The 288,358-nt window shown below is 44.4% G+C and overlaps 2 protein-coding genes and 2 pseudogenes across 2 annotated transcripts; 1 reads left to right on the forward strand and 3 right to left on the reverse strand.

The window, feature by feature from the left end:
- Window positions 1-28,203: 28,203 nt before the first annotated feature.
- On the reverse strand, window positions 28,204-28,320 carry LOC136637055 (5S ribosomal RNA; annotated as a pseudogene).
- Window positions 28,321-104,638: 76,318 nt separating this feature from the next.
- On the forward strand, window positions 104,639-104,761 carry LOC136637087 (5S ribosomal RNA; annotated as a pseudogene).
- Window positions 104,762-111,312: 6,551 nt separating this feature from the next.
- Window positions 111,313-208,188, reverse strand: TGFB2 (transforming growth factor beta 2). Its single transcript, XM_066611704.1, has 7 exons — window positions 206,976-208,188; window positions 135,636-135,799; window positions 120,448-120,580; window positions 120,223-120,333; window positions 117,781-117,955; window positions 115,463-115,616; window positions 111,313-112,271 (listed from the first exon to the last, which is right to left on the reverse strand). Exons 1-7 carry the CDS (start codon window positions 207,316-207,318, stop codon window positions 112,113-112,115), a joined length of 1,239 nt encoding a protein of 412 aa, XP_066467801.1. The 5' UTR covers window positions 207,319-208,188; the 3' UTR covers window positions 111,313-112,112.
- Window positions 208,189-230,565: 22,377 nt separating this feature from the next.
- RRP15 (ribosomal RNA processing 15 homolog) lies at window positions 230,566-264,606 on the reverse strand. Its single transcript, XM_066611706.1, has 5 exons — window positions 264,318-264,606; window positions 258,758-259,026; window positions 253,276-253,373; window positions 251,631-251,832; window positions 230,566-231,261 (listed from the first exon to the last, which is right to left on the reverse strand). Exons 1-5 carry the CDS (start codon window positions 264,385-264,387, stop codon window positions 231,100-231,102), a joined length of 801 nt encoding a protein of 266 aa, XP_066467803.1. The 5' UTR covers window positions 264,388-264,606; the 3' UTR covers window positions 230,566-231,099.
- Between the last annotated feature and the right edge of the window lie 23,752 nt (window positions 264,607-288,358).

The following is a 288,358-nucleotide window of genomic DNA, read 5'->3' on the forward strand; positions in this document are numbered from 1 at the left end:
TCTTCCTGGTATTTGTTGGGTCCCTTTTCCCATTAGCGGGCTGGACTTCCTGTTCAAAACAGATGTCGGAAACCAGCTATTGCATGCTGTCTAAATCTCACTGGTACGTTAAACAGAATCAACTATTTATTTTTAATGGCTGTGTGCAATGGATATGACTATTCTTATTTGCTATACCAATTTTGCAATTACTTTCTTTAAAAGTCAAACACGGCTCCAGGTGGCCATTGCTTCATTTCTTTCCCTGTTGTACCTTCCTGCCATACAATTCATTTAATATATCATATCATTTTCCTCACGATAAGCAAGTCAGGGTTGGGGGGGGGAACATAGTCAAGAAAATATACATTTGCAAACATGGAAATGCTTACAAGTGCTACCAGAAAATTGGCAGGGCATAGCATACTGTTGAACGTTTGTGTGTTGTTTTAATAAATACCTCTACTGACCAATGGAGTTGGAAAGAAATGGACTATGGGAGGACTGGCATTCCTCCCATGGAAGGAAAGCTATGAGCCATACAGCAACGGTAAGACGAGGGAGCCCCGGAGACTGATGGGAGACCTTCTTGTTTAGAGAGTTGAACCTGGTGCTTTCCTGACAGCAACCAGATTTGGTACCTTTGAAACTCTCTAGGAACTCTCTTAGTGTGTCTGGCTAGTGCATGCTTCACCATTGTTGTTTCTGTCCTATGTACAACACAGTTCCTATGGCATCACTTTAGTCCCTTTATCTTGCCTGTCCTGAAGTCTTGTCCTACAGTCAAGCTCTGGTCCTGCACATTTTCTCCCAGGTCTTCCTGTCTTCTTCTGAATGCTTGGCCCTACATTTATCCATCTATAGCCCTGTTGTCTTGTTGCCATTAGTTTAGTCCTGCCCACCTGCCCATCTCAGGTTGTCGCAACCAAGCTTCCTGATGTTGGGTTGTGACTGCTAAAGACTATTAACTAGAAATCTGTATATTGTTTTAATTTTATGGATTCTTCATAAGCATGAGACTTTATGTATTACCTATAGTGTCAAAGAAGCATGGTCCAAAGTCAGCAGCTCTAGGGGTGGCTGCCTTTTTATTGGAAGTCTCCCCAGGTCTTATATGCAACAATAGAAGCCTTTATCTGAGCCCTGCACCCTTGGCCATGGCAAGTGGTGGTAAGGCAAGGAGGTAAGTGGTCAACAGAGAGAGAGAAAGAGAGAGAGAGAGAGAGACTTCTTAGTTGAGGTGTTCTGCACCAGGACTTCCTTTTTCAGAGGATCTTAAGTGGCACTAACCTTGATGTCTTTTGGCAAGCTGGGTGGCAAGCAAAGACTTTTTATTTGCAGTCCTTTCGACATGCTGAGTAGCTGGTCTTAGCCACTCTTTTACAGTTCTCCTCTATTTTACCAACTGATAGTGGCTGACGATATTGAATTGATTTTGTAGTTGCTTTTATTTTTGAATGGACATCACTTTGAGAGTTGTATATACATGGGCAGCTTTCCCCCTGCTAACTGGGAAAGATGTACTTTTGATACATAGCAGAGAGAAGGCATATGACCCTTTTCACCCCCGTGCAGTGCCCCTTCTAATGTCCATTGCTGGTGAATCTTCTGCATCTTTTTAGATTGTGACCCCTTTTACTTACAACCCACTACTAACCCACCAGGGAGTCGACAAACACGGGGTTGGGGCCAAAAGGAGGTGGTGCAGATCCAAGCAGCCTGGAGCTGTCCCAAGCTGCCTGGCCCTGTTCCCTGCTCACCCGCCGCCTGCCCATGGGCCTGCCCACAGACTGCCCTCCCCTGAATCGCTTCCTCCCCACCCTCCCCATGCCACACCCAGACCCCCTGTGCCGGCCTGACTCAGCCAGCACAGGCTTACCTACTCTGCAAGCCCAATAGAGCTTGGGCTAGGGTCCAGACGCTGGCACACATCCGTGCATCAGCCTCCCTCCTCTGAAGTCAATGCAAAAGTGCTTTACAGCGCTTTTGTGACATTTTTTGGCCAGTGTGAAGGACTTGCGCCAGCCAAGGGCACTCCCTGGAATGCACCCTTATGTTTTTAGAACCTAATCCTATCCAACTTTCCAGGGTTGCTGCAGCTGTGCCAATGGGGCATGAGCTGCATTTAGTGGTGGGGCAGCAGTCATGGAGGCCTCCTCAAGGCTGCGCAGCAGCTGCCGGGCAGCCCAATCCAGAGCTGCCCGGAGCTGCGGGACCCAGTGGCTCTCCGGCAGGCTCCTGCCGGATCCAGAGCCTCCCGCACTACCATGGGAGGCTCCTCTGGAGAAGGGGACATTTGTCCCCTTCCCCCGGGTAAAGGAAGCAGCCCCGCAATGGGGCTACTCACTTTAGCGGCGATTGTTTGGTTGCCGCTAAAATGAAGGCGCTCGTGTAGGGCGCACAGTCGGCCCCACTGCTCTAGCACTCTAGCACTAATTAGGATTGGACAGCTCATTATTGATTTCGGCAGTGTAAACAGCTTTGTGAATGTGGTTTTTGTCGATAAGCAGTATATAAATATTTGTAATAATAATAAATTCACTCAGGAACAACAACCACAACAACGAGGAGAAAATCCTTTATATGCACGACCTGATTTACACTGTGAATAGTTTATTCACATGTGCGCATGATGTTTGGTGTGGGCCCTGGAGCCATTCGATCACAGCCATGATGTGTTGACACTCTTTTGTTCAAGAATTTTATCACCTAAACTCTCAAGAAGCTGCAGACAACGGAAAAGATCCTGGAATACCCCAGCAGAAAAACAGACTGTTGAAAACTGAACGGCGCTTGCCACATCTCTCAGATGAATTGGTCTTAATTGCAGCCGTCAGACTACCACGCTTGGAAACCGGAAGAGGTTTTGAGAATGGAACACTAATTGCTGAGCATCCGCATTCTTGGAATGGCCTGATAACAGAAGACAGCATTCCTATGGCACGGTGGCAGGATGCAATCCACTGGGAGAGCAATCAGTAGAAAGAAATGAGTCATGGACAAATTCAGCATCCTCCAAACTCCTACAGTGACATCAAGGCTGAAGAACTTGGGGCCTAAGGAGAATTTGGGATTTGGACTATAAAAAGCAAATGAAGCATGAATAAGAAAGTGGCACACACTCTTCCTTTGTTATCTGTGGCATCGGTTCAACTGTGGGAGAGGTTGAACTGTTCCCATGGTATCTGATCTCCAAGATGTATTATTTGCTCGTAAATTTTCTAAATGCATTTCTCCAGTGCAGTTGCTACAGAGAGTTGAGTCTCTTGAACAGAAGTGGTGCCCCTCCCCATTGCATGTTCTCTTAAAATCACACTCCCAAATCTTTCTTTCAAATACTGTTCCATCCTTCCTTCCTGTTAGGCAGGGGAGAGGAAAAGAAGGGTGGGGCCAACCTTACAGATTCAGAAATTGCTGCTTCTGCAATTTGCTACAGTGTAAGAGTGAAGTAAGATTAAAAAAAAAATAGTTACAACTCCCTTTCCTTGTAATTCAGGTTTTTTTTTTAATTCCCTTGTTCCTAAAATGACCATAAGGGATAGGAAAATAAAAAAAAAAAAAAGAAGAAGAAGATAGTGTGACTGTAAGCATACCAATTTTATTTAACAGCTGGCTGCAAATATTCTGAAGTGTTATGGATTTTAACACAGATGTGGGTTGTTTTTTTTTTTAAGTCTTGTAAACATTTTGGGAAATATTAGAATTCTCATTTGTGATGCACTGAAGTCAGTTGTTCTGAGCCAAGAGAGCCTCCGGCTGTGGAATGTGGCAAGTGACATGAAATCACAACTCCAGCTAGGACATATCAGGCATTAATAAAAAAACTATTCTCCACCTAAATGCTTTGAATTTCATTCAGAAAGCTTCTCTATCTGAAATTGGACCACTCATCCATCTAATTCAAAACTGTTGGCACAGATTGGCAGTGGTTTTCAGACATGCAATCTTCCCCAGCCCTACCTGGAGATGTCAGCTATTGAAACGGGAGCCTTCAACACACAGGTGTTTGACCACTAAGCTACAGTTTGTTTCCTAGTGTCACTGATACCTTGGAAAGCCATAAATAATTCCATTTTCAAAAAGGCAGAATTACGGTTAAAGAGGCCAGAGAACCTTTCTAAGCATGTGCTTGGAGAAGAATGGTGGATTTTGTTATCTCACAAGCAGAGGTGAACTCTTCCAGAGTCCAGTGTTGTTCTTGCCTTGAGAACTTTACTGGACTTCTCCCCAACTCCTGCAAGCCATCTGGTCCCATAAACACCCTCCCCACTGGCCCTTTCAATGCTCCCTTTACTTACTAGCGCCTCCCCAGCAGAGGCAGCTGCTAAGAGTGTAGGGAGGGGGAAATTTTAATCTCCTCCCACCTATTGCTTCTACCTTGAAGTACACACCAAGCAAAAAAATTACAGCAGTGGCCAATTGAGGTGTTGGTTTCCAGTAAGTAAGATAGGATTACAGCCTACATCTTTCTGAACACAATGGGCTTACTTCTGGGTAAAATAACACCATTTTCAAACACTTGTGTAGACTAGGGAGGTGTTTTACATCCCTCTTAGAGGGGAAAACGTGGTAGCTGCTTTACCGATGCGTTTGTTTAGCTCGGTATCGAGAGAAAGAGTGTCGGAGATCGTTGAGCCAAGATACACAAAGTCATGGACAACCTCCAGTTCATGTGCAGAGATTGTAATGCAGGGAGGTGAGTCCACATCCTGAACCATGACCTGTGTTTTCTTCAGGCTGATCATCAGTCCAAAATCTTGGCAGGCCTTGCTAAAATGATCCATGAGCTGCTGGAGATCTTTGGCGGAGTGGGTAGTGACAGCTGCATCGTCGGCAAAGAGGAAGTCACGAAGACATTTCAGCTGGCTTTGGACTTTGCTCTCAGTCTGGAGAGGTTGAAGAGCTTTCTGTCTGATCTGGTCCGGAGACAGATGCCTTCTGTTGCAGTTCCAAAGGCGTGCTTCAGCAGAACAGCGAAGAAAATCCCAAACAAAGTTGATGCAAGCCCTGCTTCACGCCGCTTCGGATGTCAAAGGGGTCTGATGTGGAGCCATCGAAGACAACAGTGCCCTTGTGGAAGGATCTGATGATGCTGAGGAGCCTGGGTGGACATCCGATCTTGGGGAGAATCTTGAAGAGGCCGTCTCTGCGAAGTATAATATTATTGTAATTGGAGATATTTGTTTTTAGATGTGATATTAGAAATTAAGAATCAGATAAGAGATTGTATTTTAGAGGTTAGTTTAGTGGTAAGAAGAGTCTATAAGTAAAAATTTGAAGCTTTTTTTGATTAGATAGTTATGGAAAATGATGTATAACATGTTATAAGAGATATTGAAGGAGGTAATACCATGGTAATCGGAGACTTCTTTTTTAGATGTCATATTAGAAATTAAGAATCAGATAAGAAAGATTTTATTTTAGAGACTAGTTTAGTGGTAAGAAGAGTGTATAAGTAAAAGTCTGAAGTGTTGTTTTTTTATGATGGGATAGATAAGGTTAGAGGAAAAATATGGAGTGTTAAAGTATTAACCAGTTGGGTTAAAGAATATGATAATTTTTGTATTGATTATTAATTTCGTTTGGATTAATGTTTGTTGTAATCGATGCCCACCACCCTCGTGTGTAACCTATGTAGTCCTAGCCCTAAGTCTATCCAATTTTCCTTACCTGTATCTGTAATAAATAAATAAAGCATTATACAGAAAACAAAAACAAACAAAAAAAAGAAGGAAGGCCCATAGCCAGGGAGACAGACCAGGGACAGACTACACTTGCTCCCAGTGTGGAAGGGATTGTCACTCCCGAATTGGCCTTTTCAGCCACACTAGACGCTGTTCCAGAACCACCTTTCAGAGCGCAATACCATAGTCTTTCGAGACTAAAGGTTGCCAACGGCCAATGACGAAAGGGGAAATGTTCCATCCCTAAAGTTCTCTTCAAATCACATGTTCCAGAGCAGCAGCTATGGTAAAGCCAATGATGGCATGCTTCCCCCCACAAAAATGGAGAGGCACAGAAGGGGCAAAGTCAGTTTCTAGGGGCTGAACTTTGTCCCACACATCTAAATTTCTGAAAGAAAAATAACAGTGTGATCATCTTTTTCAAAAAGTATTATTATAAGTGTTCCTTTAAAATAACAGGCTTTTTTTAAAGATTACAGTACAGTGTCTGTTCAAAACATGAAGGTTTGCACCCCTGACTGTACATACTCCCTCACAGTGAGACAGGAAGTCTGCAGAAGATGTAGGTATGGACCATCTAGCTTCCCTCCACCAGTCCTGTCCTAACAAAATCATCTTATCCTACTTACCTGAAGAGTTTGTTATTTTGTGCGATCCCAGCACCGTGCTCTGAAAGTGCCCTTCTGACGCCCAGCGTGCAAAAGCTCCTTGCATCCTGTCCAACAGTCCAAGCGTCTGTATTTTGTTTGGTTCAGTTTCTCGCACAAGTGTGAAAAGGAATTTGAAATTATAAATCACCGTTGCGCAGCCTCCACCAGAGGTACTAACCACATCCCTAAATCAACAGTCTATTTTCCTGCCTTTGCCACAGATAGGCTGACCCTCCAGATTTCCTATGCATTATTGCTCCTACGTTCCAGCTGCATTTGCAGATTGCATTGCAATGTGGCGGGGCTGAGAAAGGGCTTCTCAGATGAATGGCGATAGCGCAGCTGAAATGTCCTCATGCGTCTCACTGAGCGTGCTCTTTACAGAAGAGAGAAAAAACAACCTGTTAATATAATCATAACTGCAAAGGCAAAATATAACACACTTTCTAATTATTTCCTTCCCATTTCCAATGGCTCCATTTTTCATAACCTGGCACTTTATGATTATTGCTTCATTTCAGACGGACTTATTTTCAGTAATGGGTCTGTTCCATTTCCTTGAATTTCAGTTATGAGTGACTTGGATGCTATGATCCATTTGCTGGCTTGCAAGGATGTTGAAATGATACAGGCAAACAAGACTTCAACTATGCTGCTTCTAAAACACATGATTCCCACACATGATTATCCCATAAGCCTTTCTTTATGGCACTCTCCGGGCAGGCTTTGAGTGCCTGTGTTTAACATGGCATTGGGTACATTGCATTTGAATGAAGATCTCATGGTATGTTTTTTGTTTTTTTTTTATCATAGTGGGTGTTATAGCCTGTTGGAACAATCCAGGTTTGGTTTTCAATGTTACAATAACTAAGCCTTTACTATAGTCAGTAAGTTATAACTAAGTTAGAATAAGGGTACAGAATTCTGAATTTGAATGAACTTCGAGAGATAAAGCAGGATAGAAACTTGGTAAATAAGTAAATAAATATTCTAACAGAAGTGGGGGAGTGTCATGGCAATGTCTCCAAGTATAGAAAGACCCCTCTCTATTGCCTGGGAACACGGCTGCCATTTGGAGCCCAAACCTATCCAACTTTCTGGCTCTGGTGCAGCTGCAATGCTGTCCTGAGGTAAGGGAGTAAATGTTCTCTTACCTTGAGGAGGCCTCCATGACTGCTCCCCCCACTGCAGGATGCCACATGCACCCAGTTGGCACAGCTGCATCAGTGCTGGAAAGCACATAGGATTGAGCCCTCAGTTTAGTCAGCGCCAACTTAAGATGAACCAATGGTCTGACTCCATAGAAGGCAGGCTCATGTTCAATGATCATATGGAACACCAGGCTATGCCTGCAATGGGCTGATCATTTTTTTTTTTTAAATTTTATGCTACTTTTCCCAAAAAGCACTCAAACTGGTTAACAACAAAGCACAAAAGCATCTTGTATTTTAATTGCACTCATGGTTGGGAAAAGAGTTGTGCATGCAGTAATGCATTCCCCTGGAAAAGAGAATCAGAGATGGATGGCACATGAGACAATACGACAGGACTGGTGACAGCAGGAGCCTCTCTGTGTTTGTTCACACCTATGGAGTGCAACTGGGCCTACCCCCACCTGACTGTCATACCCCACCTCATACTCTTTCCTGGATGGAATAACCTACACTGCACCCTTCATCCAGGCTTCAGCTATTGGGGCTATTTTTAAGTGATGCCATTGTAAAGACTTACTTCTGAGTAAGCATGCATACTATTGGGCTGTAAACCTGTTTCCTGATTCTCGCCCTGACATGGGTGAGGTAAAAAAAGATGTTTTCTAAAAGAGAAGTAGAGGTTGGCCCACAGTCCACCGATTAGGTCACTTGGAGCAGGGACCATTGTGTGCATTGGAATGAACCAGCCAAAATGTTGCCCTCAGACCTCTAGCATCAATATGAAAGAATAAAAACAAACCAGTAAAAACAGCAACAATGGCCGTATGGCCCAATTCTATTGGGCCGCACCTCCAGTGGAACGCGCATTGTGCTGGCAGTGACCACCGAAAAACCACCATAAAGTGCATTGCCCAAGTGCTGGAAGGAAGGCTGGAGCCTTCCCATCTGCATCAACAAACTCAAAAGGACCCACCAAGGCAGGTAAGATGGTGGGGGGAAGTAGGGAGGGGGTAGGAGTGAAACTGGGCAGAGGGGGAGGAGCGTGGGACATGGAAGCTGGGGGAGGGGTGGGTTTAGTGGTGATGGCACGTGCTAGATCCTATCACCTCTGGCAGCAGCCTTCCTGCCCCCTTTCTTCCCCCAAACTTGTGCAAGTGATTTTGTTGGCATGGGTCCAAGCAAAGCCATTGCAGGGCAGGGAAGTCCTTTCCCTTCCAAAGCCTCCCATTTACCCCCGTCCCTTCTGGACACAGCACACACCTTTTTGGCACTGCTGTTCCAGTGAAGGAGGCAGGATCAGATTAGCTATTATTAATGTCCTACATTTTTCCATGATGGAGCTCAAGGTGGTGTACATGGTGTTCCTAGGGGGATTTCCCATCCAGACCAGACCCAGCCCTACTTAGCTTCAGCATATTGGCAGCTTCTGTGGTTTCAAACCACACCCTGAGACTTATAATAACAGGACAGCATCGTTCGTGACCCATTGAGCCAAATGCAACCCACTAGATTGTCATCTGTTTGACAGCTCCTCCCCTCCCATCCCCATTCCTGCAGTCTCAGGCAGTCAGCAAAATTAGTGTCCGTTAAACACACATACCCCATATTCGATTCTAAATTAGTCCAGAATGTTCTGGTTATTGAGTGATATGACCTTTTCCAGGAGTGGATGAGGAAGCCATCAAAGTGAGCCTTTTCAGTCCTTCTCCAACTGAGCCTTCTCATGGTAATTTTCACTCTGGCATTTATGAAGTATGTTCTACTATTTTATGAGGGCTTTGTCACTTTAATATTGTGATGTTTTACATTTTTTACAGGCAAAGAAAGCAAGCAAGCAAGCCCAACCTGGCAGCAGAAATAAAGGTAAAACCAATTCTATTGCATGCAAAAAAAAAAAAAAAAAAGCATTGCTAGTTGACTTCCAGCATCCTAATTCATGTCAGACTTTTTCTGGCACAGCTGAAGCAAACATTTCCTACATATTTTTTCAATCTTATTATGGGAAGTTAGACAGCATCGGGTCACATGGGCAAGTTTTTAACCAAATAAGAGTCAGATATGTAAAAGAAAAATACCCTGGGAAAGTTTCCCTGGTCTCATACATATGAGAGAATATCGTGCATTCCCCTGTCCAGCCTATAATTAAGATGAAAGGCATATTTCCATTTGATTTGCAATTCGGTGGCATGGTTTGCATTCCATGGCGGCTGCGTCATCTCGAGTCCTCTAATGGAGTGCAAACAAAACCAAACAAAATCATCCTTAACGGCTAAATCGGATGACATATTGCAGTGGAGACTATTTTAAACTCGCAGGAGGGAAAGCAACGGAGAAGGCTACTGCAATGTCTTTGTTGGAATGAAAATATCTCAGGCCTTTGCTGTGGTTGGGTCTGGTTAGCAGGATGCTCCAGCCTCGAAAGGTGATTTGTTCCTCACCCTATTGGGAAAAGCACTTCTCATAGGCTAATTGTCCACTGTCTATTTCTACCATGTATGAGGTGCAAAAGACTTCACTGCACTGACCATCCTTTTTTCTTATTTGTGTTGTACACTCCCCACCTCCTTGAATGGTGATTATTTCCTGGGGTAGCCACAACTTGAGTTGCCTTTTGAAGAGAGAGTCCTGGACACTTACGGCATTTGTTATATTTGCTTTACTTACGAATGTGAAGGCAGAGCACAAGTAAGGCAAGTAGCATCGTATCTGGCCCCTCATTTCAGATCTCCAAAGAAAGAAATCCAATACATCAAGGTAATTTTAGTCTTCAGCTATCTTTGACCCTAAGCTGTTGTTTTTCGCACAAGCAAACACCTGGCCCTTCTCACTGACTGGAAAAAAATGGGATGTATCACCTTCTACACTCTGTCTTTCCCATACAGAATAAATTACAATATCATATGCACAGCCTAAATGCAGTGGCATCACTAGGATTGGTGTTGGTTTAGGGTGTAATCCAGAAAACGAGTTCGGCCGGTGCACCGGTCCAGGGCCTAGGAGAGGCGGGTAAAGGGGGTAATTTGTATCCGGGCCCAGAGTCCAAAAGGGGGACCGGGAGCCAAAGGAGTGGGCCCAGAAAGCTCCTGGGATCTGACATTCTCCAATCTCACTGCCCACGCAGGATGCTGGGGGCAATACCATGGGTACATGGCCACGACTACTGTCACAGGCCATACACACCAGGCCCAAAATTGCATCCATTCCTTAACAGGGTCACATCTGGGAGGAAACTGACCTGTTACAGTTGCTCTTTGGTTTGTGGATTTGCTAACCATGAAGGAGTGTATAGGAGCTCCGCGACACAGCTGCAGGACTACAGCTGCTGCAGAAGTCAGTTTTGGTGTACACAGCACACTCTCCATTCTAATGTGAGCCTAAATGCAATGACACTAACCTCCCGCAATGATTTTCTATATTTGCAAGATTTTAGAGAGACATAGGAGTCTGTTTGGTTTTCCGTATTGCTGTATCGACCTGCCAACACCAGGCAGGCAGGTTGACCTGAGCTCTGCATTGGGAAGACTGGTAGACCTGGACTCCAAAGACTATTCCAGCTGTTACTACTTTCCCCCTGCCTGTTTTGCCCCCATTGCCACCTCCCCATTCTGTTTTGCTCCTCCCTCTTTGGGAAGGGGCCCAAAAGATACTCTGTACCCCCTGATAAAATTCCTCTCCGAGGTCCTGTTTGCTGCTCCTTGGGAGTAAGCCAGGCCAGTGCATGAAGGTGCGCCAGCCTGTGGAGGCTGACAAAAGCCTCCGTGCCGGCTTCCTCAGCTAGGCCAATGCAAGTTTCTGGGGTGTGCGGGGAGGAGACAGGAGGGAGGCATTCCTGTACAGGTGTATGGTGGGCAGTGGGTGGTCCCAAGGGTGGGTGGGTGGGGATCAGGAGGAGGGGCTGAGATCCAGCACTTCTGCTGGATCCCAACTCCCATTCCCGGGGAGCTCAGAGCAGCTTCAAGCTGCTCCACTATCCTGGCACATGTCCGAGGAGACCCATAGGGGCCTGCATTCCTTATCCCGAGCTAAGGGGGAAAGCTGAGCCACTTTTGGCCCCATCCTGCGCCAGATACAGCACAAGCCTTTTGGCATGCCTGTTCCAGTGTAGGGTAGGATTGTGTCTTTGTTTGTTTGTTTGTTTGTTTGTTTGTTTGTTTGTTTGTTTGTTTGTTTGTTTGTTTGTTTGTTTAAATATATATCAGTACAGGTCACCCAACCTGAAAATCAGTAACCAACAAAAAGCCAGTGGCCAATCTGATGACACTCACACAACTGAATAAGAATTCTAGTATTAACCCTGATGCATGTTCCACTACTCTGACACCAGTATTTTAATATTCTGGTTTCTTTATCTCTGAAATGGGAGCTGACTTATACTAACACCTTATTGGTTCCGGGTTGTGTCATAATAACATCTCATTGGCTCCCAAAACAATCAGTCTCATTGGTCAGTTTTGTGTTAAGGAAATTCAATTTTTGTGACATAAGGCGGTTGTGTTTACTTGGCTATAATGTTTGATTAAGTACTGATATTTCAACACATGAACAGCCCAATCCTATGCTTCTCTAGAACCCAGGGCTGCAGTTGCACCAAAATGGCAACTGCTGCATCCAATGGGGCAGGGAAGTAGTGCCAGTTCTCGTTGGGGTAAGAACACATGTCCCTTTACCCCGTGAAGTGATCTGGCAGCCCCAATGAGTCGCCTTGGATCTGTGCCTGCTATTGAGCAGGTGCAGAATCAAGGAGACCCATGTTGAGTTTCCCAGCCCGAGAGGGTGGTCAGGATATGGTGGCAGAGCCCACTGCCATCTCCGCCCCTCTCCTGGGTCCACTCCTCCCCTTCCCTACCCTCCCCCTCCCAGTTCTGCCACCTCCCTGCCCTTCCCTGCCCCCAAAAGTCCTGCTGCCGGTCAGTGGTAGAACCAGGAGGAGCCCTCACCATTCATCCTCTGGCACTGCAGCCCCAATTCAACTGCCACTGGGCCCAGTGGTGCACCAGTACCTCTGGTACAAAAGTGCCATACGACACTTTTTGCAACTGGCAGGTGGCACTGGTGGAATGGCGATGCCTCAGCCCATAGAATTGGGCCCTAAATTACCTGTCAAATGATGTATAACATGATGGTATTATTTGAAAATACCAAGATTTTCACAATTTTGGCCAGTAGCGGTGTCATACGTGCCCACACACACCCCAAAGGTGACCCAATGTGGTCCTCACCCCTCACTGGTTCCATGCGACAAGGGGAGAGAAAAAGAGCTGTTTTGTGAATGGGCCTTTCATCTTTGACAAACGCATCTGTTCCTCTCCTTAGATTCCTAGGCTAAATTAGCTGCATTAGTGTCCCAACCATATCTGTAACGAACAAATTTCGAACAGGTTTTGACTGGCTGAAATCAAGAAATACAAGAAATGTTTTGGATTCTCCTCTGCCTAGTCACCCTCTCCAGCATCACAGGAACAAACATCATTGGAACAAACATCCAGTTACAAATTGTGTGGTTCAATACAGTTAGGACTAAGCATTGCATACATAGATCCTCCCTGTGAGGTCATCACCAATAGTCCAGTTGCAGATACTGTAACCTTTTGATGTTAGATCAGGGGTGTCCAAACGTTTTGGTAAGTGGGCCACATCATCTCTCTGACACTGTGGTGGGGGCTGGGAAAAAAACAAATTGATTTACTTTTCAAATTTGAATAAATTTACACAAATTTACGTAAATTAATATATTAGAGATGGAACTTGTATAAATAAAGGTCTTGCATAAAAAGCATATAAAAGGCCTTGCACAAAGCAAGGCTGGCCTTTCCTTTGCTGCTGCTGCTGCATCACAGACGTGAAACGACAAGCAGTGGCGGGAGCCCTCGTCCCACAGCTCATGTGACAGGTCAAACTGTTGCCCTCATGCTGAGAGCGGTTGCATCAAACCAGTGCAGGCTCCAGCAAGTCTCTGGAGGACCAGAGGCTAATTGTAGACTGGGCGCTCCCACAGGCTGGACTGGGAGTCCCCGAGGGCTGCAAGTGGCCCCCCGGGCCGGGGTTTGGGCACTCCTGTGTTAGATGACTGGCATCCTGCAGCAAGGTACCTGGCCATTGGACCCCCTGGAGCTTAGGACTGCCCCCTCTTTGTTAGCCGTTCATAAAGAACTTAAGACTTTTTGTTTGTTTGTTTTATCTTGCTTTTCAGTAATTATTTTTCAGCTCTTGTTTCCTGCTGGCTGCTATTTGTTGGTTTGTTAACTGGTACTATTTTGTCCGTTGTTTGATTTATGATGCATTTCCCCCCCCCCCTTAGGTTATTTACTGATCTATTGTGAGATGCCTTGAGAATCTTTTACATCTATTGTAAGATAGACAAAAAATAGAATCTTACTGATCAATTGTAAGATACCATATATGAGTGGATTTGGTAATGCCTACTAAACTGGGCTTTTACATAGAAGGGTTCCAAATTCAGATTGGAATGTTGCGGCATGAGTTCCGGGGTTCTGGGATTGAGTTCTGGGGGTGGCAACTGCAGGTTCTAGTTAAAAGGAACCTGTTTCCTTTCTTGCTTCCTACAGAATATAACCATTTCCCCTGCAAGCTGGCTTATAGTTATAGCAACTGAAACAAACAAATCTTACATCAGGATTTAGATAGAGATTAAAATTAGCTGTAGTGTGTCTCCTGCAGGCGCAAAGAGCAGGTGACGCTGGGAGGGTGATAAAATGATTGATGACAGGCAAATCCTTGTTCCAGTTTGAATATCAGACAAAGGAGTAAATGCTCAATATCATAATTATCATTGTTGAATTTCCCTGGATGTAACAGCTGCATCAGCACTCCTGCTAATCGAGGAATCCCCATTGCTCTCAGTCGGGGATTTCTTAGTAAAATCCAAGCCTTTAATGTTGGTTCTCAAATTGCTATCTGCAGTTCTCTTTCACTGAAGGAGGTACATGATATCATGTACACGATGCACCTGTTCTTGAGACCTGGCACATACATTAAGGATGGGCAAAGCAAAAGCACGAGGCTCTCCCCTCCCTCCTGGAGATAGCCTCCAATTTAAGCTACATGCTCTGCTTGAGTGCTAGCTTCCATGGAGGTCCATGTGATTAGGCACTCAAGCAGGCCATGTGGCTTAAATTGTGTCATCTCCTCAGTTGAGGACCTACCATTAGGTCCGATGGGGCAAAAGCCCCAGGCGCGATGCGCTAGGACCTTGCGGAAGCCTCTCTGAGGCTCCCGAAGGGGGTGGAAACTGCGTTTCTGGTTTTCTGGAAGCACAGTTTAAAGCATTGGGGAACCTCACAGAGGTTTCTCTGACACAGGTGGAGGTAGCGCAAGGCTCCATGAGCCTCAGGTGCGTGGGGGAGACAGATTTCTGCATGGGGGGGTGGCAGTAGCCTGTGGGGGGCACCATCGTGGACCTTTGCCCCAGGTGCAGGGCTGGGGAGGTCCGCTGCTGCATCTCCTCCCCTCCCTTTTGTAACGAGAAGGAACAACATAATCTGAACCCCTGTGTGATCACATGGTCAATATTTCACTGGCATCATGGAATTTTTTTTGTAGTATGATAAAATGGAAGAAAACTGCATTCACGGAACTCATTAGTGTCTAACAAATTATTCCTCAACTTGTATAATATGCGGGGTGATCAGATATCCTCTTTTTCCAGGACATGTCCTCTTTTTAGCCTCATGTCCTGGAAAAGAACTTAAATGTCCTCCTTTTCCTTGTGAGTGGGCCCCTGAAGGCAGCATATACCTTTTTTCTACTTAATAAATAATATGTAATATTATTAAATTTAAAACTGTAAGGGCCCAATCTAGAAACGAACTGGGAGGAGGTGTTTCGGGGTGGGCAGAGAGCGGGCCCATGGCTGGGTCACAGGTGAGGGTGGAGCTAGGGGTCAGCACTTCTGCTGCTGGCATCTGTACCACCTCTTGAGCACTTGCCAACACGGGTGAGGATTAGGTTGCCCATAATATAGTGTCTAAATTAACCACATGAAATCAATATACAAGTGTTTTTAGCTTTTATTTTGTCATGTCCTACATTCTTCTTGGATGTCCTTTATTCTGGGGTGTCTTTTTGTGGTTATGACATCTGGTTACCCTGTATAATATGCTTATTTCTCCCTAACGAAGTTAGGTCTTTATCCTAATGTGCCTTAGCCTAGAGACTATTGTATAACATAATCCTGGGAAGTGAACAATGAGATGATACTTTAGGCTATACCATCCAACCATCCCATCTGGAGACAAGAAGGATGCACATGTGCAACTTCCCTGACAATATTGGCCATGCTGTTGTGTGCCTGCATAGTCATGTTGGTGGGAAACAGCAAAACTACTCCAACCCTAGTTAAAATATCATGTGCTATACTGACCGGTATTAAGCCATTCTGCCCAACGTTGCATATACGCAGCAAATTTGTACGCCTGTTGGCTGGGCAAAAATGGGTTAAAATGATGTTGCATCATGTTGCTTTTCAGTCTAGTTCAGTGATTCCCGAACTGTGATCTGTAGCTCTCTGGGAAGCCATGGAAACCAGCCAGGGGAGCCACAGAATCCTCATGAAAAACTTGCCACCTATACAAAGTATAGGATTGTAGCCCCAATGGGGAACCACAGCCAATGGCCCAGTAGGTCAAGGGAACTGCCAGTCGAAAAAGTTTGGGACCCACTGGTCTAATGGAATCGATAAGCATGGCAGATGCAAAGTTGGAGAGCAGTCTGCTCCAAGACAGTTAAGGCAATGTCCTCGGCAATGTGGGATTCTTTCAGATCCTCACTGGCTCTCTATTTATTTATTTATTTACTTACTTTATTTATACCCCGCCTTTCTCCCCGAAAGGAGCCAAGGCGACTTACAGCAGTATCTGCAGCCTAACACAGCAGAGCACATTCAGCCTCAGAACTCTGTTGGTGAGAGAGGAGAAAATCAAGGGCACGTGACCCACTGGACAGCAGCATCCAGTGTGCATCCTGAACAACTTTCTCTGAGCAAAGGTAGTATGCCAGTAGAGTCAGATTGTATATCGTGCCCACAGTACAACATTGAACTGTAGGTCCACAGCCATCTTTAAATTCTAGTGGTGCCAGTTGCCATGGGGGGGGGGCGGGGAGCTGGGACTGGGAGCCTTAAATGACTGCAGCACTGGTGGAAAATATAACCTAAGAAATCTTGAAACCACATTTGTTATGAAAGAAGCTTTGCCACAAAGGGGCTTTCAATAAGATATCTTAGTCAAACCTTGCAAATGTAACTTGTGGTGGCTAAAGAGCCCTTGTTGATTTAGTGTTGTTAAGTAGCACATGATCTAAATACAGTATATCTAAATGCAAGCTCGCTTTTTACAACTAACATAAACAGTTGTTTGCCTCCTTGAGTTTTTTTCCCCCCTTCAGATTCTATGTAAGCAACACTTGGGGCATTAAGTAATCGCAAATCCCTTGATGGAGTCTTGGCACCAAATAACCTTTGCCAATGCAGAAAGCATTAATCATAAACTATAAATATCAAATTGTTTCCACAGTGTTTTACAGGAGTAATTGCAGCATGCAGACCCATTCAGCTTACTGAAGGAAAAAATTCAAACAAGAGGTTACAGTAATATGTACGGGATATAGTCCTTCCATTTAATGAAATTTACAGCAGCAGCTCATATGTTCCACTTGTACTGATAATGCTGAAACCTTACCTTGATATAACCTCCTATTCTGAATTTAGAACTAGACTTTCCTTCCTTCCATATAACATCTTTTAAACAAAAGTTTATTGCTGTTCACATGTAGCATGCCTTTACAATGCATCTCGTGGTCATTTAACAATTTCTAGTGGATCATTGTTTCCACTGCTGTTACCTGCAGAAAACAAATGAAGTGTGAAGAGTGGACATGCATTCCCAAACAGGCAGCAGCCATGGTCTCGGGAGGCAGAACCAATCAGGAGTCTCGGCACACTTCACTGGTACTCGCAGGCTGCCAATCAGGGATCCTGGCGTGCATTCCAGTCTGCTGTGGAATGCATGTATAGCCATCATCCCTGTTTGGTGCAGGTTACAAGAGTGTAAGCCGCAGCAAATGAGATTCCTGTATGAGCCTCACATTTGACTTGCTAAACATGGTGGCAATTCAAGAAAACATTTAAAGAGCATATGCAGGAAGTCAAGTAAAAGCACACCAGCCACACTGTAATTTAAGTAATATGTGGCAACAGCACAATGAAAACAGGTGAAGCCTTGTTGCTGGAAGGAACATATTGTGTTAGGGACAAATCACAGTGTAGATAGGGAAGAAAAATGCTCCAAGACTTTCCAGGCAAGGGGAGCTGAGTTCAATGTTCTCAGTGTTGAAGGGAGATAACAGAGGTATTCTTTTTTGAATTAGTGTTATCCAGAGAAGATATTAACAACCCAATTCTAACCTGCACTGGAACAGGCAGGCCAGCTGGCCTGCACTGTATCCAGTGCGAGTTAGGGGGTGGTTGAAGGGCCATTAAGGGAAAGGGGATATTTTTCCCCTTACCCCAAGTAATGTCCCAGCCACCCCATGGGGCTACTCAGATCTGCTCCAGTGAATTTGCTGGCACACATCCAAGCATCCCTTGTGAAGCTGCTTGGGCCAAGAGTTAGGATTTGGCCTGCACTGCTGCAGCCGATCCACCCCCCCCCCAATCTGGGCCTAATTTGCCTCCCATTCCACTCCCCACCCTAAAATGCCCCCTCCGCACCTCTTTTCTGCCCTCCTACCACGCTTTCCCAACCCTCGTGCCTTCCAGATAGGCACAAACTTACCTCCTCCTGGCTGCAGTATCTGGGATTTCTACTTCTTTCTGGCAGGCCTCTTTATCACCCCACCACCACCACCACCACCACCACTGGATGCAATGCCTCTCCGTCAAAGTGGCTGCATCATCATTAATGCTGGGGACAGAATTGGACTGTTTGTCCTCCAAAGTAGATACAAAATAGCACAAAAGAATCTACAGTCGCGAATCTTGGGCTGGATCTGCTATATCGTGCTGCCCTTCCCATGATTCCACACATCTGCAGTATGGGCAGGTGCAGTACCAGTGTAAGCTGAGGCAGGCAGCAGTTGTGCGAATTACAGGGATTGAATGTACTGAAAGATAACATCTGCTTCCCAAGGAATACACGATGTATTTTGTATCCCAAAAGAAACAGCTTCTCACCACCATGATCATCCTCAACTTTTAATGTATCTCATGTCTGCCAGCGCCATCATTCCTAGCATGCTGGAATGAGTTGGTTCCTAATCAACCCTGCTTTTTAAATTAATGCTTCCTTTTTTATGACTAACTTTTTACATCCTATTTTTCCCATCCTAAAATTCGATCTACTTAGCCCTTTGTCCTGAATAAACATGATGACTTGGCCAAGGGAAGGAAATTCAGACCTGCCAAACTGATGAGACCAACTGGGGAACTTTATGCCATCCCCAGTCCAATGGTCACTGAAATCTATGAGACAGCGTATGGACGGAGGCCATAGTAAACTGTCAAGGAGCCACCCATTTCCTAGAAAAAAAATAGTAATATCCCATCTCATAATGCATATGGTCTCAGGTTCAGCTCCTGGCATTTCCAAGTAGGACAGGGAAAAGATCCTGTAGAGACATTGTTTATGCAGACAATGCTTAGTCAGATGATTCAGTGTTCGGATTCAGCATATATGGAAGGAAAGGAGGGAAATAAATCATTTGATTGATCATTTGTTTAATGTTCGCAGTGACACCCAAAACTTAAAATAAGAAAAGTAAAGTAAAGCTATTAAGAACAGTCCTTAAAAACACATTCAAAGGAACAGCAATATGTATCAATCTGGACAGACAAAATGTTTTCAGCCTGATGCTTAAACTCAGTAAACATATTGCCAGGGGAAAAATATTCCAAATTCTAGAGGCCACCACAGAAAAGACTTTTCCCCCATCATCACCATCCTAAACTCTTCCTTCAGGGGCACCCGAACAAAGGCCTCAAATGATTAGCTTGATAAATGAGCAGGTTTATGTGAACAAAAAAGTTTCAACAACTTTAGTGCAATTGTGTCAGAGAAAGGGTCTGTAAGGGACCTGAAGTTCTGGTCAAGTTGAACGACAACAGAACAGTCTAACCTTTCTACGTACTCATGCACAGCCTATAAAACATTCACTACTGGGGAAAAGAATTGCCTTACCATATGTGTGGCTTGAAATGCTGGCTACCATTTAAATGTTTCATTCTCAACCTCAGCTAGCAGCAGTTCAGGTTCTCTCTTCCTCTGCAACAAGGTCGATGTGACACTGCAAATGGTTAAATCATTCTTGGCAAGAGGCTGAGTTTGGCAGTCATTCTCTAATGAGAAATCCAGATTAGCAGTATCATTTGTAATACGAGTGATGAGCACTTAAGATAGTATCATTTGGGGGTTTTCCTCCCCCCCCCTCCTCTATTCTGAATAGCCAGGTCTTAACAGTGATCATTCAGAAGGTTGATTTTAAGCCACTTTGATATCAGGCATTTTCTTAGTCTTCATTTGCATCTATGCCTCCATCTGTGTCATTTAGTTTAATCAATATGGGATTGTGGGATCGTTCTGAAGTGCATTGGTAGAAAAAAATGATCAAGCTGAGAAAGTGGCTTTGTAGAGGCATGCACAAAACATTCTGAATGTTACCTCCTTGATATTCATGAAGCTCTCGTTGATTGCTGTGACCTGATCACCAGGTCATGTGGGCTTTTATTAGGTGAACATCCTCCCTGTATTGGGGACCATTCTCCCAGCTGTTTTTTGCAAACATTTTATGTGGCTGCTGTTGTCTATTGCAAACTAAAGTCTTCTCTGATTCTTAGGTGTATTGGTTTTGGCAGAGGAGGGGTGGCAGAGGAAGGGCGGTCCAATTTCCAAGTGACCCTCAGCAACGGTTGGTGCTGGCAAATTTAGTCACATCCAGAAGAGATTACTGTAACACACTCCTTGTGAGGCTGACTTTGAAAAGTTCTTGGAAACTATGACCATTACAAAACATGGCTGCCAAACTCTTAACTGAAGTGGCCTACAGAATGTGTATGTGCCAATTCTGTAACACCTACACTGGCTTCCAATTGGTTTCTAGGCCCAATGGTTTTGACCTTTAAAGCATGAAGTGGGTCCAGAATATATGGATGACTATCTACTCCCATATAAACTTAGTCATTCATAAAGTTCTCATTTGGAGACCGCTTGCTGTTTGATTACCTCCCTGGAGCCAACCCTAGCATAAGAACATAAGAACAGCCCCATTAGATCAGGCCATAGGCCCATCTAGTCCAGCTTCCTGTATCTCACAGCGGCCCACCAAATGCCCCAGGGAGCACACCAGATAACAAGAGACCTGCATCCTGGTGTCTCCCTTGCATCTGGCATTCTGACATAGCCCATTTCTGCAATCAGGAGGTTGCACATACACATCATGGCTTGTAACCCATTAATGGATTTTTCCTCCAGAAACTTGTCCAACCCTCTTTTAAAGGCCTCCAAGCCTTCCTCTGCCCCTTTTCTTTAAACTCACCCACAAGGCAGCTCATGACAGCATCAGCTTCTGCCTTACCTTAAAGTTTGGGCATCATTGTCCCAATGAAACCTGGAAAATGCATGGCTATTCATGGAAAATGTAGTTCTTATGCTTCCTGACATCACAGTACATAGGCGCACATACATGTAGCCCCATCTGCTTGTGCCAGGAAGCATGAGAATGACATAAGTGTGAGGTCTGTGCTGCTGTGAACACTCTCCATTGCATTTTCAAAGAAGGGGGGGAATTCACTTTGAGCACCCTTCCCCTATCTCAGTGTTTTGTGCCACATTTATGATCCTGTCAATTGGCATTGGAAATGGCTATGGGGGAACACTCTCCACTGATACACCAAGTGTATTCCCTTTTATCAACAATGGGATAAAAGGGAATTCCACATTCAGGGCAATTCTACCCTATATTAATCAAAGATAAACAGTATTGTCTCATTTGTATTTAGTTAGTCCTTATCCTGCACTCCCAGGAAGCTTCAGGAAAGGTAACTGTGAATGCAGAAGGGCTGACATTGTAGATCAAAACTGATGGCACAGTTTCTTGTCCGAGACACATGATCCCAAATTGCTGGGAAGATGCCTAGAATTCGAACACGTGGCGCTTGCACCCTGTACATGCATGTGACAGTGCGAGTAGATGTTGTGGCCAAGTTATTGGCCTCTGTGGAGCAGCTTGAAAGGTCACAATGCTGCAAACGCAGATGTTCTATGTATAGAGATCTGCAGGGAGCATAACTGAATGACAAGAGTTATATGGTTTCATGCCTTGTTTAACCCTGAATTATTTTTCAATCTTCTGCAATGACTCCTACCACCACAACTGTGAGTAGTACTAGGATTAGTCTTATTCAGCGTCTATCATGAAGGTATCCAACGTGGCCGACACCAATGTGAAAGCAACTTAATGGAAACCAAAAAAAACCTCTCACAGCAGCCTTTAGGACTCCCTCCTTTGTTCATACTCTCTTCATTCTGAACAAAGGAAGCTGCTGTATATAGAAATCAGGCTATTGGTCCACCTAACTGAGTATGGTAATAATAATAATAATAATAACAGGTATTTATATACCGCCTTTCTTGGTCTTTATTCAAGACTTTATTCAAGGCGGTTTACATAGGCAGGCTTATCCAAATCCCTTATTAAATAGGGATTTTTACAATTGAAAGAAGGTTCTCTCTTTCAAGAACCACTACATTCAGGTGTTTCAATCCGATCTGGCTTCACATTCTGGCCTCCATCTTCCCAGGCTCAGAGCAGATGGAATAGCTCGGCTTCAGCTTGTCAGCTGCTTCAAGGTCGCACGGTGCCGGTAGCCTCGAACTGGCAACCTTGTGGATGTTATCTTCAGGCAGACGGAGGCTCTACCCTCTAAACCAGACCTCCTGCCCTGACTGGTCTACTGACTGGCCTACTGACTGGCAGCAGTTCTCCAGGGTTTCAAGCAGGGCTCCTTGCCAGACTTCTTTGGCAATGCCAGGGACTGACCCTGATACTTTTTGCTCTTCCAGCAAGGCCTCTGCCTACTGAGCTACAAGCCCAGCCCACATTTGCTTCCCACCTTTCCTCCCTTAAATTCACACTCACATACTTGGATGTGAGTCAGTTCAATTAATTGTCACAACAACCCTGTGAGGTAGGTTAAGCTGAGAGAGGGTGGTTGGCCCAAGGGCGCCCAATGAGCTTCATGGTGGAGTAGATATTTCAAACCAGATTTCCATGGTCAAAATCCAACACACTAATCACTACAGCACACTGGCTAAACTGACCATTTAATACAGCACATTATAAATGCCAGATGCAAAGTTCTCATCAAAATTCTGGAAGGGGGGACCTGCCTCAATAAAATGACCTCAGGGGCAGAGCAGTCTTATATGACAGAAGATGATCCTTTAGATACTGTGGCCCTAAGTCGTAAAGGGCTTTAATGGTCAAAACCAGCACTTTGAATTGAGCTCAGAAACAAATAGGCAGCCAGTGCAGATGGAAAAGACCAACTCCTACAGCCTTCAGATCCAGTGAGAATTTCTAGAAGCCCAATAGGAAAGTGATTTTCAACCTTTTCATCCCACAACACACTGACAAGGTGCTTAAATTGTCAAGGCACACCATCAGTTTTTGTTTTTTTTTTACCATTGACAAGGCACACTGTGCTGTTGAATGGGGGCTCACATCCCCCAATGGCCCTATTAATAATTTACCTTCCCCCAAACTCCTGCGGCACACCTGCAGACCATTTGCAGCACACCAGTGTGCCATGGCACAGTGGCTGAAAGTGGCTGCAATAGGATGAGAAAGAGCAACCCAGGAATGGGTAGCCAGGCCCATTTCTTGATACAGCTGTGGCTATTGGAATCCTGGGTGTTAATTCCCTACCTGCTTGGTCAGTTAAACCAGAGCTTCAACAAAAAGAAAGTTTTCTCCATAACCCTTGGCACTGAACACAGGATTTCTCTGAACAAATTAAGGAAGTGGAATATTTCAAAATCAGCTGTTTATAAGCATTCCTTTTTGCAATTTTTTTTCTTGCACTACGCAAATTTATTTTCCTGTGGTTTTTTTATATAAAGGTGACGAAGAAAATTCAGGAGAGTGGAAAGAATGTTGTTCGTTTTTTAACCTAAAAATATTACATTTGGGTGGAGATCAAGACTTATTTCTGAATCCATACACTTTTACGCTGTCTAGTGGGGATCATATCTTAATATATTATTGCCAGTGATTCCTGACAGTGTTGATCCACCTTTCCGCTTACTCATGAATAGGACATTCCTGTTCTCTCAAAATATACCACCCACTAAAATTGTGACTTTTAGAACTCCCTTTTAGTGCATTTTGGCAAAGGAAGAAGGAAGAGACGAGCCAAAACCCTGCAGGTCATTAGTAGTCTACAGTTCAGAAATGTCTGTCACTTGTCAAACCTGCATGACCTCTTCCTTGATTGCTACAGAACCCATCCATTTTTTTCACTAAACTCACACATTCGAATCCACAACATGGCACTGTTTCCCACCCACCCCCAGCAGTCAAACCACTGCAAATGCCAGACCATTTTCTTTTTTTTCTTTTTTCTTTTTTTATTTACTTACTTTAAGACATGGGTACAGGAAAAATCACAAACATATATGTACAGGGTAATACACAAGGGAAAAAACACCAGGAAATCGCAGAACTGTAGCCGATACTCTTATGTTTCCCTACCTATCATCCTTGAATAACTTATTGTTTATCTAACCACTCATACAATGGTTTCCACAATTTCTGTATTCTCTCTATTTCGCCATCTCCCAATCTTTCCGTCAATACATCTATTTCAACCATCTCATATAATGTCTCAATCCACATCTCTACAGTGGGAGTATCAGGGTTCTTCCACAATCTAGCATACACCAATCTCGCTGCAGTAATTGCATACAACAAAATATGTTTAAGATCATTGTTATAACTTTCAGGAAAAATACTCAAGAGAAACAGTTCTGGTTGGAAATGTATTTCACAATTAAAAATAATTTGAATAGTTCTATATATTTTTTGACAAAAATTTTTGGCCTTAGGGCAAAGCCACCACATATGATAAAAAAAACCTTTCACCTCTTTGCATTTCCAACACTTATCGCATGTGCCGGGATACATTTTTGCTAATCTATCTGGAGACAGGTACCATCTATAAAACATTTTGTATATGTTTTCTTTCATTGTTACTGCCTTAATTATCTTCATATTTCTCTTCCAAAGCTGGTCCCAATTATTCATTGTTATATTATGTCCAATATTTTTTGCCCATATAATCATTACCTCTTTTACCGATTCGTCTACCATTTCCATACTCAACAAATATTGATACATCCTTCTGATATAATTTTGCTCATTTGATAAAAATATTTTATCAAATTCCGTCTCCTCTGGGTAGATTCCTTCTTTTTTATCTTTCAACCATCTTGTTTTAATCTGTAACTCCGTCAACCAATCCAGTTCAATCCCTTTCTCCCACAATACCTCTTTTGAGTACATAACTGCTTTCTCATCTAATAATTCATCATATCTCCTATTCTGTGAACCTCGCAACCACATTGGCCTAGTATCAATTTCTAACGGTTTCACCCATCTTGGAATCTTCTCGTAAACTTTATATCTGATTTGTTCCCAGACAAACAACAATGCTCTTCTTATCAGATGTTGTTTAAAGTAACTATGATATTTGGCTTTATCATAAATCAAAAAGGCATGTGGACCAACCTGCAAATCGTGTAGTTCTAATTTTAACTCTCTAGATTTTTCGGCTTCTGCCCAATCCTTTATCCAATTTAATGCCGCTGCATAGTAATAAATTTCCCAATTTGGCATTCCGAAACCAGCTCGGAACCAATTTGGCATTCCGAAACGCTAATAAACCTGGAAGATGGCTGGCACACAGACTGAAAAAAGAACGACAGAGGAACTTTATAAATAGTTTGATAGATGAAAATGGAATTGAGAAATACAAATCCTCAGAAGTTAAACTTATTATTGAAAATTTTTTTCAACAATTATACAAGAAATATAATGTAGATCCGGACCTGCAAATGGATTATTTATTAAAAAACAATATGCTAAAATTGACATCAGAACAGAAACTAATTTTAGATCAAAAAATTTCCATGCAAGAACTATCAGAAGCAATCAAAAGACAGAAAAATCAGAAATCTCCCGGACCAGATGCCATTCCAGCAGAATATTATAAATTATTTGAAGAGACGATACAATTACCATTTAAGAATCTGGTTAATGATATATGGGAAACAGGAAATATTCCAGATTCATGGACAGAAGCTTTAATTACGTTAATACATAAACAAGGAACAGAAAAGAAAGAAATTAGAAATTATAGGCCAATTTCTCTTTTGAATACAGACTACAAGGTTTTTGCATCAATATTGGCTGGAAGATTAAAGAGAGTTCTGCTGCAAATAATACACCAAGATCAAACGGGCTTCTTGCCAAAACGACACTTAAAAGATAATGTGAGAGTTATTATTAATATAATAGAATATTTTGAGGCACACTCAGAGAAAAAATTAGGATTAATTTTCGTAGATGCGCATAAAGCATTTGATAGAGTAAATTGGAACTTTATGATTCAACAAATGTACCAGATGAACTTTGGGCCAAAGTTTATAAGGGTTATAGAGAAGATATATACCAAACAAACGGCAAGAATAAAGATAAATGGTGACATAACAAGAATGATAGAAATCCAGCAGGGAACAAGACAAGGATGCCCTCTATCTCCATTACTGTTTATTATAACTCTGGAAATATTAAATAATATAGTAAGAAGAGATGAAAGAATTGTGGGAGTGAAGGTCCAAAATGAAGAATTTAAAATTCAAGCTTATGCAGACGATCTCACTTTTATCTTGGAGAATCCAACCCAGTCTTTAAAATATTTGATAGAGAATCTGACAGAATACGGTAAAATGGCAGGATTGAGGATAAATTATGATAAAACGAAAATATTAGTGAAAAATATGAGAAAACAAGAGAAACAGCAACTACAGGAATTTGGTATTAATATCACAAAGAAAGTTAAATATTTGGGAATTACTGTATCAGATAAATGTAGTGAGTTGATGGAAAATAATTATCTAAAGTTAATGATGGAGATTAAGAAAGACATAAAAAGATGGAATGGATTAAATTTATCATTGTTGGGTAGAATAGCAACAGTTAAGTCAAATGTGCTGCCAAGAATATTATTCTTATTTCAGACAATCCCAATTTTATTAAAAAAGGTGTTCTTTCAAGATTTGAATAAAATGATGGCTAATTTCATTTGGCAAGGGAAAAAAGCTAGAATAAAGATGAAATTATTACAAGATGTGAAAGAGCCAGACCATTTTCAATAGATGCATGTAAAATTAAAAGGCTGTTTGGTGATCCAATAGACAGAGGAGGGTGATGTGCACTGGGATTGCTGAAGTGGGGGAGAAAGCAGCCCAATGTGCACATTATCTCTTCAGCTGGATCACAGCCAGTGTTTGCAAGTATATGGCTAGACTTGCTGAATGGTTGTGGTGAGGACTGGCTCACCCACGAGGCCAACTGAAGTGGTAGCTTCAGGCAACAGATAGATGAGGGGCACTCATTTCTGTCTACCTATGTGCCTCCATTGACCTTCTTTCTCTTTCCACTTCCTGGATTGGAAAAGAGGGAGACTTGATTGGAAGACGGAGACAAAAGATTGGAAGAGGAAGTGTGGAGGGATGGAAAGTACTGAGTTAGAACATTGGAGAGTGGGGGGAGCAGAAGCTGGCACATCAGTGAGTAAAAGGGCAGTTTGGCATGTTGCCTCAAGAACCAGGAGGTTGTGGAAGAGGACATCTCTTTGGCTGGTCCTTCTCCCTTTTCAAGTTCACTAGACTTTTTACGTCAGAACTAGGAACCACTCCTCCCATTCACAAGATTCAGTTACTGGTAGATGTGTGATTCCTCATTTATTGTGACTAGCAAACGTTGAGATTCAATGAAAGAAGTCCCTGTTTTTGTAGACCTCTGAATTCTCTTCATCAGGGAATTGAAGACATAGCATGAGCTCCCATGAACTTCCATTTCTATTGCTTTGATCTTTTTCTCTCATTAGTCCCATTCCTGCAGGTAGCCTTCCGCCCCTTAGCACTAGAACTCAGCACTAGAACTTAGCACTAGAACTCAGGGACATCCAAAGACATGGCTAGGCAGGACATTCAGAGCAAACGGTTTGAATACAGCCCATCATTATTTTATGGGCAGCTGCCACAAGTTGTGTTGGTGGCCACTAGCTTAGGGGACTGGACAAATTCACAGCAGAGGTTTATTGCTATATATTTGGCATGATAGCTGCATGGAACCTCCATGCTCAGAGAGAGAATTTCAGTTGCTGGGGAGGAATACCAGTCACTAGGGGTGGCAGGAGAAGACAATTGCATTCATACCCTCTTTGGGGGCTTCCCAGATTGTCTGGATGACCATGGTGAGAACCCTGAGTTTGATTGGCCTTTGGTCTGATCCAGCAAGGCCCTAGTTAACTTTCCCCTGTCCCATGACAGAACAACTCTTCCTGGACTATGCCAATTCAAACTGCAGTTGGGAAGTTTATGTTGGACTACTCCCCCTGCTATGGTTGGTTGGCAACCTTCAGTCTCGAAAGACTATGGTATAAGCCTATAGCACCCGGTATTCCCAGGCGGTCTCCCATCCAAGTACTAACCAGGCCTGACTCTGCTTAGCTTCCGAGATCAGACGAGATCGGGCATGTGCAGGGCAACTGTTATCTGCTATATGAAAAAAAAAAAAATCCTGAAAGTCAGTTGCATATGCTGGTTAATGATTTCCTTGTATTTTGGTTGTTGTATCTGTTATTTACTGATTTTGCAGTTTTTTGTTGTTTTTAAAGTGGCTTTTAGGCTATCTTGAGCACCTCCGTCTTTGGAAAGAAAAGTTGGCCTATGCATTTTTATAGAAATAAAATAGTGAGGTTATACCTAAGCGTTTATAAGGAAAAACCAAACCAGACCTCAGCAGTCTCTTCCACTGCAGAATACCATCCCAAAGGAAACCGTGAAAGCCCCTTTGCCTGACTCATTCAAAGGAAGACTGGACAACAGATTTGAGAATAATCCTTCTTTGGCAAAGTATGATCCAACATTGGCAGGGAGATGGAAAAGATGACCTAATAGGTCTTTTCCGTGTTTGATTTCTATGATTCAGTCAAGGTATGTTACAATGTGTCATGTATCAGGGCATGCCCAGGCCATAAACCCCCAACTTCCACTTCAGAGTGGAAATCTTGAACTATCGGTTTGGCTAAGAGAGAGAGAGAGATTAATATTTCAGAAGACACTGGGGGTTTTAGGTTCCTAATAAGATTTTCATTGTGTGTGTTTTTTGAAAGACCTGTGGCGTAGACTGGTGATAGCCTTGACAATATATTTAAGAAATGCTATTTATATAACAAAGACATTGCAGGGAAAACTGGTTGTTTTTTTAAATTTAATCTTGACTTTTTTCTTCTTTTGCATTCCTAGACATCCAATCATTTTCTCCTGTTGCTGTGCAGAAGCCACATTAAACTCCCCTACTTCTGTATGCTGCTTTTGTACCTAGCCTTGCAGTATCAGAACCAACTTAAGAAACCAGCAGCCTCATTCACTGGGCATTGGTTTTAGCGCTTTCCACATGCGCTGCCTCCGACGCATCATTGGCATCACCTGGCAGGACAAAGTTCCAAACAACACAGTCCTGGAACGTGCTGGAATCCCTAGCATGTATTCACTGCTGAAACAGAGACGCCTGCATTGGCTCGGTCATGTCGTGAGAATGGATGATGGCCAGATCCCAAAGGATCTCCTCTATGGAGAACTCATGCAAGGAAAGCGCCCTACAGGTAGACCACAGCTGTGATACAAGGACATCTGCAAGAGGGATCTGAAGGCCTTAGAGATGGACCTCAACAAGTGGGAAACCCTGGCCTCTGAGCGGCCCGCTTAGAGGCAGGCTGTGCAGCATGGCCTTTCCCAGTTTGAAGAGACACTTGGCCAACAGTCTAAGGCTAAGAGGCAAAGAAGGAAGGCCCATAGCCAGGGAGACAGACCAGGGACAGACTGCAGCTGCTCCCGTTGTGGAAGGGATTGTCACTCCCGGATTGGCCTTTCCAGCCACACTAGACGCTGTGCCAGAACCACCTTTCAGAGCGCGATACCATAGTCTTTCGAGACTGAAGGTTGCCAATACAAATATACTATAGAACTGCAATCTCCAGAACATGCCAATTTATCAAAAGAGAACTGTTCTTGTACCATGGCAAATAAATGAATTAAATCACTAAAGACTCCTGTGAGCTCAGAGTTCTCACCCACAGAGGAGGCTACTTGAGGTCTCAGTGTATGATTTGCTGCTCTGATGTTGTCTCCTTCCAATTACAGCCTCTGATGAGGAGGGGAGATCATTTTGCTGCATCATGTGACTAAATATTCACAGCCCAATCCTATCCTTTCCCCCTCCATAGCATGCAGTTGTACCAGAACATGATGTGCTGCATGGCTATGGGGGGGGGGGGGCAATCAGAAGGCTTGGTAGAGGAAAGGGAAAGTATTTTTCCTTACCCCTCCATAAGCCCCTTGACTACCAGTTGGTCTCCTCAGATCTGCACCACAAGTTCAAGGAAAAAATAATACAATACAGGTATTTCTATACCGCCTTTCTATGTCCTCAGATTTCTCCTTGGACTTTATTCAAGGCAGTTTACATGGGCAGGCAATTTAAATCCCCGTAGGGATTTTTACAATTTGAAAGAAGGTTCTATCTTTCAAGAAACCACAACAATCAGATGTTTCATTCTTGATCTGGCCGCACATTCTGGCCTCCATCCTCCCACGCTCAGAGCAGATGGAATAACTCGGCTCAGCTTGTCAGCTGCTTCAAGGTCGCACGGTGCTGGTGGTTTCGAACTGGCGACCTTCGGATGTTATCTTTAGGCAAATGGAGGCTCAACCTTCTAGACCAGACCTCCTGCTCCTCCTGAAAAAAGGGTGTAAGTAGGCTCTCTCCAGAGGGGATACCATCCAGCACAAGTTGCCCTTGCTGGGTTCCACCCCTTCCCAGCTCTAACACCATAAAATGGATGGTGCCATAAAAAATTTTTATAAACTGCTTTTCTGTTTTAAAGAAAAATGCATAGAATGGAATTAAGGAAATAATAAGTACTGTACAGCACAATTAGCCACCGTTGTGTAAATGAGAACTTAATGCTGTGCTTAACACAGTACTAAGAAACACTGCATCTGGGAGACCCAGGAGAATAAAATCTTTGCTTGGCATCTCAAGGACAACAAGGTCCCTTCCTTAAGAGGAAATTCTCAGGAGTGAATTTCAAAAGCAGGGTGGCACAGTCGAGAAGGCCCTGTCCTCGGTCACCACCTGTCTCACCCCCAAAGGCAGAAGCACCTGGAGGAGGATTTAAAAAGATTGCCACTGCGCACAGGTGGGAGCTTGAGAGAGCACATTTGCATGAGTGACTGCTCTGAGCTTGCCTGTTTCTAACCAGTAGCCATGCTGAGAATAGCAACTCATGCAGAAAGATCAAGGGTGGGCTTCACTTGGCAGCGTAGTCTGTATTTTTTCTTAAAAAAAAATAATAGGGTTTAAGATTGGAGTGTGCCTCTTGTTCTCATTCAGAAGAAATGTGTGCCTCAGCTATCAGAAGTTTGGAAAATACTTCTTTAGCACCCAGGAGATTCCCCCGACTCAGCAATAGATTGTCTGCAGTCTTGCTGAGTGCTTGCTTTATTGGTTTACTTGACATGGGAGCGTATTGTCTACTTTTCTAATATAACAAAGTGGGATTTTCTCTGGTGACGTAAGTTGGCCTTGCTCCAAAGGAATCACATCTTCCACTTACATGAAGTCATCGTCCAAAAAAATAAAAAAGGAGAAAAGGAGAAGAAGAAAAGGTATATGGATTTGGTCAAAAGGAGAAGGAGTTAGCAAAACAGGCAGTTCATGAGACTGTCTGAAACAGCTAATCTGGATCAAATTTCTTCAGTGAAATGTATTCCACAATCCATCTCCTTGCTAGAAAAATAGCACCAGTGAAGGCAGGTAATAACTAGAGAACCGTCTGGGTCTGGTAACATGAGGCTTTCACAGATCCTTTGGCTAAGTCAAAGAGCCAAATGCATAGTGTAGCATTCTGAGCAAGTTATGGGTTTGTGACCACTATTATGGGGCTCCATGACTTTCATACAATGTGTTGGATTGTCTTTCAGATTGTGCTTCTTCATCATTAATGCACAGTTAATGTATATAATTGGCTGCCTCAGGATGCGATGATGGCCGCTGGCTTTGACAACTTAAAAGGGGAGCAAGCCAATTTAAGGGTGACCAGTCAATCCATTGCCACTCATCTTTATAGCTAAATGGAATCTCTGTGTTCAGGGCCAGTATACCACTGATGGAAGCAATGGCAAGTAATTGCATTTATGGTACAACTGTGCAGTAGCTCGTTCAGGCCTCCAACACTTTCAAACTGGGCTTCTCCTCTCCCCGGAACCTGGCGTTCAAGAGGCAGTGGTGCTCACAACCCTTCTTTGTCACTGTACTTTCTGTCCAAATCAATCTTTTTCATCCTAAGACCAGCAACATTGTCATGTCATGTGGCCAATTCTCACTGGCTGCCTGGCGACATCTCCTAGTATGACAAAAACTGACTTAAAATTTAAAATGCATCAGCCAACCAGGATTGAACAAGTGGTGAAAACAAGGCAGACAAGGGAGAGTTCATAAAACATTCCCCACACCACCCGTATCACACTCAAAATATTCACCAATAAACACTCAGCATGACCTTTTTCAGATCCAAACTGGAAATGCTACAGCAATGAATTCTTGCAGCAATGAATCTGTGCCAGGCCTTGTGTGGCTTCTAGGAATGTGGCCAAGAAACGTGAAAGGTGTTCCAACCCCATTTTGCTTCTCCTTCCATTCTTCAGAGTCCAGGGCTCAGTAAGTAGATCCCTTTTTTAGACATACTGTGGTTGTAAAACAAATTAACAGCCTCTGTTTGCAACCAAAATGACACACGCGTATTTTGCTCAAGCCCCATGCTGATTCTTCAGGACACGGCTGTCAGAGAAAGATGGAGAATGAACAACATGATATCTTACACTCGGTGGAGAAGGCCAGTCATCTACAGAAACGGCCTGACATGCGTTTTCCCTAGATGTAATTCATATAACAAATTTCTTATAACTTAGAACAACGTTCTTCAGATGCATAACTAACTTCTTCAACAGCCTCATTCCATGTTTTTCTGGCACCTTGCTGGGAAGCAAAATATCTAGCCAGGCTGGGATTAATTTCTGATTTTCCCTGTCATCAACGCCACTTCCTCTCCTGTTCTACAGCATGCTTAAGTTCTTAGACTCTTCCCCATGTACAGCAATTGTGTGAAGGAAGCACTGAATAGGGGGAGGATCCCTCCACATGGTTCAGAACCCAAGGTGGTGAATGGCATGGAATTTTGCACTCTGCATTTTTATTTTCTATCTTGCTATCCTAACCACGTGGGCAGTGTGTGAAGCTAGGTGTGGTATCAAGTGTTGACCAGCTGGGGCACTGGTCAAGGGCCTACACCCATTGAAGTGAATCAGAGTTCCTTACTTTGCAAAAGTCACAGGAACTCTTGCTTTTCCCTTTATAGCATGCTGCTATGTGACCTTCTATTTAAAGCAATGGGTGTCACTTTTCTACTTCAGTTTACTGTCTGTGTGATGTCTACTCCATGAGCTTCACTCAGGATTAAATGATGGTGGTCCAAACTCACTCTCTCTCCCCCCCACCCCATTTTCTGTATTCCAGCAGCTGCTGAATCTTTTTTCATGAACTCCATAAAGAAATCCTAGCTCAGATTTGCTGTCCAATCTAATCTAACACTAGTAGAACGTGTGTTCTGCTGCCATAAAGAGCTTTGTGGCAGCACAAGCTGCTGGCGCACTGGCAGAAAGGCCAGAGCCTTCCTGCACACACTGGCGGACTTTGGGAGGACTGCCAGAGCAGGTAATCTTGGTGCAGGCGGTGGAATGGGGTGGGGGTAGGTGGGACATGGATGGAGTGAGCAATGGGCAGATTGGACACAGGAGGCGGGCAGGTTCAACAGCAGCAGCTCCCTCCAAATTCATGTCCCCTTCCAAGACCTGATCCACCTGCACGTGTCAACATGGACATGCACCAATTATATTCAGCAACCCAAACACTGCTCTAGAGGCCTGCCTGATTGCCTGTGTGGCCAGTTCCAACCCTGTGTGTGATTTCGAGTCACATTCATAGAAAAACACTGTGATTTTGATCGGAAGATGGAACATAAAGATGTGTGGAACGGCATCATCTCATCATTGATACCTTGGTACCGGGTGTTAACGGAAAACTGTGAATGGTGGTTTCCACAAGCATGCTTTGATGGTAAGAAGGCAAACATTCCCAAACAATATGTCATTTGTTTGGCAACAGGCATGAAGATAATTAATTCCTAACTTAGCTAGTGTGATGAGATTACAGGATTCATTTCATAAGATATCTTATTGACAAAAAAAGCGTCCTAATGCCTTAGCAATGTGTTTGGCTTTGGCATCTGGCAGCCGGGATTCTGAAACGTCAAAGCCAGAAATTTCTCTAGAGAATTCAGCATAAAGTACAAGCCTGCATCTCTGTTCCTGATGTAGGTCTTCGAGATTTACAGCCAATTGGAAAAATGCTTCAGTGGCTGTTTTATGATTCAGTGTGATTTGTATATGAGTAGCTCTGACATTTCTGCTGTCAGATATTTCCATGTTTTACCTTCTATTACTAAACTATTACCAAAAATTATTTTCATAAAGTTGAGTTAATTCTGGAAGCTAAAAAGAATGTCGGTTCATTCTTGAAAACATCCTGTCAAGAAGTTCCCCTACAAGTGGCTTTGTACACTTGGGTGTCAGCTGGTCCAGGATGAATGTAATTGCCGGTGATAAGATGATAACATCACATCACCAGCAATTGCTTCTGGCTTGCCTGAGACACTTAGGACACAATCCTAAAAAGGAGATGGGCCGATGCAAGTCCCTTGCGCCGGCCCACCGGTGTCGCAAAAGTGCCATAAAGCACTTTCGTGCCACCAGGAGCAGAGGGAGGCCAACACAAGGATGCTCACCAGCCTTCCCACACCAACATGGGCTCTGGGAAAAGGTAGGTTTGAGTTGGCCGAGCTCAGCTGGCACAGGGGACTGGGGGGGCATGGGGAGGGCAGGGAGGAGGCGGGAGGGAGGCATTTCAGGGCAGGGGTAGGGTGGATAACGGGTGTTCCCAGGGGCAGGTGGGGAGCTGGAGGCGGGGTCAGCACCTGGCAGTTATGTCAGATCCTGACACTGTTCCTGGGCGGCCCAGAGCAGTCCTGGGCTGTTGGGATTTGTATCACCTCTGGAGGTGGCGCAGATCCAAGTAGTCCCATTGCGACTGTAGTGGTTCTCCCTGGGGTAAGGAGAAACATTTTCCTTGCCCCTGGTTGAGACTCTGGCTGCCTGAAACTTGCACTGGACACAGCACAGGCACACTGGTCTGCCTGCTTCAGCACAAGTTAGGACTGGGCTGCTGAAACCGAAGACAACCAAACGAAGGGAGTGTCACCTCCTTGGCTCGGCTATCCTTAGCAGCAACTCTGCTTCCAAGCTGAAGGCCCTTGACTCAAATGCAGAGACACTGCCAAAACAGCTGAGCCAATAGGGTGTCCCCCCTCCCTGGGGAGGGGTCATACCCTTGCTCTGCCATTTTTGGCTGCTCCAAGTTGCTTCTGTGTTCTTTTCTCACAAGAACATGAAGAAGCAACTTGGAGTGGCGAAAGGAGACTGCAGAGCGTGGGGGCACAGCAACTGTGGTGCACCCCCAAAATTGGTATCACCTGGTGCTGTCCACACACCCACACCCTCCCCCAGCAATGTGTCTGTCCCTATACAAGTCCCACTGAAATGGGCACTGATGTGCTCCTTTGCTCATAATGGCCATTTATGAGAACACTGAACCAAGAATTTTTTCCTTGGAAGCACCACTTGTGTGATTCTTGGTGGTTCCTCTACGTTTCAGTGGGGGCTGCTCAAGATGGAAAATTTCCTGGTGGATTGTGACCAAATTTTGTAAATCTAAAATCAGACATAATGAGCTACTTTTCTAACTGTCCAGGTTAAGAAATCATGGTTTAATCAGAATGTTCATGAGTACTCCAATCCAAAATAACTTGAATATCCCAAATCAATGGAACTTTCTGATCCTTTAATAATCTGGCCTAACCTAACTGCCAAGAAAATGAAAAGGTTTACAAGACAGCTATGAAAACTGGAACAATACCTGGAGAAAATGAAGATGTAGTGGCTTGCAGAAACAGTTTCTGGATTCTCAAGAAAGAAAATCATGAAAGTAACGTAGTACCCGTAAATAGCCAAAGAAGGAATTTTTGTATTATAGGCTGTATTCATAGTGAGTATATTTAAAGATGAGCAATAAATACTTCAAAATACAACTCTCATTTTTATGATGGAGCAACCTCCAAACTTCTGTGGAATGAATCATCTTTTAAAACTGTAGGGCTATCCATTCTGGAAGCAGCAGTCCATACAGAGATACCAAAACGGAGGAAATGAGATTGGCCTCTCTTAGCCAATGCCCCAAAAGATTTCCTTTCAAGGCAGCTATACCCAGGCTCCAGCCTTCAGCCTTTGTTTCAAAGCAGCCTTCAGGTTGGGGGGGGGGGGAGGGAGAGGGAAGAACCTGCTCTGCTCAACCAGAATTAAATATAGCTGAGGCACTGACCACCCCCCTCCCAGCAGCCACAATAGCACTGAGGCATCAGCAGGGGGAATAATCAGGCCTCAATAGCCTAGTACCTTGCCCCCAGGAAGTTATAGGGTGTCATGATAGCTGGTGGGAAACCGGGTTTCAGCACTATATGTGAAAAGTGCATAGTGATGTATTCTCACTCTCTTGGGCCTATGAACAACACATTTCCAGCTAAGAAAGTCAGGTGAAACAACCACTACTTCCCACTGTGTCCTCTCTCTTCCCACTCAGGGCCCAATCCTATCCAATTTTCCAGTGCAAGTGCAGCTTTGCCAATGTGGCATGCGCTGCATCTTGTGGTAGGGCAGTAGCCACAGAGACCTCCTTAAGGAATTGGAACAATTGTTCCCTTACCTTGGGGCTGCACTGCGGTTACACCAGTGCTCAAAAATTGGATAGTATTGGGCCCTTAGTGTTCAATCCTATCCAGCTTTCTAGCACCGATGCAGCTGCAATGAAACCCCGAGGTAAGGGAACAAATGTTCCCTCACCTTGAGGAGGCCTCTATGACTGCCCTCCGACTTCAAGATGCAGCATACACCCTGTTGGCACGGCTGCATCAGCGCTGGAAAGTTGGATAGGATTGGGCACTTAGTATCCTCAGCAATTTGGTTGTTACCCAGGGCTCACATGGTCTCAACAGCTTTTATTACCCCTGGAGGGGAGTTATCCAACCAGAGCCTGACTAGAAATCTGAAGATTTTGAAGACCAGAATCTTCATTGTCTTCAGAAGACATTCCATCATTAGGAGGATGGATGACATCATGGCTTGCTACACTAAGGCAATTCCTAGAAAAGCTGAACTAGCACAGTTGCTATTCTAGTTCATCAACAAAAGGACCGTGTTAACAGAGCCCTAGCACTTGTAGCCCAATTCCATTGTCTGCTCTTGCTATTATTGTATGCACTGTGCAAATTCATACTGGCAGTCTGGTGACCAGCTGCTGTCTTAAGCCATTTGGAATCTTAGGCACCCCGTTAAAATACAAGTTTCATACTAACAGTGGTGGCTTTCAATATGTCTGTCAACTCAAAGACAAGCTCCCCATGAAGCTATGAGAGGCCTATTAATATCCGTTCATATTAACGGAGCAGTGCTTTCATTAGCTCCACAGCTGGCATAGCTTGTCATATCTGATCACCAGGTCAAATTTAAGGTAAAACACTCAGTGAATTTGCATGTGCTTCTTCCTTGTTTACAGCGGAGTGTGAATAAAGTTCTCCATTTATCAATGTTGGCCATCTTACAGTGAAAGAATTAAATCAGAGTTTTCGTGCTAATGACTCTGTTCTCTCCCAAAGGTACTCAGTGTTTTAATTGGAAGAGTAATGATTGCAAAACTGTTCCAGAATCTAATTTGAGCTCCACTGCTATATAAGCTTGGAAACCCTTGGTAGGTTACTATACAACACAACACAGTGGAAGCACTGTAGTTTTAAAGTCAGGGTCGCCTCTCTGACTTCAATATAACAAATTCACCGTCAGTTCAATTCTTAACTACACTGTGAATGCCTAACTGATGTCATTAGCTCACCTCTGCCAGTGGCCAGGGGCTCAGATCCAGTGCTGGGGGGCCGGCGCAGGCCATCCCACCAGCACTGCTTACTTCCGAGTCATAGGTTAGTGCTCTGGTGTAGTGACCGCTGCACCAGCAGGGCACCAGAATAGGACTGCGCAGTCAAGCACTAAAAAGAAAGTGCTGTGCAGTGAGGTGCTATGAAATAGCTGATGCTCTAGGCTTCTCTGCTGTACTGGGGTTCCTCAGAAATGCATCCCCTCCTTATAACCACTCATGGAACATTTTGGTTCCGACCCTCCCTCATTAATATTGCAATGGTTATGAGTGGTTCTTCCCTTAGAGTAGAACACACTTGACAATTTGTGTCATTTGAAGAGCATCTTTTGGATATCTACCAGAGACAGAAAGACATATTCACTGTGCCAAAAAAGGGAACGTAATCCAAACTATTACAGATTACTGCATGGGTTACTCAAGCATTTGGACTTCCCGTCATCATGTTTGTTTCAGTGACTGTGACTCATCATGTGGATGAAAGGAATATGAATCTGGCATTCCTTCTCAAAACACAGAGTGCCCATATATGTGTGCATAGCATAGGCTGTTCAACTTGTCAGATTTCTCATATGTATTCTTTTCCTTTAGCTATGTGACAGCGTGACTAATCACAAAGCACACTTTTGATTAGCAACGGCATGTGTGCCATTGTTTTTATGGCTGCGCTGCTATTCAAAATGAAACTTTTAAATGGCACGACAACCCTGAACGTCCTAATCACCTATTCAGTTTGACACATTGCAAATGTCGAGCCTGAAGGAGAAATCATTTCCAGGTGCAACCGTGAATGGCTTGTCTTACTTCATCTTGATTGTCAGGCAAGTCTTGAGCAAACTGGAATTATGTGTGCTTTAAAAAATGTTGCATCCACAAGTGGAGGTCTGTGGAAAATGGACTGAAATACTAAATCCAACAGTCACTGAAAATTTAGATGCTCTAATTATCCTAGTGGGGGCAGGACTGACCCAAGACTTCTTGACTACTGAGGCATCATGCCAAGTGCCACCAGTCCCCATACCCAATAATATGGCAGCCTCTACTCCAGGGGTTCCCAAACTGTGAGCCATGACTCCCCAGGGAGCCACGGAAACCAGCCGGGGAAGCCGCAGAATCCTCACAGAAAACCTGCGATGTAGCCCTATACAATTTATAGGATTGTAGCCCTATTGGGGAGCCACAGCCAATGGCCTGTAGGTCAATGGAGCCACCACTTTGGGAACCACTGGTTTACTCTATGTGTGTGTGTGGGGGGGGGGGGAGAGGTTGAATGCAAACCACAGAAAATATCATACTAAGATCACTTAACAGCTTGAACACTATCTGAAAGTTTTCAAAAATATTTTTCTAGACGTTTCAACCATCCTAGGAGCTGGTTGGCTTTTTGTGAAATGTTTTTGATTGCAATTGAATATTAACATGCATATATGTTGGTGTTAGGCCAAAATGTATCCTGACGTTTTCCAGCTGAATATTTTTAGAGACCTCTGAAAGGAAACTTTTAGAATGTGTCCCACAGATGTGCTATGGTATGCACTAACGCAAAGAGATAAACACATTTACATGAAGGACACTGGATCTTTCTATGGCTAATAATGGAACAGCACTCTGTATGGGCTGTCAGGCTGTGGTCTGTGGAGTGTTTCTTTCACAACATCCGAAAATGAGCAGATTATCCATTAACAAGATGGGGGAAAGGGAGAACATCGTTCTTTAAAGTTTACAGTCTACCAAAAAGTGACTTCAGGTGGCAAAGGCCAGAAACAGAAACTGCTGGGAAAATGCGTGAGTTCAATCCACAGCTTTTGCTCCTACTGCATGTGAGAGAAAGGCAAGACAGTGAAGCCCCCCTCCACTGGCTCAGCCAGGAACAGCTGCTATTTGACTCCTCCTAGAACTGATGCAAGGTCACCAAGGGTTCCTGGAGCAAAACTGTAGGCTGGACCCCACCCCCCATGGCTCTCCTTGCCTGCCCTTTGATGACACATTGGGCTCTATCATTGCACCCGCATGTAAAGTTCAGGGTCATTCGGGCTAAGTGGGCCCACTGATGCAGCCTGACCTGATGAACTCCTAATATCACCCCCTACCTCCTTTGTTCTTGTACTGTCTCCTCAAGTAGCCGTCTTTTCAAAACCTTGCTCACTTTCCTCTTCCCTTCCCATTCCTCTTCCCTTTTGTGCCACATGTTCCCTTACCTTGAAGAGGCCTCCATGACTGCCTTGTTGGCATGGTTGCATCAGTGCTGGAAAGTTGGATAGGATTGGGCCCTGAGCATGCAATGCTTTGCCATAAAGATAGTGCATGAAGGTTGCAAATTAATTATCATTCATGATAAAGAAAGCCAACAAGCGATAGTTGTTCCTTTGTGTAGGCATCATCATACAGGCCAATAACCACAGACCAGAGCAGTATCTTAACCACAGATTAGAGCCGTTCTTTTTCATCCTAGAGTTCAGTCTATAACGTTGACTTTTAGAATGTGTCCCACAGATGTGCTATGGTATGCACTAACGCAAAGAGATAAACACATTTACATGAAGGACACTGGATCTTTCTATGGCTAATAATGGAACAGCACTCTGTATGGGCTGTCAGGCTGTGGTCTGTGGAGTGTTTCTTTCACAACATCCGAAAATGAGCAGATTATCCATTAACAAGATGGGGGAAAGGGAGAACATCGTTCTTTAAAGTTTACAGTCTACCAAAAAGTGACTTCAGGTGGCAAAGGCCAGAAACAGAAACTGCTGGGAAAATGCGTGAGTTCAATCCACAGCTTTTGCTCCTACTGCATGTGAGAGAAAGGCAAGACAGTGAAGCCCCCCTCCACTGGCTCAGCCAGGAACAGCTGCTATTTGACTCCTCCTAGAACTGATGCAAGGTCACCAAGGGTTCCTGGAGCAAAACTGTAGGCTGGACCCCACCCCCCATGGCTCTCCTTGCCTGCCCTTTGATGACACATTGGGCTCTATCATTGCACCCGCATGTAAAGTTCAGGGTCATTCGGGCTAAGTGGGCCCACTGATGCAGCCTGACCTGATGAACTCCTAATATCACCCCCTACCTCCTTTGTTCTTGTACTGTCTCCTCAAGTAGCCGTCTTTTCAAAACCTTGCTCACTTTCCTCTTCCCTTCCCATTCCTCTTCCCTTTTGTGCCACATGTTCCCTTACCTTGAAGAGGCCTCCATGACTGCCTTGTTGGCATGGTTGCATCAGTGCTGGAAAGTTGGATAGGATTGGGCCCTGAGCATGCAATGCTTTGCCATAAAGATAGTGCATGAAGGTTGCAAATTAATTATCATTCATGATAAAGAAAGCCAACAAGCGATAGTTGTTCCTTTGTGTAGGCATCATCATACAGGCCAATAACCACAGACCAGAGCAGTATCTTAACCACAGATTAGAGCCGTTCTTTTTCATCCTAGAGTTCAGTCTATAACGTTGCTTGTAAAATAAGGATTTTGATAGCCATGAAAGTCATAAAGTTGTAACATATTGATTTTATTGGCATGGAGATCACTCTTCTGAATAGAGTATTCAGATAGGCCACAAGATCATAGCCCACATGCATCTAACTGACTGAGAAGATTATGTGGCTTGATGTCATCATGTCAACCATGTCATTTTACATACTGTTAGCATCTTGGGGTTCCTCTTTTTAGAAAGGTTTATAAAAGTTTTAAAGAAATGAAACACAATAAATCAGTACTACAGGATTAAAATGCAGTCTCCAGCCCTACTTCCAACCCACAATCATGATTTCAACTTGTCAGAAATTACATTTGTTTACAACTCAGGGCTGTAGCAACTGACACTATTCTGTGCTGTAGCAACCAGGAAATAAGGCAATTAAACGCTATTGTGTGCCCTGATGATGCTGAGGAGCCTGGGTGGACATCCAATCTTGGGGAGAATCTTGAAGAGGCCGTCTCTGCTGACCAGGTCGAAAGCCTTTGTGAGATCTATGAAGGCTATAAAGAGTGGCTGTCGTTGTTCCCTGCATTTCTCCTGCAGTTGTCTAAGGGAGAATACCATATCAGTGGTGGACCTGTTGGCTCGGAATCCACACTGCGATTCTGGATAGACGCTCTCTGCAAGTACCTGGAGCCTCTTTAGTACAACTCGGGCAAACAGCTTTCCTACAACGCTAAGGAGAGAGATGCCGCGGTAGTTGTTGCAGTCACCCCTGTCACCTTTGTTCTTGTACAGCGTGATGATGTTTGCATCCCTCATGTCTTGAGGTACTCCACCTTCTCTCCAGCAGAGACAGAGGATTTCATGCAGCTCAGTGACGATGATCTCTTTGCAGCATTTTAGGACTTCAGCAGGGATGCTGTCTTTTCCAGGTGCCTTGCCAAAGGCAAGGGAGTCCAGGGCCACGTGAAGTTCTTCTAGGGTTGGTTCACTGTCAAGCTCTTCCAGCACAGGCAGGCACTCAATGTTGTTCAGTGCTTCTTCGGTGACTACATTTTCTCTGGAATATAGCTCAGAGTAGTGCTGCACCCAGCGTTCCATCTGCTGCGCCCGATCCTGGATGACCTCGCCTTTCCACAAGGCGATCTTTCCACAAGGACATGAAGGGCACTGTTGTCTTCGATGGCTCCACATCAGACCCTTTTGACATCCGAAGCGGAGTGAAGCAGGGCTGTGTTCTTGCACCAACCTTGTTTGGGATTTTCTTCGCTGTCCTGCTGAAGCAGGCCTTTGGAACTGCAACAGAAGGCATCTATCTCCGGACCAGATCAGACGGAAAGCTCTTCAACCTCTCCAGACTGAGAGCAAAATCCAAAGTCCAGCTGAAATGTCTGCGTGACTTCCTCTTTGCCGACGATGCAGCTGTCACTACCCACTCTGCCAAAGATCTCCAGCAGCTCATGGATCGTTTTAGCAAGGCCTGCCAAGATTTTGGACTGACAATCAGCCTGAAGAAAACACAGGTCATGGTTCAGGATGTGGACTCACCTCCCTGCATTACAATCTCTGAGCATGAACTGGAGGTTGTCCATGACTTTGTGTACCTTGGCTCAACGATCTCTGACACTCATTCTCTCGATACCGAGCTAAACAAGCGCATCGGTAAAGCAGCTACCACGTTTTCCAGACTCACAAAGAAAGTCTGGTCCAACAAGAAGCTGACGGAACATACCAAGATCCAGGTCTACAGAGCTTGCGTCCTGAGTACACTTCTGTACTGCAGCGAGTCATGGACTCATCGCTCACAACAGGAGAGGAAACTGAGCGCTTTCCACATGCGCTGCCTCCGACGCATCCTCGGCATCACCTGGCAGGACAAAGTTCCAAACAACACAGTCCTGGAACGTGCTGGAATCCCTAGCATGTATTCACTGCTGAAACAGAGACGCCTGCGTTGGCTTGGTCATGTCGTGAGAATGGATGATGGCCGGATCCCAAAGGATCTCCTCTATGGAGAACTCGTGCAAGGAAAGCACCCTACAGGTAGACCACAGCTGCGATACATCTGCAAGAGGGATCTGAAGGCCTTAGGGATGGACCTCAACAAGTGTGAAACCCTGGCCTCTGAGCGGCCCGCTTGGAGGCAGGCTGTGCAGCATGGCCTTTCCCAGTTTGAAGAGACACTTTGCCAACAGTCTGAGGCTAAGAGGCAAAGAAGGAAGGCCCATAGCCAGGGAGACAGACCAGGGACAGACTGCACTTGCTCCCGGTGTGGAAGGGATTGTCACTCCCGGATTGGCCTTTTCAGCCACACTAGACGCTGTGCCAGAACCACCTTTCAGCGCGCGATACCATAGTCTTTCGAGACTGAAGGTTGCCAATACAATATATGTGTGCCCTGAAGAGCAAGAACCTGAGCCTCATACTACCCAGTTGTTTAATAGTTATGATGTATGTCAAGCTTTTCTTTAAAAAACAAAAATGTAGACATTTGGATCATGCCATTAAAGGCAAGTCAAATACTGTACTGTGTAACTCTTCAGGTTGTGTGTGTGTGGGGGGGGGGGGAGCAGAAAAGCATGATGAAGTTACTCAGTATGATGGTGCAGTTTAAAATCTATTCTTTGTTGAGAGATTCCAGGAAAATTTCCAGTATTATGGAAAGTTGTTGAAATGCCTTGCCTTGTTAACTGAAACATCTTTGGAGATTCATAAAAGACCCATGTTTAAAAGAGGCATGCAGAAAGCACTGAAGGGAAAAGGCAGGTATTTTGCCCTCCATGACATCATCTCATTCATGGTAGGAAAAAGTCCTCCATTGGAGGACCAACATGGGTGGAAACAGTATGTGCATCTATACTGCGTGTGTGTGTGTGTGTGTGTGTGTGTGTGTGAGAGAGAGAGAGAGAGAGAGAGAGAGAGAGAGGCTCAATCAGAACTAGAATAATATACTCCTATCACAGCCATCTCGATAAGCTTAATGGTTAGATTGAGAAGGGAGCAATTGAACTAAACAGGCTCCATCCTATTTGAATGATGAAGAAGAGCCTTGATGCAGACCCAGCTGGCAAGCACTGCTGAATGCATAGCCACAGCAGCAAGAGAAGGTCCCGTCACTCGGCTCCACTTAGCTTCTTGTAATTAGATAAGACTGACTGGCATGTGTGTACTTTGTACACTAATACAGTGCAAGAACGACCTATGGCATGTTCTAATACATCAAACAGGGGGGAAAAATGATTACAGGCTGTCAGATAATTATCATTCATTACTTAAAGCAACATGGTTTATGTAATGCAATAAATAATCTGCAGGGACAAGTAAAATTAGACAAATGCGTTTGGCACCAGTTGGCTAATTTTATTCTCAAACGTACAGTATTAGTTTAACACTTAAGAGTCCTAAAGCCTCGTTTCATTAATATTTATTCTTTGTCTGAAGTGGGTTACTTATTCTGTTCACAGAATGGATGGCTCTGCAAAACCAGGCGGAGCGAGCAGTAGAAATGTTCCCCTGTATTATTGTAAGAATGCCTTAATCCGCTTTCAACCCCTCTTTCTTTAAACATCTGTCACATAAACTTGCCTCGAGCCAAAATTCCCCATAATGTTGGAAATTCTTTGCCTGGAACACACACGAAAATATGCCAGTTCCCACTGAACTAGAAAAAAAAAACCGCCATTCGAGACTTACTTGGGAGGGTGCAAAAGAATTCAAACTGTGATGTGAAGATTAACTGCCTTTCTTAGAAAACCCCTTCCAAAGTCATCTAATGGGTCTTTTCTGTATTTACGATGGTTATGATGTCTTGGGTCTTAACTGAAGCAGCGGTCTTAAAAAGATCCATTATTTATTTACAGTAGGATTCATAATGAAGAATGTGAGGCGAGTAGTGGTATGCCTAGGCACTATTTTCTTGGGTTGGGGGGGGGAACCTCAAAATGTTTAATGTACCCAGGGCTTAAACCGATTAATTAATGAACATTCTTTTTCCCCCTAGCTGTCATGGTAAAATGTGCTGGATTGTTCACCCCAGACTCATGCAGGGGTTTTCCATGGAGGACGAGAACATTCAGGCCGCATGTGAAAAATGCTGAGATCAGAGAAAGCCACTGTTTCTGGGGCTCTGATCCAAAGACAGATCCTTGGGGCACACCACTTTTCACCTCTCTTCATTGTGAAAATTTTCCATTGACACCCACTCTCTGTTTCCTGGTCCTCAACCAGTTCCTAATCCATGAGAGGCCCTGCCCTCTAATTCCCTGACTGTGAAGTTTTCTCAGCAGCCTTTAGCGAGAACGGTTTCAAACACCTTCTGAAAGTCCAGATATATAATATCCACTGGTTCTCCCACATCCACATGCCTGCTGAAAAGAATTCTAAAAGGTTTGTGAGTCAAGACTTACCCTTACAGAAGCCATGCTGATTCTCCCTCAGCAAGGCTTGGTCATCTATGTGTGTTAAGATTTTATCTTTGATGTGGCATTCCACCATCTTACCTGGAACAGACCTTAGGCTGACTGGCCTGTAGTTTCCCGGGTTGCCTCTTCTTCCCTTTTTAAAAATCAGTGTAACATTTGCTATCCTCCAATCCTCTGGCACTGTGGCTGTTTTAAGGGACAAGCTCTATATATTAGTCAAGAGATCAGCAACTTCATTCTTCAGTTCCTTACTAACTCTGGTGTGGATGCTGTCTGGGCCCAGTGACTTATTGATCTTTAATTTGTCAATTAGGTCTGAAATGTCTTCTCTTTTGACCTCTGTTTGACTTAGGGCCCAATCCAAACCAGCTTTCCAGTATGGACATAAGGGCAAGGCAGGTCTGAGGTAAGGCAACAAACATTCCCTTACTTTGAGGAGGCTTCCATGACTGCCCTCCAACTGCATGATACAGCACACGTCCCACTGGCACAGCTTTGCCAGTGCTAGAAAGTTGGTTAAGATTTGGGCCTTAATCCCTAAGTCAGGAGGAGCTGTTCGGGCAATGGTATTTGCCCAAGATCTTCTGCCGTGAAGACAGATGCAGAGAACTCATTTAATTTCTCTTCCATCTTCAAGTCTCCTTTTATCTCCCCTTTCCCTCCCTCACCAGCCAGCCAGCCAACCACTTCTCTGGAAGTTTTCCTGCTTTTAACATATTTGAAGAAGCTTTTATTATTTCCCTTAATGTTGCTGGTCATGTGTTCCTCAAAATCTTTCTTGGCCTCCCATATCACCTTCTTACATTTCTTTTGCCACAGTTTATGTTCCTTTTAATTTTCCACATTCAGGCAAGACTTCCACTGAAGTAAGGAAGCTTCCTTTCCCATTACAGCCTCTCTAACTTTGCTTGTTAGCCATGCTGGCACCCTCCTAAATTTAGTCGAGCCCTTCTTCCTTTGCAGTATACACATCTGTTGGGCGTCTATTACCGTCTTGTGCTTTGCTCAATGAACTTTGATTTCCAAGTGTCTTTGGCTGCAATCCTAACCACACTTTCCTGAGAGTAAACCCCACTGAACAAAAGAGGACTTTCTTCTGAGTAGACCTGGTTAGGATTGTTCCCTTTGTCTGGCTAGCAACAAAGCCTCGCCTTGAGAGGAGAGTAGTGAAGGAGAAATCTCTGGGTATCCAGCTGGCTCGCTGGAATCTTCCAAGCCTTCTCCATTTTGTGAAAGTTTCTTCTAGAATTGACATTCATTGTTGCAGTTTTCCTCTTTGAAGCCAAGTAGGAAGAATTTTCTTTGGTCCCCACAGTGCAATCATCAACCTAGGTACATTCCAACATTCCAGGCACACTTGGAAAATTTACAGGGGCTTCAATCCTGCACCATCCATTCAAAAGAGTGACATCCAAAGTGAAATTCTGCACTCCTCCCAGGGGGCAAAGATCTGAGAATTTTAAGGGAAGGCAAACAGGTTTAGATAAGACAAGTGAAATTCATTGACAGGTTTTCTATACATTGCTGCTTAAGTGATTTTTTTTAACTGGTGTCCCACAATAAGATGCATGAAGACTCTTTGCCCCTGTGGAAGACCTTGGTCAAAATGCACTGGGTAGTTTCCACACATTACATTGCTCCTTTCACTCACCAGGTGAGGTCTGCATGTTCCTTTGTCCATCTGTTTTGTTGTTGTTGTTGTTTTTGTAATGTTGCCACCCACCCACTCTATTTCTTCCTGCTGTCTGCCAGGGACTCTTTGGGTCCACACAAACACTAGGATCAATGGAGGTACACAACAGTTGTGTTCATGATTCTGTTTATAATAGAGGGGGATAGGGTCAACCCAAGACCTCCTGATGCCTGAGGCAGAATGCCAAATGCTGTCCCCCTTACCCAGCGATATGCCAGCCTCTGCTCCTCCCAGTCTCCATTGTTCTAGCTCTGCACTCTCTTCCCCTCCACCTTCCTCTTCCTATCTGTCTCCCTCTTCGTTTTCCAACCCAGGGTGTGGAAAGAGGAGGAGAAGCAGTGGATGCAAGCTGGAGGACCAAGATTGGTGCCCCCCCCACCGCCAATCAGCTGCCTGATGCAACTGCTTCAGTTGGCCTAATGTGCGGGCCAGCCCTGTCTCATACTAAAGAACACTAGCCATATGATGATCACAATTTTTGAATGAAGAAATCACTCTGAATGCGATTCTAATACCATTGAATTCAATGACAGTTTTTCCCAGCTACCTCCATATGATCACTGCCGCAGTCATCTGAACATCTGCTTCATAATTCAACCAAACTGATGAATCATTAAGAACAGCGTTGTTTTGCTCTTTTCCCCCTACATGTTTTCCTTGAACGCCAATTCTTTCCAAATGTTTGGCAGATGCTAGACACAGCTCTTTGTGTACGTTGCATGAAACTCTTTTATATACCCTGAATTAGCTAATGGGTGCTTAGGCCCTGTGAAATAATGCATTAATGAAAGAGTTCTGAAAACAAGACAAGGCATTGTACACTGTGGGAAAAGAATAATATGATGTTTAGCAAGGAACCTTCTGACTTGGTAAGAAACAAAAATGACATGATTGGAAGTACAAACGGTGCCTCTTTAGTTCACGTGCAAAATGCCACGCTGTGATCTGAAGAGGAGATTTTCTTAAGCACAAATAAGTCAGTGCAAGGCGCAGTCTATCAAGTGGGACTGAGACGGCTGCTTACTTATTAGCAGGTCTGCTTTTGCGCATTTCTGTACTTGTACCCTTGTAAATCTATCATTTAAAGGAGCATCAGTTTAGCATTGGCTTCCATGCCTAGTGGTTAAATAAAACCTCCATCTGTAGAGGCAGTGCTCCCTTATATTAAATTCTGGGGCAAAAATCAAGGGAAGGATCTTTGTACTCTACTTCTGTGTGTGTGTGATCAGCGTTTCTTGACCACTGTTAGAAACAAAATCTGGACAAAATGGACTTTTGGACTGATCCAACAGACAATTCCTATAATCAAAGGTCTATGTGATGCACCTGCAATGTGTTGTGGCTTGCTAGACCTTCATATTATTTTTCTTGTCATACTTTCTTGTTCTTATTGATTAAATGTAATCTCCCTTTCTATGACGTGAGCTGGAATGCATGGATGCTGATCACATTCTTGCTGTACTGGCAAGCAACAGCCTCCCATCTTCCTTAATGTTCTTCTTCTAACTTTCTCCCAGGGAATATGAGTGATCCATCAACAACCAAGACAAAGAACACCTCTGCTTTCATTCCAGCCGAGTTTGCCATTCACTAAGATGGCTCTTTGGCTTTTTCACTTCATGCTATGCCAAACATCAGCTAGTCTTTCTCACAGCAATGAAGGGGGCACCATGTCAGGAAGCCAAACAGAAGGGAACAAGCAATGCTTCTTTCAGAAACAAGGTCTGGGGTTTGTTGCTCCATGTGGGTGCCAGGTGAGTAAGCTTTTTTAAAAAAATATTCTGAATCATTAGACCAACAATTTTCAGTTTTTTTAATCTCAAGGCACACTGACAAGGCACTAAAATTGTCAAGACACACCATCAGGTTTTTGACAATTGACAAGGCACACCATGCAGCCAGTGGGGGGCTCACATCTCCCATTGGCCCTCCTAATAAATGACCCTTCCCCAAATTCCTGTGGCACACCTGTGGACCACTCGCGGCACACCAATGAGCCACAGCACAGTGGTTAAAAATTGCTGCATTAGACACTTGTCAAAACTGGCAAGACGAAGCAATCACATTTTCAGCCCGTTCAGCTTCACGAGCTCATCCAAGGAAAAGGACACCCTGTGCTCACAAAACGCTGGAATTCAAATACCAGAAATGGCAATACCGTACTTTGAATTGTGTAGGCTGAGATAACACCTGACAAGATGAGTTCACTCCACTGTGGAGGAGTGTGATTTACTTTGACCTTAATTATTCAATTAACAGTACTGGGTTTTGTCTGTACAGATTTGTATTGTGTTATCAGCCATACAACAAAAAAGAGATTGCAATACAGCCTTTGATAGCATTTCCTGCCTTCAGCACCAAACAGGATATTTTCCTCTCTTCCTTTCTCTGTTTCATTCCTTCTTTCCTCTGTGGTTTCTTTATTTCTTCCACTTCAGCACTATCTCTGTTGTGGGAAAACTCTTTCTAAAGAAGCAGTCCGCTGCCTTTGGCCATTACTCTCTTCTAATTAATGGGCCACCTATCAGTTTTGGCTTCCCAACATCATTTTAAATCAAGAAAACTTAATCTACATACTGTACTACGGAAACCTTCACCTGCTCAATTATTCAAGTCAGTCTACTGTTAAAGTCATCAGAGCAGGGTTAGTAAAAGTTCTGCAAGGTTATAACCAACCATGAGGTACAATATTCAGCTCTGAGCTTTTGTCTGTATCCTGTCTCCACTAGTGTCAGTCATACATATTTTGGCCCATCGCATATTTTCAGCCTGGAAGCTTGCAGAACAACTCCATGCAATGAAACTGGGGAGCTATGCAATGGTCCAAAAGCTTACCCCAGTGGTTCTCAAACTCTCTGTGAGAGTTTGAGAGCCAGTAAGTCTTTGCAGGGGTGAAGGGAGGAGGCAGTGGGGGCAGGGGGAAGGCAGCGGCACAATCCCCAGGATTGCGCCGCTCAGGGGGCTGCGGGGGCTTGGGTGCACTTACCCAAGCCTCGTGCAGCCTCCCCGGGGTGCAGGGAGCCTGGCGTGACTTCTGGCAGGGCTCCCTGCAGCAGGGAAAGTGGATGTGGAGCAATCGTGCCCCACCCCCACTAAAGCGAAAGTGGAGCACGATCCAATGATCCAATGATCCAACTTTCATCCAATGCTCATCAGTTCCTTCAGAGATGCACAAGAGAGCCTGCTCCTGACAAGAGAGCTTCCCTGCAGCATGCAAGTTTCCCCTCCCCCACCCACATGGCTCCCAAGGGGAGGGGGAGGAGCCACTTGCACGCTGCAGGGAGGCTCCCTGCAAAACTTAGTGCGCTGCCACCCCTCTAGCTACGCCAGTGGCCAAAAGCATTTAGAAGAGACAGTGGTATTTCTCAGAGAGCTTCTACACACCACTGTGAAGCACCCTTGCTTTAAAATGGTGAAGGGCAATTCTTTGCTTGCTCTGAGACTCACTATTTCTCCCCTCACAACGTGAGACATTCTGGGCACAATCTTAACTTCATCCTGGGCTTCCACAAGTCCCTTGTGCTGGCCTGGGAAGGTTGCAAATGTCCTGTAAAGCACGTTTGCACCTCTGAGGGAGTAAGCTAGGCTGGCATAAGGACGCATGCCAGCCAGCAGAGGCTGCATCCAGCCTCCATGCCAACAGGGAACGGTAGGTTCTCACCAGCCAAGCTTGGCTGGTGCAAGGGTCTGGAAGGTGTGGAGAGAGTGGTGAGGAGGTGGGGAGGAGGCGTTTCAAGGTGGGGGAATGGTGGGCGGCAAGCTGGCTTGTGGGCAGGCGGGCAGGGAACAGGAGGCGGGGCCAAAACCCAGCAGTTATGCCAGATACTAGCCCCATACCCAGGCAGTGCGGAGTGGCTCCAGGCTGCTCCGTTCTGCTTGGATCTGTGCCATCTCTTTAGATGGCACAGATCAGAGTAGACACATTGGGTCCACTGCATCTTTCCCCAGAGTAAGGGGATTTTTCCCCCTTGCCTCAGGCTGAGCCTCAGCCAGCCCCAAACTTGTGCTGGATACAGCCGGTCTGTTCCAACACAAGTTAGGATTGCATTGCCCAAGAGACAAACTTGAGCCCAGAAAGTGCCCCCATACTTTTTACCGAGACAGCCTATTTCCCTGACCAGCCCTCCCCAATCCCCAGAGCAAGCATATCTTGATAAGCACAACTGGAAACTATCCATCCACCACCTATTAACGTGAAAGCTGAAACACCCGATCCTTTCTGGCAGAGCTGAGTGAAGAGATAACTGACATCAGTTATCTTTGTGTCTTCACAGTTGCCGTAACCTCATTATTCTTCAAATTATCTTGCCTCATAGTCATTTTTTTTAGCTTGAGCTGGTGCCATCTGGTCTGTAAAATGTTGCAGTCCATGTTACAATACAAAGAAAGGTCAACGCACCAATCATCTTGCATTTGTAGGGTTCTTTTTTTATTTCCTGAACTATTCGTTATTCCCTACCAGCTATTTTTCATTCCTTTGTAATTGCCTGATTTTATCCTGTCCAAGCGACTCAGCAATAATGTTATCTGAATGCTGTAAAAGTTGCATTGCTTTGGTATTTAAGCTGCTTGTGTTACCCACTTCAATTGGGTTTCTGTAACTGGAGTGTGATAACAAAGCACTGCAGGACAAAATAGCTTATCTACCCAACTATGTTAGTGAAAAAAGCTTAATTTCCCATGGTTTGCTGTATGGGATAGCTACCAAGGGTTTTATTCTAATTATGTGACCTCTAACTTCCAAGTGAAGTAAAGAACAGGGGGGAACTAATTCAAAAAATTGAGATAAAGCCACATATAGTGGCTGAGGTCTGATTTCTATTATTCAAATTTTCACTGAGTTGATCATCTTTCATACGATAGAGGGGGAAAAGATGGTCTTTGCCACAGGTTAGAACTGTGATTCCAGCACCAGATTGCTGGAGCACACACATGCTGAAGTGCACCTTGAAAACATAAAGCCACCAGGTGGGATGCATCCTCTATTCTGTGTCATCAGAATTGGGCAGCTTGGTTCAGCTCTGCTTGCCCCTTCCCTCTGTTGTCATCTGGGCAGTGACAATATTCTGAAGGCAAAGGATGCACCAGGGTGCTCTGATGTAGCCCATGTGGCAACTGACATCTAAGGCCCAAATCCTAACCAACTTTCCAGCACTGGCATAGCGGTGCCAATGGGACAGTGCCAATGGGTGCCAATGCAATATCCTGCACGGAGGCCTCCTCAGAGTAAGGGAATGTTTGTTCCCTTACCTTGGAGCTGCATTGCCCCTTATGTCTGTGCTGGAAAGTGGATTAGGATTGTACCCTTAGATGTATTACCATTACTTTGAAAAAGTGTCCCATCCCTCAGCCCTCATTGCCTGAGCAAAGAGGAAAAGATACAGTATCAACTGGGCTAGCCCCCAACTGCTGTGAAGATGCTTGCCTCATTGATCTGGGAACTAATCAAGGAAAAATATATTTTTTCACTTCATATACATAATTAGTAATTATAAATAATTATACATAATTCATAGTAATCCATATAGTAATTCATAATTATACTAATAATTCACTTCTCATAGGTTTTACACACACACACACACACACACACACACTCATAATGTATGAGAAATGAATTATGCATAATTATGAATTACTATGTCCATTACTGTGAATGTATACTCATATATATATATTGTGTGTGTGTTTAAAGAAGTCAGTTACATAGCTTCCAGTTTTAATAAATTAAAAATAAACTTCCCCAAGTATGAAAGATCTTAGAAACACTGAGGGTCAAACTACACATCACATTAAGAGCGCAATTACACATTACATTAAGAGCCTAGGATTGCTCTGGGCTGGCACAAATCCCTTGTGCCTGCCCAGTACTGTCGCAAATGTGCCAAAAGGCACATTTGCACTGACTTGTGAGTTGACTGGGCTGGCGCACATCTGTGCGCTGGTTCATGGAGGCCAACATGGAGAAGTAAGTTCGCAGCGGCCTCCCTTGGCTGGCACAGGGGTTTGGAGAGGGAGGAACTGGGCATTCTGGGGTGGGGGGAGGGTAGACAGTGGGCAGGCCCCTGGACAGTGCAGACCTGGGAGGGGGTTGGTGCCAGGATCCAGACCTTAAGTCAGATCCTAACCCCCTTCACGGGCAGCCCAGCCTAGCTCTGGGCCGCTTGAAGCTGTGCCACCTCTTTAGGTGGTGCAGATCCAAGTAGCCCTGCCACATGTCATGCAGTAAGGGAAAGCGATTTCCCATGCCCCAGGTTGCACTGTATCCAGCCCCAATCCTGTGCTGCATACAGTGCAGGCCTGCTGGTCTGCCTGTTCCAGTGCAGGTTAGGCTTGGGCTGCCCATTCATGACTGGGGCTAAAATGCTTGATTTTTACAACTTAAATAGCAACTGTGGGGTCCCTGATCAGGATCAGGACCTCACTATGAGGTGAGAGGATTTTTAACCCTTTGTACCTTCCATTTCCCTGATCCACACTAGGATCTCTTATTTCTAGCAGGAGGCAAACATCATTTGGCACAAACAGGAACTTTCTTCTGGGGAAAAATAGCAGAAGTCTAGAGGGGTCCTTGAAGCAAAAGCTGACCGAGGCAAAGGGTTAAAGCTCCCCTTACAGTTCCCTGACCCTACAGTGCAGTCCCATTCCTGATCGCTCTCATGGTGGATATGTAAGTTGTTAAAATGAAGCTCATTGGCCCCAATTACAAACTCAACATGAACTTTGGCCATGAACTACAACCGCAAATGTGTCCTAATCACAGCAGAAAATGGCACACTTTGTAGGAGAGCATTAAATTACTGTAAATAACTATGATTGTCTGCAGTTTGACTAAATCAGCTTTGAAAATAGAACTTGTTTTGTACAGTTTTCCCTTTTTTATCCATGGGGGTTCCTTTTCCAGGACTCCCCACTGAAAAGTAAATCCACTGATACATAAATCTGTATGATTGGTTTGATGGGCAGGCCTTCTAAAGCACGTGGAGGATTCTGATGGATCTCTGAAGGCCTCCCTGAGGCCTCAGAAAGCCAGTTCCAGTATGATGAACAAACCGGAAGTGGCTTTCCCCCAGTATCTATGGGGTCCGTGGTGATTCAGATCTGTGAATTCCGAATCCACTGATCCCAGGGGTACACTCATGAGTTTTACTTAAAATTGTCAGATCTAGAACCTGAGAGTCTTTCTGCATGGACAGAGCCCTTCTGCATAGATAAGATCATTTGACCCAATAGGCTTTTTCCTTCCCAAGCCTTAAGTCAGCCATTTTTAACCACTGTGCCGTGGCTTATTGGTGTGTCGCGAGTGGTCCACAGGTGTGCCACAGGAATTTGGGGGAAGGTCATTTATTAACACGGCCAATGGGAGATGTGAGCCCCCACTGGCAGCATGATATGCCTTGTCAATTGTCAAAAACCTGGTGGTGTGCCTTGACCATTTTAGTGCCTTGTCAGTATGCCGTGAGTTGAAAAAGGTTGCAAATCCACTGCCTTAAGTGGTTGGTAGCACTATTACCACCACCCTTTGCTGCAATTCCTTTTGTGCAGGAGAGGAGCCATCTCAGTCAGGACTCTGCAACACTCCCCTGCATGTTGTTAGTTCCATTTCTGACACCTGACTTGAATTTTCTTTGTCCCAGCTTCAACTGAAAATATTAAAAACATTCATCCAGGTGAAGCTACAGGTAGCAACACTTCTCTGGCAATTATGTTTGGCGGCCTAAGGTAAACATGTGGGAGCTGAAAAGCGTTTTCTCACCTATTTGGCTTTGTTACAGCTGCTGATGAATCACTGTCTGGAAATGCGTAGATCCTGAAAATGGGCAATGTTGTCTGATTTCCCTGTACAAAAGCGTGCATAAGCTGACTGTCGATGCCCTAGTACAAATGGCTTGCTAGGAATTACCTGAGATTTATTTGTGATATTGTCCAAAACAGTGGTTGTCTAAAACAGTCCTCCATGGGAGGAGGGAACCATTTGAGCCTTTGGTGGGGCAGCAAAGCAATTCCCAGGATTGCGCAGCTGCTGGGAAAGAAGGGGGCTTTTTACTTACCAGTGGGTAGTGCCATCTCTGAGGAATGCGGAGTGCCCCACAGAGCCTCTACAGGGCTCACCACACCTCCTGGAGGCCGGTGCTACCTGCTGATAAGTAAACCCCCCCCCCATTCTGTCCCAGAAGTGGCACAATCCTGGGGATCATGTCACTGCCTCCCCCCACCACCACATAAAGGGGCATAGTTCAGTGTGTCCCAGGCTGGTGGGTCATGAGCTTGGAAATGGTTGGTCTAAAAACATCAGAGTAGATGCAACCCATTCCCAAGGACACTATCCATAAAGCAGGTCACTACTCTACCTTTTCAAACTGTACCACATTGGTTATTTGAACCAAGCAAGCAGGTCAATCCTTGCTTGTACTAAATATGCTACATCTTCCCCTCCCCATCTCATTGACACATGACATTCTATGGATGGTCCACAGGTTCTATTGACTAACCATTGATATTCCCTGGAAGACAGTGGAGTATTTACATTTTGTAGTGAGAATATAACTTTCGATGCTTGTTAAGCTTGAATACAAGCTTGAATACTATTAGATTTCCTAATGAATTCCCACTTAGAGACTTCAAGATTTATCTGTTACTAATGAATGAGAAGGAAGGGTAGGAAAGGTGGGACAGGAAGTACAGTTGAGCAGGTGAAGCTATAGTGGTATCGTTTTTCATGGCTACAGTGAAGAGACAGACCAGATTTCTGGGTTGCAACCTGGAATCATTCCTAGGACTGGCCCATCCATGAGGCCTACGAAAGATATTATTTCAGGCAGCAGATAGGCAGGGGGTGCCAACTGCTGTCCACCCACTTGCCTCAACTGCTCTTCTGCCTCCTTGGATTGGAAAAGGGGGCACAGAGCAGAAGAGGATGTGGGGAAGAGAGGAGAGGAGACCCGCAGGCTCAACTGCTAACCAACCACTCTTCTCTCCACCACACCTTCTCCCACTCCATCCTCCTCCTCCTTATCCAATGCAGGGTGTGGGAGGAGCAGAGGCTGGCACATCACCAGATGGGGAGGTAATATTTTATGTACTCACTGATTCAGATGCAGGGAGGCCTTGGGCTGGTGCCAAACCTTCCCACTTTTAAATTAAAAGGGCAAAAAACTCTCTCCCTCTTCATAAAATAGAAGTGTGAAGAGCAAATGTGTGGAGAGACACTTGTCCTCACTGGTCCCACCTCACCCCACAAATTGATCTGAAAGTCCAACCAGAGCCTACAGACCAACATACAACCATTTTGGAGTACAGCAAGCAGGACCTCCATGCTTCTATCTCCAAGTGTTTCTTCTACAAACATTTGCTCCAAGAATAGGATTACTGATGTTCTGTTTCAGAGTTTCAAAACATGAATTGATGATAGTTTTTTGAAACCTCACACATGCTTTTGGGGGTTTTCATTCTCCCAATCAGTGAAGGCTTGTCCATGTAAGAACCACAGATGTGAATGCACCATGTGGATAAAGTCATAAGCTCATTATAATTCATGTGATGCTGTTTTATTACAGATGGAACAAAACAGGAAATTCTGCACACACATACACATATTCTCTTTTATGTGTGTGTAAACTATTTCCTGCAGATTTATGATGCTGAGATTCTTTTAACTTTTTTTTCTTCATTTGCCTCACAAACAGCAGTAGTACCCTTTATTCCAAAGGAACAAAATTATTTATCCTGTTGGATTACTTTCGTCTTTCCTTTATGTTTATTTCAGTACAATTCTAGTAATTGCCATCAAACTGCACCATTTTTATGTTGTCCTGGGAAAGTTTTTATTTGGAGAAAAAAAAAGGAAAAATGTCTCAATTGTGGCCATTTCATTTGCCAGACATTCTGAAAATGCTCTAAAGCCACGGCAGGATTTTTCATAAAGATTCGTTTGCTCTAAAATCACCACTTTTTCTACTTATAATGAATTCCCTTTTCCAACCCAATCCAAAACATTTTTAGCATGGAAACAGGCCTCACAGATTTCAGTGGGAGTCACTTCCAAGAAAATGCGCTCACAGAATTGTTTTGGTAGTATTAAGGGCTAAGTTGCATTGCCGAAAACAAAATTATAATTCTTTGGTACCAACTGAGAGTTCATCAAACTCTCTGAACATTTACATCCTAGGTGTATGAGGAGTAAATTTTTATACTCCTCATCCACCAAAGATCGCCAGCCAAAAAATGCACTGTCAATCTCAAAAGTCCTTGCCACTCCAGCAAGGAAGTTTATTAAGAAGTTTAATAAATGGTGGCTTTGCACGGATTTGCAGTGTCCATCCTTCTTCCTACTCTGCAATCACCATGAGGATATTCTTCCTCATCTCAAAACAGCTGGAGATAAGTTTTACTTATCTTTTTCAAAGCACATTCTTAATTTGTTGGCTATCTAGCACACAAAACATGGTGGGAACGAAAGAAGCAGAAATCCAGCCCTTGTCTCTTCAAACCGATAGCACTTTCCACAGAACTAAGTTAGAAGCAAACTTCCCCCATTTTTTAAAAAAACTTTTGGGGCCTGGAGCACAGCAGATAATATCAGGGAATCTTCTCCAATTGGTTTATTGCAGAACTACAAGAATATAATATATTCCTCTCTCAGGCCTTTCGTGACTTGTCTCACAAAGATGGCTGCCAAGACAAGGGAGCATCTGGCAAACGACTTACAATCGGAAGCACTTGGCTCTTCTCATAAGGCTAAAGATATCCAGGGTTTTCAGTATTTTGAGCTATTAACATTGCAATAATGATTTATTTATTAATTAGCTAATGACATCATCATACTTTGGAGAACAAAGCTCTCTGAGTGCAGCCGTCTGGTTTACCTCACGTTCCAACGCTGTGGAAAAAACACTTTGCTTATATCATTTTGGCCTTCAGATGCCCCCAAAGGAAACAATAGTAAGATGATGAGGTCAGGACATTTATACTACATTCTTATATGAGGAAACGTATCTCTGGAGCTTCCTTGTAACATAACCTTTCCTCACATCCCTTTTGCTTTATTTTCAAAAGTTTATCAAGTTAGAAGAGAGGAATGCTTCAGGAAGCCCTCCATTCTCATCCAGACAGATAAAAGATTCATACTGAATTGCTTCCTAGATAGATTCAGAGAATGATGCTTTAGAGCAGCCATTTTCAACCACTATGCTGTGGCACATTGGTGTGCTGGAGGAGTCCACAGGTGTGCCACAGGAATTTAGGGGAAGGTCATTTATTAGTAGAGCCAATGGGGGATGTGATTCCCCCACTGGCAGCATGGTGTGCCTTGTCATTGTCAAAAACCCGGTGGTCTGCCTTGACAATTTTAATGCCTTGTCAGCGTGCCGTGAAATGAAAAAGATTGAAAATCGCTGCTTTAGAGTGCAAGCCTAAGCATGTATACTCAGAAGCAAGCCCTATTGTGTTCAATGGGATTTACTCCCAGGAAGATGGGTATAGGATTGCAGCTTTGGTAGATATCAAAAAAAATTGTGAGTCCAGCTTCTTGAGGTGGATAGTCAGAATGTTTAAACTTCTTTCTCAAGCAACTAGTGATCTGGGTTGGTCCCAAAGTTGGATTTCAGTGAGCTTACATCCTCTAACATCACATGAGGGCTAAACAGAAGGGAGAGTGATTTGCATTTTCATCAGCCCTGGGAAACTCCCCCTTTTAACAATTTTGTAGGGTTGCTGAGAAAGGGGCTGAAAGTATTCATGGCTTCAGGAAGCACTGCCCTCATTCTACATTGGCCTCACTTGCCCTCAGCACATCTCCAAATCACATTGGCTACATGATATTGTGATCAGGGATAAGCCAATATATTCGCCTGGTTATTTTTTTGGTGAATTTCATGGGAGAGAGGAAAGGATGAATTTTGGCAAGCTCAAGAAGGTTGTGAAACTCAATAGAATTTTCCAACAGAGGTAGGTTTCCTGTGTGTCAGCAGCAATAGTATGTACCTTTTATCCCAATGGAAAATTCCACACTTAGAGAAGTGGTGGTGGAGGTACTAGCAGTTGCAGTTCCTCCCAGTTCCTAGCTCCAGCTGGCCAGCATTTTTTTCTTGGAAGCCGTAATGACACTACATTGTGCTATCACTACCACTTCCAAGAACGCAACAATTTCTGCTAGGGAAAAATGTATATATGCCGATGCCACCACACTCATACCGGGAAGCCATCAGCCCCTGAGTAGTCTACTGAATTTCACTCTCTCCAAAACCACCAGAAGCCTCCAACAGGGCAGTGAAAATGGGAGGGCCTGTTTGGATCAGCACTAGTTGTGGAATCATCACTGTCATTATATGATCATTGGGGATATTTAACTAGGGAAGAAGTCCTAACAAGGAAAAATGGGGCTGAAGAAGCTGTAGATAGAAGAAATAATGGTGGAACAAAACTGAGAAAAGATGGGTGTTTATACGTTGAAGGATTATGTGTTCAGGAAACATCTCTCTCTCTCTCTCTCTCTCTCTCTCTCTCTCTCTCTCACCCCTACCCTGAGCGCTACCCTGAAATGACAAATCATGTTGTATAACCATGGTTAGCTTAGGATCAAACTGACAGGGTAATTCATCCACCCAGACCTTCTTTATAAAAAAAAAAAGCCGTTTCTGACTGTTATTGTTGCAGATGTACACTTTAAAAGTGAAAGCCACACACTGTAATTTGGGCCAGCCTATTTGGTAGAGAGTCGCCTCAGGTAGAGAGTATCTACCTCGGTCTCTGCCTCCACTGTTTGTCCTTTCACTCCATGATTTGCTGCCTAATCCTGTTCTCGCACCATTGGCACTGATGCACTCAGCATCCAATGGTGAAGGTGGAGTGCTCAACCAGCCAGCAGAAGGTATGTAAAAATACTTTTTACTTACTACCGGTAGGCTGCCTGATCACTTATGGGTCTTCTTGGACATACACCAGCCATTTTGCTGGCATATGTCCAAGAAGAGAAAAGGGGCAGGGCAGCCTGGGAAAGAGGAGTTAAGATCTGACACAAGTCAATGCCGTTGAGATGCACTCCTCCCTCCCCCTCACTTTTCCAGCAATACTGCCCTCCCTGCCTACAACATGCCTCTACTGCTAATGTACAGGTGCCAATGAAGGCCTCTGCAGCACACGTCTCATGTGCCATGCCTCTGCCCAAAAGCACATGGCAGTGGTCTGGCTTTTGCACTGCCGGAAAGCATCCTGCACTACCATAGGATTCAGCACTTGGAAAAGGAAGAGGGGAATGGACTGGAAGAGAATGGTAGTTTAGAGCACCCTGACCCACACTCTTACCCCCACTTCCTCTTCCGCTCTGTCCCCCTTTTCCAGTCAAGGGAATGGGAGGAACAGAGGCTGGCACATTGCCATATAAAGGGGACTAGCATTAAGCATGCTTCCTCAGGTACCAGGAAACCTTTGGCCAGCCCTGCCTATAAACATTTGAGATTGATGGTGTTTGGGAACTCCAGTTAGAATTCTTCTGCTTCTTCCTTCCATGGGATTTACTGGCATGCTCATCTTATAGCATACCATTTTACAGTTACTATATAAATGTACTGTGTAAACAAAACGTGCATAACATAGATAGCACTGCATTGCTGCAGCATTTCCAAATGTTCTCTTTGTTCTAGCTGAGCTGTTTTTTTTTGCATACATCATGCTGATGGTGTCTCATTTTGGATCCTATTCCCACAAAACTTCTGGATTAATAAATTAAAGAAAGATGCCCCTCCAGTTCCACAGATACTTAATTTAATTCGTATCTAATAAATATCATTATTTTTCATTAGATGAAGTAATGGCATGTTTGCAAAATTTAATGTGCACCACTGGTTTTGCTCCAAATGAATTGTGAACATTCAGCATTCCAGATGGCTGGACTTTGGTTTCTGACTTACATAAGAACATGAGATGAGCCCTCCTGGATCAGACTAAGGGTTCCTGTAGATCAGCATTCTGGTGGTTTCAGCAGTGGCCAATCAGATGCCTGTGGGAAGCTCAGATCCTGGGCAAGAAAGCAACCATTCCTAGCATCTGCTGTTCAGATTACACTGTCTTTCAACCAAAAGATTCCATTTGGTTATCATGGATAATAGCAGTTGATAAAACCAAGCATCATCATCATTATTATTATTAATAATGCTAATTTAGATTGTGAGCCCTTTTGGGACAGGGAGCCATTTAGTTATTTGATTTTTCTCTGTAAACCGCTTTGTGAACTTTTAGTTGAAAAGCAGTATATAAATACTGTTAATAATAATAATAATAATAATAATAATAATAATAATAATAATAATAATAATAATAATAATAATAAATAGCTATTAATAATGCTAACCCCTGCTAATTGGGTAAGAGGCACTTTTTCAAGTGGGTGCTCCTTTTTTTAGCAGGGGGAGAGTAACTGGCCCACCTCACCCCAGCACTGTCTGTTCTAGTGGCTGTCTGCTGGTATTCATTTGCATCTTTTAGATTGTGAGCCCTTTTGGGACAGGGAGCCATTTACTTATTTGATTTTTCTCTGTAAACCGCTTTGTGAACTTTTAGTTGAAAAGCGGTATATAAATACTGTTAATAACTACTACTACTACTACTACTACTTTATGTCTACCCTGCGCCTACCTCCCCAGAGGGACTCAAGGCGGCTTACAACAAGGTTAAAACAAATTAAAAAACATAATTTAAAAACAGATAAAAGCGTATTAACAACATATCATAAAAACAGTAGTCAGATAAAAAAGTAGTCAGGTAAAAAGAGCATAGAGCAGCAAATCATAAAAGAATCAGGCCTGTAACCAGGTATTTAAAAAGATATTAAAAGATGTTGAAAAGAGGTTTAAAAAGGCCGGGAACTCAGAAGGCTTGTCTAAACAGAAGGGTCTTCAGGCCTCGCTGAAAAGTTTCAAGAGAGGGAGCAGTTCTTAAGTCAAGGGGAAGGGAATTCCATAGCGTTGGTGCCACTACTGAGAAGGCCCTATTTCTTGCCGCTGCCCCACATACTTCCCTAGGCGGCGGCACTTGTAAAAAGGCCTTCTCTGATGACCTAAGAGGACGAGCCGGATTGTACGGGAGTAGGCGATCTCTAAGATATCCTGGCTCAGAGCAGTATAAGGCTTTAAATGTCAAAACCAGCACCTTGAATTGGGCCCAGAAACGAATGGGCAGCCAATGCAGCCGCTGGAGAAGCGGACTGACAGAGTCAAACCGCCTACCTCCAGTAACTACATGGGCCACCGCATTCTGCACTAGTTGCAGTTTCCGAACCGTCTTCAAGGGCAGCCCCACACAGAGCACGTTACAATAATCTAACCTCGATGTCACCATGGCATGGATCACCGTGGCCAGGTCTGCACGATCCAAGTACGGCTGCAGCTGGTGCACCAGCCAAAGCTGAGCGAAGGCCCCCCTAGCCACAGCCGCCACCTGGGAATCCAGGAGCAGCTGCGAGTCCAGGTGGACCCCCAAGCTGCAGACCTGCTCCTTCAGGGGGAGTGCAACCCCATTCAGCACAAGCCGATAGTCCAGCACCTGCATCGAGGATTTCCGAACCAGGAGAGCCTCTGACTTATCCGGATTTAATTTCAGCTTGTTAGCCCCCATCCAGATCCTTACTGCCTCCAGACAACACTCCAGGCCCTCAACCGCCTGGAGTCTGGAGGAAAGGAGAGCTAGAGCTGGGTGTCATCGGCATATTGATGGCACCCCACTCCAAATCCCCAGATGACCTTTCCCAGTGGTTTCATGTAGATGTTAAATAGCATGGGGGACAGAATTGAACCCTGTAGCACCCCACACCTCAAGGGCCAGGGTGTTGAACAGGCATCCCCCAGCACCACCATCTGGGACCGATCCTCCAAGTAGAAGCGGAACCACTGCAAAACAGTGCCTCTAACTCCCAACTCAGCCAATCGGCCCAGAAGAATACCATGGTCGATGGTATCGAAAGCCACTGAGAGGTCCAGCAGGACCAACAGGGACGCACTCCTCCTGTCCAGTCCCCGGCATAGATCATCTACCAAGGCGACCAAGGCGGTTTCTGTCTCAAAGCCTGGTCTGAAACCAGGTTGAAAAGGATCCAGATAATCCACTTCATCCAAGACCCTCTGGAGTTGAGACGCCACCACCCGCTCCATTACCTTGCCCAGAAACGGGATGTTGGAGACTGGCCGGTAGTTGTCTAATACAGTGGAATCCAGGGAGGGCCTCTTCAGGAGGGGGTGAACCACTGACCATTTCAAAGCACATGGTAGTAGCTTTAGTAGCCTAAAGTCAATCTGGAAATAATGATAAGATGCAAACAGCAATTATACAGTGTATTCCAAGAGTTCAGCATGTGTCTTTTTTTTTTTTTTTTTAACCTGAGGCCATTCTTCAAACAGTCTGTGAAATTCTGCTAGTGTAGATCTGCAGTTGGAGGGGCTGAAGTTGAAGCTGAACAGTGGCTTTCCAAGGCCACCTACAGACTTTGTGGGTGAGTTGATATCTGAGATCAGGCTTTTCCAACTCCCAGTAGTAGTTTCCAACTCCCAGTAGCTGAATGAATTTGTATAATAGAAGAATCCAGCATTACTTCGTAGTGGGAAAACTAGCCTGGTGTAAGAAGGGCATTGCAAAAGAAAAAGTGAAAGATGGCTTGACAGAGATGAATGGAAGTTGCAAGAGAATGTCCAGCAGATACACTGAAAGAAAGGCTTCCCTACATGTCTTTTGGGATGCTAAAGGAAGAAAAGACCATGTTAACCAAGTAATGAACCTTTGGCCAAGCAACACTCTGGGCTCCCTGAAATTCTGTTATGGCCACAGGTTGTTAAATGGGTCGCTCTTCACAGCACTTCCTGAGCTGCCAAGCCCAGATCGTAACCACAGTTTGACTAGTTCTGAGGATGCCAGCTGGCAAGAAATCTGGTTTGCAGTTTTCTAGATTTCTTCCACTCTAAGCACAGCTGGGGCGGGTTAGTCACAAAGTGCTGAAACTTAATTTTGGCAATAACTTAAGTGTTTAAGTTCCACATAAACCACTAGACTGGGGTAAATAGTGGAGCAGTGTCATTCAGTGGGCTTTATTTCCACAGAAGGCAATGTTGCCAGGATCGTATCCCAAGACCTCTGAGTCCCTGATTTCAGATGAGCTTAGGTACCTCTCAAGCAGTCTTCCTGGTAAGACTTGGACAATGAATATCTTGTTTTTTGCTGCAGACACATGAGGCCGCTTTCTAGTCTTTATTTATTCGTTTTGGTAGTAGTTCGTCATCTGGTTTTATTTTGGGATTTTCCCAAAGCAGTCAGGAAATACAAGGCTATGGCTAAAAATATACCTGGATTAGCCCCTCACTTGACCCAGAATGCCTTGCAATAATCAGGAGACTTTCCTTATAAGCAACCCCAGTGGGCAAGGGGGGGGCCAAACAAGGAGCATGCCCCCTCCTGCGGCCTCCTATCCCTGGATCCCTTTGGTAAGTGAATAGAAGGGCACTTTTCACATACTTGGAATCAGGCCCTGCTCAAGCTAATCTGGTGCCTGAAGCAGCTCCACATTCTGCCACCTGCCATTCACTGCCAGCACGCAGACACATGTGCTCCAATTCCTTTCCCACCACTGCCATTGGTGCCCAAACTCGCCTCCTGAACGGGGAGGTGCCTGAGATCTCTGCTCCCAGAATCCTCCCCATCCACCAGTTTAAAGGAAGTGGCAGATGCGGCCGTGGCCATAGAAATGGCAGAGGTGACTACTTTCTCCTCCAGCTCCAGTGCTGATGGAGGACAGAGAGGTAAGCCATGAATTCATCCTCCTTTTCCTCAGTAGGGCAGTGCATAGGAAGAAGGTGAGGCAATGACTGGATAAAGCAGCAGGGCAAGCAGCGGACTGGGGGTGTGTGTGTGTGATACACCCTGACAGTCTCTCACCTCCCCCAGTCTGTCACTTGTAGCAGCTGTTTCAGTCAGTCTCATGGATGAGTTGCTCCTGGTCGAAATGCTTTTCTTTATCATCGCCCATCGAACTACACACACCAAAAAATCAGGAAATATAAAGAGCAATCCTCTATTAGTTCACTTCCACTAATATTGGAGGTGGGCACATTAATGTGGAGTACACCACTATGTTCCTTTCAGAAATCTAATGTGTGGGACAAAGGTCATGCAACCTCAGAAAAGCATTATGCCATTTCTGTGCCCTTCCAAATTCTCTTTCCAGTGCACCACTGAGGGTGAAATCCTTTTTTTTTTAATTATTATTTTCCAAAATAAAAACAAACAACAAATATAACAACAAACAACAAACACATAACAAACACAAACTCAATACACAACACAAAAACACACTATTGGAGGATGCAGGCAATCATATATCAATATATAACATAAGAACAGCCACACTGGATCAGGACATAGGCCCATCTAGTCCAGCTTCCTGTATCTCACAGCAGCCCACCAAATGCCCCAGGGAGCACACCAGATAACAAGAGACCTCATCCTGGTGCCTTCCCTTGCATCTGGCATTCTGACATAGCCCATTTCTAAAATCAGGAGGTTGTACATGCACATCATGGCTTCTAACCCATAATGGATTTTTCGTCCAGAAACTTGTCCAATCCCCTTTTAAAGGTGTCCAGGCTAAACGCCATCACCACATCCTGTGGCAAAGAGTTCCACAGACCAACCACACGCTGAGTAAAGAAATATTTTCTTTTGTCTGTTCTAACTCTCCCAACACTCAATTTTAGTGGATGTCCCCTGGTTCTGGTGTTATGTGAGAGTGTAAAGAGCATCTCCCTATCCACTCTGTCCATCCCCAGCATAATTTTGTATGTCTCAATCATGTCCTCCCTCAGGCATCTCTTTTCTAGGCTGAAGAGGCCCAAACACCGTAGCCTTTCCTCATAAGGAAGGTGCCCCAGCCCCGTAATCATCTTAGTCACTCTCTTTTGCACCTTTTCTATTTCCACTATGTCTTTTTTGAGATGTGGCAACCAGAACTGGACACAATGCTCCAGGTGTGGCCTTACCATCGATTTGTACAACGGCATTATAATATTAGCCGTTTTGTTCTCAATACCTTTCCTAATGATCCCAAGCATAGAATTGGCCTTCTTCACTGCCGCTGCACATTGGGTTGACACTTTCATCGACCTGTCCACCACCACCCCAAGATCTCTCTCCTGATCTGTCACAGACAGCTCAGAACCCATCAGCCTATATCTAAAGTTTTGATTTTTTGCCCCAATGTGCATGACTTTACACATTGTGGTATCTGCCCGAGGTCTTCTGCCATGTAGACAGATGCAAAGAACTCATTTAATTTCTCTGCCATCTCTAAGTCTCCTTTTATCTCCCCTTTCCCTCCCTCACCATCCAGAGGGCCAAACACTTCTGTGGCGGGTTTGCTGCTTCTAACATATTTGAAGAAGCTTTTATTATTCCCCTTAATGTTGCTGGCCATGCGTTTCTGTTTCCTTCTATTCCCTTCTTCTGTTTTACGTAAGGCTCTTACGTAACATATTTGAACATATTTACGTAGAATTACGTAAAATACGTAATACGTAGAATATTACATAAAATATTCTAACATATTTGAAGAAGCTTTTATTATTCCCCTTAATGTTGCTGGCCATGCGTTTCTGTTTCCTTCTGTTCCCTCCTTCTGTTTTACGTAAGGCTCTTTCCTCCCTTCCCACTCCTTTATTGTCACCTTCTCCAAAGGAAGTGAATTCCTTGGGGTGAATTCCTTGGGACAGAGACCCCTCTTCTTCCTTTTGCTGTTGCCTATGCTACAATATCAAGGACCATGTTCATCAATAGTGCTACATCACTGAGAATATCACACAGATGGTTAACATTTCTTTTAAGGAAAAAAAGTGACTGGAGTGAGTGTTTATGGCAATGATAACTGTGATATCCTTTTGCAGGCATTGACTTTCTAGACTGGTCCCTACACAAGGTTGCTGTACCTCCTTCTCTCAGTAGCACCCCTGCCTCCCCAAACATGCCCTGCACATGAATTCTTTTTAGTAGCCTCTTAATTAATATGTGAACATCAACAGAGTGGTGATTCCTATTAATATTTGGGTGTGAATGGATGGGGGTGGGATGGACAGAATGGACAACAGAGCAAGCCTCAGTGCAACACCAACTTCTGCTCCTTGGAAGCGTTAACTCATGCTGAATAGCCCTTCCACACAAGAATAGTTCGCTTCACCCAATCCAAAGTACACTGTACATACCGGACGCCAAGGCTGTATGCATGGTCCATCAGAACTGTGGAATCTGGCACATCCCATCTGGTGCCCTTTCTGTTCAAAGCCCAAAACAAATAACAGTTGATTCACTTCCACAAACTTTGCCTCCATTGAAGTCTGCAGACTTTATAGCTCTGCCTGAATAAATAAGATATAAAGGTGATGTGTGTCAACATGGTGATGGCGGGGAGAGCATTTGCACATCTAAGAAGCACACTGGCTATTTCTTTAGTGCTTCATTTCTTGGTGCAGATTATTCAGCAATAGAAAATGGAGCTATGCGCAGAATCAACCTTCTGCCTGCAGAACCAATAAGAATGCAGGTGTGCCTCTAAATACACATTTACATCTGAACTGGCTCGATACATTTTTTGGTGCCCATTTGAGATCTATACACAGGTTCCATCAAGGGCCACCATGTGCCTAGACAACCAGTGTGGCCTAGACTACCAGGGATGTGGTCTTTGCCTTTAAAAAAAAAAAAAAAACTATCTCAGAGTGTTTGCTTTTTTTTATTTGTGAATTAAAAATAAATAAATCTCACCTTCTCATAAATGCCTGAAAGCAACTGACAAGAACAATAAAATTCATTTAAAAAATATTAGAACATTAAAAGCACAAATCAAAGGCAAACAAAATCCAGAAAAGAACATCTCCAGCACCACAACCACGTCCTAATCCAACAGTAGCTCCCACCCACTCACCAAAGGCTAAAGACTGGTGAATCTTGAAGGTCTTTTTATAGACTGGAAGCACCACAAAACCCCTGTAGAAGGTTGTTCACAGACTGAGGACAGCTCTGGAGATGGCCTGGTCCCACATGCATGCTGACCAAGCCTCAGAAAGCACAGTGAGTAAGGCTCCTCCTCCTGAAATATCTTCATGGGTAGGCTAAATCGCACGGCAAACACTCAGGGCCCAAACGGTATTCGGTTTTAGCTTGAATTGCGCTTGGAAACAGATGGGAGGTGAATGGCATTCTCATAAGACTGGAATCACATGTTCAGATCAAGAGGTCGCTATCAACAGCCTGGCTGCAGCACTGTGTGCTAACTGCAGTTTCTGTCTGCTTTTCAAAGGTAGGCCCAGGTAGACCATGCTGCAGTAATCCAACTAGGGCATGACTGAAAAATGGGTAGTTGCTCTGAGACAAAATGTAAGACAAGACTGCCTTGCTTATCCTCTGAATGAATTGGATGTCTGTTGCTGAAGATGAGTTGCAACACACACACGTGCGCAACCAACCCTGTTGGCTGTTTACAGCAGGGAACACATGTTCTGCTGGTATAAACAGCTTTACGGCCATCGCAAACACAACAGTGCCAGTGAATGTGGCCTCGCTGCTGCCATAAACGGCAGGCAGTCAGGTCCATACGTATATGGGTCATGGACACCTGCTGGAGAAAGTAAGACAGTGCAGGGGTCAGGAGAGAGGCAGGGAAGGGGTGGGACATGGTGGAGATGGGCAGAACAGGGAAGAGAGGGGGCAGAGAGGAGGGCAGATCAGACCTGGGAAGGGAACGGGTTGGGTAGCAGTGGCACCTGCCAAATTCTAACCCCCTTCCTGGGCCTGATCCGTCTTCACCGGTCAACGTGCAATGTGGACTTGCACTGGTGCAGGTCTAAGTTGATTAATGGTGGCTGCTGGGGCTTACCCCAGAGCAAGGGAACAAATGTTCCCTTATCCCATGGAGGCCTGAACATGCCAAAACCGCCCCAGCAGAGGACGCATTGTCACTGCAGCATCACCGCACAGGGAGCTAGGATTGGGCTCCCTGTAGATCTCTTATTCCTTTTCTTTGTGTCTGTGTAAAAATTATAATGCCAGCAGCAGCCATCATGGGGTAGTTCGGGGCCTAGACTGCACAGAGAGCATTGAGTTTGTGGGAAGTATCACAGACAAGGCTACAGCAGGGATGGAGCGATTTCCTCCCCATCCATTCACCCCATCCGTTTGCAATGTGGGTTGGGCTTTATATACAGAATGTATCATTATTTGCTTTCAAGAAAAAGCAGCTTTTGATCTGAGGAAAGTGATTCATCCATGTTAGTTTTGAAAGGATGTGTCAATGCTTGTCTTTTGCAGGCCTTTTACTTTTTGAGTTTTTTTGTTTTAACATCCCTTCTGATGGATGCTCTTTAATCGTGCCTCTTTTCTCTGTACAGGAACTAGATTCTTATTCAGATCCAAAATCATATCCTGCAAGGGCTGTCTTCGTGTGAAATGATCCGCACAGACAATGAGAATCGGAACATTCTTTCCAGTTTTGGAGTTTTTTTCTATGAAGAGGGAATTCTTCCCCCCCTCCCCCTCCCCACAGATATCATACAAAAAAAGAGACCACAGAGGGTCAGGTAATGTAAGCAACAGACTAGAGCTCCGTTGCCAAAAAAAATGTGGAGCCACGCAATCGGTTCCAAAAGGGGAAAAAATTAATTGCAGTGATAAATGGTAAGAGTGTTGAATTGTTTTTTTTTTCTTTTAAAAACCCTGTTGACATCCAGATGTTGGAAAGTGCCACATCCTGGTTAACAAAAATATTCTCTGTGCTCTCAGATCTTCCTTCCTTATTTTGATTGCGAGTTGCGTTTGAAAGGCATTCTTTCCCACTACTGTTCACTGATCGCATTGCGAAAATATTTTAAATGCTCAACTCCTTTCCTATAAGGCAAGAAATGGAAAACTCACCCACAAACATTTATAGTACTGTCACTATATATTACTGGAAGGATATATCTGGCTGGTTAAGGGATGGCAGCAGCACCAGGCCATGAGGGCTTGCAATGTAGGTCGTTCGAGCACTCCGTGACATCAAAACATCACCATGCTAGTGGAGGCCTGCTGAACTGTGCTGGTGCTTGGGATGTTCCAGAAGGCTCTGACCAACTTTTGGTATATCTTTCACAGTGTTCAACAGACCCACAGTTCACACATTTAGCATTTAGTGCTCAGGTTGTTGGATGCATACCTGCAGTTTCTCAACACTACTTGCAGAGGACAGTAGCCTTAAAACTGCCTGTCCCTTACCAGCTGTTTCAGTGGTTCCCAAACTATGAGCCGTGGCTTCCTAGGGAGCCACAGAAATCAGCCAGGGGAGTCGCGGAATCCTCCATAAAAACCCGCCACCCTGTACAATGCAATGGGGAGCCACAGCCAATGGCCCAGTAAGTCAAGGGAGCTGCCAGTCGAAAAAGGTTTAGGAACCACTGAGCTATCCAATGCTGGCACCAAATTGCTGGGGGCTCTGAAACAAAGCCCTATACTGGGTCCAATGTGGTCCACCACACACCCTCAGAGCTACCTCTGCCCACTGGGCCTGGATTGGCATGGGCCCTGGTCACTGGCCCAACTTGCCATCCCCTGATGTCACTCTTGACCCCAGCATGAGGGCTGAGAAAGCCATGCGCACGCACTGGCTTCCCAAGCACGAACCCCTGTACTTTCAAGTTCTCCACAATTTCTCCACACTTTCTCTCTCTCTCTGCTCATTTGCCATTTTATTTATTTATTTATTTATTTATTTATTTATTTATTTATTTATTTATTTATTAAACAATGTATCAGCCTCCTCTGTCCTCCATCAGGAAGGACTGAAGGTGGTTGACAATCATAATAAAGTATAGTAAAAAAAAAAAATTAAGAATAATCCCCCCACCAACCCCCAAAATTCACAGTTCACAGAAACAGAACCTGATAAAAGAAGGGAGGCTCCAGCAAGATACCGCTAAAAGCCCGACCAAACCTCTGCCAAAATAGGAATGTGACCATTTCTGCAGAAAATAGTCGTGGTGAAGGTTATATGAATCACCTCCAGTAGGGAGTAGGCTGTCCAATGGAAAAGGCATTATATTTCATTGTGACTTCAGCCCTGTCAGGCTCCAATCCTATTCACATTTCCTGGGAGTAAGCCCCATTGACTATAATGGGATTTACTTCTGAGTAGACGTGCCTAGGATTGGGTTCTGAATCCCCCAGTATCCTCTCTTATAAAGCTCTTATATCTCGTTCATCCATTCATGCGCGTCACTAATTAGATGACGAGGCATTTGGCTACCTTAAGAGAGTCATAGTTACTCCTGCCATTTACCCACACTTCATTGCATTTCTTCACTTTGACATTCAGAGCACTGGGCAGAAATCACATCTGTTTTAATTAAACAGTCAGATTCCCTTGGTCCACACCAGTTCTAAGTCAGCTGCTAGGCGCCGGCCGAGGCGGGACGCCGGCCCGCCCCGTCCCCGCGGAGGGGGAGGGCCTGGCGACGCCTGCCACAATTGGGGCGATCCACAGGAAGGGCCCAGCTCGCGTCCAGAGCCGCTCGCTTGCTCGGGGCACGTGCCCGCACACGGGCAGGGGGTCGGCGCCTCTTCCAGCCGGGTTCTCAATCCCCCAGTATCCTCTCTTATAAAGCTCTTATATTCTCCTTTCCTGCTGCCCTTTACACCTGAAATTCTCTCAGTCCTTGAACATGTATGTTGTGTTATATTGCTCTCTTCCTCCAAATTCCTCCTCAACACCTTTTTTGTGAAGCCTTCAGCTTAATCCAGCAGTTTAGAAACTTACCACAGCTGCAACATGCTCCACCCACGGCACCTTGTTACAGTGGCACCATTATGTGAAATCTCACATGACAGTATGAGATCTTATTCTCATGATGTCCTGCACAGGCCATTTGCAGCCCTTGGGGAACCCCAATTCGGCCCGCAGGTAGCCCCCAGGCTCCAATGAGTTTCTGGCCCATCGGAGACTGTTGGAACCTGCACTGACCTGGAAGTGCTTATCTCTCCACGTGTTTCTGGCTTTGTCTGTATGTTTTCACTGTGTGTGGCAAACAGTTCATAGTTCTCATGTGGCTCTACATGCCTGTATTATAGTTTTCATGTGTATTATACACAAACTCAGTAAAATTCATTCAGTCATATAAGTTCTGCCACTAATATATTCATGTATATAAATTTATGTAAATTTATTCAAATTTGAAATGTAAGTTAATTCTTTTTCCCCGCAGCCCTCGATACAGTGTCAGAGAGATGATGTGGCTCTCCTGCCAAAACATTTGTCCACCCTGCTCTAAAGTAACAACCAAGAGGACCCCCAATCCAGTAGAAGGGGCTTCTATGGACAAAAGTGGGCTTAAGCAGTGGGAGGAGCTTTGGGTGGGTGAGGTTAAGGGAAAGGTGTGCTTGAACCTGCCTTGGCTAGATGGGAAAACTTGTATTCCCCTCCCCATTTTAGGAGGCCACTCAGATAAAGATGCAGTTTAAGCTGTACCAGAATAAAATAAAGAGAATCAAAACATTCAATGTACTGTATCCTGGCTGCCCCCAGTAGACAACTCCTGAGAAACCAGATTAAAAGAATGCCCCTCAAGGCATTTCACTTCATCCTGAAAGTCTGTGGGTTTAACTTTCACACCGGATGCTGATCTGTTGTCTGTCTAGCTGTACTGAAACTGGGAAGCTGGTGAGCCTTCATGCCAGCTGTGTGCCTCGGGGCGAATTTTGACTTGATTTCTATTAGCAAGTTTTTTTCCCCAAGCAGTCGCTTCCTCTTTCCTTCAACAAAAGAACTTAACATAGATAAAAGGCACACAACACACCAAAGCCACCCACTAGTATTTACATCACATAGACTGGACTGGAAAATTATTTCTGATCCTTGGGTGTTAGAAACAGGCATTTAGGTAGAAAACTTCAATGATGGGAAGACCGACAAAGTGCTTAGACAAGTAATTCATATAACTACTTTTCACATAACTGAATTGTACTGCACTTACAACTACTTTGTGAAGAGGACTTCAAATTACATAGTCAACTATATTTCCTTGGTAGTTAACTATTACTATCACTAGTTTAACCAATAGCAACAACTTGCAATATTGCAAACAGCATTTGGTTCATGCTTTATAGCAGCATAAACCCCAGTTCAGAGCCTTGTGTTTCTGGATCACCACTGCAGACGGTAGAGAGGACCCTGCGTGTCGCATTGGTGAAGAGGAGCCCTGCCAACACTACTAATTCAGGGTGGGCAAAATGGGACAGGGGTTGGAGGATCGGGATGAGTCAAGGGAGGGAAGGGATGTGTTGCAGGCAAGAAGGGGTGGCGCTCGGTGAAAGTGACTTGTGCTGGATGCTATCCCAGCTGACATGCCCTCTTGTCTCTGCAGACTTGAGCCAGGTAAAGAATTGGCTCAGGCCCAAGAAGACCCATTGTCAGTCAAGGGACTTGCAGAGGGGTAAAATATTTTCCCTTTCACCTCCCTACCCTCCTGATCCCTACCCACCATAGCATGCAGCAGAACCTGTTTTGGGGCAGCTGTATGCTATGGCAGGGGAAAGGATATGATTGGGCTGTACATTAACTACTAGTTTAACTGAGGGCACAAGCCTAACCAGGTCTACTCAGAAGTAGTCCTATTTTGTTCAATGGGGCTTACTCTCAGGAAAGTGTGGTTAGGATTGCAGCCCAAGAGCAATAACAATTAGAATTCTCTGAAGGAGGAGATTACTCATATTTAACAGCACGACCCTATGCATGTCTACTCAAAGGTAAGCTCCACTGAGTTCAATAGGGTTGGCTGCCAGGAAAGTGTACATAGGATTTCAACCTAGCTGCCTTGGCCATTTGTTTTGGCATAGGAAATGTGGGATATAAATGTTTTTTTTGGGAAATTTGCATTGATATTTATGCAGAAATGTTAAGGCTGAATAGTATAATGCAGAATCCAGTGATATTCTCATGACAATAAGGGGAATCTAACATGATCTTTCATTAAAGCTTACTGATTTCCCACTCCAGAAATATCTGGGGAATGGGTTGTTTGTTTTTAATGGTCTGTGTTTCTTCCAGAGAACTCAAAGTGGAATAAAGTGGGCCCTCCTTATCCACAAGCTGAACATTGCAAATTTGACTCAATGCAGAGCCTTAGCCCAAGCTGTAGGGCCTCCCAGACACTTCCCAGAACTTCCCAGAACTTCCCAGACACTAACAGAAGTGCCTTCCAGTCATATCCGGGATATCTTATGAAGCATGGGAAGGTCACACACAAACTCCCTATGCTTCAGAAGGCCTCCCAGATACTTCTGTAGAGCACTTCCGGGTTTTTTGGCAAACTCTTCCCACACCTCAGAAGGCCTCCCGGAAGTTTCTAAAAGGCATTTCTGGTTTGCTGGCAGCCCCCCCCCCCCCAACAAGGATTTCACTATCCATGGAATTTGGTATCTGTAGGGGGTCCTGGAATAGATCCCCTCTGGACACCGAGGGCCCACTGTTCACATAATTCCCAAGTGGAGTTCATTCATACACTGACCAAGCCATGCACCCAAACCATTTTTCCGGACATTGGACATATATTGCATGGCACATCCTCAAGAATTTCCAAGGTGATGACATGAAGCATGAATTGTTGCCATTTAAAAAAGAATAGTGATACGGAAGCTCTTTCTGTGCTGCTGAATCTGTAAACTTTGTCTCCCACATGCAAATCACTTCTTTGATATTGCAGTGATGTACAAGCGTTTGTGAATTTGCTGTTCTTCCCACTCTCCTGTCCTGGATAATCCTATACCTTTTAATTTACTATAGTGCAATCAGTCTTTTCATACCAAATCCACAAGTGTGAATTCCTTTTGTCCAGTATAACATTTTTGCAAACTCTCCCAGGGCACTCAGCCAGGATTTAATATAGCAAAAGTAATGTGGAACATCATTCTAGTGCTCCTAGATCCTTATCCTGAATCATAACTATAAAAATGGTGCTGCTAGATTTAAGGAAAAGTTAGCATTGCCTCTGGACTTGTTAAAGTTCACCTTTCTTTTAATATATGTCCTCAGTATTCTTCTGCCTTCTCTGAATGGAAGTTGGCTTCAGTATTCGGTCACAGGATGTCCCTTTTCTTCCTGCAGTATGATAACAAATCACAATATGCCAGAAGGGAAGAAGTTTCTCTGTTCTTAATAGTTAAAGATGGTAGACGGGGGGGGGGAATCCAGGAGCTCCCAGCACGGTTGCTCTAACAACTTATTCGGGGGAGTGAAGGAACACTTGCTCCAAAAGTAATTTTGAGGGGGTCCTCCTCCAGGTGCCCCTGCCATTTGAGGTGAGGAGGGTGGCAATCAGAGAGAGGTCCTCTTTGGCTGTGTCACCCCATTTGTGGAACTCCCCCCCCCCCAACTCAGGCCTTTTAAAGTTTAAGTGTACTCCTGTTTTTAACAACTGTTTTAACATGGTGATTGTGGTTTTGTTTTGTTTGTTTGTTGTTTGGCTTTTGCCTGTAAACCACCTTGAGAAGTTGGTGGTACACAACATCTTGAGAAGAGATGACATTCAGACACCACCAGTAAAAGACAATGGAACAGAATAAAACTGAATGAATAAATTGCAGCGTTTAGTTGGAGCCCAGACTTAGCAAACTGGCAGTAGAATAATTGTACTGTTGTCCGTCCGTCCCCCAAAAAAGGCAAGAGAGAAGTGACTTCCCAGAATTTTTTTACACATTTCAGTATTTTACAGCCAGTGGCTTCTCTACAGGGGTGCAACTGGTGCAGGCCACACCAGGTGCAAGTCTCAGCAGGCGGTGACACCTGAGCTCAGCGATCTTTAGATCTCCAGAGCGATCTTCAGCCCTCACAGTTTGCCAATGACCATGTTTTTGCCACTCACCAGCAAGATCATGAAGAGACTGCATCAAGAGAGGGTCGAAAATCACCAAATGGAGGTGGTTTGGAGGCAGGCCTATTGCATTACAAGCAATGTAATAGGATGGAAGGTTAGGGGTAATGTGATTACATCATTACATCACCCCTGAATTTCCAGAATGCCAAGCTCCACATCAGCTACAATGCATCCTCAGGGCGCATAGTGAACCTGCAATGACTGCACACAAGTATGCCCTGTGCTGTCATCTTTTTCCTTCCATCACCAGAATCTTCAAGCTCGTAGAAAAAGTTGCTGTCACTACCCTGAATGACTCTGGTGGTGAGTGAGAGAAGCCGCTTACATGGCGCACGCTTGCTGTACTTATCGCACCAGCCACCTCTGGCTATGCTAACGGACTAACATGACAGCTTCTACTGTTCCTACATTGTTTTTGAGCACTTTTGGCTAAGACTACATTTGAGATGTGAGACTTTGGTATCACTGATATTTGGGGCCTTGAACCTAATGCATGAGGGCCATCCACTTCCCTCTTTGCATGGCAGATCTGTCCACTGGCATACTGGGTTTCCTCATAAGGAGATGAAACTGCTTTATATAGCATTTCTCAATTTTAAAAAAGTTGTCAGAGTGGTCAACGTAGCAAAAAGATATCTTCTCCTCATTCGCCCCCATCCCCCATTTGGGAACATAATATGATTACTGAGCCAGAAGTTCTCAGAAATCGAACCCCTACATTTCCCCCATGTGGAAAAATCTGCACCCACATTTAGGGGCACAGGTTTTTCCACGGAATTTTTTGGCAAGATTCTCCCATCTGCAAGAAATAGCTACTGCTTATTTTTAGTCTGTCTGGTTATATCATCACTATTAAAAAAAAATAAAATAGAAACAGGAGCCAAGAAGAAATTTAAAATGCATTTTTTTAAGAAAAAAAGAAAGAAAGAAAAGGAAAAGCTCTTAAGGTTCTGGGATTTCTCAAAGAAGTGCCACTTCTTAAGATTCTTTTTCACCCACCCATCACCCTCTTTTGAAAAGAGTTTTGGAAAACTACTCAAAATGCAATAAAAATAAAATTAAAAAAACCCCTCAGCTTCCTTGGCTAATGTAATATAATGGATTCAGCTCAACAATGCTCTTTGGCATTTTCCTAGCTCTCTCTTTCCAGGCTTACATTGTTCAGTTGTCCTCTGCTTCCTGGACTTTGTGTCTCACCCACACAAAACTCGCTGATCTATAGATACTGTGTAAACTACAGACATACAAACAGTGCAGTATAGAGACTCTTTTCCAAATAATCTTGAATGGTCCAATCAGGAAGCAAGACTGACATCTACCCTTACACAATGAATGATGGTTTCCAGTCTGAATGGGGAAGGGGATCTGAAAAGTGAACTTGAAACAGTGCCCCCCCCACACCCAAGTCCATTACAGATCTCTTTATAGATATCTCTACATTTCCACTACTAGTAGCAAGCTCATCTCTTCATGATAGAAGATCTGGATGCCATGGTGAGGAAGAAGATACGGAAGAGAGAGTATCTTCAAAACAGGAAGCTTGCAAGCACTGTGTCCACTACAAGTCTTTATAGCTCCACATGGAATCTCCTTCCCACAGAGATATGAAAGGATTTAGGCAAAATTGTTAGGATAGTCTTCGCAAATACTTAGCTATCTATATATCTAATATTGTGATAAGGACTCAGGAATATCAATATCTGTTAAGTATCCAGACTTATCAAAGTATCCAGCCTTATTCCTAGGAGGTTTCTTAGACTATGGACAGCAAAGAATGCAAGTGGAAAGCATTCAAATGGACAGCAAAGAATGCAATCCATTATTAATAGGATAATTGATACTAAAACTTTTCTAATCAGTCAAATCAATCAAGCTTTATTTCAGAGACACTATATTGGGCTCCTACTTGTTGCCACCATATATATATATGGTGGCAACAAGTAGGAGCCACTGCATTTTCTTCAAGATCAGGTATTGCATAGTCTTCAATGCAACCCCATTGTCAAACATTGCCTGACACTGATAAGTAGTGTCATATCGCACAGGGCTCCATGTCCCTCATATCAGAGTTGCTAGTTTGAATCAGACATATGGGGGGGGGGAGAGTTTGCAATACAAAAATGATCTGCTTAAATCCATTTACCAGAAGCAGATATGGGAGAGGGCAGGCTACACAGAACAGTGTCCCTCTCAAACAAAACAATGTCGTATGGATTCATCAGTGCCCACCAGTCCCGAAGACTAAAAACCTTGAGAGCCCTATTTTTAGAATCATAAGTTTGGGTTAAATCACTATACTAGTTTGGGGCATTAGTATGTTGGAATTCCCTTCAATATTTTTATGTAACCCAAACTTTTTGAAGGCATTTGAAAAACTGAGTATTTTACAGCAGCGGTTTCCAAACTGTGGATCTGGGACCCACCAGTGGGTCACGGCCCAACTTTTGATGGGTCGCAGAACAGATTAGGCTATGTGCATCAAGCATTAAACAACCTGCTACTTGGGGGGAGCACTGCTGCCCAATCACCATTAAAGCCACAGAGGCTTGAGTGGCTGATAAAGTGAACCTTTCTTTTAAGCTGGGTCCCAGTGCTGAAAAGTTAGGGAACCACTGTCTCAGTATTTCACACAAACACACACACACACACACACACACACACACACAGAGAGAGAGAGAGAGAGAGAGAGAGAGAGAGAGAGAGAGAGCATAATATGTCACTGCAAATTGCCTATGCTTTATGCTGGGCATGATTAATTTTTTGAGGACTAGTCCTGACAGATAATTATTTAACCTATTTTAAGTCCCCAATGAGAGTTCCAGGCTCCCCCAGGCAATAAATTTTGTTGCTTCTCTGGTCTTATGGTGACGTCATTCTTCCTGATATTACTTGCTGTAACATAAATTCAGCTCCCCCCCCCCCCACCTCCAAAGAGGCAACATAGAACAATTGGGAATTTATATCCTTTCATGCCAGTTGTGACCATGTCCTTTCTCAGCTCGCTCGCTCTCAGTTCTTCCAAACATTCCTCACAAGTCTAGTATCCTAAACCCTTTGTCACCCTTGGTATCTTTTTCAGCTAATCTTCATCTCTGTGAAATGTGTGATGAGCAAAGGCATAAGAACATAAGAACATAAGAACAGCCCCACTGGATCAGGCCATAGGCCCATCTAGTCCAGCTTCCTGTATCTCACAGTGGCCCACCAAATGCCCCAGGGAGCACACCAGATAACAAGAGACCTCATCCTGGTGCCCTCCCTTGCATCTGGCATTCTGACATAATCCATTTCTAAAATCAGGAGGTTGTGCATACACATCATGGCTTGTACCCCATAATCGATTTTTCCTCCAGAAACTTGTCCAATCCCCTTTTAAAGGCATCCAGGCTAAACGCCATCACCACATCCTGTGGCAAGGAGTTCCACAGACCAACCACACGCTGAGTAAAGAAATATTTTCTCTTGTCTGTTCTAACTCTCCCAACACTCAAATTTAGTGGATGTCCCCTGGTTCTGGTGTTATGTGAGAGTGTAAAGAGCATCTCCCTATCCACTCTGTCCATCCCCTGCATAATTTTGTATGTCTCAATCATGTCACCCCTCAGGCGTCTCTTTTCTAGACTGAAAAGGCCCAAACGCCGTAGCCTTTCCTCATAAGGAAGGTGCCCCAGCCCCGTAATCATCTTAGTCGCTCTCTTTTGCACCTTTTCCATTTCCACTATGTCTTTTTTGAGATGCGGCGACCAGAATTGGACACAATACTCCAGGTGTGGCCTTACCATCGATTTGTACAACGGCATTATAATATTAGCTGTTTTGTTCACAATACCTTTCCTAATGATCTCAAGAACAGAATTGGCCTTCTTCACTGCCGCCGCACATTGGGTCGACACTTTCGTCGACCTGTCCACCACCACCCCAAGATCTCTCTCCTGATCTGTCACAGACAGCTCAGAACCCATCAGCCTATATCTAAAGTTTTGATTTTTTGCCCCAATGTGCATGACTTTACACTTACTGACATTGAAGCGCATCTGCCATTTTGCTGCCCATTCTGCCAGTCTGGAGAGATCCTTCTGGAGCTCCTCACAATCACTTCTGGTCTTCACCACTCGGAAAAGTTTGGTGTCGTCCGCAAACTTTGCAACCTCACTGCTCACCGCTGTCTCCAGGTCATTTATGAAGAGGTTGAAAAGCACCGGTCCTAGGACAGATCCTTGGGGCACACCGCTTTTCACCTCTCTCCATTGTGAAAATTGCCCATTGACACCCACTCTCTGCTTCCTGGCCTCCAACCAGTTCTCAATCCATGAGAGGACCTGTCCTCTAAGGCAAGCATAATATTCCATTATTTAAAAGCTTATCATATCTTATATCTCTTACGTTGATTAGGGTTGCATGTCAACATAATGTCAGCAACAGCACAGTCAAATGTTGTGTGCACACACACACAGACACAACACAGCAGCTATGTTGCATATGCCTCTGCTGCCATGTACCTGGTGAAGGTCTGCCAATGTTATGAGCAGGTACATCATAAGGAAGAATTCAAGATGACCTCTTTAGAAGAAAACAGAAATCCTTCTTCAAAAACTGAGTCTAGGAAACTCTCTTGGAAGAAGAGCTTGTCAGAATCTGAGATCTAGTTCATATATGACTAGAGCAGTGATTCTCAAACTTTGTAGCACTAGAACTCATTTTTTATAATGACAATTTGTCAGGACCCGCCTGAAGTGTTGTCATGAATGTGAAAGTGATGTTATAACCCTCCTGACCCTCCCAAGCAGTTTCTTTTTAAAAAAACATTCTACAAACATTCCAAAGGCTGCAATCCTATCCACATTTACCCAGGAGTAAGTCCCACTGCCTATCATTGTTAAAAGCGTATACATAGTAGCCTATTAAAAGCACAGATCTGTAGCATTTCCCCAAATGCAGTCACATACCACAGTAGCATCAAGTCTAATCTATTGAAAATAAAATACATATTGAAATGAATGGGGACCCACCTGAAATTGGCTCATGACCCACCTAGTGGGTCCTGACCCACAGTTTGAGAACCACTGGACTGGAGATGGTCTGTGTGGTGGCCGGTGCTCCCATGCAATGTCAGGCAAGTAAAGATGAAAGATGGAATCATATGGGATGAGCTGACCATGTGGATTTCAGCCCAATTCTATCTGTGTTTTCTACCAGTGTAAACCACTTTATGGCCATCACAAACAAGACTAGGCCAGTGCACTGGCCCTAGTCCACAGGAAGACAGATGCCAGATGCCTGCTGGTATAGGTAAGCCCGCACAGGTGATTTGAGAGAGGCGGGAAGATGTTGAACGGGGCCGAGTGGGCAGAATGGGGTGGCGACTGGGTGGGGGAGGAGGAGGATTGGGCCTAGGAAGGGGGTGGGTTTGGTGGCAGCTGTGCCCATCAAATCCTGGCCCCCTTCCCAGGCCTGATCTACCTTCACAGATTAACTTGGACTTGTATCAGTAGTGGGTCTGAGTTGACCCATAGCAGCCACTGAGGCTTACTTGTGTTCTCTTACCCTGGGGATGCCTCCAGTGGACAAAATTCTCCCTGCAGGATACAGCGGTAGCTGTGCCAATGCCGCTGCATCACCATGCCAGGAGTTAGAATTGGGCTGCTAGTCACATTTACACTAGCATACAAAGCCCAGGTTGGAAGGAATGCTGGTATAACAACCCTATCATTAGCCTCATCTTATTTGAGCCACACAGTGAAGCTGCAATCTATACATGCTGTCCTGGGAGTCAGGACACAATGGAACTTTTTTTCCAAGTAAGCATGCATAGGACATCTCTTGCTAGATGTTGCACATCTTGTGCCTGTTGGAGTTGATGCAACTCCGTCTGCTGTCCAGAGGGGGCAGGCTGCTGTCCAGAAGGGGTCAAACTATGGCCCAGTAACTCTGACCTTTCTAACTGTTCTCTCTGTAATCCTTGTGGGGTGTGGCCCTAACCATTTATCCTTCCCTTCTCCTCTGAGCACTTCCTCTTGTCCTCTGACCACCGACCTGTTAAGATGCGCACACCAGGGCTCTGATGCCCAGGCCATCTTGAGCACAAGGCATGCAGAGCGAGGCAGCTCCAGGGCCTTGCTATCTCTACGTGTTAGCTGAACCTCTGATCCTAATCAGATGCTGTAAATATACACTCAATGGAACTGTAAGTAAATAACTTCTTTTTGCAACTTTAACAAGCCATTGCCTCTTTGTCTTTTTTATTGATTAGCAGTCAGCTGGGTGAGGGAGGTTCCCTGGGGTGATACCCAAAGGGGTGGGGGTCTGCTGCTTAAGCTACTCTGCTTCCCCCCAAAGAGGAAACTATTTTTAATTTCCTCCAACAGTGCCACCTGACTGAAGGGGAACTTTGGTGTCTATGAATATCTCTCCTTTTTAACATAAGTTTGTTATTTTTGTTTAAACATACTGTTTCTTCTAATTATTTAAAAAAAAATATATGTTCTGGAAAGTTTAGAAATTATCAACCAGTTCAAGTACTATACACTTAAAGGGGTTATGAATTGGGATGGTAGTCAGTTTAGCCCCAATTTCTCTGGCTTGACGAGTGTTGCCCTCTCATCCTCACACAGTGCAGGAGGTAAGGAAGTCAGTGGCAAGAACTGTCTGCAAGAAATGGTGAAGACTGGGATTTACATCAAAGGTGTCTTCCTTGGTGGGTCTCCTTAGTTTAGAAAACAAGTGGATGACATAGTGAAAGAACTGAACACCTTGTTGTACTAGAATGTCTGAGAAAACACCAGGTATGGAATTGCTGTATCACAGACTCTGTGCCACTCAGAGTCCAATCCTAGGCTCGACACGCCGGCTTACCGTTGGTGCGCACTGTTGTAAACGTGCCATAAGGCACGTTTGCGATGCTTATCGCTGGGTGAGCGCCTGTGCTAGCCCAGTGCTGGCCGGCGCTGGGCTAGCACTGGGCACATGCCTGGCCTCCACCACTTAGCGGTTGTACGGACTGCTGAGCTGCGGTAAGGTATGTGGGGGTGGGGAAGAGGCATTCTGGGGAGGGGGAAAGGGCGGGTAGGAGGCGTGACAGGGAGGCAGGGAGAGGGCGGGCAGGAGTAATGATGGGGAGGGAGCAGGGAGGGAGGGAGGCAGGTCTGGTGGAGCTCCACTCCACTGGATCCAGAGCGTTTGTGCGGGGCTCGGTGCCCGACATGAACACTCTTCACCACCGACATTTTGGTCAGCAGTGAATTCAGGAGCTGCATTGCAGAGCTACTTCCCTTACCCGGGAGAAGGGGACAAAAGTCCCCTTCTCCTGAGGTGCCACCCGCAGTTGCCATGGGTGTACTAGATGCGGTGGCAGCCATTTTTGGTGCTGCAGCAGCCACGTGCCACAGGAGCGCAGGATTGGGCTGCCTGTCATTGCATCCAGATTATTTTGCAATGTTGCTTTGAACATTGATAGTGTACTTTGATTGCAATGATGGCAGTACTAATTGCAGTACATAAACCATGACATAGGTAGACTAGCAAGTGGACTTACCCTACTTAAGTGACAGCATGAAGTATGCAATGAAACAATCGCCAAAAAATTTTAAAAAAAATATGCAGGTCCAACATGTTAGGCATGTTAGCTCACACATGTCACATGTTAGCTCGCACAGCAGCATCAACTTAAACGCCAGCCCAACCTTATGAGGTGCTCCACAGAGAAAGCAGCTTGTGCAGTGAAGCAAATGACCACAGTGCCAATGCAATGTCACCACTTGTGACACGCCACTGGTACTGCAAACTGTGCCAGACATCGCACCAGCACAGCAGTTTGGATGAATGCCGTCGTTTGAGCCACTGCCCTGTTAAAATCACACTGGGAAGACGGAATCCTTCATTGGAAACTAAGAATCATGTTGAGTTTCAGTTCCTATGGCTCAGATTTGGTGGTTCTATGGAGCAATTAGTTCACAATTCTTGGCCTCTACACTCTGCTCTGCACTCCAGCCTATTGCTTTCCTGAATATGGAAAGCAACTTCTAGATCTTAATGTGATAAATTGTTTGAGTGAGTCTGAGACTCAAACTTAGCCTAAATGGATTCCGCCCAGACCAAATTCACAGACCCAGTGAGAGATTCACAGTCCCAGTTGGTCCATTTATTTAAAAAAAAACAACAACACACACACACTTAAACCTTCTCTAAGGTTTAAGGCTAATCACACACATACAAGCAGGCATAAATGAAGTGAAGAGAAGAGAAGGGGACAGTAAAATATTCCATTGTATTTGTAACCTATAGAATGGGATCAGGATCAAAAGGCAGCATAGCAAGACAGATCCATTCTGTGTGCTTGGCACACACTGTCATCAGACCTGCATGGATATCAGCTATATAAGCACTATCATATCTATGGGTAGCAGCAGTTTAGTGGCAACCTTGCAGATAAGCAACCCACAGCAACATTTTTGCCACCCATAGGTGTGCTACTGTTTATTTATACCATCTCAAATCCACCCTTCCTCCAAGGAGCTTATGTCGGTATACATGGTCCTCTTTTCTACCCCAATGTTATTCTTACAACAACCTTATGATGTTGTGAGGCTGATAGATCATGTTAGTGACATAGGTTGCATTCAAGCTTCATCGTCATGGGGTATGGTCTTCCAAATCCTAGCCGAACTCACTAACTGCATCATCACCCTGGCTCTCCAGTTTGTCATTTGCAGCACCCTGACAACTTGAAAGGAAACAAAAGGAAACCAGATCTATCCAGAAGCTTCCCTGCTTAGTCACCTGGCAGGAGTCAGGTGAGTGGCTATTTCCAGCTCTTTATTTTGGTGTAAGTATTAGCACTTGTGAACTTTATCACAAGTGGGCACGTGCGTGAAGCTAGGGATTAAGGAAACCAAGTGTGGTTCCCCCAGTTAGTTCTCAATGGAGACTACATCCACAATGCAAAAGTATGGAAAAGCATTTAGATATCATTTTGCTGAAAGAATTACAAGGAGCCTCTTGCCACACACACACACGAGCTCTGTTGACATGAAAGAATAGCTGACCGTTAGTCTGAATAAACTATTACATAACAGCTAAGCTATAATAAAACCCTGATTCCAAATCAAATAAGTCTCCCAGACTGCTCTCAATGAGTCACCAACAGCTTTATAAACATACAAAATACTTGACAAGGAAGTCTCTGATAATTTTTTAGCAATTATGTCTGCGAATTGTTCCTTGCTGACATCACCATTTGAATTGGTTTCCCATAAGTTTGTGTTCCCTCTTAACATAGGCTCATTAATCATTACAGCTTGGACTATGTCTTTTAATACAAAAAAATTATCAGAGAGTTTTCATGGCTCTGAAGCCAGCTGATCTGTAGGATTCTTAATTTGAACAAAAAAAAAAAAAAGCCACTTGTCCAAGAAAGCACATTTTTTCCAAGGCTCCCTAGAAGGAGTAGGGTTTTGTATGTGTTATAAGTACTGCCTGGCTAGAATGGCTCTATTGTGGTGGGTTTCAAACTTTCTTTGATGAGCATTGGAAGTTGCCTTATACTGAGTAAGGCTATTGATCTATCCAACACCATGTTGTTTATATTGGCTGGTAGGAGCTCCTTGGAGTTTTAGATCTGAAATTTTTTCATAGCCCTACCTTGAGATGATACCATGGTTGAAACAGAAACCACAGATTAGCAGGTGGCATATGACTGTCTAGAAGAGACACCAGAAAATGCTTATGATGTGCCATCACCATCTTTGTTTGGCTTTGTGTGCATGCTCAGAAATGTCCTCAAAACTAAAGGCAACCAACAAGGGGGAAGGGGGATGTTATGGTGCTGGTTGTGCTTCTGTATTTTGGAGACAACTGCTACTGCTTACATCTCCCTTGCCTCAATTAGGCCAACTCTACTGCAATTGCCTCTCCACCAGCCCCATCACCAGCTCTTCTTCTTCTTCTGTACCCCTCCCATTGTAGGATAGTGGCAATGATGGTGACAGGAAGGAGAAGCAGCCACCCTAGAACCAGAGGAGCAGAGGGAAGGGGGGTCCACATGGTCCTCAGATGTCCAAAGGCCCACAAAAACCTAGAGCCAGGTATGTTCTAGGGCATGTGCTTGGTTTTGAAAAGGTTCCAGTCACACCTGTTCAGTCTAACCCAATATGCACCCAAAAGACACTCCAACTCTCATGGTTGTGCATTGAGAGGGGAGATTGGTAGTGGGAGCACCTTGTATTTCATGGAAGCATGTCTTTCACTGCTGATCTTCTCACTGACAAACTATTAAGCTTCTGAGGAATACATGGAGGAATGCAGTTTGAAAACCATTATAATAGGGTAAGATATCATGGCAAAGAGGATCCACTTATGTATGTGTATTCATGTTAGGAAAGTACAGTTTATTTTTCTTAAAATGAAAGAGGCCAGCTTTGAAGCAGCATCTTCTGCCCTTGAAACTGATGGGTAAACAAAGGCTAGTTGTGGTTATGGAAAGACACATTGTATATGCTCAGAATTGCTCTCTCTCCATTATTTCATATAGAGCAGTGGTTCCCAACCTTTAGAAGTCTGCTGACCAATGAGTCAAAATTGGAATTGTCATGGACCACTTGTGGCTGTGGAGAGTCTGGTCTCCACCCTCTCTGGTGGTCCGTCTACCAAGTGCTCCCCCATGAACTTTCAGAGAGGATGGAGAATGACCTGCCCGCAGCTGCAGCTGACACTTCAATGGTTGTGGCTGTGGGCAGTCCATTCTCTCCCCTCTTTGGTGGTCCATGGGAGATTGCTTGCAGAGCGAGACAGTGGAAGTGATCAAAGGTGATTTTTTTTTTCCTGAGACCTCGTGGACCACTTCTCAGAGTCTTGTGGACCATCTGTGGTCCCCAGACCACAGGTTGGGAACCAGTGATCTTGGGACAATTCCTATTCTGAGAACAGGTTTTGAGATAAATCCTTTGGAGTCCTAATTCCAACCAGGCCCTGGGAAAGTCTAGCAGAGCTCAAAGCCATCTGATTCCTACATCCTCATGCTGAAAAGCCTAAGCCATAATTTATCTCCCTTATCTTGGGCAAGTGGTTCAACATCTTGTAGTAACATATGATTAGGAAGCAAAAGCAGAGGCAGGCACTCGTGTCAAATGGTAAGCTCCTTAATCTGGTCTGGCACAACCCATGTGAGTGAAAAGAGAGATAAAAGCTTCCAAGAAAGGAATGAAGCAGGGCCGGAGGAAATGGCTTCATCATGGGAAATATGGATTTGAAAGGCACGTGTGGTCCAGCTATTTCACCTCTGTGCTTGGGAACGAGAAAGCTGCGGAGTTCAAATGAGGCCCCAATCAGTGGGCAACCTCAGGCGAGTTATTCGATGCTTGCTGAGCCTTGGTTAACCCTGGAAACCAGATGTTGCCTGTGCATTGAACCATCCCAAGTAAATAAGTTATAAGAACATATGTACTTTCAAAACATGCCATCACTGGAGGGGCTACTAATGGCAGGCCAAGTAAGATACTGTTCAGAGCTATCTACCAGCACGTGAGAGTAGACCTTAACTGGGAGACTGGCCAAGTGAGACTTGAGCTGCAATCCTGATTACGCAAAGTAAGGCCTATTGAATTCAGTGGGTAGCTAACTCTTTTATAATTGATTGGATCACAGTCATTGGTAAGGCAGCCTGCAGCTTCAGGACAACAGTGACTTGGAAAAGCATTCCCCTGAAATCAGGTGAATTTCCCATCCAAGTACGTGACCACAATCCAAAACACCAAGTTGCTCAGTTCAGGCAGAACCCAGTGTTCTGCCTGAATATGGATAGCTGCGTCTTCTTCAGAGTTGGAGAATATTCAGCCATCTCAAATCCTCATTATTCATATGGAGCATTCCCAGAAATGGAAGAGAATGGAATGCCTTTTTTTTTTTTTGTGGAACTTTAGTGTTCAAGTCTGAGCTGTGCGTGAACACCACTGAGTTTGGGTCAGCCTGAAGACTGCTAATAAGAATAATGGCTTACATCAAAACCCTCACAGAAACTTGTGAAAGAGAACTTCTCCCACCCCACTCCTCCCTGCAGCAAATCTCTGCACCTGCTGGGGGGGGGGGAACACACTCCTGGGGATCTGGATACCCTCCAGAAGGGGATGGAATGGAGTGCAAGTGTCTGCCGGGGCAAAAGAAATCCCCAAATCTCAGGAATAGTTGTAGAAATAATGTGGGGAGGAGAGCTAAGAAACTACATGAGCTTCCTTCCTCTCACCCAAGCTGTGGATTCAACCCAGTTTCATATTTATGCCACACATTTATGTCATGTTCAAAGAGCTTCACATATTTAATCTCAGTGGTCCTTACAAGAACTCTATGAAGCAGGACAGTGTTTAGGAAGGGCGCAAAAGCCAGGTCTCTTGGTCACGACACACAATAACCAGTGCCACGAGAACATTCCCAGCCCGTACATCAACTTGTAGTGAGATAGTCGTGTGCCTCTACAATCAAGCCTGAAGTCAACAGGTCAGTTTCAACATGTTGTTACAGAATTCCCAAGATCGCTTTGCTGATACAATAGTAACATGGCTCAAGCCTCTATAGTAGCCATTCACTCCTATGGAAGAAAAGGGAGGAGCATTTTATGTCATTGCTTAACTGGGTCAAAGTCTTCCCATCTCTATCTGACACTGGATCACCAGGGTCTAGAACAAGGATGGCAAACTCATTTCATACAGACAGCCAAAGTTAGCATCCATGGCACCTGCTGAGAGCCAGAAGTGATATCATTAATCAGGAAGTGAATTCATTAAGCAGATGATGGTCAGAAATAAGCACTTTGTTATCACATAGAAACTCATTAGCTGCAAATGACAGAAGAGAAAATGTGCAAATCTTGTTCATATTTTTCAGATATGAGAGAGCCCAATTATCAAGCTGGTAGAGCCCAGTTATAATGGGGGCTGGAGAAATTGCTTCAGGGGCTGCATTTGACCTGTGGGCCTTATATTTGACACCCCTGGTCTAGAAATTAGACAGGTTTTGCCTGCAGCTGACCTGTGTCCCTGAGTACAGTTGCTTTTACCTTTCTCCCATAGGACATAATAGTTCCCAGTGAATTACTCCACAATGGTTAGTGTGTTTGCATTGTTTTCACACCACAGAATATCAAATGGCACCTTCATAGTACAAACCAGTTGAGCAGTTTCAGATTTTTTTGATCAGTGCAGATAACAATTTCTATGTATTATACGGGACATTGAGAAAGAATTCGTGGCAATTGAAAAATGTTTTGCATATGGAAATTATGAGATGTTGGAATAGGAAACCTGTGGTTTTGGAAATAAAAGGAATTTAATCACCTCTGATCTGACTGTCAAATGTGAACTGCAATGGAATTTTAGAAGTTTGACATACTCTAGTTTCCTTAGTTCACCTGAGTGAAATATCTGTACAGATTTTATCAGACCGGGATTAGGAAACAAAAGATAAGCCAGTCTCTAAATACAGAGGATTAGCTCGCTGCTGAAGTGAAGCTAAGTACACTTCTGGACAACTGTGACAGCCCATGACAGGGAAGATTGTTGCCGACTGTTACAAAGGGCCTGAAGTCATTTTCATGATGAAGCCATTACAATGACTTGCTGCCTCCCTCTCATCTCGAAGGCTACCTGCGTAAGAGTTCTACGGGCTGTGTAGTGTTAGCACCAATTCAGAAATTTGGAAAGTGTTTTCTAGATGAAAAGGTTATTCATAATGGGCAAATGTCCCTTAGGTTGATCAGGAATTGATTTGGTACTTACGAGCATGCTCAGCAATCCTGATGGAAAAGGGACACCAGCTTTTTTGTGAGTTCCTATTTGGATGACATATGCTCTTAATTGTATTGCCCCTTGGGAAGCGTAGCATGGTTTTAGTGATGTCACCAAAATTCATAATTACCTGACACCTATGACGCTGCACTTGATTGCAGTAGCGAAGCTAGGGGAGGGCAAAACAGTAAGTGCTGCTGTCGCTACCCAGAATGGCTCTGATGGCGAGTCAGCAGGGCCACTCACATGGCCCTGCAATACTTACCATTAACCCACCCCCCAGCTATATCACAGCTTTGTTGCCAGGTGAATGAATTACTTCTATCAAAAGTTCTTCCACAGTTCCAAAAAAGCAAGGTCCTGCATATGTCCAAAGACAACTCTGGGGGGCGGGAGGCAGGCAGGGTAGAACAGTAATTCCTCTGCACCATCACATGTAAAGAGGCTTCAACTTTTTCACAAAGTACTTCACGTACATTAGCACTATAATCCTTGCCACAAACCCGTGAAATAGGCCGATATTAATACTAATGCTTTATCGATCAGGTATTAAGGCTGAGAGATGGGAACCTGACTAAGCTCACAACTGGGGCTTCCAGTTCACAGCGTATCTACTTTATCACTGGACCTTTTCACCAAAGACAGGACCTCCGTGGTTTTGTGCCCCTTTTTTACAGTTCTAATTTTCTAATGTGAAATCAGATATTTGTTGTCAATCACATGCAACCAAGGCCAGCCCATCCATGAGGCCAACCAAGCTGTCACCTCAGGTTGCAGATTGGTCGGAGCTCTCACATCTGTCTGCCAACTTGCCTTCAGTGCTAATCCTTCTTCCACTTATGGGACTGGAAAAGGAATAGGGAAACAGAGACGAAAAGGGAATGTTGAGGGGGAAAGACTACTGAGTTAGAACACTGGAGAGTAAGAGAAGCAGAGGCTGGCATGTCATCAGGTAAGGGGGCAGCACTTGGCATACCTCTGATGTCCAGAGTTCTTGGGCTAGCGCTGCATACAGCACTTGAGCAGCAGACATAACATCCCTCTAAGCCAGTTTTCAAAGGTTCCTTTTTCACTGTTAAGATTTTGACTATAATATTCCCACAAGATGAAATCTCCATCATTTACATGAGGCCTTTTCTATTGGTCGATCATCTCTACCTGCTGTTCGATGAACGACATCATTGACCTCTTGAGCTTAGGGACATCCTTTGCCAGAAATACACAGGATTTCCAGCAGGCAGCTTCATTTGTTTGTATAATACCTGGCATACAGTCGCTTGTTTTTTATTTACCTCTCTTACTTTTTTTCTGCACAGAGGAGGAATTTCTGGTCTTGTGACCAGGACACAAGCCTACAGAAGGGAACGGGTGGCACTTTAGTTAAACTGGCAAATGGAAACTTCAATAGCATAAAGGAGATATTTTTTTTAAAAAAACAGGCAAGCTGAAACTTAGATCGCTGTTCTGAAAGCAGGCTGCTTTGTGTCTTCCTGTCATTTCAGTATGGTTTACAGCGGGAATGGCATCCCCTTTGCCTAAAATCTATTGAAAACAGAGGTTGCGGAGCCACACTGCTAAATGCGTTCTGCCCTCAAACTCTCTGTACAGCATCATTATATATGATACTCTGAGAGTCCAGTCCTATTCGTTCATTCATACACACACACACACACACACACATAAACAACCCTGCAGAGGCAGCCCTGCCAAAAAAAGGCACACGCTATATACAGTGGGGAGGGGGCAGCAATCAGGAGGCTTTGGCGGGGAAAGGAGAATTATTTCCCCTTATCCTTCCATAAGCCTCCCACTCCACAATGGCTCTCCTCTGATCTGCGCCAGCTCTGCAGCTGGTGCAAGTCCAAGAAGAAGAAAGGGGTGGGGAGGCTGCTGAAAGAGAGAATAGGATCCAGCGTGCGCCGCTGCCAACAGATCCAACCCCTCCCGTTGCCTTCTCGCCATTGTTCCACCCTGTTTTGTCCCATCCCTACCCTCTCCCACTACCACTGTTGCCTTACCTGGTCCAGCAGGCATGGCAAGGTCCAGCAACCCTGCTGCCAGTTGGGGCAGCCCTCACAAAATGGTCACCGACAAAACGCTGTGCAGTCCATCAGCAGCCATTTTACAACAGTGGAAGACTCTTCCACTGTCAGAAAGCTCTGCCCTGACAGCCCACTCTTGGATAGAACTGAGTGGTGAGAAACATACTCAAAGCATGTTTACAAAAAATAGGGTGTCAGTATGTTTCTAGTTTTCCTACAGGTAATGTATTCATTCCATAGATTCCATGTGACTTAGAATCGGAAACTTAATCTGTTTTTCTTCTTTTGTCCTGAGGACGGGAAAAGAAGAGGGGGCGTACCTTATAACTTTTCTTTCCTCGCCCCCCCCCACTCTCCCCTCCCCAGCTGCATGTGAGCTCTGTTATTCTCTCTGTAAAGATACTTGGGGAAACTTGCTAAGATTTTCCCTCCAGCCTGCAATGGATGTACGCTGGGTAACAGGAAATGTGGAGCCTTGTGATGTAGATTGTTATACCAGATGATAATCTTAGCACATGCTATTTGTGTAGATCAGTGGTGCAAGTGAGTCATCATCCAGAGCTGACCTTAGCTGCTGTGAAAATGGGCCTTTCAGTCATCATCACCATAAAAATTCCCACATTGTTGGAGCCAGCATTATTCTAGAATGCCGAGATTTTCTCCATAAGCAGTTGTAATCATTAGGAGCCTGGTGTAATAGCCCTGAAATCAAGGGGGATCTTATCAGGAAGGGTGAGCCAAGACCATCTAATGAACTAGGCCTGCCCCCAGCTAGACACCCTTTCCAAATCTTCCATCTCATTCGTAGCTCTTCTCCTGCTCCATTTATTCCTCTTCAGAACTCTTATCATCTGACAACAGTGGCCTATGTCAAGTGAACTATTTATGGCCCACCTCTTTAAGGGTTGTCACCAAGTGCAACACACTATTCCAAGGGGTCTGGCCAGTGCCAGTAAGTCAACCCAGTGCCAGTAAGTCAGCATGGTGGAATGGGAGGAAGGTGGGGAGGGGGAGGAACAGGGCACAGATCGAGGCTGAGAAGAGGTCAGTATCAATGGTAGCAGTGCTGAAACAGAGACACCTGCTTTGGCTTGGTCATGTTGTGAGAATGGATGATGGCCGGATCCCAAAGAATCTCCTCTATGGAGAACTCGTGCAAGGAAAGCGCCCTACAGGTAGACCACAGCTGCGATACAAGGACATCTGCAAGAGGGATCTGAAGGCCTTAGGGATGGACCTCAACAAGTGGGAAACCCTGGCCTCTGAGTGGTCCGCTTGGAGGCAGGCTGTGCAGCATGGCCTTTCCCAGTTTGAAGAGATACTTTGCCAGCAGTCTGAGGCAAAGAGGAAGGCCCATAGCCAGGGAGACAGACCAGGGACAGACTGCACTTGCTCCCAGTGTGGAAGGGATTGTCACTCCCGGATTGGCCTTTTCAGCCACACTAGACACTGTGCCAGGACCACCTTTCAGAGCGGGATACCATAGTCTTTCGAGACTGAAGGTTGCCAATACAATACAGTGCTGCCAATATCCTATCCCCCTCCCCAGCCTTAATCTTCTTTCCCAGGTCCATTTGAACTTCACCAGCGAAATAACTAGTGCACGTCCAAGTAGACTTATTCAAGTGGCAACAGCTTAGCCTTGTGCAATGGAACAAATATTCCCTTACCCAGATGAGACCCCAGATGAGACCTCAGAACTCCCCCACAGAATACAGTTTGCTTCCCATTGACATAGCTGCATTACCACACGTGGAATTATGTAGGATTGGGCTGACAATCTCAGACCACTAAGGGCCCAATCCTGAAGGCTCAGTGTTGGCCCTCTGCCAGTGCTGAGTGTCGCAAATGTTCTGGAAGGCACACTCAGCGCTGAGTCAGTGGCGATGCTGGCTCAGCGCCACTCCATGCTGAGTCAGCACCACCCAGAGGCCCGCTGCACACCACCCTGAGCAAGGGCTGAGTTCCAGGCAGCAGAGAGGTGAATGGAGTGGAGAGGAATTCTGGGGTGTGGGGGGGAGCAGGAGAGGGTGGAGTGTGGGAGGGAGGGGGTGGGATGGGACGGCGCAGGACCAGCGGAGCTCTGCTCCGCCAGATCCAAAACCCTGCATTGAGCATCCCAGCCTGACATGGGGCTGCTCAACTCTGCCTGGGTGAAATAGCCCAAAGCCTTTAACATGCAGTGGTTGCCATTTTGGCATTGCTGCTCCTCTGGGCACTGAGAGCTCAGAATTGGACTGTAAGACCTTAATAAAACCCCTCCTGGATCAGGCCAAAGACCCATCTAGTCCAGCATCGTGTCTCCCATAGCAGCCAGCTGCCTTTGGGAAGCTCAGAAGCCAGATAGAAAAGCATGCTTCTCTTCCACCACTGCTCACCTGCAACTGGTATTCAGAGGCACACTGCCAATAAACCTAGAATTAACACATAGCCGTTTTGATTAATAACTATTGATAAACTTGCCCTCCATTGATTTGTACAATCCCTTTTTTTTCAAGCCAGATATTACATTGTCTTACAAGGGTTGCCACCTTTTCTCTTGCTGGACTTCTATGCCTTTAGAGAAAGTCCAGCAAGAGAAAAGGCATCTATGCAATAGGGAGGAATATAATCACTGCAGCTTTTGCCAGTCCGGGAACCAGAGTGGGAAAAGAGAAGTCCCCTAAGGAGAAGAGATGCTCTTTGCTCTCTTCTAGGTTAGATGCCCTGATAAAGGTGGAGTTTGGAGACAGGACTTGCTGCTGGGTTGTTTCTCTGATTTATCTTTCATTTTATTTGATAAACATGGCCTATTTTATACTCCATATTACTTGTCTTGCATATCTGTTGGTTGTGTGTGAGGACAATGTAAGGCGTACCCTGCAGTGCTAGTTCTGACGCAAATATAGACAGAAGTTGTTTCGGGACAGAACAAGAATACACAACACTATCTACTTACAGTACATTTGTGATGATGAATTGAAATTACAGATATTACTCACAAATGAGAAAATGGTAAAACCAATGGCGGACTTTTTATATGAGATTTTAACTAAACGTAAAATGGAGGGAAATTTTATCTGAATTTACATTTATTTTTGTTCTGATGACCTGCTTGAATGCAATTCTTGTGTAAGTTGCTCAGGCAACTGCCAAGTTCTATGCCTGATACAGTTCGTCTGCCTGTCTGTCTGTCAGTACATTTGTAGCAAACTAAATTGGGTTGAGTTGACAGCTTGAAGTGTACACCACCTAGCACACTCCCCTTTCATGTATCCAGCTGCCCGAGAGCTGCTTCTCTGTGCTATCGTTCCACACAAACTTTTTCCACTTTATCAGAACCCCTATCTCACAGCCATGTGGGTGCACTACACCAGTCAACCTTCATGTGTTCTGCCAAACAATATTCAAAAGACCTTTTTTGTTGCTCTTTGCCGGTTCCTGCTGTTGTTTTATTAAACTTTTTGCATTGATATTCCATTGGTTGTTTCACAGGCAATGAATCGTTGTTCATAGCTCTGTGTGGGTAGCAATTGGAGGCTACAAATGGCCTTGTTAAAAGCCATTCTCTGCACATGTGCAGAACCTCATTTTCCGTTCTGAGCTATCGAAGGACTTTGAGGGACGTTCCATCAGCTCAGGTTCCTTCCAGGCATTGTGAACGAGGCCAATTCATATTCAGGACCTGGTAATTATATGAGTTTCCATGACATCACTAGAGTCAACATGCTACCTTTGAAACCGTGAAGGAAAAGTAGAGGGAAACCCTCTGTTCACTCCAAGGTGGAGAAAAAAAATGTGCTGAGGACTTTGAGTTGTCTTGTGAAAAATGATCCACAATGATATGCTCTACCAGAAAACAAACAGCAAAAGAGCCAACAGCACTGCCAGTTAGTCAAGCTAGTCTGGCGCCCAAACCAATTTGTAACTTCATCCCTCCTGCATCTGTCAAGTTTTGTTCAAAATGTAGCGGTCCCTGTATGAAATATTCTATTCCCATGGAGAATTACATTACAGAATGATGCTCCGTGCAAGTAGTAATTTTGTTTTATTTGCCTTTCACATATGGGAATATTTATCTTCAAAGTTCTCTCCTCTGGCTTGGAGGCTGCTTTGTAAACCAGATGGTCTTGTGTGGCCTAATTGTACGATGATTTGTTGTGTGATTCAGTAGCATTGTTTATTTGTACAGTGGTTTGATGGAATTTGTACACTGCATAATATTATTCCACAGTGCTTTCGCTCAGGAACGAGTCCCGTTGGACTTGAGCGTTTGTGGCCACGGCTGTCATTGGATGGGGTTCTGGAGACGCTTGGATCTCAGTTCACTTGCTGTATTGAACCAGTACGATTAAAGCAGATGAGTTCTCAGTTTACACCAACCTTGGGGGCTGAGTTTGGAGACTGTCATGGCGATCTAGAAGAGCTTTTCTTCTCCATGAAGTTGCAGAAAACTGGACTAGATGGACCTTTGACCTGATCCAGTGGGGCTCTTCTTATGCTCTTATGTGCCCTGCCCCCAGCCTGCCCCCGATGGCATATTGGGCACTATCACTAGTTCTGAGGATTCATAGTCATTCTGGCATGGCCAGGATGTTATCTGATGTTATCATGATGATCTTCTAGTTCAATTAACGCTACTAGTTTTAACCACATTCGGCAATAAATGTAGGGTGCTGCCAAACCATGATCAAGCACTTGTAAGGCTCTTACAAGGCCCATTTCAATAGTATTTCAAGAAGAATTTCAATAGGAAGGTTAATCTGGCATTTAGCTCTCTTATATCAAAATTAATGGGGTTTTAATTAATTCTGGTTTAATTCTGCCCATGATGACAGTGGTGACTTCACAGAATTTCATAGGCAAAAGAAATCAGGAAGTTTATTCCTGGTGAAATTCTAGCATCTTAAAGAAGAAAATTCCCCTCTTTTTCCAACAAGGAACATGGAGCAACCAGTCTGAACTTTGATCAACATCATACGAGAGGGAATTAAATATTAATAAATAAATATTAACTTAATGTGATCGGTGGTTAAGTAGCAGTGTTTTCTCTTTCCATGTCTATCACCCACCAAAAAAGATTCCTTCCCCTCAGGGCATCTGGTTTATGATTACCTGGCGTCTCACATACCAGCTGGCTTCTTTTCAGGCTGTGATTAATGTTCTCCATACAGAGCGGCTGGTTAATTCTTCTTGGAACATGAATATATTCATATTTTGAATGCTTTCCTTTCTTTTTTACCAAAGCAAAGAAAGGAAATTATATGTGTATAATTGTAACATGTATGTGCTTTGCTTTAACTCCAAATCTTCCTTGATTTATCTAGACCACCTGGAATATAGACGGAATAGAGAAGGAGAGAGAACGCCCATCTACCACCTTCTCTACAAAATGCTTGCATTTCACTATTGGCTGGTTTCTCAGTTTCAAAAGTGATTTGTGATGATGCAATCACATGTAATCATACTGGCCTGTGATTATGGACAATGGACACCCCTGGTTTGTGAATGCCACCCTGTGACTTGAAAGGACGACACCACATTTAATTCATTTGAGGAGGCATCTATAGTATGACATCTGACTGGGCAGAACTAGCAGTAAAGAATATTAAGATCCAATCCAGATAACTTAGAGCCCCATCCTGAGGTCCATGGCACGGCTCTGCGCCGCGGACCTCAGTTGCAAACGTGCCGTAAGGCATGTTTGTGGAGCTCACCACCGGGCACCCGCTGGAGCTAGCCCAGCTCCGGCTGGCGCTGGGCTAGTGCGCAGCGATTGCCTGGTTTCCGCAGCTCTGCGGTCTCCCAGACCACAGGGCTGCAGAACAGGAGGCAGGGGCATGGCTGGGGGCGCGGGGGAGGCATTCTGGGGAGGGGGGAGGCATGTCGGGGGGAGGGAGCGAGGTGGATCCGTGGAGCCGAGCTCTGCAGGATCCAAGGCGCTTGTGCAGGGCTGCATGCCCTACACGAGCGCCTTTACTTTAGCCCCGACCTTTTGGTTGCCGCTAAAGTGAGCAGCCCCATTGCGGGGCTGCTTCCCTTACTCGGAGGAAGGGGACAATCCTGCTCCCGGGAGGCGCAGGATCCAGGTGGGAGGCACAGAATCCGGTGGCAACCCTCCACGAAGCCGCCGGACCAGGGCGCTGCGGGCAGCTCAGGATTGAGCTGTTAGCTCCTAGTCTGCCCATACCGACATTCAGACCCTATCCTGAATTCCTTGAAGTGGTCATGGTGGGACTGTGTTCCTCCAACTTACATCTGTGTTTTGTCTCTAGACTCCTGCTCTAGGTGCAAGCAAGTAACCAGACATCCTCTTTTTCCAGGACATGTCCTCTTTTTCAGCCCCATGTCCTGGAAAAAACTTAAATGTCCTCCTTTTCCCTGTGAGCAGGTAGCGCAGAGCTTTCTTGTAATGTAATAAATTATATGTAATTTAGTTTTAAATTTAACAATAAGTAATGTGCAGCACAATCCTATCTTGTTCCAGAACAGGCAGACCAGGAGGCCTGTGTTGTATCCAGTGCAAGATATTGGCCCAAATTGGCTCAGCTGGAGGTAAGGTGAAACTCTTCCCCTTACCCCTGGGTAAGCCACTGCAGTCCCAATGAGTCTCTTCAGACTTGCACCACTTCAGGAGGTGGCATAAGTCTAAGGACTCAGGAGGAGTGCCACTCAGGAACAGGGGCTAGGATCCAGCATATCAGCCGGGTCCCAGACCCCACCTCCCACTCTCTGCCTGCATGCCCACGCTCGGAACCGCCCTCCACCCACCTTCCCCACTCCAGAACGCCTCTCTCCCGCCTCCTGCCCGCCTCTTCCCCGCCCTCCCCGAGCTTGGTTGACACAAGCCTTCCTCCCCAAGTCAGTGTGGAGGCTGGATTCAGCCTCCACAGGCTGACACATGTCCCTGCCGACTCTCAAGGAGGTACAAACGTGCCTTACAGCATGTTTGCAACCCTCCTGGGCTAGCGCAAGGGACGTGTATTGGCCCAAGGCACAGTTTGGATTGCGCTCCTAGTGTTTAAATTAACCACATGAAATCAATATACAAGTGTATATTTTATTTTGTCATGTCCTATATTTTTGGGTGTGGTGTCCTACATTTTGGGGTACCTTGTCCTCTTTAGCGGTTATGACATCGGGTCACCCTGGGTGCAAGATTCAACAGCCACACAAGAGCTAGTGGGATGATGCCAGAATCGGACATTACAGCTGAAAATGGTGGCCCTCTGACTCCTTCTCCATCTCTTCCCCATAACATTTAGGGATAGTCAACATGCAACATAACATTATCTTTCTTTGGGCTGCTTCACCCTTGCAGACAGCAACCTATGAAATGGAGAAGAACATGTCAGTGTGAAGATCTCCTGTTGAGTATCTGTAAATGTGAAAGGTGAGCATATGAGAATGAGACATAGGACTGCTGTTTGTTGTAACACCTAGCTTCAGATTGAGTGAGAGTGTGCCCGTGTGAGTGTCATGCACTCTCGTGATAAATGGGAAAAGGTTGTGAACAATTGTGGGACTGGAAGTAAAGTGAGGGGAAGGGGCAGTGAGTTCAGAAGCTGAAAATAGTTGCAGCCAGTAGATCTGGGGTGGAGAATGAGCCACCAACTTGTTAGATGGATAAGCAATTGGTTGGACAGCTGTACACAAAGGGTGTTTGTCAATGGCTTTTCGCCAGCCTGGAAGACAGTTTTGAGTGGGGTGCCCAGGGCTCTGTCTTCGGCCCGGATCTCTTTAACATCTTCATCATGGACTTGGGTGAAGGGATACAAGGGGGACTCATCAAATTTGCAAGCTGGGAGGAGTAGCAAACACAGCAGACAACAGTAGAAGCTTTCAGGAAGACCCAGACAAAATGGAATACTGGGCTGAAATGAACAAGATGAAGTTTAACAGGGACAAATGCAAGGTTCGGTACTTAGACAGACTTAGTACAGACTTAGTACTTAGAAAGATGCAGGTATAAAATGGGAGATACCTGGCCTGACAGCAAAACACGTGAAAGGGATCTTGGAGTTGCAGTGGATCACAAGATGAACATGAGTCAGCAGTGTGATACAGTTGCAAAGAAGGCAAACGCAATTTTAGCCTGCATTAGCAGAACTGTAGCTTCCAGTTCCACTTTACTCTGCTTTAGTTAGACCTCATCTGGAGTACTGTGTCCAGTTCTGGGCACCTCACTTTAAGAAAGATGCAGCCAAACTAGAGTTCAGAGGCGGTTCAGAGGAGGGCTACAAAGATTATCAAAGGGCTGGAAGAACAAGCCCTGTGAGGAAAGGTTGAGGGAACTTGGTCAGCCTGGAGAAGAGGAGGTTGAGAGGGGATGTGATAGCTCTCTTCAAACAGCCCTGAAGGGCTGTCATATGGAAGAAGGGACAAATTTGTTCTCAACTATCTCTGAAAGTACAACTAGATCCAATGGGTACAAACTGCAAGAGAAGAGATTCCAATTGGACATCAGGGAAAAATTTCTGATGGTAAAGGAGGTTCGGAGTGGAACAGATTGCCAAGGGAAGTGGTGGACTCCCCCTCACCGGAGATCCTCAAGCAGAGGCTCAACAACCACCTGTTAGAGATGCTCTGTGAGGATTTCCTGCTACAGGAAGGGGGTTGGACTAGATGACCTATTAGATCCCTTCCAACTCTATGCTATGATTGATTAACATTGAAGACAACATCAATAACAACCACCAACAGACTCTGCCCATTCTGCGGGGATACCACTGTTTCTAGGCCATGTAGAGCTCTGGCTGAGTTTCAATAATGATCAGTAATCTCTTGAGATTAAGAAGTCCCAAAGATAAGTGAGTCAAACATTGGAAAGGACCCTGGGTGCTGCAACTGCTTTACAAATGGCAAGTATTGCTGAAGTATGTGCAAGCAGAACAAAAACCCTGGAGCTAGTGATCATTGATCCCCTCTTGCCAGCTGTTGGTTTGGCATTAATCAGTTCATGCAAAGGCAGAGTTAGATTGCTGGACTACCACTGCGGGGGGGGGGGGGTTAATTCCTGTCCCTGGGCATGAGAACCCTAGATTCTCTCCGAATCCAGCAGGTTATTTCATTAAATTCGTGTATCAGATTTGACCAGTTCTCATCAGCTTTCTGTTCTGTTTAATGGTATTTTTTTTAAATACAGATGAAGAAATTACTGTTACACCCGTACCCAGTGACAAGCCAACTACATGACTTCACATCTCCTTTATAACCACATATAATTACATAACCTCGTCGTTTATTTTTCTCCCAGAACTCATGGCTCCTGAGTCTCTGTTCTGTCTGATCTCAGAGGCAGATTTTAGACTAAAAATAAAAATTAAAAAATTTGTTTATAAGACTTATACAATTAGAGGGTTTTCTCCCCCAGTATCAAATATTCTGCTTTTATTAACCACATTTTGATTTGACCAATATAGCAGGAATGTTTTGCGTAGGGTAAGGAAAAAGACAAGCCCAGCTAGGAGAAAATTTGGCACAAGGAGACACTTTTTAATAATGCGTAGCTGCTTGAACACGTTGCTTTATGATGGGACAGTTCTCGTATTTCCATCCCTACATCATAAAGTCTCTTCAGAGCACGTTCTGTTCCCTTTATTATATTTCCCCCCTAGTTTATATGACTTGCCTGCTTTCTGTAGCAAATGGAGTGTTGGATTTGCTCCAGCATGACCTGAATTCTTATCTCCACATAGCCATAAGGCTCACTGGACAAGTCACTGTCTCTCAATTTAACCTACCTCACTAGATTGTTGTGAAGATAAAATGACATAAGTTCTATGTATATTGGCCTGGATTCCCTGGAATATGGGTGAGATACAAATATAATAAATAAGTACAATAAATACTGTCTTCTACAGACCACTGCAGCTTATCAGTGCACATCTATGCAGAGGTAAGTTCCATTGATTTGGATGGAACAACCAGGTAAGTGTGTATAGGAATGCAGCTTTAAGCTACAATAGGGTATACATTATGGCTATGTAAGAACTGAGCTTGCAAGGTCAAACCATTTTGCAGAAGATTTTGTGATGGGCAGAGTAATTGGGGTTGGACTAGATGACCTTGTAGATCCCTTCCAACTCTATGATTCTATGCATTAACATTTGGCCACACAGTTCCGAGCTGAGTCAGATCATGGAAAGTTTTACTTCAATTTAGCAAGCTCAGCTCTTGAATGCAAATAAGCTGCTAATCAAAGTAGAGATCTTTACATCATTTCGGCTACTTCACACTTGGTTGTATTTGAACCAATAGCTCAATTCTACAGCCTTGCAAGAGACAATGCCTAGCTCAGAACTGGAAAACAAAGCACAAGACTTACCATGTTGCCACTTGAAGAATCTTATGGTTGTTGATACAGTATTTTAGCAGACATTGAGAAAAAGGGCTAAAACCAAAAGTCACTCTGCTGGCAGTAGGTAGCCCATTCAGGGCCCAATCCTATCCAATTTTCCAGTGCTGGTGCAGCTCTGCCAGTGGGGCATGCACTGCATCCTGTGGTGGGGAGGCAGTTACAGAGGTCTCCTCAAGGTATGGGAACATTTGTTCCCTTACCTTGGGACTGCTTTTCAGTTGCATTGGTGCTGGAAGGTTGGATAGGATTGGGCCCTCAGATGGGCTATCCACAACTACAGGTTGTAACCTGTTAATAATGAATGGCAAGTATTGTTTCAAGTCTGACAGTGGCTGGCATCCATATACATTTTACAAAGGAAATAGAAGTTTCTGGTTGTAACACCTTAAGCCCAACCATGCATGTGTATCTATGAGCAATTGCTTCCTGCAAAGCAGGAACCAGTGTTGTGCAGTGGTTAGAGCAGCCATTTTCAACCATTGTGCCATGCCACTCTGGTGCATAGCAGGTGGTTTGCTGCAAGAGTCTGTCAAGGGTCATTTATTAGTAGGGCCACTGGGGGATACATAAGAACATAAGAACAGCCCCACTGGATCAGGCCATAGGTCCATCTAGTCCAGCTTCCTGTATCTCACAGTGGCCCACCAAATGCCCCAGGGAGCACACCAGATGACAAGAGTAGGGGATACAATCCCCTACTGCCAATGGGTGTTCAATTGTCAAAAAATTGATGGTGTGCCTTGACAATTTTAGTGCTTTGTCAGTGTGCCATGAGATGAAAATGATTGAAAATTGGTAGGTAGAGCGTCAGAGACCAGGGAGAGCTGGATTCAAATCTCCACTCAGCCATACACAAAATCTCACCTAACCTACGTTACTGAGTTATGAGACTAAAATGGGAGGATATTCTGATGCACCTGTACACTGCCTGCGAGTATGCAAAAAAAAAAAGTATATAGTTGTTGTCTCCACTCATTTTTGTGCATAAAAGTTTTATTCATGTCTATTAATATGGATGGATATTGCATGCATGTCATCAAATTCACCCGTTTTCGTTCACTGATTTGTCTGTGTTCCTGTTAGTTTTAGTGACGATGTGACGTGACCAAACAGAAGAATGAAGAGATGGCATGCCTTCTATCATGTAATGTTTCTGCATATCCCTCCCCTTATCACTCTGTGATTTGGGGTTTCTCATATCCTTGAGCACATTGAACGAATATGTCTGAGATCACAACTGGAGGGCCCCCCACCCCAATAATTTCCCTGTAGCTCTGTTTCTGTCCCCCTTCTCCTTCCCTCCTATTTGCGTCTCACTGCAGAAAGGAAAACCAAGGAAACGAAGAAAAACCTTCAGCAGACCCGAATGCTGCAATGGATATCTCCTCCGTTTGGGCTGGATCATGGCCAGTGAGTTCAGCTCAGCTGAAATAATGGAATGGGCTCTTACTTGTCATATTTTAGCTTTCATCCCAAAACAAACGCACACCTCTGCTCTGCTTCAAGCTCTTTGGAGGAAGGATGGGATGGAAACGTAGCTAGTAATCAGAACATGGATCAAGGCAACTAATTTTAGTGTGTTTGCGTGGATGGGTGAGGCTGGTTTATAGCTGTTTCCAGAGGCATTATATGGTTTTCTTGATTGGGCTGGCTTTCAAAGCAATCCTTGAGCTGAAGTGAACTAATTTCAGTTATTTAAAATCTGATAGCTTTGAGCGTGATGTTTTCTCAGCTGCTTTTGCGATGTTGTGATTTCAAGGTCTTACAAGCCCAGAGAACTTGGGTTCAGGTCGGATCAAATCTGAAATAAGTGAGGCCAGGATAATCCACCCTGGGGGTGCATTTCTGTGCATTGGGTGGCGATCAGCACATGCCGCAGTGGAGCACTCGCCCTACTTTTCGGCCAGCCCAAGCCATTTCAGGGAAGAAGAAGCTGCATATTCCTATGCAGCCCTTATCCGCCTCCATAGGTTTATGACTTTCCTCGTACTCAGAGATCAGAGGGCAAGGTATCTTTGTGGACATTTGTAATATGTCCACAAAGGTTCAAGTTGCCATTTTGAACATACGGACCAGACTGTTACCCTGCACATGCCTGATCTCATCTGATCTCGGAAGCTAAGCAGGGTCAGGCCTGGTTAGTACTTGGATGGGAGACTGCCTGGAAATACCGGGTGCTGTAGGCTTATACCATAGTCTTTCGAGACTGAAGGTTGCCAACCTAACCTATTGTGGTTACAATGTAGCACAGCCCAAATGTGGCTTGTATTGCCACTCTCCTGTGAGTAAGAAACACATAGCATGTGAAGAAAATCAGACCAGTCCTTTTACCAAGCACATCTGTCCCTTCCAACAACAATTGCTTAAGGCTGCAACTCATGTGGTGTGACTTTTTCAACTGGCCTTGGACTTATAGCAGCAATCATGAGATCTGCTGCCATAGGCCCTGAATAGTATTGGGGCTTAACAGAAATTTATGCCTGAAGTTAACCATTAGCATATCCGCCTGCCATTTCAAAAAAAGAAAAAAAATTCTGGGATTTTCTCCCAAAACACCTAAGTGCTGAAATCCCAAACCTTAAGATTAGCTATATAAAGATAAATCAGAGGAAGAGAAGAGAAAAGTTGCATTTGCTTCCTGTGATTTTTCCAAAATCAGCGCAATCGTTCTGATACCAATTACAATTTTGTGTGTTAAATCATACCCAAATATTTGCATTGCTAATTAGATATATAGGAAAAAAGAGTAATTAATGCCTTGCTTTGTCCAAATTTGTATTTTTATTTTTTTTAAGAGTTTCTTACAATTCCAGTATAACTACAAGTTGCTCCAGCAAAGTTGGTCCTTACTATGTTTCTACTTTGACCAATGGATAGTATTCCTGTTGGAAAGTAAATGAAGGGCATGGTGTCAAACTGTGATCAACAAAACATCAATCAATTTGCTCCTGTTGTGGTAGCAAATTGTGCTACTCCTGTGCTAAATTGTGTTGCATTGTTCACAACATGCTAGGACTTCACCTACACATACTGTATGTCCTCTATCTGCACCAAGACACATTTTGGACATTCATTTGGTCATGTTGATCCTGGGATACTACAGAAGTAACATTTTTGCAGAAGAGAGGACACATTTACATCCAGCTTGGAACTGCTTTTTCAGCTTCAGTCTGACAATGTTACATTAACAACCTGCCAAAAAAATACCCAAGAACGTACTTGTCTGTTTGGTGTTTTGACTACACCAATAGGCCTTCCCTATAAAAATCATCACTGATTTTTATCCCCCCCCCCCCACACACACAAATTGCTTACGAGCCTGATCCTGAGAAGACCTCTGTATGGCAAATAAATGTAGAATGTAACCAGTTTCTTGAACAAATGAGGGCCCAATCCCAGCCCCAAGGTAAAGGAACAAATGCACCCATACCTTGAGGAGGCCTATGTGACTGCCCCCCCCCCCGGATGCAGTGTATAGTGTATAGCCCCATTGATATAGGTCCTGGAAAATTGGATAGGATTGGGCTCTTAGACATCCACCTGCACCCACAAAGAACATACATGTATTTTTTTTTACCATAGTATTATTGCTGTTCAGTAAAACAAGGCTACGTAAGTTTTATGCATGTTAATTCAGGGACAACATCAAAGCTCCCCCTTTTCATGCCATTCTCTAGCAAAAACCCTCTCACCCATGAAACATGACTAGATATTGACCACATAGGAGTACACAGAGCAAGACCGTGTCCACCTCCTTGCTTTTATTAGAAAGGTGTCTTCTTGCAAGACTGCTGCTAGGTTCCTGAACTTTGAAAACATAGTGTGACCCATGAAAATGACTAAATGCACCGATTACGTGTTTACTAAGCCAGAGCACTCTGACGCATAGAAATGCAGATTACCATTTAAAAATGTAGACTATCTCTTGCCGTTAATCAATTCCCTGCAGGACAATGCATATGTTTTCAGAATCACTTTGGTGTTTAAACAAAACACTATTGGAAATATATCCAGCTTAGAATTTTCAGCCCAAACCAACATTTACACTGGGATGAAAACTCTACCCCCAGGTTTTTATATTCACAGAATATAAAGAGTATGTGCTACCCTGGCTAAATTTTGGATATGTTCAGGATTAAGATATTGGTGACAGTGTTCTAAATGCGCAAAATTGCAGCACTACTAATTTTGCATATTTTACTATACCTCTGGAGTAGTAAAAACACCCCACGGGCAGACAATCTGAAGTAATTGGAAACAAATCACATTGAAGGGTCAATTAGTTTTAATGACATAGTAACACAAACTGCAGTATCAGATTTCAGCAACAATTTAAGCATTTATTTCAGAATTGGTCTGCTCTGAGTCAACCCTCGTGCAAATTATCAATGCAAGAAAACAACTTCTGCAGACAGCGCCTTCTTCTTCAATCTTCGTCAATGAGTGTGGTGCACAAAGAAAACAAATCCCTTTTCATGGAAGTAGCCATGTGCTCCGCCCTTTGCACGTTCCTCTCTCAGTACATGGCTTACACAAGAAGGTCCCAGATGTCAAAGAAAATAGATGTCAGATGTCCAAAACAAATGCCTGTTCTTGGCCTGTATTTTTGGAAGATTTCACATTCCGAACATTGCCATGCTTCCATACCACTTAACATGGAACAAAACAATGTACAGTATTAATGCATTTCACTTCAGTGCTTATGCACGTTGTAGTGAGAGAAATGTGGTGAATGTTGAGAATCATCGGTGAGTTTTATGAATGTCTAAAAAGAGATTGATGCAGGTGAGCCTGAAATATCTGCGGATTCAAGTCATGGATTTCGGTATCTGTGGGTCCCTGAACCCGCAGGTCAGACGTACATGGACCCTCACCTCCGGAAAGTGTTCTGAGGTTCTGAGAACCTCCCTGGCTCTGCGAAGTCTTAGAAAGTCATGTCTAGTTCTTAAAAACTGGAAGTGATGTTTTAAGGTCTTAAAAGGCCTTCGGAGGGCCAGCAAAGTCCTCTTAAGGCCTTAAAAAGTCACGTCTGGTTTTTACAAAAAATCTTAGGCCTTAGAAGGTGTTCTAGGGCCAAGGATCACAGCTCCCCTTGCTTCCAGAGTCCATGTGGGTCCGACCCAGAGCACAGTTCCCCTCGCCTCTGGAGGATTCCAGGTTATACACACAAATACATGTAAGTAATAGCCCAAACCAACCTAAATCCCAATGTGGCAATGCAGCAGTGCTGGTGTGGCTTCTGCTGTATCCCGTGGGGGATTTTTGGCTGCTGGTGGACTCCTTGGGGTAAGGGGGCATTTGTTCCCTTGCCCCAGAGTAAGCCCCAGCAGCCACAACAGGTCAACTCAGACCTATACCAGTGATATTGCTGTTGCAAGTCTGCATTGATCCATCCTGCCCCCACTCAGGTCCAATCTGCCTACCCCTGCCCCATCACTACCCCTTTTCGCCCTCCTTCTACCCCATTCAACCCCTTCCTTGCTCACCTACGCCAATGCGCTGGAGTTATCTGATCTGGGAGGCCTCCTCTGGCATGTGTGGGAAGGCTCCAGTATTCCCACCGGTGCACCTGGGCCTTGTGCTGTTGCAAAGTGCTTTACAGCACTTTTGCAACAGTGCATGCCAGCAGAATGTGCGTTCCAACAGCGTGGGTCCTCAATAGCATTGGGCCAAAAGGAACGAATAGAATGCATATGATGAAACTATTTGACTATTCACATGTTGCATTCAACACATATACCAGCTATCTGTAGGCACACATACATTTTGAATATATGCACATTTATCCGTAATACTTGAATAACCATACCATGCCATTCAATCACACGTAGACTGCTCAAAGATTGTACCTGGGTATGAATAATACCTTTAAAATAGTCTAAACATGATGTGAACAGAAAGAAAGGCTTTGTGTTGTTCTGTTCTTTACTTTAAAAAATGAAGATAAAGAGGAAGGTGTTACCAGGCAAGGCAATGAGGATATTAAAGAATGGCAAATTAATACACACTTAAATGGCCTGATCTTGTGTACCTTTGAGACCATCAGTGCAATCCTATGCATGCTTACCCAGAAGTAAATCCCACTGTATTCATCGGGCTTGCTCCCAGGAAAGTTGGCACAGGATTGCACTGTGAAGTCATTTGAGACAAACAGATGAGACAATAAATGGTTCGCAAGTTAAATGGGGCATTAGTCTATACCCCTTATGCCAGTTGTCTAACTATAAGCTTGATAAAAGCATTTGGCTAATCTGGTGCTAGCGTCAGATAAATGCAATTAAATCAGAGTTTAACCAAACTTGATGGGATGCATTTGACTTTCTTAATTTAAATTATTTAACTGCAATGTTAAAGGATGTCATTTAAAAAAAAAAATATGTTATTTTCATAGAATTGGGTGCAGCTACACACAAAAAAAGTTTCTGGCAGCCCTAATGACCTCAGTGTTAAAAAGCACAAACCCCAGATAACTGATGGATTTTTCTCCACTCACTCAAAATCTCCTGGAAGTATAAACAAAAACCCAATTCTCAAAGGTTAATGCCTCCTTATCTTAACAGCCGCATCGGCATAAAGCAGCTGTTGTGCAATTTATTTTTAAACCACATTTACAGTTTAGACCTGAGTACTTCGGATACGCATGCTCGTATCTAACTAGGGATCATGTGGGCACAGACGAAAGTTTCTGCTGTTTTCCTAGTGGGGCTGCATTTGCAATGCCCCAGTTTGATCCCCAAGTTGGGAATCCATGCAGAACCCTTTTTAAAAAAGTGAAATCCTGCCAATTGGATTTTGAGAAGGCAAAAAGCATTGATTTTCTTCCAGTGACTATTAATCAAATGACTGTATGAGTACTAATGACTACTAATCAAATAACTATCTCCAGGTTCAGAGGCAGTATCAACGCTGTGAAGCACTGTCTGGACAAAGCTGTATGCACACATGTCCCACTCCTGGGTTCCCCAGACACATCTGATTAGCCACAGGGTGAAATAGGATGCTGTACTAGAGGAAACTTGGTCTGATCCAGAGAGATGCTGCTTCTTTTCATATGGAAAGGGCTGGATTCAACTCCAAAAAGGACATGCACGCAGACCTGAGTGCCCCATGAATGCTTACGTAAGGCTGGAGCTGCAGTGTGTCTGTTCTTCCCTTTGTCTTTCACTGGAGATTTACTGACTATTATACACTGTTAAACAAATACACGCATACAATTTGAAAAACACAAGTGCAGTTGGCCCCACTGTTAAAGGAAATACATGTGTCCCCCACCTATTAACAGCCATCCACACACATTGCGGATGTGCTTCTGAAGCCACATCTGCATTGAGGTACTCACCTGAGCCCCACTGAACTGGCTGAATTTGTCTCTTAACTCAATAGCTGCCTGTGACTACTTCTTCTAGGCCATGGAATGGGAAACAGCCCGATTTCACTCTCCTTCACATACGACTTGCAAATGTATTTTTTCCTACCTATCTGCTGATCTTCCATCACAAATGCATTTGGGTTTCCAGGCAGTCTCTCATTTGAACATTGACCAGACCCACACCTGTTTAGACTCAACAAGGAGGCTGTATCATGTGCCTCAAACCAGACTCTAGGTGGCCAAACTTGCTTAACATATGAGCCACATACTATAAGTATCAGATATTTGAGAGTTGCAATATTTCAGAAGCATTTAAGGGCCCAATCGAAGCTTTGTGCCCTGGCTTACCCTAGTGCCTGCGTTCTGCCAGTGCTAGCCCAGTGCTGGCTGGCACTGGGCTAGTGCCAGGCAAGTGGCAGAGCTCTGCCACTCAGCGGTTACGTGGACTGCCAAGCAGCAGAGAGGCAGGTGGAGACAGGGATTGGGGAGGCAGAGGGAGGGCAGGGAGAAGGCAAGGAGGAGGCCTGTATTATTAAGGCCTATATTAATTGTGATGAAAAATGGAGCTCAGCCAACGTATTTCTGAGAGTTGCACCTTATATGTCAGAGTCACATGTGGCTTGCAAGCCACAGTTTGGCCACCACTGATAGCACTGATCTTGCTTGGCTTCTGCTTTATTCCTTTCATCAGACAGGCTGTTTTCTTTATCATCTCCATCCTGCCACCCCATCCCGGAACAGAGAACACTCCAGGTTCTTTTGAAGCTTTTTGTTTTAAGATGAATAAATGAGGGGGATATTTTATCAAGAGCATTTCAGCCTACCTTTTTGCAAAATGAGAGAAAAAAAACTGAGTGTCATAGCTTACATCACCGTGATCAAAAACAACATACAAAGCACATGTATAGCAAATCTTATAAAACATGTATTTGTAGTGCAAGTCGAAATACAGGGACTCTATTCATACTGGCCAGCTAACGGGAAACACATGATTCTGAGTGATCAACAAGAGCCCCCAAATTCAAACTCTTCAGAGTTGACAGTATTACAGAATACAAAAATATGGTGAAAATTTACACGTTACACATAAAGTACTTAATTTTTTAATAGTTTACAATAGAGATCTACAGATATGTTTCCAATTAAGCTGGCTTCTTACTACCTACCTATTGTAATACTATAGGTATGGTTACATACACCAAAAACACAAAAACACCCCAATGACACAAATTATCCCAAAGCATAGCTATACAGCAACATATTAGGGTCCAAAGATTAGACCAGTACATGTTCAATATTTCACTGGTTGACTATATGGACAGTTTATTCATTTACAGTTCTTTCTTTAAAAAAAAATTCTTAATAGACTTGTCTTTGAGACTGAAACAAAATGTCCTTTATTAATAAGCTTTTCAGTATTTAAAACAATGGTATGAGGCTTTACATAAAGCCCTCCTAGGCTCTTGGCAAGAAAAAAAACACAAGGTGTACGTGGCTTAATAATGTAATAACAGACTACTATTTTAATGGAGTTAAACGAATCATTGCTTTCAGGAGCTTTCTGAGCTCACGTTTCCGAGGCATTATCACATGTTTCTAGCAGTTTATTTGGTCTCCTCATTTGGGTCTTCCCCCCCACCCACGGCGGCGACATGTTCTCATTTGATTGTATTACACAAAAATAAATAATGCACTGTTAATTCTAAAAAAGCTACAGGGAAAGGGTAGGGTGTCTATGGCATAACACGGAGATCAAGTAAGCCACGGGATAGATACAGCAACTCCACTTAATGGGATTTTTCCTGTTTTTTCCTTTCACATAAGAACTCTAACAAATTCTTCCAGTGTTTATTTTTAAAAAGATTTTCTTTGCTTTCTTGTCAGTATTTTTTTCCTTTTATAAAATGCTTCTTGTCTATCTCACTAACCATGTAGGTGAAATGTCGGATAAGGCCTTCGCAGATTTGCTTCAGATGCCAGTTAAAAATAAAAAATAAAAAACCAAACCCAAAATGAAACAAACTCTCTAACAGTTCAGACTAGTACCATTTTTTCCTTTGTAAAAAAGAACACTGCCAATCCTATGTGTTTGTTTTGCTTCTTCCTTTTTGTATACTTCTTGCTTCCTTTCTTTTTTGGGGGGAAAAAATGCTATTCCAGAGTATTCCTTAGCTGCATTTGCAAGATTTTACGATCATGTTAGAAAGTTGTTCAATTTTGGGTGTCTTGCCAATGTAATATAAGATGGTGAGGGGTTCTAGATCCTGGGACACACAGCACGGAGATGCAGATGCTTCTGGATTTATGGTGTTATACAAACTGAGTACCTAGAAGGAGAGGAAAGGAAAATGAAGATTATTTTTCTAGATATTCAAAATACAGCATTGCAGTTTATGGCTTCCAGGGGCGCTAGTTGGTTTTATTGTAAGGAAGCATGATGTTTATACACTTCAAATAACATTTCCAATATCAATCAACAGCATCATCCTTGCCAATCTGTGACTTCATTTTTCAAATGCTTAATGAACTTGCCCCAATTGGTTATAGTGAGAGGTGTTTGAAAACAGTGTTATTTATTTTACTCAGATGTAAACCCATTGTGTTTAGTAAGACCTAGGCTGTAATCCTATCTTACTCACCGAAAGCAAACACCTCAAGTTATAGCATTTGCAATCAGCTAATGATCCTGCTGTATTGTTCTATATAGCATGCTTTGACACAGATCTTGTGGATTTTGCGTGGCTTTTCTTAGAGACAGTGGTGGGCAGACTTGGGGGAGGAGAAGGGGAAGGTGTGGGTTGGTCCACATATAATGTCACTGGGGCCAGCAGGCTGGATAAGGCCAGTGGGCTATAGTTTGGGGAACCTCATTATAGCATCCCCCCCTCCACCTCTGGCAGAAAAGCATCTGGCTTTGATGCATGAGAGGGCCTTCTCGACAGTGGAACTAAATCTGCCTGCCCTAGGACATGAAGATGTCTCCATCTTTGCTACCATTCCAGTCATGGCCAAGGACATTTTTATTTTGTTTAGCTTTTGGGGCCTCATTTTTGTCTTTGGCTACAGGTGGGTGATTTTGTTGTTTCTGTCGGTTGGATATGCTTCTGTGGGAAAGAAATTCTGGTTGGTGCTGCTTGTCATTTTGTGTGTGCGTGTGCACGTTTCTGGAGATTAATTTTATATTTCATTGTATCTCTTTTAACATGTTGTAAGCCATCTTGATCACCTCACCACTGAAAGGAGGGTAGTGGGATGCAAATTTTTCCCATTTTTATATAACAACAACAATAATAGCAGCTAGGGTTATATATCATGCTTGCCAACAAAAATTAATATTCCTGCACTAAGGAAGCCCAAACTCTATTTTCTTAGCAATATCTAGGGTGCTTCTCCATATATTTTTTTTATGTGCTCTATTCTGATATTCAACAAAGCTGGATCAGCTACGTGACAACCACATTCTCCAACCATCTGCATGCTGGGAGGGGGGGCAGGGTGATTGAGGTTACAAGAGTAATAATAATAATAACTTTATTTTTACCCCGCCTTTCTCCTCGAAGGGACTCAAGGCGGCTTGCAACAGGTTAAAACAGATTAAAAACATAATTTAAAAACAGATAAAAGCATATTAACACATATCATAAAAACAGTAGTCAGATAAAAAGTAGTAAAAAGGTCAAAAGAGCATAGAGCAGCAAGTCATAAAAGAATCAGGCCTGTAAAAAATTAAAAGATGTTGAAAAGATGCTAAAAAGGCTGAGAACTCAGAAGGCTTGTTTAAACAGAAGGGTCTTCAGGCCTTGCTGAAAAGTCTCAAGAGAGGGAGCCATTCTGAAGTCAAGGGGAAGGGAATTCCATAGCGTTGGTGCCACTACTGAGAAGGCCCTATTTCTAGCCCCGCCCCACGTACCTCCCTAGGTGGTGGCACTTGTAAAAAGGCCTTCTCTGATGACCTAAGAGAACGAGCCGGATTGTGGGGAAGTAGGTGATCTCTGATACCCTGGCCCAGAGCAGTATAGGCCTTTAAAGGTCAAAACCAGCACCTTGAATTGAGCTCGGAAACGAATGGGCAGCCAATGTAGCCGCTGGAGAAGCGGACTGACAGAGTCAAACCGCCTACCTCCAGTAACCACACGGGCCGCTGCATTCTGCACTAGTTGCAGTTTCCAAACCGTCTTCAAGGGCAGCCCCACATAGAGTGTGTAGCATTGCAAATGAATGAATAGGAAGAATGTTGCTGAGATCAGGAATTACACAGGGTACAAAGAGCTACTGAGAACCCTGTACCAGCTGCTCCTTGGTTTCTAAACCTATGCAGGCAGCACTACCCCAGTTCTTTCAAACTTTCTTTGCAACCAAGAGAAAGTGGATTTTGTATTAGAAAGGAAAGTCAAGTTTTTCAGGATGCCAAATAGTGTGCCAATCACCAGATTGTATGCTGGATTTTCATAAGCCAGCACATGGCATACACCCTGTCCTGATCATAGCTGCCCAATAGGAGAATTCCTTTCCATCCAAGATCTCTCTTGAAGTCAGTATAAAATGGATGCAGGCAGCAGTTATCCTGAACATTTCTGGGAATAAATTTCCAAAACATTATTATAGCTATGAAGACTGTGCATTGTGCAGGCCTGCTCTAAAATGACTACCACGGGCAGAGTCACTATATTAGGACTATGTCAGGGATCAAAACCTGGACTAGAGAAAGGCCCCAAATCGATTTAGATGGCTGCTTTCTACCATTGTAGGATCTTGGTTTTATCTGATTTAGCTGAGCAGGCAATAGTTGGCATGCAATAAGACCAGCACTGATTGGGAAGTGATGGATACTCTGCTAGTCAGAGCAGACAGTTCATTGCTAGATGGACCAATGATGTGGTTTAGGAAGCTCCATAAACAAATAATGACATACCATGGTGAAAATGTTTGGGTGTTTGCTGATGACAGGCCTAAGAATAATGTGCCCCCACAAAAGATAGCCCAATTAAAGATGCATGAAAGTAGAAGAAGTAGAAAATAATGATACCCTGCAAATGCATTATTTATACAGCCCACATATTCATGTCAGTGCAATGGAGTAAACTGAATTGAGTTTGGTTTCGCTCTGTGTTTTGTTTTTTTAATGAGACAAACTGACAACTGCCTATTGAAGATCTGCTGCATATCTAATCCGCAGAAATTGCATCGAGGGGAATGAGGCTATTTGAGTCTACACAGGAGCTTTTTAAAACAAGCACACTGTTATTTGAGCCAGGGCAGATTATCAAGCATGCTCTACCATGGGATGTGAAATGCCATGTACAAGTTGCTGAGAAATACCTGTAGTCAAAAAACACATCCAGACAGTATCTGGACTAGAGTTTGTGTTCTGCCATTTTTATTGCTTTCAAAAAGTCGTGTGTATCTGAATTATTATTGGGATGCGATACTGGCTCCCAGTTTCTTTGCGTAGTCCTAAAAGACCTGGTGTCAATATCCCACCATAAAACATGACCCGAATTCCAAGGGAATGACTTACTCTACTGTGCTGGGTATCTGAGCTCCATAAATAGGGACAAGCTCCTGCACAGAAATTTGCATGGTATCCTTTCGGTTCATGGATCCATTTCCATCCAAGATCTCTCTTGAAGTCAATATAAAATGGACGCAGGCAGCAGTTATCCTGCACATTTCTGTAAATAAATTTCCAAAACATTATCACAGCCGTGTTCCTCAAAATTGCTTCAAGGTGAGTACAGTCCAACCCTCAGAAAGGCTCTTTGCAGAACATGCAGACACCATGTTCCCCAATCTTCTGATGTTTTTTTCCATATCAGATTTGGAAGTACACCTCATTTTGATATCTGCAAAAGTGTATGTTCAGTGTGTGTAAGATCTGTCTCATGTCTACATTAAAGTACCAGCAATAGGGAATTTGATCAGAATCAGAGACTTGATATACAGGAAGGGGGGATTTAACTTTTCCCTTTTGTGCCATGGTCCTGCCCCTCCCCCCAAAGCTGCTATTCGCCTCAGGAGAGTTCACTGGCTCCTTGCCACTACAGCCATCACCAAGGAAATCTGGATGGGAAAGGTGATGCTGTGACTGTGGTGAAGGACAGCTAGCCCCTGGCAGACCCATTAAACTTGGGACTGAAGTGGTTAGATTGAATTTGTAATGGTTTTGGGGAGCAAACCTTTGCATTCACCTTTCCAAACCTATTATGTATTTCTATGCCTCGCTTACTGCTTCCCCCTTACACGCCACTCAGGGTTCATTACAGCAAGAGTAACATGCCTGTTTTATTTATTTTGTTTTTCAAATAATGAGTGAATAAAATTATGGCCAACATTGCGCAGTAACTGCGATGACAGGAAGGATGTAATTCATTCTTAGGGAACAAGAATCAAAACAGATTTATTTTGTTAAGAGAGAGAGGAAGTTTGAAAGATTTATCTGCAGTAATATGCCATGGGGCACAAAAAAAGAATGCATGCCCTGTCGTCATCGGGAGATTCGGAAGAACACTGAGCATGTGTGAGTCCTCTGATAGCAGTGGGTTTCACTCCCACAGAAAGGGGAATGTGCATTAAAATGCATAACAAAAAAGGAACTCAGGCATCCCCACACGCCCAGGAACGTGAGGACGAAATAAGTAATTATTTGGACACCAGTACGACGGTTTGATGCCAATGATTGCGGAACGCTTGCCAAATTCCCAGGGTTCACCGCTTGCAAGTAGTAAGCAGTTTCCCATTGCAGCTAGCAATATTTTATGGTTATTAGAAGTAGTATTACAAGCACATATACTACCTTTTCACCAAAAAAGTTCGCAAAGCAGTTTACAGAGCAAATAAAGAAATGGTCCCCTGACCAAAAGGACTCACACATTGAGAAAAAAAAAATTTGCAGAAGAAACACCAGCAAACAGCCATTTGGAAATAGACTTCTCTGGTGTGAAGAGAAGTATTAACAATATATTGATATCTCACGCCCATCTAACACAGATGGCACCTGCTCCTAATTACGTTCCTTCTCCTCCTTATTCAGCAGTATAGCGATGGGGGGGGGCATGGTAAGTACTGCAGTCCCTGAAACGTGCCATGTAAGCGACCCCTCCTTCTTGCCACTGAAGCCATTCTGGGCAGCTCATTGCCAATGCTGCCCAGAATGGCTTCAGCGGTGAGTGGGAGGGGTTGCTTACATGATACACTGCAGCAACCACAATACTTAGTGAACCACCCTTCTAGAGCTATGCTACCGTTCTCATCATCCCTAGTCTGTGATGGGCCTTTTCAGATGCTATGAATTACAGTGCTGCTGCCACAATAAATCATTTAGAGCCCAATCCTATGCATGTCTACTCAGAAGTCAGTCTCATGATAGTCAATCGTGCTTACTCCTAGGCCAGTGTGGATAGGACTGCAGCCTTAATCCTTAACATATCTTTGGATATTTGAGATATGTGGGGAGGGGAGATAAGTGTGTTCTTTACAAGGTATGAGCCACCTCTTAGGAGGCAGAAAGACGGCATACAAATGCCCAATAAAATGAAAATGTGTGATTTCTCATATCCAGTTCATGCCTGCGGGAGATCAGTTTCGCATGAGGAAAAAGTCAAGTTCTATACCATCAGGCCCATACCAAAAGTCAAGCTCCATACCATCAGAGTCTCTCAGACTCTGGGTTCATCAGAATGCGATTACTCCCTGTTCATACCCAGCAAGATGAACCATCAGGGGATTTTTATTAAGAACAGAATCGACTCGTTATTGGACTGCATTGCTATTACACACAGGTGAATATATTTATGTACATGCACATGGTAGGCACAGAACATCTCAATCCATATTTACCTAAAACAGTAGGCAGCATCTAGAGCACGCTTCTTCCGCCGACTGGACTGTTGTGACTCAAGTCTGTAGGAGGGTAACAACATTAGCAGAAGATGTGGGTTCTTCCCACTGTATTTTTTCTTATTGGACTTTAAAGCTTTCTCACCACTGGAATATGTGAAGGAGTCATCAATACCTTCAAAAAATACATTTTGGTAATAAATATTGTGTTGCTCTTTTGGAACAAATTATATAAACCATCTTTTACAAGAAATCTGTATCACAAAAATATTAGGGACGTTGGCAGGCAGGGATTCATCACGTGCTGACACACCTGTGTGAGTACAGTTCACACTATATCAAAGGTTCACACTAATGCTCAAATGCCCTTATGTGTATCTTTGGGCTCAGTTATTCCAACCATAGTTTGGAGGATCATGGAAGTGATGTGGGCTCATATACTACCTCCTTCCTCTCCCTCCCCATGCACTGATTCCCTTCTCCATTTCTGGGTTGTTCAAACCATACTTTGATGTCCAAATTCAAGAAACAATAAGAGCATAATAACATAAGAAGAACCATGCTAGACCAAGCCATAGGCCCATCTAGTCCAGCTTCCTGTATCTCACTGTGGCCCACCAGATGCCTCAAGAGAGCACTCAAGACAACAGGATAACCTTGTGCCACTTTTTCGCATCTGGCATTCAGAGACTGCCTACTTCTAAAACCAGGAGGTTGCATACACTCATCATGGCTTGTAACCTGTGATGGACTTTTCCTCCATAAATCTGTCCAATCCTCTTTTAAATGCACCTAGGCCTTCAGGTGCTATCACCACATCCTGGGCAAGGGGTTTGGTCTAGAGGTAGAGCCCCAGTTAGCCCGAAGATAACATCTGAAGGTTGCCAGTTTGAGGCCACCGGCAGCTCCGTGAATGGCGAGACCTTGAAGCAGCTGACAAGCTCAGCTGAGTTATTCCACCTGCACTTTGGTGTGAGCGAAGAAGTGTCTTGGCTGCCCTTCAAGTGAGAGATGAAGGAGCTACTTCTCAGCCAGCGTGGGAGGCAACTGGGGGGCCAGAAGTGAAACCAGACCGTGAAAGATCCATCTGAAATGTTGTGCGGTTCTTGAAAGATAGAACCTTTCTGTTATTGTAAAAATCCCCTTGGGGGTTTAGAGATAGCCTGCCTATGCGAACCGCCTTGAATAAAGTCAGAGGAGTCATCCGATGACCAGAAAGGCGGTATATAAATACCAGTATTATCATTATTATTATTATCCCGTGGGAAGGAGTTCCACAGAACTCCTATGTTACACTATGAAAAGAAATTTTCTTTTATCTGTTCTAACTCTCCTGCCATTAAGTTTTAGTGGGCGCTCCATGGTTCTGGGGTTGCGTGAGAGGGGGTGGATCCCTCTATCCACCCTATGCATAATTTTGTAAAGTCTCAGGGTCCAATTCCATCCGACTTTCCAGTGCTGGTGCATCTGTGCCAGTGGGGCATGTGCTGCATCCTGCACTGGGGGGTAGTCATGGAAGCCTCCTCAAGGTAAGGAAACATTTATTCCCTTACCTAGGGGCTGCACTGTAGGTGTATCAGTGCTGGAAAGCTGGGTAGGATTAGTCCTTCAATCATATCCCTCCTCAAATGCCTTTAGTTAGCCTATAAGTTTATTTATATATCTTAAACTATGGCTTGAAGTGCTTTGGAGATTAACACTAATTTGGACATCATGACAAACTATGGGTAAAGCAACCTGAAAATGGAGATTGGTGAGCAAGAGGGAAAGGAATGTTCCTAATCCTTCAAACAGCTACTGAGGAATCATCAGAATTGAACCTGTATTTCAGATTGAGATCTTCAGTCTCAATCTAGATGAATTGGTTTTCATACAGTTATATACTCACCCCAAAAATTTATGGTATATCACCTGTTTCACTTGGATAATTACTTATTCAATCAGTTGTAATAGAAGATACTAGAATTGCCACCCATGAACAGAGTTAGACTGGATTTGCTATGTAAATTATCACTCTGAGCTTTTAAAGCATGTTTCTATGACTATCAGCTATGGTGTGAGCATGCACTACAGGTTGGTAATCTTACAGTACGCATCCAAGACCCTTTACAAGACCAATGCAATCACCAGCACTTGTGATATTTAGTAAAGGTGAACTGAATAGGATTCTCACAATGCTGCAGAGGAGATTGTAAAAAATTTGTTTCAGGAAGGAGACCAAGAGTTCTCTTATACACATGTGCACACATTGCTTCCTCAATATTTTACATCAATGCTTTTCAACCAGTGACACTTCATAGACTCTCACTGAGTAACACCACTGGGTAAACACCACTGGGTAAAAAGCACTGTTTTACATCAACTGGGTTTTTACATCTTACATGGACAGTATATGCTCCTCTTATTTAATAAATAACTTTCATGCTTATGCATTGTTATTACCTGCAAATCTTGTTTCTAGCTCTTCACTTTTATTTGGGATGATATAATTACTTGAAGGCACAAACGTACAGCATGGACAATGCAAACTTATCTTAAAGCCAAGATTCCGGTCTGCAAGAAAGAAGCGAAAGGAGAATTATCTTTAGAGCAGATGGAGTCCTGATATGATATAGACTGAAAATGGGCAGGCTTTAAATGATAAGAAGGAAGGGTACTGCTTGTTACCTCTGTGGTGGAGCCATTCATGGACAGCATCAGTTACATCAAAAGAGAGCCATTCACCTTCCACTCTTGTCTTAACTACCTTGCTATCAATGTAACGTTGCATTGGTGATGTTACATCTTTGGTTTTGAGAATCTGCAAGGAAGAAAGAAAACAAGTTCTTGAGATGACTGGCATTCAGACTGTTGCAAAAAGCAGCTAAGTAGCTCAGAGTAGAATGACAACAGTACAGAAACCATAGATCTATAAATGTTGATGCACACAATATACAGTGGTGCCTCGCAAGACGAAATTAATTCGTTCCGCGAGTCGTTTCGTATTGCAAAATTTTCGTCTTGCGAAGCGCGATTTAAAACAAACCAAAACAAAAAAAATGCAAAAAAATTCGTCTTGCGAAGCACGGCCATAGAAAAATTCATCTTGCGAGTCATAAAAAAAAATCACAAAACGCTTTCGTCTTGCGAGTTTTTCGTTGCACGAGGCATTCGTCTTGCGAGGCATCACTGTATAGTCATGAACCATTACAAAAATATTTGCCACTGAAGTGGATACGAATGATGTGCCCGCATGTTTTGCTACTGCAGTAGCGCAAATGGAGCAACATTAAGGAATCTTTTGTAGCCTGTAATTGGTAGATCCAGAAGACTGTAGGTCCTCAGTGGTAAATCAGAATTGACTCCAGGAGATTAGGAAGGAAGGTGCTTGCTATTGGGAAAATAGGGTCTCCCCCCCCCCCACTTCCAGACTGGTAGATACTCCTGGTAACAATGTCCTGTGAGTTAACGTTTGTGGACTGATTTGCAAGGCACAATCAAAGCTTTGAAAAAGGAGAATGTCTAGATGGGGAGATATCTTAACAGTAATGGTCAATTTTAGAAATATTTTATTTATCAAAATATGTGTATCTTGCCTTTTTGTGCCAAGGTACTTCAACATAAACTCCAAAATATAAAATCAATAGGTCAATAAATAGTATGGCAACAATCAAAGTAGGAGAAAAAGACATTTTCAATATGGCAGCTGAGAGGGTCATAGGCGCCTTTTGAAGTAACACAACCTTATCTAGCTGCCAGAAAATCAACAGTGAATGAGTGGGATAAAGTTCTGCCAAGAGTGAGTTCTTGATGCCACCGTGGAAAAGGCACCTTATACCTTAGAGGGCATGGAGGTCTGCAGTAGGTATCTCAAGAAAATCAGACAGAACAGGTGGGGTCATATATGAGAGATGGTCTTTTAGGTCTCCTGGATGCTGGGGTCATAGAGGGCTTTAAAGGTCTAACCCAGCCATTTTCAACTACTGTGCCGTGGCACACTGGTGTGCGTGAGTGGTCCACAGGTGTGCCACAGGAATTTGGGGGAAGGTCATTTATTAATAGGGCCAATGGGAGATGTGAGTCCCCACTGGCAGCATGGTGTGCCTTGTCAATTGTCAAAAGCCTGGTGGTGTGCCTTGACCATTTTAGTGCCTTGTCAGTGTGCCATGAGATGTAAAAGATTGAAAATCACTGGTCTAACCCATGGCTGCAAAGAATTTCTGTTAGCTGGGTTTTTTGCTCATCACACATTGGTTTTCAAGTTGAGCTGAGATCTAAGCTAAAGAGGGAAAAGTCATGATGGGTTGCAGTGAAGTGGGTTAGAGTTTCATGACAATGAGGCACTAGAGCAGTGATTTTCATCCTTTTCCATCTCAGGGCACACTGACAAGGCACTAAAATGGTCAATATTGGGGCTATATTGTAGCTGCATCAGTGCTGGAAAGTTGGGTAGGATTAGGCCCTTAGGCTGTAATCCAATCTTAATCACCAGAAACAAACATCTCCAGCCATAAATCATGCTGTCTGCTTATTCAATACTCTCTTTAGCATGACTTGGCCACTCAGAACAAATGCCAGAGGCCATGTTAGTCTGTTTTGTGAGGCAATCAGGGTGACAGGACATCTCACCTGTCCGAATCATTAGCACCTACCTAATGCTAGTGTGGGGAGAGGCTGTGAATAGGGTCTGCCCAGCCCGAGTGCAATTTTCTACTACATTTCTATGCCACCCTTCCTAAAAAAAATATTCAGTATAAGATTGTTCCAACTGATCTTCAAAATATCTCAGGGTAACAGGTTGGGCTGAGAGACAATGATGAGCCCAACTGGCTGAAAGGTGAGCAGGGGTTCTAATTCAAGTCTGTGCATTATCCCACATTGGCTCTGGAAACAGATACGGTACCCAAAGGCTTGAGTTTTTGGGTTGGCTTCAAAAGTTGCCATAAAGTTTCTAGCTGGCAGAAAGAGTTTTTGGGCTTTTAGGGGGCTGGCACTGCTTGAGAACTGCTGTCTGCTTGCTTCCACATCCCAGTAATACCTGAACAGTTGTAGTTCTTTGAACTCCCAGACTGTTTCCCTCAAAAAAAAAAAATTGGGGCCTGTAAAAAAAAAAGCTTCTCACTGCTCAGGGAAGTATGGAACATTAAACAAACAAACAAAAAAGCTACTATCCTATTCTTCTTGGCCTATTAATAAAGCAGAGTCAAGGACGGTTTTAATAAACATTATTTCCAGGAGTGGGTTCAGAGGTTGGCCAGATCAGGTTGCTGAGGGCCCACCTAGCTGGGTCAACTTTGGAACCATCAGGAGGTGGGTGGGAAACCATGGCAGTCCAGTGCAGGCTTTGCCTCACAGCCCCCACAACCTGTGACTAACACTCATTCTGACGTATCCCTAGGTCATTTCAATTAATAACTTGACAGTCTTGAAAAACAACTATTTAAAGTTTACTGAAATTGGTCTCTTTATATGAACAAATAAGGATTTGATGTACAACCCAAGAAATCCTTTGCATCCCCCCCCAACAGCATACGATATGGATTAGATTTCCCAACCCCTCTCCTCATCCTCTAGATTCTATTAGTTTCTCTTGCATATCATCCCAGGCTAGTGAACTGCAGCAAATTTCTCCTCCTTCCCCCTTAAATACTTTCCAGATCCTTCCCTCTTTATCATTCAGTTTCCTTCTTTCACCCTTTTCTCACAAACCTTCTTCTATTGTTCCAAATGCTCTCTCTCTCTCTCTCTCTCTCTCTCATTAAACTGATTAGCCATAGGCTTAGCGGGTTTAACAGGGGTTTTAAAACCATTTCATCAAGGATAGCTGTACAACCAGCTGTTTGATATGGCTGCATAGAACCTCCATATAGAGGTTGCTGGAGGCAGGAAGGCAAACCACGGAGGAGAGATCTTGCCTCCATGGTCTGGTTGAGGGCTTCCTGGATGGATGGTTGAATCTAATCCAATTTTGGATAAATCCAGTTCAGTCTGTTTGACTGTATGTCCATCTCACACATCTAAGCCAAATTCTACCATCCCATCACACGCCACTGGGACCAAGATGGAGTAAGGCAGGTAACAGGAGACCTGATTTACAATTTCAGACACCCGCCTATAAGTCGACCCCACAGATAAGTCGAGGGCAGGTTTTGAGCCAACAATCATGGAATTTTTCTTATGACCCTCAGATAAGTCAGGGGTTAAACTTAGGGGGGTGTCTGACTATAGTTTTGTCTTATTTTACCCGAAGTCAGATCATGAAAAATAACCTACCACTAATTGTTACCTAAGAACTGTAGTCTCAAATTTATTAAAAACATAGTGAAAGATCATAAGATACATTTTTATTCTTTTTTAAATTCTGGTCTTCACCACCTTTTTGTAAACACTACCACAGTAAGTGCACTATAAACTACATACCAGTAAAACAGTGGTTCCCAACCTGCTATCCACGTACTCCCAGGGACACTCAACAGGACCTTTAGGGGTACTTGAAAAAGAATGGCAGAATGGCAGAAAAAGGCAGGCCATGCTCCAGAATGCCTTGCAAGGCAGGAAGGGAGGTAGCTAGTTGGCTGTGAAAGCCCCACCAATAGCTAGTTTTTGGTCATCAATTCATCTATGAACCAGTGACTGAAAACCAGCACAGTAAAAAAGCTGAAACATAATATGGAAAGTGATCAATCACCCAGAATTTCTCAGCACACTTCTGGTGCAAAGCAGTGCAAAGGTAGAGTCTTCTGATCCTCAAACAGATAAAAAGAGAAAACACTGTGATGCATACATGAAGTCTGAGTTTTCATAGAGAAGAGATGAGGGCTTGTATTATTACAAACATTTTGCTAATATGAAGGGTACAATTTATTATTGCCAAGGGAAATGCAAGTGAAAAAGGTTGGAGATCCATGAATCAAATCCACTTTTAAGGTGGACATGAGGAGAACCATGAATCAAAGACACCTTTAAGGTGTCTGGTGTGTTAAGCCAGAAGCTCTGCATACAACATACAACCCATAACACATAACTGAGAGTGTGCAATTCAATTCACAGCAGAGAGATGAGATATTTGCATCCCTTTTTAATCAGAAGTAGTCCCACTGCTTTCCATGGGTGTTATTCTGAAGTAATGGTGCACTGAATTGTAGCCTGGGAAGGAGGGTCCCATCCTGGTGTTTCAAAAAGCAGGCCTGCTTTGCAAGCATTTGCCAAGCAGAACTAGGCTGCAGCAGAAGGAAGGAGAATAAAAGTTTAACTTTGGCTGGAATGTCCCTGGAAAGTAACTAGCAACTAAAGAGGTGTCTGCCTGAGCTGAGCAACAGCTCAGCTGAGAAAGGAAACTGTTCAGAGTTGAAAGGCTCTGCCCTCTGATTGACCCAGAGATAAGGCGAAGTGATGATTGGAGCTTGATTACTTGGCAAAAATTTCACATACTATACGTGAGTATCTATGGTACATCCTACCTTAATAGCTGCCAAATAGCTGCAGTACCATAGCTGCCAAAGCAGGCTATAGCCAGAATAAAACAAGTACAATCCAAGCATCAGTAAATAAAATACAGTCAAAAATAAAACGGCAATACAGTAAGTCAACACCCTGGCCTACAGCAGTGTCTCAAGCTGCATTCTAAATGAAAAAAATATAGTGTTGAGGCAAGTTTTAGCTCAATAATCCCACAACAGTCCTTCAAGATAAGTCAGCCATGTTCCCATTTCATAGTTGGAGGCTGAGAGAGGCAATAAACTGACCAAGACCACCAATGAGTTCCTACTTAAGCAGAAATCTGAACTATCATCTTTCAGGTTCAAGTCCAACATTTTATCTATAGGATGAAATGGGGCTTTGCAACAGGGTAAAAACAGGATTGCTGTATTTTCTCCCAGGGAGACATCATAAATCAGGACAACATTGAAAGGGGAAGGTGAGGCTCACTTCTGAACACAGGGGCAGGTGGATCAAAAGAAAATAGAAGAAATAGGCCCCCACCCCCCTGCAATGTTATTTATCTCCCAAGATATTATAATCAAGGTATGGTTAAAAAAAATGCTCTCGGTTACACTTGTAAAGCATAGAAGCAAAAAGACTCAGGCTATAGTTCATATATATATTTGACTGCAGAAGACAATGAACCACTACCAATCTGCCTGTTGACAGATTTTTTCCAGAAGCGTCCTTTACCCTTAGCTTCCCTCACAATAACAACCTCATGCCATCTGAGTGAACATGCTCCATCATTCTCCATCACTGCTATCATCAACAAAGGTGATGCCAGCTTCATTAGATTGCTTGACCATCAGATTGTTCTGGCCCCTGGGGGAAGTGCATTTGGCAATCCCTTTGTTAAGGTAAGCAAAGACAGAAAACCCCCAGGAATGCCCTGCTAAGCTCAGCACGATTCATCCACACATATGGGTGCTGTTCTAAACTGTAAGCCTGCTCCTCAGTTCCTTTTGCTACATGCTCATTAAGAAATGTCTGACCTGACTGCTTTGGTGCCCCAAGGTAAGTTTCTTCATATCCCCATGTGACACATCAAATCACTCTTACCGCCCCTGCTTTTAATGATTGGAAGTAGAGGCTGGGGAGTTGCTTATCTGTTAAATAACACCATCCATTGCCAATGTAGAACCTGAGCTCCTAAACTAGTAGTTGGCAACCTTCAGTCTCAAAAGACTATGGTATTGCGCTCTGAATGGTGGTTTTGAAACAGCGTCTAGTGTGGCTGAAAAGGCTGATTCGGGAGTGACAATCCCTTCCACACTGGGAGCAAGTGCAGTCTGTCCCTGGTCTGTCTCCCTGGCTATGGGCCTTCCTTCTTTGCCTCTTTGCCTCAGTCTGTTGGCCAAGTGTCTCTTCAAACTGGGAAAGGCCATGTTGCACAGCCTGCCTCCAAGCAGGCCGCTCAGAGGCCAGGGTTTCCCACCTGTTGAGGTCCACTATTAAGGCCTTCAGATGCCTCTTGCAGATGTCCTTGTATTGCAGCTGTGGTCTACCTGTAGGGCGCTTTCCTTGCACGAGTTCTCCATAGAAGAGATCTTTTGGGATCTGGCCATCATCCATTCTCACGACATGACCGAGCCAATGCAGGCATCTCTGTTTCAGCAGTGCATACATGCTAGGGATTCCAGCTCGTTCCAGGACTGTGTTGTTTGGAACTTTATCCTGCCAGGTGATGTCGAGGATGCGTCGGAGGCAGCGCATGTGGAATGCTTTCAGTTTCCTCTCCTGTTGTGAGCGAAGAGTCCATGACTCGCTGCAGTACAGAAGTATACTCAGGACCCAAGCTCTGTAGACCTGGATCTTGGTATGTTCCGTCAGCTTCTTGTTGGACCAGACTCTCTTTGTGAGTCTGGAAAACGTGGTAGCTGCTTTACTGATGCATTTGTTTAGCTCGGTATCAAGAGAAAGAATGTTGGAGATCATTGAGCCAAGGTACACAAAGTCATGGACAACCTCCAGTTCATGTGCAGAGATTGTAATGCAGGGAGGTGAGTCCATATCCTGAACCATGACCTGTGTTTTCTTAAGGCTGATCGTCAGTCCAGAATCTTGGCAGGCCTTGCTAAAACGATCCATCAGCTGCTGGAGATCTTTGGCAGAGTGGGTAGTGACAGCTGCATTGTCGGCAAAGAGGAAATCACGCAGACATTTCAGCTGGACTTCGGACTTTGCTCTCAGTCTGGAGAGGTTGAAGAGCTTTCCGTCTGATCTGGTCCGGAGATAGATGCCTTCTGTTGCAGTTCCAAAGGCATGCTTCAGCAGGACAGCAAAGAAAATCCCAAACAACGTTGGCACAAGAACACAGCCCTGCTTCACTCTGCTTCGGATGTCAAAGGGGTCTGATGTGGAGCCATCAAAGACAACAGTGCCCTTCATGTCCTTGTGGAAAGATCTGATGATGCTGAGGAGCCTGGGTGGACATCCGATCTTGGGGAGAATCTTGAAGAGGCCGTCCCTGCTGACCAGGTCGAAAGCCTTCGTGAGATCTATGAAGGCTATAAAGAGTGGCTGTCGCTGTTCCCTGCATTTCTCCTGCAGTTGTCTAAGGGAGAATACCATATCAGTGGTGGACCTGTTGGCTCGGAATCTGCACTGCGATTCTGGATAGACGTTCTCTGCAAGTACCTGGAGCCTCAATGGTGCAACTCGGGCAAACAGCTTTCCTACAACGCTAAGGAGAGAGATGCCGCGGTAGTTGTTGCAGTCACCCATGTCGCCTTTGTTCCTGTACAGCATGATGATGTTTGCATCCCTCATGTCTTGAGGTACTCCACCTTCTCTCCAGCAGAGACAGAGGATTTCATGCAGCTCAGTGACGATGATCTCTTTGCAGCACTTTAGGACTTCAGCAGGGATGCTGAGCAGTGATCCTACACTAAGATCTACACGAACTAACACCAATCCTCTCATCAGAAAAGATTCTACACATTTAAATTTCCCAAGCTTTGACATACTTATCCTTCTCTTGGAATGGGGCTAAAATGCAATGGTTCCATTCATGCATTACAAGCAGAAAGTCCCAGGTTCAATCGCTGGCATCCTCAGGGGTAGGATATACCCCTGTCTGAGACCCCCAGAATTGCTGCCAATCAGTGTAGGCAATGCTGAAGTAGAGGGACCCGACTCAGTACAAAGCAGCTTCCTAAAAGCTGCAGAAGGAGATGAAGATCTCAAAGTAACATTATAAAAAATATATGCAAATAGACTAATGATATCTTGTACAGACATAATCTGTTCTGGAATAATAATCCCTGGACCAATCTCACTACTTGTTCAGCATAGTGAAATCTATATTTGACCTGGCTAATATGAGTGGATTAGTAAAAATCAGTTTATGGATTGGCACAGTCCCTGGTTGGTCTGCCTAGCACCCAAGCTCCCTCCATCTGGAAGGGCTTGTGTGTTGAGCTCTGACATCAACCCATCATGTGTGTCTGTTTCTTTCTTACTGGAAAGTTATGCATATTGTCAGTTATTTGTTGAAAAGCTTTCCCATTACATCATGATTCACAGCAGTGAATCAAGGCGCTCTTGTCAGCAACAAAGGTCTACCTGCCAAACATCCCAGGTCATACAGCTAGACTTGTGCAATGCTTTGTGACTGTACAGGAAAAGGGCCCTGAAGTTACAGAAGCCAACAGAGGTCTTTGCTTTGGCCTTTACGAGCTTTGGATCTGGCAACAAGTGAGAGCAGAATGTGGTCCTTATAAACTATTGTACGAGGTACAGCATTCTTGCCAAAATACAAAGGTACACATGACTTGCCAAATGTTTTCAAGCCTATAGTCCTGTGATCCACTTCCTGAGAAATTGCCAAGCACATTCATCATGCAAGATTGCAAATAAGGAGGACATCCTCCACACAGAGCCCAAACCAAGCTATGGCTGGACTGGGTATCACACAGCTGCAAAGGATGCCATTAACTCAGTCACAATAGCCTCTTCTCTTTTCTGCATTCATGTGTAATAACTATAAAGCCTGTGTTTACATGCCATTTGCATCCAAATGCTTCTAACCCTCATGGTTGTGTGGAAAAGTTTTTAAATGATCTGATGATCTGCGTCAATGCTGTCGGGGTTCTCAGTGCCCCTGCATGGTCATCCTTTCTTCCCTTGGCTCTGTTATTTTTATTCCATTGTAAACTCCCCAGGTTAGCCATTATCCATCATGCATCATGCTCCAGAACCTGTTATTTTCAAGACTTTCTAGTACATAGGAATACAAAACTACTTTCCTGCATGGTCACAGGAGCAAGAAAAACCCCCTCTTCAAATAGCAATATCCCATCTCTGCAAAACACAAAAAATGCTCACAAATGACTTTCAACTATTACAATCAGACTATATCTTGCAAACTGAGTAAAGATGTTTATTACTCTAATAAACTGAAGAAACAGATGACTTGCTCCTGGCAGGATTGGTCCCATGCGTTCATTATGTTGAATGTTACAGGAAGCTGCTGAAGGAATGTGGCCCTAGTTACTCTCGGGGAATGGTTCGACACTTATTTTCATGACTTGGCCTGAATCTGGCCTGACCCACACATGCAGCAGAAAGAGGTGCTAGAATTATGAGACTACGACTTACGTACATAGGTGATACCCCAATATTTTTAAAAACACACAGAAAAACTGCAAATTAAGAAAACACACAAATCCCAGCACACAGGTTCTAACCAGCCTGATCTTTGCAGTGTTTGTTTTGTACTCACAGTCTTTTCTGCAGGTGAGTCTCCTATCTAGAATAGGACTGGGTCCTTTCTGTCACCCCAGAATCCCACTACCTTGCCCTGTCACATTCTACTGCACAGCTAGACCAAGGTCCAATAGGCCAGCATTACAGAACTTTGAGCGTGGAAATCCACTGTGCTCCAAGTCCTCTTCCTAAACAAGTTGTCTTATTTCAGCAGGTGTATCACTTTCAGTGAACACGCACAACTGTAACTCTAAATGTTGTGGATCACACACATAATCCCAAATCATACCAGTGGACAGGAGAGCAGAAATATCCCTTAAACTTCTTGCAGGGTTGCCACTAAAATTTTATTTTTCATTTCCTTGACTTTCCCTGACCAGCATTTGTCAATTTCCCTGACCACCATTCAAATATAACCACAAGTAAAAAAATGAATAGGTCCTATTGCATTAATGCAAGGCTTAATGAAAATGTTCCACTCTACAACTACACAAGTCTGAACTTGCAAAAATATTTGTCAAAAGTAGGGTATTTAATATCAGCTTCTTTCAACATTAACTGCAGCAACATCTGTTTTGCAATTGCACCAAAAATTACACCAAAATACAAACATAATGCAATGGATTTAATTTTCAAGTTCTTCTGATGTAATGGTCCTTTGTGCATGAGACTCCACAGCTCTAAGTTCCATATTACTTAGTTCAAAGGTTTTGTAGCACACTTTACAATAACCTTTGCATATGTCTCCAGCAACTGATGATAGCCATGAAACGAAGTCAGGATAAAGTTTGAAATCCAGCCACTGCATATTAAAAACTGTTCTCTTGGAAGCCATCTTCAAAATGTGGTTTCAGATACAGCTGTACACGGAACCACCTGCCTGACACCAAGATGTTAGCAGATTTGTTTTCTGGCAAGTGTGAACTTTCCAAAGCTGGGAACGTTTCACTTTCACTTTCTGATTCCAGAAAGTGTAATGAGCAGATCAGCAGCAAGAAAGGAGGTGAAGTTTCTGCAATCTAGAGAAGCAGACTATCCTCATTTGCAACCTTTATGCATGGGAGAAGTCTGGAAAGTGGGTGAGAGAGCTGGTTCTCTGTAAACTCCAGCACAAAAAAGCAATAACATTTGCAAAATTTACTTTGCATGGTGCAGAGTAGTGAAATCCAACAGCAGCAAAACTCACTTGCAACGCTGTGCTGGGTTTAGCAGGAGAGAAGACGTTCATTGCATACACAAGTATGACCCAAATACATGCTTATCTTTATATGTAAGTTAAATGCAGTACTAGCAGGTAGGGATGAAATCAGTTAGGTGTTTAAATTTTGTATATTGCTAAATGTTTAAACTAGCCTTGCTTTGCAAATGCTGCAGGCAGACCTTGGAAATCATGCAGGGACAGAGTTCAACAAAGACATTAGGCTGGTTGCTGGGGATGGAGCTGAGTAAAAGGTGGAGCTGGGAAAGGGCATCATAAAGTTTTACTTGTATTTCGCTACTTCTCTATTCCAGTTGCCACAAGAACAGATCATGCTCTTGCAGCAGCAGGTCAAAATTCCAATGCTTGACTATATTTTTAGCACAATTTCCCTGACTTCAGACCAATTTCCCCGACTTTCCCTGACCAATTTCCATTTGCCTGACTTTCCAGAAAGTGGCAACCCTGTCTTGCTTCTTCATCTCCTTGCTTGTAATCTAATGTGCCCTTTGGGGTCTGAACTGCTGCTGGGAGCTCACTGTGGCTCAACATTTTCCACCTTTCCTATATCATACGGTGCATTCTTTCTTTCCAGCAGCCTATCGGGGTACCTAAGCGTGCTAAAGCCTTAGATAACAGTAGTAATAAAACCAGAATTTCAGCTTCATTCTTCATTATGTTTTATGATGTGTTACCAAAACATGGCACTGTTTCTATAGGAAGTCACTTGAACATGTTATTGTTTTAATCGTCTGTAGCTAATATACTACCACAAAAACAATATCACCACAGCTGCTTCAAACAAGAGACAGGGTTTTTGTGCGACTCCACTTTTCGCTCGCCCTGCTTTGCCAGGGAGCCTATTGCTCTTCGGAATGCCTATTCATAAAATGAAAAATAGGGGCAGAGGGTTTATTTCTGAATACCGCAGCACCTTAATAAAATAAAGATGTGATGAAGTCTACCAAAGTGCCGCTGAGCAGCCAGGTTCAAAGGCATTCCCACAACATCCCAACTTTTATCTGATCAGATTCCAATAAATCCTGCATTTGGCACGAATCTTTAAAAACATAGCAAGAGACCATTGGTGGATGCTTGAGCCTGTTTGTTTAATCATTTTATTCTCCTTCCCCCCTTTCAAAGTACTTTTATCCATATTACCTGAAGTTTTGTCTTTTGTTAGAATGTGTGTTAGGAGATCTCTTAATGTTGCTCCCCTTTTGTGGGAAGATGCGGGTGAGCCTAACAGAATAACAGCAAAAAAAAGTCCTCTTAATAAGTTCCAGAGTTCAGAGGTTTATCTGTTAACACGGGACACAGAGGAAATCTGTGTCCTTTCATGACAAGGTTGTGGACCTTGGAGGGTGGGACTATATCTTATGGCTGACGCAAGACTAACAACAAAAGCCTTGCGTTTCTCCACCTCTCTTCTCCCTTGGTGATGGGACATGATGTTATAAAACTACAAGTTTCCATTCCCTCTCCACTAGACTGGCTGATACAGACCAATGATGGCATCTTGCCTTTACTATCCTAATAAAGGAGGATAGGAGTAGTAACTCAGGGTTGCTGTTTTCAGGGGCAACTAAGCATTAGTTATAATGTTTAGTCCTGATCAGACAGCATCTATATAAGCGATTTGTAACTCTACGGGATTGCCCAAGGCTAATTCATGTATCCTCTTTTATAGATTCTTTTTCATCCCAGGCATAATTGTTTTCTCAAAAACACCACCATAAAGATGAGCACCTTAAAGGCTAAGCAATTTATTTTAGCACAAGCTTTTGTGGATTGTAGTTACTTCATCAAATGCATGAAGAGGAAATTAATTGTATTTATTGTAGTTCAAAACAGAAAAAGTAAATAATCAACTTAGCATAAACCCAATGTACCACGCAACTACAAATGGAATCTTGCAGAGATGGGCAGCCCAATCCTAAAGGGGGCGCTGTTGCCAAGTACAGCGGCACAAAATTGGCTACTGCTGCACCCTGTGGCCCTGCAGCAGCCGCTGGAGGTCTCCTCGGGGGAAGACTTTCATCTCCTTCCCCCCTGGGAAAACCCCAAGCCATGCAATGGGGTTCCTCAAGACTGTGCCAGGTATATTGCCGGCACAGATTTGAGAGATTCTGTGTTGGGCCAGAAGGTTTGACATGGAGTTCAGGATCTGCCAGAGCTCTGCTCTGCTGCCCTTCCCACCTCGGTTCCTCCCCCCACCCTGCCCCCCACCCCATTCTACCCACTCCCTGCCTCCCTTGAGCTCTTAAAAGCTCAGGATTGGGCTCTAAATTGGGATTAGGATCCACAAAAGAGCTCACATGTCACCGCTTTGCTTCTCATCTCCCAATCAAATCAAGTTGACAAAAAAAGTTCAGAAGTGGCCAAAGACATTTTGGTGCTTGAGGCAGAAAACAGAAATTGAATTCCCCCCCCCCCCGCACTGCTGGTAAATATAACAAATAATGGTAGCGCAAAATCTGCATCATAATCTGGGTTACTTTCCCTTACACAATGACTGGCCCTGCCACAAATGGAAAATAGGCTCTAAAACGCCTATGTTGTGTGAATTAGCCACAAGGCAAATGAAGATCTGCATTAATGTTTTATCTGAGGGTAAAAAGGATGCTGGATTGGGCTGGATTTTTATTATTTTTAAATATTTATTTTCAGGAAATTACCCCAAATAAAGAAAAAAAGGCATAATCTAAAGCAGTGGTTCTCAATCTGGTGGATCGTGACTCATGGTAGCTGCTTTAAATGTGCCTGCACATGGATACTGCTGCACATAAGCAGTAAGCTATGCGTAGAGCTCACCAAATAGAACCTCCGGTCTTCAGTTCACTACTGCAAACCATCCTGCCTGTAGATATGTCATGGTGGTGCTTGGAGGCTCTGGGCTATCCTCACATGTAGCAGTAGCCACGAAGCGGTTATTTACTCTTGATGTCTACCACCACTAGGTCTGGCACAGAAGACTGTGAAACTCAAGCACCCAAACACTTGTTCCTTCACAGATACTTGCTCTTTACCTCCAGATGTTTGCAATGCCCACAGTGATAGGGGACTGGCAGTGGAGAATGCATACCCTTAGTTTCCGTTCTTCTTTGGGGAAAGCCATCATCATTCCACCAGTTTCAGACTAGTTGAAAGTTGTAGTGTACGTGTGCCATTAGGCTGCACTCCAATTCATTCTTACATATAAGTAACCCCCACTGAGCCTAGCATGATTCGTTTCTAAGTAAACACGTGTAGGACATGAACACATGAGAGGAATATGAGATATAAATCAGAGAGGAATATGAGATATCATGTACATTTTTCAAGAGACTAAGGGCCCAGTCCTATCTAATTTTCCAGTGCCGGTGCAGCCGTGGTAATGGGGCATGCGGCATGCGCTGCATCATTTGGTGGGCTGACAGTCACAGAGGTCTCCTCAAGGTAAGGAAACATTTGTTCCCTTACCTCAGGGCTGCAGTGTGGCTGCATTGATGCTGGAAAGTTGGATAGGATTGTGCTCTAAGTCTGCAATCCTATCCACACTTTCTTGGGAGTGTGCTGCATGGTTCCTTTCATACATGAAGTTTAAACTGGATCTGTTTGAAATCAACTCATAACATGGTTATAAAATCCATCATGTGTTGGTTGAGATGGAACATTAAATTTTTCTTTCAAATTCTTACCTGCATTAACTAGATCATACGTGGCACAAAGAGTTCAAGAAAGGCTCAAGTGTATTTCTGAATGTATCACTGGCGTACCTAGGGGGGCAAACGGGGCAAATGCCCCTCCTGTGCTTCGGAGGGCGTCTCTCCTTGGCGCAGGGGAAGCCTCCCGGCCCGGGTCCTCCTGCGCTTCGGAGGGCGTCTCTCCAAGGCACAGGGAAAGCAGCATGTGCCCCCTCTGACTTCAGAGGAGACGCGTGCCGCTTCCAGGCCCCCACGGAGCCTGCCATGCGGCTTACAAGTGGCACGGAGGTCTCCACTGCAGCGGTCTGGGGCTGCTAGAAGCAGCCCCAGACCGCTGCCATGGAGACCCCCGTGGCGCGGAAGGCCCTCGGCTGCCTCCTCCGTTCCCCCTTGTTTTCAAAGGGGGAACGGAAGAGGCAGCTTCACAGAAGTAATTGCGGTGACATCACCACAATTACTTCCAGGTCAGGTGTGCAGAGGAAGGGCGGAGAAGGGGGGCGAAACGGGGTGTGGGGGGGGCGGAATCTTGGGGGTTGCCCCGGGTGCAGGGACCCCCAGAAACGCCACTGGAATATATATCAAGACCAATCAACATCTATCCAAAGAATCTATCCTATTCTAGCCAAAGAATCCTGGGCATCGTAGTTTTGTGGTGGCAATTTTATTTTTGATTCCTAGATCTCAGAACTACAATTCCCAGAGTTCCAACAGAAGAGAATATATATTAAACTAGTTTATGTAATGAAGATATGCCCCAACTGTCACAAATGAAAAAGGCATTAGAGAGCAACAAACTTTACCTGATACAGTTCTATCCTTTGTTCCGATACTGAAGCCTTTGGATTCTGCAAGCGAAAGACTCGAAACTCTGCCTTCACGAGGTTGGAAGCATTTTTTTCAAACATTGAGACATCAAACATCACTCTTCTAAAATAGGGGATGTAAGGGGGTGGTGGGATGACATCTGCAAGAAGTTAGTATAATAGTTTAGAATTATAAATATATTGTTCTTTCACAGACCACAACATAAGGCAGCCTCAAGAAACAGCAACAGAAATGTCTGCAGGATGATTCAGCTTCCAGTGTCCAATTTTGATATCATTAACAATTTGACCAGATAAACAAACACATGTGTTTGATTAGAGAAACAGCAGATTAATAGCGATCAGCAAACCGTTTACAACTCTCTTTCAGGGCATGCATTTAACCCTGTTCTTTGAAAGCATGGTGGAAAATCCTGGATGATTATAAAACTGGAACAAACTCATGACAGTTGATGTTTCAAAAATGACTCCAGCCTTGCATACGCTCATCACGGTTGCCAAGAAAATTGAATTTAATGGCAAGCGGTTTGCCCTGTGCGGCTTTAAAAAAAAAAAGTGGAATACAAATATCTCAACTCTTGACAATGTATTTTGTCTTTTCAATATTTTGATTGTCTTGAACCTCAAGAAAGAGGAAAAGCACCAAGCTTGCAAAACAAATCGAGGATTTTACATAGAGCAGTTGAGAAAAAAAACAAAAAAAGACAAAGACAGGAATCAATTACTGTACATTTATTTGTATACAATAAGGAAACCACTTCTACACAGTCACTGACAGGGATTGGAGCAGTACATAAGTTCAATTTTTATCTATCCAATTGTGCTTAGGTATTCATTGGTAACTTCAAAAGGATCCTCAGTATGCTTTAATGTTAAAATGCTCCTCCCATTCTAGTGTAAGTAACGATTAAAGGCCAAACTAGATGTTAGCTTATAGCATTTCCTCAATGCCCCTGTTCAAACAGGAAAGGCAGGCACAGTCCAGATTGGAGAAAGGAAAGAGGAAGGAGTACTTAATTCCTTCCCACCTCAATACTTTCCCATTCCAAGTCACTCCTTCCCCAGTTGTCAGCGTTCAACAACATTACAAACGTAAACAAACACAAATTTGGATCTCTGCAGGAGGAAGAACTGTTTTATCAAGGACTTCTCTGAAAACTTACTACAGTCATTGTAGAACATGTAGAGAAGGGAACACGATTCAGAAAATCAGTCTAGAAAATGGTTGTCAACATATGATCGAGTGAAAAAAAGACCACATTTCTGTTCAGGAGCTCTGAGTCTCTCTCTACAGGCATCCAAAACTGTACTTATTGAAAATCACCCATATTAAAAACACTGTTTGAGAATTGGGTGCGAGAAATATTAAGATGCTGATGAACACATTGCGGTTTCCCACAATTGTTCCTATTCATAACAATTAGCCATTTAGTTATTTGATTTTTTTCTGTAAACCGCTTTGTGAACTTTTAGTTGAAAAGCAGTATATAAATACTGTTAATAATAAGTTCCTGAATGTTCAATGCTCACTGCTTTTTAGGCCTGGGTAAGCAGTTTGGGGATTTGGTGGAATGACCTACTGAGATGGAATCCACCTTCATGCTCCTCAGGACTGCTGCAGACAAGACCAAAAATGGTTTATATATTGAAATGTGCTTCAGTGATGATTTTAATGTCACATCTCCCCTTTCAGTCTCTAAACAAAGGAACCTGCCCTTGGTAAGCACAACTTCCTCTGAGCTCAGTCTCAAAGGCTGACCTAAACAAAGAGAAAAAATGGAAACCCACAGAAAAACACCAATGCAAAGCACACAACCATGCCCTTTGGCAGATCCCATTTACTTCAGCTGGGCTGGTACAGAACATCTTGGTGGATTACACCATGTGGGCTAGGCTGTCTCCTTCTTGCTTTAAATGGCTCCCCAGAAACCACCTTGCATCATGATAGGGCCACTGTCTCTCCCAATGTTCAGACTGTATCTCCCAAGGGCCTGCCTGGTTTTTTTTAAATTTCTCTCACATCACAATCCTATCCTTGCACTGTGAACCATCATAAAAGTGTCACAAAGCACTTTTACACTGACTCGTGAACAAGCACCGCTGGTAGGAAGGTCTGCACCAGCCCTGCATTCAGAGTCCCTGCTGCCAGCGCAAGCAGGTGAGGTGCTGAGCAGTGCATGAGTGTGGGGAGGTGGTAGGAAGGCGATGTTATTGGGTGGGGGCAGAATGGGGGCGGATCAGGCTCAGGAGGGGGCAGGATCTGTGGAAGCCTCCTCCTCCATATCCTATCCTAACTCCCCTCCCAGGCTTCCTGGTGTTACACTGGGCTAAATAGCTGGTGCGGATCCGAGAATCTCCACAGGGCAGGCAGGGATAAATATCCCCTAACCCCAAGTCGACCTCTAGCCTCCTCCTAATCTGCGCTGTATCCAGCAACCTGCACCAGTCAAGCAACCTGGCTGCAACAGCACAGGTTAAAATTGGGCTAACATATGCTAAAGCACCATATACGTTGACTATATAGCCACCGGGTTGTTTCAGAGGAAAATAAGAGACAGCAGGGCCTTCTCCATCAGCTTGATTAGAAGGACCACCAGCTATCTGGATCCTCCCTTCCATCAGTAGCTGTTCCACCTGTAACATTCTCAGAAGCATGATGCATTTGCTTATCTTTTATATTCCCTCTCCCTTTCCTCTGGCATTGTATCATTTTTTCATTATCTATTACGGGGGGGGGGCAAACTTTTTGGCAGGAGGGCCACATCATCTCTCTGACACTGTGTCAGGGGCTGGGGCAAAAAAGAGTTTATTTACATTTCAAATTTGAGCAAATTTACAAAAATGAATATGTTAGAGATGGAACTTATATGAATGAATGAAAGTCTTGCAGTAGGTCATGGCCTATAAAAGGCCTTGCACAAAGCAAGGCCGGCCTTTCCTTCGCTGCCACTGCTGCATCACAGATGTGAAACAACAAGCAGTGGAGGGACCCCTTGTCTCACAGCTCACACAAGAGGTCGAACAGTTGGCCGTCACACTGAGAGCAGTTGTGTTGGACCAGTGTGAGCTCCAGCAAGTCTCTGGAGGGCCAGAGCTCATTGGAGACTGTGGACTCCCAGTGGGCCGGACTGGGAGTCCTCAAGGGCCGCAAGTGGCCCCAGGGCCGGGGTTTGGGCACTCCTGATCTATTAGATGCTAAGTTATTGTTTTGGACTGCAAAAAAGTGAGATAAAAATAGCAAATAAATAACAAATATTATAGATAAAATACACACACACACCCCACATATTCTCATTCCTCTCTCCTTTATAAACCCTTCCAATCACAACATCTAAGTTTTGATCACAAGCACTCCTGATGCGAGTCTCATCCATTTCAACTGCAGGTCCAGCTTTCTTGCTAGAGAGCAGAAACATCAAACATTCTTTGATGGGTCATCCTAAGTGAGTGGAAGTAATTCAATATGTTTCCTGTTGTTTGGAGACATAAACAACTTTTATTTTCTCATTTATAAAGATCATCCAGTCTGAGTTTACTATTTTGTGCTCTCTCTCTCTCTCTCTCTCATACACACACACATACACCCCATGGAAAAGCTGAGAGTTCCCGTCTAATCCTTCCAACAAAAGTGGGTAATAAATGTTCTGAAGATTTATTTTTATTTCTTTTTGTGTTTGTTAAACTTTGAAGGGCTTCCCCCTTTCTCAGAACGTCTCCTTTCCTGGTGCTTTGCCCATCCTTAATTACAGCAGCCACAAGCCACAGAGGTCCCAGTGCTGTTTCCCTTCCCTTTTATGACTGAATCACATGAATGGTCCTGTACGAGGCTTTGATGCAGTAAATGCAAATATTTATAAGAGTCACTTGATTGTGATTAAAAGTGGTTGCAATGCTTTCTTTGGTCTGGCTGGCTTCCCTAGACCTCTGCCTAGTAGGACTGTTTAAGTTGTTTAAGTTTCCGCTGATAACAAAAGTGGATTTTGAAAAAACACAAGCCAGCCACTTCTGTATGGTACTAGGTGAAATAGCTCCTTTCCACCCTCTGATTAGAGCTTACTCCCTCATACACATAAAGGGCTTCCATCTAGAACCGTCTCCTCCTTAAAAAACAATGACATGTGATAACCAACACTGTGAGCACGGAAAGTGACATTAAAAGGAAAAAGTTATTATGCTGTCACTGCATGTCTTTCCAGTAGGATCCTCTCCTTGCTGCTAGGCATGCAAGGGTCACAACCCTGCTTCCCTTGTTCAGGGGAGGCCACATCAAGAAATGAGAAGTGTTTGCGGCACAGCTGGATGCCCCAAACTAGCTGCTAATTACCAACACTCATCCCCTTGTGACCCTGATGTGAGTACAGGGGAATGGCTCATAAAATGGCTGATGAGGTTCAATGAAAGCAAGTGAAGCACTGACACTATGGGGGGGGGGGATGCCTAACCTCACACAGACATTCAAGAGCGCAACACTCTTTCAAAGGCCCTTTTCATACAGAGAAAAACCACTTCTCCAGTCTTGATAGCTGGTGCGGAAGAAGCATTTCCTGTTTCAAAAAATGTTGCCACTGGAATGATTCATGCGCCTACATGTAACATCGAGTTGGGCCCATATGAGGTCTGGACTGATGGTGGCGACAGAGATCCTTCAGTTCTGGAGGCAGGGATGATGCTTGAGGTCAGCCAAGCTGGGTACTGGCTGAGGTCTATATTCAGACTTCATGGCTCTCAGGAAAAGAAGTGATACCAATGCAGCAACGGATTTGGGCCAAGAAGACCGTTTTTGGGGAGCATCACTAGCTGAAAAGGGTTCACACTGTCGCTGCCACCAAATGGTACTGAAAGAGGCTGTTTTTCTAGGGGGGCACCTGGGCAGGAGATGCACCACTGCCTCAATTAGCTGGAGTTCTACGGAACTTTTTTCATTCCTTTCTGAGCCTCTCAAATGATCCAACCAACCCCTGCCCTCTACAATGATTACAGCTGTTTAGGAAATATCAGCTTCCCCGCTCCACAGACCTAAAAATCCCCCCCAGCTTCCCCTCCCCCCCATCAGCTCAGACCTAAAAATTTCTTTGATCAGAGATGATAACACAGGCCAGCACACATTTTGCTTCCTTAAACGTTACACCAATTCCTGGGTATATTTGGGGTGCCAATTCAAAAAATGGCATCCGTTTTGCCCTATCATGTCTAGTTTCGGAGACACGGCATAGCCTCTTTAGTGAATGGTTCAAGCAGCTTCCTCATGAGGAAACTGTGTTTCCTGTAGTATATCTGGCATATGGACCACACTCTAAGCAGCTCTCCCATCACTGAATAGCAGGTACTTCATTGAACAGGAGCTCGCTTCCTCTGCAGTGTTCCTGGCAATGTCTGGACAAACATCATATGAGAAACACTTCCAATAGCAAACCTGCTGCTTGAACCAAGTGACAGACCAGAGTGCTTACTCATTTGCATATCTGCTTGGGGTAGGCACCCCAGTTCCTTGTGTCAGCAGCAGATTGCAGGTTGTTTCTGGCCGAGGGAAGCATTCTACTTAGGAGCGAAACGGGCTTGACGGGAAATGGCAATGTGCAAGGATCTGTTTACAATGAAGGGTCCCTACTCACCCCTTCAAGGGCAGGCTGGAAGTTCCCCGTTCAACCACACATGAACAGGCTGCCAAATATTTGCCCTCTATCCACAGCACTCGCCATTTGTCATGATCCACAGTCTAGACCAGTGATTTTCAACCTCTTCCATCTCATGGCACACTGACAAGGCACTAAAATGGTCAAGGCACACCACCAGGTTTTTGACAACTGACAAGGCACACCATGCTGCCAGTGGGGACTCACATCTCCCACTGGCCCTATTAATAAATGACCTTCCCCCAAATTCCTGTGGCACACCTGTGGACCACTCGCGGTACACCAGTGTGCCATGGCACAGTGGTTGAAAATGGCTGGTCCTGACTCCAAGCCTGGGTACCAAAAAAAGCAATACGAGCAAGGATGAAAAGAAAACAAGAAGGGATTTTTCCATGTAGAAAATTAAAAGGATTTGATCTTCTAGTGCAGGGGTGCCCAAACCCCGGCCCTGGGGCCACTTGCGGCCCTTAAGGCCTCTCTATGCAGCCCGCAGGGAGCCCTCAGTCTCCAATGAGACTAGGAGCCCCTAGTCTCCAATGAGCCTCTGGCCCTCCAGAGATCTCCGGAGTCCACACTGGCCCAATGCAACTGCTCTCAGCGTGAGGCCAACTGTTTGACCTCTCGAGTGAGCTGTGGGATGAGGGCTCCCTCCACTGCTTGTTGTTTCACGTCTGTGATGCAGTAGCAGCAGCAAAGGAAAGGCGAGCCTTGCTTTGTGCAAGGCCTTTTATAGGCCTTGAGCTATTGTAAGACCTTCATTCATTCATATAAGTTCATCTTTAACATATTCATTTATGTAAATTTATTCAAATTTGAAATGTACATTAATTCGGCCCCCGACATGGTGTCAGAGAGAGGATGTGGCCCTCCTGCCAAAAACTTTGGACACCCCTGTTCTAGTGGTACAACAGATCACATCACATGTGCTCTGCATTAAACTTGGCAACTGTTGTCCTCTCTGGAGCGGGGCTTCTTCACTAGACCCTAATCCGCTGCAGACATGTTTGAAGACTGCTTCCAAGTTCCTGCTCCAGTAGCTGGGTCTTCAGGGTGGTCTCTAAAACCCCCACTCCCACCTCCATTCGTAGGCTGAAGCATGCAGAGTTATATATTGAACAGCTAGCTCCTGGAGTTTAAGAACATAAGAACATAAGAACATAAGAACAGCCCCACTGGATCAGGCCATAGGCCCATCTAGTCCAGCTTCCTGTATCTCACAGCGGCCCACCAAATGCCCCAGGGAGCACACCAGATAACAAGAGACCTCGTCCTGGTGCTCTCCCCTACATCTGGCATTCTGACTTAACCCATTCCTAAAATCAGGAGGTTGCGCATACACATCATGGCTTGTACCCCATAATGGATTTTTCCTCCAGAAACTCGTCCAATCCCCTTTTAAAGGCGTCTAGGCTAGACGCCAGCACCACATCCTGTGGCAAGGAGTTCCACAGACTGACCACGCGCTGAGTAAAGAAATATTTTCTTTTGTCTGTCCTAACCCGCCCAACACTCAATTTTAGTGGATGTCCCCTGGTTCTGGTATTATGTGAGAGTGTAAAGAGCATCTTCCTATCCACTCTGTCCATCCCCTGCATAATTTTGTATGTCTCAATCATGTCCCCCCTCAAGCGTCTCTTTTCTAGGCTGAAGAGGCCCAAACGCCGTAGCCTTTCCTCATAAGGAAGGTGCCCCAGCCCCGTAATCAGCTTAGTCGCTCTCTTTTGCACCTTTTCCATTTCCACTATGTCTTTTTTGAGATGCGGCGACCAGAACTGGACACAATACTCCAGGTGTGGCCTTACCATCGATTTGTACAACGGCATTATAATATTAGCCGTTTTGTTCTCAATACCCTTCCTAATGATCCCAAGCATAGAATTGGCCTTCTTCACTGCCGCCGCACATTGGGTCGACACTTTCATCGACCTGTCCACCACCACCCCAAGATCTCTCTCCTGATCTGTCACAGACAGCTCAGAACCCATCAGCCTATATCTAAAGTTTTGATTTTTTGCCCCAATGTGCATGACTTTACACTTACTGACATTGAAGCGCATCTGCCATTTTGCTGCCCATTCTGCCAGTCTGGAGAGATCCTTTTGGAGCTCCTCACAATCACTTCTGGTCTTTACCACTCGGAAAAGTTTGGTGTCGTCTGCAAACTTAGCCACTTCACTGCTCAACCCTGTCTCCAGGTCATTTATGAAGAGGTTGAAAAGCACCGGTCCCAGGACAGATCCTTGGGGCACACCGCTTTTCACCTCTCTCCATTGTGAAAATTGCCCATTGACACCCACTCTCTGCTTCCTGGCCTCCAACCAGTTCTCAATCCACGAGAGGACCTGTCCTCTAATTCCCTGACTGTGGAGTTTTTTCAGTAGCCTTTGGTGAGGGACCGTGTCAAATGCCTTCTGAAAGTCCAGATATATAATGTCCACGGGTTCTCCCGCATCCACATGCCTGTTGACCTTTTCAAAGAATTCTATAAGGTTGGTGAGGCAAGACTTACCCTTACAGAAGCCATGCTGACTCTCCCTCAGCAAGGCCTGTTCGTCTATGTGTTTTGAGATCCTATCTTTGATGAGGCATTCCACCATCTTACCCGGTATGGATGTTAGGCTGACCGGCCTATAGTTTCCCGGGTCCCCCCTCTTTCCCTTTTTAAAAATAGGCGTGACATTTGCTATCCTCCAATCTTCTGGTACTGTGGCTGTTTTGAGGGACAAGTTGCATACCTTAGTCAAGAGATCTGCAACTTCATTCTTCAATTCCTTAATAACCCTTGGGTGTATGCCATCAGGGCCCGGTGACTTATTGATCTTTAATTTATCAATGAGGTCTGAAACATCTTCTCTTTTAACCTCTATCTGACTTAACTCCTCGGTCAGGAGGGGCCGTTCGGGCAGCGGTATCTGCCCGAGGTCTTCTGCCGTGAAGACAGATGCAAAGAACTCATTTAATTTCTCTGCCATCTCTAAGTCTCCTTTTATCTCCCCTTTCCCTCCCTCACCATCCAGAGGGCCAACAGCTTCTCTGGCAGGTTTCCTGCTTCTAACATATTTGAAGAAGCTTTTATTATTCCCCTTAATGTTGCTGGCCATGCGTTCCTCATAGTCTCGCTTGGCCTCCCCTATCACCTTCTTACATTTCTTTTGCCACAGTTTATGTTCCTTTTTATTCTCTTCATTAGGGCAAGACTTCCATTTATGGAAGGAAGCTTCCTTGCCCTTCACAGCCTCTCTAACTTGGCTGGTTAGCCATGCGGGCACTCTCCTGGATTTAGTGGAACCCTTCTTTCTTTGTGGTATACACCTCTGCTGGGCCTCTATTACTGTATTACTGAGTTTATGTGGGCTGTGACCATATCCAGCATTAGCTGTGCATTTGCATTCTTGACTTCCACCACAAAAAGCAACAACACTTTCCGCTAGCCTCAACGGTGGTGAATAAGAGGGAGCTGCAATAGTGCAGTGGAAATACAGTAAACAAATAGCCACAGGACAGCAGTCACTTCAGAGTGACAAGACAGAGTAATAGCTTTATCTACGGCCTACTACAGTAACACAAAGCAGTGAGCAAGCTTTGGAGTTTCAGTAAACTTTTCTTGTCCAAACCCTCTTTGTTTTGCTTCACATCCAGCCTGAAGAAAAAATTTAGACAATCCAGAACCTTGCTCTCTTTATCCCACCCCCTATCCGCCAAAGAAATCATGGTGGCTCACATGATGTTTCTCCTACACCCCACTTTATCTGCACGACAAGCCTGTGAGGACTGAACAAAAGTGAGATGTTCAAAGCCTCTCAGGCAGAACCCAGTTCTGTCCCTGTTTGAGTCAAGTGTGCTGTCTACTATCCATAGTGGCTCTAGTAAAACTATTACCCTATTTTGGCCTTTCAGTTTTAGCCTAATGGACCAGACCTACACTATTCGTGGGACTTTGTGGACTACTATGCTTGGGGGCTCCAGAATGGATGGCATGTGCAAAAGCAAAGTCAGTAAGACAACAATGCAGCATGAATTTGTAGTTTTTGTTGTTTGATGAAATCTATCTTGGCACATTTGGCTCATGATGTTGTGCCTGAACTATATCACAAGCTGTATTAAAATTAAACTCAGTGAATTAATGCAAAGAAGAAGGTTTAGGAAATCATTTAAGAAGCAGAACTTAGGGTGCAGTCCTTTCCAACTTTCCAGCACCAGTGTACCTGCAATGCAGCCCCGAAGTAAGGGAATAAATCATGTGCCCTTATTAACAAGAAATGTTCCCTTATCTCAGAGTGCCCTCCCCCCACTGTTAGGATGCTGTGCATGCCCCATTAGTCCAGCTGCATCAGAACTGGAAAGCTGGATAGGATTGGACCCTTACTCAGGAAAGTTAAAAAAACAAAACAACAACCTCAAAAAACCCTTCTCATAGCAGCTACCTGTAGTTTGACAGGTAACAGACTAACAAGACACAATTTTTCAAGTGACAGAATGCTAGAATGAAGAGAACAACTGACATGATAATCAAGTAAGTGAAATAATGGTTATCATTTTAAAAATGGATTTGATTGCCTACTATTTTACCATGGTCAAATATTTCCGTAAGAGCCGAATCCTGGGCTCAATGCACCAGCTTACCACCAGTGTGCACTGTCTGGCCTAACACCGGGCCAGCACCCATGCTAGACCAGTGCTGGGCCAGCTCCAGGCAGGCACCCAGCCTCTGCAGCTTGGCGGTTGCATGGATAGCCGACTTACCGAAAGGAAAGCGGGGTGTGGGGGGAGGCGGGGGGAGGCATTCCGGGGAGGAGGGCAGAGGGCGAAGATGAGGCACGGCGGGGAGGCAGGAGGTGGGCAGGCGAGAGGCATGCTGGGAAGAGGGAGCAGGGAGAGAGGGAGGCAGGTCCTGTCCGTTCATGTGGGGCTTGGCGCTCTACACGAACACCTTTACCTCACTGCCAACCTTTTGGTCGGCGATTCCATTCCTTACCTGGAAGAAGGGAACAAAAGTCCCCTTCTCCCGAGGTGCCGCTCACAGTAGCCCGTGGCGTGCAGGATGCGGCAGCAGCCATTTTTGGTACCGGTGAAGCTGCGCGCCACAGCAGCTCAGGATTGGGCTTCCTGGCAGCACCTTTCACTCTGTTTTCAGTTGTGATTTGTCTTTTCTCATGATACTGCCAGCATCATGACACTTCTGGTGTCAACTATCCCTGTGCATACTGGCCAGACATGCACAGGTTGCCACCCACTAAGGACCCAACCCTAAAGCACCACAGCTGGGAGTTGCAAACGTGCTGTAAGGCCAGAGAGGAGGGCCCGCCAGCGCTGGGCCAGTGCCAGCTGATATTGACCCCCGGCACCACATGGAGAGCCAGCTGGTGCTCCAGCAGAGCTGGCCAGCGGTTTCAGGGCAGAGGGAGGTGGGGATTTGGCGGAACAGGGTGAGGAGGGCAGGGCAAGGAGAGGAATTGGGTGGGAGCTCTACCGGATCCTGAACTCCATGTCAGGCTGGAAGGCCTGACATGAAATCTCTCAAGTCTGTGCAGCTGACACAGACTTGAGAAGCCCCATTGCAGGGCTTGGGGCTATCCACAGGGGAAGGGATGAGTCTCCTTCCCTGAGGAGACTCCTGGCGACCTCTCGGAACCCACTGGATACAGCAGTAGCCACTTTGGTGCCGCTGCTCCAGTGGGCTCTGGGAGCCTCAGAACTGGGCTGCCTGCCAGCAGTTTTCAATAACTGAGGGTTGCAACCCAATTTTGGTGAGTTGTGGGCCAGCTACCCAGAAGCCACAAGGCATTCGGGGTTGTGATGGGGCCAATGAAGTGGATTGCGTGCCAGTGTTATTCGGAAGTGGCAAGGCATTCTGGAGTGTGACACAGCTGCAGCGGCCAATGAAGTGAGTCACAGCGGTAAAATGTCTGAAAGGCACTGCACTAAGCCAAATGCAGCATGCTGTTCATATATGATGGCCCACTAGAGACTCACTAGTTTACTAATTTCCTACTTTTACCTCCTGCCTGGAACCCAATCAACTTTTCCTGACACAGAGTCTGGAACCCAATTTTTTTTTTCTGACACAGAGTCCATAGGTTTTATATCAGTTACAGAAAAAAAATTGTATAGCAAGATTGCTTATTAAGCCAAGCAAAGAGATGTTAAGATTCTTCTGCTTTCAATGTCTTGTAACAGTCCTCTCCTGCAACCAAGACTTCACTTTGAAAAAAAGAAAACAAAAAACTGCTTATCAATTTATACAGAATTTTAGGAGGGTCAAAAACACACCTAAAAGAACAGACCCATCAGAACATGAAAAATTTACAGGTACCAAAGGAAACCAACTTTTGCATGATGAAGAAAAGTCTCTTAAACAAAATCCTGTATCCAAACTTTTCTAAACTTGTGCTCCAGGTCTGAAATTTCTCATTTCTGAATAAGTGGGAAGTTGTCTGCAGTCTCCTCCAGAAAAACTGTGTTTCTTTCCCCAAGTGATCCATCTTCCAGGTCTCATCTTTCTTCACCACTGTGCTAGACTATTATATTTGCCATGTGAGTGATGGATAACATTAGAACTCGGGGATTACAGAATGATTAATGAAGTTCTATATCCCTGCCCAGTGAACGGGGAATACATCTGGGACCAAGCAATCACGGCTGGTGGCCCAGTGACAGATTAGAGTGATGCTTGGCATGGCCAGTGGTGAATGCTTCGCTTTCTTCAAAACAAATGTGGAGGCTTTCCCAGGTTATGAATCTGCCCTTCTATGTTACACTCTCCATGCTGAACAGAACAGGGAAAGCATTAATGGCAGGGCTTCATAATTATTTTCTTGCCCAGCTCAGTCACTGTTTCTCTTTTCAAAGCCGAAAAAGGTCAATTGGCAGCCACTGTGTAAACACCTGTGTATACCTGACATGCACAGATGGTTTTGTTCTGCAGATTTTGCTATTGCCTCTAAGAAACTTTGGAAACGAATGCCTACGTGGGCCGATTCCCGTGACCTAAGTGGCATAGTGAGGATGTGTGAGGAGCAGATATGCTTTGGGCTGTGCTCCAGGAGAACGGATGGTCATGGGATTGTTTTACAGGGACTGCAATTCACAGGTCAAGCCAATGCACTTCACAACCCTGTTGCGGAGGCAGCTTTGCTTGGGGCTGTTGTGGATAGCTGCTTTGGTGAGAGCAGATTGGCAGAGAATATCCAAAGGGCAAAGTATGGTCAAAGCTAAACACTTTTCAGGCTACTAATCGAGCCTGCAGTCCTCAAAGTATTGTACTTTGGTTACTTTGCGCCCATTGTTTAAAATAAGTGGAAATTGTATTTTGATATACCTGAACAGGACTGAACTAAATGGAAGAGATTTGAGTCTTTAATCTCAATGGAAGCCACCCTGGAAGTGCTAAAAAACAACAACAAAGAAACCATAAGGTGGGATGTGAATGTCAAAAAGAATAAATAATTAGCACTTCCATTGAAACGAAGAGGGAGACAAAAGAATGAAAGTGTGCCTGGATTGCACTCTCAATAAAGAAATGAGGGTTGAGTGGCAAATTAGTCACAATACAGAATGGTGATATACACAGGTCAGTCCTTATCTGCTAACCTGACCATCTCACTCTGCTAGTTCTGTTGCATGAACTCATCCAAGATTCAGCTAGTGCAGGAAGTGAGGTGGGGTAGGATAAGGAACAAGTGAAAACAGCATTATTCACTTAGAATTAATCACTTAGGGTTAATCACTCATTCATTGCATTATATCCAACTGCTCTTCCATCAAAATTATAGATGTCCATTCCTAGAGTCTCCCATACTTCCTTAGCTTCAGCAAGGTCACTGTAGGAAGAACTGTCAGAGCATGTCCTGCAATCTTTACGAAGTCCTTAGAAGGGGCTTTCTTTAGAAGTACTATCTGGTACCAACAGAAAAGCCACTTGAGGATGAGAACAAGCCACGCAGGTGTGCCTGAGGCCCAATCCTGCACTGCTTCAAATTAACAGGGCTCCAGCTATGATTTTAATGACAAGAGAACCAAGCCAAATCCTTGGCAGCTGATAAAGGAAGATAGGAAGAAGTATTTCTAGCATAATCAGAGGCCCTCCACTGTTTCAGACAAGCAACAAAAAGTCCTTCAGCTTTGGCCAGAACATTTGAGAAAGGCAAAGCCCCTTCCAAATCGCCATCAGACTCGCATCCTTGGACCAAAATCCCAGCTTCTCATGTATCACCACTGAAATCAACTATGCAAGTAGATGTGTGTTGTGTTTGGAAAATTCTCAGGTATGCACTTTCCTATTCTGCTTACACTGGAATCTTAAAAAAATAAAAAAAATAAAAAATAGCCAGAACGCTTTCATCTTCTGCCATGAAGCACTGCTCCTTTGCCAGCTCGGATTAATGTGCGTGAGTCAGAGGCCTGCCTTCTATCAGCTCTAAGGAAACACAGGAGGATGCAAATCGATTCTCTTTTCGCTTGCAAAGGAAAGACCATCTGACTTGGGGTCCAAACCTATCCAACTTTCCAGCGATGTAGCTGTGCCAACAGGACATGTACTGCATCCTGACGGGGGGGGGGGGCGCAGTCATGGACACCTCCTCAAGGTAAGGGACTGTTTGTTCCCTTACCTTGGGGGTGCATTGTGGCTGCACTGGCACTGATAAGTTGGATATGATTAGGCCCTCAGTTGCAAAGATTAGCTGAGACGGTCAGCAACCCAAACATTAGATTCATCCACTGCCGTATTGGCCACGCTGATTGAGAATATTTCCGATCATTATGAAAATGCTTTCTTTTTTAGCTTGGTGGCATAGCAGGTAAAAATACATTTTCCAGAAGAGATCAGTAACAAGCGTCACCGTCATCTACCAGAACAGATACTGGCAGTATTATACCACCACTTCTGAAATAAAACACATTTGGAGCCCAATCCTATTCAACAACAAAGCAGCCTATTCAACAAAATGCAGCCCTGAGTTAAGGGAACAAATGTGTGCCTACCTTGAGGAGGCCTCTGTGACTGCCCCCCACCACCACAGGATGCAGCACATGCCCTGTTGGCTGCATCAGCGCTGGAATGTTAGATAGGATTGGGCCCTCAGGCTGCAATCCTGTACACACCGAAGTTCTATTAAGCTCAGTGGGGCTTGCTTTTGAGTAAACATGCATAGGATTGTGCTGTGAAGCTAAGTAGCCTCCTGCTACCAAATCAGACCCTGCATTGATGAGCAGATGAGATATATTTACTTCATGAATATTTGGAGGCTGAGATGTCCAGGTTGTTATCCTATGATAATTATTCTGTGCCAATAACCCCTTTTCCCCAAAGAACTTCAGGATGCTTCAGCCATGGCTTCTTTCTATCTTGACAGATTCCTTGTTGTTGTTGTTTTATGAACCTGAGATAACCTTGCCATTATTTCCAAGCACTGGCATTCTGAGGGGGTAGGGCAAACACTAACACCTGGCTGCTGGGGTAAAGTGGCCCTTCTCCTCAGAGGACGTGGCCTCCTCCTCCCCCTCCTCAGTGGCCCTTCAGAGGAAGTTGCGACTTTTGCAGTTGCAACTGGCTCTGAAGACGAAGAAAAGAGGCCACTTTACACCAGCAGCCAGGCATCTGCAGAAACTTAGTGTTTTGCCTCCCCCACCCCCTCAGGAAAGCCAGTGTTTCCATAATCACTTAGGGTCACTTCATGTAGGAGCCAGTTTCCCATGGTGTCTTCCTATATTTCTGGGGCATCATTTCACCAATCACATAGGTCCTTTGCACCCACTGTTGCCATCATTCTGGCTGAGCCAATGTGATTTGTCCTGTTCAAGGAATTTTACCTTCAAAACATGACTGTGACTGTAGGGAGAAGCCTTCTGGTGGTAACACCTGAACGAACATTTAGCCTAGGGACAAAGGACTCTTGAGCCAATTGTCTCTGAGGCTCATGACCCAATCCTATTGAAAGATTACTCAGGCAGAACGTGTAACCTCCTTTACGGCAGCGGATGCCCACTGGAGGAGGTGGACCAGTGAAGGGGGTTGGAGGGAGACAAGAGAGGCGGGGAGGGGCTTGAACAGGGCAGGGGTGGATGGAAGGTGGGAGAGGTGGACAAGTGGGTTAATGACAGGGATGGGAACGAATGTGGATCAAACCTGGGAGAGGGGCAGGATCCAGAATCCTTTATGGGTCTGTCCATTCACAGGCATTAGCTCTAGGAAACAGGCTCCTACCACCACCCTGAACATTGCCTTCTGAAGTGACCTGCCTTTGGTAATGTGGATACAGTCTCTGTTATAAGCAACCTGAACATCCAAGACTTTTCTGTCTGTCATGCAATACTGAACACTAAATCCCACATTAGCTTTTTATGTAAAATGGTGTTTTTGGTGTTCCAATCAAAAGCAATTACATAAATAAATGTTGGGGAGGGATTTATTTGAGTAGGCCACTTTTCTCCCTTTCACCTTCCTCATAAGTTTCATTCTGGCCAGCAAAACTGAAACTGGCCACTGGATATGCCAATTTATTAATGAGAACTATTTGGGGAAAAATACAACAGTTCAGTCTTAATCAATCCAACAAGCTTGCATAATACGTTATTTCTGTTACAAGTCTATCTTTTTGGGTGTTTGCTACATGAAACATTTGGCCCATCTCTTACGAACCCTCAATATGGGGTGGATATTCTTCTCTAAAAAGCACTGGAGGCTTAAAAGAGATTGGAGCAGAGAATAAAGGTCAGGCAGACCCAGAGGAACCATGGAATCTTAGCAACATTCATGGGGAACCTGTTGGAGATGAACAGGATACACCTGCAGGGGTCTGATGCCAATAAGGCTCCAAGGGGCAGGCTCTAAATCAACAGGAATGTAGTTTTCAAGATTTCAGACCCATTGCCAAGAGGATTTGTCACCACTGCATATGAATGAACTAAAAACTGGAAATATAAGTAAGGAGAAAGACAGCAACGTTATTTCAACTGTGTCCAAAGCTTTCACAGTACACAGCAGATAGTTGCTGTGACCTCTCCACAAACTCAATGGACCACAGTATTCTATGTTGTCAGAGGTTACCTGACAGGTTGTCAGATGGCCGGATCCCAAAGGATCTCCTCTATGGAGAACTCGTGCAAGGAAAGCGCCCTACAGGTAGACCACATCTGCGATACAAGGACATCTGCAAGAAGGATCTGAAGGCCTTAGAAGTGGACCTCAACAGGTGGGAAACCCTGGCCTCTGAGCGGCCCGCTTGGAGGCAGGCTGTGCAGCATGGCCTTTCCCAGTTTGAAGAGACACTTGGCCAACAGACTGAGGCAAAGAGGCAAAGAAGGAAGGCCCATAACCAGGGAGACAGACCAGGGACAGACTGCAGTTGCTCCCAGTGTGGAAGGGTTTGTCACTCCCGAATCGGCCTTTTCAGCCACACTAGATGCTGTTCCAGAACCACCATTCAGAGCGCAATACCATAGTCTTTCGCGACTGAAGGTTGCCAACTATACTATACCTTTCTCAGCACTGAGTTAAGATAATCCATTCCCTCAGATACAAATAAGTGTATGAGACCTCACCTCAGTTTCTAGTAGTAGGTCTGGTGTTTGAAGTTCAGTTAGACCCTGGGCAGTCATGTGATGGTCAAGTCATCTCAGCAATGGCTTTCAAGAGCCACTGAACTTTAGGGCGCAAATACTGGCAAACCTAAAGGCCAATTAGCACAACCCAAAGTGATTTATTCAAGTGGCGATTGTGATTGATCCATACTGTTCTATAACTTCAGTCCAAACTTCCTTTTGGCTATCAGGTGGCTCAGCAAATGTCAGCTGACTCATCAGTAATGGTACCATTCACTACCTCATTACATATAGTTATGAATATTATCAAATCCTGAACAGGTGTATGCAATGCTTTCTATGCCAGGTGATAGAACTGGTCCTTCAAATATAATTCAAGAATATTCTGCAAACACTGCATCAGAAATGCACATATGTGACGACTGAGGATGCCCACAGATTCCGCATCAATAATGGCTTCCTGAGCTTCCTCAGACAGTAAAACCTGCTAAACTGCTGTGAATGCAAAAGTAAAACCATCATCATAAGATCCATTCCAGCATCATAAAAACAATCAAAATTAGGATAATCTTCCTGATTTCCTTCCTGCCCTTGCTCATTGGGAACAGTCACTCCAAAGGCTTTACCACCATTTGAGACTTGGCTTTTGGCAGCGGCAGACAGATGAGTGGACAACTTTTGCAAGATGGGGTTGTGTGCTGTACTGGCCATGCAGCCTTATTCTAAGCATTTTTACTCAGCCCAATCCTGAGCATTTTTACTCAGCCTAATCCTGAGCTGCCTGGTGCCCAAGGCTGCAACGACGCCAAAATGACTGTCGCTGCATCCTATAGATACCTGGCAGCCACAGACGGCTCCTGACACCTCCTCAGGGGAAGGGGCATTTGTCCTCTTCCCCTGGATAAGGTAAAAAGCCCTATAATGGGGCTATTTGTGTCGGTTATTTAGCTGGCGCAAAGTAAAGTAGTCCCGTGTCGGGCTACGAGGCCCAAAGTGGGACTTTGGATTCAGCGGAGCTGAGTTCCACCCCATCTCACCCCTCTCCCTCCCCCACCTTCTCCCCGCCCTGGAACGCCTCCCTTCCTGCCTTGACTTACCTCTCTACCACCCGGTGCTTGCACAGAGCTCTGGACAGTGTTCCACCAGTCTCTGACCAGCACTGGCCCAATGCGGACATGCACCGAGCCTGCTCTGGTGCTGGGCCAGCGCTGACTGCTGCAAGCGTGATTTACAGCATATTTGCGACAGTGTGCACTGGCGGTGAGCCGGCGTGCATTGGTCAGAATCGGGCTAAATCTTATAATTTGGAAATGGGACTTATTTCCAATAAGCAAGGATAAGATTTCAGACTAAGGGCCCAATCCTATCCAATTTTCCACCCAAATGCAGCCACAACGCAGCCCCGAGGTAAGGGAATAAACATTCCCTTACCTTGAGGTGGCCTCCGTGACTGCCTTCCCCACCACAGGACGGTGTGCATGTCCCATTGGTATGGCTGCATCAGCATTGGAAAGTTGGATAGGATTGGGCCCTAAGTCTGAAACAGTATGGGAGAGCAAGCAGAGGTTAGTGAAGAAAGGGTTTGATTAACATGGATGTGGGTTTTTGGTTGTGGCACATACAAGGTGTGGCATTTCTAAGAAGTGTGATATGTACAGGCTATGAATAATGGAACCAGAGTTCTTCTTGTGCGCAAGCTACCACATTTGACTCAGCTGTTGATACTTCCCATCTATTTTGCTAGGTTTTTTTTTTTTTTAAAGGATCATTAATTTGAGGGGAGACATGATTGAAACATAAAAAACTATGCATGGGAAGGATAAAGTGGATAGAGAGATGCTCTTTACACTCTCACATAACACCAGAACCAGGGGACATCCACTAAAATTGAGTGTTGGGAGAGTTAGAACAGACAAAAGAAAATATTTCTTTACTCAGCGTGTGGTTGGTGGAACTCCTTGCCACAGGATGTGGTGATGGCATCTGGCCTAGATGCCTTTAAAAGGGGATTGGAAAGTTTCTGGAGGAAAAATCCATTACGGGTTACAAGCCATGATGTGTACGTGCAACCTCCTGATTTTAGAAATGGGCTATGTCAGAATGCCAGATGCAAGGGAGGGCACCAGGATGAGGTCTCTTGTTATGTGGTGTGCTCCTGGGGCATTTGGTGGGCCGCTGTGATACAGGAAACTGGACTAGATGGGCCTATGGCCTGATCCAGCGGGGCTGTTCTTATGCTGATTCAATTCTGTATTTGCTAATATGGAAAAAAGGAAGCAAGGAAAGGCAACATGGCATGGAGAATTAGTTTTGGAACTAGACTAAATCTACACAGACATTTGCAGTTCTGTATTTAGGTCATAATATTTGAGAATTCTGGTGGCCATCCAGCAGGTTGGGAGGGAACTTCCTAAAATCTCCAGAAATGGCACTGCTCCTCTCAGCTAAACAGAGCATATCCCCCAGTCTAGCTTCAAAAGATGGGGGCTCATATGGCTTGACTGAAGCACACACACACTTAAAAAAAACAAAACTGGAAGCACACTTCATTCTTGCATCTGAAAAAGTTTCACTGGCAGAATGTGTCAGTGAAACTAACAGCCTGCCCTGAGGGGAGTCCACCTCTGGTGTTCCTGTATGAGTCATTGCTCTGGATTTGCTACTCAGTTAGGAGCTTCCAGTTAGGAGGTAACACTGGGTACAGGCTATGACAGAACAGTTTTCCATGCACAGACACATCAGACACCTTCCTCTACAAGTGGGTATTTCAGGCACACAAGTATTTTAAGTTATTTAATTAATTTCTTACTGGATACAAGCGGTTTGTGTGAATGTACACAAGGGCCTTATACTGCTTCTGCCCCTTGGTCTATCTACTTGGCAGCTGCTCTCCAGAGTTCCAGACAAGAACTGGAACTACCTGAAGACTGAACCGAAGGATTGAACCTGCAACCTTCTGGTATATGCTCTACCATTGAGCTATGGCTCCAAGTTCTCTTGCAGCACCCAGTTTACAGGGTTAGATTGCAATGGTCAGGTCCAACAAGACTGTAAGTCTTATGATGCTGAAAACGGAAGTCCTGGTTTTATATGCCTTACAAATACTACAGCCTCACCTATCAGAACTTCTCTGCATAGTTGTGAGCACAAACTAAATGTAGTCTTTGGCTGGTGCACCTATTTCGGTGCCAACAGAGGGTATCACAAACATGCCATAAAGCACATTTGCAGCACACCTGTGGTGCCCCACCGATGCTGCATACAAGCCTTCCACCAATGAAGCAGGTAAGGATGCACTGGGTGGGGGAGGGACAGCGGGGGGGGAGGGAAACAGAGGGGGGAGGGGCATTTTGGGTGGTGGAGGGTGGAACGGGGCTATTTAGCAGGTGCAGATCCAAGTAGCCCCATTGGGCAGGATGGGGCGTTACTTGGCACAAGGGCAAAAATATTCCTTACCCCAAGGAGACCTCCAGCCTGTTCCAAAGCTGCGCTAGTTACAGCAAAGGCCCTCCAGCCCTGCTGTGCCAGCGCAGTTTAGGACTGGGCTGAGAACTCGTATATATTGTCAGGATACTGAATTACCTCTTTCAGCGAAATCTGAACCTCCATTTTAACAGCCTGTTGTCAGTTACATAATCATAGTGCAATCTTGTGCATGTTTACTCAGAAGTAAGTCTCATGGAATTGGAACACATGTTCCCTTACCTTGAGGAGGACTCTGTAGCTGCCTCCCCACCACAGGATGCAGCGCATGGCCCATTGGCACAGCTGCACCAGAGCTGGAAAATTGGATAGGATTGGGCCCACAGACAATGGTTTAAACACCTCCGTCAGAAAAACAGCTTTGAAGTCATAAGAAAGAGCTTGAGAGTTACTCTTTGTACTGTATGAAACATAAAGCACTATTGAAACAAGCCATACTGAGTAAAACATAAATTGAAAACATTTTGAATTATTTAGGGAACCAAATAAACTTTCCCTAAATCCAATTTTCTCCAACAGTGTCACAAGAACCACAAAGCCGTCATCCATGACAAACTCAGTAGTGTTGAAATCAAGAAATGGCAGTGAAAAGACATTCTCAAGCTATTTCACAATTCAGTTTGGGCTCTTTTGACTGTGTGTTTATGTGTCTCCACCTTAGAGCAGGGCAATCCAGCCCAAATCTGGTACTTACAACCTTCCCAACGTTCTTGTTTTTATAAAACAAAATTAAGAAAGATAGCAACATTGTATTTTTAACTATTTCTTGATTAACCTAGAGGGACTTCCAGATAATTGGAAATGAATGTGAGCAGGATGGGTGGGGGATGTGAGCAGGATGAGGATAAAATTATGAGGAACACCATAGCTTTAAAGTAATCAAAAATGTATCAATAACATAACAGCTCTTTAAAAGTGCACGTGACTGTATTGATGCTCAGAATATATGTCCAAATGAGATTAGTTTGAAGGCTCTTGAGAAAAAAGACTGGGGCTACAATCCTATACAGGTGGGGCCTTGGTATCCATGGGGGATCCATTCTCGATATCAAAATTTGCAGATACTCAAATCCGCTATCTTTACCCTATTTGGCCTCTGGTCCCCACTGGAGGGTCTTCTGAAGCCCAGAGAGGCAAAAAAAAAGCCTCTTCCAGTTTCCTGAGCACAGTTCTGGTCCCCTTTGGAGGGCTCAGGTGGATCCAAGTCTCTGGCTCAACGTGGGTCCAGGGGAATGATGTATAATTCACGAATAAACAGGCTCTACCTTTACATGCTTGTCTGACAATACGTTCCATTGAACATAGTGGGACTTACTTCTGAGTAAAGATGTATAGGATGGTGCTGAGTACTTTTGTAAATCAAGGCCTGACTGACAGAGAAAAAATGGCTTTCATGATCAAGAGAGTATAGAGTCTACATGCCTCTACTAGCCCACTATGTAAATTCTCTTCCATACAAATCCTACCAACGTATCTCTGCACTGAATTGGAGAAATGTCCTGTAAGGCAGTGAGAAACCAAAGCAATGGAAGGAGAACCCAGGGAGAAGAAAGGATGGAGGAGATGAGAAAAAGGACAAGGAGAAAGTAACTCAGCTAGGACGTCATTCAGCCCCTGTCAACTCTTACTCATGGTTCCGTTCCCGCTTCCATGATCACGGCTTCTCCCTTAATCCAGTCGTAGTGTGTGTATGCTTCCCCCTCCCTCCCACAACAGAACTTCAGTTCCTTTATAGAACAGCGTGACATTACAGTGAACTGTGGGTATGCTTTAAGCTCCATTATTTACTAAAGTGGTAGAAGGAGGGCTCTGTGTGAAGAGAAGAGGTGGGACACCTGAAAAAAAAGTACTGGGAAAGTTGAAACTGCATGAAAGAGGAGCCAGTAGAAAATAGTGGCAGAAGATTCCTCACTTGGGACCTAGAGATAGAAGGAAATGTGCGCGTGTTGTTGGTCAAAAGGAAGTTGATATGCAAGAGGCCTTTGGAGGACTTGGAATGGGGGGCAAGACCAGGAAGACAATAGGTGGGTCTCATTTCAACTAATCAGTCAAAGTTAGGCAATAGACAAATACACAATCACAGAATGACTGCAATTTTCCACTATATCGAAGTTGTGTTCATTAAACTTCATCTTTTTACTTCTCCTTTCTCTTACTGTGGCATGCACCAGATGCTAAAAGAGGCTTGAGTCTATGTTGGCACCTGGGACTTCTGAAACTCACTTTTCATTTACAGTTCCTGCATTGCTGAGTATATAAGAACATCTTTACAGGTCAGCATTAACAGACTATTGTTTATGCCACTACTTCCTAGGCTGCCCAGATCCACCATCAAAAAATGAAAACTTCCCTTCTAGAAAATGAAAGAAAAGGCAATGGGGTGTTTTCAGTTTTGCCACACGCTTTTCAAATATCCCTGTGCTTAGAGTGTTGGGAGGGTTAGGACAAACAAAAGAAAATATTTCTTTACTTAGCGTGTGGTCGGTCTGTGGAACTCCTTGCCGCAGGATGTGGTGACGCATCTGGCCTGGATGCCTTTAAAAGGGGATTGGACAAGTTTCTGGAGGAAAAATCCATTATGGGTTACAAGCCATGATGTGTATGTGCAACCTCCTGATTTTAGAAATGGGCTATGTCAGAATGCCAGTGCAAGGGAGGGCACCAGGATACAGGTCTCTTGTTATGTGGTGTGCTCTCTGGGGCATTTGGTGGGCCGCTGTAAGATACAGGAAGCTGGACTAGATGGGCCTATGGCCTGATCCAGTGGGGCTGTTCTTATGTTTATCTGTCTCAGGTTGCAATCCTAACCACACTTTCCTGAGAGTAAGCCCCAATGAACAAAATAGAACTTACTTCTGGGTAGACCTGGTTAGGATTGTGCCCTCAGATACCTATTCTTGTATCTGGACTTCACTCTTGCTTTAGAAAGTTCTTTCTCTAATTATCATAGGTCTTGCTGATGTATTCATCCTTTCGGGTTGCGATCCTATGCACTCTTTCCTGAGAGTAAGCCCACTGAACACAATGGGACTTACTTTTGAGCAGACAAATATATAATCGCACTGTGAGATAATGGCTCTCTCCCAACCTTTTACTTAAACAGTGGTAATACTGAGGAGTGGGTGCCTTCTTCCTGTTGGAATGGTCTTTCCTTTCTCTCAGTCCCCCCCCCCCAGCCAATTCCCCTCTTAATTAATCTCTAAATAACATTTCCCCAGCTCTTCGGCTTTTCTGCAGCACATTTCACAAAAGGACAATTTTTTAAAAAGCCAATGTGCTGGCCTTGCTCAGGACCTCTTGCCACAATTCCACACCTGAGGAAAGCTGAAAGCTGAAGAAATGTCTTTGTCGTGCGCCAAATTAAAAGATGATCGCTTGACTTCTTTCCAAATGAAAAGATGGACAAGCACAAGGCAAGACTTGTTATGTTCATTATACTGTCACCAATGAACGCTGCTCATAGCACCAGTTTCCAGTGTTGTGGTTCTAATTACTATGCCAAAGAATTAAAACCTGTACAATTATAATACATGGTCCTTGGAATTATGGCGTTTTTCATCTGTGGAGGCCATTTAGAGTAAAGTCAATGGCATCCAGCTGAACTGGGACCAGCTTCATCTAATATTACCATTTACTAGGCACTGTTTGAAACTGTCGTCTGCTGGGACAAAAAAATATGTAGGTAATGTTGCAAAACATGCTCATTTCCCTCCATGAGCTGCACTTTGTGAATCACCTTGATGGATCATCTCACTTGCTGGTTCTGTTTTTGAGTGCAAGTGTTCCAGCAATGACCCAAAAACTTCCCTCCCCTTGGGGAGCCTTGCAGTGAGACGTATTCTGTCCTAGCAAGTGAGAAAATGTATGCATTTAAAGCCTGCCACTTCTTAGTCATTAAACAGAAAAACAGAGATAAGATTAGATAAAAAGTTATTTCTGGACAGATTTAAACCTACACAAACTGGGATGTTTTTATTTGATTGGTTCATTTATTCCTTTAATACATAAATTCATGGCTACAAAGCTGGCATATCTTGCAATAAAGAGAGATATGCAAACAACTCATAAAAATTGAAAAATGGTATCATAACAATAACAACAGTAGTCCTTCAGCTGTAGTTACAGTTCAAGATAGGGTCTTGCTGGGTACCACAGTTCCCAAGTCACCTGTTGGGTAACTATACCTGCTAAGTCCCTCAAAGGGATGCACACCAAGTCTCTGGATAGGATACCTCAGCCTTATCCCCAGGAGGGTGCCTGCACATACAGATGGAAGCCAGTTGTACTCAGGGCCTCTGGCTGGCAGCCTGAAGATTCCAGGTCCCTAGATTCCCATCCTCTATTCTGCGATTTCTGGGGGCCCTGGCTCAGTCTTCTCCCAAGCGACTTGGCCCCTTGCCAGTTCTCACCCCAGAGACGTACAGTGTGGTTCAAGACACAGGAGGCACCACGCATGGAGCTCCCAGGTGACATAACACCACAAGCCATTCTGGGGGCTACCCAAAAGCCCCAGCGCCTGCACAATCACAATGGAGGCTGAGCTTTTGCTGCCGCAACTCTAGTCTCTTGGAGAGACTAGAGCTTGTGGCAGCAACAGCTCAGCCTCCCCAGTGATTGGGCAACCACTCAACTGGATGGAGCACATGCACAATCATGGAGGAGGCTCAGCTGACAGGACAAGGGAGATCCCCTGACCACACATCTCTTCCTCACCATCAACCCCAGCCTGGGTAGGGTCCTTCTGTCTTGCCTTCCCGGCCCCCTTCTGTCTTCTCCCAGCCCCCTTGCTCTGAGAGCCCTTTATCTGGCCAAGACCAATCTCATAAAACCTTCGGCCAGCTTTGGCTCTTTAGCCAACTTGGCAAGCAGCCTGGAGTGGGTGATGGTTGGCGACATCACTGGTTGCTATCTTCTGGCTGGCTGGTGAGCCCAGGTGTGCTGCCACCCAACAGATCAGCACAGTCGTATGCCAAGCTGCTCAGCTGATCGGCAGGGTCCAACCTGCTGCACACCATCAGCCAGCCTCTTGGTGGGGCAGCCTATTCTTGCTGGCCATCTTTCGCACCCTGCTGAAGCTTAAAAATCATCTAATTCTGTAATGTGTAAATCAGTTCTAATCTCCTACCAGAATACCACCAGAAATGGGGAACCAGAGATTGTGCGGGGTGATGGGGGACACAGTTCATATGGAAAGCAGTAAAGCTGATATGAGAAACTATCCATCCCATGAGATTGTTTGTTTGTTTCAGAACCCCCCCCCCCCCTTATTTCTAGCTTCATGCTAAGGGCTGAAGTATAGTTGCTACATGAGTTCTCGAGGTGTCCATGTCTCCCAAGAGATGTTGGGCATGGACAAGTGGTACTTGTGGCTCGTTGGCCCCTTGGCCCGCAACTCCCTGCTCTCTTCTTAAACATGCTGTCTGACCACACTGGTTGTGAATGAAGGATTAATGTTTTAACTATAAACATCACCAAAATGCCAAGTCAACAAAAGCATTAACCTGTGTTGACGCCAGTCCCGATCTTCCATTCCTTTCCCACCCCCACCCTCTCTTTCTTTCTTGCTCTATGTTCCCAGCTGAAGTGAAACCTGGTAAATATTACACTTGCAAGGAAAGAGGTCAGGAATGCAAAGCATCCGGGTAGAATCTCTTCTTGGCATCTTCCTGCACAGACATGGCTGTCTGGTGCCAGACTGTATTCAACTGGCTGCACACAATTCAGATAAAGACAGTGAGCCTTTGGCTGGAGAAGCAGTCCCTGTGTTGACCAGTGGAAAAGCAGAAGTCCCTTCCTAGAGGAAATGAGCAAGTGTCTCTACCCAACCATCCAAGGCTGTGCATGAATCCTTCTAGGAACAAACTATTCTGTTCTTGTCCACAACAATTGCCACAAAATAAATACAAAATGTTCCAGTCAGGAAGACCCCCATGGAAGAGGTCCGTTCTGTGCCATCTTCACAAAGACAGGGGTGGTGGGAAGGCATGCAGCCAACTTGCGACTCTCCTTCCCACACACAAATCTTTTCCCCCCCGCAGCAGCACAACTAAGATTTATGACCAGCAAGCACAAAGGCTCTTGATGGCTCACAGAGCAGCCTGCGCAGACAAGACCCTTTCAAGGATTTCCACAAGTGCTCAGAGCACTGCCCTGCTTGTTCAGAATTAGCCCACGTTGCCTGCCAAGTGCTGCTCTTCCTCTTAATGACTGAGGAGGGCCAGCTTGTAAGAGGTTCATTTATTGTAACTAAAATGCTGTTCTGGCACGCATTAACCTAACCAGGCCCCATCTATTGCCTGAGAGATGATACGGATACTAAACAGCGAACAAGGTATCCAACTGTGACAATTCAGGCCCTCCAACGTGAATCCACAATTGCCTACATATTTATACTGAAGACATTTCTACCCCTGTTTCCTCCATAGCGTTTAAGAGCAGTGCCCATGGGGTTCATCTGAGCTGCACAACAACTCCATGAGGTAGGATGGATTGAAAAAGAATGATATTCCCAAAGCAATCCAGGAATCATGGCTGAGCAGAGTTTGAACCCATGTTGAGCCCAATATTCTAACTATGACAACACACAACTGGTGCAGCAGGAGTCAGTCTTTTAAGGCAAAGCCTTTCAATCTTTTTTTTTTTTTCTGCAAGCACCATTTTTGCAATGACTAGGCCAGTGTTATTCAAACTGTGAGGCGTGGCTCTTTAGGGAGGCGCCAGGAACTGAAAGTGGAGGCACAGGATGTCCTCTCGAAGAGATACAGTCACACCCCTGGGCAGAATACGAGCCCATCTTCCACCTGTCATCTGTGCTTTTTTTAAAAGCAGAAGAAAGTGGAGTTGCGCATCTGCCAGAGCGGCTACTGCCGCCCCACCCTCTTCTCCCTCCACTCCCAGACTGCTGCCTTCTATGTTGTTTTCAAAGCTCTTCAGCTCCAACCCCCATCTGGCAAGTCCTTAACCCTCGCTGATCCTTGTCTGGTTGGTTCCTAGGTCCCAGCCTGGGATCTCTTCTCATCAAAGTGAAATCTCTCTTTTCAACCCCCTCCCTCTTCCACTCCCCCCTTTCAATCTCCAAACCTTCCCGCTTTCCTCCCCCTCCCCAAATAAAATGCTTCCTATTTTACCAGTCATCAGGACTCTTAAAGTGGCTTCCATGCAGTTGGCAAAGGGGGAGTGGAGAGACAAGCACACACTTTACTTGGGCAGGAGCGAGGAGAGGCTGTATTTTAAAAGTGATGAATCCTGCTATTTGAAGGGAATACTTATCAGCCATTGATGAAGTGATTGCCAGCCCAATCCTATCCATACTTTCCTGGGAGTAAGCCCCATTGACTTTAATGGGACTTACTTCTGAGTAAACATGCCTAGGCTTGAGCTGTGCATCTCCTAGTATAGGAGACAAATCAGCATCCTAACCAAACCCTTATCAGCTCTGATATATTTTCATGGTCTATTTTTGTTTTCCTTACCGGCTGCTGGAAAAATTTAATTTCATTAAATTAATAAAGGGTTCAATCATATCCAAGGAGAATGGGAGAAATGACTAGTTGGATTGGGGTCCACAGGGGTGTGTGTGTGTGTGATGTTGGTCAGACTGGTTGTTCACAAAGTTCATTTGATAAAACAATTCTACTGGTATGCTTACAAAGTTTTAAAAAATGAGTCCTCCTGGACCAGACAAAATCTACCTACTCCAGCATCCTGTCTTCAACAGTGATCAGCAGCTGATCATTTATAAAGCATGTATATTGCTGTGCATTAATATATTTTTAAGATTTGCATTTAATCAATGATATGATTAATATAATTAATATTAATATAGTTAATATATAGTTAATATTATATTATAATAAATATAATATTATATTTAATATAGTTAATATTTCTGGCCACTTCCTGTTTAATGATGTCACTTCCAGCCCTCAGGAACATGATGGGGAGTCATGGCCAACAGCCACGGGGGTCAAGGGAACCACTGGCCGGAAAAGTTTGAGTACCACTGGACTAGCTCTTCACAGATAGGTGATTCTCCACATGGTCATTCCTGCAGCAACAGGAACAATGTCTCCAGTGACTGTTGCTTCCTGGTTTCTTATCAGTTCTACATTCCCCTTCCACAACCTGTGCCTCTTTTGAAAGACAAAGTCTGGGCTGCATTTTATGCACAGCTGCATTTTAAGGATGCTTCCACTTCCTGGGGTATGAGTTTTAGGCCAGCCAGCCTGAGCAGTGGCAGTGCTTCCCAAACATACTGAAAATTTGACAAAGCCAAGTAGCACAAACTACCCCATGAAGTACCATCAACGTGCTCATACCACGAGTTTAAAATAGCTGCTTTAAGGACTCAGCCTCACTGCACAGACATGAATCTACACTTCAAATTCCTAAACAGCAGCACAAAAGTTCTAAGAGCTCAGGCAGTTGGGCATGTGGTATTTTGCCAGCCCTGAAGAGTTGGCCCCCTGAGGTTTCCAATGAAAGGTTATCAGGCATTTCAGAGAGTGCATGTGGAATCTTGTGAGGGACTGCCACAAACATCAGTCTGACAAAAGATTACATTCAACTACATGATGAGAAAAGACCTGCCAAGAGGGCACAACCCTGCAAGCCTGTTCCTCTAATTTCATTCCAGTTATGGGTGGGCTGCTTGTGCTGGCCTTTGAGAACCCTGGGCTTTGATTTTTTGCACTACTTGTGGATAAGCATTTTTTGGTCTAAGTTCCACGTGCAGAAAGGCAGAGTTACATTTTAGAAGCCAGAACTGAATTTATGAAGAGGCAAGGTTTGAACACATAAATGCATATGGAATGGTGTGGGCAGGTGCGTGTTAGAGAAAGCTGTGTCGACTTGTCACACATGAGCTCACAGACCATAACCAACAGGGATCCCTGCAGCACTTGCACCTTTCTAGAGGAACACAGCTCCCTTGCAAGGTACAGCATTGCAGAATGAAAGTTCTGTTCCTTTCTAGGCAGCATCCCCAGATGAAAAAATCTCAAGCACCTGAACTGAAAGAACCAACAACCAGGGAGACAAAAACCATGCACAAAAATGCACCTATAACAAACCACATAAGTTGGTTTAAAGTTGGTTGAACAACACAAACGTTATCACAGTATACAGTATTTTCACGGCAAATTTAACATGTGATCATTGGCTTGGCAAAGATTTATCTATGCTTATGTTCCAGTCCTAACTCCCTGCAAGGCAATGTAGTGGCGGTAGCATGGCGTCCATTGTATCCCACTGGGGGAGTTCTGACTGCTGGAGGTCTCCTCAAGGGAAGGGGTCATTTGTCCCCTTGTCCTGTGGTAAACCCCAGAATCTATTTGAACTGTAAAGCTGTTGGAAAACTGTTATTTTACGCAGGAGTCAGCCCATTGTGCACAGTAAGACATAGGCTGTAATCCTATCTTGCTCACCAGAAACAAATATCTCTAGCTATGGATCAACTCAGACCTGCATCAGCTCAATTGCTGGTGAAGTTAATCACAGAGTTGATTCATGAAGGCAGATCAGGTCCAGGAAGAGAGTCAGGATTTGACAGGTACTGCCATTGCTGAGTCCTCCTCTTCCTGGGACTAATCCGCTCTCCTCCCTGCTCCATCACGACCCCTTCCGCTCACCTCTCTCCTACCCTGTTCCACTCCCTACACGGGCTTACCTGCTCCGGCAGGTCTTTGCAGGTCCATCAGTTAATGGTAGAAGGCTCTGGCCTTCCCTCTGGCACTCCAGCAGCTAGTGCTGCCGGAGCATACTTTATGGCTGCATTGTGGTAGCCAGCATCAGCAGAACACATGTTCCACCAGTGGGACAGCCCAATAGGATTGGGCTGTTAGTTAAGAAGATTTTTCAGCTGCTGAAAGCTTATTAATCATGTTGCAAAGAAGAATAAATTAGATTTTTTTTGAAAGACTAAGGCATCTCTTCCCCTACTCCACCCAAAACACAATCCAAAATAAATTTATAAATTCACTTGTGCAGTTGTCTTGCCTGGCTAGACTCTATTTTTAAAAAAGACAACAAGATTATGTTCGTGACCCATTTGGCCATCACACTTAATTCTAAAACCCAGACAGTCTTGTGAATCCTAAAACTGACCTATTTAAAATACTGCTTACTAAACCTGGAGTGATGCCACACCTGAGATAAAAGAGATGGGAATGGAAAGACCTGGAGTAAATCTGTGGAGATATTAGCAAAAGATTAAGAATTTGATACAGCTGAAAGCTATTTTAACTCTAGTACGGATACAATCAAGGAAGGCAAAAGACAAGTAGCCACTTTCAGATCAAATAACTTTTACACCGTCTCTATTCGGAAATGACTGAGCTTTCTATGTTTCATGGCTAGCTTTGAGGTTCTTTTGCAGATTTAAAGAGGCAAAACAAACCAAGTCAGCTAGAAGTTGCAAAAAAATAAGACAAAAGGATCTAGCTCCCCCCCCCCAACTCTTGCAAATGGACACTGAAAATCGATATCAAGGAGAATATTTTAAATCCACAATGGTCTCTGTAGTGAAAATTCCTGATGTTTCCCTGTGTTTTGCCTATGTTCTTCCACCTTTGGACCCTTCTTGCCTCACAACTTCACTACCCAGAGGTCATAGTCCTGGGATGCTCCCCAGAGAATCATTCAGTTCAGCTTTGTAACAAAAGATGGAGTTGAGCAGAGCCAAGAGGCCATTTTGTGGATTGCTTCTCTTCATCCTCTGGGCCCAGCTCAGAGAATAGCCCTAGCCAGCCAAACCAGCTGACAAGGCATCCAAATCCACCTGATTAGGTTAAAGGGCAGGTAGGGATGCCTGGGTGGTCATAAACCATTCAAACAGATGCACCTATGACCTCATCAAGTCTAGGTTTTTTAAGGTCACATATAAGGATGCTGTGGAGCCTTTCCTGGTTTCTCGTTAGAGAACAGCTGCTGTCTGAATGACAGGCAATGCTTACCTTGCATGACAACCCAATCTTTTCCAAATCCCACCTCCTGCCAATGCAGCAGTGCTACCAGAGTAAATGCTGCATCATGTGGGGGGGGGGCAGCCTCAAAGGTCTTGCCCATGTAAGGGAAGACTTGTTCCCTTGTCCGGGGGGTGAAACTCTGCTGCCCTCCTGGGTCTCCTAGGACCTGTGTAAGCTATATAGCTTTGCTATATATAGCAAGGAAAAAAAGGGGGCATGTTGGAAGGCTCCTGACGGGACAGCATCCCAGCACACATTGCATGTGCTGGAATGACCCCTCCTGTCTCTGAAATGCCTCCCACCCTTCCCGCAGACTGTTCAGTTATACCCTCTCTACCAATGCACCAGGACCCGCAAAACCTGTCCCAACCACTGTCACACACAGGGTGCTACTCACTGTCTCTGGCAGCAGCCTGGAAGCACACGGCAATGTGTTTTGCCAGGATGGTGTCTGCAATACTGTAAAGCGTAATCCACTGCCAGAATGTTAGCTCTGGCAGCGGAGCCTGTCCCTAGCATTAGGCAGTTTGGTTTTTTTAAAACAAAAATGTTGTTTAAAATGATACATGCAGATAATAAAACATCACACATGGCCAAGAAGTTACAAACACTGCTACAGGCTGAGATGCTACCCAAAATGCTTATGCTTGCATCAGGGTTCACATCGCTGTTTGGCTTATCTACCACCCACGCTCACCCACATGGTCTGGTTGGTGGCAATTGTAGCCCCATTGTAAGATGCATACTTATTGTACAGTGAACCTCATGTTATTATGGAAACTCCATTGTAAAGTGATTTGTTCATATGTTGAACCAATCGTAAAGCAAGGGTCCACTGTATATAGATTTTATGAATTACAGTTATTAGCAAAATTAAACATTCAAACATTTAACTGATTACAGTCTAATCAAATATAAATTCCCCATAATCTTTGCATATGATTTAACCATTCATGTTCTGCTGGGCTTTGGAAAACGTGTTTAAACTGGCTAGGGCAGCAGAGGTTAGACAGCTGAGCAGCTATACTGATTTTAAGCAAAGAACCCCAGATTCTAGCGCTCTGGAAATCCACCTAATGTTGTTATCATGAAATGCCTGTTATGCATCATGAATATTTACGCTAAAGCATGTTTCAGAAGTCCCTAGACTTTGGCTGAGGTTTCCTCTTGGATCAAATAGAGGCCTGTGTATTTTACGTACTGGACCTGGAAAAATGCCAGCTAATTCAGCTACATCTGGAGAGAATTAATCTCTAACACTGGCATTCAGTAGGCCGGAGAAACCTAGAATGCCTGAAGAAACATAGAGGGAAGACCTGGCTGCATTGATGGCCATGGCAAAGCTCCCACTGACATGGAAGGGCAGAGAGGGGAGATCCAGGTTTTGACTCAAAGGGCTAAAGGAAACCAATTAAATAAAGACAACAAACTGATTTGGGATGCCTGTTCTGAAGCTTCACACTGTGGAGCAAAAGGGCAGTTGTCACTAAGCTCCATTCAGGAGTTTGGGGAGCGAAGCCAAACTCCGACTCCAAAACACAATGCAAAGTCATGGCCTTTTTACAAAGTCAGGATGTTATTTGGATGAGGAGCTAAGGAAAACCTGAGCTGGAGGACATCAGATGAGGAAGCACCCCAAACCAAAGCAGGTGAGGTATTTGCTGAGTTTCTCAGACCAAGGAAACAGCTGCTAGGGAGACCTAAAGAAAAGGCATTATTCTGGCGCCTTTGAACAATCCAGGTATCAGGAGCTCCACCAAGGGGGCGGGGGGTCCCTTCTCAAAGCCAGATAAATTGTGAGAAATGAGAGAATGATAGTAAGAAAGAATGAAAAGCAATTTGGAGTGAAAATTCATAATGCCTGCAGTATTGAGGAGTATACATGGTAAGTATCCCATTGTGGCCCAGTTCCTAACCAACTTTCCTGCACTGGCATAGCTGTTTCAGTGGGGCATGTGCTGCATCCTGCAGTTGGGTGGCACTCACAGAGGCCTCCTCAAAGTAAGGGAATGTTTGTTCCCTGACATCGGAGCTGCACTGCCCTTATGTCAGTGCTGGAAAGTGGGTTAGGACTGCACCCTGTGAGAGCTATTTTCAGGAATGGGAAAACCCAATCAACTGCAGTCGTGTTTGGGTCAATGCATTTTAATGGGCAAAGGGAAGGCACCACATTCCTGCAATAACAAAGGGGCACAATCCCAAAGGCTCCACAGCCTCTGAAGAAAGCTCTTGTGCCTCCATGACCACTGATTTGTCTCTCTTGGCATCTAGTCACCTTCTACTTTTCACGTGCTCACTACCAGCATTCTACATAAAACCTCAACTGCTTTGTTCAGCATTTAAGTATACAGTATGACAGTAATCATTCAATGTATTTACTTTCATAATCGGGGCCAGCACTGGGTATTTATAGGATCCCAGGCAAGACACCTGCAGCTCCTCTGGGAAGAGACCTTCAATGAGAATGTGACTCATGCTCACTTCTGTACCCACTGTGGTAGATCAGAGATTACACTGAGTCCAGGATTTGACCTGATGGGCCCTGGGCAGCTGCTCAACTGTGCTAGTTGCCCATGCCCACTATGTGCCCAATTTGAGAGCTAAGTGGTCAGAGTGAAGGCTAGTGGAAAGGAGGCCCAAGGTCAAATCCAGAGCCAGACATGAAGCTCACTGGGTGATCCTTGCCAGTCACACACAACCTAACCAACCTCACAAGGTTGTGGTGAAGATACAATAGTGCAAGGCAGGGAAGAATCTTGTACTGCAGGGGTGCCCAATATGTTGATCTCGAGCTACCAGTCGATCTCGAGGCGAAATGAGTCGATCGCAGGCTTCTCTCCCGTCCACACATCCCTAGGAGTGAGCCCTGGAAGGCTTGTGAGCCCAGGGAGCGAGCCCAGGGAATGAGCCCAGGGAGCCCAGGGAGTGAGTCCAGGGAGCCTAGGGAGTGAGCCCAGGGAGTGAGCACCTGGCAGGCTCCTCCCTGGGAGAGGAGCCGCTGGCAGGCTTCTCTCCCATCCACGCATCCATGGGAGTGAGCCCCATTGACTACTGGGGCTGACTTACCTTTCCCGTTTTTGCACTGGTATGTATGGAGATCCGCCCCCCCCCCCCAACTTCCATCTGTTGGTTCTGTGTGCAAGGGGTTTTGCACTGGTCTTGCTGTGATGTCTATACAGAGATCTTCCCTCCCCCACACCTTTCCCCTGCTTTTGCACTGGTATGTATGGAGATTTGCCCCCCCCCCAACTTCCATCTGTTGGTTCTGTGTGCAAGGGGTTTTGCACTGGTCTTGCTGTGATGTCTATATAGAGATCTTCCCTCCCCCACACCTTTCCCCTGTTTTTGCACTGGTCTGTATAGAGATCTGCTCCCCCTCCCCCTCCCACTTGTATTGGAATTGAGGAAGATCTGGTGAGGAGGTAGATGTGGTGTCAGCAGTGGCCCATTTAAGGGTAAGGCCTGGGCATCCAGCAGAGTGTGCTGCACAGCTGCAGCCACTTGAAGGCAATAGGGCCCTCAGGGATATAAGAGTACCTGAGGCAGGAAGGGCTCCACTTATTTATGTGAGTCAGCCTTTTCCTACATGAAGATCATTAAGTCCAAGTACCTTTCCATCATGACTGATGAACATTTGGAAGTGTGCTTGAGGCTGGCTGTCAGCAGCTACTGTCTGACTATGCATCCTTGGCTGATTCACTTCAGTGCAAGTCTTCAAAGTAAACTCAAGTAATTACAAAAAATGCTTATAGTTAATTATGTTGTGTTGTGCAATATTGGCTCATGCAAGGTACACCAACATACATTGTACACATAAATGTTATATGTTATGATGGCGTGAACATTGTAAAAAAACTCTGGTAGATCTCCAGGCCTTGCTGGGTTTCAAAGTAGGTCTTGAGCCAAAAAAGTGTGAGCATCCCTGCTGTACTGAATGCTGTCCTGAGCCTTTTGGAGGAAGGCTAACAGAAAGAAAAACATAAGTGATAAGCAAGAAAATGTATACTGAATGCAAAGTTTGTGTTTTCCTGGCACAGAATTGAAGGGTGGACTGCAGTGGGCTTCTATCATTTGGACATAATGATAGAGAATAAAGGAAAATAAACACTCGTCCGTAACTTGCCCCTTTCTACAACTTGACTGGAGTGATTATATACATTTCAGCGGAAATTCTATCCTACCATGAGCATTTGCTGCTGATGTATGTTCTAAGAAGCCTACCCTCCAGTTGCCCTCTTAGTCCAAAATCTTAAATGAACTCTTTTCATGGTTAATCTATAAATCTCCATTGCCACCTCGAGTCGCTCTTAGTCCTTTCAGGCCAATCAATTCAATGCGTATTTTGTCAGAGCTACCCCAAATGCTTCTTTTCTGCGTGTTCCTCAGCGCTAAAGGAATTATGAACAGAACAGTGCTGATTTGACCAGAACTGTGTGTCCTTTGTGAGGAAGGATGGTGACCACAGCAGTGGAGACAGAAAAAGAAAACAAAAATCCTCCCTTGAAGTGAAAGGGTGAAGGCAAAGTAGAGCAGGCCCCAAAGTAGGCTGACGGAATATGCTCTCACAGAAAGGGAAGGCCTCCCCCGCCCTCTTTCCCTCAAGTGGATGAAAAGTTAATATTTCAGGCATAGGCTCCAGGGATCTTGGTTAGTTCGAGGTCAGGCATGATATTCTGTGAGACTACTGGGTCAGCAGCTGGAAATTTAAACAGCTGCTGAATTCATTCCATATGCAACTATCAAAACAGCACCATTTATGCTTCTATCAGGGTAGATTCGTCCCGTGGATAGCCACCCCCCCCTCCTCACACCCTTGAGATCCACTTCAAAAATGGAATTTCCATCCTAAAGAAAGTTGGATGTGCCAAAGGTTTTCTTCATTCTTAACGGGGACAGAACGTCAGAACATTTCCATTAAAAAAATAATAATCACAGGCCAGGCGCATAAGAAATAGAGAGGTAGGATTTCGCTCCCTGCACCGTTTGACAGAAAGCATTTTGCAGTGCCCGATTTCTGCTTTCTGATCTACTGTGCTAATAAAAACACCTAATTCTGGATAAGCAATTACAAATGGATTTCCGTATGGTTTTATTCCCAGTTTTGCTTGCATGGAGGAGTCGGACAGGGACTCTCAGTTTAGAAGACACATCTCAAAGTTTTCTAACACAGTTAGACAGAGTTTAACAGTTTTCTAACAAGGAAATATTCATTGAGAAGCCTGGTTTTTTTTCATGAAATGTTTCCAGGTCTAAATTCAACTGGCTGAGTCACAAGAGACACAAGCCTGGGATCATTTTGTTGGGACTCACCAGGCTAGTTGATGGCAATGCCTGCTGCACTGGTATCTCCGCACCTTGTTACAATGTCATTCCACAATCTTTAGGTCCTGGTGTTTGAAGACAATCACCTCCAGGTCAGGCAAAATCACTTCCAGGTCAGGGAGTCATGAAGGCTACAGCTCAGATATCTCTTACTGTTGTCTCAGGCTCAGCTAGAGTGATGGTTTACGTGAGGAGTAGCTGAAGACTGATGCTTTGACAGATGTACTGGTTCTTCTAAAGTCTGGATTCAAAACAGTCATAGCATTGATTCTGCCTCAGTGTTTACACTGTAAGGAAGGCACAAAGAGCAGTTGCCATAATACCAGCACCTTGAACTGGGCTCAGAAATGAATGGGCAGCCAGTGCAGTTGGTCCAACAGAATCAAACCGACTAGCTCCAGTAACCACCTGGGCCACCACATTCTGCACTATTTGCATCTAATCTGCACTAATTTATCCAAGCAAGATGAGCATATGAGACTTCTGTATACCAAGTCTCTAGTCCTAACACTAGTTCATCCAGCTCAGTTCTGTCAACACTGACCGGTAGCAGCTCTCCTCTCCTGGATTTCAAATAGAGGTTTTTCCCAGTCCTGGAGATGCCAGGAATTAAGCTAGGATCTGCTGAACATTGATCATGTGCTCAGTCACTGAGCTATGGCTCCTCCTTAAAGATATTTGTGGTAGTAAACCAAATAGACATGAAAAGAAGCAACTTAAAAATGAAAACAAAAGGCATAAACACAGTTAACATCTCCCCTCTGCCTTTACGTTGATTTGTAGGTTTTCAGAGCTAACTCCCAAACTTAACTTCCAAGCTAAAAGACAGAATACTTACACTGGATCAGACATCTGACGAGCATTTTTCCTGGATAGGTTATTTCTGTTTTGATTTATTTTTTTAATTCATGGATATCAATATGGAAGAACATCTTCCCTTCTCAAATGGAGTACATATTTTTGCTTCAGGCCCCTTGGCCAATCGGGGTTTTGGGGGAAGTCAGGCTTAATTTCACATGCAGGTTTAGGATCAGCCAACGGGCATGTTAGTTTTGATGCTGACCTTTCAAGAACCATTTCAAATACTAAAGACAAAGGGGGCAGGGAAGGAATAAGCATCTGTCAAGACAGAGAGGTTCTTTAATCATTGTGGTGATTAGATGGGGCACTTATCAGTTTGGTAGGTAGGTTTGAAAAAAAAAAGTGTAAGACATTCCTCTGGGACACATTGGCTATTTCCAGAGTGGTGACATCAGATTATTCTCAGGGTAATCTTAGAGTCAGTTTCTTTTTCAACTTCCCTTCAATACATTTTGTTACTTTAGTGAACATAATCTATCAAGGAGAAGTTTCTCCACCACTCTCTTCATTATCTTTTCGTTTATTTTCGCCTCACCTCATCAAAAACTTTCTTGAGGCCCCTTGGTAATAAAGCTAAACCCAACAGAATCCCATAAAAACAGGAACCCCAAAACTGAAACCTGAGAGCAGTGTTGCAACATATAACACAACCCACTTAAAAAGGCCAAGCCTACACTAGAACAACAATATACTGAATTAAAATGCCTGAGCAAATGAAACTGTTTTGACCTGATACCAGAAACTCAGAAGAGTGGGCACTAGGCATGCAGACCTAGGGAAGGAATTCCATGAATGGGTGCTGGCACAGGAAACACCTATTCCCTGGTCATCACCCACCTAACCTCAGCAGACAGGAGAAACCCAGAGAAAGGAGAGGCCTCGCCAGATAATCTCAGACTCGCTTTGCAGGAGAGCAGCCAGTTCTTGAGATAACCTATAAAGCCCAATACAGCATGGTACCAGGGTACCATTAGCACCTTATTTGCACTCATACTTATTTGCTTTTATTTGCACTGTTGCGAAGCTGTTCAAAAACTGACAAGACATGACCTGCATGGTCTGCATAACCCATGGTCTGCATAACCCATGCAGAAGCTTACCTACCGTGTTAGAAGCCTAGCTGCTGTGTGCTGGACCAGCTGATGTTTTCAAGGCACAGGCACATTGCAGAAATCAAACTAGATGTTACAAGGGCATAAGATGATTGTGGTTCAGCTACCTTTGTCCAGGACAGATTGCAGCTGGTGAACAAATCTAAGCTGGTGAAAAGTGCTTTGCACCGCTGAAGGAAGTGCTGAACCTAACAGCGTTCTCTATCCAGAAGAGGTTGAACCCGCTTTCGCAGTCAAACAGACCACCTACCAGCAGAAACGCTATCATATTTGGGTTGGGTTTTGGCTGAGCAGCACTTATCCACATCATCAGCAAGGAATGCAAGTGAAGGGAGGAATTCAAGTTCAAAGGAGATTTGTTCAAGCACCTTCAATGAGTATGAAGAGTATCTAAGAGGAGCCAGAATAGAATTTTCTTATGAAGACACACTCAGCAGAGACAAATCCTGTTCCTAAAATACAGATACGCTACAGAACTGATCATTATGAGACATTCTGTAATATGAAGCCCACTCAGGGTTCATTAGTTTGTCAACCACCAATGACAAATAGGTGGCCCTACTGTCTTTGGAAAACTCACAAATTTTGTATTTCACAAAAGGTTCTGACTTTGAGTAAGAGTTCCATTCATTGAGGTTACCATAAAAAGACTGACCTGAAGATGGAATCTGGCATGCTACTAGATATTCCAATGGAAATAAATGCTCTCAAAGACTTAGAACTATGTTATGAATACCTAGTTCCACAATAAAACAACACACCAAGGCCAAAAGGCACTCAAAGATAGAGTTAGCAACCTATTTTCAGCAAACCGTACCATTAAGGGGTATTTTACAGAGTAAAGAGGCCAATTAACAGTTCAGATGACAGTGTATTTAAAAAAACCAAGTGCAATCTAACTCAGAAGTAAGTCTCATTGTGTTCAGTGTGAGCCCTAGGCTGCAATTTTAAACATTTCCCTGGAAATAAGCCCCACTGAATACAATGGAACTTACTTAAGAGCAGACATGCCTAGGATTATACTGAAAATTTACAAATACTAAAAGCGTTAGCTATTCATTGGAAAAATCTTTTGCACTTGATAGCCCAATTTATAAGCTAGGAAGTCATATCCAGGTTCTCAAGTGACACTTCTCTGTTGACAGATGTGGAAGAGAATGAATCCCCATGTACATGTAAAATTATCAGTGCAATGGTACGCAACAAAAGCCCCAACATGTTCATGTTCTGCTGACCCGATTATGGTGAATGTAATAAATTCAGTTTAAATATTTGGGTATTGTGCTGAGATGTAAAAGACACAGAATAAAGATCACCAGAGGAGCCACATTCTAGAAAACATTTGGGAAAACACATCTAACAGGTACATCATTGTGTTTAGACCAGGGTCCAAATGCTAGCCCACTTATGACTAGCTGAACATGTCTCAGTATCATCTGTAAAAATGAAAACAACAATAAATAAGGAAAAATAAGGATGAAAGAGACAGAAGTGGTGTCAGATCAGTCAGATAAGACACTGATCAAGGGCCCACCTTGCTGGGCTAATTCCTATACTCTCAGTTCCAGTGGCAGCACCCAATGGCAAGCAGGGCATATTGTGGAGGGTCTAGAGCAGGTCTTTGTCCCAGGGCATCCTGCAAATTGGCATTCAGGCTAGAAAGAGATGGGAATCACAATGTACTTGGTATAGCAACAACCCAATCCTAAACATATTGGCCCCTAGGAGGCATTCAGCTGAATCAGTGGTTCCCAACCTTTAGGAGCCCGAAGACCACTGAGACAAAAATTTGAATTATCATGGACCACAAGCAACCAGGGCCTCCAAGAGGAATTTTATCAGGGCGTACAATGTTTCTTTTGGGCCCCTTCCCAAAGGGGAAGGGAAGGGGTGAAACAGAGTGGGGGTGGCAACAGAGGTGGGCAGAACAGGGGTGGAGAGTGGGCAAAACAGGGCAGGGGAAGGGTGGCAACAGCAGAAATAAATCTTTAGAGCCCAGGCCTACCTTGCTTTCCAATGTGGAGCCCAGGTCTACCTGCTCACACAGTGTCAGCAGCTAGATACAGAAACCCAAGCACACTCCAGTCTCTAAAATGTTCTTAAATATAGAAAATAATTGCAGAAAATTAGATCATCATATTTAGGCTCAAACTAGAATGGAAAGCATCCCGTGTGTACCAAAACATACTACTGCAGCAGCTGTAGTCTCATAGCTGTGTCCTTGATACACTTTCATAGTAAGCAGATCAACGAGCCAAAGAGCTATGCTATTATTATTATTATTATTAATAACAACAACAACAACAGCAACAGCAACAACTCAGTATTTATATACTGCCTTTCTGCTCATCGGATAACTCCTCTGACTTTATTCAAGGTGATTTACATAGGCAGGCATTTCTAAATCGCTCAAGGGGATTTTTACAATCATAGAGGTTTTCAAGAACCGACAACACTTCAGAATGGATCTTCCTGGTTTGATCTCACTTCTGGCCTCCAGTTCTCCCGTGCAGAATGACAAGCAGCTCCATCTCTCACATGAAGGGCAGCCAAGACGCTTCTTGCTCATACCAAGAGCAGGTGGCATCCCTCAGCTGGGCTTGTCAGCTGCTTCAAGGTCTCTCCATTCTCAGCCATTCAGGGAGCTGCCGGTGTCCTCGAACTGGCAACCTTCTGATGTTATCTTCGGGCTAACGGAGGCTCTACCCTCTAGACCAGACCTCCTGCCCTCCTATTCACTCAAATTCATGGTGATACCTATTTATTAGGATTTGGCGCATCACCTTAAGGCTATAATTCTTAGGGCTAAACTATAAGGCTAAACTAATATGGGTGTAAACTTAACTAAGATGAATGGTACTTAGCTCTGAGGAAAAACATGCTTAGGATCGCATTGCGAAATCTGCCAATTGCCTGTTGGCAGATTTTGCACATGAGGGCACTGTCTTGTAGGAACTGCACAGTGAATGTAATGAACTACATCAGTAGTTCATGGACATTAATCACAGCCTAACTCCACAATTTGCAAAGTCAGAAAAAAAAATTAACAAATGAGATTATGAAAATGTTTGTGTATGCTTATGTGCTGTGCTGGTCCTGTGAAAGAAGGTGCTGTGTGCAAAGTCTCCTCTAGTAAATCCTAAGCCTTCACAATTTGTCAGCCACCCATCTAACTGCAGTTCTACATCTTGCCAGGTGCCTGACAATCCCCTTGGTTTTGCAGGATCCAGAAGACGGCACAAACAGGAAGCGTTTCAAGCCTTTGGTATGCTGCCTACCATACAAGCCTGATGGGCTGTGATGGGCTTTTGCAGTCACAGAAGCTGAAAGTAAATGTTTCAGGCGATGTGTGACTGTCACCAAAAAAAGACAACCTCTGGCTCCACTCATCCTGAAAACCAGAGAGAGATGCTGTGCAAATCCAAATATCAGGTTTTTCCCCCTTGCATTTGAAGAGGTGTAGGTGGAGATGTCATTTAGGAATTCCAGATGTATAAGAAAAACAAATAGCCAAACCTCAGAACATCATGGGAGAAGTCTATTTGTATTCCTTCCTTAAAGTGTGTTTAATGGTTTCTTGAAATCCGCATAAGTTAAATTATCCCCCTGCCTACTGATATCCAGATCAGGGGTTACATCTGCATTTTCAATATTTACAATTACAAAGGCCAGAATCCACTAGGATATCTCCACTATGATGCTTTCCAACACTTGCACTCTTGAAGTGAGGCTTCCACGAAGACCTTCATCATGCTCGCTCTCATGCAGTAACTCCCACCCTTCCCCCCCATTAGAGGAAGCTGCAATTGTTACAATTTTAGCATTGGGATCTTTAAAACTCATGCTTGCACACATACAGCACTACTTGTCATGCAGTTATAACCACTGGCACTATTATCGGAAAAAGTTATTCGAAACTTTGGGACTTTCTCCTGTCTTGAAATTTGCTTCCTGGGTTTTGATACACTGACTTCAATTAGCATGGCATTTTACCAAATTAGAGTTGAGTGATAAGAATATGAAACGATACGGACATGCTCTCTATCCTCATTGAGGCACTGCAGACACAAATGTTTGAGTAGAGACAGTTCATGCAAGGTGATACTGATGGCACTTCAGCAACTTGGCACAATATATTTTTCCTTAACGAGTCCTCAAAATCACACTCAGGATGGAGAAATTCACTCTTATGCTGGATGCTTGCCCCTTGGCACAGGCTAACTTAACATTTTTACTCAATTACTCTCTCTCTCTCTTCCCCCCCTCTCTCTTACACACACACACACACACACACATAATATGTGTACAGATTTTAGAGTGCGTGCGCGTGCGTGCGAATAGATTTTAGTGTGTTTGCGTCCATGTATAGTTTAAGGTCAGGACGCTTGCCTTTGCTTGGCCTATAAAAACAGGACCCTGATTACTTAGTAATTCTAAACAGAAGATTTTAGAGTCACATGTGAACTGGCACAGCTCAGCTGGAAAAGAGGCACAATGGACTAGGCGCATTGCAACACATAGATAAACTCTGTTCGCCAAACCTACTCCCCTGCACCCTCCCTAAGGCCTTTCTGCCAGGAAGAACTCCTGTTCGCCTTGGCAAACTCCAGCAATGGCTGACTTGGGAGACTGAGCCAGAGTTTTAAAGAACAGTATTTCCAAACCATTCCTTGGCTGAAGAAGGAAATGAAAGTCAGTCATTTTCAAGAAAAGCAGGTTGGGCTGACTAAGGTTACAAATCTGCCCCATTAAAACTAAGGGGAATTTTGCCACTGATGCCTAAAAGTGTAGGATTGTGCTCCAGGCCTTTGCTTTTAGAGAAATGGAGATAATCATAATAAAGAAGAAATATAGAAGGAAAAAATACTACATAAACATGGGAAGGTACTGCAAATAATAAAGAAAAGTAAACTTTAAGGGGAATTTAGAATCACAACCAAATACTCAAGGTTGCTTAATAAGAAATTTGGGCGATGGCTACCAAAATGCTGAATGAATCCCAGCCAAGTCAGACATAAAAGTTCAAATATTTCAACAGCGGTAAAATCCTGATGCCTTTTTTTCTTTCCCAAAAGTAGTGAAGAAACAAATGTGCACTATAAAAAGTGCTTGATTTAACTCTTAAACTGGAAAACCTGACTTGTAAATATCACAGTAAGTTCTGCAAACGAACTAGACCTTGGGCTTCACTGACAAGTTCCCTTCAAAACACATTTCCCTACAACTTATGAATTGCACAAATTCAAGTAAAAACAAGCCTATTTAATGGGACTTGATCTGCCAGTAAAAGACTTACCAGTTAGTTACTACATCCCACTAGACAATTGTTTTATTATTCCAATGGATGTTTAAATGCAATGAGTTGAACAACAGAATTCTAATGGTCAACATCACTGCTATTTTTAGTGAAAGGAACCAAGCCAACCTTTACAACTGCCAAATTCAACCACTGTGCCGTGGCACACTGGTGTGCTGCAAATGGTCCCCAGGTGTGCCACAGGAATTTGGCAGAGGATCATTTATTAATAGGGCCACTGGGAATGTGAACCCCGCATTGCCAGCATAGAGTGCCTTGTCAACTGTCCAAAAACTGAGGGTGTGCCTTGACCATTTTAGTGTCTTGCCAGTGTGCCCTGAGATGAAAAAGATTGAAAATCCCTGCTTTACAACATTATTATTGGCATTATAAATAATGATTTCTACCAAGTGTGTACATATGAATAAGGACTTACAACTGTGATACGTATGCCATGAGAAGAGAGAGAAAAAACAAAAGGGTGTTGCTCATTACGAAGTGAGACAAAAGGATCAAGCAATGCAAGACACAGCAGTAGGTGAGCAAAACAGGTTCCAGGGTATGTCCCAACACTCACATGCTCAAATGAAGCCCCGCTTTCAGAAAACCCAGAAAATGCTTGACAGATCCATTCAGAAAGGCACCAGCTATGAACTTTTGCATCTCTACAGTGATTAGTCATTGGAAGATTTGAGGGTCTACAATGTTGGGATGTATTTGGAAGACACAAATTGGTAGTTGGAAGACCTAAACTGCACTTGAAAATGGGTCAGGATTTCCCAGGCATCTATTCACTTATACAGCAATTTCCCTGGTCATAATATAGGTAGATCCATGCAACTAACCTCATAAACATGTTTAATCAACTTGACTCCTCAAAATGTCTCAATACAGATTTGCTAAAGTATATAAAGCCAAACACCCATTACTCTTGTTAGCACATACCTTGAATCTAAACTGCTTTGCTTTTTAAGCAATGTAATATCATAGGAAAAGCCCTGCTGGATCAGGTGAAAAGCCTACCTTGAACAGCATACTGTTTCCCAGAATGGTCCATCAGCTGCCTCTGGGAAGCCCACAAGCAGCAGAGAAAGGCAAACCACACTCCCACTACTGCTCCTGTGCAAGTGGTATTCACAGGCATACTGTCACTGAAAGTAGAGGTAGTGCAAACTCATCAAGACTAGTAGTCATTGATAGATCAGCCCTCTATACAGTGTTTCTCAAACTAGGTGGGTTGCGAACCAATTTCAGGTGGGTCCCCATTCATTTCAATATTTTAAATATATTAGACTTGATGCTACCATGGGATGTGACTACATTTGGGGAAGTGTTACAGATCTGTACTTTTAACAGGCTACATGCTTTTAATAATGGTAGTCAACGGGACTTACTCTTGGGTAAGTGTGGGTAGGATTGCAGCCTAGGATTGTTCAAAAATTTTCTGCTTGATGATGGCACTTCCAGGCATGACATCACTTCCGGTGGGTCCTGACAGATTCTCATTCTAAAAAGTGGGTCCTGGTGCTAAAATTGTGAGAACCACTGCTCTGTGACATTGTCAAATCCCCTTTCCACAGTGCTATAATAAAGCCATCCAAGCTGGTGGCCATCACTAATCACCATTAGTTTGTGGCAACTAATTTCACAAACTAATTGCGTGCAGTGTGAAGAGGTACCTCCTTTTGTCTGTCCTAAATGTCCCACCAGTCAGTTTCATTGGATGACCCCCTTGTTCCAGTATGGTGGGAGAGGGAGAAAAAGTCTGTCTTCACAAACTCCACACCATGCACAATATTATATGTCTCAATCATGTGTCTATCCCTCCCCATTGCTTTTTTCCATGGTAGATGGCTGATGAGGCACACACCTGACTGCCAGTGAACTGCAACAGTTTCTTTTCAGCAAGTAGCTTTAGCCAGCGTGACTTTGATTATGTATGAAGACTGATGAATTCCATTCTTGCTTTTCTTTTGAATCATAGCTGTTTATTTGTAGCTGTTGGAAGATTCCATGCTTATACACACTCAAGGTGTGGTTTTGCATTTGTTCCTGAAGAATCCTTTAGATATACAGCCCACCTTGGCTCACAGATGAGAAACAGCTTTCGGAGAAGGAATGATGGGAAGACATTAAAACATGTTTATTTGCAAGGTCTTCATGGTCAGATGATCATTTATTATGGGAAGGGGTGTGCATGTAGAATACCAGGAAGGTTCGGCACATAAACTCATGCTTCTTTCCCTGAATTCTGAAACCACATGCTATGACCGTATTGCAGCCATATGCTGCTACCAGATGACATCTGCTATCAAATGCCGCTACCAATAACCTGCCATACTGTTTATTTTTCCAGCCTTTTTCTTTACAGCTCATGTTGAACTACAGCTCTGATGGTGATTTATCAAAGGCAAAGAACCACATTTCAAAAAGGTGTTCCAAAATACCCTGCAACAGTGACTCCTGAAATGAAGGGTACACAAAATACTATGAACTACCAAGAGCAAAACCAAGACAATCATGAAAGAATACGCAACCTCATAACTTGAATTTTTTTTTTTGTTTCAAAGTTTTCCAAGAAATCCATTGGATTGCCTGACCTACAAAAAGCAGTTACGTGCAGGCAAAACACAGAGACTAAGGGCCCAATTCTATCCAACTTTCCAGCACTGACACAACTATGCCACAAGGGTGTACACTGCATCCTGTGGTGGGAGATGGCAGTCACTGAGGCCTCCTCAAGATAAGGGAATGTTTGTTCCCGTACTTTGGGGCTGCATTGGTGCTGGAAAGTTGGAATTGGGCCCAGAGTCCTTCGAAAGTCTTGTAAGTATGCAGTAAGCAACCCGGCTTAACATGGCTTCAGGCTACCTCGTAGCATGCGGTGGTTCTCAATCAATGATCTGTGGCATGGTGGCTATTCCAAACTTCATAGTAATGGGTTCAGACATTAGCCACCATGGTGTAGCATTACTATCACAAGCCTTAGACTTGTACACCACCACCACCCTCCCTTGTGCACAAAGGGAGAACATTTGCAACTTCATTCTCAGTTTAAAACAAATTGACAGATCTCCCAACTTATTGACAAACTAAGGTTAAAACAAGCTTGAATTTTCAGACTTCAGAAACAAACTGTAGTTAGAATTTTCTGACTTCAGAAACAGTGGCAAATCCCAGATTGCTTTAATGCAAAAAGGGAATGGGCAAATGTTCTCCCCTCGCACGTGTATGTGACCAAACAGGTAGCTTAAGGGAGGAGCCATGGTTCAGTGGTACAACATATGCAGAAGGTCCCAGGCTCAATTCCTGGCAGAGAAAATTTCCTGTCCAAAACCACGCAGATCTGCCAGTAGGCAGCGTCAATAGTACTGAGCTACATGGTTTCTTATAAGACACCTTCCTATACTCTAGGTACTATCCTTGTGTGCTCCCTCTCATGCCAGTGATTTCTGCCTTATGTCCTGGTTCTTGCCAAACCAAGAACCATTTCATCCAAACCGGGCAAATGATGATTTGCAAAGAACACCGTTAACCAAATAAGAATGAAATGATATGTTCATGTTGCCCTTTCTTGCTGTTTTCTTTCTTATTTCTTCTCCGTCAACAATATTTCTTCAGCAAGTTTTTATTACTTCTTTTTTTTTATAACAGATTGCATTTCTTTCACAATACCTCTCCTATCCTACTCTCTTAATTATATGCATGTATTCAACTTGGATGTCCTCTCCCCTCCCTTGCCCTTGGCAATTTCCCTCTATTTTTAAAAATAGTTGTACAGCATTCATCTCATCTATCTTAATTCCCTCCGTTATCCTTTATCTACAGGATCTATCCTTTATCTATCTATGCTGTCTTTGTCAACACTTTTTCAAATACGTTTTTAGTCCAGTGGTTCTCAAACTTCCCAGGAGTTTTACTCCCGGGGTAAGTCTTTGCAGGGAGGAGACAAGGGCAGCGATGCGATCCCTAGGATCGCAACACTAATAGGGGTAGAACGGGGGTGCTTTTACTTGCAGGTGGTTGCAGGAGGTGCAGGGAGCCCTGCACAGCCCTCTGCAGTGCACCCCAATGCTCAGAATATTGAAACAAAACGAGCACAAAGTACTTCCTACTTGTGAAAAATGAAGTGCTTTGCGCCTGCTTTGTTCTAACGTCCTCTTTTCTTTAGCAGGGGGAGAGTAACTGGCCCTCCTCACCCCCCAGCCGTGTCTTTTCTAGTGGCTGCCCGCTGGTGTTCTTTTGCAGTGGCTCTCAACATAGGGTTAGCTGCAAGATTGTTTTGTGAGTGAATGTGCATAAAATTAAAACTGTCATTGTCCCAATGTTCTAATAGTCTAATTTTCACCCAAACTTCCCTGTGGAACTCATTGTCCCAGGAAGTGGTGATGGCATCTGGCCTAGGTGCCTTTAAGAGGGAACTGGACAAATTTCTGGAGGAAAAGTTCATCACAGGTTACAAGCGATGACGTGTATGTGCAACCTCCTGATTTTAGAAAGGGGCTAAGTCAGAATGCCACATGCAGGGGAGGGCACCAGGATGCAGGTGTCCTGCTGTCTTGTGTGCTCCGTGTGGCAGTTGGTGGCCACTATGAGATACAGGAAGCTGGACTAGATGGGCCTTTGGCCTGATCCAGCAGGGCTGTTCTTATGTCGTCACTATTCTTCCCATCATTTTCTGTTCCCATCATTGTCAACTTTATTAACTCTTCTGTGCATATTCAGAAATATAGGCATGAATACTCTACTTGTTGAGATAATATTGAATATTTTTTCTTGAAAAAAAGGAATAATTTGCAGATTTTGCAGATCTTTTGTGTTTTAATCACAATGCAGCCTGACTTGCATGGATGATCGTTCCTATGGTCGAATGCTCACTGCCTTCACATTCCACTTCACTGCTGTTCCACTGATGTTTACTGAAGCTGAGTGGAATGCAACCTTTGCTTACGTTTTGCTCAGTGTAAACCCATCTCCCACTGGCCATGTTTCATCTCCTTGCACCTGCAGAAAGCCATCACATGCCATTGTTTGTCCTCAGAACAGTTTAATATTTATTCCAACTATGAATTTTTCATTTGTTTTTTTAAAATTATTCAAAGATCTTTTAGAAAATGTCTAGGCTCCCCCATCAACAGAGACTGTCCCTGGTCCTCTCTCCTTAAGCCCATTTTGCACTCGGAGCATTCACATGTCTGACACCACTTGACTGAGAGCCCAATTCTATGTAGGCAGAGTACTCAGTCAGCAGCCATATTGGGAGTGCTGCCGCAAGAGGTCACATCCACCAATGGACTTGAGGCATTTGCCAAAGAAGATAAGGTAGCAGTGGGGACAGGGGGCTGGTGGGGAGGGGGCAAAACAAGGTGGGAACGAACAGGTTAAGGAGGTAGCAGGAGAGGATGGATCCGGCAATGATGGCATGCATTGGACCCTATCCCCTCTTTCTGCAGTTTTCCTGCCCCTTGAGGAGACCCATTGCAGAGTGGGAGACTTACTAATAATTCCCCTTTCCCCTCCCACTCTCTCCCTCCTGCAGGTTCCTTTTTGGTATGACTTCACCAGTGGGGGGGGGGGAGAAGGAGGATTAGGATTGGGCTCTAAGGGAGGAAATGTTGCTACAGCAGACCTGTAGAAGTAGCACAGCCTTGTAACTCACTGGATTCTAGCAATAGCATTTTCCATTCTCATCAACCAAATTGTATTCTAATGTCTGCAAACAGAAATCTGATATAATGCTGTGACCTCCCCCACCTTCCAGCCAAAACAGTGGGACAGATGCTCCCAAATCCTCTACTGGAGTGAGGCAAGCTGCTGACTTGCAAATGCTCAATGTAAATGAAAACAGAATCAGAAAAATGGAAAACCTTCAGCAGCAGTTGGGCTGCCTTTTAACATTCAAGGCAGGGTTTTTGAATGAGAGGATGCCAGGGTAAACACTCTTGACACTGGCCAAACAAGGAAAATATCACGAATTTCTATGAGAGAAAGAAGGGAGTTGGAAAGGACTGAGAGATTTACTGCTGCATTTTGCTGTGCGTGTACAATCATCACTGATAGACTCTTCCCAGGAAGTGTCGAAATTACCATTGCTGACACCAATCCAACCACTGAAAATTAAATTATCTTTTCCAGAACATTCCAATTTGGGCTTTGGCAACAACAGATGGTTTAATGTTTTTAAATAAATGTATACATACTTTCAAAACGCACACATGTGTACACACACACAGCGTTTTCTCCTAAGGAAGGGGTTTCTCTTGGACTTTTTTGAAACGATAAATAAATAAACACACACACACACACACACAACTAGAGACCCTATTGTAATATTGAGATTCAGGAGCAAAACATGAAATGAGGAATTGTGAAACGAAACAAACAGATTCTTAGAACAGCATTTTGTTATGAATCAATACCTGCAGATGTGCCTTGGAAGGATGTGGAATTTGTCAATACAGTGTGGATTCAACAAGAGAGATAAAAAGCCAAAGTCAAAGTCACAACATTTCATTTCTCTTTCATTTGATGTCATAGTTGTTCCTGAACTGCAATGTGCAAGCCAATATTTTCACTCTGGCTGATAAGATCTTTGTGTTTTCACTTTAAAACAAAAGGCACTGCATGGTGATACTGCATGCCTGATCTGTTGATGTAAATAATATAAATGGAAAGAAGACTTTTGTTTGCAATGCTGGGAGCTGACAACAGGAACAGAGTGCCAAGGCAGGGTAAAGTTGTGCACACCAACATTTCCTTTGGGACAGAGTTCATAGGGTCTAACTAATTACCAACACTGGGGACAGACAGAAAGGAATCTTCCCGTCAGTCATACTGGCTAGAGACCCCAGCCCTTTTCAGATATCCAAATTGCACAAGCAACAAACACAGGGAGGAGGCAGGCTTCAACCCTCCCCATGTCCAATGAACGCCTGAACAGAGCCCCCACGCGTATTGATGTATACGTGACTGATCAAATGATCAGAAATCCACCTTTCAGGAGAGAGTGAATTAGAAAGGAGTTCTCAACACTAGATCCAGTGGGTCAGTTCATAAAACGGATCAACAGATTTAGAACAGACAAGGAAGTACATTTTTATAAAGTGTATGCAGTTGGACCTCAGTATCCGTAGGGGATCTGATCCTGGACCCCCCATAGACCCATCATAGACCCCCCCATAGACCAAAACCACAGATACTGAGATCTGTATCTCAGAGGAACTGACCTCCTAGAGCCCTCTAAGAGACACTTCCTGTTTGCCAAGAAACTGGAAGTGTCTAAGCATTCTGAGGCATGGGTGAAGCTGCATGCAACCTCCCCATGGCTCAGAACACCTCTGCATGTGACCATAGGTGTGACACCCCTGTTCTACAATGCCTTAAAATATTAATCATGCATCTAAAAACAGGTTTTTCAAAATTGGCCATTAACATGGATAGGATCAAGAGCAGTGATTTTCTGCCTGTCACAAGAGGGATTAAAAGCACAGGGTATGCCTTGAAAACTTAAGTTACCAGGCTGAATGTGCCCACTACTCTAGGCTCCTTACAGTAGCGTAGCTGGGCAGGGGCAGCAAAATGGTAAGTACCACAGGCAGGGAGGGAGGGAGAATCCCTACAGCATTGATTCTCATCCTCCCTCCAATATGTGAATAGTGTCATCAGTAACATCATCGTGAGTGCAGGAGGAAGGATGTACCAGAATTCCCTGACACAGTTAATGTTAGAGCCAACAATGCAGGGGTAATTCCAGATACATCAGTACGAACCCAAAAGTACAGCCCCTGAGCCTTGCATGTTTAGGCAGAAGAGAAGGCAGGGCAATAGGACATTGTAACTGGGCTATCCCACAGTTGTAAGAAGGATGGCTGTCCATCATCTGGGAGCTGAGCAAGAAAATATAGGGTTTTTAATCCAGGAAAAAAAAAATTATGCTCCAGGTATCAAGGGTTTAGGAAGCACTGCTTCATGTCACCAAACCATTATTTAGTGCTCCATGAACCTTTTCTTTGTTTTGGTTACTGCCTTGCCTTTTCCTCTTCCCCTACACGCTCCAATTCTCTCATATACTTGCTCTTCCACTACAAACCACAGTTGCTGGCAGATCAAAACAGGAAATCATAGTTTAATCATGGTTTCCAGCTCTGATTTGAAGTCAAACTATGGTTTGTGCAAATCAGTTCTTGCCCGGTTTGGATGTAATGATAAATGACAGTTTGTCACAAAAAAGAAGTTTGGGAGTGTGTGAAGGGAGGAGGAAGTGAGAGGGAGCAAAAGGAATGTATCTGCTACCCAAGACTTAGTGTGACTGAAGTGACCCATTAGGTCATCTAATGCTGACATGTTATTTTTATTCTTCCCAACTATACACTTTCAGCAAATGGCACTCAAAATGCTATTACTCCTCATGTGTGATGTGTTTTAGCACTGCAGGTGTTGTGATAACAAATCTTGCACAGGCCAACACACATTTTGCTTCCTTAAACGCTTCCTTTCGTGAATGGTTCAAGCAGCTTCCTCATGAGGAAACCTACACCATGGCTTCCTCATGAGGAAGCTGCTTGAACCATTCACTAATGAGGCTATACTATATCTCCACAACTAGACACGATAGGGCAAAATGGATGCCATTTTTGGAATCGGCACCCGAAATTCATATCAAACCACCATGAAGTTTGGAAGGCCTGTGTTATTAAAAAATAAAGAAAACTGTGGTTCCCAAACTATGCACCACAGTGACCGAGGGTGCCACGGCAAACTCACAGGGACTCCATGGGATGCCCCTGGTTGCCTCTTCTTCCTGGCTCTCCTGGGTGCCAACATCTCGAGCAGGTCAAAATTACACATGATCTCGTGAGATCTCACGCAATTCCATGCCAGCACCAGACTGAACACCACAAAAGAAGATCACCTTGAACTAGGTAAGTTTGGGGACCGCTGGGGTAGCACAAGGTGGTTTTGTCAGACAAAACTAGCATCTATTTGAAAAGGAACCATTCCACGAAGCACATAGTGAAAAACTGTGCCATTATAGCATCAATTTAAAAAGAATCGACAATAAAACCAACCCCCAGTTGCAAGTGGGAAATACACACACACACACACACACACACTGTAAAACAAATGAGCAAAGAAATATTTCTAATCTAAACAATGTTGTCGATACATTCCTAAATCATTATTAAATTAAAATTATACCTGGAAAGCATATCATTCCCAAGCTGGGGAAAAAAAAAATGCCTTTCTAATAGGGAAAAGAAAAAAGAGTAACATGATTTCGTAATGGGAATGGAAACATTTGTGTATTCTCACTAATGGCTTGTTTTGTCAGGATGTACTGGGAACCTCAGCTGAATCTGTAATGCAGAAAAAGTTTTAGAAGAGATACTGTGCAGGCAAAGGAAGCCTGTGGCCAACTGGAAGAGGCTCCTTACGATCACAGTCACCAAAAACAGAACCTTGTTGGCATCCTTCTGTCTCGGAAGACTATGGTATCGCGCTCTGAATTGTGGTTCTGGAACAGAGTGTCCTCTCCAGTGCGCAAAGCCTGGGTAAAGTAGATATGGAGGATAGACTGTTACCCATGCAGCAAATCCCCCCTCTCCACATCGCTGAAATGGTCCAATGGAAAGGCAGAAGCCAATACGGTTGGTTCCAGCGGTGTCGCAGGAGTTGCCAGAACGTGACTGTGTTCAGACATGAACTGCCTCAGGTTCCGGATTTTGCCTCAAGGTTGACTCCTGAAGCCTTTTCCATAACTGGATGTAGCCACAAGGCAGTGGAGGTTTGGGATCAGAGTTTTCCTTCTCTCAGATGAGCTGCCTTCCCAGGCTAACGAGTCCCATCTACCCGGTTGCTGTTTAGTAGCCTCTTACGACAAGTACAGCCAAACTGAGGGTCTATTCTTTTCCCGCAGCCCCCAGGGGTTAAACAGAATGCAAAAACAGAATGTGTTGCATAAATACATGCCCAGGATTTCACTTCCTGAGATCTTTGACAGCAAACAGCACATGTTGCCTTAACCCTTACTACCTCAGGTCCAAATGAGTGAGGGGGCCCCAAATTCTGGGCTAGATTGTCCAAAGTCTTGCAAGTTGGATGCAGAAAAAAATTATACAAAGTAGATTTTGTCATACATATGCAGCAGCCAGTTCTTGAGTTATCTTTCTGACACACTACAAAGCAATCCAGAAGCCGGTATAGGGAGAAGTACATTCAGTTCTCCATGGCTCCTGATGAATTTGCTGGGGCAATGCAAATGGGGTAAAATTAGGGGCAGCCCAGTCCTACCTGTCCCCCTCCCCACCGCTGATGCAACCACATCAATGGAGCATGCACTGCATCCTGGGGGGGGGGGAGCAATCCTGGAGTATGGGAACATTTATGTTGTATGGGAGGATAAGGGGGAAAGGATATCAGTGGAGCCACTGCCACCAATAAACACTCCTTTTCTGCTCTTAATACACACCCATCCCCCAACACTTTCTGCCCAGTACCTGCCCCCATACCAACTTACCGAAGGAGGGGCATCACTGTGAAGTCACGTATGTGAACAGCTGCCATTTCTCCTACTACAACATGTAGAAAGCTACACTTGGAAACACTATTGCAGTAAAGGAAAACCTTGATTCTGCCCTCAACACTGGGTGGTCTGGAATCTGCTGAATAAAATACCATTTGTGGGGTGCAGTCTATCATTGTGGTCATGGTGCAATATATAAGCCCCTCTACACACACAGCCATCATACTGATGAACATTTTGCTAGCATTTACACAAAAGTTGTTTGCTGCGCCACTTGTTTTCCATGGGCTTATTCAGGTGATGCTTTTGGTGGGGGTCTGCAATCCCACCTGCTGCTCTCACTATGTTGAGTGTTTGATCATGCTGAGGAATGCAATTAGTAGATGCTGTGCATTCCTCTACAGCCTGGGATTGGGTAGTGCTTGGAAAATCCCCTACCTGCTTTCCAGTTTTGGGCTAGAGGGAAAGGTTGTGGGTTGCTCCTTGAGCATTCAGGGTTAGCTCAGCAGCCCAGTGGCCATACAATTCCTTGCTCCTCTCTGCACCTCCAGGTTTGGCACTGCAAGGATTGTCTCTGCAGTTGTGCTGGGTTTCCTAATTTTGGAGTTGGGAAGAAGCTCCAGCACGAAAACAAGGACAAGGAGAAGGATGGGTTATTGGAAACTCTCTTGGGAGCTTGCCTGGACATGCACAGCTGACGTGAGAGTGAGTGCATGGCCAAGTACATGGAGTCACAAATTGGACTCTGACTAAACTGGTCTGGTAGCGGTCACTACGACATCTGCCAACCCCATCATTAGGGGCTCTTTACAACTTATATGGTCTAAGGCAGTGGTTCCCAACCTTTAAGAGCTCTGGGACCACTAAGGCAAAATTTGGAGACAGTGGGGATCACATGCAACCCCTCCACCCTTGCATACAAAAAATACAATTAAATTTGTAATACATAAGAAGATTATTTAATAATTAATGTGATGGTTGTGCTTGCATTTGCTTCACTAGCTGTGAAAGTCTTGGATTTACATGGAATACATGGAACACAAAATAATCCCCCCCTAACTCAGAGGTTTTCATACCCACCCAATTCAATCCAGTCTCTTTTCCCCCCCACCAGACCACATTATGCACAGCCCTTGCCTCTTTTAAGTGTGGAAAAACACCTCAAAAAGGGAGAGGGTAAGCACAAGTCATGTGCTTATAGACAAGTCATGCAAGGCAGTTAAATGAGCCAACAAAAAGCACACACATCCCTCCAGTTCCTTTTGTTACACAGCCCTGGCCCTGCTCCCCCCCCCCCCACTTGTGAGTCCAGAGTCCTTAGGAAAGTGTGCAACACAATTTAAGCAAGTGGGTCCTGAAGGAGAAGAGACATGTGAAAGAAGCACCAGCTCAGAGAGACATCTCAGAATGGCTGCTGCATGTCTCAGGAAGAACAGTCCTTTTGGTGTGCCCTGCAAGGTCTTTAGGGGGGGGAAAGCCTTTCTTCACTTCCTGTTCTAATTGCTGTCATGCTCTAGCTGTGGACTACTTTGGTTGGAGCTAAGAGAGTGTGAGCAAGCCTACAGGTAGGCCGCAGCCACAAAACAACAGCTGCCTACTCTGCCATTAGTCTGTGGAACTCCTTGCCCCAGGATGTGATGATGGTGTCTAGACTAGAAGCCTTTAAGAGGGGTTTGGAGAAATTTCTGGAGAAGTTCATCACAGCCACAGTGTGACTAACAGCCCCATTCTAGGCATGTCTACTCAGAAGTAAGTCCCATTATAGTCAATGGGGCTTACTCCAAGGTAAGCATGCATACGATTGCAATCTGAGGAGATAGGGAACTGGCCAGGTGTGGGGTGGGGGAGGGCTCCCCATGGACAAAGCTGCTGCTGCTCTCTGAGGAGGAAGAGTCAGGGGTGGCACCTGCTGTACTTGGCTACGGTGGTGCCTGTTCTGCAACTTCTGGGATTGCTTCTCCCCAGGTGGGCAGCTTGCAGTAAGACAGCAGAGGTGCTGCCTGTTTCCCTCTCCAAAAGGAGTGCCAAAACCTGGTTGCCTGGATCCCCCTCTGGCCCCCCTCCTCCTCAGTTCCCCCTGCCCGCCTGCCCGCAAAAGGGACTTCCCAGGCTGGCTGGAGTCCTAATCTGACTCCTGAGAAACCAGGCTGCCAGGGCTCACCTGAAGGCACAGGGTCAAGGAATGGAGGCAGTGGGCGGCAGGGCACCTCTCCTCTGCATGCAGCTGAGCCTTGAGGCTGCACAAACGCATGCGCTCCTTACAAGGCACCTGCGCTTCACTTTTTTGCTTGTCTGGGCACTCACAGACAAGGAGGGAAGGGAGGTGGAGGGGGGAGGCAGGAGACGGAGAAAGGCTATGCTCTGATTGGCTGCTGGCACTGCAGAGGCTTTTTTCTGCCTGGAAGGGCATTTTTTTTTCTTTTTTCACCAGAGACGTCATGGACCACCTGAGGGGACGCTGTGGACCACCAGTGGTCCATGGGTTGGGAACCCTAGGTCTAAGGACATGGATAAGATCCTCAGGAGCTTGAAAACATCTTCATGCCAACTTGACCCTTGCCCAGATGCACAGGCTGGGTTAGCCAATTGGATGGAACCCACTGTAAATTCATCTTTGTGGGAGGGAGTGATGCCCAACATCCTGAAGACTGCAATTGTGTGCCCCTTCCTTTAAAAAACCATCTCTGGACTCCACCAATTTAAACAACTATCGACCAGTTTCTAATCTTCCTTTCTTGGGGAAGGTGATTGAGCAAGTGCCACCAATATGCAGACGACACCCAACCCTATCTCTCTTTGACATCCAGCTCTGAGGAAGCTGTAGAAGTCCTAGGACACTGTCTGGATGCAATTAGGGATTGGATGAAAGTCAATAAGCTGAAACCGAATCCTGAAAAGATAAGAGGCTCTCCTGGTCAAGAAATCCTCAATGCAGGTACTGAATCATCTACCCACTTTGAATGGGGTTGAACACCCCTTGCAAGAACAGGTGCACAGCTTGGGAATTCTCCTGAACTCTCAGTTCTCTCTGGAGAACCAGATGGCAGCAGTTGCTAGAAGTGCAATCAACCCAGCGTAGGCTGGTGTGCCAACTAAGACCATACTTTTTGGACCTGGTTATGGTGACCCATGCTTCAAGACTGGACTACTGTAACATGGTCTATGTGGGGCTACCCTCTAAAACAGTTTGGAAACTGCAATTAGTGCAGAATGCGGTGCCTCGGGTGGTTATGGCAGCTAGCCAATATGACTTGGCTGGACCACTGCTTCAGCAGCTCCACTGGCTGTCCATTTGCTTCTGGTCCCAATTCAAGGTGCTGGTTCTAACCTTTAAGGCCCACCATGATCTGGGTCCAGGTTATCTGAAAGACCTCCTCCTTCCACACATTCCAGCTTGCCCTCCTAGGATATCTGAGGGGGCTCTTCTACAAGTGCTACCTCTGTCCCAAGTGAAAGAGGAGATAGCTTGGGGGGAGGCCCTCTGCAGTGGCACAACTATGGAATGCCCTTCCAGGAGAATTGAGAACTACTCCTTCCCTCGTGGCTTTCGGCGAGGGCTCAAAACATATCTGTTTGGTTGCGGCATGAATATTTGCCCTCTGTGCCTCTGAAATACGGCTGTGACTTGACTGCTTCCCTGGACTGATTTGTTCCCCATTGGTTCAATAACACTTGTTAGATTTTGCACTGTTTTGGTTTACATTTCACTATGTAATGTTAAAATTAATGTTTTAAGGCAGGGGTGTCCAAACTTTTTAGCAGGAGGGCCACATCATCTCTCTGACACTGTGTTGGGGACTGGGAAAAAATTAATTTACATTTCAAATTTGAATAAATTTACATAACTGAATGTATTAGAGATGGAATTTATATGAATGAAGGTCTTGCAATAGCTCAAGGCCTATAAAAGGCCTTGCACAAAGCAAAACCGACCTTTTCTTTGCTGCTGCTGCTGCATCACAGACGTGAAACAGCAAGCAGTGGAGGGAGCCCTCATTCCACAGCTCACGCAAGAGGTTGAGCAGTCGCCTTCACACTGACAGCAGTTGCGTCGGACCAGCGTGGGCTCCAGCAAGTCTCCAGAGAGCCAGAGGCTCATTGTAGACTGGGGGTTCTCTGCTGGCCGGATTGGGAGTCCCCAAGGGCTGCAAATGGCCCCGGGTCAGGGTTTGGGCACCCCTGTTTTAATGCTTTATTTGATGTTTATCTTTTTACCTGTAGTGATACTTCGTACTTCATTATAAAGCTTTGTAAGCCGCCTTGGGCATGTGCTTTGGCATGAGGAGGGAGGGAGGGAGGGAAGGTAGGTAGGTAGGTAAATAAATAAATGAGCACAGCTGCTTTTCCACCTGGCTTGAGGCAACCCTATCATTAAAATGGGGCCATTTGTCTAAACTCTTTTTCAAGTCATCCAGACTAGTGGCCATGGCCATATCTTCAGGCAGGAATTTGCACATATGAACTATGTGAAGAACTGTCCATCCTGAATCTATGGCCAATCAGATAGAACTATTTGGTGACCCAAGTCCTAGAATTCTGAGAAAGGGAGAAAAATGACCATTTAATCTATTTTATCCATGCCATGCTTAATTTATAAATCTCCAGTCTTCTTTAAAAACGTAAACTAAAAACCACCAAACCTTTTCTTGTAGGGAAAGTGTTCCACCTTCTGTCAGCTTATCAGTCCTTTTCTGAAGAACAAGAGATCCGGCGTTATGTAGGGCCACAGTGTCTTCAATCACTGACACTGGCTTAACCTCACTTGCAAGGATGCAATGGGATGGCCCAGCCCACGGTGGATGCAAACATATCTCTGCACAGTGACGTCACCATGGTTAGCGTCACCCAGTGGAGTAACTCATGGTGTCACCCCCATGGACTGTGTCTGCCCCCAGAGCGCTGAATACACCCAATCTAACCAATTGGTCATCTCCTACCTTCCTGTCGGGTAGACCTAGCCTCACAGAAAGCAAAAGACAAAGGCTGGCCTGACTGGGAGGTCTACTGGGTGGGTAGACCTGTGCTCCACCATGGAAAACCTGGTAGACCTGGGCTACAGAAACTGTAGACATGGGGCTTACAGTGGAAAAGTCTGATGGGGAGGCCAGATCTACCAGACAGGTAGATCTGGACTCCAGAGCTTTTAGTGTCAATCCCCCCTCGATGGTGTCACCTGGTGTGGTTCGTACCACTCACGTGCCTTAGTCTTTGCATGCAAGAGACAGAGAGATATACTACATCTCCTTTTGGGTGCAGCACAAAAAAAATGTTCGCCCCTGAATTTCCACCTAAGTAATACATTTGGTCAACAACCAAAGTATCTGACCTTCTTGGAGTGCCCCTTCGCAAGGAGGGCTTTTACATTAGCTCGCTGCAATGTGTTGCCTTCTAAAGACCTACTTGGCAGGTTTAGAAATGCCCCGAAGGAAGAACGAGTCTGTAACTGTGGCCTTAGAGAGGTAGACTCTCTTTTACACATTGTTTTGCACTGTGTTAGCAATCAAGTGCCTAGAGACCAGTACCTTCTCCCATTATTAAGAACTAAAAAAGGTCTCTCTGAGAATGTTTGCCTACAATTTTTGTTGGCGGGAGTTGCTAAACTTGTGACCCTTCCAGTTGCGAAATTTTTACACCTGAGTAACTTGAAGAGGGCTAATCTGTTGGTCCTAAGCAACCTGGAGTTACCGCGCAAGTAAATTGTTGTGTTTTAACCTTTATCTTTATTCGCTTTTTAACATATATTTATATATTGGATTGTTTAGAGATGTTATGTGTTAATTTTTATGCCTAATAAAGGTTTGATTGATTGATACTACATCTCCCAGGAGTCTTTGAAATACACCAGCTCTCCCTCCATTTGCATCTCTCCCATGTATTTATTTTGGAAAATTATACCCCGCCCTTCGGTGTAAGACAACTCCAGGGCAGCTTTCAACAATATTCTTCATAATGATGGGTGTTTTGAGACTAATAAACATATTCAAAAAAAAAAAAAAGGTATTACTCAGCATGGATATGTGATTGCCACAGGTAGACAGATTTATGGTAGCAGAGTTATCTTTGATCACTTCTGTCAGCATGTTCCACTTGCGCTGCACGACATAACTATCTCACACAGTGCTGGGTGCAGCTACAACTGAAGTCACCGTAATTCAGCCCGACAACAAGGTTGGTAAACTCCCTACTCCTCTCCCACAAGTCCCTGCAAAAATTTCTGTTTGCAAGACCTAAAGAGCACATGGTTAGTCGTGTGTCAGTGTATATTTTCAGGTTGGGCTGCTTCTGTTATTGCTTTCCCACCCACTCTCATCTCATTTTAGGCTACCATTTCTTGTGCTGTATCAATTCCATATGGAACATTTCACCATTCTTGAGCACACCTGTATATCAACTCCACTCGTGTTACATATTATGGGATGGGTGGCAGGCAAAAAAGCCTGCTCTGGATCCATGTGTAAAACCACAAAGAGGCACATTTAACACAGACATCAATGCTGTGGTCTAGAACCTCCTTCCTCAGATACAGGCTTGCTGCTCCATTTCCATGAAGATATTCTTTCATGGAACTCATTCCTCCATAAATATTCATAAGGGGAAAGAATTCAAACCCTCTTCATCTAACAACTCAAATTCTCTTAAAGTTGAGGTATTTCACACCTCATCAGATCACTGTCCCTGGTGACTAGTTCTCACTCTTTACACTAGAAGGCTTTGGGGACAAATTGTACTTACAGCTTGTACATCCTTCCCAAACATGACTCATTTTCAAGTAAGTTGATTTAAGTCTCTGCTCCAAAATGAAACTCATCCAGAGTCAACTTCCCAGCAGGCTCAGAACTAAGGCTGCCATCCTGTACATACTTACCTGGGTGTAAGCCTCATTGAACATAGTGGGATTTGGTCTGAGTAAACATGTATAGCGATTGTACTACAAGGACAGGTTCTACCATTGGCATGTGCAGGGATGTCCTATGATGTTGTCAGCATGCATGATATGGGCAGGACTGCTAATAGCAGAGCAGTGGTTCCCAAACTTTTTAGCACTGGGATCCACTTTTAAAATGACACTCAGTCGGGACCCACTTAGATTTACCAGACTTTTAAAAAAGGAGATCCAAAAAGAAATAATGTTTTATTTATTTATTTATAAGTAATAACAACCTCAAACATTTATCTGCCTTTCAGTGCAATCCTAACTTGTGCTGGAAACAGGCAGGCCAGTGGACCTGTGCTGTATGCAGCGCAAGTTTGGGGCCAAAAGCAGAGCAGCTTGAGGCAATGGGAATCGCTTCCCCTTAACCCATGTTGTGCTGCAGCGACCCAATGGGTCTACTCAGGTGATCCAATGGGTCACTACTCAGGGAACCAATGGGTCACCTCAGGAAGTGATGCAGATCCATGCAGTATAGAGCAGCTAGAGGCTGCTCCACGCTGCCTGGGAACAAGGGTCAGGATCTGGTCTAACTGCCGGGTTCTGGCCTTGCCTCCTGCTCCCCATCTGCCCCTGGGAACACCCGCCATCTACGCTCCCCCACCCTGGAATGCCTCCCTCCTGCCTCCTCCCTGCTCTCTCCACGCTTCCCCAGACCCCTGTAGCAGCCGAGCTCAGTAGGCGCTAGTCACCCATCCTCTGGGGCCCATGGTGGTGTGGGGAGGCTGACACACATCTGTGCACCAGCATAACTCCCTTCAGAGTGGCACCAAGTGCTTTATGGCACTTTTGCAACACTCTTGGGCCTGAGCAGTCCCTTGCGCCAGCCCAACTCCCCCCATAGGATTGCACCGATTTACACATGCTTGCAAACTTCAAGAGCTGAGCTCTTTGCAGGGTAATTGGTAGCGACAATATCTGATTTTTGATATCTTCAGGGCTTGATGCAATTAGTTATCTGATCCTTCCATCACCCTTTGGCGACCCACCAAAAATCAGGTTGCAACTCACTAGTGGGTCCTGACCCACAATTTGGGAACTGCTGTTGCAGAGAAGAGAGAGGACTATCCGCTAAAAGCTGGAACTGAAGATAGTGTTATGCGTGATAGGTCACCAAAATGAATTCCCCTAATTCCCTTATGCATAGAAAAACTTTAATGAAAACAGCACCAGTGTCACACTTTATGGCACAGGTGTGACGAGTACCTGGTCCTCCATTGCAGGTAAAACGAGTTCTTGATCATTGAGACTGTGAGATAGCATCCCTCAGAGGGCTGGATTTGGCCCAGTGTCTATCAGTTCCTGTTTCTATTGTAAAGATGTTAAGGTGGAGCTGGGCTATCTCAGTTGCTATCTTCAGAGAGAATAGAGGGTTCTGGGTAACTAGCAGGGAAGGGAAAATGGGACTCTGGACCATCACATCCTATATTTCTGTCAAAGTGGCCCTCTGGCAATAATATTTGCTGAGCAGGCCTTAAACGTTTTTGAAAAAACATTTCTACTGCTTCTCCATGCAACAGCAATACCACAAAATCTGTTTTATTGCAACCTCTGCTCTTTGTCCTTCTTTCTTTCAGATATGCACACCAAAACAAAACACAATGGTCCATTCTCTAACAGATTCCAGCTAGGATGGTCCTCTCTGCCACATATCACCTACCAACCCAGCTCCACCTACAGGAAGCTCTCAGTATTTCACACCAGAAGAGTCACATTCTTCCATCTCTATACTCTCCCCAAATGTACACATGCTATATGAATAGCAATGCAATTTTTGAAGTTGCAATATGACACATTCACTGAGATTTCTTCCATTTCCTTCACACTCCACCTATTCCCAAGGCCTGCATTCCTCCAACCCAATCCTCTGCATATTTACTTTCCAGGAAGACACATAGAGTTTAATTGCTTCCTAGCAAGTGTGATCAGAGCTCCTGCCTCACTTTTCCTCCTATTCACTCCTGCCTGGTGACTTTGTGAACCTCTCTGGAAGACAAAACCCAACAGCTATGCCTGAACCATAGCAGTAACCCAATTTCTCTGAAGGCAAGAAACCCACACACTCACACACAAACATCAATAAATCAATTCCTTGTAGATAAAGTAGAAACATGCCATTGTACAGAGTTGGTTTATAATGCTTTCTTTCATTAGGTAAAATATTCAGCAAAGAAAAAAAAGAGAGTATGTGAAGCATATATTCATCCAATAGAGCTAATGGAAGGATAAATCACACCAGCGGCTCTCATAAAATTGAGGTGTAGACTAGAGATTCAATTTAAGGAGTAGAGGTGGGGGGGTGAACTGTTCTGCATTAAATTAGTTTAACTTTCATGTGGAACTCCTACAAAAAGTATAAATGCTTGCAGTTTTTCAGGACTCAGTAAATTTATATCCCAACCTCCAAACATCAAAGTGATAAGTTACTCTCTAAACTTAAGCCCAGTTCTTACTCGAGCAAAACTCTTATTATAGTGAAATGAAAGTTTTTCCTCAGCAAAAAAAAGAGGCATAATTAGTTCTTTTATACCTATTAGAGACAGCATGTACAATCCAGGCTCTGGAAAGGTGCACTGCTAACCTATCCTCAGAACAAACTAAATTCCCATAAATTCCCAATGGTTTTACTCCCAGCTTTCTGGGACAATAGTACAACTGCAGGGCAAAAGGAATGATAAAAAGGGTGCAATTCACACCCACTAAAATCTCCATGGGAGATTTGCTGTCATCTTCAAAGGGATGGTATTGCAACCAAAATACCAGATTCTGCTTCATCAGCACGGTAATAATGACCTCCTAACAAAACACACTTTCGCATTTTCTGCTTGTAAAGAAAATACTGTGGGAGCGTGAATACAAAACATTTATCATTTGATGACTGCAAATCATGCGATGATACACACATGTGAATTTAACTTACAGTAAACAAGTGCAGAGAAATCAAATGATATATGTGCAGGTGTGAATGGAACCTGGATCATTGTAATAGCCCTGCAAGGCTCTGCTGCTTTGAAGACCCTGCTCTCTTCCAGCTCCATCTTGGTCTCAGCTATGTGCAGAAAGTCTATTTCGGGGCATGCAAACCAACTTCCTTCTATTAGAGTAGGGGTCTCCAAACCCCAACCCGGGGGCCAGATGAGGCCCGCAGGGAGCCTCTATCCAGCCCGCAGCCAGTTTCTGATCCCCTGAGAGCCTCAGGCCCAGTTGACCTAACACAACCAGAGTTGTGCTTGTGGGGTGGGGGAACAGGGGTCCATTTAAGTGTGTGTGCTTTATTTCTTGGGCTGTGTTGGTGCTTGGAGAAATCCTGGACATTTGAGCCCATTCATTCATTCATTCATTCATTCATTCATCTAAGTTCCATCTCTAATGTATTTATTTAAATTTTATATTTAATTTTTTTCCGGCCCTTGACACCATGCAAGATATTTGATGCAGCCCTTTGGCCGAAAAGTTTGAAGACCCCTGTATTAGATGAACTTGGAAGAATTTGCTACTTTTATGCAGTTTGAAGACCCTGTAGCCTTCCTCCTCCTCCCAGCACCACCTGGGAGAATCTGCTTAGGGTAGAATCTGCTTAGGTCTCCATTTTCAGTGCATGGCCAGCCCCCTAAGGGCTGCAGAAGCAAACTCTCCTCCAAGTAGGTCAACCTGCAAGGATCTGCTGCTTCTGATGTTGTCTTGAGATCCCGCTGTCTTCCTCCATCCCAACACCACCTGAACCTCATCCAGCAGCGAGGTCCACACAGTGCACAGTCCACACAGGTCCACATTTCAGTGCATGGAATACACTGCCAAATCATGTGGCTTCTTCGTCTTCAGCATTGCAAAAATCCACACTTTCTTTACTCTCAGCATAAACAATTGTTCACACCTGGGTCATCCCTTCCCCTGATTACTGCAACCTTTTCTTCTCTTGTCTTCCATTAGCTCACCTTCATCCAGCATTCGTCCCCCCAAAATTGGTTGCTTCTTTCATCATGTCATGCTCCCCTCAGTCTATGGCATCCAGTCCGCCCCCCAGTTCCAGCAGAAGCTCCTGGTCTTTACCAGCCATTAGTTGATTTTTCTCTGTAAACCACTTTGTGAACTTTTTGTTGAAAAGCAGTATATACGAGTTAATACTGTTAATAATACCTTCAAAGCCCTCTGTGGACTTAGCCCTCTTTGCTCCCAAATCCCACCAAATTCCTGCCTATGACTCCAAACCAGTCACCCAAAGGTCTCTTGCTCCCTCAAACAGTCCCGCCCTTTCTCTGTTTCTGCCCTTATGCCTGAAATTTCCTCCCTGATTCCAAGGAACACCCCTCTTACTTCCTCAAAACCCTGAGGAACACCTCTTACTTCCACAAAATTCTCCCACCACCACCTTTTCCATGAAGCCTTTAGCACGCTCCACTAGACCCTTTGCTTTACCACAACGAAGCCCACACATGTATCATACATTCTTCTCCATTGACAGCATTCCCCTCCCCATCTTCTGCTGTCTCCCATATGTCTATTTTACATTGTGAGTCCCTCAAAGCATGCTGCTATATAAATAATGTCACTGTTTTAGGGAGTACATCTGAAAAGTTTCACTTGTACACATTCCATCAAGTTGAGCCAGGATAGTGTAGTGGTTTGGACCTGGAAGATCCAGGTTCAAATTCCCACTCAGCCATGAAGCTTCCTGGGTGACCTTGGGTCAGTCACTATTAGCCTCATCTATCTCACAGGGTTGTTGTAAGGACAAAAGGAAGGAAGGAACCACATACACAACCCTGAGCTCTTTGGAAGAAGAGTAATATAAAAACGTGAATGACAGACAGACAGACACATAGCATGGGGGTGACTGATGTATGAATGTCAGTGGGTCACACCATGAATAAGCAGAGCAGAAAACATGCATAGACCTGCCTGAATGCAGTGGCATACCTAGTGGCCTTGGTGACTGGCACAGTGACAGCCAATGTCATAACATCACTTCTGAGTTTTCCTATTAACAGAGGAGCTGGGGGTGACTGGTATGTGGCAGCTCCGCTGTTCTGCAGTCTGGCTGCTGCCCCTGGTTCTTCTCCAGTAGAGTCTCCCACTTTAAGGGGGAACCCCTTGAAGGGGCTCCAATTTAAAGAGGCACCACTGAGCAGAAGGAACAGGAGAAGCCAGATCACAAAGCTGCCAAAACACAAGGCAGCGGCTTCATGATCTGGCTGTTGCCCCCCCCCCCCACCATTCCTTCTGCTCAATGGCACAGCATCCCCTTCAAGTGGCACCCAGGGCAGGTGTCCACACCTGCCATAACCTAAAAATGCCTCTGACTGAATGTTCCCTTTATGGTTAGCAACGAATGAGGCTTTCCTATTACTGTTTTAAGACATAAGAAAGGACAGATGTTCTAACTGGGGGCAGTCAATCATATCCTCATAACAAACAGTAAAAATTAGTGGGATTCATTCATTGCTAGTTGATTCATAAAGGCAAAATTCAGACAGTTCTAAATGCAGTGGCTGTGGCCAGGGTAGTTTGGGGCATCAAAATGTTCTGCCCCAACTAGACAGACAAATAACATAATACCCAATTGGGGCGGAACATTCTAATGCCCCAAATTACTTGATGACATGTCCTTGTCTGTATGTTTGAAACTGAGGCTTGCTCCTTTCAGGACACATGTTGGTTTTCACACACCTCCTGAGTCTCTCTCTTTAAGTTTCCACAGGCCATCCAGCAGAAGCCCAGTGCTCTTTCATTCCCTGGGTGCAAAGCATCAGCAAAACCCTTAGCACTTCACTTTGAGCCTTAAACTAACAGCACGTGAAAAGATTAATACGAATAAATTCTGAGCTAATCAGATCCCTTCTTTAAATGTTGACACAGTATTATTTATATCCCATAAATACCTTCTTGACTAAAATTCATCCCAGGAGATTGGCACCATGCCAGCGCTATTCATATTTACTATATTTATATAGCACAGTTGGCCAAGGATAATATTTAAGACAAAATATGCCTTGGGATATATACAATATCTCTTTGCGTTTTCCTTTTAAATCTCTCCATTGCTAAAAATATGGACTGAACTTTACAAAATGTCCCACAAAGACCTATCAGGGATCTGTGCAGTGATATATAGCTGACTGTGAGTATAATTAGGGCATATTTGTAATACTTGGGCCTCAGTCAGTTACCAAATGCTAACATCTCTGTGGCAGAAAGATGTTTTAAAAAAAAAAACTATGAATGATGGCTCTTTCCCATGCCTTTTGCTCTATGACCTCACTATATTTGTAGAGATCTTCTTTCCCTTCCTCCACGTTGCCTTTTCTACTAGTGCAGGAGCTAGAGAGTTAATAGTTCTGAAAGTTTACTGTGCACTCCAATTTTCAATTCTCTCTCTCTCTCTCTCTCTCACACACACACACACACACACACACACACACACAGTGTGAAGCAATTTCTTCTCAACTATATATATTTTCTCCAAATGGCTTGTCCAGCCCAGCACATACAATTAGACAGCAGTGGAAAAAGAGTTAACCCACTTACGGTGATCTTCCCCACCAAGCAATCGCACAGTAGGACTGACTCAAGCTTGCAGGCCCTCAGCTTTCAAACTTCTGATGCTCTCTATTGGCAGATTCTTGCAATCTACACTTGTCCACCACAGCTATTCTCCGACAGCACAAGCTTGGAGGGGAATTTAAAAAAAAAACAAAAAGAAATAGCTGGTCTTTTATTCCTGGGACAACACTTTGTTCTAGTCAGATCTTGTCATCTTCCCAAAGGCGTGTCACCATTTTGGGTAGCGCTGCTTGGGGGGGGGGAGCCACTGAACTGTGGTCAAAATAGAGTAGGGGAGTTTACCTTAAGCAAAACACAAAAACACCCTTCTGTTCAAGGGTCAAAAGTGTGGAACAGGAATCTCTTCTTGGGCATTAGTTGGTAAACATTCTCTGAGGAGGGCCTCCTGGGGTACAAACAAAGAGATGACTTGTCCAAAATGCCAGGGAGATCAGCAAGGATGGGTGGGCGTATGTGTGTGTGTGGGAGGGGAAGGGCTGTTTTCAGTGCCTTGGGAATCTCTTCCTTGTCTGTGTTATTGCTACAAATTACACCAGGGAGCTTGCACACCCCCTACTTGGCTCTGGCACACTTTGCAAAGTCTTCCTTCCCTGAGGCCAGTAAGGGTGGGGTGTATTTACCATAGATGTGCCTTAATTACAATAATAAAATCCTTTTGATTGCCAGGGTGTCCTCTACCAGAGACTGTCATTGAACAATGAAAGAAGAAAAGAGGAGGCAGCTCTCAGCAAATGGGGTTCAGAGATCTCTGGCTGGCATCCTGGGACTATCAGTAGCAAGTCCCGGCAAGCCTCAAAAAGCTGCACCTTTGCTGCATTCAAAATAAATAGATGAAGCTACAATTAGAAAGTCTAGGATAAAGTTACCAAGACAGTTGCATTCCCTATTTCAACAAGAGGTATGTTCTTTTCAGAGAGAGTCCAAGTATGCTGAGATTAAAGTCAAGTACAGGAGGAAGGGGGGGCAGGAGGGGGGAGACAGAGAGAAAGAGAAAGCATGGAAAACAGATCAGAAAAGAGATACTCTTTCATTCAGGCATGTAGTAAAATTTTCTCTCTTTTATTTCTGGTGCAACATTTCCTACAATGACCTACATTTGGGTTTAATTTTTCTATTTCCCCTTTCAAAAAGAAGGGGGAGGGAAGCAAAGGGTGTGGTGTTATTGTCACAGCGATTAGACTTCAGTGGATTGTGGTAATGCAGTTATTTATACAGCACTTGTAATGTACAACTCGCCCTCACAATAAAACTGTGACGCTCCTCAAAGTGTCCATTTTACAGCAGAGGAGCTCAAGTTCCCAGACGAGACCTTCACTTGGTCAAAGCCAAACAGGGAGTCCAAGTCTGTCTGAGCTGGGATTTGAATTCAAGTCTTCCACCTCCAACACTAACGCTCTGTCTCTGGACCACAGTGGCTCTCAACCAAGGTATCAAGCCAGCTCCTTCAAGCTCGAAGTTATTTTTCAGAAAGGAGTGTACATAATCAGTTCCAGCTGAAACATTCACAGACTGTGTCCAGAAAGCTGGACTTAGGAAAAAGATGAATAAGAATAAGAAGCGGAGACGGGAGTATCATTTTGTACCTGGAAATAAGGTCACCACAAACACGAGTGACTATGAAACTGAAAATAGGATCTAAAAAGTATTTTCAGGATCCGTCCTTTTGGCTGCACCACCTTTCACAGTGGGTTACAGAGGTTACTTCATTTTGGGAGACACTACAGTACTTACTTCTCTCCCCCCCCCCCATTGAAATGGAATCCTGCCCAGTTCAGACACAAACCAGCAGTGGAAAGAGAAAAGATCCATTTTAGAGGCTACTGACTAAACTGCAGGGTGGGGGGAGAGGAGACAGACATGATAAGAAGGGGCCTGGGGTTAACAAAGTAAACTAATCCCATTAGAGGGAGGTTTGTTGACCCAGGTGCTTATGAAATACTAAAGGGAAACATGCGCTGATTGCTGGCTGCACCAGGGTGAGCTGAAGTGAAGAATGGGGGTGGAGAGCATCCCGAGAGAACAGACTGGGAAGCCACCTTTCCTACCCAAAGGAAAACTCTGACAAACAGAGACCATCCGAGGACAAGAATGAAAAGGAACAGATAGGAAGCCTTACTAAGGAAGGCACCAGCCTCTGACAAACATGGGGATCCAGTGTGGCCCAGTGCCCCTCATTGCCAAGGATGATTCCCCATTGGATAGCTTCTGAACTGAGAAGTCTTGGAGATGACGCCTTCTACCCTTGGCCTCAGATTTGCAAGGCGGGTTGTCAGAGAAAGTGGAGGGAAAGGCACTCTGCAGATGCTCAGAGGGACTCACTTCTGTGCTACCATTTCACACTAAGCGCAGGCACGCGAAACGGTTGCAAGATTAAGCTAAAAGCAGTTCTACTCCTCCAGAAACCTTAGCAGTCATACCTCACGCTGGATCACCAAACTTCCCTAGTTCAAAACAAAATCCCAATTAGCCTGTAATATACATACTCCACTATTTCTTAGCATCACAGATTCAGAAGGGGGTGTGTGGAAATTATGCCACTTTTTCAGAAGCAATTCACTGCATTTTCCCCACCCAGATGGTGATGTGTTGAAAAGACCACCACATCCCAATCCCTACTATTCTTCCAGCTTCTGGTGGGCCAAGCACCTGAGAGCCCAATCCTATGCCTGTCTAATCAGAAGTAAGCCCCATTATAGTCACTTACTCCCACATAAGTGTGGATAGGATTGCAGCCTCAGACCCCAATCCTATGCATGTCTACTTTGAAGTAAGTCTCATTATAGACATTGGCGCTTACTTCCAGGTAAGCGTGGACAGGATTGCAGCCTCAGAGCCCAATCCTATGCTTGCCTACTCAGAAGTAAGTCCCATCCTCGTCCATGGGGCTTACTCCCAGGTAAGCGTGAACAGGATTGCAGCCTGAGTTCGGTTCCACAGACACTCTGGCTCCCCACGGAGTGTGCGTCTTAGATGACTTGCAGCAGGCTGAGATCCGGCAGCCCCAGTTCCCTGTCTCTGCTGCGCGCGCGTACACACCCCCGTTGCCACCCAGCCCCGAGCAGCAGCAGCAGCAGAGTCGGTGGGACTTACTTTCGGAATGGGAAAGGCGCTGGTCGATCTTGTACACCTCCTTGGCGTAATACTCCTCCTCGCTGCGCTCCTTCTCGCAAGTGGCCGCCCTGTGGTTCGCCTTCTCCTGCAGCAGGTCCCTCGTGCTGTTGTAGATGGAGATGACCTCCGGGGGCACCTCCTCGGGCTCCGGGAATTCTTCCGGAGGGCTGGTGAGTTTGAGTTTGCTCAGGATCTGGCCCCGGATGGCTTCGATCCTCTTGCGCATGAACTGATCCATGTCGAGGGTGCTGCAGGTGGACAGGGCGAAGGCCACGGTGGCCAGATCCAGGGTGAGGAACACACTCAGGAGATAGCAGTGCATTGTAGAGCCTGCGAGAGAAACAACGATCGCACACACAGAGACAAAATAGGGCTTCTCTTCACCTCCCCCTCCTTCCAAAGGGGGAAACTTCTCGTTTCGTGCAAGGAAAATTGCACCAATTGCACGACTGGGATTTCTCGTGTGCGAAGAAAATGCAGGGTTTTTTTAATTCATACGGATTTTTTTTTTAATGCAAAAAAAGGTTTCCAGTCCCAGCCCAGCAGCGTTGCACCGAACCACCCGGTGCTCCAAGCGCAGGCTTCCGATTGCAACAGGTCCCCTCTCACGGTGCGGGCTGGCGAGCCAGCCTTGCAACAGGAGGGTCGAGTTCAGCCTGCGAATCAGTCGGCTTCCGTGAAAAGCAGCCACAGGTTAAGTGAGGATCGGGGATTCAAAGTTGCTACAGGTTGCGGGGGGGGGGGCGGTTGTTAAGCAGGTTGCAAACGTGGCTTTTTCCTTCGGAGACGGATCAGGAGCAGAGCGTGAGCATCAGAGCCCCGAGGAGGAGTAAACATGGAGCACGTCCACAGCGGAGTTTCTTAGAGAGCTGGAGGGAGGGGGGCCGAGCCTGCACCCGCGGCTTCCCGGCTGCTCCTCGCCAGCTCCCACGCTCCTCGGGTGAGATGGCACCGGCTGGCAGCGGGAGAGCCCGTCCAGGGGAACGCCTGCCTGCCTGCCCGCCCCCCTTCCCCGGAGGCAGCTCCCTCTGCGGCCCGACGGGGGGGACGGGGTGCAGCAGCGCTCGGAGCAGGCGGGCACCCACGTGTGTGGGGATGGAGAGCTGCGTTGTGTGTCTGCGCGCACGCCCCGGAGAGAAGCCGAGCGGTGCCAGGGACGGAGGTGTGTGTGTGTGGGGGGGCGCCCTCCTCCTCTCTCCCTCTCACTCCAGTCCCCCCCAACCTCGTCGCGTGGGCAGCGCTCGGAGCTCCGCAGACTTGCCGCAGCCACTGGTGCTCTGCGCACCGCCCCACCGGCGAACCTCTCTGGCTACTTGTGGCTGCAGAACTTTTCCAGGAGTAGCAGCTCCCTCCCTCCCTCCTCCTCCAAAACAAGCGAAGAGCTGCTGCTGCCGCCGCTTCCCCACCGTCGAGGTCTGCTGGTGTTTTCGCAGCAGCGAAGGTTGGCTCCGTCCTTCCTCTCGTCCCTCCTCCTCCTCTCCCCCGCCTAGCCTTGGCACTTCTCCTCCCCGAGTAGGTGATCTCCCCTTTTGGCCCAGGGCTGCCTGGCTCCGGCCGGCTTTCCTCCTCCCGGGAGCAGCCCCTTTGCGCCTCGCCTTGCGCTGGAGCGGGGAGCCTTCGCCTGCGGAGAACATCGCGCGCTGGCCGGGAGAGGGAGAATTTATAAGGGCTGCCCGCACCAGCCCGTGTGTGTCGGTTGTGCCTCCCAGCGCGACGCGACGTGACGTGGTGTGGGGATTGCATTGCACGCCGAGGAGTCCTCCTCCAGTCACCGCCGGCTAATTTCGCTCGGCTCCGCCAGGGCAGGCTGCAAAGAGCTGGGCGCCCGGAGCGGCGAGAAGAGGGCCCTGGGAGCCCAAGCCCATGCCTGTCTACTCAGAAGTAAGTCCCATTCTAGTCAGTGGGGCTTACTCCCAGGAAAGTGTGGCCACACACTCCCCATTGACTATAATGGAACATTTCTGAGTAGGCAGGCAGGATTGGGCTCCAAGGCTGCAATCCCATCCACACTCTCCTGGGAGTAAGCCCCATTGACTAGAATGGGACTTACTTCTGAGTAGACAGGCATAGGCTTCAGCTCTAAGGCTACAATCCTATACACACTTTACTAGGAGTAAGTCCCACTGAACTCAATAGGATTTACTTCTGAGTAGACATGCATAGGATTGCACTTTCAATCACTATGCTGTGATCTTAAAGAAGACGACTGTGCCCTTCCCCACCCCCCCAGGTTGGGTCCCTTTTCAGAAGGCTGTTTTCTCTTCTTCCCAGAAAGGGATGTGATCAGATAGGAAGAGTCTCTGCTTCTTGTGCCATTTCTGCCCACCAAATGTGTTCACCTGTGGGTCAGGCAGAAATGGGTTAATACTTAATACAAGATCACATAAGAATTGATGCAAAGTGGAGTCTGATCCTCAGAATGAAAAAGCAGTAAAGTCTCCAGTGAGCCTCTGGCACTCAAAGACTTGCTGGAGCCCATGCTGGCCCCATGCAACTGCTCAGCATGAGGGCAATTGTTCCACCTCTTGCATGAGCTGTGGGACATGGGCTTTCTTGCTGTTTCATAGCTGTGATGGGACTGTGAAGGAAAGGCTGACTTTGCTTTGTGCAAGGCCTTGTGCTATTGCAAAACCTTCATTCATTCATATAAGTTCCATCTTTAATATATTCATTTGTGTAAATTTATTCAAATTTGAAATGTAAATTAATTCTTTTTTCCCCCCAACACAGTGTCAGAGAGGATGTGGCCCTCCTGCCAAGAAGTTTGGACACCCCTGCTGTAAGGGAATGTTCACAGAAACATTTTATTATCACGTGGTCAATCACAGAAAATACCATTCCCATGCCTGTGAATTGGCTCTGGTTTGCAGAGAAAGCCTTAACATCTGTGGGTGATCCCAAAGGGCCAAATCACTGCCCTGAAATTGGATATCCAGGATCCTGTCATATCTGTTTATGAAATTCTTACAGAATTAAAAGTTCTAGAATCTCACCTAGGACCAGTCCAGACACTTGACAGCAGGGAAATATTGTAATTGGTGGAGGAATATGAATTCATGTGCACTTGCTGCCACCCAATGTACCACATCATAGGGGCACAATCTTTGCACTCCCTCTGAAAAAGAATTGTGCATACAGGAACACACATGTATACGTGTGCTCTCTGTGTCACTCCTTATGACACAAGTGTGGACTGAACAGCTTTAGTGGCGGAGAAGTGTTATGAACATACACTCATTACCCTAAAAGCAAATGCCTCAGAAGATGGCAGTGATGTTTGCAAGTCCCCTCCCCATCCCGCTGAACAGCCTTCAAGGTATAGGAATATACCTGCAAGCAGAAGGCCCCAAGGGGAGGGCAGAAGAGGAACAGTCCAGGCCAAGGAGCAAAAGCTATCAGCTCCTGAAATGGCCGTCTGGTGGTATGTTTTTTAAATCCTTCTGTGTGTGTATTTTTTAGCATTAAATTGTGAACTATCTTGAATAACTTGGTACAAAGATGGTATACAAATGCAGAAACTAGAGAACGTAAGGCACCTTCCATGATCAGCCTCTTGTCAAAGTTCAAGCTCATCTGATATTAAGGGCCCTCTCCACTCAGCAGATCACTTGCCTGGGTGTCTAGTTCCCACACTTTGAATGCATTTGTACACATTGTACTTCTAGCCTGCACACCCTCTTCAGATATGACTCATTTTGCAGTGTCTGGATTTCAGACTCTGTTCCAAAATGAGGCAGACTTCTTTGAAGCCAACTTCTCAACAGGCTCAGAGTTCCATCATTGGCTGCATATGGTGATGTGATAATGCTGCATTGGCTGCATATGGTGATATCATGGTGTATGGTGATGTCCTGTGATAATGTCCTCATGCATATTATGAGCAAGATTACCCACTGGAAAAAATGGCAGAAGGACCATTAACTAAATGACTAGTGGACCATAGATGTTGGGCCTGGGGTATCAGCAAAAGAACCTTGCAGACCCTGAAGGTAGTACTGTATTATGCATACCAGGTCACTGAAATGAACTACTGTACTTCACTGGTTTATAAAGTAGGGCATGGGCCAAGCCCTGTGGCCATCAACCTGGGACTAACCTCCCTCCCTACAGTTCTTTTTTATTCCTGAGCACCCAAAGTGACCTTTGACCTAGAGCCCTGTCCAGCTTCCCTCTCTCACTTATGGTGCTGTGGTTGGCTCTTCTAGCAACCAAAATACTACTTCAACCTCAACTGCTCCAACAGAGGTGGAGGCCATCTTCACTGCTGCTTCAGTGGAGAAGACAGTGGAGATAGCAGAAATGGAAGAGAGAACACTTGCCCCTCCCTCACCCCCATTTCTGACCACCTTTGATAGTGGCTCCTCCATCTCACCTAGCTACACTAGCAGGCCATCTTCATGCTTGCTGTTTGAAAAGAATGGCAGAACAAGAACCAGACAAAAGGAAGTAAGGGGGAGGAAGCGTGGTATGTGGGTGAGCGGGGCAGTAGTAGCCATCTCAAAGATGGAAGAAAATGAAATGGGTCATGGGAGGGGCACAACCCATAAAGTGCCACCTGATCCACTGAGTCTCATTGCCGACAGGCCCTGTGAAACCTGTCATGCAGCCAACATAAGGCTACAGAGTGGGTTTCATGAGATAGTTGTAGCCATCTTAGATTGTATCACAAATGCATATGGTGGTGAGCACACAGTTGATCTGTGGCCATTGACAACCTCTTCAGAGACATTGTCAGGATCATTTTCAGCCAATTCACATACAAGAACATCATACCCTGAGTTCTGTATAGAACCAAGTGCAGTGTAAATATCAGTTGGGTTCTGGGATCAGAACTAGATTTTACAAGAGAAACAGTGTTCCTAACCTGTGTTTCCCCTTTTAGAGGAAGTGCACAACCGGCAGGCAGTGAAATTGACAAATGGAAGAGTGTGCTTAACTCTTCTGCATCCATGGATGCTCCATTGTAAATGCATAGGGTTTTTCCCAGGTTTTATAAGCTGATTTGGGGGCAGAAAAAGGGCATTCATAATGAAGAATTGATAGGTACAGGGTTATAGCCCACTCTTATCCTGATAATGCAGTGTGTCATCCCACCCCGATCATTCACATTCTCTCAGTAATTAAAGCCCATTACAAAAGACCACCAACTGAACTGACTAGTTGATGAGATTTGCTAAGATAATGTGCAATTTTGCCTTGAAGCAAATTTGGTCCCTTAGCATTATGGCAAAGGACAAAATGTATCTGCTTCATGCTTCCAGCTGAACACAGTGGTATTCTTTTCCACTTTGGGGGGGGGGAAGACTTGGAAAGTTACTTTATTGAGCATAAGAATCTTTTGTTTCCTGTCAGTTTAAACATGGTGCCATCAAGATTTTTTGTAACAATCTTGTGGCTTCTTTTTACACTGTTGAATGCAAATGCCCTGTGTAAAATATAATGGTGATCATCTTTCTGAATCTGCTGACAATCAAAACATACACAAGTAGGTAGCTGGCCATGTTTCATATACTAAAGGCCATTGTTGGAAGAGAAATATGTTTTGGAATTTCAGAGGTAATTTTTGTAAGCTGCACGATAAAGTGCGAGCGTCAGACAATTGCACAATTCCCAGACTTTGAGGCAAGGTGGTTACAGAGCTAAAGCGGATTTGAAGTGCTCCAGGTTATGCAATAACCTTTTCAGTGGTTTTGGTTGTGCAGCTAGATGCTAGGACTGATACGGTCCCCTGTAATGATACAAACAAGGAGGACCTTACTATGATAATGAATTTTATACAATCCATATTGCAGTGACAGATGCCAAAGTCTTTCCAGTCATTGGCTGAACTTCTGTGTTGTCATAATATCCTCATGAGCATCTTAATTGAGGCAGTATCAATGGGTCATTTGCACAGTGCAGCATCTATCAGGCATGTGAAAGGTCATGCAAGGAACACATTAGATTTCTGATGATGCAGTGGGGAGAGTAGGTATGGAGACTTAGAAAGTTGAATGGGATAAAGCCTCATAGTAAGCAATGCTCTTGTCTTCACAACTCAGGAGGACAGGAGTTCAGGTTCGGTGTAGGATCTTCTGGACAGGGAGGGGGACTGGATTTAGAAACCTTAACACTACAGCAAGGCTCAAGAGGCAGCAGACCATGGGAGATGAGGCCATGGCCAACCTGCCAATGGGACCTTTTGAGTCGCAAAGCCAGGTGCAAAAACGAGATGGCACTTTTGGGGGGGCTACCCTGTTCTCTACCATCTTTGAGGCAACTATGGCCACACTGCTTCTTTACTGGTTTATCCAGCCTGACCACCACCGCTCCCATTGCAGTCGGGCATGGATGGGAAACAGGAAGCAAACCTCCCCCTCACATCCTTGTTGCTGGTCCATGCCCTGCTGCTTCGCAGGAATGGGAGTGGCTGCAGCAACTAGCCCAGGAGGAGAAGGTGTCAGGTGCCATTTTTGCCATGTGCCAAAGATATGGAGAACAGGAGTGGGAGTGGACAAGCTTGATGGTGACTGCTGCTGCCTGAGCAGCCCTGGTTGATACTGTCATATCTACTGCTGGAGCAGTTCTAGAGACCACCACCTTCATTGGTCCATGCCAGGACATGTTGGGGTTGCTAGAGTAGCCAGCAGCAGCATTGCTGCCACCAGCAAAAGGGGGGGGGGGGAGAAGCTTCTGGTCAGGGTGTGCTTTGTGCATCAAGGAATAAAAGAGGAAGCAAAATGGGGGGGGGGGGTTTGCAGGAATGGCACCTTGTCCTAGTTAGTCTTATGATCAGCCTTATGCTGAGACTGGGCTGATCCTGATATGTTCTCCCAGTGGGACGCAACAGCTCAGTTTTGCAGCTCAGGGTTTTGCAGCTCAGTTTCTAAGGCAACTGTCTGTAGCACAAATTGTCTATCCCTGTCCCTTAGAAACAGAGCTGCAGAACCCAGAAGAGTTTTTCAGCACTTTTCAACATCTCAACGGGCAAATGTATTGCTTTCCTTAAAACCAGTGGTTCCCAACCTTTAGGAGTTCACGGATGACTGAGGCAAAAATTGGAATCATTGTGGACCACATGCAACCCTCCGCACACAAAAAATACAATTAAATTTGGTAGTTTGTGGAGAAGCACTTGCTGAGACACTTGAAGTGCCAGCTGTGGCTGCAGGTGGTTCATCCTCTGCCCTCTCTGATGGTCCATGGGGAAGAGGCTTGCCAAGCGAGCCCTTTCCAACAGTCTACCAGAAAGGGCAGAGAATGGACTGCCTGCAGCTGACACTTCAGTGCCTGCAGCTGGCAGCCTGTTCTCTGCCCTCTTTGGCTATCCATGGTGGAGCACTCTCTTAGCAAGATGCTGGAAGGGCCAGCTGTGGGTGTCCGTTCTCTGCCCTCTCTGGTAGCCCATGGGGAGCACTCCCTCAGTGAGATGCTGCAAGTGATAGAAGGTGATTATTTTTTTCTGAGTCCCTGCGGACCACTTCTCAGAGTCTCATGGACGACTTGTGGTCCAGACCACAGATTGGGAACTACTGCTTAGAACACACACACACAGGCTAACAAAACAGCTCAACTGTCTGCTTCAAGTGGAACATAGAGATCATTCCACAAATTCAGCCATTGCAAGGGAAGATTGCTTTGGTAGTAGTCAAGTCCTCTTCATTAGATCCATGCCAGCATCTAATTTAATTAAAGATCCTGCTTCCTTGCACTGGGGTTGCTCCAGCCTGAATGTTGTCCTTTGGGAGGGCAAACATGCAGAATTATAGGTGATGTCACCTTTCTGGAATGAAGTGCGGGCATGAATTTGCACAATCCTGAAGATATGGGATAAGATCTGATCCCCTCATCCCCTACCCTGCACACATAAGAATACGTGCCACTTTTATGGAGTCTAGGGCTGATCCAAAATGCCTCCCCCCCCCCTTTTCCTCAATTCAAGTGATGGGGGGGAGAGGAGATTAGAAATTTGTCAGCCGCCATTTCCCCCCAGAAGCCCCTTCAGAAGGACACATCATCATGATGCAAGATCTCTGATGGGACATTTGGGAAGGAAATTCATGGCAGCAGGCAGGAGTTGGCTGTAAAAAAAAAACTCCACATGGCTGATGTCAACCACACCAAAGTGGCAGGAGAAAAAAGATTAATAGTACAAAAGGACAGTTACTGGCTCCTTAAACTTTCACAGAGTTTCTTTGGGTCAATCTTGACACTGGCACCAGTTTCAGCCCTGCCAAGTTTTGCCTGCCATCTCAGGCTGACCATTCTCAGCGCTAACCAATCAGACTTGGTTTCTCTACGTGCTGTAATTGTGGCTAACTGTACTGGTGTGCTGGAAGGTGAGTGTGTGTTCAGAGTGGGTCCAAAATTTAATTGATTTGGCCTCCAAAGGAAGATTGCCTGGAAAACTTTCCAAATATTTGGCAGGGCTTCCTTGAGCTATTTGGAGATTAATACCTTTACTTCACAAAGATAATTCACCATGACTGATTTAATGTGTGTATGATTAAGGGGCGGGTAGGTTGCTTGTTTTCCTTATGCTAGTCACAAATGTGCGTTTTGTTGCATCACTAATGACTGTTATTATCCCAACTTTCCAAAATATTATGTTCTCCTTGGCAGGGGATCAGATGGCTGGGCTTATGGGAAGGGAAGTGGGGTAAAAGGGAAGGGATTTAGGGGAGGGGTTGGGGGGTCCAATAGTTGGGGGTACTACTACTTTGCAGCCTACTTCAAAATGTTTAAAAGTTATTTTTCTACCAAAATAAATGTTAATTCTTAACAAATATTTTCCCTTGGAGGAGGAAGCAAAAGATCTGCTAGGTAGGTTCCCTGAACACAGTTTTGAGTTTCCATCCTCTCAACTTTCAAGTGGGACATTTCTCAGCTGCATCTACTGTTCAGCAAGAAGAGCTGGGTGGACAGGGGCATGCAGAGGCACTGGATTCAATGCACAATTTCAATGTTCGCTAAATATGGTGGTTGGCAGGAGTGTGCTCAATGAACAGAGCCTGAGTCACAAGTCAAGTCCCAAGCCAGTGACTCTGCAACTCGAAGCGTGAGTCACTGCATGGCTATCACACCTCGACTCACAAGAAATTTCAAATCGAGTCACAAGTCAAGTTGCAAGCCAAGGACTCAAGGACCTCCATTAGCAAAACTTCACAGCTTAAGAAAAAAAACAAAAAACATTTTAAGCCTTCCTTTCCCCCTCAACACCCCCTCCCGACATGCCTCCAGAAACCAAAAACCTATCCTCGCACCATGTCTACTTCTCTTGTTGGTCTGAAGGTTGGCTTCCAGACTGCCCACAAGGTTTTCAAAGTGACGCAGAAGGGCGAAGAAAAGGTGACCAAGCACACATGCACACACAGAGTCAGAACTCAAGTCATTTCAAGTCCCAACTCATTTTTCAAGTCACTAGCCCCGAGTCAAGTCAGAGTCAGTGAAGTTCATGACTCGAGTGGTCAGAAAATGCAGGTTGGCGTAACTCGAGTTGAATCAACCTGAGTCGAGTGGCCATCCCTGACGATTGAGGAAATGCCCATGATTAGGTACCTTCAAAATGTCATTCCTTACAATGTGCAGAGTATGGCAACTAGGCAGAGGGCCCCAGAAAGAATTGCATTATGCATCTGGGTCTTCTGTACTTAGGATATTCAGTACAATTCTGGAGATGTACCGCTGGTTCAGGTGATGTCCCATGTATGTCCCATGTCCCTGTTGCCTCTGCAAGAGGGCCCATGGTTACCATCATTGTTTAGTTGTTTATGAGATATAAAGAGAAACCACAGCAAAAAGCACTGCTTTTTTTCTTGCCATTTAATTTTGAGCATAACCAAGAACCAATTTGTACGACTTGCTGAGTATCTTTTTGCATACTGCACTTTGCAGTTTCAAACCAAATAGATGGCCATAATAAATACATTAAAACAAACCCACCAACCACCACTTCATGTAAATTAATCGTTTCACTTTCATTCAGCTGTTCAGAGGATTCGATGCAGCATCCATGGAGATGGTTTGACAACATTCCAAAATTAAATGGATAAGCAGCTGCAAAGGCCACCCACGCTTACAGTAATCTCTCAGCTGTCCCACGTTCAAAACCTCCCATTTAGTCTGGGCCGCATGACTTTGGTAGAGCTATGGCTGCAAACCAGTTACATAAGGAGCATGGAATAAAGGCCCCACTCTCAGTCCTATCTTTAGGTGAGATCTATTTGGCTGATATCAGAAATGGACTTCTCAGCACCTCAGCTGTGGAATGTCCTCCCCACAAAGATCTGACAGGTTCCCTCCTTGTCATTTAAACAGAGAAAGAAAACTTGTTTTTCCAAGGTGACATTGGTCACCTAATCACTTAAACCAGCTCCGTTTTTTAGCCCTCAAGCTTCTTTTTAGGATAGTAATTTTATTGTACCATTTTATCTTATCTGTTCATCAGTGGGGCAGGCTTCCCCCATCCAACTGGCCCACCTTGTTTAAAGATGTGTGTGCACTCATGTTGCAGTCACATTCTGGACCCTTCCCTCAATTCTAGGCAAGCTTCCTTAATACTGCAGGGAGGGGGCAGGTTGTCTTTAAAAATAGCATTAGCAGCATGTGTTGAGAGCAATTTAAATGTACCACACACACACACCAACAATTAAGGATAGTCACTGAAAAATGAGGGAAGGGCAACGATGCACATGCACCACAAGCGCTCATATCTTTAAATGTGTGGGGCTGTTTCCATGGGGAACCTGTTATCTAAACCAATACTAAATATAGGTAATTTGGAATGCATTTTCAGAAAAAGGTAAGATTAAAAACCCATGAAACAAATCAAAACCGACACATTGATCTATGTTAAAAGTAAGATTTGGCTTGAAATTTGGGGTTCTATTAAATTGGGTATCCCCAAACTGCTGGAGAACTTACTGGAACTTACAGGTATTTCATGCCAGCCCAGATGCTACTGAGGAGGGATGACCTAAATCACACATAGATCTAAATCGTACATAGATCTCCAAAATCCTTAAAGTGGAGCAGCAATGCCACCCTAATATAGCATCTTCCTGCTGCACAAAATCTAGGTGCTCCCATGACCAAGTGATAAGCTCACGTTTTGTGTCTGGAAGCCTCAGCATTTATACTCTTTTCCAGATCTGAGCAACTGAGCTCACCAAAAACAGTATAGGTTCAATGGAAATAAAAACTACCAGAGTACAAAATAACCCAATGTGTAAAGCTCAATGGAGGAATTGAGAGCACACTGGCTAGTCATTGCTCTTAGCTGTACATTTCTAGTGAGATTGGTTGACTGCATCCTACATTACAGCAATATTGGCCTAATTCAAACATACAAAAACAGAGCAGAAGACTCAGTCCTTCACTTAACAGTACTGCGGTGTTTAGTAGCACTAAATTGAAGAAAAGATGTGGCAAGTCATAGCTTTATCACTCTGAATGAAATGTGGAAAAGGTCACAAGGATTTATTCCAATGTGGTTTTCAATACAATTCAAGGACATTTTGAAAGTAATCCGAATATAGCAGGACTTAGTTCCAAGAGAATTTCTTATAAATAGGCCACCAAGTACATTTGAGGAAACAATCACTGTAAAGGCACTGATAGTTTACAGTGCAAAGAAAAGAGGGATGTTTTATTTAGCATATACAGCTTTAATAGTGAATTTAGTTGCATTAAAAGGACTCATGTAAACACCTGTGGGGACATTTTCTAAGGCTGCAATCCTAACCAGATTTCCAGCATAAGGGCAATGCAACTTCAAGGTAAGGGAACAAACATTGCCTTACTTTGAGGAGGCCTCCATGACTGCCCCCAACTGCAGGATGTAGCACATACCCCACTGGCACAGCTATGCCAGTGCTGGAAAGTTGGTGAGGATTGTGCCCTAAGAATTAAAATTACAGATGAGATGTAGGTGAAGAGTTATGGCTCAATTTTAAAAAAAATCTCTCATTCTGTCTATTTTCAGAGAAACACAATATAAATTGTTCTTTCACTGATATTTAATCTGGCCAGGTTAAATATCATTTTTAAGGACTGATAGATTGAAATACTACAAATGTAATGCAGATCAAGTAGATCTCCCCACCCTGCATTATGTGGGTGCCAGTGCATCAAATGTATTAGGTTCAAACATTGGAAATGTATCCAATAAAAGCCTCAGGCATTGATTGTATTGCTGAATTATTTGGATGAAACTTTAAGAAGTTCATCTGCTTTTGCTGAATCTTTTCATTAGCAGCCAAAAATTGTATCAGCCCCATTTTTAAGATCAGCAGCAGCTTCAAAAACTATGGAATGGTTGATCATTTGAGATTCCAGAAACTGGACTAATGGAAAAAGTTTCCGAGAAGAAACAAATCTATACACCCACACAAGCTGGGAGAAAAATTAACTCTCTTTCATATTGGAACATGAACTGCCTATAAGAAAGTTGCATTTCTCCATAAATAAACCTAAATTTCTCAAGCTTTTCTCAGTTCCAATAGATGCTACTGCTATTCATGCTCAAATAATGTCAAACCATGATCATCCAAAATTGAGACCAAACCCCACCAGAAAAGACAACCCAATAATCCTGAGATCTGCCATTTCAAGTTAAAGTGAAGCCCATTGATTTTTCCTCCATACCAGTAGATTTTTCCATAGTAAGATACAGCTGAACCTGGCACATTTCCTCTAAGTAATTTTGCTGGAGTTAATTACTTATTCACATTAGAAAAGCCAATGAAAGTCAAGAAACACACATTCATATCTGCTGGGTCATTAGGAAATATACAATAAATGTTATGCTCCGTGTTTGATTTATCAGTCTGACTACCCACTGTGATACAGCAACCATGAGAAGCTGGACTGAGTTTACCCAGTGCCTGGACAGGAAACCACCTGGGAATGCTATGTACACCCCTTGATCTTCATCAGGGAAGGACAGGGAAATATAAATGTAGCATATAAATAATAAATGATGGGGTTGAATTGCCGCATCCCCTAGCTATCTGTAAAACTGTGTATCCATATCATTACTAGCCAGAAGCAGCACATTTGGTTGCTTGCCGGAATAATTTGCTTCTGCAAGACAGGAGACTTAAGGACGCAATCCTAACCCCTTATGTCAGTGCTTTCCAGCACTGACATAAGGGCAATGCAGCTCTGAGGTAAGGGAACAAACATTCCCTTACTTTGAGGAGGCCTCCATGAGTGACTCCCAACTGCAGGATGCAGCACATGTCCCATTGGCACCACTATGCGAGTGCTGGAAAGCACTGACATAAGGGGTTAGGATTGTGCCCTAATTTGCCTAAGGAAATAAATGTTATGGAAACATTTTTTCCTGAGCCAGGTTTGTGAAAACGTAATCTTAATGGCAGAATGAGTTAATGAGCTTAACCAATCTATTTTAATGTAACACCCATAGAAAACTTTCCACAGTATCATCCCTGGTCTTTTGGTTTCTTCAGAACTTGTTCACAGGTGTCACCACAAGCGCTCCTACACAATGAACGCCTACCATGTCTAGGGATGCAAACAAGACATAAGGTGTCTGGGCACAACCAGGTTTAGTGTTTCAGCCACCCAATAGCGACTCCTGAGACTGAATTGCCTTGAAAAATTAAACTGCATTTACAGGCACCACTGTCACGTCACAGACTATGTTCTCAACATAATCATGAGCATGTAAGTGACTATCATGTCATGTGGAGGCACTTTTGACTGTGTGAACTTGCTCCCCTCCAAGTTATTTTATCAATCACTTAAAATTAACATACAGTTGTCCCACATTTTTTGCAGAGGTTCAGTTCCACCCACCCCCACAGATACAGATTTCTACAGATACTGAAATCCTCTTTAAAAATGTTGAAAACAGCGTAAGAAAATAGCCTTCCCTACTTTCACGCCACAAAACTGCAGCAATTGCAGGGCTGCCGGGCAGTCTTCTGCACTCCTGGAAGTCATTGTGGTGTGAGGCAGGGCCAAGGGCTTGCGCAACCTGGAAGTGGTTTCCAGGAGTGCTGAAGACTTTCCTGTAGCTATGAAAACAGCGTGATTTCGCAGCATGAAGGTAGGTAGGGAAGGCTATTTTGTTACTGCTTTTTAACTTGAAAACATTTTTAAAAGGTGACCCTGGCATCCGTGGATAATGAAATCAGTGGATGCTAGACCCATGGATAACACGGGTCCATTGTAGTCCACTTTGGTGCGATGGCTCAGTGAATTACAAAACTTTGATCAATATGTGTTTAGCTGGAAAACAGCGACATGATTTAAGGTTGATTCATATAAAGATCTTTAGCCACCAAAGACTGAATGGCCACTCATTCACAGGACCTATTTCTACTGATTCCCAACATTCAACAATTGCTCAGTTTTGTTTATTGCATGATCCCAGCCCCAGTGGTATTCATTTGGTTTTCTTTATTCCTTTACTCACTGCTGTTGACATAACTTCACATTTACTGTCATCAATAATGCATGTTATCTCACTGGCAAATCTAACTACTTAAATAACATGTCTTGCAGGGAGAAACAAATTAATCTAAATTAAACATTGCCATTTCAGATAATTTTATTAGCCTGATGAAAGCAGGTTAATTAGAAGGCAAAAGAGACTGGAATTTAGATGATTGGATCATGGCTGCAGGATTTAAAAAATAAAAATAATGGCTGGAAGTATTAGACAATTAAGTTTTTCACACTTTTTTTAGGAGTTTAAAAACTAGTTTAAAAGCAATCCAAAATGTCTGTATATTCTTTAGAAAATTGGGCACAGATTGGCTCAACAAAAGAACTTGGATTGCATGATGCACTAGTGCAGGGGTGTCAAACTTGTTTCATGCAAAGGGCCAAACAGCATTCATGATGCTGCTGAGGACCAGAAGTGATGTCAATTGGCAGAAAGTGATGTCATTAAACAGGTCATAACCAAAAATAAGCGCTTTTTCTCACTTAGGAACTCATTAGCTGCAAATGACAGAAGAGAAAATATGGAAATCTTGATCATATTTCAAGATATGGGAGAGCTCAATTTTCATGTAGGCTGTCCTTTCAGCAGTAACAGCACTGTTCAGCAGCTGAGAGCCTAAGGGCCAGATAAAAAGCTTCAGTGGGCCACATCCTGCCCCCGGGCCTTATGATTGACACCCCTGCACTAGTGCAATAAATGCAAGGACAGAGATAGTGTGCCCTACCCCAACTTATGTTGAATGTGGGTGGACATGAGACATGGTTGAAACATTAAGCCAGCCACAAACTTATTGTGTAATTTTCAGTACTACATCAACCTCAGAGTCACCTGTTAAATGGGCGGGGGATCTATTTCAGAAGGTTTTTGTGAGAATCACAGGGTGACTAAACAGGAGGAAGGGAATTATAAGTTAAGGTAACAAAAGGAAAAGATCAAGTAAAATTTGGACAAGCTGAATGAAGTCAATGAGTGTTGTTCAGACCAACAATGCCCCTCAAAGCTATTGAGAGGATAAAATTGGATGACCCTATGTCTTCTTAAGCTTCTTCAGGGAAGAGTACTTTTGCACTTATTATATAGTACACTTATACTGTACTATTACAACTGTGTGAGAAAAATAACTAAAATACTAGTTAGATGGGCAGCTCAACCCTATCCAACACCGGCGCCCACACTGTATCCTGTGTTGGATCAGAGCAGGCGGGAGGTCTGCTCGGGATAAAGGAACATTTGTTCCACCATGGCCTGCTCCACCATCCCTGAGCCTTCCCAGACCTGAACCACCCCCTCCCCGCCTCTGGAGCACACTCTTACCACCTTAACTCAGCACAATACTTATCTTCCTCAGTGGCTATCAAGTGGGATGTGGCACCTGTGAAGATACTATCATTCAGGAACATTCATTATCTTACAGAGTTGGTCTTTCAAGTTATTATCTATATAAAGTACGTTTGAATCAAAGGGTCAACACAAGTTTAAAACTACCTTCTGTACTATTGAAAGTCAATAAACCATTAATGCTGCAGGAACAGTGCTGAATTCTGCTAAGGGTTTCCCCTCTCACTCCTGATTCCTAGCTGTGACTTACCACAGCCAACAGGGGCATGAAGCATGAGAAACTATAAAAATGAAAGATGATGAATCACTGCTTAGAAAACCAAAACATTAACTACGTTCTTGCCTCTACTTCCAGCAAGGAGCTAAATAATAATAATAATACAGGTATTTATATACCGCCTTTCTTGGTCATAAGATTTCTCCTCAGACTTTAATTCAAGGCGGTTTACATAGGCAGGCAATACTAAATCCCAATAAGGATTTTTACAATTGAAGAAGGCTCTGTCTTTCAAGAACCACAACATTTCAGATGGATCTTTTATGATCTGGTATCACATTCTGGCCTCCATTTTCCTCCCACACAGGCTGACAGTGGCCAAAGAGCAGGTGGAATAACTCAGCATAACTTGGCTAGGCTTGTCAACTGCTTCAAGGTCTCGCTGTTCACGGTGCTGGTGGCCTCCAACTGGCGACCTTCGGATGTTATCTTCAGGCAAATGGAGGCTCTACCCTCTAGACCAGACCTCCTGCCCAATTCACAAGAAGGCTATTCACAAGCTATTCACAAGAAAGGCTCCCTCTACACAGACACACACACAGGGCTAAGGTGCATGTTGAAGGGTGCAAACTACAACTAACACCCGTTAATTAATTTTAAAACAATGTATGTCAGCTTTCTGCTGGGCAGTGCAATCATAATGCTGCCCTGAGCTGGCATAAGTCCCTTATGACAGCTCCTGAGTATTGCGAATGTGCCATAAAGCATGTTCGAGGCTACTTGGGAGCAGATTAGGACAGCACATGGATGTGTACTGGCCCCTGGGCAGGCAGGCACAGGGGATGAGAGAAGGCGGCAGGAGGGTGGAATGGAGGTGGAGGGGGGCATTTTAGGGAGAGGGGGGAGGGTGGCCAGTTGAGCAAATCAGGCTCAGGAGGGGTGGGACTGACCACAGCAGCACAGGCCAGTTCCTAACCTCGTCTCCGGCCCAAGTAGCATTACACAGACCACTCCGATTACAGCTCCATAGGGCTGCCTGGGATGTTTCTCAGGGTAAGGGGAATAAAATCCCCTTACTCTGAATTGCACCCCAGCCTGCACCAAACCAGCTCCTCTGGATCAGGCCAAAGGCCCACCTAGTCTAGCTTCCTGTATCTCACAGTGGCCCACCAGATGTCTACAAGAACACACAAGACAACAAGATACCTGCAACCTGTTGCCATTCCCTTGCACCTGGCATTCTGAGGTAGCCTACTTCTAAAACCAGGAGGTTGCACATACCCATCACGGCTTGTAACCCATGACAGGCTTTTCTTCTAGAAATCTGTCCAATTCCCTTTTAAAGGTATTTAGACCAGATGCCATCACCACACCTGTGGCAAGGAGTTCCACAAACTGGGTAAAGAAATATTAAAAGCATGAAACATTAACACATGTCCATCAAAACCCATTAAACGTAAGCAGAATTAAGAAGAAAGTAAGTATGGCACCCATTTTCAAGTCATTGCCACCACAAGGGCTGTCCGCATCCTTTCATGTTAATAAAAGGAGCATGCATCTTGGAAATTCTACTTTTATGCCAGAATCCATGTTTTACAGTGCACTGTGTAGACAGGTAGAACATACACAGCAGTCCTTAAATCCACTCATTTTGGAAAGTTGATTCATTCTAAACATATTTAACTGTTGCCTTTTAAAGATGGCTTGGAGCTTAGGTGGAGCAATGTTTAAAGTAATTAGATACAGAATTAGCCAGTCAACATAAACTACAATTCTTTGCAGTCAGTCTGCATGGCAACCCATTTATGTGACATGACCCAACATATGAGCAATTCCAGGGTCACTACACGTCAGCGTGCCAGATTTTTTGTTGTTGTTGTAAAAAAACAAATGAAACTTATGCCTTGAAACTGGATTTTAAACCCCAGCATATTTTTAAGTGCATCTAAGAAAAAAGACACATGCTAGCCATGGCTGATCCTGAATTACTTGGCTCTAATCCAACTTTTCAAAATATATACATTTTGTCATATCTTCATTCAGCAGACATCTGACACTGCTTTTTGGAAATTACATACAAATGTCTTAATTTACAGTCAGCAGCAGGGAGCCCAGTAGGCCAAATCTGATCAAGAAACCAAGTGGCTATGCTTGAGGATCTCACAGCTCCTCAACTACTGTACATGCAATTATTTGCACATCTGGAATAAAGTTTCTGTCAATGAAGTCCTGGCAGCAAAGACCTAATATTAGGATGCTCAAGAAATGTATTCCTTAGATACATCACAGAACTTAGGCTAGTAGAACTTAGCCTGGGATGCCCTCATTAGCAAAAACAGGAGCTTAAAGCAGATCTAAACTGTAGAAACTAAAACTGTAAGTTAAGCAACATCACACACAATATCAATGACATAGGACTATAAATCCACATCCTTCCACGGGCTGACAAAGGACTTCTGAATTGTAGTAACATGCTAAATTTACAACTAGAAAAGTCTGCAAATTATTATTAATCTTTTATTATTAACAGTACTTATATACCACTTTTCAAGAAAAATTCACAAATCGGTTTACAGAGAAAAATCAAGTAACTAATAGCTCCCTGTCCCAAAAGGGCTCACAATGTAAAAAGATGCAAAAAGGACATCAGCAAACAGCCACTAGAAAAGACACTGCTGGGGTGAGGTGGGCTAGAGTTGAAAGTGTAACTTAGAGGTCATCTAGTCTAACCCCCTGCTCAGTGCAGGCAACTACAGCATCCCAAACAGATGGTCATCTGCTTGAAAATCTCTAAGGCAGTGGTTCTCACACATTTAGCTCCAGGACCCACTTTTTAGAATGAGAATCTGTCAGGACCCACCAGACATGATGTCATGACCAGAAGTGACATCATCAAGCAGGAAATTTTTGAACAATCCTAGGCTGCAATCCTACCCACACTTACCCAGCAGTAAGCCCCATTTACTATCATTGTTAAACGAATACACAAAGCAGCTTGTTAAAAGTACAGGTCTGTAACATTTCCTCAAATGCAGTCACATATCATGGGAGCATCAAGAATAATATATTAAAAATATTGAAATGAATGGGGACCCACCAGAAATTGGCTCACGGCCCACCTAGTAGGTCCTGACCCACAGTTTGAGAAACACTGCTCTAAGGAAGGACAGCTCCCAACTGCACAAGCAGATTGTAAAGAGCTGTCTGGCACTTGAACAGTTGGAAAATTCTTATGTCTCCTTTAACGCTACTTCCCTGTAATGTTAGTCCATTGGTTTTAGTTCTTCCCTCAGAAATCCTCGCCTTATTCTGCATGACAGCCCTTCAGATACTTGAAGGTGGCCATGATAACTTCCCTAAATCTTCTCTTTTCGAGGCGAAACATAACAAGTTCTTCTAACCATTCCTCACAGGACTTGGCTTCCAGGCCCCATTTTAGTTGTCCTTTTCGGAACCTGCTCCAGTTTACCAGTGTTCTGCTTACACAAAGAACGAACCGCATTGCTAGAACATTTGTTCCCTGATGTTCCACTGTGCATCATCCACCTACTGGAAGTACCACTGGAAGTAACTGGGGATGATGTCGTCACCAGTTATTTCTGGATTGGGAGGCCAGATGTAATGTGACAAACTCCAGTAAGAGGCTCAGGGCAGATGGGAGGGCTTTTTCGAGCACCTGAAAAGCACACGCTGGAGCTCTGCCTGCTGAGCCTCCTACTGCTGCTTGTAATATTGTGTTGTTGGTTTTGCTGCCAGGGAGCAGGAGCCTGGGGATCCCATAGGTACCACCAGATACCACCTCAAATCCCACTTGTGGTAAGGGTACCACAGGTTGAGAAACACTGCTCTAGAACATCCTCTTGTTTAGAACAGAAAAGACTTGTCTGGTCCAGAGAACTGGCCCAACCAAGGGACAAAGGACCAAGAGTGAGAGCGCTCAGTAGATGAGGTCAATGGGCTGTAGACGATCTGGGCTAAAGAAGTCGTGATAACTTCTCATGACAACTATATGGATGTCCAAATGCAGCAGGGGGACGGTCAGAGTAAGTGTGCATTGAATTATTGTGGCTTTGCCACTTGAAGTTTTGGATGTACATCTGCCTTTAATGCCCATGGACATCAGGCCATGAACTGGTGTCTTTTGAGATACCAATATGCTTTACACTCAAACCAGCTTAAAAAATGTAAACGCCTCTCCTCTTTGAGCTCTCCTTGAAGAATTAAGTTACAATAAATCCCAGATGCTTGGATAGGATACATAATAGCTAATCTAGCAGGAACTACATTTTTCCTTCCATTTGCTCAGCTTCTCCCAAATAGTTTAAAAAATAAAAAACCTGTTGACTTGACATTCCCATTGTGCGTCAAACAGTTCCGTTGCCTTAAAATTGAAAAGCATTTGCTCTCTGTGTATTGAATGCACAAGCAGAAAACATAGCTAGAGTTCCATCACACTGAGAGCTTAATTACATTTGAGATTTAAATCCATTACATGATAAGGTATACAGGCGTGTGCTGCTTAACAACCATTCACTTAACGACGGATCTCATATATGATAGAGATCAGAGCACAATAAGGATACCCTTAATGAGGCAACCGTGTCTCCCATAGTCTGCAGCAGAGTGTCTGTTTACGCAACAGAGAGGCTCTTAATGCAAAGAAGAGGCAAACTATCTCCAGTAGGCTGTGCAGCCAGCTAGTGTCTGGCAGGGAGTGTGTGTTTACACAACAAAGGCAATAGATTGAACTGAATGTTCACTTAATGACAACAGAGATAGGACAATGTGTCCCCGTTGTTAAGTGGCGCACACATGTACTGGTTTTTCCCCCTCAAAGTTTTGTTTTATATATTTTCCTTTTTTAAAGAACGTTGGATGTTCACCTCCTCAAACTCAGGTGGAATACTCAAATGATGGGATATAAAAGTTAAGTAAAGTTTCAGTCTCCTATGAAAATCTATTTGCTAACTTATCTCAGATAAGTTGTCTGTGGTAAGAACATATAGTGCACTCAAACAGAAGAAAACATGGAGGAATATTAAGGACACGCAAATGAGGGTGACCATAACCTGAAAAACTTCAGAAAAATGAGCAGTCAGGTAATATCCTGACAACTACTGAGCACTCTTTTGCAGTGCCCTCTTCTCCCTTCAGATTCAATTATTTTTGAGTTGTAGATGGAAAGCCCGATCTTGGTTTGCTCAAGGGGTCAGTTGGGCAGCAGCCATGCAAAACAACACTTTGGCGGCTTCTCATTGGCCTTATACTCACAGCCTAATGCTGTAAAGCCCATGCAAGTACTGGCTGCTGTCGACAAGAACAATGAGCAAGGTGCAACTCTAATATCTCAGAAGCTAAGAGAAGATATTCAGTTTATACTACCATAAGCAATCATTACATCCGAATTGTAAATGACACATGAAACAAGCTGTTTGTTGGGCACAACCAACACCAACTCCTACATGCAATGTATGCCTATGCTTGTCTACTCAGTGCAACTTTCTCCCGTGTAAGTGTGTGCAAGATTGTAGACCAAGACTTTTTGGGCTGCAGAGAAATTTAGCACAGAATAATTTAAATTTACTGTACAGTCTCTACCACATACAAGAGCAGAACTGGTTACAATTTTCTCCACTGAGGACCTAATTGCTAGGGACCTACTGCCTTCATGGCCACGCCCTTCTGACCAACTCACTCATGAACCAAGTTCACATAGCAAGGATGCAGAGATGGCTCCCTCCTTTCCTCTGAAGACTCAAACTAGAAGTATCTCAAAGCACTGCAAGATTTATATTTGGGTTGCCCAAGGCTGGTCATGGCAAGGCTGGCATTTGGGATTCTGGTATTGACATTTTGAAAGTTTTTGCTTTGATGTTTTATATTTCAGCTGTTTCTGTTTAATCTTTGGCTTGTAAGAATTGTTGCAACTTGCCCTAAGCTCTTAGTTAAAAATACACATCAATTTTTAAAGAGAGAGAGAGCAGTTGCATCTGGTATACAACTACACTGGCAATACCTGGCAGTTTACCATTTCAACCAGATACTCAGTGTAATTTTCTTTTGGCTCCGCAAGAGAGAAAGATTAACCCCACCTTTAAATGCATTAGGTACATCAAACAAGGGTTTTAGTAGGTTTAGGGCCCAATCCTATGGTCCGCGCCATGCCGCATAGCAAACATGCCATAAGGCTGGCACTGAGCCACCACCCGGTGGGCGCCCACGTTCCACAGCTCGGCAGTGCCTGCCACCACCAGGTTGCGGAACAGCAAACGGGGTGGGGACGGGGGCATTCCGGGGAAGGGGGGAGGCCATTGTGACACAGGGAGGGGGCAGGGAGGCCGGCGTGATGCAGGGAGGGGAGGCTTGCCAGAGGTGTGCCTGGGGGTGGGCGGGAGGAGGACCCGCGGAGCTCCGCAGGATCCTCGGCGCTCGTGGAGGCTGCGTGCCTTACACCAGCTCCTTTACTTCAGTGGCACCCTTTGGGTGCTGCTAAAGAGAGTAGCCTCATTGTGGGGCTGCCTCCCTTACCTGGGGGAAGGTGCCTCCCACGGTAGCGCGGGAGGGACTGGATGCGGCGGCAGCCCTTGTGCTGCTGCCGAGCGGGGGCTCCCCGGGCAGCTCAGGATTGGGCTGCCCCTTAGGATTAGGCTGCCCATTGGTGTATTTCCGCTGAATTCAAAGCAATCTCATCTATTGCATTTTCTTAAGCATCAGCATAGCCATACTGCCATTCATGACTGGAGACATGAAAGCTGTTTTCAAGCTGGTATAAAGTACACCTGGACATGGAATAGTTCCAAGTAATTTATAGCAGGAGAGTCAAGCAAAACCTGTCCATCCGAAGTGTCCAACATGGTGAATTCAGCATCAACGGCAATATAACATTCATTACGTAAGGGCCCAATCCTATCCAACTTTCCAGTGTTTGGGCAGCCGCAACGCAGCCCAGAGGAAAAGGAACAAATGTTCCCTGACCTAGAGGAGGCCTCTGTGACTGCCCCCAAATCACAGGATGCATGGCATCCCTTTGGCATGGAAAGTTGGACAGGATTGTGCCCTAAAACTATCTGTTGACGATGAGCCAGGTTGTTTGTTTTTAATAATTACATTTAAAAACAGGGATCCTATTTTGAATGGAGGAAGAGCTGAAAGGTCAGTAACGTTGGCCCAGTGCTTCACTCCTGTATACACCAAGTCACAGCACACATATTAATCAGGCCCAAGACATGCAACAAGGAAAAAAGAAAAGAAAAAAATCCAAGTCACCTTATTCCATATTAGTAATTGGTTTCGAAACTCCAACTCAGTTTCAAAATGTGTACACCATGTGTTGTAGAAAGCCCAAAGCCCCTTTGGATGCATGGAACTAGTTGTGCAATTCTTTGGACTCCAGCCCTAGCATCTCAAATTTCAGTTTAATTTCAGTTCAAACTCTATTTTAACAAAATTCAAAGTCCTTTTATACATTGTCTCGGTCACTGTGCCACACACACACACACACACACACACAACAGATGACATCGTGTGGCTACATTTCTTGACCTTTCTGCCCCTTTTTAAAATTAAGTTTCCATGGTCGTCTCCAGTCATATCAACACTCAGAAACCAAAATCATCACATTAAATGGTTACTTTATTACCTACAAAGCTTTTCTAAGCCAAGAAAGCTCAAGTCAATCTCATATAGAGATGGATAATTTTACATGGTAAGGCATTATGATACTTACTTTATGAATTGATAAACACCTAGCCAAGTTATGATGATCGAGGGGGAAAGACGAGCACAGTAATATATAAATGTTAATCAATATTTAAACTCTTAACAACCTTGGCAAAACCCTCCCCTTTCCGACTAGGCAGGTGCCACTGTTTTGACTATACAAAATGTTTTGGAAATCTGTAAGAAAGTTAGACATGGATAGTAAGGAAATACTGGAGGATTTCAAGACAGGTAATGTTTTTAAAAAAAACTATTTTTCTTCAACGTCTTTTTAAAAAGTTTCTGCCACTATAGAAAAAAAGGCATCCTTGTGTGAAACACCCTCCCCCGCGTATATATATATACTGAACAAGTTTTTTGAACTACTTTTAATTTCATTGGTCTGAGTCACTTCCGCTGTCCGGTTCAACTCCATGCTCTTGCACAGGATTGCTTTCTCCATCACTCTGTTTATCCCAGTCTTTCATAGAGGCTCCCATCATGAAGTCATCTCGCAGTATACTCCATGCCGGCCCCTCTTCAGATTTCGGTTGGCCCTGAGAGTTGGAAGGGGAAAGCAGGGGAAGATGAATAAGTGAGGATATCAAGCAATATGTTATTTTCCTTACTTTGACTGTACTAAAGGATCTTGTTAACAATAAAATGTAAAATAAAAATCACTCAAACCCCACTCTACAAACTGTCAACAACCAAGGCCTGCCCAAACAGAAAGCTCTTACAGAGTATGTGGGATAATCTTATAAAGCGTCCTTAGGTGTTAAAACCTTGGAGAGGAAGGACCCTTCAAGAGGAACACCACCAAGACTGCCCATACACCTTTACCATGAAAATTAAAACTAGAACAGCACATCCATTTCTGTGGCATAGGGTTAAACAGATTGCATGCACAGCTTTACTATGGCTCCTCTTCACATTTTTCTGGTTAATATGGGCTCTCTTTCAAGCATGACTGGTGAGGCCACTGGCCTTTTCCAGTGAAATCAGACTGATAATTCTACAGCAGAGCACAAGTGGTGGAAAGCTGACAAGGGACAAACTAGTGGGAGAAAGGAAGAGAAAATGTGAATGATGTGAACTTTAGGATAGACTTGCATGCAGGAGGACCAAGCAGCCTTGAGAGGAGCCCGAGCCACACTTCTCGTACAAGGACATCCTTCATTTCAATGGCACATGACGTACAATCCATCAAGAGGTACTCTATGCTAGGTTGCAAAACATGTACAATGAATCAAGGGGGGGGGCTACCTTAGGTGACAGATTTGGGGCATCATCAAGTTCAAGGGGTCTTCTCTTTAAAGGCTGGTGCTACCATGCTCTTGTGCAGCCACCATTCATTTTGATAGGCATTTCACCCTATGGGTTAATGGATTGAAATTTGTATCTTAAGCCTAGCACCTAATGTGATTGCCCCACCTTGCCTCATCACGGGCCACCTTTGTTCACTGTTAACAGTCCAGCATTAAGACACAAATTACTTGCTCCAAGGTAAGGACAACTCTGCAGAAGTCATCCATCCTCAGAAGGGGTCTGAACTTTATGGAGAAGGGGATCCATTCAGCTGGGCATTCTCTCTTTTCATAAAGGGCTTGGAACTAAGTAAGCTAAGAATCAAGGACGTTCCCACTTGAAATCTCAATTCTGCCATGAATTCTCACTCAGTAGCCTTAGGCAAGTCACTTCCCCACAGCCTCAGCTCCCTAGCTGCACTAGGCAGATAATACATACCTGAAAGCAATGGTTCTCACGCACTGAGCACCAGGACCCACTTTTTAGAATGAGAATCTGTCAGGACCCACCGGAAGTGATGTCATGACCGGAAGTGACATCATCAAGCAGGAACATTTTTCACAATCCTAGGCTGCAATCCTACCCAACTTACTCAGGAGTAAGTTCCATTTACTGTCATTGTTAAAAGAATATACACAGTAGCTTGTTAAAAGTACAGTTCTAACATTTCCCCAAATGCAGTCACATACCAGTCTAATGTATTAAAATTAAAATTTTGAAATGAATGGGGACCCACCTGAAATTGGCTTGCGATCCACCTAGTGGGTACCAACCCACAGTTTGGTAAACACTGCATTAAAGGGTTCTTGTACAGATAAACTTCAACATAATACATGTGAAGCACTTTGCAAACTTCAAAAGCACTACATGCATGTTAAAGGAACTACTGTTCTAATACTTTAAGCTTTGACTCTAGTTTTAAGCACAATCGTCTGGCTCCTAGTATTTGATGCATGAAAAGGTGATAAAATGCTCACCTGCTAATGATCCACTGAGACATACAAACAGGAAGGCCCTGTCAGGACCTGTTGTTTCCCTGTAGCACTTGAGCACATAAGTGATCCTCTCAAAGCAGGCCATTGCCCTATCTTATTGCCAATGCTGTCTAGTCCAGCAGATGCTTCCCAGGGCCACAGAGAGAAATGACACACAGCAGCGGAACCCAGGAACCTCCAATTGGAGTTGCCTCCAATAATGAGGCTTAACTGTAGACTGCATTTTTTTGGTGTTAGAGCATGCTCCTGTTGAGTATACTAACAAGAGATTATTTTGATCTCTGAGAGAAACACAGAGTTTAAGTACTAACCTGAGGACTACAAGCACATGCTTCACTCAATATCTCAACCTACCGCTTGACAGAAAAGCATCATGTTTGAGTCAACAAACTGATTTGGAAATCCTGTCTGTGCAGTATAAAATGTGATGGCTCATGTCAGAGTCACCAGGTGAGAAACTGTGAACTGGCCCAGAGTAATTCCGATTGCGAGGGGATGCTTTATGGTAAATCACCCTATGCCAGATCAAAAGGGCCACAGCAGTCAGATAGAACTTAAAAGGGAAATCTCAGAGCTTCACCTGCTACACCAATTAACGACATCCCAACTAGTAGAGAAGCTGAGGTCAGTGGTCATGATCCCACCCTAGTAACAGGCAACTCATTATACACATAAACTGAAGGATTTTTCCATCGCAATTGACAGAAAGACACAACCCAGTCACTTCCACAGGGCCCAGATGAACACTGAAATGGATAAGTATGAATAGCTAAATCTTTGGATCAGGATAGAAAGCCTTTGGATCATATCTACCCCTTCCAATCAGTAGCACAGCTTTACTGGCCTTCTGTATACAAGGTGCACAAAAATGAGAGATTGGATTCTTCCAAAACCCAGTTTTAAAGCAGCCAGCAATGAATATTAGATTGTGCACCTCTCCCTCAAGGGCTGATGCACAGTCTGCACAGGGAATGGCTTCCTGAAAAAAGTGTCTTTGTGGCAACCCAAACTGCCTCACAGTATCTTTTATTACTCTCAAGATACAGCTTCATTAAGATGTTTCCCGGCATATTACAACCACCGCAAACATGGGTTTAATAAAGGCCTCACACAAACAACACACGTTGACATTTAGCATATCCCGCTACTTGTTAACCAAATCTTCTTTGATGTCAGCAATTATTACCCAGCCCCCAAAGCAAGTCATATGGTGCAAAGCTGCCGCAGGGGGGGAAAAAAAGACAGCGTTCATCTTTGGACAGCGACATAGTGGGAGTTTCTGCCTGGAAACAGCCAGTCTGAAGCAGCATTTAGCAGCGGGTAATCGAGAGAAGGGTGACAAGGAGTTTGATTGTAGCCCTTGCTCCTTGCCAGGTCTTTACTACTGCAGCCAAAAGGCAATGTAACAGCACCACCCTGTGGCTATAACTCAAGCAACACTATAGGAGAGATAGCTGAATCGGTTACCCCAACCCCAAACAGGAGTGACATCGCTTAACAAATTTACTGTGCTATCAAAGAATTTAAAGCTCTGTAGATTTTTTTATTTGATCCTCCCAAGTCTGGTTAAAATAATTTTAGCCACTATAAAGAAACACATCACATAGAAGGGTCCCCTTCTAACCGAATCCCAAATGTTTCTATTAAGATCACCACTGCCTTAAAGGTAGTTGGCAACCTTCAGTCTCGAAAGACTATGGTATCGCGCTCATAATTCTAATTACACAGTATTCAGAAGGTTTTTAGTTCTTCAGGATATGTAAAAGTGTCATTGCATTCCATAGTTTTTTTCTGAAGTGCCCCCTTCTTTGCCTGAACTGGTAATTCTGTTTTTTAATCTTCAGAGGTTATATCACATAGAGCAGAGGTTCCCAAACTCCTACCAGGGAATAGGGAACCTTGTAAGTCCCTAGTGGGGTGGGAGCAAGGAGGGAAGCCCCAATGGCGCTGCAGCAATTGCAGCAACATGGGGTCCCAGCAATATTTAAGTGTACCTGGGGGGTTGCTGAAGCATCCAAGGAGGCTCGCAGCTCTGATTGCCAAACGGAGCTCACTTCCAGTTTGCACAAGTGAGTTTTGTTCGGCAATCGGCACTCTGTGCAGCTGTGCAGAAGAAGCTGTAAGGCACCTGCAAGCCTCCAGGACCCTTGTGGATGCTTCAGCAGCCTCCCGAGTACACTCAAATATTACTGGGAACCCCGCAGTGCCATAATCACTGCAGCACTGACCCTATTACTGGGTCACTCCCCTTAAGGAGGAATGGCCCAGTTTACATGCTCAAAGGTGGGTTATGACCCACAGTTTGAGAACCACTGACATAGAACTTACCTATTTCCTCAGATTTACACAAAGTGAAAAACATGTTTGGTCGAATTTCCTGCACACTTCAAAATGCTGCATGTCAAATTCTTTGTGTTCTTTTCAGAGGGTATTTGCGATAGTATCTTCCACATTTTAGACATTCTTTGATTGTCTACTCTTAAAAACCTGTTTTTACATGATGGCCACTCCTAGTTTAGTATGTTAAGAAGTTAACTATCTGAGCAGAAAACATTGGAACATTGTTATCTATTTCCTGACTCATCCACTCATGAAGACCAGCTACTCTGGAATGTCTTTTGATCAGTTTTTACCATTTCTAAAGTTTTTAATGAGGATCCTCCATTGAAAGACATGGGGGGGGGGAACTCTTATCAAAATTTTCTTTTCCAGAACTAATTTTCTCAATGTAAGACATCTGAAGCATGAGATCACCAATTTCTCCTTTCATAGACTTTTCCATAGCATGCATTTTAAACAATACAAATGTTCCATAATTCCTAATTCTAAGTACCAGATCAAATAAACTTTAAACCTTAAATCTGCTTACCTAAATCGGCTTGGGTGATCTTTCTGTCATTCTAAAAAGTGGGTCCCATGCTAAAAAGTTTGAAAACAACTGTTTTACCCTGTGACCTACCTGCTGCCCTTTAAATGGGCAGGGAAAGTGCTTTTATTCCAACAAGTTTTTAAACACAATTTACTGTGGATTGTTCTGCTTTATCCAAGGGTTGCTAGTATTGTTTTATCTATCTATATATAAATTATAAAACATAAATAATTCTCCTGTCCACAACCACACTGCATCCTGCACTATTACCTACAGTCCCTGATTTTCAGGAGCAGCTGGGGGTGAAAAACAGAGGGAGGAGAGAACAAGGAGGATAGCTAGGGAAGTGCCACTTAAAAGAAAACTCTAAGCCTTTATACTCTGGATAATAACTGGAAACCTGTGTATTCATTTTACCCTATAATTTTCTTTTGCTTCTAATGTGTCCTTAACTTCCTTGTCCTATCTATCCATTTCTTTTCTCTTCATTTTTTCTGTTCTTTACTTTGAAGCTTTGAAGTTTTCTGAAAAAATATTCCAAGTTGGTTGTGCTGTCCCCACCTCACCTCTTCTCCTCTCCTTTATCCTGCTTTTAGAGCTAATTTTAGTTGCCAAATTTTCATACGGTAAGGTCAGTATATATACACACACAGACACACACTTTCGCTGAATCATGATATATTCAAATTTATAAACTAACCTATTTAACTATTTTCAGAGCAGCACTGATCAGCAGCACTGATCAGATCATTGTGGCAATGTAAATGACATTTAAAGTCATTTAAAGACATTGCTTGACATATAAAGTCAACATCTTGAAATACTGAAGAGGATTTTAGGAGAATGAGAGAAGAAAGCTTGTGCAGGTGATCTCCACCACTACCACAGCAGCCCACCTGTCTCCCAAAAACCTGGGATCTCCAAACGGCCAGAGCTCTTCCCAGACAGGATGGTATATGACTAAGAGGGGTGCAGAAGCACAGGAGAATCACATCCCCTTGCTGATAGGACTTTTTTTCATTCACTCAATGGCATTTGGATCTCAATGCCATTATATTTTACATTTACAAATGAAAATCAAATCCTCGTTTCCATAAAAGCAAGAACAAATCACATTTGATACAACAGAAACGTATTCCTTAGTCACTCCAATTTCTAATTTTAGTAAATCATAAATCAGATTAATTAATCAGTCAGTTTCAAAGGATAGTCAGTGGCAAATGATGGAATCACTTCAATATTAAAAATGATCATCAAGCTGGTAATTTAATTCAAAGAAGATTAACTGCTAATAATCAACGCTATATTTACAGTTCAATACATTTCAATCACTGTGTCTAAATTCATCTTTTAAATTCTATAATTTGTAACATTAAATCTAATTCATCAATTAATAAAAATAATATCCTCCATCCCAATTATTCCAACAGTTGAGAATCCAAAAGTACTAGGTCCCATATTGTTTTCCTAAGTGACTCAACAAATATAATTCATCTTGATAAGACCATAAAACTTATTTGTTACTATATTTCTTTAAGCACAACTATCTACAACCTTATGCTTAACAACCAGAGAATTCTGACCATTTAGCCATCCAGACATCTAAAAAAATTCCACCCAAGAAAAGACTATCTGCAAGGATCCATTAACCATTAAAAAGATTCATGCAAAAAAGATCCAAGGACTTACACCCTTACTTCAGTCCCTAGAATCAGGGATGGTCCAAGACCTTCCAGCACCTGAAACAGAGGGTCAAGTGCTGCCTCCTCCTTACCTGCCTCTACTCCTTCCATTCCCTGGATTGGAATAAAGAGAAGGATGGAGTGGAAGAGGAAGCATGGAGGAGAGCATCTCAACACTCTGCCATTCCCCATCAAAACATAGCAAACTGGGCAGGAGACCTAACCTCCCAAGCCAAGCTTTGTGCAGGCCAGATCTGGCCCGCAGTCCACAGGATATGGTCCACAATCTGCCAACCTCTGCTCTACCCTGTCATTCCCTCTTCTCCACACTGCCTCTTCTGCTATACCCTTCACCCTTTTCCAATCCACAAAGTTGGAAGTGGTGACAGCGCAATGGAGGCTAACAGGCAAACTGAGCTGGGCACACATCCCCCCCCCCCCCCAACTTCTTGCCTAAGGAGATGGGCTCATGGATGGAACAGCCCTGACCTTAGAAAAGATCTGTGGTAAAGAATCCTTCTATGTGCAATTCACCACCACCACCTCTGACTGACTGTGTAAAAAAATTCCCAAGAAACTGCCAGGACCCTCCAAGCTGCTCATACTGCCCTGATATATTTGATTCGACTTCTCTCATAGTTCACAGACTTCTTCAGCTTCTCTCTTTGTGATTATGGTGTGAAGGAGAGATAGCATGTATATCTCTGCTACATGGACTAGAACCATAAAACCAAATTGTCAAGATTTATAGATTATTTGAGCCTCATTATTCCTGTGGGTTTAGTTCCAAGCACTCAAGCAGCAAAAACAAAACAACACACTATAGCAAATCAATTAAAAAACAAAGTTTCTTTGCTCAGGAGATTTAAAAACAGCCTTGCTGACCTTTGTGATGAAAGATAAGAGTCATTAAGAAGACAATCCATCAATCCTCCAGCGCTTACAAAGGGCTTCACTCAGCCCCTCCCTTCACCAATGCAAAGTGTGCTCAGGGGGAAGGGAGGGGACCGCTGGAGAGAGAAGGATTGATGGATTGTCAGCCAGCTGCCCTCTCTCTCTCTCTCTCATTAAGGAGGCAATTGTTCAAGGACTGTTCAGTTTTTTAAACTGATTTTAAAGGGATGCATTTTTCCCCTTCTCCAGGGATCAGCACATTCCTTCTCATTTGCAGGGGCCAATCGTGTTGAGTCAAATCCATGTATAAAAAATCTGTGTATAAATAGGCTGGACCTGTACCTCCAGGTACTGTGTACATGCAAGGAGGATACAATTTCCCACATGAAAATGATGTCCCTAAAGAAGGAGCATCTTGCACAAGGTGACCTGTACTAAGAACAGGGATGGGAACGCAAGTCAGGTGACTTAAGTCCAAGTTGTGAAAATCAGCATTTTTTACTTACTAGTGTACACTTGAGTCAGCTACGCTGATGACTTGGGAATTGACTCAAGTCTGAGGCCACTGACTCAGAATTCAGTCCCCAGGCATGCAGACTTGAGTGTGTCTGGGTGTGCTTGCTTACTTTTTTTGCAGCATGATGTGGGACCATCATTCAGACCAGGCAAGCAGCAGGGAAGTGTTAATGTTTGCTTTGGCATCCGCACAGGAGGGGGGAGGCAGGAGCAGGGTCTCTTGTCCATCTCTGAAGGAACTGACGAAGGATGTTCATTGGACGAAGGATGGGCAGTCTGATTTGTTTCTCTGGATGAGGGAGGGCAGAAGGAGGACCCCAAGGGGGTTCTTGCCTTGGAATTGGCTGGAGAAGCCCAAGGAAAAATGAGGTGGGGAAGCAGGGTGTGTGTGTGTGTGGAGGATCATAGCAATCACGCCTTCCAACCGCATGGCTGCTGTGAGCTCCATTGTTACATGGGAGGAGGTAGTCCCATTGAATGACCGGCAAATCGGACTACTTCAGAGAAGAACTGCAAAGGATTGGGTTGTCCTAGTAAGCCTTGCAGCTGCTGCAGGTGACCCTCCTTCCTCTTGCTGCTTCTGACCCTGCTCCTACTCAGTCCATCCCACCCCCTCCTGTCTTGTTTACAGATGGGATGGGGATAGCAGGGGAGTGGTTAAACAGAACTCCAACACACACACACACACACACACACACACACACACACACACACACACACACCCACCCACCCCAGCTGCAGCCAACTCAAGCCATGTCTGACTTGCCCATCCCTGAGAAGCATGGAGGGCCATTTCACACATCACATTTTTCAGCCTTGAAGCTGGCAAAGAGCAAGCTCTGCACAAAATGTTCTGTCTGCTGGCTCCACGGCCATGATTTCTATGCAGGAAAAGCATTAATGCAAGAAACATCCCTGGACCAGTTCTTCTTGAAGGAGTCCATGGAACACAAAAAGGTCCCCAGAAATTTAAAAACAAGCAGTAGTCCAATTAGCCTGCATTTACTTTCTCTTTGCAAGAATGTCTTATCTGCTGCCAGAATCTGACTTCCTGTAGATAAAAACAAACTCACTCCTGGTACCTGCAACATGAGGCAGCTTTCATTCTACCTGATTAAACCAAGGTCTACATTCCTTGACTTCCAAAAAGGTGCATTCCTGAAAAGTCAAAACAATCTGTCTCTCCACAATGTAACGCAGACAGTTATGCCTATTAAAAATTAAAAAGCCATACCAGTAGCATTCTGTGTAGTACAAGTCATAGCAGCAGAACTGGTAAAAGCTATCTATCAGTGTTCAAAATAATGGTATGTGTTTAAAAATACTTATAAATAAACCCTTCGCCCACCCAAAGTCATATTTGATTTGCATGGCCAAAGCAAATTTTATACATACAATGCTGCACCATGCTTAATAGTCTTGCAGAAACAATGGGGACAAAATGACCCAAAGCATGGAATAAAAAGAACAACTCTTTGATTTCAATCTTTCATAACTGAATATTTCCTCATTTTCTCACTCTGCCTTCTTTTGAGGTTTAGTTGCTGCTGATATTTGGGGTTTTTTACTGCATGATTTTTAAACTTATACATTGTAAATTCTCTTGTGCCTAAGGAGAAAGACGGGATACATTTTTAAAAATTAAACATAGCTTAATAATCCCCAGCCCTAATGAGGTCAATTGCCCTGCAATATATTTCATGCCACCATTGCATTGTTTTTTCTTTTTCTTTTTTTTTTTTTTTTTTTTTTTTTTTTTTTTTTTTTGTAAATTGTAGCATGCAATCCTACAGCCTTGGGGTCTGCAATCCCAATTGCATGGAAGGGGAAACTGAAATTGACATGCTCCTGCTGGTTTCATTTTTCTACATACAAAAAAAAAAAATCACTATCATTGACTCCATTATTTGTGTTGTTTTATTTTTGTGCTGCCAAAAGGAAATGCTTAGTAAAGGGTTGGGGGTTTTTTCTTTGCAGCTGGTGTCATGCTCAAGGCAACCCCACCCAAGTTGTTGTTTCTGTAACTTCTTATGACCCTGATGCTGGATAAGTAAAGTAAACTTTTTGTCTACTCCTATTTTAACATGCTGACATTCCCTAAACAAGGAAGTGCTATACACATTTCCAAACTTCAAGATTTCAATAGGGGCTCTGTGGTCATGCCACATTCTAAAGACTATTCCTGTGACAAACAGTGTGCAGAACATAATCCTTTAGAAACAGCAAACCTAAGCACAATTACTTATTCTACTGAAATAATCAAAAGGAGTCTTACAAGTAAACATGTTTTGGATTTGGGGTGCTAATAGCTTTGCACTCATTACCCTGAGGACTCATTCACCAAAACATATTTGGCAGGCTGAGATGCTCAATCAGGAAAATAAAAATAAAGCCAAGACTATGCTCTGAAGACAATAAAATGAGGCACTGTTGAGACATACTTTTCACTGGGTGATGGAATGTATAACATTGGAAAGTTTCCAAACTGTCACCCAATGTGGGGAAAAAACTTTGAGCTGGGTCATCTGGTAATGTGAAGTCTTTATTCCACCTTGTACAGGATTGTACAAACTATAAGGGAGAGAACTCACCTAGGAATTCAATAAACTTTTCAGCACTGCCACCGTCACTGAGGTTTCCAAACCACAGCACCACAGAAAATAAAAAATTCTGATTGCATTAATGCTCTTTGGATGCTAAGCAATCTTGCTTTTTATGAGCAAGACAACAGCTGTCTTCCTCCTCCCAGTGACATGGCTGTAGGAGCCTATAAAGGAAAGCGTGCGCTGACTATAATGCACGCAAACTTTAATGCAATGATTTTCAACTAGTATGCCACAGCACATTGGTGTGCAAGGAATGGCCTGCCGCAGGGATTTGGAGGAATCATATGTTAGTAGGGCCACTGGGCAATGTGAGCCTCCCACCAGCAGTACGGTATGCCTTGTCAATTGTAAAAAAACTGATGGTGTGCCTTGACAATTTTAGCACCTTGTCAGTGTGCCATGAGATTGAAAAATTGCTGTTTTAATGGGTTTTAAATTTAGCTCTTTAGGAATCAGCCATCCACACTTGATAACTTCCTTCTCTGCATACCAACTATGATTAAGAGGAACTTACAGATTATTCTTCTGGTCTGTATACAAAGCTCAGAGATATTCTGCACTTCAGGAAAAAACTCTCTTCTCAGTAAGAATACGCAACTGAAATCTGTCAGTGTATCTTTGGTTTTCCCTTAACACTGATGGGGTGTGAACTTGTTTCATTTTCAAGAGTCCTTTTAACTTTGGTGTCACCATAATGCACAGTAAGAATGTTTCCCATTCCCAAACAAATGAAAATATGACTTTTCTTTCTAATTAATTAAATTCCAAGTTCCTACCTAAGAGGAAAAACATGCCATTCCTTCAAATAGAAGGGCTATTCTGAGTTTTGGTGATACTAACACTGTATTTAGATTTAATCAAAGGCAGATGGTAAATCAACACACACACACACACCCCTGAAAATTCACCCTAAAACTTTCTGAAGCTCTGAAAAATCACAACAGGTACTGCTGGAAAGGGCCACAGCTGCCATAAGGAGAGCATCACCTAAAACGGCAAATTATTTTCAGCAGCAGCCACACAACACAACACATGAACACACTCCACACTCTAAGTTATATTAGTCTCCAAACACAAATGTGAAGAGTGACATACACAGTTGATTATCCACAGTCCCATCAGCAGTTCTTAATCAGAAAGCTTAGCTGCAGATGTTAGAGAGCATTTCCAGTATGCAAACACTACAAACCTGTGTTTACAACACCTGGACCCCATTCTCTCCTGGATAACCTCATCTTTAGCACACAGCAAGTGTTTTATTTCTACCTCTACCTCTTAATTAAGGCAGGACAAACACAGATTTTCATTTTGAGCCCAGCTAGGGGACCACCCAGGGATGGGAACCTCTCTACCATCTTCCTCTAGTCTTTTACTGCTTTTGGTTTTGGTTGCAATGATGGCTGTGCAAATGAACAAATGCTTTGAGCTGACATTCTCTGAGGATTAAGCTCCTGCTAAGTTAATAAAGTTGGGCACTGAAATACCACAGTTAAAGCACTGCAGACACTCATGCACAAGCACACAACAAGCAACCAAGAAAGGGTACTTCATGCCTTAGTCCTAATGAATACTCCCCCCTCCCCTGCTCCCATTTCAAAGATCATGCTGAAGTAAACATACATTGCTTAAAGGAAACAGACAGATAACATACGCAGGATTCACATATACTGTTCTGGTGGTATCGGAGAACACTCACACACACTCTCTACTGAACAAAGGTTGCAACGCCAAACCCCAAGATTTTGGAGCGCTTTCCACTAAAATTAATGAAACTTGCTTCTGATCCAAACGAAAAGGTCCAAGATTGGGTTGTCAAGTCTGGCACCCATGCTTTTCAGCCTACAAAGCTTTACTTCAGAACAGGATACAATTAGGGAGAGGCTGTAGCTCAGTGGAAGATTATCTGCTTCTCATGAAGAAAGCACCAAGTTCAATCCCTGATGTTGCCAGGTAGGATAGAGAAGAATTTATGCATGAAACCTAAGAGTGTCGACAATATTGAGTCAGATGGACCAATGATCCAATTTCTATATGAGGCAGCTTCCTATGTTCACCTTTAAAATGGTCATCACTATACCCGGTAGAAATAAGTACCTATGCAGTCATCATGTAGAAAAAGTTAACTAGCAAATGCAAGTTTTATAGCAGCAATGACACTGGCCTCCTTAACTAATCTATGCCGCTGCTCATCTGTTTGCCAATGGGCAATTGCTGTTTATCCACAGATGAGCAGGCAAGTGGTAGGTACATTGTATCTCTGGATTCATCTGAAGGCAGCTAGCATGCCTGCCTTAGGGTAGGGCCTTAATGAGCCTTTCTGGCCCTTGAACCCAATGAAATTCACAACACTGCCAGACGAGTCTCCTGTGATTCACCATTGGGTACCGAGGTACACCTCAAATTCTGGTCAGAACATATATCAAAATTACTGGGAGGGGGGCTCCATTGTGTTAGCCAGCATTTTTTTCATAACTTATGCCTGCATTATTAAGCTTGAGATGTTTTCAAGAGTAAGCCTCTGTGTAGAACTCCCTCTTTTTTTCTTTCTTTTTTTTTTTTTTTTAAAAAAAGGAGAATGTACTTCTTATTAGGGGAATGTGTGCTGAGCTAGTTAAGAGACTGGCAGTACTAGGGTCTAAATTCTCTGTTCACAAGCCAGGTAGGGTTAATGAAGACTTAATGCTTTGTTGAACATCTTAATCCTGACCTGGAAAGATCAGACCATCTATCGGAAAGAATCCATTTTTATGCTAGCTTAGCCCTTGGCTCCCTAGAGAAGAGCCTGCCAAATCCTGGCCATTCTGTACCAATTCCTAAATGAACCAGTTTGTGATACAGACCATATATAAGGCTTGCAGGGATCATGCTTTGCCAACAAATTCCAAAGCCTGTCAGATCCCTCCAGGTTGGGATTAAGATGCACAACAAAGCATTCCTAAAAGCAGAGAGATAAAAACTGTTTTCCTAATGTGGGTCGCCTCTTGGTGGCTAAGGAGAAAACCTTTTGTGGGGTTAAATGTAGGGGTTTTTTGGGTGGTGGGGCTGGGTTCATAGCTGCCCGATACCCCAAAGCAACAGCACATGTCACAAACTGGCATAATACAACAATATCAAGTTATTGCAATAAGACAGAATGTAAACATTAATGGTAAGCTTGGAAGTACAAGGGACCCTGCTCATAAGAATGTTTCCTCTCAATTAGCATACCCCTCTTTTCACCCTTGCTTTTCGTATATTCATATGATTACTTCTACAGATTGCAAGGGCTGACTCTAAGAACCAGAAATACTTTTAAAGCTTAGCCGATTACTTTTTCATTAACTCCTCTCCTTTAGCAGTATCCCATCGCATCCCAGGGATTTCTGGAAGAATTCTTGTCTGTTCTTCAATTTAAAAGCTTAAGAACACATGGAAGCACATGCTTCCATATGGATGCACACACACAGGTGCTGCCTGCTAAAGCATAACAGCCTCATTCCCAGTCATAACAGTGCATGTGTACCCAGAAGACGGATCCAGTCACATGCCAACCAAACACACTAGAAATGAGCATGAGCAATTCAGTGTCCTGTCTGAGAACAGTGCAGGTCGAGAAAAAATGGACATAACTGAAAGAGTGCGCAAAGGAAAAGTTCCTGCCCAGAATGTCAGCAACCCAAAAATGTGTGCAACAAAGTCGACACTGAATGCTACCTATTCAGAAAAAGAGAACAAGAGGCTTTAAAAAAAACAAAACCAAGTTGTAAGCAAAGTTATTATGGTAAATATAACATGTGCGTGATGGTGTTCCATATGGTATCCAATGTGGCCCTTGGATCAAAAAGTCTGCTCACTCTTTGCCTGAAGCAATGTGTTTTCCTTATCCTAGTGTTTGGATCTGTAAGGAAGAGGAAATTGACCATCTACACCAGTTATTCTCAAACTTGTTGGTCTCTGAAGCCCTTTCCACTACTAATCACTTTCCATTCCTGGTCAGGGAGCCCTAGGCTCAGAGAAGCACATACTGAGAAACAATTATCTTCAGTCAAAATCCAGTTCGGTTTTGCATAAGAGAGTCCTAAGAATTCAAGAGTTCTCCAAGTCACTGCATTTGCTATCTATTAGAATGCAAGTTATTCACAACAGCTGGAGGATCCAAATGATTTTGAGTCCTAAGAGTTCAAGAGTTCTCCAAGTCACTGCATTTGCTATCTATTAGAATGCAACAGTTATTCACAACAGCTGGAGGATCCAAACGATTTTGCAGCCTTTCAACATTTTCATCCTTAATGCAAAAATTCTGGCGATGACACCAAGTTGAGCAGGAAAATCTTTGAGATGATCATGATCACAGGAATCATTAAAGTTATGGTTAAATGTCAAGTCAACATTCAAAAAAGAAAAGAATTTGTTGCTCTCGTGTTTCTGGAGATCTATCAAGCAGTCTTAATTGGATTAGGTATTAGGATGTCAATGCATTATGCATGTATAAGATCAAAAGATATGCATCACATGTTGCTCAAGAGGCACCTCCCTGTACCTGTTTTAGACAGTGCTTTGTTCTAAGCTACCTTGGCAGGAATACTTGGGGAAAATAAGGTCACAACGGAGCTTCCTCCCAGAATATTACAACCAAATATTCCAATATGTATAGATAAAGAATACACAATACAGAAACTCCCTGAACATGTTACAAACTCATTAGGTGTCAGGGGACTGTGCATAAGTTGTTTTTTACAAAGTACAGTAGTGCCCATCTCTGTTGCTGTAGTTGTCAGTTTCTCACTCAACCTTTCAGATTGTCTCCTGGGGCTGTCAGGGCTGCTCCTTTTTTCTCATAACGTTGTCAGTTTCACTGCAGCCACTGAAAATGCTCCTGAGCAGCTTCTGTACTTGGCAGCATTGGCTGCAAACTGGAATTTGGGGCCCCAAGTATTTGTATGTAAGTTGAATTTTCATTAAGTAGGGAAGCTTCTGTATATGCATATGGACCAATCTCTAGTTCAGTCATATGCATATTACAGTAATAATCAACTATTTTATCTCATTATGCTTTTTTAGTTATATGTTTCTACGGTTCAGTCTTCCTATACTGCTAAACAAATACTCAGTCACCATATGAAAAAATAATGCAACATGGACAAGTACAGAGGACTTCCAGTGAGCGGACAAGCAATTAGGGTACTTAGAGCAACGTGTACATATGAATAAGAGTCTATACCAGCAATTTTCAACCTTTTTCATCTCACGGCACACTGACTAAGCACTAAAATTGCCAAGGCACACCATCAAGTTTTTGACAATTGACAAGGTACACCACGCTGCCAGTGGAGAACTCATATCCCCCATTGGCCCTACTAATAAATGACCTTCCCCCAAATTCCTGTGGCACACCTGTGGACCACTCATGGCACACAAATGTGCCATGGCACAGTGGTTGAAAATGGCTGGTCTATACTGTTCTCCTTGGCACACATACCACCTCCCACTATTCTCTCTCCTTTGACCAGTTCCGCCAGTCCCCACCCCAGAAGTTGGTATTTAGTGAACCGATAGCCAGAAAAGGGTCAGTATTTTTGGCAAGGCAAACTGATGTCCTAATGTTTGCCTATGCGGGGGGGGGGGTTATATATTTATTTGCATGTGTTGATTTTAAAATGTGTTAGACAGTAAATTAAAATAGGCAGGGAAAAAATGAATAAAGCATGAGAACTACTTCCGAGAAAAGCTGTGCTCAAAATAATGGAACTCAACACTCTTTGAACATAAATGCTTAATCTCCTCACCTCTCCCCACCATAAATAGTGTGACAAAAAGACAGTCTTCTCCTCCAAGCAGGTTTTCCAGATAAGGAAGATGGGAAGTGGGTAAGGGAGTCCACAAGATCCTATCCAGAAACAAATATTATGTACATTGGGGGGGGGGGGGATATTACACAAGTCAGCAAGTTCGGCAAGGATTAAGAAATACTTTGATAAACCGTTAATGATATGAAAGGCAAAGCCCTTGGACCCCATTCAAAAAAATAATTACTCCCATCTGGCACACAAACTCTGGAAAAGGACTACAGTTTTAAAGTAGTATGAGCAAATAAACTAGAAACCAAACCAGAGATTCTCATGTTAGTTGTACAAGGCAGTAATTGATGGGAGAACCCACTAGCTGGAGAATATGTACAAGCATGCTATAGCTAGATCTGTGTGTGCTGAATAAAGAGGTGATACAGTACATTTGCTTCACTTCAGACTAAAAGCGAATGAAATTACTTCTCTTCCCCATATGCTAGTTTTTGATTTGCAGGAGATCTCTTATGCAGAAGAGTATGCAGTCTGCAGTATAGTCTACAACAATGTAACACTCATTTCGCTGCACATGTAGAACCAAAGCAAACTTTGAGAGCAACCAACCACTACTGGATCAAAAGACTCACAAACACAACAAAGCAAAGGGGAGGTGCCACATGACCTTCCTAGGAAGTTGTCTTGCCACAGTACTAAATATTATTCACCGTTTCCCAGCATAAAGTCCCTAGCATGGCATACTTCAACCAAAGATACAACTCACAGGCACAACTGAGATGGGGCATTTTAGACTAGAAGGCTCAGAGTCAAATCCTGACTATGTGAGGGGGCTTATTTTTGTTAGGAATTTGTATCCATAACTTCAGCATTCTGCTTCCACTCTGCAGTCTCCAAGTTTGTTGCCACTTTCCATTTCTGATACAATTGTGGTCTGAACTCTGTGGTACAGGGAGTAGAGGCATGGCTGACCCTGCCTCAGAAGACAAGCAGACCTCCTGGACCGCTACACCACACTTAAGGGTTCACTCTCAAACAATTTTGAGTTTGACAGTTTAAAAACAAAAGGACAGTGACAAACTTATGAAAGCAGTTAGCCATATGTTTACATCACTTTTCTGTTTGTGTGAGAATGCACAAGTGGGGTACACTTTTGGCTCTGAGCTTGGTCTTACAATACTGCTGTTGTACACGAGGCCAAGGGAGATTACACGTTCCACAGTTTCCTTTGGCAGCACCACAATCCAGATTTTCAAAACACAACTCTAACAAATAATACTTCTATTGCAGAAAAATTACGCTTCTACCTTTCACAGCCCTGACTTTAGATGCATTAACAGCTTTTATCACATTGGTGTGGAAATTGTTATACTGAAGGGCAGTATATACCTTTATGAAATAAAAATAAAATACTTATGAAGAAAGGCAATAAATATTTAACACATGTTCCAGAAATACCTCCTTTCCCAAATATTTGTGTTCAGTGGTCGAGGCCCTGTGCAATGCCGAACACTTTGAGAGATGAATTTAACACAGTAATCAAAGTCAAAGAGTAGGAACAAAATAAAACGAAGACAGCCTTGACCAGAAGCAGAACAGGGAAAGTCCCAAAGGGTTGGTTCAATTGAACACTGGGTGAGGATTAGAGCTGCAGCAAGTGGAAACTAGAGAAGAAAGTGGTGGAAAATATCCAAGAACTAGAAATTACAGAAGGGCAAATTTTGCCTGAAGTATGTATGATCTAAAATTCAGGATTTCATGCCCCCCCCCCCACTCCAGTTTTAAAACATCATTCATATAAAGCAAAAGAGAAGATCAAATGTCAAGCCTGGAAAGTTGACAGAAGCTCCTGATATCCAAAACTGATTTTCTGAAATACTTGTTGGGGGGGGGGCAGAGAAAAATCTACACATCAGACACCCAACTCATACATTTTATCATGAGTTACCACGAATCAAGCAGGAGACTTCTCAATTCTATTCTTTATGGTTCTTTACAATGCAGTAGAAACAAGAAGTTTAACACAGTTTAATGTACTGATGTACAATTTAACATAGTTAAGTCTTATGCTGGCATCAGATTTGTTTCTCAGTTTTGAACATAGGATATGATGCCAGGTGAACATGTAAAGCCACTAGCATATTGCCTTAGCAATTTATGCAATATACTTCCACAGGATGTCATTTGTGTACATTCACCATTCAACTACAGCATATGTACAAAATCTCTCAAGTTTTCACCCAAAGGTTTATGAACAGAATGTTTGTTCATGTCTTTCTATCCCAATATCCTGCCAATATGGTGCCTGAAGCACCATAGACCCTGGTCTGGGTCTCAGGTTACTTCCTGAATGGAGGCCAACTTTGTCCTCCATTACCTTAGAAAGGTCAATGATTCAAGATAGCAATGGGATAGCAATGCTATCCTGGGATAGCAATGCTATGCCACTTCCTTGTGACACCCCCTTCTACTTTCTTCAGTGCTATCAACCTCAGCAGCCTCATTAAGCCTCTTAGTGGTGAGGCTGGATCTACTGGCAGCTGAAGAGACAACCCCCTGATCACAGAGTTAGCTATGCAACACACCCTATGTCAGCCTAAAGTTTGACTGTGCCAAGAGATCACAAGCAGCAAGGATCATTGCTCACTGAGTGCTGCTCTTTCAACACCAGTTTGTTGTTGTTCTAATTTCTCAGCCTTTGAAATCAAGCTAGCTGGACAAATTTAAGAAGAAATGAAACAGCCAGAGACAGTCTAAGTTACTCTTATTACCTAATAAATTTTTAAAATACTTTAATCGTACACTTGTGTGAAATTTAGAGGGTTCTTCATGCCATGGAGTGTTTCGGCATGCATCCCAAAAGCACACTAAACAAAGAACACATGACAAACTGTTGTCTTCCAACTGATTAAAGTATTTCTTGCTGGCAAAGGAAAGCGCTTAGTTAACTCTAGTGGCTCAGGGCCAAAAGAAGTATTCCACCCACAACTGAGCACAAAGTTCAAGCATGAACACAAATATGCATTATAAAACATGCAGCTTCTGAAATTCTAGAGACTCAAGCGCTAGATCCTTCTCTTTAGAATCTGACTGATCTGTCCTTGTATGACTTGTTAAATACATTTCCCTTGGAAGAAATTCTGTGTCGGCAACAGCTTAGTAACCATGCTCACACTCAGGTAATGAAAGGAAAACAGCTCCATGCTTCGCTTTCAATGAAATCAAAACAAAGCAAACAGTCATCCTAATTCAACTCACTGTACTCAACAATTTCACTGAGAGCTGCTCTAAAGTCCATGCAGTTCACAGAGAATGGCAAGTGCCAGATGAAGCATAGCAAGGACAGACTTTTATAAAACAATAACTTTCCCAGCCTGTCATTTCAAAGTACAGTAGCCTAATGCTCAGAACATAAGCAGCCTTATTGGTCGATGTCAATTACCTGCTGGTCAAGTTTCCAAAATGAGAGGTAGCACTCCTGGCTGTGACCACACAATGTTGAGTTCAGGAGTGCAAAAGCAAAGCACATGCTCTTACCACTGAGCCACAGCCCCTCACCAAGAAAAAGATCACTGGCGGAATCTGCAGCTCTGGATTTCTCTCTTTTTCTCCAGCACTCTCCATTGTGACCCTAACTCCAATTCTATAACTGTTTCCCAGAATAATCAAACTGCCCAGGACTGAACTACACCAACAATTAAGGCAGAAAGAGGAAAGTTCATCTGAGATAGTTAGCAGAACTGAATATGTTCATCCATTGTTCATCACAACCAAATATCCAGAAATTTGCCAGATCAAGACCCCTACTTGTAACTCCTATAAGAAACATTATTTAATACAGAGTTTCCATAACTTCATCTGACATTAAAGCAACAGTTGCTGAAGAAAAACCAAACCAACCAGTTATCTGTTTTGTCCTGGACAGTTGATTAAGATGATCTGAATGCCACATACTAGAAAAGCACTCCATAAGTTAAATGTGCATTGCACACACACAACTCTACAGGATATTTCAACTCCCACTCTATAATTTTTGTGTCTGTTCACACATTTTTCCCTGCCAAAAAAGTGGTTCAGAACATCCTTGGTATTCACTCACGTGTGAAACATCCTTGTACCTTCTACAGACCAATAATGGAGAAACCCGACATACACAGGACATGTCTCATCACAGAATTGCCCATCCAAGGACATTTCGAAATGCTCATGTGAGCCGAAAAGACATTACTCAAGTGTGTAAATTGAACCACCTGCTTCACCACACAGAAGCAATGCCTACCTGTTTGTTTTTCAGAGACTTCCTGGCTACATTTTGCTCCACTTCTGTTCCATCCATCCCTCTTAGTACATTGATGAAGTCTCTCTTTGAAACAGAGGATATCAGTTTAGCCCGTTTTCTCTCAGAACTCCCTGCCTCTTTCATCTTCTCATCAACATTTCTTTGGTGCTTCCGAACAGCATTAAATAACTGGACAACTCCCCTGGAAAATAAAAGAAAAAATAAGTAGTATCCATGAACTGTTACCAAAAAACAAACAAAAAAACAAGATTACAGCTATTTATATGTCAGTGTGGGAACTCAGCCAGGGCACATGAGGTGGGCAACGAGGTAGAGTAACGTCATGAGTAAGTATAAACTAAATGATTTTTTTGAAGGTATTGAACAGATATAATTCAGAAGACAAATGGACTTTAAAAGGTGCAAAAATGCTGTGCATAGAATAGGCACAAAATTTATGCAACCATGGCCTACAATTCTTGAAGGTAACAACTTACACAGCTTCAACCGTAGTGGACATTATACAGCAAATCCAGTTCACACAATCCTACAGTTTATGCTCCTATCCCATTGTGTCATATTGAGATACCTAATTAAAGCCAATAAAAGCCTCCCAATGCCTTATAAGGCATTAAAAATGTCATTTCCAGTTTCACAGAAAAACCAGAAGTGACTTTTCCCACTGTTGGGCTTGGTCTGAGCCTAGTAGAGGCCACCCACAGCCTTTGCTGGGCTCTGAGGACCCTCCAGAGGCGTTTGCCCATATCCGTGGTTCCACTTAACCACAGGAGGGGGGTTCCATGGATACGGGGGCACACCTATATTTACTTTATTCAGAAGTAAACCCATTGTGTTCAGTAAGACTTACGCTGTAATCCTATCAACCATTTCAACTGGAATAAAGGATCTTTTACTACACACTGCAATAACTCCAGTACACAACCACCTGGAGAACACAGCGTCAATCAGCTGTTCAAACAAGGCCAGCTGCAACCATTTCCATCATGCAATCATAAAAGTTATGCCCCACACTAAACTCTGTTCATCGGCTCAAGGAACCAAGTAGATAATTACAGGGCAAACAGGAAAATTCTCACACAAGATACGGTACACTCTGGAAGATTCATCCACTGACTCACCACACATACCGAATCAAAGTTCAGAGGCAACTTTTTAAGACAAGCCTCAGTAGAGGTAAGGATGTCAAAATAGGTCCACTGACAGGATCAAGAGAAAGCACTGGTGATGTGTTATACTAGAGCCATGTGGTTCAACATTAAGTTAAATGCAAGACAGTAATCTGACCACAAGAACAGCAAGATTTGGCGAAAGCACTTTAGAGAAATACAAAGAGTGGGAGATATGATTGATCTGTATATCTTTTAAGGATGGAACTGACCAAACAATGAGCTCAGGCCCAGGACTCCTGCTGGGTGAACACTTAACACGTTATAGTCTTGTCCAAATTTTATGCTTTCATAAGACTTCTGAAATCTTTTGTTGAACTTGATACTGTACAAGACCAAACCAAGTATAAATCATTTGACTCCCACGAGTCACTTCTTAAGAGTTCTACTTGATTAGAAGCAGATTACTCAGGCATGCCTTTAGATCTGTTTTCAAAAGCCCAAATGCACAGACTTACCTCGTGGCAATTCTCTGAAGGTTTCTCTCAGAGTCTCTGTCTTTGGCAACATCTGGCTTCACTCTGCACATCATTTCCCACTCCCGCTTTTTATCAAGCTGCATCATAAATATTGTTATGTGAAAGAGCATTAGGCATTTTAAAAATGCAGCATACATCTCGGATATTTGGTAAGAAAGCGAAGTTGATAAATCACTTAAGACAACATTAGGAGAGGATGGGGGAACACACCTCCTCTTAACATTACTTCTCTAGCACTAGGCAAGATGTATGAAGGTCACTGGGATGAATTCCCACATAATGGACCTTCCAGTGAATCTTTCCCATTGCATTTGTACCAACAGGTCTTCAAGCAGTTTCTTGCTAGAAAAGATGGGTATGAAGTACTTAACATGGACTTATCTGCCAAGCAATTCCTTTCCTTAAATAGACAGTTTAATCTTGTATTCTGTTGCTTGCCCAGGCAAGGAGTTATTTATTCTGAGCTAGAAACTTGCTTGACTCACTTCTTCAACAACATGGCACCTAAGTGGAGTCATAATCAATTTATTCTGGGCTAAATAATTTTTGTTTTTAACTACACCAATCTTGCAGATAAGAGGCCTTGCTGCAAATAAACTGAAAAAAAATATAGTCAAGTTTACAGAACTGAGAGGTAAAAGGGTATCTGATGAGGTCATGGAGTCATACAGTGTCAGTCTATATATTTGGAAGTTTTCTTCTGCTTCTGGGAAAGGTTTGGATGGTTGTTCTACTGGGAATAATTCCAAGTCTAAAAAATTATAGCCATCTGAACTGAAATGTCTGGTCACAGATTGCGCAAACTTTTTTGCTACTGTTGCAATAAGGGGCTTGCAATTTCTGAAACAGGTACAAAGATCTATCATCTATTTCTCCCTTAACACACTATTCATGGCATGCAAGTGATTGCACTTTGGGATGCTTATTACATAACTGGACTTAACAGACCATCATTCTGTTTAATGTATCTCTCTCGCCGGTCACTCTTCTTTTGTAGATGATGCTTCCCCAAGATAAGTACAGATGATTTAATGAATAGATTCACTATGATGCAATCAATGACCAATAATGGTTTATTTTATTTCAGCTCTCACTAATAATTTGTGAGACTTATGGAGGCTAGAGGAAAGCAGTGAAGGAAGTTTGCTGATGGCAGCTAGTTCACAACAACATACAAAAGCTAAGGGGTAGCTCTTCTTAATCACAAAGTGACAGATTTTCACCCAGCATCCACCACAAAAGGGACATATTTTTACACATCATATTCCTTTTTATTGTATTCCTCACCTACATCCAGGATGGTTTTCCTGGAGAGAATAGATGTCCTGCACATATTAATCAATGACATGAAGATAACCTTCATGCAAAAAGGTGCTCATTACACTTATGCATTAATTTGAGGAATTTTTTTGTTCTTGAAGATACAATCAATTCTGGGGGTCAAGCTGCACATTCTTGATATGTTTAGGACAGGGTGGCCCAACACATGGCCTACAGGCCACATGTGGCTCCTGAGGCCCTTTATAGCTGCCCCGAAAGCTTAGCCTTCTCCTTTGGAAAAGTTGGAACAGTGCGGCAGGGAGAATGAAAAGCCCCACCACACCAAATGACTTCAGCAGGCTCAGAACATGGAAGTAATGTCATCACAACACTGCCAATTACTTTTGGGTCAGTCCACCTGGGAGTCACACAACGGTCATGCGTACCCCAGCTGCTGAAAGTTGAACTGGCCTGGTTTAAGATGTCAGCCATTGCTAACTAAGTGTGAACATCAATGGGCCTAGTACAAATCCATAACTATCTTGCTTTGCTTGAGGGTGAAAAGACCACACACTTTAGAGGGTGCTAATGCACACAGATTTTTGATTAGAAAATAGAGGACATGTAGTTCTCAAGTTCTAGCAAACTTCTTTTGTCACTGAATGTCACCTGGGCCCAGCCCCGGTGGCCAGGGTTTCCTCAGGAGCAGGGGTCTCCTCATGGGTAGGGGCCTCCTCAGGGGTAAGTCACAAGTGCTGCCAGGACTGGGCCCCCAGGCAGGGCATCTCCCCGGGAGTAGGGCCCAGGGCCTCCTGGGAGCATCAAACAGCTGGAAAGGGTGGGGCCGGCTAAGCCAGACACTGGCTTCATAAGCAGCCTAGGGGGAGCAGTAGCGCCGGAGGGAAGGTCAGAGGGAGTAGGAAACTCAGACTTATTCTGCCAGTCCATGACCCGAAAGGGAACTTGACTGCCTCAGTCCTTGAGAGAGTGAGCCGGGACTGGGAGTCCCCAGATCTGGGACCTAACTGGGCCCCTGGAGTGACCTCAGAAGCAAGGCCACAGGCCTGAGGACTCCCAGACAACTCTCCCCAACACTGGCCAGCTGATCGAGGTCCAAACACTGAGGTACCTGGGGTCCTCCTGAGGACATCTGGGCTGACCCCAAACACCAGTGCTGCAGGTGACCAACCTCTGGGGAACCCATATCCGGGGGCAACAGGCACCAGCCGGGGAACTCCGCCTGGAACCTCGAGGGGTCAGGAAGGGTCAGGGAACTATCCTAATGTGCACCGATGGCACAAGTCTATGTAAGCCAAAATGGCGTGTGACGTAACAGGTCCCACGAATGTTAAACATCTGACTCAAGTAAACTGCCTGTGCAAAGCGACCGTGTCTGTCTCCTGTCCTTCTCTCAGTCAACGGCCGCCCATCAACAGGGTAAGCCCCTCGCGTTCGGTCGCACACCAGGGGGTGGGGTCTTCGCCCGCTATGGACATTACACTGATTCATGATATTTTCAAGATGTGCTTAAACATTAATATGTTTAAATATGAAACATTAAATATTAATAAAAATATTAAATATATTTAAATACGTATGAAACATATCATGAAAATATCACTGCAAGATGGATGGTTTACTGGTGGGCTCCTAAGAATGACTTGAACAGATTTGCCCATAAATATATTTGAAGGGCAAACTGTGACTGGTTAGACTCCATGTTACAACTTTATGTATACTCAGAAGGCAGGCCTGATCAGACAACAAACCTACTGGGAGCAGTTGCGTAGCCGCCACAGTCTGATAAGCGCATGCTGCTATTAGAATAAGACACTAAAATGTACATTAAAGCTTATGCCCAGTTATTTATGGACAAACTTAAATAACCTTTCAGACTGGAAATTATTTTTTAAAAAAGCCATCCGATCCCAAACAACAAAAGAAAATTGTTGGCTAAGCAGTCTGAATGTATGCAACTGAATGCAGCTGTTAGTCGTTTCTCAAATTGTATCTTAAAAATTAACCAATATTTTAATAATGTATGCCAGTCAGAGTACCCCTTAGGTGCAGCATTCACATCATATACTAACTGCAAATGTCTTTTGCATTTTAAATGTGAACTGGAGTTTATGCTGAACACAGAGGGAAGAAGCAATTTCTGCTACTGAGAGAGGCTGATTTAGTGAGTTTCAAAAAAGATACAAAGGACTACAGTACTAGATAGAAAGGAGAGACCATATGGCCATCTGGCTTAGAATATCTGAAGTGTTCTCCATTTTAAAATAAAGTTTATTTTAAAGATAAGACTCACTTTGGACAAGTGGGACAAGGTCAGGTGCTACCGCTAGGCCAAACTGACACACCTGACAACATATATGGTCAAATGGAAACTAAACTAATCCTTCTCAACTGTGTTTTCAGCCCTTTTCAATAACCACAATATACCCTGACTTTTCTTTCACCCAATTTAGCAAATCAGCTTTTCTTAAAGCAACTGAATATTAAGTTAACATTGTTCTAGTTCTCTTAATACTAAGCCTATGTTATCAACAGTCTTTTTTTTTATTAAGGACATTACATAGAACTCTCTCTCTCTCTATAATACAAGAGAGAGTGCTAGGAATTCATGGATTTATGAACATACTCTGGCCTCGGATCAAACAACTAACCCTATTTTAGCTTTCCATCAGCATGGAATCAATAAAAAGCAAGCTGTTTTAAGTTTATCGCATAGTGAACAAATCAGTTTACCATCGAACAGGCTACCACCCATTTGTGGTGCACCACATACTTATCTGATAAAACCAGACTTAGAAAGCAAACTAGGACCCACTGGATTCTATACTGCAGCCTGACTTATTCAGACCTCGTCCTGGACACTGAACAAACTAGATGAAACAGGGCAGCCACTAGAGTCTGGTAACACACACTACTGTTAGAATAAGGCATGCAAATGTACTAATGTACAATTAAACCAGAATTCATGAGGTTCAGGTTGAGTAAACTGGCCAATACCAAAGAATGCTGGCTTAGGGCCCAATCCTGTGGTCTGTGCTGCGCCTCTGCAGCGCGGACCATAGTCGCAAACGTGCCTAAGGCACATTTGTAGGGCTTACTGCCGGCTCCCACCAGAGCTGGCTCAGCTCCGGCCAGCGCTGAGCCACTGCACGGCGGGCACCCACATTCTGCGGCTCGGTGGTGCCTGCGACCACAGGGCTGTGGAACGGGAAATGGGGACGGGGGCGTTCCAGGGAGGGGGGAGGCCAGCGTGATGCAGGAAGGGGGGCATGCCAGAGGCATGCCTGGGGGCGGGCAGGAGGAGAATGAACCCCGGAGCTCTGTTTCGTAGGATCCTAGGCGCTCATGAAGGCTGCGTGCCTTACACGAGCGCCTTTACTTTAGCGGCACCCAAAAGGTGCCACTAAAGAGAGTAGCCCCATTGTGGGGCTGCCTCCCTTACCCAGGGGAAGGGGACGAACATCTTCTACTCCCGAGGTGCCTCCCACGATAGCGCAGGAAGAGCTGGATTCAGCGGCAGCCCTCGCTGTGCCACCGTGCCGGGACTCCCTGGGCAGCTCAGGATTGGGCTGCCTGTTAGGACTGGGCTGCCCCTTGGGTTAAGAATTGCACTGGTGCAACCCGAAGTCACGGTTTCACAAAATTATATATTTTCACTATAGGTGTTCAACATAAGACCCAAGGGGCTATTTAGAATAAATGAAGAACAGATACAAAAGATGAGAGCTCTTATCTCTAGCTTGAGTACGGCTAGATAAGTGTTTCTGAAACTGTGGGTCAGGACCCACTAAGTGGGTCGCGGGCCAATTTCAGGTGGGTCCCATTCATTTCAATATTTTATTTTTAATATATTAGGCTTGATGCTACCATGGGATGTGACCGAATTTGGGGAAATGTTACAGACCTGTACTTTGAACAGGATACTATGTATATTCTTTTAACAATGATAGTAAATGGGACTTATTCCTGAGTAAGTGTGGGTAGGATTGCAGCCTAGAACTGTTAAAAATTTTCCTGCTTGATGTTGTCACTTCTGGTGGGTCCTGACAGAGTCTCATTCTAAAAAGTGGGTCCCGGTGCTAAATGTGTGAGAACCGCTGGGCTAGATAATTTGGTACAACTCTACTTGCATCAATGACACCTAGAGGATGCAGCAACTGTAATGTTGAGCTGACTTCCTTACCTGCCTCCTTTTCTCTAATCTTTCTTGCTTTTCCTTCTTTCGCTCCTTCTCACATACTTTGTTTTTAAGCAATATAGTGGGTTGACTCTTGGGAACTTTTTTATTAAGCACTTTGGCCATGGCATCAGCCCAGCCAGCATTTCCTGTATCTTTGGGGTCTGCTTCATCTTCATCTTTATTATCCAGGGCGGTTGGCTCTTCTTCATCATCACCTTCTGGTTCTTCAGAAGAGAAGCTGTCTTCTGGAAGATCTGAACTCCACTCAGCACCTGAAAGATAAAGAGGGATATCAAATTCTTTGCTACCTGTATCTTCCACCAACAGAACATTCTTTTCCAATTTTTTTATGTAACTAGGTCACAAGGAATGAACACCACTTCCTGTCAAACTAGTTCCTCCAAAAACATGTCCAGAAAAGTATGGCATGGCATGATTTTGATTAATTTATTAGGTGATAGTACTGAACAGAGAAACTGTTTGCACAATGATTTCAGAAGTTGGGAAAGAACAAATCAAGAATTTATTACCAATTTAATAGTAGTTTGGGTAAAAGAAGTACATTTGAGAAAAAAGAATGTCTTACTTGTATATACAAAAAATTAAAACTGCAACACTGACATCTAGTGTTGAAATCCCAGAATCAAGGTAGGTTGAAAGAGCATAGTATGACATGCCAAGTAGACTACTAGTCTGATTTGGTAGAAGGCAGCCTCCGATTACGATCTCCAAGGCACTTTTTTTACGCAGAAGAAGTAGTTCAGCCCTCACTCTGCTGCAGTTGTTCATCCCTTCTATTCCAAGACCTCTTATAAAATTAGGCTACAAAACTCATGCACAGAATCAGATTGTAATTATTTACAGGTCAACAATAGAGAAAACTCATCAACAGAACACTGAATCAAAGGGAAAGAGACAAGAAGGTTTTCTCATTGCTTCCCCCCTTCCCAACAAGGCATTCAGAACCACTAGATCGGGGTGGGCAAACCCTGGCCCTGGAGCCATTTGCGACCCTTGGGGTTCCCCAATCCAGCCTACAGGGAGCCCCCAGTCTCCAAGGAGTCTCTGGCTTATCAGAGACCGTTGGAGCCCATGCTGTTCCACAACTGCCGATCATTAACTGCAGGCCAAGTTTGAGCAAGGTCTTTTGTAGTCTCCATGCGTTTTCTGCTTTTTCCTGGCCATTATTTTAAATTCCCCCCCCCCCCATTACAACTGAACAACTTATGCCTCCATGCGTTTCTGGTTTGGTCTGTATGTTTTCACTGTGCAAGATGTGTGTGGTAAACAGTTCATAGTTCTCATGTGGTTCTACATGCCTATATTATAGTTCTCATGTGTATTATAAATAAGCTCAGTAAAGTTCATTCATATGTTCAGTCCCCAATGTATTCATTTATGTAAACTTAAGTAAATTTACTCCAAATCTGAAATATAAACTAATTCTTCCGCTCCCTGGCCTCCGACACAGTGTCACAGAGATGTGGCCTTCCTGCAAAATTTTTGCCCATCCCTGCACTAGATGTAGACAGGAAGGGAAGGCAGCAAAAATGCCTATCACGATCTGTCATGAAACTATTGTTTCATGTAGGTCTTTACTTTCCTTCCATTGGTATTAGAGTATTTGGGTTTCCTCAGGAGTAAAAGACCCAGGTGAGAAGGATTGGGCTTATTAGTATAGAGAATAAAACCCTGTGGAGAAGGGAACTTTTTTGCCTCCTTGGTTGGATGGGATTTGGAGGGGGAGTAGCAGGGGACTGTGAGTGAAACTATTTCTGACTGCCTTAGGTTTTTAATCTTTTCTTTGCAGCTTTTCTTGGCAAGTTCATAAAAGGATTTTGCCTGAGGGGGGAGTCCTGCAGGTTCAGGAGCCTCCTTTATTTTTTGTTACCTGCATATTGAATTTATATTAAAGCTTTTAATTGTTAATTGGATCCTAATAAATCCTGTGTTTCATGTTCCCTTTTGCTTGGATCTTATTGAGAACCCTGAGATTATTACTCCCTTCCTTTAGAGGAACCAACATGAACCCTGACACCATATTTCAGTAAACTTCAGTTTTTCATAAGGCTAGGTAAGCTGCATTTGATGATATGACTACTAAATGCTACAAACATCCTTACTACAACTACAGCAATACTTCAACCTTCACTGCTTTGCTCTTTCAACCACTTTCGGTTATAACTACATTTCAAATGTTATCCATGTGCTTTTCTCTTTAAACTGGATTTTCAATTGGATGTCCAATTTCATCCAAGACATTTGTTGATGTTCTTATGTTCATTTTTTCTTTTATTTCTGTTTATTTAGGTTTTGCACGCATTCACATGTGCTATACAGTTAGTTATTTACAATTTTTTCTGGTCAAAGTAAATTTGCAAGCTAATAAGGCTATGCTTTGACAATAGTCCATTTTTCACTTTCATGCATGCACTGGTCCCTGGCCTGATGAAAGTTCAAGGTATTGCTGTACTGTGTTTATGTAGTGCTATTACAGCAGTGGTGGGAGGGCTTCAGGCTTACAAGATCTACTTTATATTTTACTAGAGTCCCAAACTCCACCAACTGGAGACAGGTGCAAAAAAAATGGTGGCAGGGAAGGGGCGCAGAGGTACACTGTGGATTAAGGAACAGCATGTACACACAGAGTCTACAGGGCAGCTGCTGTGCTGCCCCAGCAACAGCCACTGTAAAAGTGCCATAAAGCACTTCTGTGTTAGCAATAGGCCCACAGGGTTGGCACTGGGCCTCACCGCCTAGAAGATGCTAGAGTGGCTGCAGTGAAAAGTTCTCCCACCAGTCAGCAGTGGGAAGAGAGCAAGCTGGAGGGTAGATCAGGCCAAGGAGGGGGCAGGGATGGTGGCAGACTGTTACAATATCCTGTGCCCCCTCCCAGGTGGGAAATCCTGACATGGGCTTCCTTGGTTCTGTGCCAGCAAAATAGCTGGCACAGCTCCAAGCAGACCCACTGAGATTACAGCACCTTTAACCAGATTAGAAAACAAACAATCCCTTATCCCAAGGAGATTCCGGTGCCTGCCCCAAGCCCACAGGATGCAGCGGTGGCCATTTCAGTGCCACTGCTCCTCTGGGTTGCAGCTTAGGATTGGGCGGCCTGTCTTTTAATCAAAGAAAGAGTGGTGGGCAGTACTGTATACTTCTCAATGGGTAGTACCCATTAGTGACTACAATATGAAAAATTATGTTCATACCTTTTTTCTGCCAAATAATGTGTGGGTCATATAAAACAAAACAAAATCTAAATATACACTGCTAGTACAATCCTCTTGCAAAATAATTACAGAAGGAGCATCTTCATAGTAATGGGAACAGGGAAGGAAAAGTGAAGGAAAGTATCTTACTGCACAAAAGCCAAAGTGCTGACTACCTGTTCTCGAGGACATTTTTGACTGGAAATAAGGCATATGGCTCTTATTAAAAAGCACAACTGAGGGACAACAGCAAAACAGTTTTCCAATTTTCAGGTGACACCATGTAAGTAGATGCCAACCTCAGATACAAAAATATGAAATACTTGTACGGCAAAAGCCTTCTAGAAGACAAACTTATGGCTACAATGGTCTGTGCCTTGCTAATGTCAACTCCTGTAACACCTTAATATGGGGTTTCCCCTGAAGACTTTCCAGAAACTGCAGCTGGTACAGAAGAAAACCATGTACACTGCCTTATGATCCATGGCAGCTGGGATATAAGTCTAATAAATTAAACACACAGGATACAGTAGAAGATTGTCCAAAGGGGATAAGATGTAAGCCAGCACCATATTTGACAGTCTTGCATTGTAATCAGCCTTGCTTACATGTGCACCAAAAGATCCAACAAACATCTTACCTATTTTGAAGGAATGAGAGTGGGACCTTAGATCAGGTTCTCTGCCTCCTACAGGTTCAGGGTATTAACCAGAACAGGAATCATTTATTCAACGAGGAAGCCAGTTAATGATGCTCTCTTCTATTTAAAAAAAGCCATCCCACTCCTCCTGCTCCCACCATGGCCTCTTCTGCTGGGGGGAGGGGGGACGATCTTTTACAGAGTAGATGGAAAATACAAAAGGAAAATATGCTCTCCTACAAAGATTCAGGAGGATCAGTAAGAAGAGGAAACTGATGCGGTAGGCTCCCCTGTCAGTCCAGGTCAGGACATGGAACATCCTGAGTGCAGGGGAGGACGACTGTAGGCTTTAACAAGAGTAACTTCATACTTAGAGACAGGAGTAAAACTGCTTACAAACCTTTTGCCTGAAATGGCTTCATGCCCTCACCCAGTGCATTTAGTCCCAGTTTCCCAGTGCTTTGGTCCCTGAAGACCAGACACAGACGGTCTGCATAAATAACCTGTTATCTCGCAAAAGCAGCAAAATGCATCCAGAGGAAGGACACCACTACCACCAGACAGAGGAGTAAAGGGGAACTTGGATGAGGCAGGAGTGGAAATTTGCTGAACTTTTGCCAGTTGAATTGTATTGCTTTCAACTAAGTATAAGAGGCTGGCTGTGTCCATTGCACATGATCCGAGAGCACTCTCTTTGTGCCCTGCTTGGTTAACCTGCAATAAACTGCTGTTTCTGCACCTTTCAGGTGGTGTGAAAATATCTTATTTTTTCTATATTAGACTTGATGTTCTCATGGTATGCGACTCTGTTTGGAGAAATGTTACAGAGCTGTACTTTTAACAAGCTACTACGTACATTCTTATAACAAAGCTAGTAAATGGGACTTAATCCTGGGTAAGTGTGGGTAGGATTGCAGCCTAGGATGGTTAAAAATTTTCCTGCTTGATGATGTCATTTCCAATCATGACATCACTTCTGGTTGGACCTGAAAGATTCTCATTCTAAAAAGTGGGTCTAAGAGCTAAACTAACTAATCAAATAAATATGTTAGCGTTTCAAAAACTTTCCGCAACCCACCAAAAATTGGCTTGTGGCCCACTGGTGGGTCCCAACACATTTTTGGGAAGCGCTGGCTTAAAAGCAATTCTTTGGGATCAAGTGAAGAGCATTTGCCATTGACCCAGTGTGCTGCTGAACCAAAGGCACTCAGTGCGTTAGTGGATCACGGCACCCACCACTGCCCGCAGACCTGGGGGGAAGTAGCAAAGCCACTGGGGAGAGGGATGAGGCGGGAACCGCTGGTGAGAGCCGGAGGCAGGGAAATCAACCAACAGAGAAAGAATTAACGGGACTGCATTATGAAGGTTTTAAGTCAAGAAACACAAACAATGCCAGGGACAGAGGCTGAGTGGGAGGCAGAAGCTCAGCCGCCCCAAGCTCCAAAGGGGAGGCGGGTGCCTCTCAACCCCATCAAAGATCTCAGAGCCCAACCCTAAGCGGGTCTACTCAGAAGTAAGCCCCATTAGAGTCAATGGGGCTTACTCCCAGGTAAGTGTGGTCAGGATGGCAGCCTCAGAGCCCAACACCATGCGTGTCTACTCAGAAGTACTCCCGGGTAAGCGCGGCCAGGCCTGCAGCCCCCCGCCAGCAATTCCGCCCCCCAGGCCCGCCCCCCCCGCGCACACGAGAGCCCGCCGAGGCCGCCACTACCGTCGCTTTCCCGCAGAGGAGCTCCGGCGGCTCCTCCCGCCCCACGTGGGTCCACCACGGCCGCCGCCATCTTCGCCTCGCACCGCGTCCGGCGAACTAAAACGCTCCGGGGGGAAGCGCGCCGGCGAAGAAACGTTCCGCCTCCAGCCGACCTGAGGGAGCGCAGCGCCGCATTCCGCTCCACGGGGCCACGCCTCCTCGGAGGTGAGGGGGCGCTTGGCGCCGCGAGACTTGCTCCCCTCGAGAGTACGCGTGGATCGGCCTGCGGGGCTCGGGAAGGCAGCGACAGACCTGCTCAGTGTGCGCCGAGAGGCTGCCGCGCATGCGCAGAAGCCGAACTCTCCGCCTGAGCGCGCCCCATGAAGGGAAACGAACGCGGTGGCTCTTACAGATGCCGCCGCAGACCAACCTAGCTCCCTAGGAAGCACCACCGAACCGACTTCCGGTTCTCCATGGAAACCGCTTGGCAGTACCACAGAGTTGTGGGGAAGGAGCGGTTCCCCTTCCTGGCCCGAACGTGGCAGCGTTGTCATGGAAACCGGAAGTGGGGGAGGTGCTTGTCAAAGGCTATGGAGGGCGCTTGCGTGCAAGAGGGTCAGTGTTAGGCCCTGACCTGGGAGCAAGTCCTGTTGGCCTCAGCAGGACTTGCTTCAGAGTTGACATGCCTTGGACTGAGACAGGAATTGGGGCAGCTGCAGCTACTCAAAGCCTTCCAGGTGGAGCTGCACCTGCTGAAACTCCCTCTTCATCTATAGACTCTATGCCATGCTTCAATGTATAGGTATAGGCCCCCCTTTGGACAGCCCCATCCTATGCACGTCTACTCAGAAGTAAGTCCCATTTCAGTCAATGGAACTTACTCCCAGGAAAGTGGATAGGACTGCAGCCTCAAGGTCCAATCCTATCCAATTTTCCAGTGCTGGTGCAGCCATACCAATGGGGCGTGCACTGCATCCTGTGGTGGGGAGGCAGGCACAGAGGCCTCCTCAAGGCATGGGCACATTTGTTCCCTTACCTCAGGGATGCATTGCAGCTGCACCAGTGCTGGAAAGTTGGATAGGATTGGACCCTCACTCAGTTACTTGTTTGTGTATATGGACCCTTGAAGACAGAACACCAGATAGGCCTTTTCAGTCCCTTCACATCATCTCCAACACAAAGTTTTTCAACAGAGTAATTTGCTCATGCCTTTGAAGTCTAATCATCGTTATGCTGCCTGTGGAAAGAGGCATGGGATTGTGCCTGCTGGCCCCTACACACTTGGCATAACCAGTAAAAGTCTATGCATGCACAAATTGTGATTGGGGCAGAGAGAAATGTGTTTCCAAGTGAGAATCACTCTGTAAGGCAGACGTCTGAATTATCAGGAGCAAAGGAAGCAACTCAAGATGTCTCTTTTTGTGCTTCTTTGCAATGCAAAAAATGAGAGCTCACATTTTTTTCTCTGAAATTCTCACATAAGTTTACTAATTTCATTTATAACCTCAAATAGTTCAGTTTATCGATGCATAGTTTGTGCTTTCCAGACACTGACAAAAGGACAATCTTAAATGTGAATATACTTCTTAATTCACATGGAAGCCAATATATTCAAGGAACAATTAGTCACTTGCAAAGGGAACGGGATCACATTCAACTGCAGTGTAGATTCCCTGTGCATTTAAAAATGTCTGCTCTGCCACTGATACAGCAAATACAGTTCAAATATTCCGCATATCAATATCTGTGTTCCCATGATACGTTCATCGCTAGAGAAAATCCATTATAGTCTGTGTCGTTACACCCAGACCACCTCTACCCTATGTCATGCTCAGTTCAATTTAAAAGAATACACTATACAAGAAAGAATGAGATATTGAAATTATTGCATGCTTCCTACTTACTCCGAAAATCAATAAAGACAAATTAAACATTTACTGCATCCTCTTCAAAACATAAATACCATTTAATCTATAATGTTTTATGTACTGTTCTGAATATAGTTTCTTTGCTTCTACCCTAGTCATACAAGAATAACAGCCCAATCCTATGCTTCCCAGCGCCCAGCGGAACAGAGGTGCCAAAATGGCTACACTTGTATCCTGAGGTTGCAGGGAAGCCACCAGAGGTCTCCTCAGGAGAAGGGGACTTTTGTCCCCTTCCCCTGAGGTAAACCCCATGCCCTACAATGGGGCTTCTCAAGTCTGCACCAGCAATTTTGCCGGCGCAGACTTGAAAACCTCCGTGTCGGGCTTTTCAGCATGACACGGAGGGTAGGATCTGATGGGAAAGGCCTCCACAGGTCCTACCCCCTCCTGCTCAACCACTCCCCTGTTCCACTCTTCCCTGCCCCAGAACACCTCTCCCGTCCCCAAAAGGACACACCGCTGCCTAGTGGTCTTACCTGCCTCTAGCAGCCATGCAGCATCTTCCTGCCAGTGCTGGGCTTAGGACACCTAGCACCAGCACTAGAGTTCTATGCCAGTGCTGATGGCCCATAGGATTGGGCCCTTAAAGAGCCCCCTTCCTATTACGTAAGGAATAAATGTATAGTAAATCATAATCAGTAAGTAGGTAATAAGAAACATGTTCATGTTCTAAAGAAGGCTAGGCTGGATTTTTGCCTCATTTAGAATCTTGGCAGACTTGTTTGTTTGTTCTATTATCTAACTTTCATACATACTGGGCAGTTTAGTGACATGGCAATGCAATCCTATGCATGTCTCCTCAGAAATAAAGACCCAATGCAGTCCTCAAGATACTCCAGTATCTTCCCATCACTGGTGCCATGACTGGCATAGAAATCTGCTCACCAATGGATGCACCACGGATGCTGGTGCAACACTAGGAAAATGCTGAATCAACATAGCATAGAAGTCACTGGACATTTCCAGTGTTGGGGAGGCATGCTGTTGGCTGAAGTTAGAATATGGTGCATATCTAGTGCTCCTCACACATGTCCCTCCTACATCCCTCCCATGTTAAATGCCAGTCCCTTCCCTCTCTGGCCTCTGTGCCAGAGAGTTTCTATGAACATCTCAGGGGTCCCCCCTCCCCCTGGTATGTATTATTTTATTTAATATTATTTTTCATATTTTTATACAGCCCTTCCTCTAAGAAGTTCAGAGTGGTGTACATAGTTCCTTCCCTTCTTTTGTCCTCACAACAATCCTGTGAGGTACGTAAGGCTGAAAGACTGTGATTGGCCTGTGTAATGGAAGATCAGAAGATCATCAGGTGGATGATGTGGTGTTGACAGCGATTCCATGTTTTGACAGCTGTTTGACAGCTCTGGGAAGGGCAGGGCTGGCTCCACAGCTGTAATCAATCAAGGCCAATGGAGACCTGGATGGACACCTGAGCTTCATTTGACCTTGATGGGACTTTGAATGACTTAACAAGGTAGCTCACAGCTGAGCTGCATTTGAACATAAGAGCATAAGAACAGCCCCACTGGATCAGGCCATAGGCCCATCTAGTCCAGCTTCCTGTATCTCACAGCGGCCCACCAAATGCCCCAGGGAGCACACCAGATAACAAGAGACCTCATCCTGGTGCTCTCCCCTACATCTGGCATTCTGACTTAACCCATTCCTAAAATCAGGAGGTTGCGCATACACATCATGGCTTGTACCCCATAATGGATTTTTCCTCCAGAAACTCGTCCAATCCCCTTTTAAAGGTGTCTAGGCTAGACGCCAGCACCACATCCTGTGGCAAGGAGTTCCACAGACCGACCACGCGCTGAGTAAAGAAATATTTTCTTTTGTCTGTCCTAACCCGCCCAACACTCAATTTTAGTGGATGTCCCCTGGTTCTGGTATTATGTGAGAGTGTAAAGAGCATCTCCCTATCCACTCTGTCCATCCCCTGCATAATTTTGTATGTCTCAATCATGTCCCCCCTCAAGCGTCTCTTTTCTAGGCTGAAGAGGCCCAAACGCCGTAGCCTTTCCTCATAAGGAAGGTGCCCCAGCCCCGTAATCATCTTAGTCGCTCTCTTTTGCACCTTTTCCATTTCCACTATGTCTTTTTTGAGATGCGGCGACCAGAACTGGACACAATACTCCAGGTGTGGCCTTACCATAGATAAGGAGCTGGAGGATAAAAGGCAGCTTCAGAAGGAGCAGGGTTAGCTGGTCAGACAGACCTACAGGACATGGATGGACCAGGACCTACAGCAGAAGGGGATTGCCAGGACTCTGCTGGGGGATTCTGCTGCAGTGGACTGCTACGGGAAGGATTGGACTGCAGAAGACTGGACTGTGTTTTGGAGACTGAATAGGACTTTGAGTGGAGGCTTTGGACCTTAACCCACTAAGTAAAGTGGACTTTTTGGGAAGGAAAGTCTCTGGATAAGAGGGATTGCAGGGAATGTGTTTGTAGCAATAAATTTGTTTAGTTGCTATAGATAAGGAGTTCTGTGTTCATTCCTTTGTACATCACAGCTGTTGTTTCTAGAGATAAAATAGGGTGTTAATTAGCCAAAAAGCAGGCATGGGAAGACTTTGGCAGGGACAGCCTAAGGTCACCTGGGAAGCTTCATGATTGAGTGGGGATTGTACAATGTAAGTACTCTCCATACTGTCAAATGAACAGGTGTAGTATGGGAGCAGAACCTGCCCTGCAATCCCAGAGCACTGCAGACATATACTTATTTGACAACTGAAAGGAGCTGATGAGATATTTGGAAATGGCAGTCAAATTTCCCTGTAAGACATCTTGCCCATGACTGCTGAGTAGCTTGTTGGATGTATTCTAGAGAGGCTGCGAGTAATAACCATTGTGCAGTGACTGAGGTGGGAGTGGAATTCCCACCCTTATCTTCAGGTGCTGGATGGAGGCAGGGTTATCACAGTCAGTGCCATGCAAGCATATGGTTACTGAATGGACAGTTTCATGAGCATGGGCTGGTGATGTTGCAGAGGGGAAACTGTGCTGGCCTTAAACCCAACTCCTTTGCCACTTCCCATTAACTGGGAATTTTAAGTTTAAAGGACAGGCTGTGGTTTAATCAAGCAAACTAGCTCACCAGCTTCCCCTGTTGGCAAATGGGGTGACACTTGACACTTGAGGATCAAGGGGCCTCTTCAATACTCCACATAAACAAAGTGTTCACCCTGGCGCATGTCCCAGAATCCTTTACAACATGCTAGATTCTGTGTGAGACATGCAGAGCTTCCTCAGCAGACACAAGTAAATACTACCAGAAACTTGAAAGGTTAAAGCACCCCACTGCCTTAGGGAATCTTGGGGAGAAGATAAAACCTCACTGGCTTTCACAGGCTGCTGCTGAAGCCTGCTGCTGAAGCCTGCTCTGTATGTATGAAAAGAACATACAATATGTTTCATAAAGTTATACATCCCTTTGCATCCCATGATTATACATACCATGACTCCTCTAAGGAGGTTATTTTAGGATCTGGTTTACACAAACAGATATGGGCCCTACTGCCCAGCAAGTGCCTGCGTAATAGACTTCAGAGAAAAGCCAATGCACAGTCAGGCACTTACAATGTCATCCTCAAGAATCACTAACTTAAAAATTCAGTGGAAGCCTGGGACCTGTAAATGCCACAAAGAAAGATGAGACCGTTTGACCACCATCCAAAATGTAGGGCATATTTTTGGTGCGGTGGAACACATTAAGTCTTCCCATTTTGCTTTGCAGCTCTACAGATTCTCCTCAGAATGCTTTCAGTGTTTTGCAGACGTGGATTAAAATCGGTTTTCAAAAGCACAGTGCTCCTATTTCACATACAACAGAAATCTGAGTAGGTAAAAGTTCCACTGGAGATCTGGAAAACAGGGATTATTATATCATAGGATTTATGATGTCATCTTCAAGTCGAGCTTGGAAACTGGCTGCTTTGTTTTCAGGGCCATCAGTGAAGATAAGGAAATATTATTCAGTCTTATATTTTAACTAATTATAAGGAAAGTGTGTGTGAGGCTCCCAGATGAAACCAGATGGAAAAGGCTGCTTTGTTTTTGTCCTCAGAAGAAGGGTTTTCCTTTCTATTCCCTGTACGAGCCCCTCCATGGTATGTTGCTATGTAATGGATTCTCTCTCTTTTTTATTTGCATGTGTTAGCCTTTTTATTGCAAATAGGGTTCTAAATCTTACTTTAGGAAAGAAAATTGCACTGCATGGGAGTGTGGTGAAAGTAAGCTATCAATAATGTTAGTTATGAAAACCGGATCATAAGTGTTTTTAGTCCATTAGCCGTTTGGCTTTATTTATGTCCTCTTTCTGGCAGACTTGGGAGCCAGTTATTCAAAAGATGCAATTTGGCAGAGGAGCAGCACATGAGGATATAAAACACTGCCATATTCTTTCTGCTAGAAGAAATCCTTTTTTATTTTGATCTTAGCAAACAGCGCAGACACTGACTTTGAAGCGAAGGCCGAGGGTGCACCTTCATCTCTGTGTAAAATGTTGAAGGGACCAATAAAAGAATAATTATACCCAAACTAATCTAATTTCATCCACAAAATTAAAGCAAGAAGTACTTTACAGTCCAGACCTCATGTTGCACTCATTGGGTAGGCCAGAATATTTCCATGCTGGTGGAAGACCCCCCAGGAGCAAGGGAAGAAACCAGGATGAGGCAGGGGGTGGCTGGGAAGAATAAGCCTTGGCTGGTTCCTGTATCTCACCCAAACAGCATGACTGCAGAAAGGCCGCATAACATTTAGCACTCTCATTGAATCACAGGTGAACTTCTGGCTCCTCCCTTTCTGCCAGTTCAGTCAATGGCCGGTAGGACTTCCAACTAATCCTGCAGGCTGGAAAGGGGGATAGGATATTGGTAGAACTGCTGCTGCAACTACCACTCCCTTCCTGGTCTCAAGCCAGTCCCTCCCTGCCCGTCTCCACCCCATTCCTTCTCTCCCCATTCCGCCTAACCACTGCCCACCCCTGTGCCAACTTTCTGGCACCAGGGCTTTTCAGGAGGCCATTGGTTTGCAATGGCAGCCTGGCTGCACAGAATGGCAGGTCACATTTTGCAAGCACCACAAAGCATGCTGTTCCAGCAGCCCAATAGGCCCACAGGTTTGAGCCATAAGTCTCTAACGAAAGATATGAGATGGCTCCTATTGCTCCCTCTATCCTAAATGCTTCTTTGCTGGCTCAGCAAGCTGTTATAGGATCTGGCTGTTAGTCTTATGAATGAACATGCCTGACCTCTGGACTGAATACCGTAAGTGACATCATGGATATCTAGGCTTGTCACACTTGAGAATGGAGAGGTCCTGATGGCACTGCAGCGATCGGGGCACTGCCTGGATCAGGAGTTTTTTAAACTTACCTGGGTGGTCGTGCTGGCCTCCAGGAGGCTCGCAGCCTCCTCTGCAGGCCTCCCCACTGCTCCAAATATTTGCTGCTTTTTGAGCGAAAGCTGAAAGTGGACTCTGATTAGTGATCACAGCTATTTGGAGCAGCAGGGAGGCCTGCAGAGGGGGCTGCAGTGCCATCAGGACCTCTCCCTATCCCTGCTCTGCCCCCGCTGATACTTACCATGGTCCCAAAGTTCAAGTAGGACTTTGGGAACTGCTGATCTTCAGCACAGCCCTATGTATATTTACTCAGAAGTACATCCTATTGCATTCAACTTGCTCTCAGAAAAGTACGTAGAGGATTGCAGCCTTAGAGTTTGCCTACAACATTGCAAGTATCCATTTGCAAACATTCTCAAGCCTCCCGGACTTGACCAGACCCTCCCAGAAGCCAGTGTGACAAGCAGTGACCACAACACAAGTGATGACAACAACAACAGATGTTATTATTCCACCCTTCCTCCAATGAACTCAGGATTTCACCCATGGTGTCTCCCCACTAGACTCTTGGTTGCTTTATCTGAGATCAGTAAAGACCTACTGCAGTAAAATATTTGCACTAAAATAGTTGAAGGATTTGTCAGTCTCTGACACAACTTTGATTTGCCTTGTTAATAGAATGTGTGTTTTTTTCTTTTCAAACTTTGAAAGTTTCTCAAGAGCTTGTGAGGGGTTCCCCGTGCATAAGATCAGTAGCGACAGACAAGCATTCCTGGGAAAGGCATCATGTTTGGAAAACCTGCAGAATGGGGACCATGTGAACCTCCAGGGGAGTGAGATGGACAACCAAGGCACCAGGACCACAAAGACCCTGATCTTAGGCAACAATGTTGGAAGGAGAGATTTTGGCCCATGAAGAGAGCTGCCACCAGCTGGAATGCCCGCATCTCGGTTGTCGGTTTTTTGTAACTGATTGGCTAATGTTGCAAGCAGAGTGCTGGACTAGGTAGCTCTTTGGTTTGATCCAGCAGGGCTCTCCTCATCTTCTTTTGGGTCTTAAACAGTTTCAAGCTTTGCCTTTGCTTCTCTGGTAACTGGTTCAAACCAATGCTGCCCCCCTCCATGCCCATACTTTACCTGGCTGGGTTTTTTTCCTGATCAGTTGGCAACCCAAACTTAAGATGTGCAAACTGCTTCTGAAAGTGATTAGACATTTTTTTTTTGTCATTGTTCTGAAAATAAATAATACCCCCTGAGGGCTGGGGATAAGAATAGGCCCTCAGTTTGGCTGTACTTGTCGTAAGAGGCGACTGAACAGCCACCGGGTAGATGAGACTCGTCAGCCTGGGAAGGCAGCTCATCTGAGAGAAGGAAAACTCTGATCCCAAACCTCCACTTCCTTGTGGCTACATCCAGTTATGGAAAAGGCTTCAGGAGTCAACCTCGAGGCAAAATCCGGAGCCGGAGTCCCTGAGGCAGTTCATGGCTGAACACAGTCACGTTCTGGCAACTCCTGCGACGTTGCTGGAACCAACTGTATTGGCTTCTGTCTTTCCATTGGACCATTTCAGCGACGTGGAGGGGGGGATTTGCTGCATGGGTAACAGTCTATCCTCCATACCTATTTTACCCAGGCTTTGCGCACTGGAGAGGACACTCTGTTCCAGAACACTATTCAGAGCGCGATACCATAGTCTTCCGAGACTGAAGGATGCCAACAAGTGTTCTGAAAAGTGCTACTTCCTGTTCCTTCCTATTCCTCTTTCCTGCCTCTTAAACACTAAGACAGTATGAAAGATTTATTACTGAAAAACGGCTTGCTGGCCATTGCTGTTTTATCTGATAATAAAGAACATATACAGTACATTGTGAAGTTGAGCTTGAAAGGCAAGGATTTTTTTCTGACTTTCCTGGAGTCTCATTAGTGCCTGCTCCTGAGATTTCATAGACCTGTTTACCATTTTAATGCACCCCTGAAGCTATAGCTGGAACCTGTTGCTCTTAGAAGCACTGAGGCTGGGATTTTAAATGTCAGCAGCGGGGCTGGTCTCCATGTATCGCTTGTGCCATAAGTAGCTATGGATATTGCCAGTGCTTCCAGAAACAGCCACTATTCATATTTCGGAAGGGCAGACAACAAGAAAAATAGAGCACTGAAGGTGGGGGGGACGGGACTCTCCACTAATAAGATTTAAATTAAGATGCATGAATCCTTATTGCTACTAACAGAACAGATATCTAAGCATAGGATGTTGGGATTTCTTTTTCCTGAAAACTCTGTGTCTGTGTACTCTGTGTCTGTGTCTGTGTCTGTGTGTCTGTCCTCGCCAAGATCCCCTTTCCAGCCAGATAGTAAGCATGTAGGACTTACAGCATATTCATATAAATAAATTCTTCCTACTCTTTGCAACCACATTTCTTGAAGTGATCTTCAAGGGTCACCCAACCCCTGCTTAATAAACCATCTATGCTAACAAGTCATGCCCCCATTCTAAAGTTTAAACAACCCACACTTTCTAGCATGTTCTTCCAGTCATAATGTCTTTTTCTTTTTGAGTGACAGTGAAGTACATACCAAGACGGATATCCTAAATCTCATTTTAAAGGACATAAGAAAGAGGAAAATTAATTCTGCAGTTGGAGGGGGTACTTGAATGAAGCCCTACTTCCCTCCTCCCAAATAAAGAAGTGCCACCATGCTTTGATCCCCTACTCCACCAGGCACCATACATAAATTCCAAGACTTTACCATTGATTCTCAAGGTCAGGTGGGTCTCCTCAGACCTGCGCCAGCTCTGTAGCTGGTGCAAGTCCAAGGAAAGGGGATGGAAAAGCTGTAAAAAAGGATAGGATCCAGTGTGCACCATTGCCACTGCCACCACATCCACCTTCTCCTGCAGCTCCTGCCACCATTCGTTCCCACCACCACATTTTGCCCCCTCCCCACCCCCACCATTGACATGCCTGCTACCACTCTGTTAGCAGCCATTTTACGAGAGCAGAACTCAGTCCCACTGTCATAAATGGCTGTGTACAACAGCCCAGTCTCCAATAGGATTGGGCTGTCTGAGTTGAATAGGACTTACTCTCATATAAGTGTACATAGGATTGTAGCTTTAATGAATTGGCTATCTTGCTTTGTACCAACTGATCAAACAATTAAGTTACAATTTCACTATCTCAGTATCTTGCAGGTCTTTGATGATAGTTTCTTTCACCTATTTCTATGAATCAGATCCTGCTTGAAAGGACAAATCGTAATCATCACTATCATTTTTTCCATCACACCATTTCATGATAATTTGAACAAGGCAACTTCCAGTGAAAATGCAGTAATTAAAAACAATGAAACCCATTATGAAAAACATGAAATGAATACCATTAATATAGAAAGAGCAGTAGTACAAAACTTCCTAAATCAAGAAATTTGCACTGTTTAAATTACAACAGTGGTTTTCAAATTTTTTATTGTCAGGGAACCCAGGATTCCACATCAACTCAAGTCCCACAAATCCCCTGTCCAGCATAGCAAAAAATTATAGGTCCCAAGGACAAGTGCTCACTCACTGACCAGATTTGCTGAGTCCCTAGGTGACCTAGGGCACACTCAACACCCTCCTATACTATCCACTGAAGTGGAAGTCTGGTATTGGTGGACATGCTTTCCTTCAAATTTTCTCACTATTGATCTTTTTTTTAGGTACCTCTGATATGCATCCAAGGAACTTCAGCCTTCCTTCGAACACTCTTTGAAAACCACTGGTTTACAACAATGTCACCAGCACACAACAGGAGAGCAGCTCTGATTAATATCCATTTAAAATCCACATTTTAAATCTCCGGTTCAGTCAATCGATTAATTACACCAATGACTTAGATAATGATGCCAGCTGTAATCAAAATGGTATTGGGCGACATAATGGTGCAGCCAGCATTTAGTAATGAGTCCAGCCCAGAAGGCAGAGATGGAGTTTATTTTGTGTTGCACAGGGATGACTTCCTCTAACTTCCAAGCCGGTTTTGGTGGAGAGACATGGCAGATACCATGTTTCTTTGGAGCAATTTAGATTCAAATTAATGTGATGGCAAGATCCTTGAGTCACCTAGTCCGTCTCACTGGAATTGTTTCTAATTGAATGTTAAGATCAAAGTTTAAGTTTATAAGAGAGAAAAACAAGCACAGATAAATAGTTATTATCTGACATCCTTATGAAAATTCATGACCTGCAGCTTTATCAGGGACCTTTTAAGAATTCTAATTGTGAAGTATGCAGAACTATTAAATGGCTAGAGCACTTCAGTCTCTTGATAAGAAGTGAGTTAAATAATTGTCCTGTTTAACTTGTGCTTGTTAACCTTTAAGGTCAACTAGTTTGAACATACGTTTAATGAAATCCTGGAGCCAGAATTTATGATACTGCTGCTGAATGTTAAATTGGACAATTTACATAAGCAGGACATTAACCTTCTGAGTACTAAATAGCATTTTAGCACTTAGCCGCTGGGGACAATAAGGGACATGTTCTATATATTTGTGATTAGCTTGCCTGGAAACTCTCATGATGACCAATTGGCCTACCAAGTTTAGCAGCATAATTAAATGAATGGACTCAGCCTAAGTAAATTATCACTGCTGTGTACAGTATATCATTACAGTCCTAAGGAGGAGGGGGAGGGGGAGAGAAAGGATATGAATAATGTAATATTACATTACTAATTTATCAATGCTAAGTGACTGCGAGGAGACTCTCTGTAATTCGTTGGTTTAAATTTGATATTTGATTTGTGTGTGTGATTAAACTTGAGCCTACTTAATTTCTTTAGCAGAAATTTATGGTAACTCAAAATTTATGATCGCACTCCTCACTCCCCACCCCGCACCTTTTCCAGTAACCAGAGCATTTTTTTTTCGTTTTCTCCTCCTTTGTTAATAATAGCAAACACAAAATATTAAGCATTGTCAAACTTTTAAGTCAGCCATTTGCCACAGCTAGATGCATCCAGCTTCTCCTGGCTGGCGGCTCTGAGAGCAGGCAAAGTTGTGAGACCTTGGAACTGTTCTGGGTTCCACGCTTTCCCAAAGAGACAGCAATCATTTGGGAGGAAATACTCCAGTCATGTTGAAAGGTGAGAGCCAGCCTGCTAAGTCATCTGCCTCTTCTCCTCCTTCAGAAAATGATGGCTTAGTATGGAAACTGCACACTGCAAATGTGTCACAGGAATTACGCCCCTCCCAGGTATAATGAGAAAGAACGCAAAGGTGTCCCTAGGGAGATTCAGGCAGCACTGCACTTGGGATTAGGCCATTTCTGCCCAACGTTGCATTTATGCAACAGCGATCTAATGTGTACACCTGTGGGCTGGGCAGAAATGGGTTAAGGCTGCAATCCTATCCACATTTACCTGAGAGTAAGCTCCATTGACTATAATGGTACTTACTTCTGAGTAGACATGCATAAGATTGAGCTGTAAGTTCCATTGCACCTGCTTTTGTTGAACATGTACAGGATGAAATCATTGATTTGAGAAGTGTGGCATTCTGTGGTGCACAGAAGCAAAGTGTTTGCACATGTGAGACCTGCTTAGGCAGGAGTAAATAGAGTGTTGGTTTGGTGCTCATATGAGTAGGTACAAGCATCAGGGTGTGCATGCATACAGAGATTTTATTTCTGATGATTGGTTTCTAAAATGAAGGGTGCCAGGAATGACTTGCTTCAAAATTATGGCAGACTCACTCACTCACATGTATTGAAAACTCTTCTGCAAAATCCAAGATTTTATTTGGATTTTAAATCCAAATGGCACACAAATCCAAATGGCTACACAGTGGCGCAAGGAATTTGTTCTGCACCTGCTCAAAGCGGGGCCTTAGGCAGCACACAGCCCTGCCACCTCCTACCCTCCTTTTGCAGCTCCTTCTTCTGAATCAAACCAGGAAATCTGAAACATGCTGGGATCTCTCTCAGCGTGCGCTGCATTTCCTCCTTTGTTTAAAGGGCCCATGCGGAGGAAAGAGAGACCTTCCCCTTCCCCCCATCAGCCTCTTTTAAAGCAGCTGGTGGAAGAAGGTAAGGGAGCTGAGATCACTGAGCTCCAAGGACTGGAAGGCACTCTTCCTTTGCACAGGCTCCTTATACAAGGCAGGCAATGCAGTGCAAATTGGGAGCACTTCTGGCATTTCCTGCTTTAGGGAGCTGAGCAGAGGAAGGGGCCAGTAAGGAGGCCAGCTCTTTCCACAGCAGTGGTGTGGGGGGATGGAGTGGTAGGTGTCTGCCACCCCTCCATTCAGGCCCCAATTTACCGCGCAAAGCAAATGGGTTCAATTGCATCAAGGATGGACCGGCCCTGGCTCATTGGTACTCTCTTCCCAATTATTTCACATCTGTTTGTCGGTTTCAGGCACTGAGAGCAGTTTTGGAGGGAAAAGCTTGCATAGCCCTGTCTTGTCCGGGTCTGGATTCAAGTTCAATCTCTATAGTCAGATGTGCATCATCCTGAGCAAGTAGCTATGTCCCTTTCTCAGTTCTCCATCAGTGAATGCACCCAACTGAGCTGTTGGGTGAATAAAAGTAGTAAGTTGAAAACTGGGTGAAAACTGTTTTATTTTTTCACGGATTTTGGTGTTTTCTAAAATTAGAAGTGCAGAAAGTGATGTGATGGGCTTTTATTCTAAGGGTACAATTTTAGAAATTATAATTATAAATTATAATCACTTTTAAAGTGTACTAGGTAGGTGATATAGTGTCAACAGATGCAGCCACATGCATGTAGAGAATATGTAGAAATATTAGAGAATGGTTTCATTTTTTTTACAAATTTCACAGATTTCTGTGCAGAAAGCGATATTATGTGTTTTTATTTCATTATCACTGAAAAATCCCATCTCTAGTAAAAAGCCGTGCAGAGTATTTTTCTAAATCACAGATATTATATAAATAATGAACAGTACAGTGGCAAGCTCTATTCCATGCTTGATGTCACTAGCTTAGAATTGTTTTCACAGAGTTACTTCCTCAGCTCTGGCTCCCATTAAGTCAAGCCACGGCAACCCTCTTGACAGGGTGGAGACTGTGTATAAACAACACTTGCTGCCACATCTATCCCCATCTTCCTGGAGATCCACATCTCTAAGGATCTGATTGCCTAGAATTATTTCTTCTAAGCAAGGGACAATGTTATGCAAGAGACAATGAAAGGAGCCAAGGGAGATAAACATTGATGTTTGTTTGAGTTACATCCCGCCTTTCTCCCATACCAAAGGGGACTCAAGGCGGCTAACAGTCAAGTCAAGGGACAACATAAAAAAAATATATTAAAACATTAAAATTATAATAAAAACATTAAAAGCCCAGGATCACCACAATTAAAAATAAGTCATTAAATAAATCATTGTTTAATAAATCATTAAATAAATCGTTAAATAATCATCGTTGAATAACTCATCAGCAGTGGTCCGGCGTTGCTCCAATCACCGACATGTTGACAGCAGCCCAGCTTCAATGGTACAGCGAAGTTCTGCACGCCAACAGCGAAACACTGGCACAGAAGGGCCTTCAGTTGGAGGTCAATGGAAAACGACTGAAGGGCCAACTGAATAAGCGCTGGCTTGACACACTGCACAGCAACTTAAAAATAACCCGCCTACACCCAGATCAAGCCCGCAACCGAGGAAATGGAGACTCTGATGCAAAATAGCAGACCCTGCCACCACACGGGACAAACGCTAAAGAAGAAGAAGAAGATTAAATAAATCATTGTTTAGGGGTCTTTAAAGGGCAGTGGGAGCAGCTATTGAGGTTGAGAAACCCAGTAATTGAATAAATAGAAACGCAGAAGCTAGTTTCATGCACTAAATAGGATGTCCAATCAGTGGCATGTCAGGACCAAATTACATGTTACATACAGCTGCATGTAAGCTTTCCACAACAATTTTGTGGAAATTGGGAAAGAATCTGCAGAGGTTTCAGTTTTCAGCACAGCTCTAATCAAGGGGAGAAACTGCTTAACAATGCTTTCTTCCCAGGCTCTTGTTTAGCTCAAACTTGTACCCACCAGCTGCTTTTCCACATGCAAGGGAAAGGATTCAAGGCCCTGTTCCTCTCCCCGCCCCCCCCCCAATCAGGAACAGAAAACTGGGGATTTTTTTTTTTTTTCAGGGAAAAATAAGGGGAAAGGTTAAGGAAAAAAAGTTAAGCAGCCCCCACTAACACTGTGTACACGGCCACCACTGTTTTTCCTTTTAAAAGTCAAAGGAATATTACATATGCAAGTGTGTAATGTGTAGCTGGTTCTATGGAATTAAAGCAACTCAGGAGTCCATGCAAATGAACCAAATGAGTTGTGATGAATGGCGTGTCAAGATGCTTTCCAGAAGTCTGGGCAAGAACTGTTGTGCCTCATGTGGACAGAGCAAGGATCTGATTAGCCACATGTTTAGGCTAGGCCTCTGTGGCCACAATGAGAGGACATAGAAGGTTGGAAGGCCACGATGTCCTCCCTGGATTCTCATTTTGGGTTGGTTATGACCGCTGTGAAAAAGGAGAAGCAAGCCTCTGCAGCTGGAATGCTCTTCCCGGGGCCTGCTGTGGTTCTTCACTCATAGGGGAAAGGGGAAGCCAACGGGGTTGCAGGGCCCAGATGAAACCAAATCTGTCATTGTCTGAACACAAGAACAGAAACCTCCTGGGATGATTTATATGCTGCAGCCTGGACTTGATGGATCATGCCGATGCAGCGCCAACTGCATTAGCCCCAGCAGCCAGTGTGGGTGAGAACGTGCCTGATTCCAACCATATCACTTCGTGGGAATGGGGGGAGGAAGAAGGTGTCAGAATAAAAAATGACCTCATTGGCATTTCTAGTCTGAATCTGATACACTTTTACAAAAGCTCAACACATTTGGAATTATATATACTGTATGTAGACCAGGGCAGATGCATGATGTTAATGCCTCCTCTCCAGAAATACCAGCTGCAAGGTTAGCTGGATTAGCAGGTGAAAATCAGGACTGGACAAAAGGGCTAAAAGACCTCAGTGGACATATTCTCTTGGGTCTTTCCTGTCTCCAAGTTATCAACTATGCATCTCTGGCTAACTTTCCTGCAGAGAATCAAGCTACACAAAAAGGGCCGCAACCTGCATATATATAAGTACCACACAGCCTCAGCTTCTGTCCTTTGTGCACATTATTATTATTATTATTATTATTATTATTATTATTATTATTATTATTATTGCATTTTTGTCATATGGACATCTGAAGCTGTCTTCTCCTAAATTATGCCATCATTTCATCTAGGTCAGCATTATCTGTACTGACTGGTAGGAATTCTTCAGGGGTTTGGACAGAAATCTACACTCACACTATGTGGCCCAGGAATCAATCAATCAATCCATCCATCCATCCATCCATCCATCCATCCATCCATCCATCCATCCAATCCAATCCAATCCATCCAGCTTTGACTCTACAGAACCGTGAACAGCATACAAAATTCCCCTTTTATCCTCTCAATGACCTGAGAGAGAGGTTAGGCTGACTACCTGGCCCAATGAGCTTCAAAGCTACTTTCAACCTGCTTCTCTTGGGTCCTGGACACTCTCCTACCCCATCCTGTTCTGTGCCTTAAAATGAACTGAAGCGCAATGTTCCACTATTTACTGTGGTTGGAAAGTTAGTATTTATTTTATTTTATTTTATCATCTTACAGTTCTCTACTACAACTAATTCTTGAACTGGCATACAACCTTTAGATGTACGTATGGGCTTCAGAGGGACCACCTGCCCAGGCCAACCCCTGAACCCTCAGTAATGGTGGCACTAGAAGTGCCCAATGCACCATTGTGGAATTGCAGGGGGCACCTCCAGCGACTCCGCATAGGCCTTTCCCCTAGCAACCTGGTTCCAGCATTGTTTAGAAGCAAACAGTAAACCAATCTAATGAATGTGAACATAGTTAAAACAAATTTTGATCACATCTAACAACAGAACAAGATAATAGCAAAGCCCCAAAGTACTAGCCGGCATCTAGCCAGTAATTTGTATCATCCTGCCAGAAACAAGTTGGATGGTAAGATTTTACATGTGTCTACAACAGATGGTGACAATGCAGAAATTCAGAGCTGGGAGCATTTGGAATACAAACTCTTCTGGTGCTAAAAGTCTCACCACCATGATGAGCTGAGCCCAGATCCCTCCGAATTCAGGTCTGGTGCATAATGAAGTTCAGTTTAGAGAAAACTACAAACCCCATACTTCATGATAGGGAATGACACTCTTTGAGTATACTTCACAGAGTCATGTTCACAACAGGAGAGGCTGAGGCCTTTCCCACCTTCAGCAAATCTATCCCCTACCCTTTCTCAAGGGTTTGTTTTCCAGCTTCTTAAGGGCATGTGGGAATTGGCAGTGGTGAGTTTTGCCCACACACCCTACCCCTTAAAATAATACTCAAAAAGATTGTTAACAGTATTTATATACCACTTTTCAACTAGAAGTTTACAAAGTGGTTTACAGAGAAAAATCAAATAATGAATGGCTCCCTGTCTCAATAGGGCTCACAATCTAAAAAGATGCAAAAGAACACCAGCAGGCAGCCACTAGAAAAGACAGTGCTGGGGTGAGGAGGGCCAGTTACTCTCCCCCTGCTAAAAAAGTGAATGTCAACCTCTGGTCCTAGATAACAATAATTGACTTTTTCTAACAAAACTGGACAAGCAGAAGATTCAGACACTTCCTCTTTTTTGCTAAGAAATTGAGAATAAAATAATTGTTTCAATATTAACTATAGTGAATGTCAGGATAAAATAATCTGAATTATAATATCCAAAGTATCTGAGGCCTTGAATGTCTATGTGTGGTTTGTAGAGTGGTGGGACGAGGAAAGTGTTAAGCATCGTCTCCTTTCCTGCTGATAATCCCCACCCCCAATTTTATTTTTAAAAAATGGAATCTAGCCACTGTCATATACATGAGCACATCACATGTTGTTAGACCTTCAAGTCATTTGAACTGCAGATGCTGGAGATTTTGCTAGCATTCTGCCTTCCTCTTGCTTAGAAGCTGAGAATTGTGAGGGTGAGGATAAAAACAGGAGGTCTAGTTGGATCTGATTTATTTTCATTGAAATTCAGTTAACTAGGGCTGAATTTAAAGGCCGTTGGGGCTTTGTACACAGCTATATTTTGTTGAGGAGAGGAGGGGAGGTTCCTGCAACCCATAAATTATGTTCTTTTTCTGGTCATTGCTGCCAGCCACAATTTTGCCACTCTGGCATCTAGTAGACTTAAGAAAATGGCTAAATCTCCATTCTAAAACCTCCCCCTCCTGTGTTGCTTTCAGAAAATAGCATTGTGCTCATAGCCAGAGATGGGCAAATCCAGCACGGCTTGACAAGTCAAGTCACAAGTTTCCACCCCTTTCTGAGTCACTCAGGAGCATTTTGGGGACTCTAAAAGACTTGAGCCTCAAATCTTTTCTGTAAAAATCAATGTGGCTTGACTGAAAAAAAACAGAGCCTCTTCCGGTGTGTGTGTGTGTGTGTTCTTTTTAAATGCTCCCCAGATGTCCCCACCCTTCCTATCAGTAAACAAAAGCTATGCTGTTCTTCATGTGAAGGCAGCAGTGCAGAATACGCTGATTGGTTCATTCCCTACGATCCCCAGCCAGGATGAAACCCATCGTCCTTCACATCACAGGCAAGGGTTGGACCTACAGGGAGGGAGAGAGGCCACAACCCAGTTAGGCAAGGTGGGAGGGAACATTTGCGCCAGCCATTGCTAGGACAGCACACAAGAGTGCCGCCCAGTAGCAGGATCAGGCTCTTAATTGGCAAGGCAGTTAAGTCATCTCTTAGAAACAGTAGCAGGAAAGTAGTGGATGGAGACAATCCTGTTTTCAGAGAGCTGAAGACAGTGGGAAAGGGGATGGATACCCCAGTCCTATATGCGGTGCCATCTCCAGGTGTAGCAGCAGCAAAATGGCTACTGCTATATCCAGTGGCTCCACTGGGGCCGCTGGAGGTCTTCTCAGGGGAAGGAGATTTTGTTCCCTTCTCTGAGGAAAACCCCAGGCCCTGCAATGGAGCGTCTCAAGTCTGTGTAGGGTATTTTGCCAGCACAGGCTTGAGCACCTCTGTGTCAGGCTTTGCAGCCCGACATGGAGGATAGGATACAGTGGAGCAGGGCTCTGCCACTCCCACCCCCTCCTCCTGCATCGGTTCCTTAGGCACATAAGATATGCTGTATCATTATTAATGTCAGGATATTTTGGCACAACTGGGAAAAATTTGCTGCCTGAGCTTGGCAAGGCCTGAAAGCCTAGGACCTGTATCTAGATGTAAGCCCAAGGCCAGAGTAAGGCTAAAGGGGCTGCCATCCTATCCACCCTTACCTGAGAGTAAGCCCCAGTGACTATAATGGGATTTAGTTCTGAGTAGACAAACATAGGATTGGGTTGCCATCCTAGCCACGCTTACTTGGGAGTAGGCTCCACTGACTATAGTGGGATTTACTTCTGAGTAGACCAACACAGGCTTGGGCTCTAAGGTGCACAGCTTCTTGCTCCAGGTGAAGGAGTTGCGCATCTTGGCCGAAGTTGGCCCAAAGTTGTGCAACTCCAAGTGACTCCAAGTGACCCTGGACTGACCAATGGTAAATGTATAAATGTGCTGAGTCACAGTGATTATGCAGTCCCAATGCAAGTCTGTGGGAGAGGGACCAATGTATCTTGGGAGGATAATGCAAGAGAGTCATGAGGATGCAAGAGAGGATGAGGTAATGGGGATGAGGTCATCCCTTACCTGATTGGTCAGAGGAGGTATAAAAGGGAGGCTGCTAGAGCCTACCCTCGTGGGTCGTTGTGAGGAGTTATGGAAGAGCGTGAATGTGTGTTAGTGTATCTGAAGAACTGTGCTTGCTGTTTCACTGCTGGTGAGACCGGCTATTTCTATCATATGTAAATACAGTTTGGTGGTGGAATTCTGCTTCGTCTGTGTGATTTCTTCATGGGACTGTCCTGGATCTCTCCTGGTGCCAGTATTTCGCTGCACTTTATCTCTACGGGTTGTGCACACAGCATAGCCCTGACAATTAATATTCATAATACTAATATAATAATAATAATAATTGTATTGGCAACCTTCAGTCTCGAAAGACTATGGTATCGCGCTCTGAAAGGTGGTTCTGGCACAGCGTCTAGTGTGGCTGAAAAGGCCAATCCGGGAGTGACAATCCCTTCCACACCAGGAGCAAGTGCAGCCTGTCCCTGGTCTGTCTCCCTGGCTATGGGCCTTCCTTCTTTGCCTCTTAGCCTCAGACTGTTGGCAAAGTGTCTCTTCAAACTGGGAAAGGCCATGCTGCACAGCCTGCCTCCAAGCGGGCCGCTCAGAGGCCAGGGTTTCCCACTTGTTGAGGTCCATCCCTAAGGCCTTCAGATCCCTCTTGCAGATGTCCTTGTATCGCAGCTGTGGTCTACCTGTAGGGCGCTTTCCTTGCACGAGTTCTCCATAGAGGAGATCCTTTGGGATCCGGCCATCATCCATTCTCACGACATGACCAAGCCAACGCAGGCGTCTCTGTTTCAGCAGTGAATACATGCTAGGGATTCCAGCACATTCCAGGACTGTGTTGTTTGGAACTTTGTCCTGCCAGGTGATGCCAAGGATGCGTCGGAGGCAGCGCATGTGGAAAGCGCTCCGTTTCCTCTCCTGTTGTGAGCGAAGAGTCCATGACTCGCTGCAGTACAGAAGTGTACTCAGGACGCAAGCTCTGTAGACCTGGATCTTGGTATGTTCTGTCAGCTTCTTGTTGGACCAGACTCTCTTTGTGAGTCTGGAAAACGTGGTAGCTGCTTTACCGATGCGCTTGTTTAGCTCGGTATCGAGAGAATGAGTGTCGGAGATCGTTGAGCCAAGGTACACAAAGTCATGGACAACCTCCAGTTCATGCTCAGAGATTGTAATGCAGGGAGGTGAGTCCACATCCTGAACCATGACCTGTGTTTTCTTCAGGCTGATTGTCAGTCCAAAATCTTGGCAGGCCTTGCTAAAACGATCCATGAGCTGCTGGAGATCTTTGGCAGAGTGGGTAGTGACAGCTGCATCGTCGGCAAAGAGGAAGTCACGCAGACATTTCAGCTGGACTTTGGATTTTGCTCTCAGTCTGGAGAGGTTGAAGAGCTTTCCGTCTGATCTGGTCCGGAGATAGATGCCTTCTGTTGCAGTTCCAAAGGCCTGCTTCAGCAGGACAGCGAAGAAAATCCCAAACAAGGTTGGTGCAAGAACACAGCCCTGCTTCACTCCGCTTCGGATGTCAAAAGGGTCTGATGTGGAGCCATCGAAGACAACAGTGCCCTTCATGTCCTTGTGGAAAGATCTGATGATGCTGAGGAGCCTGGGTGGACATCCAATCTTGGGGAGAATCTTGAAGAGGCCGTCTCTGCTGACCAGGTCGAAAGCCTTTGTGAGATCTATGAAGGCTATAAAGAGTGGCTGTCGTTGTTCCCTGCATTTCTCCTGCAGTTGTCTAAGGGAGAATACCATATCAGTGGTGGACCTGTTGGCTCGGAATCCACACTGCGATTCTGGATAGACGCTCTCTGCAAGTACCTGGAGCCTCTTTAGTACAACTCGGGCAAACAGCTTTCCTACAACGCTAAGGAGAGAGATGCCGCGGTAGTTGTTGCAGTCACCCCTGTCACCTTTGTTCTTGTACAGCGTGATGATGTTTGCATCCCTCATGTCTTGAGGTACTCCACCTTCTCTCCAGCAGAGACAGAGGATTTCATGCAGCTCAGTGATGATGATCTCTTTGCAGCATTTTAGGACTTCAGCAGGGATGCTGTCTTTTCCAGGTGCCTTGCCAAAGGCAAGGGAGTCCAGGGCTACGTGAAGTTCTTCTAGGGTTGGTTCACTGTCAAGCTCTTCTAGCACAGGCAGGCACTCAATGTTGTTCAGTGCTTCTTCGGTGACTACATTTTCTCTGGAATATAGCTCAGAGTAGTGCTGCACCCAGCGTTCCATCTGCTGCGCCCGATCCTGGATGACCTCGCCTGTGGCAGACTTCAGAGGGGCAATTTTCTTCTGTGTTGGACCTAGGGCCTGCTTGATACCATCATACATCCCCTTGATGTTGCCCGTGTCGGCTGCTATCTGTATCTCGGAACAGAGCTGGAGCCAGTAGTCGTTAGCACATCTCCTGGCAGTCTGTTGGACTTTGCTGCGAGCAGTTCGGAGGACCTGCAGGTTGCGCTCACTGGGACAGGCCTTGTATGCTGCTTGAGCTCTCCTCTTTTCCTCAATGACTGGTGTCAACTCCTCAGAGTGGGCTTCAAACCAGTCTGCCGCCTTGTTGGTCTTCTTGCCGAATATGGACAAGGCGGTGTTGTAAACGGTATTCTTGAAATGTTCCCATCTGTTGGATGCGTTTGCGTCGGCCGGGCCTGGAAGAGATTCCTCAAGCGCTTGTGCAAATTCCTCCACTTTTCTCTGATCCCGGGTCTTGCTGGTATCAATGCGAGGTCTTCCTTCCTTTTTCGTGTGATACAGTCGCTTTGTTTGCAGTTTCACTCTGCTGCACACCAGGGAGTGGTCAGTGTCGCAGGCAGCACCATGATAACTGCGTGTGATCTTGATGCTGGGAAGGCTGGAGCGTCTGGTGAGGATCAGGTCGAGTTGGTGCCAGTGCTTTGATCTTGGATGTCTCCAAGAGACTCTATGTTGGGGCTTTGTGTTGAAGAACGTGTTGCTGACACAGAGACCGTGATGACAGCAAAACTCTAGCAGGCGTTGGCCATTTTCGTTCATCCTCCCAGTGCCAAACTGACCTAAGCAAGTGGGCCATGAACTGTTATCAGCACCAACTCTAGCATTGAAATCGCCGAGGATGAACAATGGCTCTTTTACAGGGATTTTCTTGACAGTGGTGGCCAGGTCATCATAGAATTTGTCTTTGGCTTCTGCTGGAGACGACAGAGTCGGTGCATAAGCACTGATGAGAGTGATAGGTCCTGCTGATGACTGGAGCTGCAGGGACAAAATTCTTTCACTTCCCACAGTAGGTGGGATGATGGATTTCAGCAGGGTATTTCTGACCGCAAAGCCAACGCCATGTTCCCTGGTTTCGTTTGGTGGTTTTCCCTGCCAGAAAAATGAGAAATTTCTCTCCTTGACAGATCTGGAATCTGGCAGCCTAGTCTCTTGAAGGGCGACGATGTCCATCTGCAGTCTGCTCAGCTCCATGTCGATGACAGCTGTTTTGCGTGCGTCGTCTATTTCTTGCAGGTCATCAGAGAAGCCAGGTGTCATTGTCCTAACGTTCCAGGTGCCCAGCTTTAGGGCAGTAGTTTTCTGTTTTCTGTTGCATGGTGCAGAGTTGTCGATTCGCTTGTCGGTTTTCACCCTAAACCCCACGCACCCCATGAGGTTAACGGACCGTGGCGAGGCAACACCTTACTGGCTGGGGACTGCCCAGCTTAAGGCGGGCGGTAGCTGCCCAATGAGATGCAATGATCTCTCCCACCGTCAGAAGCAGCCCCTGGCGTCATGCTCTACGCCAATCGAGCAAAGACTTATAACCGGTAAACTGCTGCTTCCCGTGTTGTGCCGACGCCGTATGGCGAAGTTGGAGTGTCCTCTCCAGTGCGCGAAGCCTGGGTAAAGAAGGTATGGAGGATAGGCTGTTACCCATGCAGCAAATCCCCCCTCTCCACGTCGCTGGAATGGTCCAATGGAAAGGCAGAAGCCAATATGGTTGGTTCCAGCAGCGTCGCAGGAGTTGCCAGAA

Source organism: Tiliqua scincoides, chromosome 1 (genome assembly GCF_035046505.1).
Source record: "Tiliqua scincoides isolate rTilSci1 chromosome 1, rTilSci1.hap2, whole genome shotgun sequence".
NCBI lineage: Eukaryota > Metazoa > Chordata > Lepidosauria > Squamata > Scincidae > Tiliqua > Tiliqua scincoides.

Excerpts from the sequence above, each read along its gene's own strand:
- TGFB2 (XM_066611704.1), bottom strand. The coding sequence starts at position 207,318 with ATGCACTGCTATCTCCTGAGTGTGTTCCTCACCCTGGATCTGGCCACC. Across the intron at positions 135,800-206,975 it reads GCGCCTTTCCCATTCCGAAA|ATGTCATCCCACCACCCCCT; the intron begins GTAAGTCCCACC and ends AACTTCTTGCAG. Across the intron at positions 120,334-120,447 it reads TGAATGGCTCCACCACAGAG|ACCGGAATCTTGGCTTTAAG; the intron begins GTAACAAGCAGT and ends TCTTTCTTGCAG.
- RRP15 (XM_066611706.1), bottom strand. The coding sequence starts at position 264,387 with ATGGCGGCGGCCGTGGTGGACCCACGTGGGGCGGGAGGAGCCGCCGGA. Across the intron at positions 253,374-258,757 it reads GATTAGAGAAAAGGAGGCAG|CTTGATAAAAAGCGGGAGTG; the intron begins GTAAGGAAGTCA and ends TTTATGATGCAG. Across the intron at positions 231,262-251,630 it reads AGTCTCTGAAAAACAAACAG|GGCCAACCGAAATCTGAAGA; the intron begins GTAGGCATTGCT and ends TCCAACTCTCAG.